This window comes from Aspergillus ochraceoroseus (genome assembly GCF_002846915.1).
Source record: "Aspergillus ochraceoroseus IBT 24754 chromosome Unknown P175scaffold_1, whole genome shotgun sequence".
NCBI lineage: Eukaryota > Fungi > Ascomycota > Eurotiomycetes > Eurotiales > Aspergillaceae > Aspergillus > Aspergillus ochraceoroseus.
In genome coordinates, this window is record NW_024468476.1 from 4,963,096 (window position 1) to 5,214,183 (window position 251,088).

General features: G+C 42.4%; 79 protein-coding genes and 1 non-coding gene across 80 annotated transcripts; 31 read left to right on the plus strand and 49 right to left on the minus strand.

The window, feature by feature from the left end:
* The first annotated feature begins 29,179 nt into the window (after positions 1-29,179).
* P175DRAFT_0554567 (uncharacterized protein) lies at positions 29,180-29,894 on the plus strand. Its single transcript, XM_040900565.1, has 2 exons — positions 29,180-29,574; positions 29,634-29,894. Exons 1-2 carry the CDS (start codon positions 29,277-29,279, stop codon positions 29,645-29,647), a joined length of 312 nt encoding a protein of 103 aa, XP_040756713.1. The 5' UTR covers positions 29,180-29,276; the 3' UTR covers positions 29,648-29,894.
* Positions 29,895-36,281: 6,387 nt separating this feature from the next.
* On the plus strand, positions 36,282-37,401 carry P175DRAFT_0498437 (Bax inhibitor-1 family protein). The gene is made up of 3 exons (XM_040896500.1): positions 36,282-36,467; positions 36,546-36,616; positions 36,685-37,401. The coding sequence occupies exons 1-3, from the start codon at positions 36,327-36,329 to the stop codon at positions 37,277-37,279; spliced, it is 807 nt and encodes a 268-aa protein (XP_040756714.1). The 5' UTR covers positions 36,282-36,326; the 3' UTR covers positions 37,280-37,401.
* A 604-nt stretch (positions 37,402-38,005) lies between these two features.
* P175DRAFT_0451961 (putative amino acid transporter) lies at positions 38,006-41,470 on the minus strand. Its single transcript, XM_040894505.1, has 7 exons — positions 41,363-41,470; positions 41,068-41,309; positions 40,327-41,000; positions 39,714-39,790; positions 39,289-39,643; positions 39,004-39,232; positions 38,006-38,940 (listed from the first exon to the last, which is right to left on the minus strand). The coding sequence occupies exons 1-7, from the start codon at positions 41,412-41,414 to the stop codon at positions 38,152-38,154; spliced, it is 2,418 nt and encodes an 805-aa protein (XP_040756715.1). The 5' UTR covers positions 41,415-41,470; the 3' UTR covers positions 38,006-38,151.
* A 653-nt stretch (positions 41,471-42,123) lies between these two features.
* P175DRAFT_0554571 (uncharacterized protein) lies at positions 42,124-42,844 on the plus strand. The gene is made up of 2 exons (XM_040900566.1): positions 42,124-42,654; positions 42,713-42,844. The coding sequence occupies exon 1, from the start codon at positions 42,277-42,279 to the stop codon at positions 42,514-42,516; it is 240 nt and encodes a 79-aa protein (XP_040756717.1). The 5' UTR covers positions 42,124-42,276; the 3' UTR covers positions 42,517-42,654; positions 42,713-42,844.
* On the plus strand, positions 42,124-43,323 carry P175DRAFT_0498444 (uncharacterized protein). Its single transcript, XM_040896501.1, has one exon. It carries the CDS (start codon positions 42,550-42,552, stop codon positions 42,838-42,840), a length of 291 nt encoding a protein of 96 aa, XP_040756716.1. The 5' UTR covers positions 42,124-42,549; the 3' UTR covers positions 42,841-43,323.
* On the minus strand, positions 43,284-48,273 carry P175DRAFT_0514077 (uncharacterized protein; the record flags this gene model as incomplete). Its single annotated transcript, XM_040898788.1, has 5 exons — positions 47,797-48,273; positions 46,608-47,738; positions 45,706-46,229; positions 43,397-45,638; positions 43,284-43,325 (listed from the first exon to the last, which is right to left on the minus strand). Exons 1-5 carry the CDS (start codon positions 48,046-48,048, stop codon positions 43,284-43,286), a joined length of 4,191 nt encoding a protein of 1,396 aa, XP_040756718.1. The 5' UTR covers positions 48,049-48,273.
* A 978-nt stretch (positions 48,274-49,251) lies between these two features.
* Positions 49,252-51,619, minus strand: P175DRAFT_075643 (SEC14 family lipid-binding protein). Its single transcript, XM_040901087.1, has 4 exons — positions 51,009-51,619; positions 50,754-50,895; positions 50,259-50,639; positions 49,252-50,193 (listed from the first exon to the last, which is right to left on the minus strand). Exons 1-4 carry the CDS (start codon positions 51,272-51,274, stop codon positions 49,618-49,620), a joined length of 1,365 nt encoding a protein of 454 aa, XP_040756719.1. The 5' UTR covers positions 51,275-51,619; the 3' UTR covers positions 49,252-49,617.
* A 345-nt stretch (positions 51,620-51,964) lies between these two features.
* On the minus strand, positions 51,965-54,798 carry P175DRAFT_0429473 (putative transcription factor (Snd1/p100); the record flags this gene model as incomplete). Its single annotated transcript, XM_040893366.1, has 2 exons — positions 51,965-54,481; positions 54,661-54,798. 2 exons carry the CDS (start codon positions 54,796-54,798, stop codon positions 51,965-51,967), a joined length of 2,655 nt encoding a protein of 884 aa, XP_040756720.1.
* A 446-nt stretch (positions 54,799-55,244) lies between these two features.
* sod1 (superoxide dismutase SOD1) lies at positions 55,245-56,383 on the minus strand. The gene is made up of 4 exons (XM_040894506.1): positions 56,297-56,383; positions 55,617-55,948; positions 55,437-55,533; positions 55,245-55,380 (listed from the first exon to the last, which is right to left on the minus strand). Exons 1-4 carry the CDS (start codon positions 56,307-56,309, stop codon positions 55,358-55,360), a joined length of 465 nt encoding a protein of 154 aa, XP_040756721.1. The 5' UTR covers positions 56,310-56,383; the 3' UTR covers positions 55,245-55,357.
* Positions 56,384-57,379: 996 nt separating this feature from the next.
* On the minus strand, positions 57,380-58,562 carry P175DRAFT_0427946 (sedoheptulose-7-phosphate:D-glyceraldehyde-3-phosphate transaldolase TAL1; the record flags this gene model as incomplete). Its single annotated transcript, XM_040893279.1, has 4 exons — positions 57,380-57,616; positions 57,677-58,060; positions 58,145-58,459; positions 58,524-58,562. 4 exons carry the CDS (start codon positions 58,560-58,562, stop codon positions 57,380-57,382), a joined length of 975 nt encoding a protein of 324 aa, XP_040756722.1.
* Positions 58,563-59,617: 1,055 nt separating this feature from the next.
* On the minus strand, positions 59,618-67,498 carry P175DRAFT_0425925 (Beige/BEACH domain protein; the record flags this gene model as incomplete). Its single annotated transcript, XM_040893137.1, has 8 exons — positions 59,618-59,647; positions 59,705-59,869; positions 59,926-60,138; positions 60,192-60,497; positions 60,544-60,710; positions 60,763-64,537; positions 64,587-64,948; positions 65,005-67,498. The coding sequence occupies 8 exons, from the start codon at positions 67,496-67,498 to the stop codon at positions 59,618-59,620; spliced, it is 7,512 nt and encodes a 2,503-aa protein (XP_040756723.1).
* A 1,894-nt stretch (positions 67,499-69,392) lies between these two features.
* On the plus strand, positions 69,393-70,954 carry P175DRAFT_0425782 (S8 family peptidase; the record flags this gene model as incomplete). Its single annotated transcript, XM_040893130.1, has 3 exons — positions 69,393-69,770; positions 69,828-70,751; positions 70,814-70,954. The coding sequence occupies 3 exons, from the start codon at positions 69,393-69,395 to the stop codon at positions 70,952-70,954; spliced, it is 1,443 nt and encodes a 480-aa protein (XP_040756724.1).
* A 28-nt stretch (positions 70,955-70,982) lies between these two features.
* On the minus strand, positions 70,983-72,276 carry P175DRAFT_0472523 (putative ubiquitin conjugating enzyme (UbcC); the record flags this gene model as incomplete). Its single annotated transcript, XM_040895127.1, has 3 exons — positions 70,983-71,899; positions 71,990-72,116; positions 72,211-72,276. 3 exons carry the CDS (start codon positions 72,274-72,276, stop codon positions 71,415-71,417), a joined length of 678 nt encoding a protein of 225 aa, XP_040756725.1. The 3' UTR covers positions 70,983-71,414.
* Positions 72,277-74,249: 1,973 nt separating this feature from the next.
* Positions 74,250-79,327, plus strand: P175DRAFT_0429408 (putative ABC bile acid transporter; the record flags this gene model as incomplete). Its single annotated transcript, XM_040893362.1, has 2 exons — positions 74,250-74,314; positions 74,398-79,327. 2 exons carry the CDS (start codon positions 74,250-74,252, stop codon positions 79,325-79,327), a joined length of 4,995 nt encoding a protein of 1,664 aa, XP_040756726.1.
* A 1,156-nt stretch (positions 79,328-80,483) lies between these two features.
* On the plus strand, positions 80,484-81,185 carry P175DRAFT_0412402 (uncharacterized protein; the record flags this gene model as incomplete). The annotated part of the gene is made up of 1 exon (XM_040893061.1): positions 80,484-81,185. A coding segment is annotated over one exon (702 nt), but the record flags the coding sequence as incomplete, so codon positions are not given.
* Positions 81,186-82,270: 1,085 nt separating this feature from the next.
* P175DRAFT_0554584 (uncharacterized protein) lies at positions 82,271-83,836 on the minus strand (the record flags this gene model as incomplete). The annotated part of the gene is made up of 2 exons (XM_040900567.1): positions 82,271-83,713; positions 83,792-83,836. 2 exons carry the CDS (start codon positions 83,834-83,836, stop codon positions 82,271-82,273), a joined length of 1,488 nt encoding a protein of 495 aa, XP_040756728.1.
* Positions 83,837-84,569: 733 nt separating this feature from the next.
* On the minus strand, positions 84,570-87,140 carry P175DRAFT_0425845 (uncharacterized protein; the record flags this gene model as incomplete). Its single annotated transcript, XM_040893132.1, has 3 exons — positions 84,570-86,728; positions 86,818-86,930; positions 87,043-87,140. 3 exons carry the CDS (start codon positions 87,138-87,140, stop codon positions 84,570-84,572), a joined length of 2,370 nt encoding a protein of 789 aa, XP_040756729.1.
* Positions 87,141-87,975: 835 nt separating this feature from the next.
* P175DRAFT_0498459 (NPA1/URB1 family protein) lies at positions 87,976-91,827 on the minus strand. The gene is made up of 5 exons (XM_040896502.1): positions 91,668-91,827; positions 89,818-91,596; positions 88,965-89,764; positions 88,559-88,885; positions 87,976-88,489 (listed from the first exon to the last, which is right to left on the minus strand). The coding sequence occupies exons 1-5, from the start codon at positions 91,813-91,815 to the stop codon at positions 88,172-88,174; spliced, it is 3,372 nt and encodes a 1,123-aa protein (XP_040756730.1). The 5' UTR covers positions 91,816-91,827; the 3' UTR covers positions 87,976-88,171.
* Positions 91,828-92,196: 369 nt separating this feature from the next.
* P175DRAFT_0498460 (putative DUF221 domain protein) lies at positions 92,197-95,378 on the minus strand. The gene is made up of 6 exons (XM_040896503.1): positions 95,249-95,378; positions 94,728-95,187; positions 94,055-94,669; positions 93,667-93,993; positions 93,210-93,608; positions 92,197-93,140 (listed from the first exon to the last, which is right to left on the minus strand). Exons 1-6 carry the CDS (start codon positions 95,300-95,302, stop codon positions 92,287-92,289), a joined length of 2,709 nt encoding a protein of 902 aa, XP_040756731.1. The 5' UTR covers positions 95,303-95,378; the 3' UTR covers positions 92,197-92,286.
* A 1,821-nt stretch (positions 95,379-97,199) lies between these two features.
* P175DRAFT_0498461 (uncharacterized protein) lies at positions 97,200-97,932 on the plus strand. The gene has a single exon (XM_040896504.1). The coding sequence runs from the start codon at positions 97,327-97,329 to the stop codon at positions 97,885-97,887; it is 561 nt and encodes a 186-aa protein (XP_040756732.1). The 5' UTR covers positions 97,200-97,326; the 3' UTR covers positions 97,888-97,932.
* Positions 97,933-98,802: 870 nt separating this feature from the next.
* Positions 98,803-102,261, minus strand: P175DRAFT_0514087 (MCM DNA helicase complex subunit MCM6). Its single transcript, XM_040898789.1, has 4 exons — positions 100,472-102,261; positions 100,275-100,410; positions 99,227-100,216; positions 98,803-99,139 (listed from the first exon to the last, which is right to left on the minus strand). The coding sequence occupies exons 1-4, from the start codon at positions 102,115-102,117 to the stop codon at positions 99,026-99,028; spliced, it is 2,886 nt and encodes a 961-aa protein (XP_040756733.1). The 5' UTR covers positions 102,118-102,261; the 3' UTR covers positions 98,803-99,025.
* Positions 102,262-103,132: 871 nt separating this feature from the next.
* On the plus strand, positions 103,133-104,762 carry P175DRAFT_0430141 (uncharacterized protein; the record flags this gene model as incomplete). The annotated part of the gene is made up of 2 exons (XM_040893413.1): positions 103,133-103,453; positions 103,593-104,762. The coding sequence occupies 2 exons, from the start codon at positions 103,133-103,135 to the stop codon at positions 104,760-104,762; spliced, it is 1,491 nt and encodes a 496-aa protein (XP_040756734.1).
* Positions 104,763-105,160: 398 nt separating this feature from the next.
* P175DRAFT_0498465 (uncharacterized protein) lies at positions 105,161-106,666 on the minus strand. Its single transcript, XM_040896505.1, has 5 exons — positions 106,531-106,666; positions 106,044-106,375; positions 105,858-105,919; positions 105,540-105,755; positions 105,161-105,418 (listed from the first exon to the last, which is right to left on the minus strand). Exons 1-5 carry the CDS (start codon positions 106,628-106,630, stop codon positions 105,361-105,363), a joined length of 768 nt encoding a protein of 255 aa, XP_040756735.1. The 5' UTR covers positions 106,631-106,666; the 3' UTR covers positions 105,161-105,360.
* A 242-nt stretch (positions 106,667-106,908) lies between these two features.
* P175DRAFT_0554593 (uncharacterized protein) lies at positions 106,909-107,584 on the minus strand (the record flags this gene model as incomplete). Its single annotated transcript, XM_040900568.1, has 3 exons — positions 106,909-107,315; positions 107,372-107,466; positions 107,576-107,584. The coding sequence occupies 3 exons, from the start codon at positions 107,582-107,584 to the stop codon at positions 107,108-107,110; spliced, it is 312 nt and encodes a 103-aa protein (XP_040756736.1). The 3' UTR covers positions 106,909-107,107.
* A 31-nt stretch (positions 107,585-107,615) lies between these two features.
* On the minus strand, positions 107,616-108,058 carry P175DRAFT_0528893 (uncharacterized protein; the record flags this gene model as incomplete). The annotated part of the gene is made up of 2 exons (XM_040899648.1): positions 107,616-107,978; positions 108,032-108,058. 2 exons carry the CDS (start codon positions 108,056-108,058, stop codon positions 107,616-107,618), a joined length of 390 nt encoding a protein of 129 aa, XP_040756737.1.
* A 192-nt stretch (positions 108,059-108,250) lies between these two features.
* Positions 108,251-109,316, plus strand: P175DRAFT_0498467 (urease accessory protein UreG). Its single transcript, XM_040896506.1, has 3 exons — positions 108,251-108,491; positions 108,554-108,652; positions 108,734-109,316. The coding sequence occupies exons 1-3, from the start codon at positions 108,331-108,333 to the stop codon at positions 109,272-109,274; spliced, it is 801 nt and encodes a 266-aa protein (XP_040756738.1). The 5' UTR covers positions 108,251-108,330; the 3' UTR covers positions 109,275-109,316.
* Positions 109,317-109,393: 77 nt separating this feature from the next.
* P175DRAFT_076735 (uncharacterized protein) lies at positions 109,394-110,341 on the minus strand. Its single transcript, XM_040901088.1, has 4 exons — positions 109,962-110,341; positions 109,799-109,872; positions 109,688-109,732; positions 109,394-109,586 (listed from the first exon to the last, which is right to left on the minus strand). The coding sequence occupies exons 1-4, from the start codon at positions 110,031-110,033 to the stop codon at positions 109,478-109,480; spliced, it is 300 nt and encodes a 99-aa protein (XP_040756739.1). The 5' UTR covers positions 110,034-110,341; the 3' UTR covers positions 109,394-109,477.
* Positions 110,342-111,341: 1,000 nt separating this feature from the next.
* On the minus strand, positions 111,342-113,916 carry P175DRAFT_0521128 (flavin-containing monooxygenase; the record flags this gene model as incomplete). The annotated part of the gene is made up of 9 exons (XM_040899182.1): positions 111,342-111,667; positions 111,793-111,940; positions 112,011-112,213; positions 112,270-112,407; positions 112,569-112,615; positions 112,674-112,890; positions 113,147-113,211; positions 113,274-113,681; positions 113,769-113,916. 9 exons carry the CDS (start codon positions 113,914-113,916, stop codon positions 111,458-111,460), a joined length of 1,584 nt encoding a protein of 527 aa, XP_040756740.1. The 3' UTR covers positions 111,342-111,457.
* Positions 113,917-114,452: 536 nt separating this feature from the next.
* Positions 114,453-116,836, plus strand: P175DRAFT_0498469 (uncharacterized protein). Its single transcript, XM_040896507.1, has 3 exons — positions 114,453-115,241; positions 115,357-116,036; positions 116,111-116,836. Exons 1-3 carry the CDS (start codon positions 114,747-114,749, stop codon positions 116,814-116,816), a joined length of 1,881 nt encoding a protein of 626 aa, XP_040756741.1. The 5' UTR covers positions 114,453-114,746; the 3' UTR covers positions 116,817-116,836.
* Positions 116,837-117,124: 288 nt separating this feature from the next.
* On the minus strand, positions 117,125-118,589 carry P175DRAFT_0528898 (dipeptidase; the record flags this gene model as incomplete). Its single annotated transcript, XM_040899649.1, has 3 exons — positions 117,125-118,022; positions 118,070-118,295; positions 118,379-118,589. The coding sequence occupies 3 exons, from the start codon at positions 118,587-118,589 to the stop codon at positions 117,125-117,127; spliced, it is 1,335 nt and encodes a 444-aa protein (XP_040756742.1).
* Positions 118,590-118,801: 212 nt separating this feature from the next.
* P175DRAFT_0452026 (WD40 repeat domain-containing protein) lies at positions 118,802-120,648 on the plus strand. Its single transcript, XM_040894507.1, has 3 exons — positions 118,802-118,962; positions 119,020-119,185; positions 119,247-120,648. The coding sequence occupies exons 1-3, from the start codon at positions 118,925-118,927 to the stop codon at positions 120,360-120,362; spliced, it is 1,320 nt and encodes a 439-aa protein (XP_040756743.1). The 5' UTR covers positions 118,802-118,924; the 3' UTR covers positions 120,363-120,648.
* A 554-nt stretch (positions 120,649-121,202) lies between these two features.
* On the plus strand, positions 121,203-121,625 carry P175DRAFT_0528900 (uncharacterized protein; the record flags this gene model as incomplete). Its single annotated transcript, XM_040899650.1, has 1 exon — positions 121,203-121,625. One exon carries the CDS (start codon positions 121,203-121,205, stop codon positions 121,623-121,625), a length of 423 nt encoding a protein of 140 aa, XP_040756744.1.
* On the plus strand, positions 121,317-125,466 carry ireA (bifunctional endoribonuclease/protein kinase IRE1). The gene has a single exon (XM_040896508.1). It carries the CDS (start codon positions 121,704-121,706, stop codon positions 125,202-125,204), a length of 3,501 nt encoding a protein of 1,166 aa, XP_040756745.1. The 5' UTR covers positions 121,317-121,703; the 3' UTR covers positions 125,205-125,466.
* Positions 125,467-125,749: 283 nt separating this feature from the next.
* Positions 125,750-129,017, minus strand: P175DRAFT_0472569 (uncharacterized protein; the record flags this gene model as incomplete). Its single annotated transcript, XM_040895128.1, has 6 exons — positions 128,261-129,017; positions 127,519-128,203; positions 127,166-127,276; positions 126,966-127,104; positions 126,495-126,883; positions 125,750-126,421 (listed from the first exon to the last, which is right to left on the minus strand). Exons 1-6 carry the CDS (start codon positions 128,626-128,628, stop codon positions 125,750-125,752), a joined length of 2,364 nt encoding a protein of 787 aa, XP_040756746.1. The 5' UTR covers positions 128,629-129,017.
* Positions 129,018-129,313: 296 nt separating this feature from the next.
* P175DRAFT_0554603 (uncharacterized protein) lies at positions 129,314-130,800 on the minus strand. The gene has a single exon (XM_040900569.1). The coding sequence runs from the start codon at positions 130,509-130,511 to the stop codon at positions 129,597-129,599; it is 915 nt and encodes a 304-aa protein (XP_040756747.1). The 5' UTR covers positions 130,512-130,800; the 3' UTR covers positions 129,314-129,596.
* Positions 130,801-131,686: 886 nt separating this feature from the next.
* On the minus strand, positions 131,687-133,532 carry P175DRAFT_0498477 (uncharacterized protein). The gene is made up of 3 exons (XM_040896509.1): positions 132,885-133,532; positions 132,669-132,795; positions 131,687-132,601 (listed from the first exon to the last, which is right to left on the minus strand). Exons 1-3 carry the CDS (start codon positions 133,149-133,151, stop codon positions 131,916-131,918), a joined length of 1,080 nt encoding a protein of 359 aa, XP_040756748.1. The 5' UTR covers positions 133,152-133,532; the 3' UTR covers positions 131,687-131,915.
* P175DRAFT_0539736 (uncharacterized protein) lies at positions 133,016-134,394 on the minus strand (the record flags this gene model as incomplete). Its single annotated transcript, XM_040900338.1, has 2 exons — positions 133,016-133,676; positions 133,800-134,394. The coding sequence occupies 2 exons, from the start codon at positions 134,392-134,394 to the stop codon at positions 133,426-133,428; spliced, it is 846 nt and encodes a 281-aa protein (XP_040756749.1). The 3' UTR covers positions 133,016-133,425.
* Positions 134,395-135,121: 727 nt separating this feature from the next.
* Positions 135,122-136,351, minus strand: lea1 (U2 snRNP complex subunit LEA1). The gene is made up of 4 exons (XM_040896510.1): positions 136,213-136,351; positions 136,083-136,123; positions 135,741-136,001; positions 135,122-135,686 (listed from the first exon to the last, which is right to left on the minus strand). Exons 1-4 carry the CDS (start codon positions 136,289-136,291, stop codon positions 135,306-135,308), a joined length of 762 nt encoding a protein of 253 aa, XP_040756750.1. The 5' UTR covers positions 136,292-136,351; the 3' UTR covers positions 135,122-135,305.
* Positions 136,352-136,977: 626 nt separating this feature from the next.
* Positions 136,978-139,275, minus strand: P175DRAFT_0490403 (putative nucleoside diphosphatase (Ynd1); the record flags this gene model as incomplete). The annotated part of the gene is given in 4 exon segments (XM_040895796.1): positions 136,978-138,932; positions 138,996-139,122; positions 139,173-139,246; positions 139,266-139,275. The coding sequence occupies 4 exon segments, from the start codon at positions 139,273-139,275 to the stop codon at positions 136,978-136,980; spliced, it is 2,166 nt and encodes a 721-aa protein (XP_040756751.1).
* A 783-nt stretch (positions 139,276-140,058) lies between these two features.
* On the minus strand, positions 140,059-142,037 carry P175DRAFT_0472584 (ammonium transporter; the record flags this gene model as incomplete). Its single annotated transcript, XM_040895129.1, has 5 exons — positions 141,720-142,037; positions 141,430-141,644; positions 141,188-141,368; positions 140,817-141,137; positions 140,059-140,751 (listed from the first exon to the last, which is right to left on the minus strand). Exons 1-5 carry the CDS (start codon positions 141,726-141,728, stop codon positions 140,059-140,061), a joined length of 1,419 nt encoding a protein of 472 aa, XP_040756752.1. The 5' UTR covers positions 141,729-142,037.
* A 1,301-nt stretch (positions 142,038-143,338) lies between these two features.
* Positions 143,339-145,157, plus strand: P175DRAFT_0472586 (uncharacterized protein; the record flags this gene model as incomplete). Its single annotated transcript, XM_040895130.1, has 6 exons — positions 143,339-143,508; positions 143,554-143,816; positions 143,898-143,935; positions 143,993-144,158; positions 144,227-144,316; positions 144,373-145,157. 6 exons carry the CDS (start codon positions 143,339-143,341, stop codon positions 145,155-145,157), a joined length of 1,512 nt encoding a protein of 503 aa, XP_040756753.1.
* Positions 145,158-145,280: 123 nt separating this feature from the next.
* Positions 145,281-146,023, plus strand: P175DRAFT_0539748 (uncharacterized protein; the record flags this gene model as incomplete). The annotated part of the gene is made up of 3 exons (XM_040900339.1): positions 145,281-145,543; positions 145,631-145,712; positions 145,803-146,023. Exons 1-3 carry the CDS (start codon positions 145,508-145,510, stop codon positions 146,021-146,023), a joined length of 339 nt encoding a protein of 112 aa, XP_040756754.1. The 5' UTR covers positions 145,281-145,507.
* Positions 146,024-146,334: 311 nt separating this feature from the next.
* On the minus strand, positions 146,335-147,081 carry P175DRAFT_0472589 (uncharacterized protein). Its single transcript, XM_040895131.1, has 3 exons — positions 146,843-147,081; positions 146,720-146,786; positions 146,335-146,632 (listed from the first exon to the last, which is right to left on the minus strand). Exons 1-3 carry the CDS (start codon positions 146,870-146,872, stop codon positions 146,424-146,426), a joined length of 306 nt encoding a protein of 101 aa, XP_040756755.1. The 5' UTR covers positions 146,873-147,081; the 3' UTR covers positions 146,335-146,423.
* Positions 147,082-147,341: 260 nt separating this feature from the next.
* On the minus strand, positions 147,342-150,715 carry P175DRAFT_0498482 (lysophospholipid acyltransferase family protein). The gene is made up of 7 exons (XM_040896511.1): positions 149,969-150,715; positions 149,694-149,912; positions 149,383-149,638; positions 148,651-149,329; positions 148,289-148,600; positions 147,983-148,239; positions 147,342-147,918 (listed from the first exon to the last, which is right to left on the minus strand). The coding sequence occupies exons 1-7, from the start codon at positions 150,516-150,518 to the stop codon at positions 147,756-147,758; spliced, it is 2,436 nt and encodes an 811-aa protein (XP_040756756.1). The 5' UTR covers positions 150,519-150,715; the 3' UTR covers positions 147,342-147,755.
* A 579-nt stretch (positions 150,716-151,294) lies between these two features.
* Positions 151,295-152,720, plus strand: P175DRAFT_0498483 (pantoate--beta-alanine ligase PAN6). The gene is made up of 2 exons (XM_040896512.1): positions 151,295-151,373; positions 151,449-152,720. The coding sequence occupies exon 2, from the start codon at positions 151,598-151,600 to the stop codon at positions 152,516-152,518; it is 921 nt and encodes a 306-aa protein (XP_040756757.1). The 5' UTR covers positions 151,295-151,373; positions 151,449-151,597; the 3' UTR covers positions 152,519-152,720.
* Positions 152,721-152,924: 204 nt separating this feature from the next.
* Positions 152,925-155,369, plus strand: dbp7 (putative ATP-dependent RNA helicase). The gene has a single exon (XM_040894508.1). The coding sequence runs from the start codon at positions 152,968-152,970 to the stop codon at positions 155,269-155,271; it is 2,304 nt and encodes a 767-aa protein (XP_040756758.1). The 5' UTR covers positions 152,925-152,967; the 3' UTR covers positions 155,272-155,369.
* On the minus strand, positions 155,308-156,704 carry P175DRAFT_0506832 (WD40 repeat domain-containing protein; the record flags this gene model as incomplete). Its single annotated transcript, XM_040898224.1, has 2 exons — positions 155,308-156,394; positions 156,448-156,704. 2 exons carry the CDS (start codon positions 156,702-156,704, stop codon positions 155,308-155,310), a joined length of 1,344 nt encoding a protein of 447 aa, XP_040756759.1.
* A 290-nt stretch (positions 156,705-156,994) lies between these two features.
* Positions 156,995-159,609, minus strand: P175DRAFT_0498486 (Zn(II)2Cys6 transcription factor). The gene is made up of 5 exons (XM_040896513.1): positions 159,554-159,609; positions 158,624-159,470; positions 157,863-158,569; positions 157,644-157,808; positions 156,995-157,586 (listed from the first exon to the last, which is right to left on the minus strand). The coding sequence occupies exons 2-5, from the start codon at positions 159,314-159,316 to the stop codon at positions 157,235-157,237; spliced, it is 1,917 nt and encodes a 638-aa protein (XP_040756760.1). The 5' UTR covers positions 159,317-159,470; positions 159,554-159,609; the 3' UTR covers positions 156,995-157,234.
* A 427-nt stretch (positions 159,610-160,036) lies between these two features.
* Positions 160,037-162,569, plus strand: P175DRAFT_0472603 (putative MFS multidrug transporter). The gene is made up of 2 exons (XM_040895132.1): positions 160,037-162,213; positions 162,270-162,569. The coding sequence occupies exons 1-2, from the start codon at positions 160,470-160,472 to the stop codon at positions 162,386-162,388; spliced, it is 1,863 nt and encodes a 620-aa protein (XP_040756761.1). The 5' UTR covers positions 160,037-160,469; the 3' UTR covers positions 162,389-162,569.
* Positions 162,570-162,919: 350 nt separating this feature from the next.
* Positions 162,920-164,249, plus strand: P175DRAFT_0498489 (type 1 glutamine amidotransferase). The gene is made up of 3 exons (XM_040896514.1): positions 162,920-163,381; positions 163,452-163,678; positions 163,791-164,249. Exons 1-3 carry the CDS (start codon positions 163,138-163,140, stop codon positions 164,079-164,081), a joined length of 762 nt encoding a protein of 253 aa, XP_040756762.1. The 5' UTR covers positions 162,920-163,137; the 3' UTR covers positions 164,082-164,249.
* P175DRAFT_0498490 (OPI10 family protein) lies at positions 164,154-165,173 on the minus strand. The gene has a single exon (XM_040896515.1). The coding sequence runs from the start codon at positions 165,001-165,003 to the stop codon at positions 164,329-164,331; it is 675 nt and encodes a 224-aa protein (XP_040756763.1). The 5' UTR covers positions 165,004-165,173; the 3' UTR covers positions 164,154-164,328.
* A 190-nt stretch (positions 165,174-165,363) lies between these two features.
* Positions 165,364-166,549, minus strand: P175DRAFT_0498491 (uncharacterized protein). Its single transcript, XM_040896516.1, has one exon. It carries the CDS (start codon positions 166,100-166,102, stop codon positions 165,707-165,709), a length of 396 nt encoding a protein of 131 aa, XP_040756764.1. The 5' UTR covers positions 166,103-166,549; the 3' UTR covers positions 165,364-165,706.
* A 4-nt stretch (positions 166,550-166,553) lies between these two features.
* On the plus strand, positions 166,554-167,932 carry P175DRAFT_077158 (uncharacterized protein). The gene has a single exon (XM_040901090.1). It carries the CDS (start codon positions 166,985-166,987, stop codon positions 167,807-167,809), a length of 825 nt encoding a protein of 274 aa, XP_040756765.1. The 5' UTR covers positions 166,554-166,984; the 3' UTR covers positions 167,810-167,932.
* Positions 167,933-168,018: 86 nt separating this feature from the next.
* Positions 168,019-169,338, plus strand: P175DRAFT_0472613 (thiamine pyrophosphokinase-related protein). The gene is made up of 2 exons (XM_040895133.1): positions 168,019-168,133; positions 168,189-169,338. The coding sequence occupies exons 1-2, from the start codon at positions 168,093-168,095 to the stop codon at positions 169,108-169,110; spliced, it is 963 nt and encodes a 320-aa protein (XP_040756766.1). The 5' UTR covers positions 168,019-168,092; the 3' UTR covers positions 169,111-169,338.
* Positions 169,233-170,021, minus strand: P175DRAFT_077163 (DNA-directed RNA polymerase core subunit RPB8). The gene is made up of 2 exons (XM_040901091.1): positions 169,550-170,021; positions 169,233-169,460 (listed from the first exon to the last, which is right to left on the minus strand). The coding sequence occupies exons 1-2, from the start codon at positions 169,870-169,872 to the stop codon at positions 169,355-169,357; spliced, it is 429 nt and encodes a 142-aa protein (XP_040756767.1). The 5' UTR covers positions 169,873-170,021; the 3' UTR covers positions 169,233-169,354.
* A 122-nt stretch (positions 170,022-170,143) lies between these two features.
* P175DRAFT_077179 (elongator complex protein 4) lies at positions 170,144-171,499 on the plus strand. The gene is made up of 2 exons (XM_040901092.1): positions 170,144-170,644; positions 170,704-171,499. Exons 1-2 carry the CDS (start codon positions 170,176-170,178, stop codon positions 171,420-171,422), a joined length of 1,188 nt encoding a protein of 395 aa, XP_040756768.1. The 5' UTR covers positions 170,144-170,175; the 3' UTR covers positions 171,423-171,499.
* Positions 171,471-171,656, minus strand: P175DRAFT_0426628 (uncharacterized protein; the record flags this gene model as incomplete). Its single annotated transcript, XM_040893188.1, has 1 exon — positions 171,471-171,656. A coding segment is annotated over one exon (186 nt), but the record flags the coding sequence as incomplete, so codon positions are not given.
* A 713-nt stretch (positions 171,657-172,369) lies between these two features.
* P175DRAFT_0506841 (tRNA splicing endonuclease subunit SEN34) lies at positions 172,370-173,299 on the plus strand (the record flags this gene model as incomplete). The annotated part of the gene is made up of 1 exon (XM_040898225.1): positions 172,370-173,299. The coding sequence occupies one exon, from the start codon at positions 172,370-172,372 to the stop codon at positions 173,297-173,299; it is 930 nt and encodes a 309-aa protein (XP_040756770.1).
* Positions 173,300-173,581: 282 nt separating this feature from the next.
* P175DRAFT_0472623 (RNase P/RNase MRP complex subunit) lies at positions 173,582-174,992 on the minus strand. Its single transcript, XM_040895134.1, has 2 exons — positions 174,350-174,992; positions 173,582-174,287 (listed from the first exon to the last, which is right to left on the minus strand). The coding sequence occupies exons 1-2, from the start codon at positions 174,894-174,896 to the stop codon at positions 174,079-174,081; spliced, it is 756 nt and encodes a 251-aa protein (XP_040756771.1). The 5' UTR covers positions 174,897-174,992; the 3' UTR covers positions 173,582-174,078.
* Positions 174,993-176,801: 1,809 nt separating this feature from the next.
* On the plus strand, positions 176,802-179,761 carry P175DRAFT_0429753 (putative nucleosome remodeling complex ATPase subunit (Snf2h); the record flags this gene model as incomplete). Its single annotated transcript, XM_040893383.1, has 5 exons — positions 176,802-177,208; positions 177,263-177,754; positions 177,828-178,284; positions 178,331-179,320; positions 179,366-179,761. 5 exons carry the CDS (start codon positions 176,802-176,804, stop codon positions 179,759-179,761), a joined length of 2,742 nt encoding a protein of 913 aa, XP_040756772.1.
* Positions 179,762-181,107: 1,346 nt separating this feature from the next.
* Positions 181,108-181,957, minus strand: P175DRAFT_077310 (uncharacterized protein). The gene has a single exon (XM_040901093.1). It carries the CDS (start codon positions 181,808-181,810, stop codon positions 181,319-181,321), a length of 492 nt encoding a protein of 163 aa, XP_040756773.1. The 5' UTR covers positions 181,811-181,957; the 3' UTR covers positions 181,108-181,318.
* A 1,691-nt stretch (positions 181,958-183,648) lies between these two features.
* Positions 183,649-184,989, minus strand: P175DRAFT_077318 (uncharacterized protein). Its single transcript, XM_040901094.1, has 3 exons — positions 184,266-184,989; positions 184,002-184,196; positions 183,649-183,907 (listed from the first exon to the last, which is right to left on the minus strand). Exons 1-3 carry the CDS (start codon positions 184,775-184,777, stop codon positions 183,796-183,798), a joined length of 819 nt encoding a protein of 272 aa, XP_040756774.1. The 5' UTR covers positions 184,778-184,989; the 3' UTR covers positions 183,649-183,795.
* A 9,025-nt stretch (positions 184,990-194,014) lies between these two features.
* Positions 194,015-194,170, plus strand: P175DRAFT_0427864 (uncharacterized protein; the record flags this gene model as incomplete). The annotated part of the gene is made up of 1 exon (XM_040893271.1): positions 194,015-194,170. A coding segment is annotated over one exon (156 nt), but the record flags the coding sequence as incomplete, so codon positions are not given.
* Positions 194,171-204,116: 9,946 nt separating this feature from the next.
* P175DRAFT_0t14 lies at positions 204,117-204,204 on the minus strand. The gene has a single exon. It is a non-coding gene; the product is annotated as a tRNA-Pro (tRNA).
* A 622-nt stretch (positions 204,205-204,826) lies between these two features.
* On the minus strand, positions 204,827-205,981 carry P175DRAFT_0498502 (GMF family protein). The gene is made up of 4 exons (XM_040896517.1): positions 205,851-205,981; positions 205,661-205,763; positions 205,397-205,527; positions 204,827-205,317 (listed from the first exon to the last, which is right to left on the minus strand). Exons 1-4 carry the CDS (start codon positions 205,851-205,853, stop codon positions 205,126-205,128), a joined length of 429 nt encoding a protein of 142 aa, XP_040756776.1. The 5' UTR covers positions 205,854-205,981; the 3' UTR covers positions 204,827-205,125.
* Positions 205,982-206,263: 282 nt separating this feature from the next.
* Positions 206,264-207,648, plus strand: P175DRAFT_0498505 (flavin adenine dinucleotide pyrophosphatase). The gene is made up of 2 exons (XM_040896518.1): positions 206,264-206,677; positions 206,803-207,648. The coding sequence occupies exons 1-2, from the start codon at positions 206,610-206,612 to the stop codon at positions 207,428-207,430; spliced, it is 696 nt and encodes a 231-aa protein (XP_040756777.1). The 5' UTR covers positions 206,264-206,609; the 3' UTR covers positions 207,431-207,648.
* Positions 207,649-208,287: 639 nt separating this feature from the next.
* Positions 208,288-209,853, minus strand: P175DRAFT_077439 (Ras family protein). The gene is made up of 4 exons (XM_040901095.1): positions 209,572-209,853; positions 209,294-209,408; positions 208,954-209,229; positions 208,288-208,879 (listed from the first exon to the last, which is right to left on the minus strand). Exons 1-4 carry the CDS (start codon positions 209,581-209,583, stop codon positions 208,641-208,643), a joined length of 642 nt encoding a protein of 213 aa, XP_040756778.1. The 5' UTR covers positions 209,584-209,853; the 3' UTR covers positions 208,288-208,640.
* A 5,625-nt stretch (positions 209,854-215,478) lies between these two features.
* On the minus strand, positions 215,479-216,614 carry P175DRAFT_0498507 (uncharacterized protein). Its single transcript, XM_040896519.1, has 2 exons — positions 216,058-216,614; positions 215,479-216,001 (listed from the first exon to the last, which is right to left on the minus strand). The coding sequence occupies exons 1-2, from the start codon at positions 216,546-216,548 to the stop codon at positions 215,506-215,508; spliced, it is 987 nt and encodes a 328-aa protein (XP_040756779.1). The 5' UTR covers positions 216,549-216,614; the 3' UTR covers positions 215,479-215,505.
* A 156-nt stretch (positions 216,615-216,770) lies between these two features.
* On the plus strand, positions 216,771-218,138 carry P175DRAFT_0472640 (putative guanine deaminase; the record flags this gene model as incomplete). Its single annotated transcript, XM_040895135.1, has 1 exon — positions 216,771-218,138. One exon carries the CDS (start codon positions 216,771-216,773, stop codon positions 218,136-218,138), a length of 1,368 nt encoding a protein of 455 aa, XP_040756780.1.
* Positions 218,139-218,364: 226 nt separating this feature from the next.
* Positions 218,365-219,544, minus strand: P175DRAFT_0428936 (oxidoreductase, short chain dehydrogenase/reductase family; the record flags this gene model as incomplete). Its single annotated transcript, XM_040893333.1, has 5 exons — positions 218,365-218,397; positions 218,451-218,559; positions 218,614-218,669; positions 218,725-219,034; positions 219,093-219,544. The coding sequence occupies 5 exons, from the start codon at positions 219,542-219,544 to the stop codon at positions 218,365-218,367; spliced, it is 960 nt and encodes a 319-aa protein (XP_040756781.1).
* A 799-nt stretch (positions 219,545-220,343) lies between these two features.
* Positions 220,344-220,694, plus strand: P175DRAFT_077551 (uncharacterized protein). Its single transcript, XM_040901096.1, has one exon. The coding sequence runs from the start codon at positions 220,443-220,445 to the stop codon at positions 220,623-220,625; it is 183 nt and encodes a 60-aa protein (XP_040756782.1). The 5' UTR covers positions 220,344-220,442; the 3' UTR covers positions 220,626-220,694.
* A 56-nt stretch (positions 220,695-220,750) lies between these two features.
* On the plus strand, positions 220,751-222,055 carry P175DRAFT_0554630 (uncharacterized protein; the record flags this gene model as incomplete). Its single annotated transcript, XM_040900570.1, has 2 exons — positions 220,751-220,813; positions 220,864-222,055. 2 exons carry the CDS (start codon positions 220,751-220,753, stop codon positions 221,929-221,931), a joined length of 1,131 nt encoding a protein of 376 aa, XP_040756783.1. The 3' UTR covers positions 221,932-222,055.
* Positions 222,056-223,356: 1,301 nt separating this feature from the next.
* On the minus strand, positions 223,357-225,146 carry sreA (siderophore transcription factor SreA; the record flags this gene model as incomplete). The annotated part of the gene is made up of 3 exons (XM_040893268.1): positions 223,357-224,180; positions 224,233-224,747; positions 224,815-225,146. 3 exons carry the CDS (start codon positions 225,144-225,146, stop codon positions 223,357-223,359), a joined length of 1,671 nt encoding a protein of 556 aa, XP_040756784.1.
* A 3,631-nt stretch (positions 225,147-228,777) lies between these two features.
* On the minus strand, positions 228,778-229,362 carry P175DRAFT_0528936 (TVP15 family protein; the record flags this gene model as incomplete). Its single annotated transcript, XM_040899651.1, has 4 exons — positions 228,778-228,950; positions 229,008-229,097; positions 229,163-229,278; positions 229,343-229,362. 4 exons carry the CDS (start codon positions 229,360-229,362, stop codon positions 228,778-228,780), a joined length of 399 nt encoding a protein of 132 aa, XP_040756785.1.
* On the minus strand, positions 229,217-229,897 carry P175DRAFT_077621 (uncharacterized protein). The gene is made up of 3 exons (XM_040901097.1): positions 229,632-229,897; positions 229,343-229,561; positions 229,217-229,278 (listed from the first exon to the last, which is right to left on the minus strand). Exons 1-2 carry the CDS (start codon positions 229,766-229,768, stop codon positions 229,375-229,377), a joined length of 324 nt encoding a protein of 107 aa, XP_040756786.1. The 5' UTR covers positions 229,769-229,897; the 3' UTR covers positions 229,217-229,278; positions 229,343-229,374.
* A 436-nt stretch (positions 229,898-230,333) lies between these two features.
* P175DRAFT_0554633 (FAD-dependent oxidoreductase) lies at positions 230,334-232,027 on the minus strand. Its single transcript, XM_040900571.1, has 5 exons — positions 231,819-232,027; positions 231,600-231,737; positions 231,434-231,537; positions 231,265-231,368; positions 230,334-231,191 (listed from the first exon to the last, which is right to left on the minus strand). The coding sequence occupies exons 1-5, from the start codon at positions 231,845-231,847 to the stop codon at positions 230,469-230,471; spliced, it is 1,098 nt and encodes a 365-aa protein (XP_040756787.1). The 5' UTR covers positions 231,848-232,027; the 3' UTR covers positions 230,334-230,468.
* Positions 232,028-232,694: 667 nt separating this feature from the next.
* On the plus strand, positions 232,695-234,802 carry P175DRAFT_077714 (OTU domain-containing protein). Its single transcript, XM_040901098.1, has 3 exons — positions 232,695-233,033; positions 233,139-233,569; positions 233,632-234,802. The coding sequence occupies exons 1-3, from the start codon at positions 232,793-232,795 to the stop codon at positions 234,385-234,387; spliced, it is 1,428 nt and encodes a 475-aa protein (XP_040756788.1). The 5' UTR covers positions 232,695-232,792; the 3' UTR covers positions 234,388-234,802.
* A 1,610-nt stretch (positions 234,803-236,412) lies between these two features.
* P175DRAFT_0528939 (MHYT domain-containing protein) lies at positions 236,413-238,984 on the minus strand (the record flags this gene model as incomplete). The annotated part of the gene is made up of 4 exons (XM_040899652.1): positions 236,413-237,864; positions 237,934-238,119; positions 238,214-238,778; positions 238,833-238,984. The coding sequence occupies 4 exons, from the start codon at positions 238,982-238,984 to the stop codon at positions 236,413-236,415; spliced, it is 2,355 nt and encodes a 784-aa protein (XP_040756789.1).
* A 3,905-nt stretch (positions 238,985-242,889) lies between these two features.
* Positions 242,890-243,317, minus strand: P175DRAFT_0506857 (thioredoxin family protein; the record flags this gene model as incomplete). The annotated part of the gene is made up of 2 exons (XM_040898226.1): positions 242,890-243,190; positions 243,292-243,317. The coding sequence occupies 2 exons, from the start codon at positions 243,315-243,317 to the stop codon at positions 242,890-242,892; spliced, it is 327 nt and encodes a 108-aa protein (XP_040756790.1).
* A 737-nt stretch (positions 243,318-244,054) lies between these two features.
* P175DRAFT_0498515 (uncharacterized protein) lies at positions 244,055-247,412 on the minus strand. Its single transcript, XM_040896520.1, has one exon. The coding sequence runs from the start codon at positions 246,914-246,916 to the stop codon at positions 244,520-244,522; it is 2,397 nt and encodes a 798-aa protein (XP_040756791.1). The 5' UTR covers positions 246,917-247,412; the 3' UTR covers positions 244,055-244,519.
* Positions 247,413-251,088: the final 3,676 nt, after the last annotated feature.

Consider the following 251,088-nt stretch of genomic DNA (forward strand, 5'->3'; position numbering starts at 1 on the left):
GTTAATAATAAATTTAATTATTAATAGCTATTTAGATTAATTATCTTATAAATATAATATATATACTTATAAGTATTATCTTAAGATAATATTAATATATTTAATTTAATTATTAATTTTAGGATAATAAATAATAAATAATAAGTTATAAATTTTTAGATAAGATATTAGGTATTTTTAGAAAGTAATAATAAACTAGACTCTATAATCTAATATAATTATTTTAAGGATATTATAGAGTTTCTAAATATACTTAAAATATAGATTAATTACTTTTTTAATATTAATTATTCTAGTATAAAGAAGGAAGTACTTTATCTTTATTAAATAATTAATTATAACTAGAATAATATTATAACTATTATTTAATAATAAATATATAATAAAGTCTATATTTATATCTTACTAAATATATTTAAAAATTAATAAAGGCCTTAGTACTTCTTACTTTATTTCTTAAAAAGAAATAATTTAGTAATAAAGATAGTAATTCTAGACTTATTAATTAATATACTTATAAATCCTAGGCTAAAAATATTTATATAATATTAATTTATATATTTTAATTTTTCTAGAATATCTAGTAATAAGATTTTTATAATAGAGTTTTAGTATTTTAACTTTTATCTTATTATAGTTAGGTATATAAAGTTAATCTTAATATTTTAAATATAAACTAGTATATTTATAATTAACTAGTATAATATTAAAATATCTTAGTAAATTATTCTTTAAAATATTTAAAATAGATTAGAACTTCTTATCTTATAAATAAGCTCTATTAAATAATAGTTATAATATTAGTAGTAGGAAGATTAATTTATTAGTAATAGGTTATTTAGTAAAGTATATTTAATATTAGCTATTAATATTTAGTCTTAAATTAATAATAATCTTAAGTAGTAAATTTTTAGATTTTAAAATAATCTAGCTCTAGTAAAGAAGTTATTTATTCTTCTTTTTAAATAAATTCTCTAACCTCTTAATTAGTATATTAAACTTAATATCTAACTTTCTAAAATAATAATATATTTAAAAGTTAAATCTTAATAAAAATTTAGACTAGTAGATTTATTAATAATTTAATAATTTAATTAATATAAAATACTCTAAATTCTAGTAATTTATAATAATCTTTACAGGTAATAAAATCTTTTCTAATTTAAGATATTATTTTTTAAAGTAATAAATAATAATTAATAATTCTTTATTATAAATCTTATAATTATATTTTATTATAAAATATTTTTTAGAAAAAAATATAATAGAATATAATATATTTTTATTATTATATTATAATAATATTCTAGTAAATATATAATTAAAAGTATTAATTTCTAGAATTATATTTTTTAACTAGTTAAAAAATTTTAATATTAAAATATTTATAAAAGTAGCTTTTAATTATTTAAATATTTTTTAATAAATAAATATTTAATTAAAGTTAATATTCTTCTTAATTAAGTTAATTAATAGTTTAATAATTTTTAAAAAATTATAAATAAATTAGTAATAAAAGTTTCTAAAGCTAATAAAAGCTTAAATATTAATTAAATAAATTAATATTTCTTACTTAATAATTATTTTTACTTTATTAGGATCTATTTAAAAGCTATTTTTACCTATAATTAATTTTAGGAACTTTATCTTATATATAAAGAATTTATATTTATTAAATTTAATATAAAGTCTTACTATTTATAGATATTTTAATATTTATTAAATATAATAAATATATTTAGTATAAATTTAATTATAAATTAGAATATTATTTAAATATATAATATAAAAAATATCTAAATAATTATATAAAATTTTATTAATAAATCTCTAGAATAATACTAGAACTTTAATAAGCTTAAATAATATTATTAAGAATTTAAATAAGCTTAATTAAGTTTAAAAAATAATAAAATATTCTTATTCTTTCTTAATCTATAGATTATTAAAAGTAAAAATAATATTAATTTTTAAGAAATACTTTATTTCTTTTAAATTATTTAATATCTCTTTTATTAATAATAATAAGTAATAATCTTTTATAATAATTATATTTAGGGCTTAATAATCTATATAAAATTATAAGCTTTCTTTAGATTTCTTTATAAATAAAATAGGAAATATAATAAGAAAAGAACTAGAATAAATAAAATCTTTTTTTAGATTTTTTTTAATCTATTTCTTTAGAATTTTTAGTTTATTTTAAGATATATTATATAGGCTTCTAAAAGATAAAGTTTTTCTAGATAATAATTTAATCTTATAATTATTAAATTAGTAAGATAGTAGGTACTTAACCTCCTTTAATAAGAATATATTATAAAACTTAATAAATTTAAAGAGTAATTACTCTTATAGCTTAGATTTAATAATAATAATAAGATTTAGAGTAGCTTTAATATTTATAATAATAATAATAAATATCTAATATCTATAATAAGTATATATAGTATAGATAATAATTAAGATTCTAGTAATATCTTAATTCTTTAGAGATTTAGGGCAGGAATTAAGATATTAGAGAGAAATTTTTAGTAATATATTATATAATATTAAAATTTTTATAAATTTTAAAGATATATTATAATATTTCTTATAATAAAAATTTTTAAATAAAATAATATAATTAGTAAATTTAATCTAGAGATTATAGATCTTTAATTAAGATAAGTTAAGAATAATAAGAAAATATATAAATTAAATTATAAAAAAAATAATATTTTTTTTAATATAATTATAAATTCTTTAAATTAAATAAATAAAATAAATAATATAATTAAACTTTATTAAAATATTATTAAATTTTCTTAATAAAATAAGATTTCTTAATAATAATATCTTTAATTAATTATTTATAGTTTAATTATAGTCTATAAAATATTTATTCTTAATTCTAGAATTAATTATAATAAAGATTAGTAAAATTTTATTAAGAATTTTTAAATTAATAAGTAAAATTATTAATTTAGATTAATAACTTTCTTTTTCTATTATTATTCTAGCTATTATAGCTTTTAATAAGTAAAGAGAGTATTAAAGATATCCTTAATTATAGTTTAGATTAAGGATACTTTATTTTTTAATTTAGGGAATATAAGGTATTTAATAGGTAAGATTCTAGTTAATAGGGAGTATAAATCTAGTTTAGTAGTAAATATAAAAATATAATTAATTAATTTTTAATTAGGGTATAAGTAGCTACCTATTAAATAATTAGTACTACTATAGTAGTAATATAGGTATTAGATTTAATAATTAAGATAATAAGTAGTAGATAAATCTATTAGATCTTTAGTAGGAATAATAATAATAATAGGATTAATAAAATCTATAAGAATTTAGATAGTAAGAATTAGTTTTAAAATAAATTAGGGAGGCTAGAAATTCTTTATAGATAGGGATAAAATAGTACTTATATAATAATAGTAGTAATTTTTTAGATTTTATAAATAATTAATAAAATTATAATATTATAATAAAGCCTTAAAATATATTAATATTTTTTAAAATTTTTAATTAATAGCTTATTTTAAAATTATAGATAAGATATCTTTATTTATATTTTTTTTTAATATAAAATATTAAAATTTAATAAAAAAGATACTAAACTTATAATAGATTTATTAAAGGTAGAATAAATTAATATAAATATTAATTTTTAAATTTAGATTTTTAAAAATTTTTTTTAAAATTTTTAAAATCTTAATATAATTACTTAATTTATAGATTTTATTTTAAATATATAATAAGATTTAGATATATAAAGTTTTTTTAAAATAACTAATTATATAAACTATTTTACTATTTAGGATTAAAAAATAATTAAGATTTATAGTTATTTTTTAATAGATTTAAGAAGTAAAGTATCTTAAGTTATTTTATTAATTATTAAATTTATTAGAATTAGAAAGTTATTTAGAGATTTAAATAATAAAAATAAATATAATAAGAATAATAATAATAATAAAAAGAGTAGTAATATTAATATCTTTTTTAAAAAAAATAATAATTAAAAAAATATATTATTTTAAGTAAGTATTTTAAATAACTCTTATTAAATTTTTTTAACTTATATTTTCTAGTACTTAATTATACTATTTTTTTATTAAATATAGTTAAGAAGATTAGTAATAATAAAGTATAAAATAAATAATTTATAAAATTCTTTTATAATAGTAATAGAAAATTAATATATCTTAATAATATATTATCTTAATTTATTAAGAGTATTATATAAAAGGGTTTTTATATTTTTAAGTAATATAAGTAGTAAGATAGGTATAATAGTAGTAATTAACTTCTAATAAAGAGGAGTTATATAATATTAGGGAGTAAAGTTAGATTTAGATATTTATTAATTAGGAGCTAACTAGATAGAATTATAGAATAGTAAATATTAGGTAATAAATAAAATATAGCTTAAAGAGCTATAATAGGATTAAGAATAATATAACTTAAATATAGGAATAAGAGTAGATAGTCAAGGCAGAATCTAACTAGATAGGTACTACAGCTTCGCGCCGTGACAAATAATATCTCCCTTCTTAAGATTAAGCTCTATTAAGACTAGGAAGGAATTAGCTAGGGCTTCTTAAGATAATAAAGATAGTAATTATTTACTAATTAATAAATATTCTTTAAATATTTAGTAAGTTCTTTAATTAGCTTATTATATTTAATCTATTTAATAATATATTATAGCTTAGATTTACTATAGCCTTAATAAATTTATTAAAAATTAAGAACTTCTTTAACTTCTTATTTTTCTAATTCTTCTACTTTAATAGATAATAGTAGATCAGGATATTAATTAGGTAGAGAATTATTAATAATAGAGTAAAGTAAAAATATATTAAATATAAAATAGATTTTTATACTTTTAAATAATTTAAATTTATAAATATATAGGCTAATAATCTTTTTAATATAATATAGTTTAAAATTTTTCTAATCTAATTTTTTTATAGGTAGAGTATTTAAATATTATAAGTATTTAACTAGACTTCTTATCTTATAATATAATAATATATAAATTATCTTTAATAATTAACTTATATTTTATAATAAGCTTAAATAAATAAGATTTTAATATAAATAAACTTATAAATTTTATATATAATATTAGTAAACTTCTTAATATTTTTTTTAGTAAGGTAGATAATAAAGTAGCTTAGTTTAAATCCTAATATTAAATAGAATTTATAATTAATTATAAATAGTAATATTCTTATAAACTTAGAATAAATAAAATTAATAATAAACTTAATTATTAATAACTATTTAAACTAATTATTTTATAAATATAATATATATACTTATAAGTATTATTTTAAGATAATATTAATATATTTAGTTTAATTATTAATCTTAGAATAATAAATAATAAATAATAGATTATAAATTTTTAGATAGAATATTAAGTATTTCTAAAAAATAATAATAAACTAGACTTTATAATCTAATATAATTATTTTAGAGATACTATAGAATTTCTAAATATATTTAAAATATAGATTAGCTACTCCTTTAATATTAATTATTCTAATATAGGGGAGAAAGTACTTTATCTTTATTAAATAATTAATTATAACTAAAATAATATTATAACTATTACTTAATAATAAATATATAATAAAATTTATACTTATATCTTACTAAATATATTTAAAAATTAATAAAGATTTTAATACTCTTTACTTTATTTCTTAGAAAGAAATAATTTAATAGTAAAGATAATAATTTTAGACTTATTAATTAATATACTTATAAATCTTAAGCTAAAAATATTTATATAATATTAATTTATATATCTTAATTTTTTTAGAATATTTAATAATAAGATTTTTATAATAAAATTTTAATATTTTAATTTTTATTTTATTATAATTAAGTATATAAAGTTAATCTTAATATCTTAAGTATAAACTAGTATATTTATAGTTAATTAATATAATATTAGAATATTTTAGTAGATTATTCTTTAAAATATTTAGAATAAACTAGAACTTCTTATCTTATAAATAAGCTTTATTAAATAATAATTATAATATTAGTAATAGGGAGATTAATTTATTAGTAATAAGTTATTTAATAAAATATATTTAATATTAGCTATTAATATTTAGTTTTAAATTAGTAGTAATCTTAAGTAACAAGTTTTTAGATTTTAGAATAATTTAACTCTAGTAAAGAAATTATTTATTCCCCTTCTTAAGTAGATTCTCTAACCTTTTAATTAATATATTAGGCTTAATACCTAACTTTTTAAGGTAGTAATATATTTAAAAGTTAAATTTTAATAAAAATTTAGACTAGTAAGCTTATTAATAATTTAATAGCTTAATTAATATAAAATATTCTAGATTCTAGTAATCTATAATAATTTTTATAAGTAATAGAGTTTCTTCTAATTTAAAATATTATTTTTTAAAATAATAAATAATAATTAATAATTCTTTATTATAAATCTTATAATTATATTTTATTATAAAATATTTTTTAAAGAAAAATATAATAAAATATAATATATTTTTATTATTATATTATAATAATATTTTAATAAATATATAATTAAAGATATTAATTTCTAGAATTATATTTTTTAATTAATTAAAAAATTTTAATATTAGAATATTTATAAAAGTAGCTTTTAATTATTTAAATATTTCTTAATAAATAAATATCTAATTAAAGTTAATATTTTTCTTAATTAAATTAATTAATAGTCTAATAATTTTTAAAAAATTATAAATAAATTAATAATAAAAGTTCCTAAAGTTAATAAAAATTTAAATATTAATTAAATAGATTAGTATTTTTTACTTAATAATTATTTTTACTTTATTAAGATTTATTTAGAAGCTATCTTTACTTATAATTAATTTTAGGAACTTTATCTTATATATAAAGAATTTATATTTACTAAATTTAGTATAAAGTCTTACTATTTATAGATATTTTAAGACTTATTAAATATAATAAATATATTTAATATAAATTTAACTATAAATTAGAATATTATTTAAATATATAATATAAAAGATATCTAAATAATTATATAAAGTTTTATTAATAAATCTTTAGAATAATACTAGAGCTCTAGTAAGCCTAAATAATATTATTAAGAATTTAAATAAATTTAATTAAATTTAGAAAATAATAAGATATTCTTATTCTTTCTTAATTTATAGATTATTAAAAGTAAAAATAATATTAATTTTTAAGAAATACTTTATTCTTTTTAGGTTATTTAATATCTTTTTTATTAATAGTAGTAAATAATAATCTTTTATAATAATTATATTTAGGACTTAATAATTTATATAGAATTATAGATCTTCTTTAGATTTCTTTATAAATAAGATAGGAGATATAATAAGAAAAGAATTAAAATAAATAAAATCTTTCTTTAAATTCTTTTTAATTTATTTTTTTAGAATTTTTAGTTTATCTCAGGACATATTATATAGGCTCCTAAAAAATAAGATTTTTTTAGGTAGTAATTTAATCTTATAATTATTAAGTTAGTAAAGTAGCAGGTATTTAGCCTTCTTTAGTAAGAATATATTATAGAATTTAGTAAATTTAGGAGATAGTTACTCTTATAATTTAGATTTAATAATAGTAATAAAGTTTAGAGTAGCTTTAATATTTATAATAATAATAATAAATATTTAATATTTATAGTAAGTATATATAATATAGATAATAATTAAAATTTTAATAATATCTTAATTTTTTAAAGATTTAGGGCAGGAGTTAAGATATTAGAAAGAAATTTTTAGTAATATATTATATAATATTAAAATTTTTATAAATTTTAAAAATATATTATAATATTTTTTATAATAAGGGCTTTTAAATAAAATAATATAATTAATAAATCTAATTTAGGGATTATAAATCTTTAATTAAGATAAATTAAGAATAATAAAAAAGTATATAAATTAAATTATAAGAAAAATAATATTCTTTTTAATATAATTATAAATTTTTTAAATTAAATAAATAAAATAAATAATATAGCTAGATTTTATTAGAGTACTATTAAATCTTTTTAATAAAATAGGATTCTTTAATAATAATATCTTTAATTAATTATTTATAGTTTAATTATAATTTATAAAATATTTATTCTTAACTCTAGAATTAATTATAGTAAAAATTAATAGAATTTTATTAAGGATTTCTAGATTAATAAGTAGAATTATTAATTTAAATTAGTAATTTTTTTTCTTTACTATTATTTTAGTTATTATAGCCTTTAATAGGTAGAGAGAGTACTAGGGATATCCCTAATTATAGTTTAGATTAAAGATACTTTATTTTCTAATTTAGAGGATAAGAGATATTTAATAAGTAAGATTCTAATTAATAAGGAATATAAGTCTAGTTTAATAATAAATATAAAAATATAGCTAGTTAGTCTTTAGTTAGGATATAGATAGCTATCTACTAGGTAATTAATACTACTATAGTAATAATGTCACAGCATGCACTAGGTGCACTGGTGCCAAGGCAATGATTACTAGGGTATATAAGGTGGGATTCGGGCAGATTAGATTATCAGGTCTGATTATAGTAATCTTTTAGTCTAATAGTTTAGACATATTACCTGAATTGCATGCTCTTATAAGTATGATCAGACCTGATGGGTAGATGGCTGTGGTTCGAATCCGGCTGGTATTATTATGCGACAATGATAATTAAGTCCTAGGATTGGGTAGTCCCGCTAGACCTAAAAATAGGTGCTAGGGCTGGGTTGAGTCCCACTAGGCTGAATAGGTGCTAGGGCTGGGTTGAATCCTGCTAGACCTGAATAGGTGCTAGGGCTCGGTTAAAAATCCTGCTAGACCTGGATAGGTGCTAGAGGTTCCCTACTAGACCTGGTTGCGCTACCAGATTTAAACCACGCCTACCTGCTCACAGTCCTTAGCTTAGCCTAGCTAGCTTAGGGCTGGGGGTCCCTACTGAATATATGCTAGTCAGCTTGCGGTCAAGCCTTATCTCAAGGAAGGAGATAGTTGTCACAGCATGCACTAGATATACTGGTTCCAAGGCAAAATGATCACTAGGGTATATAAGGTGGGATTTGGGCAGATCAGACCATCAGGTCTGATTATAGTGACCTTTTGGTCCAATAGTTTAGACATATTGCCTGAATTACATGCTCTTACACTAAGACTAACTTTATATACTTAATTATAATAAGATAAAAGCTAAAATACTAAGACTTTATTATAAAAATCCTATTATTATGTAAGCGTCTTGCTGGCGAGGTGCTTGGGTATGGGTAGTGTTAGTAAAGGAAGCTAAGCTATACAGAGTACAAGGGTAGTAGGAAGATATTAAAAGTAATAAAATAAAGTACTTATCTCTTAGTATTTTAGGAATTATTATATTATTATTTATATTATCTAGTTAAGTTACTAGTATAGTATAAGTAATTTAAATATTATTATTTTTTTAATTATCTTTAATTACTAGATATATAGTTTAATATATAGTTTAATATATAATTATATATTATATAATTATTATAATAATTACCTTTTCTTTTCTTAATAATATATCTATATACTATATATATTATATCTAATCTAGCTTAGTACCCTACTAAGGAAGAACTAGTCCTAGTTAATATAATATAATCTACTTTTTTATTTAATATTAAAAATAATAATAGTATATATAATATTATTTTTATTAATTATATTTTATTAAATAAAATATAAATAATATTATATTTTACTTTAAATAAAATAATAAATAAAAGTAAATAATTTACTAGATATATTAGTAATAAGTAAAAATATTATTATAATATAAATATTATAGGAGAATACTTCTTTATATATATATTTTCTAATTTAATCTATATTTTAAAAAGTCCCTCCTAATAGGTTAATATATTATTCTAGGTAGGTTATTATTACTTAAGTATTATAGTAATGGCTAACTATATTATAGATCTCATGGCTCCTTCTAAATGTCCTCTATCAGGTGCCGCGCTGGCCGCGTCCCTCATGGTTCCCGCCATCACTGCTTCGTCGTCTGGCGGGACCGTATCCCCCTTGTCCTCCATGGCCACTCCTAGTATTATGGTGACTCCCACCATCTCTCCCTCTACTTCTTCTGCTACAGTGACTCTAGCTACTCCTACCACTATTATCGCGCCAGCTCCCATCATCATACCAGCTCCTATTATTACGCCAGCTCCTATTATTCCTACTATTACTATAGCCCTAACTACTCTAGCTATTCTAGTTACCTCTACTAGCCTGACTACTATTATATAGATATTATATTACTTATATTATACTAAATCTTAATAGTATAAAAATAATAGTCTTATAAAAGCCTATTTCTATATATACTTAAACTTAAGATAATAGTATACTTAATATACTTATTTATATAAAAAATACTTTTTTATTATTTTATCTATATAAGTTAGTCTTAAAGAAATTTAAATAATATTTAATAAAATAATAAATATAATAGTCTATACTTAATAAGCCTATATTATTAAGATTTTTATCTATTATCTTAAAACTAAGAACTAGATAAAGAAGTTACTTTAATCTATTAATTATAATATATTTTATCTACTTAATATATAGTATATTAAGAATAATATAATAAAATTAAAGAATAGTAATAAAGAGGTTTAAAATAATTATAATAATTAAAAATTTATTAATATTATAATATAAATATTTTATTATTTTTATTTTTATATAATAAAATTAAGTTATTTTCTTAAAATTTTTTAATATCTATAATATATTCTTATTAAATTTTAAAATCTAGTAAGAAAAAAAAAAGAATAATATTATTAATATATTTTTATAATCTTTTTAATTTTTTAATTTTATTAACTTATTATTTTTATATTTTATTATTTTATAATATTTTATTAATATCTTATCTATATTTTATTTATATAATAAAACTTATTTAAGATATCTTATATATTTTCTAAATCTTCTATTAATTATTAAGTATTCTTATATATTAGCTATTCTTTTTATTTAACTAAATATTAATCTTTACTATATAACTTTTATTATATAATAATTTATTTTATCTCTTATTCTTTCTTATTATTAATAATAACTAGCTAGAATAATATTAATAAATTATTATTTTTTATATTTTATTTCTTAAAAAGTAATATATAAAAGACTAGGTAGATTTTCTTATATAATCTAGATAATTATAGATAATATATTTATTAACTTATTATTTTAACTATTTTAAATAATCCTTTATATTTAATATCTAGCTTTTTACTAGGCCTTTATATATAAATATTTTTTATAAATAATAGTATTTATTAATCTATATAATATTTAATTAAGTAATATCTCTTATTATAGTTTTTTACTTATTATTTAATAATATAATATAGGCTTTCTTCTAGCTAATAATATTTTATTTATAATTAATTAAGTTATTTTTTTACTATTATAATTATACTAGAGTCCCTAATATTAGTAAGCTTAAATAATACTAGTTAATAACTATATTATATTTTATAAGAAAATATTCTTAATAATATATTTTTTATATTATTATATATAAATTTTATTATATCTAGCTAGTTTATTTAATTAATTTATTAATAATTAATATAGATTTTTAAATAAATTTCTAATATTTAATTCTAATATTTTATTTAATTATCTATTTATAGATAGAATATAATATTTAATTATCTTTTAATTTAAAGCCCTTAGTATAATTAAATCTAATATTTATTAGTAAAGAGCAAGCTATAATTACTTACTAGACTTCTTAATATTCTTATTTTAAGTATAATCTCTTCTATAAATATATTAGCTAGCTCCTTAATATTAATATTTCTTATTATTAAAAAGTATTTAACTTTCTTAATATATTAATTTATAATTATTAAAATAGTATTATATATATACCCCTTTTATATTAATAGTAATAAACTTATAATAAAGTCTAGAATTAGATTCTATTAAGGATATTCTAATACTAGAAGCTTTATAAGCTAGCCTAGTAAAAATTATCTAAATATCTTTATTTTCTAGTAAATTAAATAACTTTTTATATATTTCTTAATATTATATTATAAGATATTCTAGTAAAACTTTTATTTAATAAGATTTAATATCTTTTTTTAACTAAAGTAACTTATATATAAGTTATTATAGTATATTTTTAATAATTTTTAATATATTATTTAATTAAAAAAAATATAAATAATCTTATTATATTATATTAATTTATTACTATTAATATATTATCTATTTTTATAAATTTATTTTTATTTAATATTATTTTTAAGCTACTTTATTACTTCTTATTTAAGTAATTTCTTTATTATTTAAGTATATTTCTAATATATTAGATATTTTTTACTAGCTTTACTCTAAATATAACTTATATAGGTATTTTTATATTATATTTTTTAAAATAAATTTTATAAAGTAATTAATAATATTCTATAAACTTATTTATTACTAGCTATTTTTTATACTAGTATTTTTTAAGTTAAAAATTCTAGATCTTTTAATTATATAATTAAGATTTTTTAAAGAATTATTATCTTACTTTTATTTTAATTATTTTATAAACTTCTTAATTTTACCTAAAATATAGATAAAAGTCTCTTAACTATATTTTATTAAGTAAGTTTATAATTCTTTTATCTTAAAGATATATTAGCTAGATTAAGATTACTAGACTAATATTTAATCTAGAAATTATATATTACTAGAAGCTTAGCTTATCTAGTCTAGTATTAATTTAAAGTCTTAATAATATAGAAATATTTTAGATTTATATAATTTATTTATATATATATTATATATAAGTTATTTTTAAAATAATAATATTATATTTTAAAATATTTTATTATAATTAATAATTCTTAATTATAAGTTTTATATCTTTTCTTTACTTTAATTAATTTTCTTAAATAAAAAGCTATAAATTATTAAGTAATATATTATATTTTTATAGACTAGGTACTATTATATTATATTAAGATTCTTATAATTATAAAATCTAATATATTAATTACTAGAAGTATTTCTTATTCTAGATTAAAATACTATAATATTAAAAATCTAGAGAATACTTACTTTAATACTTTAAAAATAATTTAACTATTCTTTATTATTTTAAAAAAGCTACTCTTTCTCCCCTTTATTATTCTCTTTAATATATTACTTAATAGGGTAGTAATCTTAAAATACTAGTAAATAAATTTTTAAAAATATCTTATAAATCCTAGAAATATTTAAATATTATAAAATAAGTATAATTCTAGCTAGTTATTTATAATATATACTTACTTAAGATCTATTTAGATTTTTTTAATTCCTATAATAAAATTAAGAAAATATATTTCCTTTTAGTAAAAGTTATACTTTAAAAATTTTATATAAAAATTATATTTCTAGAAATATAATAATACTTTATTAATATAATACTTATATTCTTTCTTTATTTATAAATAAATTAAAATATTATTTAAATATATTATATAAAATTTATTTAAAATTTTTTTTATTACTTTATTAATATATACTTAAAAAATAACTAGAGTATTATATAATTTAAAAAATATAATTAAATATTTATAATATTTATATTTTATATAAAATATTATCTTCTACTTATTATTCTAATAAATATAAATCTAGTAGTAAGTATCTTATAAATCTAGTTTAATAAATTATTTAACTCTAACTAGTTAGTCTATTAGTTTATTAATTTATAGGAGAAGATATTAATTCTTAATAATAATTATATTTAAACCCTTATAATCTATATAAAGCTATAATAACTTATTAACCTTTTATATAAAAAATACTAGCATGCTTATTATACTTATTAAGGGCTAGATCTATTCTTTTTTTAATATTTAATTAATATACTCTCTTAAAATTACTAACTTTATTCTTAATATATTATATAACTAGCTTATTAATAATATTATACTAGTAATTAATAGTATATTATAACTAGCTTTTTTAAAGAGAAATATCTCTATCTCTTTTTTTAAAAATACTAATTTCTATTTTTTATAATATTTAGAGAGAGCCCCTATTATATTACTATTATTATATAATTAGCTTAAGACTAATATAATAAGTTCTTATCTTATTATACTCTTAAATTATTTAAATAATTTAATTTTAATCTTTAACTTTTTCTCTTAGTAATACTGTCAGGGGACAGAGTTGGATTCAGATATTCATTGACTAAGAGCTAACCAGACAGAACAGCAGAATAGTAAGTATTAGGTAATAGATAGGATATAGCTTAAAAAGCTATAATAGGATTAAGGATAATATAGCTTAAATATAGGAATAAGGGTAGATAGTTAAGATAGAATCTAACTAGATAAGTACTATAGTTTTATACTGTAATAGTACCCCCCTTCTTAGGGTCAAGCTCTATTAAGATTAGGAAGAAATTAGCTAGGATTTTTTAAGATAATAGAGATAATAATTATTTACTAGTTAGTAAATATTTTCTAGATATTTAATAAGCTCTTTAATTAACTTATTATATTTAATTTATTTAATAGTATATTATAGCTTAGGTTTATTATAATCTTAATAAATTTATTAAGAATTAAAAATTTTTTTAACTTCTTATTTTTTTAATTCTTTTACTTTAATAGGTAGTAATAAATTAAGATATTAATTAAATAGAAGATTATTAATAATAGGGTAGAATAAAAATATATTAAATATAAAATAAATTTTTATATTTTTAAATAATTTAAATTTATAAATATATAGATTAATAATTTTTTTAATATAATATAATTTAAAATTTTTTTAGTTTAATTTTTTTTATAGGTAGAATATTTAAATATTATAGATATTTAGCTAGATTTCTTACTCTATAATATAATAATATATAGGTTATTTTTAATAATTAACTTATATTTTATAATAAATTTAAATAAATAAAATCTTAATATAAATAAATTTATAAATCTTATATATAATATTAGTAAATTTCTTAATATTTTTTTTAATAAAATAAATAGTAAAGTAGCTTAATTTAAATCTTAATATTAAGTAAAATCTATAATTAATTATAAATAATAATATTCTTATAAATTTAGAGTAAATAGAGTTAGTAATAAACTTAATTATTAATAATTATTTAGACTAATTATTTTATAAATATAATATATATATTTATAAGTATTATTTTAAGATAATATTAATATATTTAATTTAATTATTAATCTTAAAGTAATAAATAATAAATAATAAGTTATAAATCTTTAGATAGGATATTAAGTATTTTTAGAAAGTAATAATAAATTAGACTCTATAATTTAATATAATTATTTTAGGAATATTATAGAGTTTTTAAATATATTTAAAGTATAGATTAATTACTTTTTTAATATTAATTATTCTAGTATAGGAGAGGAAGTACTTTATCTTTATTAAATAATTAATTATAATTAAGATAGTATTATAGTTATTATTTAATAATAAATATATAATAAAATCTATACTTATATCTTGCTAGGTATATTTAGGAATTAATAAAAGTCTTAATACTCCTTATTTTATTTTTTAAAAAAGAATAATTTAGTAGTAAAAGTAATAATTCTAGATCTATTAATTAATATATTTATAAATCCTAGACTAGAAATATTTATATAATATTAATTTATATATCTTAATTTTTTTAGAATATTTAGTAGCAGGATTTTTATAATAAAGTCTTAATATTTTAGCTTTTATTTTATTATAATTAAGTATATAAAGTTAGTTTTAATATTTTAAATATAGACTAGTATATTTATAATTAGCTAGTATAATATTAAGGTATCTTAATAGACTATTTTTTAAGATATTTAAAATAGATTAGAGCTTCTTATCTTATAAATAAGCTTTATTAAATAATAGTTATAATATTAGTAGTAGGAAGATTAGTTTATTAATAGTAGGTTATTTAATAAAGTATATTTAATATTAATTATTAATATTTAATCTTAGATTAATAGTAGTCTTAAATAATAGGTTTTTAGATTTTAGGATAATCTAGCTCTAGTAAAAAAATTATTTATTTCTTTTTTTAAGTAAATTCTCTAATCTTCTAATTAATATATTAGGCTTAATACCTAACTTTCTAGGGTAGTAATATATTTAAAAGTTAAATTTTAATAAAAATTTAAATTAATAGGCTTATTAATAGTTTAGTAACTTAATTAATATAAAATATTTTAAATTCTAGTAATTTATAATAATCTTTATAAGTAATAAAATTTTTTCTAATTTAAAGTATTATTTTTTAAAATAATAAATAATAATTAATAATTCTTTATTATAAATCTTATAATTATATTTTATTATAGAATATTTTTTAGAGAAAAATATAATAAAATATAATATATTTTTATTATTATATTATAATAATATTTTAATAAATATATAATTAAAGATATTAATTTCTAGAATTATATTTTTTAACTAGTTAAAAAATTTTAATATTAGAATATTTATAAAAATAGTTTTTAGTTATTTAAATACTTTTTAATAAATAAATATCTAGTTAAAGTTAATATCTTTCTTAATTAGGTTAACTAATAATCTAATAATTTTTAAAAAATTATAGATAAACTAATAGTAAAAGTTCTTAAAGCTAATAAAGGCTTAAATATTAATTAAATAAGTTAGTATTTTCTACTTAATAATTATTTTTACTTTATTAAGGTTTATTTAGAAGCTATTTTTACTTATAATTAGTCTTAGGAACTTTATCTTATATATAAAGAATTTATATTTACTAAATTTAGTATAAAGTCTTACTATTTATAAGTATTCTAATACTTATTAGATATAATAAATATATTTAATATAAATTTAGCTATAAATTAGAATATTATCTAAATATATAATATAAAAGATATCTAGATAATTATATAAAATTTTATTAATAAATCTCTAGAATAATACTAGGGCTCTAGTAAGCCTAAATAATATTATTAAGAATTTAAATAGATCTAATTAAATTTAAAAAATAATAAAATATTCTTATTTTTTTTTAATCTATAAATTATTAAAAGTAGAAATAATATTAATTTTTAAGAAATATTTTATCTCTTTTAGATTATTTAGTATTTCTTTTATTAATAATAATAGATAATAATCTTTTATAATAATTATATTTAAAACTTAATAATTTATATAAAATTATAAGCTTTTTCTAGATTTTTTTATAAATAAAATAAAGAATATAATAAAAAAAAAACTAGAATAAATAAAATCTTTCTGTCAGGGGGCAGAGTCAGATTCAGATATTCATTAACTAGAAGCTAACCAGACAGAACAGCAGAATAGTAAGTATTAGGTAATAGACAGGATATAGCTTAAAAAGCTATAATAAGATTAAGAATAATATAACTTAAATATAGGAATAAGAGCAGATAATTAAGGTAGAATCTAACTAGATAGGTACTATAGCTTTATACTATGATAGTACCCTTCTCCTTAAGATTAAGCTCTGTTAAGACTAGGGAGGAATCAGCCAGGGTTTTTTAGGATAATAGAGGTAGTAATTATTTACTAGTTAATAAATATTCTCTAGATATTTAGTAAGCTCTTTAGTTAGTTTATTATATTTAATTTACTTAATAATATATTATAGCTTAAGTTTATTATAGCCTTAATAAATCTATCAGGAATTAAGGACTTCCTTAACTTTCTATTTTTTTAATCCTTCTACTTTAATAGGTAGTAGTAGATCAGGGTATTAATTAGGTAGAGGATTATTAATAGTAGGATAAAGTAAAGATATATTAAATATAAGATAGATTTTTATACTTTTAGATAATTTAAGTTTATAAATATATAGGCTAATAATTTTCTTAATATAATATAGCCTAAAGTTCTTCTAGTCTAATTTCTTCTATAGATAGAGTATTTAAATATTATAGATATCTAGCTAAACTTCTTACTCTATAGTATAGTAATATATAGGTTATTTTTAGTAATTAATTTATATTTTATAATAGGCTTAAGTAAATAAAATCTTAATATAAATAAATTTATAAATTTTATATATAATATTAGTAAATTTCTTAATATTTTTTTTAATAGAATAAATAATAGAGTAGCTTAATTTAAATCTTAATATTAAGTAAAATTTATAATTAGCTATAAATAATAATATTCCTATAAATTTAGAGTAAATAAAGTTAATAATAAACTTAATTATTAATAATTATTTAAATTAATTATCTTATAGGTATAATATATATACTTATAAATATTATTCTAAAATAATATTAATATATTTAATTTAGCTATTAATCTTAGAATAATAAATAATAAATAGTAAGTTATAAATCTTTAAGTAAGATATTAAGTATTTTTAAAAAATAATAATAAATTAAACTCTATAATCTAATATAATTATTTTAAAGATATTATAAAGTTTCTAAATATACTTAAAGTATAGATTAGTTACTTCTTTAATATTAATTATTCTAGTATAAGGAAGAAAGTACTTTATCTTTATTAAATAATTAATTATAACTAGAATAGTATTATAGTTATTACTTAATAATAAATATATAATAAAGTCTATACTTATATCTTGCTAGGTATATTTAGAAATTAATAAAAGTCTTAATACTCCTTATTTTATTTTTTAAAAAAGAATAATTTAGTAGTAAAAGTAATAATTCTAGATCTATTAATTAATATACTTATAGATCTTAAGTTAGAAGTATTTATATAATATTAATTTATATATCTTAGTTTTTTTAGGATATCTAATAATAGGATTTTTATAATAAAGTCTTAATATTTTAGCTTTTATCTTATTATAATTAAGTATATAAAGTTAGTCTTAATATCTTAGGTATAGACTAGTATATTTATAATTAGCTAGTATAATATTAGGATATCTTAGTAGCCTATTCTTTAGAATATTTAGAATAAATTAGAGCTTCTTATCTTATAGATAAGCTCTATTAAATAGTAGTTATAATATTAGTAGTAGGGAGATTAGTTTATTAATAGTAGGTTATTTAGTAAAATATACTTAATATTAGCTATTAATATTTAGTCTTAAATTAGTAATAGTCTTAGGTAGCAGATTTTTAAATTTTAGGATAATCTAACTCTAGTAAAGGAATTATTTATTCCCCTTCTTAGGCAGGTCCTCTAACCTCCTAATTAATATATTAGACTTAGTATCTAACTTTCCAAGGTAGTAATATATTTAGAAGTTAAATTTTAATAGAAATTTAGACTAGCAAGCTTATTAATAGTTTAGTAGCTTAATTAATATAAAATACTCTAGATTCTAGTAATTTATAATAATCTTTATAAATAATAAAGTCTTTTCTAGTTTAAAATATTATTTTTTAAAATAATAAATAATAACTAGTAATTCTTTATTATAAATCTTATAATTATATTTTATTATAAAATATTTTTTAAAAAAGAATATAATAAAGTATAATATACCTTTATTATTATATTATAATAGTACTCTAGTAGATATATAATTAGAGATATTAATTTCTAGGATTATATTTTTTAACTAGTTAAAAAGTTTTAGTATTAGGATATTTATAAAAATAGCTTTTAGTTATTTAAATATTTCTTAATAAGTAGGTATCTAGTTAAAGTTAATATTCTTTTTAATTAGGTTAACTAATAGTCTAATAATTTTTAAAAAATTATAAATAAATTAGTAATAAAAGTTCCTAAAGCTAATAAAGGTTTAAATATTAGTTAGATAAGTTAATATTTCCTACTTAATAATTATTTTTACTTTATTAGGGTCTATTTAAAAGCTATCTTTACTTATAATTAGTCTTAGAAACTTTATCTTGCATATAAAAAATTTATATTTACTAAATTTAGTATAAAGTCCTACTACTTATAAGTATTTTAATACTTATTAAATATAATAAATATATTTAGTATAAATTTAACTATAAATTAGAATATTATCTAGATATATAATATAGAAAATATCTAAATAATTATATAGAGCTTTATTAATAAATCTTTAGAATAATACTAGGGCTCTAGTAAGCTTGAATAGTATTATTAAGAATTTAAATAAGTCTAACTAAGTTTAGAAAGTAATAAGATATTCTTATTCTTTCTTAATCTATAGATTATTAAAAGTAGAGATAATATTAATTTTTAAGAAATATTTTATTCTTTTTAGGTTATTTAATATTTCTTTTATTAATAATAGTAGGTAATAATCTTTTATAATAATTATATTTAGGGCTTAGTAATCTATATAGAATTATAGGCCTTCTCTAGACTTCTTTATAAATAGGATAGGAGATATAGTAAGGAAGAAACTAGAATAAATAAAATCTTTTCTTAAGTTCTCTTTAATCTATTTCTTTAGGACTTTTAATTTATCTTAGGATATACTATATAGGCTCCTAAATAGTAGAGTTTTTCTAAATAGTAGTTTAATCTTATAATTATTAGATTAGTAGGGTAGCAGGCACTCAGCCTTCTTTAGTAAGAATATATTATAGAACTTAGTAAACTTAAAGGGTAGTTACTCTTATAATTTAGATTTAGTAATAGTAATAGGATTTAGAGTAGTTTTAATATCTATAATAATAGTAGTAAATATCTAATATTTATGATAGGTATATATAGTATAAGTAGTAACTAAGACTCTAGTAATATTCTAGTTCTTTAGAGATTTAGGGTAGGGATTAAGATATTAGAAAGAAGTTTTTAGTAATATATTATATAATACTAAAATCTTTATAAACTTTAGAGATATATTATAGTACTTCTTATAATAAGGGCTTTTAAATAAAATAATATAATTAATAAATCTAATCTAAGGATTATAAATCTTTAATTAAAGTAATCTAAAAATAATAGAAAAGTATATAAATTAAATTATAAGAAAAGTAATATCTTTTTTAGTATAATTATAAATTCTTTAGATTAAATAAATAAAATAAGTAATATAATTAGACTCTACTAGAGTACTATTAACTCTTTTTAATAAGATAGAATTTTTTAATAATAATAATTTTAGTTAGTTATCTATAGTCTAATTATAGTCTATAAAATATTTACCCTTGGCTCTAGAGTTAATTATAGTAAAAATTAGTAGAATCTTATTAAAGATTTCTAGGTTAATAAGTAAGATTATTAGTTTAGATTAGTAACTTTCTTTCTCTACTATTATTCTAGCTATTATAGTTTTTAATAGGTAGAGAGAGCACTAGGGGTATTCCTAATTATAATTTAGGTTAGGAATACTCTATTTTCTGATTTAGAGGATAGAGAGTATTTAGTAGGCAGGATTCTAGTTAATAGGGAGTATAAGTCTAGTTTAGTAGCAGATATAAAGGTATGGCTGGTTAGTCTTTAATTAGGATATAGATAGCTACTTACTAGGTAATTAGCATTACTGCAGTAGTAATATAGGTATTAAGTTTAATAATTAAGGTAGCAAGTAGTAGACAGGTCTATTAGATCTTTAGTAGGAGTAATAGTAATAATAGAATTAACAGGGTCTATAAGAATTTAGGTAGCAGGAGTTAGCTTTAAAATAAGTTAGGGAAGCTAGAAATTCTTTATAGATAAAGGCAGGGCAGTATTTATATAATAGTAGTAATAGTTCTCTAGATTTTATAGATAATTAGTAAAGGTATAGTATTATAATAGGGCCTTAAAATATATTAATATCTCTTAAAATTCTTAACTAATAGCCTATTCTAAAATTATAAATAAAATATCTTTACTTATATTTCCTTCTAATATAAGATATTAGAATTTAGTAAAAAAAATACTAAATTTATAATAAGTTTATTAAAAATAGAATAAATTAATATAAATATTAACTTTTAGATTTAGATTTCTAAAAGCTTTCTTTAAAATTTCTAAAATTTTAGTATAATTACTTAATTTATAGATTCTATTTTAGATATATAGTAAGATTTAGATATATAAGATTTCTTTAAAGTAACTAGTTATATAAGCTATTCTATTATTTAGGATTAAAAAATAGTCAAGATTTATAATTATTTTCTAGTAAATTTAAGAAGTAAAGTATCTTAAGTTACTTTATTAGCTATTAAATTTATTAGGGTTAGGAAGTTATTTAGAGATTTAAGTAGTAAGAATAAATATAATAAGAGTAATAGTAATAATAGGAGGAATAGTAATATTAGTATCTTTTTTAGAAAGAAATAGTAATTAAGAAGACATGCTATTCTAAGTAAGTATTTTAAATAGCTCTTATTAGATTTCTTTAGCTTATATCTTTTAATACTTAATTATACTATCTTTTTATTAAATATAATTAAGAAGGTTAATAATAGTAGAGTATAAAATAAATAATTTATAAAGTTTTTCTATAATAATAGTAGAGAACTAATATATTTTAGTAATATATTATCTTAATTTATTAGGAATATTATATAGGAGAGTTTCTATATCTTTAGGTAGTATAAATAGCAAGGCAGGTATAATAATAGTAATTAACTTCTAGTAAAGAGGAGCTATATAATATTAGGGGGTAGAGTTAGATTTAGATATTTATTAATTAAGAGCTAACTAGACAGAATAATAGAATAGTAAATATTAGGTAATAGATAGGATATAGCTCAAAGAGCTATAATAGGATTAAGGATAATATAGCTTAAATACAGGAATAAGGGTGGACAGTCAAGGCAGAATCTAACTAGATAGGTACTACAGCTTCGCACTGTGACACTTTCTTTAAGTTTTCTTTAATCTATTTCTTTAAAATTTTTAATTTATCTCAGGATATGCTATATAGGCTTCTAAAAGATAGGATTTTTTTAAATAGTAATTTAATCTTATAATTATTAGATTAGTAGGGTAGTAAGTACTTAGCCTCCTTTAATAAGAATATATTATAAAACTTAGTAAATTTAGAGAGTAGTTACTCTTATAGCTTAAATTTAATAATAATAATAGGATTTAGAGTAGCTTTAATATTAATAATAATAATAATAAATATCTAGTATCTATAGTAGGTATATATAATACAGGTAGTAATTAAGACTTTAATAATATCTTAATTTTTTAGAAATTTAGGGCAGGAATTAAGGTATTAAGAAGAAATTTTTAATAATATATTATATAATATTAAAATCTTTATAAATTTTAGAGATATATTATAATATTTCTTATAATAAAGACTTTTAAATAAAATAGTATAATTAGTAAATTTAATCTAGGAATTATAGATCTTTAACTAAAATAAATTAAGAATAATAAAAAAGTATATAAATTAGATTATAAGAAAAGTAATATTTTTTTAGTATAATTATAAATTCTTTAAATTAAATAAATAAAATAAATAATATAATTAGATTTTATTAAAATATTATTAAATCTTTTTAATAAAATAGAATTCCTTAATAATAATATTTTTAGTTAATTATTTATAATTTAATTATAATTTATAAAATATTTACTTTTAACTCTAGAGTTAATTATAGTAAAAATTAGTAAAATCTTATTAAAAGTTTCTAGATTAATAAGTAGGATTATTAATTTAAATTAGTAATTTTCTTTTTTTATTATTATTCTAGCTATTATAGTCTTTAATAGATAGAAAGAGTACTAGGGATATTTCTAATTATAATTTAGATTAAGGATACTTTATTTTCTAATTTAGGGAATATAAAGTATTTAGCAGGCAGGATTCTAGTTAATAAAAGATATAGGTCTAGTTTAGTAGTAAATATAGAGATATGGCTAGTTAGTCTTTAGTTAGAATATAGGTAGCTACCTACTAAATAATTAGTATCACTATAGTAGTAATACAGGTATTAGGTTTAATAATCAAGGTAATAAGTAATAGATAGGTCTATTAGGTCTTTAGCAGGAGTAGTAGTAATAATAGGATTAATAAGGACTATAAGAATTTAGATAGTAGGAGTTAGCTTTAAGATAGGTTAAGAAGGCTAGGAATTCTTTATAAATAGGGGCAGGGCAGTACTTATATAATAATAATAATAATTTTCTAGATTTTATAAATAATTAATAAAATTATAATATTATAATAAAATCTTAAAATATATTAATATTTCTTAAAATTTTTAATTAATAATTTATTTTAAAATTATAAATAAAATATTTTTATTTATATTTTCTTCTAATATAAGATATTAAAATTTAGTAAAAAAAATACTAAACTTATAATAAATTTATTAAAGATAAAATAAATTAATATAAATATTAATTTCTAAATTTAGGTTTCTAAAAATTTTTTCTAGAATTTCTAAAATCTTAATATAATTACTTAATTTATAGATTCTATTTTAAATATATAATAAGATTTAGATATATAAAATTCCTTTAAAATAATTAATTATATAAACTATTTTATTATTTAAGATTAAGAAATAATTAAGATTTATAGTTATTTTTTAATAAATTTAAGAAGTAAAGTATCTTAAGTTATTTTATTAATTATTAAACTTATTAGGATTAGGAAGTTATTTAGAGATTTAGATAGTAAGAATAGATATAATAAAAGTAATAGTAATAATAAGGGGGATAGTAATATTAATATCTTTTTTAAAAAAAAATAATAATTAAAAAAATATATTATTTTAAGTAAGTATTTTAAATAATTTTTATTAAATTTTTTTAACTTATATCTTCTAGTACTTAATTATACTATTTTTTTATTAAATATAATTAAAAAAGTTAGTAATAATAAAATATAGAATAAATAATTTATAAAGTTCTTTTATAATAATAGTAAAGAACTAGTATATCTTAATAATATATTATTTTAATTTATTAAAAGTATTATATAAGAGGGTTTTTATATCTTTAAATAATATAAGTAATAAGGTAGGTATAATAATAATAATTAATTTCTAGTAAAGAGGAGCTATATAATATTAGGGAATAGAATTAAATTTAGATATTTATTAACTAGAAGCTAACTAGATAAAATAGTAGAATAATAGGTATTAAATAATAGATAGGATATAGCTTAAAGAGCTATAACAGGATTAAGGATAATATAGCTTAAATATAGGAATAAGGGTGGACAGTCAAGGCAGAATCTAACTAGATAGGTACTACAGCTTCGCGCTGTGACAAATACTAGGTATTTACTACTAAGGAGATATTAAAATTAATTAAACTTAATTAACTATATTCTAGGATTAATTAATATTTTTTTTTTTCTAAATTTATTATATAATATTTTATATTAAATTCTCTAGTTTTATTAAGACTATTTATAATTTAGCTCTTTATTTAGAATCTTATATAATATAATACTATTAAGTTATTAATAAAATATATAGGTTACTTTATTTTTATTTTATTAAAATTTATTCCTTCTTTAATTAAGAAATAATAAAAAATAAAGTCCTTATTTATTCTAGTATTTATAAGTACCTTTATTATAACCTATTTCTTATTTACTAGAATAATTATAATAATTAAAAAAAATCTTATTAATATCTCTTTATTTTATTAGAGTACTAGAAATTTTAAAATATTTAATTATTATTAGTCCTAATTCTTTAATTTTTTTATTTCTTTAATACCTTTTCTATACTAGAGGTATTTTCTTATAATATAACTAGTTTAATTATATTAATAATATTAATCTTTTTTTTATTAATTCTAGTAATTTTACTACTTTTCTTTTAATTCTTTTTATTAAAATTTATTTAATTAAAGATTTATTATTTTACTATTATCTTTTTTTCTTTTTTTTAAGTTATTCTTTAATATATAAGATCCTAAAAGTTAATTTAATTATATTTTATTTAATTTTTCCTACTTTTTTTATTTTTAAAGTTTCTTATATCTTACTTCTAGTTTAATAATTTTAGCTAGACTTTATAATATTATTATATCTTGCTAGATTTCCTTGCATAATTTAGATCAGGTTATTTAAATAGCTAGCTAGTAAAGGAATTTTTTAAGATTAGCTTTAATTATTAGAATAAACTTCTCTATCTAGGTTATTAAGATTTATATACTCTATTATAGTTCTTATCTTATATATAGGAACTAGTAAGCTACTATTTACTTATAATTTCTTTTTAATTTTAAAAAATTTTATAAGAATTTAATAAATTTTATATAAATAAATTCTTTAGGATTTACTCTATACTTAGAATATTATACTTATTTTATATTATTTTTTAAATAATCTATAATATAATAAATTTTAATTATATTATTCTTATAAAATTTCTTCTATAATTTAAAATAATTTTAAAAATTTTTTAAAAAAATATTAAGTTTTTTTAAGTTTTATATTTTAAAGAACTTAAATTTAGGTATTTTTTCTTTACTTATTTATATAATTTATACTATATATTAAACTATATATTATAACTTATTATCTTCTATTAATTTAATAAGTTAATACTAGAAAGTTACTAGTACTATTAAACCTTCCTTAATAATAGTTTCTAGAATTATAATTATAGATTTTATAAAATTTAGATTTATTATTTTTTAGAAAAAGGAATAAATAATCCTTCTTATACTTATTATATTACTTTACTTAATTAAAAAAGTACTTTAAATTATAAGTATCTTGCTAGTAAGGTACTTAAATATAGGTAGTATTAGTAAAGGAAGTTAAGCTATATAGAGTATAAGAATAATAAGAAGATATTAGAAGTAATAAAATAAAGTACTTACTTCTTAGTATTTTAGAAGTTATTATATTATTATTTATATTACTTAATTAAGTTACTAGCATAATATAGATAACTTAAATATTGCTATTCTCTTAATTACCCTTAGTTACTGGGCATGTGGTTCGGCATGTGGTTCAGCATGTGGTTGCATGTCACGTGGTCGCCGTGACATATTAGATATTTTAAAAAAACTAAAATATATAAATTAATATTATATAAATATTTCTAGTCTAGAATTTATAAATATATTAATTAATAAGTCTAGAATTATTATTTTTACTATTAAATTATTCTTTCTTAAGAAATAAAGTAAGAAATATTAAGATCTTTACTAATTTTTAAATATATCTAGCAAGATATAAGTATAGACTTTATTATATATTTATTACTAAGTAATAGCTATAATATTATTCTAGTTATAATTAATTATTTAATAAAGATAAAGTACTTTCTCTCCTATATTAGAATAATTAATATTAAAGAAGTAATTAATCTATATCTTAAATATATCTAGAAATTCTATAATATTCTTAAAATAATTATATTAGATTATAGAATCTAATTTATTATTATCTTCTAAAAATACTTAATATCTTGCCTGAAAATTTATAACTTATTATTTATTATTTATTATTTTAAAACTAATAATTAAATTAAATATATTAATATTATTTTAGAATAATATTTATAAGTATATATATTATATTTATAAGATAATTAATTTAAATAATTACTAATAATTAAATTTATTACTAATTTTATTTATTCTAAATCTATAGAAATATTATTATTTATAGCTAATTATAGATTTTATTTAATATTAAAATTTAAATTAAGTTACTTTATTATCTACTTTATTAAGAAAAATATTAAGAAATTTATTAATATTATATATAAAATTTATAAATTTATTTATATTAAGATTTTATTTACTTAAGCTTATTATAAAATATAAATTAATTACTAAAAATAATCTATATATTATTATATTATAAAGTAAGAAATCTAGCTAGATATCTATAATATTTAAATACTTTACTTATAAAAAAAATTAAATTAGAAAAATTTTAAACTATATTATATTAAGAAAATTATTAATTTATATATTTATAAATTTAAATTATTTAAAAATATAAAAATTTATTTTATATTTAATATATTTTTACTTTATCTTACTATTAATAACTCTTTATTTAATTAATATTTTAATCTATTATTACTTATTAAAATAGAAGAATTAAAAGAATAAGAAATTAAAAAAATTCTTAATTTTTAATAAATTTATTAAGATTATAGTAAATCTAAATTATAATATATTATTAAATAAATTAAATATAATAAACTAACTAAAGAGCCTATTAAATATTTAGAAAATACTTATTAATTAATAAATAATTATTATTTCTATTATTCTAAGAAGCCCTAACTAATTCTTTCCTAGTTTTAATAGAGCTTAATCCTAAGGAGGGGGATATTATTATAGTATAAAACTATAGTACTTATTTAATTAGATTTTACTTTAATTATTTATTCTTATTCTTATATTTAAGCTATATTATTCTTAATCTTATTATAGCTCTTTAAGCTATATCCTGTCTATTACCTAATATCTACTATTCTGTGGTTCTGTCTAGTTAGCTCCTAGTTAATGAATATCTGAATCCGACTCTGCTCCCTGACAATAGTAGAATAATAGGTATCAGGTAATAAATAGGATATAACTTAAAGAGCTATAACAGGATCAAGGATAATATAGCTTAAATACAGGAATAAAGGTGGATAGTCAAGGCAGAATCTAACTAGATAGGTACTATGGCTTCGCGCCGTGACACTAGTATTTTAATAAGAAATCCTTTCTTATTTATATTATAGATATTCTCTAGCTATAGTTTATATTACTATATTTTCTAGCTTAATAATTTAAAATATAGAATATATTTATATATAAAATTAACTTATTTTTATATAATATTAATAATTATTATATAGGTTAAAATAAGATTATCTTAATAATACTTTATAAAGTATTTAAGCTAGTATTTTCTAGATTTCTTACTAGTAATTTTTTTTATAAAATTCTAAAATATTTTATAAAATATAAAGAGACCTTACTTAATAAGCTTATTAATATAGTTTATTAATTCTTTTTTATATTAATTAATAAGAACTTGCTATTACTTATATTAGTAATTTTTAAGATACTATATTCTATAATAGTATCTTAATAATATTATCTAATTAATACCAAACTCTTTTATAATCTTAATATAATTAATTAAATTATTAATCTTTAACAAGTTAATTACTTCTATTATAGCTTTAATTAAATCTATATTAATTAAGATATAAGTTATTAAAAATTATTAAAAAAATAGTCAGTGAGGGGAAATCAGGTGTCAGGTGGGACTGGGCATCAGGTGATCACTAACTGTATTGATCATTAACAACATGGGCATCAACTGACCGTATTTAGATCACCGGGAAGATACGAATAGCAACTTGTAATAAGAACCTTGAGGACTTCCAAACTAAACCTGAAATCACCATATTACTTGTCAGTCTTCATACTGGAGGCCTTGGACTTGATATGACGGTAGCGAATAAATGTATCCTTGTTGACCTGTGGTGGAACGAGGCCGTTCAAAACCAGGCCTTCTGTCGCCTTATTCGCCATGGACAGACTCGCGCGGTGGAGTGTGTCAAAATTATCGTGGAAGAATCCATGGATGAATACATGCTCGAACTGCAAGGCAAGAAATCGGAGGAAATCACAAGCACCATGGGCGAAGACGTTTTGAAGGAAAGAGACACTATCATCAATCTTATTAAGATGTTTGCAGTCATCGTGGAGGATGAAGAAGGCCGCATTACTGTGAAGCCTAAGCGTAAGCGGGGGAAAAACCAGATGAAAGGTGGTATTCTATCCGATGCTAAGATGATATAGGATTTGAAGGCTAGAGGTGTCATCTATGGCTTTTCTTTTCAGTTTGGATACACGAGGAGGAGGATCTCATGATCTATGATAAGCACAAGAAGGGTTGATGGGTTGTTGTTGTTGTTGTTGTTGTTGTATTGCTTAACACCACATGGCATCCTCGGGCGTGAGCCCGAGGCTCCTGACCTCCCTAGGGGTATAGGGGTGTGCTAAGCTAGTAGGTGTATCTATCTACCTATCTATTTAAGTAAATATAATATATATTTTTGCTATTCTAGAAGGTAATTCTAGTATAAGTAGGGGCCTCTACCTTTATATAGGGAGGGGAGGTCTTTATCCTTATATTATCCTAATATATGGCCACTACTATAGGGAAATCTCTATTAGGGGCTGCTAGGGCTATTCTAGGTATTTTTAGGTACTAGGCCCTTCTTTATATATAAGAATATAGAGTAAGACTAGTTAGTCTAGAAAGAAGGACTTAATATAATAAGAATAAAAAAGAGGATTAGAAAGTATAAATATTAGTTTAATATTTATTAAAGAAGATTATAAGACTCTAGACCTTATATTTTACTTTATTCTAGATTAGCCTTTAACTTAAGATATCTTAGTCCTAGATTATTCTAATATAGATATATATCTTTATAAAACTCTATAATAACTAGGAGTATAATAAAGTTTTTAAGTTTTAATTATTTTAGATACCTAATTACCTTATATTTAATTATTAGGGACTATAAAGATTATTAGGGCTACTAGGTAAAGAGCTACTTACTATAATAATAAAGGACTAGATATTTAGAGCTCTTATTCTTATTATAAGAATATATAAGTTAAATATTTTTATATTAGAAATATTTATAGTACTAGCTAAAGTTCTTATATAAGAATCTAATTATTAGCTAGTAATAGAGATCTAGGTACTAAAGGTATAATTTTAAAAATAAGGCTACTTTATATATTTTTATCTTATTTATCTATTATTACTAGTATTAGCTTAATAATTTTAGAAATACTTTTACCTATTAATTAGTTTATATCTCTTAATAAAGTTAGCAACCTATTATTCTAATTTTACTAGTAGTAGGCATGACCTCTAAGGAACCCTATTCCAGGCCCCTAGCCTTAAAAAAGACCCCTTAACTAGCTAGTTAATTTATTCTTTTATTATCTTTAATCCCTTTATAGCCTAGAGCCTAGTAGAGCTCTATCTTATATTACTTAATTAAATAATATAGTACTTAAAAAGTTTAATAAAAGGAGATTATAGTCTCCCCCCTACTATATTATATTATTAAGGTATTATTTATATATAGCTAGTAATAACTAGTATCTAATAACTTCTTAATAATTATCTCTAGGCCCTAAAGAGCCCCTATAGTCTTTATATTAAATATATATAATTATAAATTAATAACTATTTTTTTATATATAACTTTCTTATATCTACTATATATTATATATCTATAACCTATATAATACTAGCCCTAGTAGTTTCTCTTAAACCTATTACTAAAAATAATTATATTTTCTACTAGTAATATTTCTTATTATATTTTAAAGACTTTTACTACCTCCTTCTTTCTAATCTCCCTTATAGAATCTATTATATATCCTAGAGTATAATATAGTTAGTTTAGGGTTAGCTAGAGAATAGCTAGAAGGAGGGCCCTTATTATCTAGAGCTTAATTTTTAGTCTTTAAAGCAAGCCTATCTTATAGTCTCTTTATATATATAGGGGCTTAATCTTTCTAATTAAAGAATTATTCTTATTTACTAGTTAAAGATAAAGTATAAACTACAGGCATGCTTTTTTTAGGGTTATTATTACTAATAGTAGGCTAGTATCTCTAAAGAGGGTTACTATTAATATAATCTTGAAGACTAGGAGAATCTTTCTAATAATTAGAGTTAAGATCTTCTCTAGTATATTTACATGCTAGTCTAAATAAATATTAATCTTTATATTTTAAATATACTATCCTAACTTTATATAGCCCTTATATTATGCTTTTATACTATAGAGTATGCTAGATAAAATATAAATAATAATTACTTTCTATAGTAAGGCTACTAGTAGGCTATAAATTATTCTTACTAGATTTTATATATATTACATTATTATCCTTATTTTAGTTATTTTTTTTACTATATACCTTCTCTAGGAGAGCTACCTATTAAAATAAATCCCTAGCTATCTAAGTACTAGTTACTTTTATTCTAGTACCTCTATAATAAGCTATATTATTAAATAATTATTAATTTTTAGACTAGATATCTTATTATATTATTTTCTTATAATATAGATTATCTCTAGCTTTTCTAATATAAAGGCTATTTTATTTTAGTTACTCTAGACTAGTACCCTCTAGATATTTACTTCTAGTTACTTATAATTATCTTCTAGTATCTAAATAATATAGCTTAGGTAGAGATTATCTATATACCTAAAGTAGAGAGTTATATCTTATAGGAGTAGTTTTATTATATAGAATAAAAAAAGAATTAGAAATAAAGGTAAGTCCTATAATATTTTATAGAATACTAGATTTACTTTAATTAGTATTATTTCTAACTAGATCCTAGCTAGCCTGCTAGTTAGGAAGCTATTAATAAGAATAACTAGGATCTAGAGCTATTCCTACTCTACTATTTATTTTAGTAGCCTATATTATAAGAGAGTATTAAAGATTCCTAGTATATTTATTATAATTATAGTTACCTCCTTATTTTAGATAAGGGCTATTTTAATATTATATATATAAGCTATAACTAGATTTATAGTAAAATACTAGAAAAGTATACTATATTATTATAGGCTTAGAACTCTATATATAAATATTATATATATAATTTTCTAAATAACTATTCTTTTCAAGCCTTTACTAATTATTAATAGCAGGGTAATTAATCTCTAGAATCTAGGGAAGATCTTATCTTACTTATTTATTTTAAAAAATATAACTACCTCTACTACCTTTTATAATACTAGGAAGTAGCTTAGCTACAGGTACTTATTATATAATTTATATATTATCTTATTTATATACTTCTAGCAGGCTTTAAGAACCTATACTATAACTATATCTATTTTAAGAAAGATATTATTTATCTTAATTATATTCTTTTTTACCTTCTGTTCTAATATCCTCTCTCCTTAGGGGAGGTACTTATCTCTAATCTAGTAGGCTTTTGCTATAAGGTTAAACCCTAAGTTATTTACTAAATTAAATTATCTAAAGATAGCCTACTAGAGTATCTTAGCCTTCTTCTAAATATTCTTAATTATATAGCTATTTACCTAGAGAGATAGTATCTTTATCCTTAATTTTAGTTTATACTAGGCTATAACCTAGTAGAGCTCCTTATTATTACTAATCTTATTAATAATGCCTACCTAATATTAGTATTTAGCTCTATAAACTATATTCTAGAAGTATTTTCTTCTCTCTAGACTTAATTCTACTAGCTATCTATTATAGGAATCTATATACTCTATTATCTATTAGGGGGCAGCTCTTTAGCCTAGGTTAGAGAATTTCCTAACTATCTTAATAACTTCCTAAAGTATCTTTCCTAGATTCCCTATATACTAGTCTAGTACTAGATTATCTAGTAAGCCCTCTAGATCTAGAAGACCTATTATCCTATTCTATACTAGTCCTGCTAGTTATTTTAGGTCCCTATTTAGGATCTTAAGTTATTATCTTTCTAAAGATATGGGTATATACCCCAGGACTATAATAATTAATATCTAGTAATCTAAGCTATAATATAGGTCTGGGTGGACCTCTATATATATAAAGGCTATATTAGAGAAGATTAGATCTAGAATATATCTTACTATATAAATAACTATCCCTAGCTCCCCTATATAACCTATTCTATTATTAATTATTTATTATATAAGCTTTTCTCCCCTGTAAAGGTTTTATACCCCTGACTTAAAGATATTATATATAATATTAAAGTTACCCTTTATAATATAATTAGGAATAAGAACTAGTATTATTATATAATCTATTATTTTATATATAATAAATTCTTAATATATATTTAGTACCTAGGTATTATTTACTATTATTTAGAGTAGATCCTAGCTCTTAATTAGCTTATATTACTCTATTCCTAGGCTAGAGTTCTAGTATATATATATAAATATTCTAGATTATTTTTTTATCTATCTTTCCTAGTCTCTCTAGCTATTAACTAGGGAGTAATATTTAAATACTAGATAATTCTATATTTTAATTCCTAAGCCTATCTATAACTCTTATATATAGGCTATAGTATAGCCCTACTTATAGGCTAGTTATAAAATTATAATATAATTTAATATTAATTTACTAATATTAGCCTAGTAAATTATAAGATTTTACTAGTACTAGGCCTGTTTTATATAGTTTTTATTATATCTTATTCTAGGTCTCCCTAATATTAGATATTAAATAATTTATTAGTATTAGTCTTTACTTCTAGAGTCTATATACTTACTACCTACTTAAGGCTTGAAAAAATATAGAGGCTCTAAATAAAGAGCTCTTTTAAATTTATATTACCTATATATATAATAGCCTGGGCTAAATACTATTTTATAATCTAGAAATCCTCTATATCTATATCTAGCTATAGGGGCACTTCTACCACATACTTGCAAGAGTTTAAAAATTAGGCCCTACCTATCTTTATATATAGCTAGGCTATTACTACTATCTAGTTATAAATATTTTAGAAAGTATATATCTTATAATACCTAATATATACTAGATCCTATTTAGATAATTTAATAAGGGAACTATTAATTCTATATAAAATTATAAAGTAGCTTTTATACCCTATCTTAAATAATCTAAAATAATTAGTATAATAAGAAGGGTTACTATAATTTAGCCCTATAAACCTAGTATAGTCCTTAATTAGTATATTATACTAAGTATAGTAGGGCTATCTTATATATCTTAAGGAGTAGTAATATTCTTAATAATTTAAATTATATTATTTTATAGGGGCTTATTTCTTAATAAGTTAGGATTATTAATTATTATTAAATAGAGTAAAGTTCCTAATAGATATTAAAAAGGAGATTATCTAGATTATATACTCTATTTATATATCTAGCCTATATCTTAATAGGTAGTAATTAACTAGCTTTATACTTATTTATACTAGTACTTTATCTACTATTAATATATTTATTTCTAGGCATATACTATTATAGAATATTACTATACTAGATATTTTAAATATTATATAATTATACTACTTCTATAAGATATAGATATTAATTATATCTAATATATTTTTTATAATATTTATTATCTTCTTTATTATTAGAAGGTTCTAAGTAATAAAGTTACTTAGAATAATTACTTACCTAATTCTAGTTAGGTTAATTCTAAATATTATACTAAAAATTATAAGCTCTAGAATATACTTTACTAGGGCTTAATATATTATATAAGTTTTAAGGCATGTAAGAAGGAGCTTTCCTAATAAAGTAATTAGAATTTTATAGTTATCTCTAATATTTATTAATATAGTTAATCTATTTCAGGCTAATTTTATTATAGTAGTAAGAATAGTCCTATTTAAATTAAGTATAAGTTACCTAATATTATATATCCTAGCTAGTATAAGTCCTCCCCTTAAGTTTTTCAGGGTCTACATGGCCCCTCAGGCTATAGACTTGCTAGAGATCTTGCCTAAGGTTATTAATACTATTATAGTTATAGGCTAACTATATATATATATAGGTATATAATTATCTATAATAGTATAATTCTTAATAATAATAAACTAGATAAATCTATTATAGATTATTATTATATAGGCCCTCTTATCCTAACTCTTTTAGATATTAACAAGCTTATCTACTATAATAGCTAGCTTAGCTAGTATCTTATAATATATCTTTGCCTGGCATTCTTCCTTGTCAAGGTAATCCTGAAGGGTCCTTATAATAGAGCCTGGATTAATAGTTAAGGTACTAGTACCTTTATAGACTAGAGAAGGTATATAAAGAATACTCTTTTCTTACTATCTCTTTATAGTATATAGGTTAGAGGGGGATAAGGGTTCCTATAGCTATATAAAATTGGCTATATCTATACCTTTAGGTAGGTAGTTAAGGGTTAGTATCTCTATCTTAACTTGCCACGCATTAAAACATGGTTAGAGAAGGGGAAGAGGGGCAGAATATATAATAATAAGTCCAAAATATATATATTACTGGGTTTTATAGTAATTTAGGCCCTTCTTCAAAGGTATCCCTGGGTTGCTGAGTGTTGTAAAGGTGGGTTGATGGGTCATAGGATTGGGGAAGGCAGATTTTGGAGTCAGCCCTAACAAAAGAGAGGGCTATGGCGGACATTTATTATTATCTTAAGATCATGATCCCATTAGCTATTCTGAAATATAAACATTCCCATCCGGGTAGCTAATCAATGAAACATTATGTTCTGTGTAATTGCTTACTTTTTCGAGACTTGAGGTTGTTGATTGCTGCTGTCTTTTACATCATATAGATATTTCCTAAGTAGGAATAGTACACTTGCACGATGTCACATGGCCGGCTCCTCGAAATTGAACCATCGCGTTTTCTCACCGCGACTCTTATCTTCCTCAAGCACTTACCATCAAGCTTCATCCAGACACTTTATCACCTAGATTGATCAGGTTGCTCGAAGCCTCTGAACGTCATGGCGGCAAATGCCAGATATGAGCCAGCTCCTCAGCGGGACTCCTTAGAGGACCGGGAATACACCCAGCCCCCGCCTTCTTATCAGGCAACCGCAGAGGAACCTCGTACTGAGGACGACAATGTTCCAGACGACTTCAAGGTACGTTCCCCCCTTTGGGGTCAAGTTGCGACTATTCCCTTGCCTTGCCTGTAAGACGGATGTTGACTTGAGTTACAGTTCGGCGGTACTGTTGCGGAGGCCACGCTGCCTATCCGTATGCAGTTTATCCGCAAAGTATACGCCATTCTGTAAGTGCACTGGCAGCGTTGGGAAAACCAGCAAGAACCACAGTCTAACATGCCATTAATACCTACAGTACCGTCCAGCTCCTCCTCACAACTGTTATGAGCACCATATCCTTCTTCAGCGATAGCTATCGACACTGGATTCAGTCAAACTTCTGGCTGATGATGGTCTCCGTCTTCGGGGCTCTCGGGTTCCTCTTCGTCACCTACTGGAAGCGCAAGAGCTACCCGGCCAACCTCCTGTTCCTCTCTGCATTCACCATCCTCGAAGCCTACTCTATTAGCGTGGTGACTTCATTTTACGATGCCCGCATCGTTGTACAAGCTCTCATCCTGACTCTCGGCATCTTCGTCGCCCTCACTCTGTTTGCATGCCAAACCAAGTATGACTTCACCAACTGGATGCCCTACCTCTTCGGCGCGCTTTGGTTCTTGATTCTCTTTGGATTCGTGTCCTTCATGCTTCCCTTCAACAGCACCGTGGAGCTCATCTACGGCGGTATCGCTGCCCTTATCTTCTCCGGCTATATCCTGGTTGACACTCAGCTTGTCATGCGCCACTACCACGTCGAGGAGGAGATCGCCGCCTCTATCTCGCTCTACCTGGACATTCTTAACCTGTTCCTGGCTATTCTGCGCATCCTCAACAGCCAGAGCAATAACTAAAGCTATCGTCTCCAAGTCGGGGGGTATCCGCTAACCTATAAGGGAGGGTAAATCGGCGACAAAGTAAAAGATATATATCGCAGACTGACTGACCCAGCTCTTGTGTTTTTTTTTTTTTTTTTTTGCCCACTCTCTTTGAACACTCAGAGTGACTTGTATTAACGCCTGCCCAACCCAGCTTTCTTCTACCTTCGATTATCAAGATGGAGGATCTGTATCTCGTAGTTTTGAATTTCAAGAAATCAATCAATCATCTTTCCCTCAATATTTATCTAAGCCCTAGTCTAGTTCTTTTAAGGTATGACGAATCCATGCCGTAGATTTTTTTTTTTTTTTTGAAAGAAAGAGAGAAAGAAAGAAATAAAGGCATCATCTAGGTATACTCTTGGTAAGCCTAACTAGTTAACTAGTTAACTAGTTAATCTAATAAATAAAAATAGAACCACAAAAAGAATAACGTCCAATTAACTAGTGCAAAAAGAAAGAAGAAACAAAAAAAAAAAAAAAGAAAACAATAAGAAAGAAATATTCTGTATCCCAAGAATATCAAACTGTTCAAAATCATCACTAATAGCGTGGCATGATTCCTGAACGCCTTTACAATGGTATAAGCTGATATAAAGGGCTGATGATGCTCTATAAAAAAAATCCGAGGAAGGAAGAAGAAAGAAATAAAACGGAGAAGAGACGAGAAAGGTGATCAAAGAAAGGATAATCCTGAAGAAGGTGATATAATAAAGGGAGAGTAAAAAAAAAAAAAGAAAAAAAAAGAAAAAAAAAGGAAAAAAAAGGAACGAGAGTATGGTAATAAGACGATTTTTCATGATGGTGCGAGAATCGTATCAGGTATCAGGAGCCAAAAGTTGGATTCATTAATGGGAAGCGAGGAATAGAGAATTGGTGATTAGGCATACGACCATCACAATGACTCCATAGATGACTAGACACAGACTCAACTTCCGGATTAGGTCTCTACGCCATGCACGCGTGTGACGACGCAAGAGACCGCTCTCGGTGAGAGGACGAGTCTGGCTGCTGCCGCCGTTAATCTCGTCGTCGCTGTTCTCAGAGAGCAAGCCATCTTCTGCCTCGTCATCTTCCTTCATAAGACGCTGGTGTGCTGGCGAATCTGGCGCAGAAATTTTGTAATAAAAGATACCGGGAAGAATGAAGCTGATGCTGGTGCTTCCAGTGCTACCAACGTAGGCTAGAACAGCCTCTAGAGAGGAGACAGTCATAGCGACGATATAGCTCAGAATGAGAATCGATGTGGTTATGACAGAGAAACGGAGGTCACTCATGGGCTCTGGTGATCGGGTTCCCCGTGGGCCTAAAAGGGGATGTCGATGGGAGCTTTCGTTGCCACTTGGGGAGGGCTTGGGCCTCCAGCGCAGCACTGCATCGACCGAGGCCCTGCACGGATGGCATTGGAGGGGGTACGAAAACATGACGAGAATAACGATCGCGGCTCGGCCAATGGTGGCCCATACTCCTGGAGGGTACATGCCCACGATATTTCCACCGACACTGTTTCCGAAAGATAGGTAGCCGGTGATCGCAACGAGGATGTAGGTCGTAGCAGAGCTTCCAATACTGGCGAGCACAACAGCGGTTGTTCTAAAGTGACTATTATTGCCGATTTCATTCAAAATCGAGAACATCTGCGCGTCGGGTATTAGTAACTATTATTGTCGCTGCTGTGGTGACAAATAGGAGGATCTCACATTCTGATGGCATGTAAACGCAAAAACGATTACTGGGAAACTGCTGAGAGTGGGAACGGCGCCTGCCCAGTGAATCACCCGAATCGGGCCTCGATCAGCTTGAGTATCGCCTTTGATGAAGTGATAGACAACCAAGATCACCAAGTAGCCCATAGAAATCAAGGCTGCGATGCTGGTATACTTCAGGGAATCAAGGCGCCGCAGGTAGGAGAGCGGGATGATAATAAGCCTGTCCGCAGTCAGCACCCACGGCGTTTTGCACTTTCAGACACCGCATATTCATACATGAAAGCTGTCACCCAAAAATGACGATCCACCAAAAAGTCGTATTCTGTCTCTCCTCCCACGAAGCCTTGAACGACCCCTGGCATCAAATCCCCAATGATAATCAGGTAGCTAACGCCGACACCAAAACATTTGATCGCAATCGCGGCATCGAAAATCACGGCGGCGTTGGGATATGTGAGCTGTGAGAGGGCAAAGAAGGATGCAGAACCTCGCTCAAGATACTGCGCACATAGGGATTGGAGGTAAAGACCAAACCCAGCTGTTAACCCCGACCATAGAATAACGAAGATACCGAGGACGATTCCCATATGCGAAATGGCAAGAGGCATGGCAAGAACTCCGGCACCGATGACTGAGTTAAACCACCAATCCGTTAGAATGACCAAATTCCATGTCAAATACCCACTGGGTAGATTACTTACTCGTATTGACAAGATTAATCACACAACTCAGCCAACTTGCTTGTCCTCCAAAACTTTGCTTGCCTCTGGCTCCTCGTCTAGAACAGAACGGTTTCAGTCAGCCATCACACATAACCCCAGAATAGAACAAATTCAATTGAATATACCTTCTAGAGCCCGATCGGATGGCATCAACCGGGCCAACCCCGACGGAAACCTCATCGTCCAACATGTTTGGCGGTGGTGGTGGTGGTAGTAGTAGTGGTGAGTGTGGTGTGGTTGTAGCGGGGAGAAGAAATGCGACCGGAGGCGTTGATAAGGATCGATGGAGAGCGACTCAAGTAGCGACAATGGACGGTCTGGTCTACATAATAATCATACCCATTCCACTCCAACCAGGGAGAGATTATTGATGAAGGGGAGGAGTGAGTGTGGGTGAGACAAGGAAGATAAGACCAGAAAGAAGAATTGGAATTGCAGCTGGCAAGTCTTTAAGACAGGCGGAAGAAGAACAGCCGTCATCAAATTTTAATCTCACACGGTATGCAACCTGGGGACTTGTTTTCTATTTGACAATTATTTCGGTCATGTTTCTCATGGCATTTATTAATTAGTCTGCTCTGCTCTTCTCTACTCAGTCATGGAGGGACCCCCTTTTGTCTTCCCCCAGCCACCCTGATCCAGCATTTCATAAATCTCGTCCTCTACACGGCTGGACATTGACACGGTGTTGCCTGCCCTTCCGTTGGGACCTGGATCATTGAATGGACTCACAGATCTTACTTTCTTGGATACTTCCAAGATAGTTCCTCCACTGATCGGAAATTGCGTCCCGTTGCCCTCAGTGTCGCCAATGATCTCGCTGACCTTTTCCTGCTGGACAAGAGCCAACATCACCGTGGCTACTTCTTCGGGAGTAACCCATTCGTCCGCATCATCCACCATCTTCATCTTCTCAGGGTGATCAGTCCACAGAGGGGTTTTGATCAAGCCAGGAGCTACTGCCGTCACGCGAATACCGGACTTGCCATCGAGCTTGGCCAGGGACCGGACGAAGCCACTAATAGCGTGCTTTGTCGCCACATACATCGGGCTGGCCATAAAGGGCATCTGGGCCGCAATGCTCGCGATATGGATGATATGTTTCCGTTGCTGGGGGTTGGTTCCTTGACGCAGGAAGTGCGAGATGGCAAGTTGGGTCACCCGGATCGGATGGGTCAGGTTGATATCCAGTAAGGCATATCGGCCGCCGTCTGGTGCATCCCGGCTTTCCGGAGTTCCAGGAGGGTACCAAAAGTTACTCCAGTGCTACATTTCGTAAGAAACACTTATGATTAACTATGTCTTGTGTGGTTAGGATGGAGAGGAAACCTACTTCCTCGTAGACACCTGCACCGGGACAAACGATGTCCACCGCACCGAACTCCTTTTCGGCAATGTCGAACATTGCATCTAGTTGCGCCCACACTGTGACGTCTGTTCTCTGGAAGACGGCGCGTGGGGACTTGCTCGAATAGTGGTCGACGACGGCCTGGGCTTCTGGGCGAAGGGCCAGATCGGCTATGAGCACATTGCACCCATTCTCAAGAAGCAGTTTGGCGAAGCTTAGGTTAATCCCTACGTCCCACTGTTAATAGATTTCTGTGGCGTGGTCAGTCAAACAAACGCACCAGATCCAGCTCCGGTCACGACCGCTGATTTCCCTTGCACGGAGAAAGCCATATTGGAAGGATATGTATATATAGAGAGAGAGAGAGAGAGAGAGAGGCCTGTAAACGTGCATCTTTCCCACGAGCTGGGGTTCTTTCCCTCGCTTTATACGCTGTACAGATTGCCGGGTTTGGATTTGCGGGGTAGTGATGGGCCCAGAGAAAGAAAACTAAACTAGAATGTATTTGTTTCTAATTATTCTGTTATTATTAAAAGAGGCCATACTGGAGAGTAGGTAAAGCTGTGCTCTCGGCGGGGGTATCAACAGATTTCTACCTTTAGTGACTCTATCAAGCTTTACAAAAGATGTACAAACCTCTAGATAAAGCTCACGTAATCTAGGCATATCCCGATTTGGGAGCTGGGCATGGATAAAGGAGACACCATGCAGGTTCAACTTGGACAACAGACATGAATGAATCGTAAGGATTACTAGAAATCTTGAGGTATGAACTGGGTGGTTGTGATTAGCTGCTACCTCCTCCGGAGTATAGAGTAAGGTTCCCCTTTTAATTGAGTTGAAACTCTCCATGTAAACGAAGCTGTATAGTAAATACGAAGTAGTGTACAGTAAATCCGCCTTGCCTCGCTATGTAATCATCTATACACCTAGTTAGTTACTTCTCGTATTCATTCGGCGCTCCCCAGTCTCATGACTCACCGCGCCCCGTAAAAGTCAACGTACTGTACATAAACTCAACAGGCAGCCCTAATTACTAGAGTACGGATCGGATAGTTACCTATTCTATTGTAGGTAATCCAGCGCCCGGCATAGCCACAACCGGGCGAAATATAGTAAAAAAGCACTCTGTATAGTATGGTATGTGGTAACTATACTCTGCTTCATGTTCTTTCAAGTTAGGCGAGAGGGCTCATGTGGTATATAAGTTGGATCCATCCTACCGAGTTGGTCTCATTCTTTCTATTCATTCAGTCTCTATCAACCAAACTTATATATAATTCATTCTATCGCTGTTGGTTGACACTGAACCCTGATAAATATTGTATCGTTTCTCCATCTATTCGCCTTGACTTTTGTGTCTACTTTACATCTATATCTATCCATCCATCCACCCATCCACCCATCCGTCCACCTATCGGTATAGATAGATAGATATATAGCAGTACCCTTCCATTCCACCTCAGAATGTGTTTCAACGACTCGCGAAACCGTCAATACGCCGTTCCGTCCCGCCCAGTGGACATCCGATACAACACCCAATCCAACTCTAATATCGGATACGGTCGAAAAGTAAAGAAAGGCAGAAGACGCGGGAACAACTACGCCGACAGCGGGGCATACTATACAGCCGGATATGGTGGTGGAGGAGGAGATAGCGGCGGCGGTGGTGGTGGTCACGGCGGTGGACATGGAGGAGCCAGTGGATGCGGAGGCGGCGGCGGCGGAGGATGCGGAGGAGGAGGTGGAGGAAGCTAAATAAATGAATACGAGATGGAATCGGGCTGAAGTTTATGGTTTCTGGGATGTACACGGCATGGCATTGGCGTTTTGGCTTTGAATCTGGAGGGGGTTGAGCATTGTTCTGCTAAAGAATGAGGCCACATTATATACGAGTGATCATGGATTACGATATGCCCTACTTATACCGTGTCTAATCGGGGGTAGATTTCCGAGATCCCACGGAAAAGCGATGGCTACTAGTAAGACCTATTTATCCGGAGGACAGAATGAGGGATCATACAGAATGCTAACGAGCGGATCTACGGAGAGTTATACTTCATTCAAAGGTGCTTTCTATAAACAACGTGAAGTTTACAACTGGTGGGAAAATCAAAGTAAATACATTTATGAAGTTTTAAGACATTAATACGACCTAACAATATCAAATGAATTCATGCACATCTCTATTTGACCTGAGTTTACCTTGTTTTCCAAAGCATGTCAATTCTCTTCTTTCGGGCCTGCGCAAAGTAAGAATGTTAGTAGGCGATTAAACAAGAATTCGTTGCAGACAAAAGGAGGTAATAATTACCATGGGTGCCAGTATCATAACACCGACAGACAACCCCACAATCGTCATGAGCAGCTGGAGCTTCGAGAATCCCTTGTCTAGCACATCAAAGGCCTGACTGGGGGTGGCTCGCGTCGCGAAGATATCACCTCCAAACGCGAAAACAAGACTCGTACTCTCGAGGAGAGTTGGGGCAGAAAGTACATTCTGGATGCCGGCTACTTGGCGTACGTGGGAGAGGTACCATCTGCCATCGAAGTCGAGGAATGGGATGTACTTCATGAGTCCCTCTTCGGCTTCTGTGGAGGTGGGGTCTCGGCCGATGGGGCGGCGGGGGTCCAGAACGGGGCGGGGGATACCAACGATAGCATTAGAAGAGGGTAGGGTGCAGAGAAGCTGTCGGGTGGTGATACCCTGGCGAGTTTGGGTGACAGCCATATGGGAGATGGGTTCCGCAATGATGAAGGATTGAGAGACTACATGTGGGAGGGGAAGGTCGTGGAGGCTAGAGTAGTTGGATGCAGAGTCCAGTGGGCCGCGGTCGTTGGGAAGCGAGGATTCGTACATCTCAGAGATGACGAGTTGGTATCCCTTTGCGTCGGAGGCATCGGGACCCTCGGACCAGAAAGAGTATGCAAACCAGTTCTCGGACATGGCGGAGGCGATGGGCTGCGTGGTGTCGACTCCCTTATGTGTGCTGGAGTGGAGAACCCGTCCGGTGATCGCGTCCAAGAGATAGAATGTGGCGGATGTCTCACCGACAGCGGTAATAAGGGCAGCATTGGGGGTCAAATACTTGTATAGCACTGACCGGTTCCCTAGAACCTTGCCGATTGATGCGACAGGGTCGTGAGGGGGCCGGGCAGTGGCAGAGATAATCTTCTCGCCAGGTGCAGGGAGGAATTCCCAGACAGGCGATTGAGAGTCCTTGGGGCTCCATCCCAATATACGTCCATCACCACCCTGGGTTACAAAGAACCCGGCGCTGTCAAGGGCTCCAACAGGCTCGCCGTTTTCTTGGACGCCAACAGTAGCTGGAGACGGGCCGTCTTTGATGACAGCAATGGACCGAAGCTTCTGAGTGGCAGGAGCGCGTTTAATAATCTTTCCTGAGGTTATGTTCAAGGTGACAGAGCTACCATCATCCACATACACCGTGGCAACACCAGGCTGCGTTGCGATTGCCTTCACATTCCAAGAATCGGCTTCAGCGGCCTTGGCACTCCAGGAAACGACGCCATGGTTTCCGCTATCGAGAGCATAGACTCGTCCGTTATCGGTAGCAACGATGACCGGCTTGGAAATTCCAAAACCGTCCAGGTTTGAAACTTCGTCAGTTAGGAAGCTGGTAAGAATGCGTCCAGGAAGCTCCTTCAGCCAGTCCGGCAGGTGTTCGAGATCTCGCGCATGGCGCTTTACACGGTGCAAATAGGCACCGTAGATGCTCCCGTGGCCCTCAACTTCCAACTGGTGTGCTAGGTCTTCCTGGTCGTCAACCTCGGCCCAGTTTGCGGCCAATGCACCGGACAGCGCTTCGTATCTGGTCCACCCAACGACACCGTTCTGGATCAATTGCCAATCACCGGACGCCAAAACAAGAGCCGACCGGACAGCTACACTGTCACCTTTCATGGCTACCTCTGAAACAGCATGTACACCGCGATCCGTAATGGGGGTTGATTGAGAATATCTTCCTAGGATACCGTGAGAAGCAGAGGACACCACCGTTGTCTCCGAGTCGGTGATCCGGGTGAAGTAAACATTCGCATCTTTGGTGCTAGTAGCAAAAACTGACCATCCCTTGAGATATGGGAGGCTGTAGGCTTTGGATACGGTAGCAGACTTAAGATCGATGTGATACACCTCAGCCCAGGAGCCAGACTCGGTCTCATACTGAACCAAGAAATGTGGCAAGGCGTTGAGGGTGTGCGGGGCATGGATTTGAATTGCTTTGATATCCTCACCGCTGGTGTTATCGATGTTGATCGTTGTTACCTGCTTCGACCCAATAACGTTGACCTTTAGCGTATTGTATGATTTATCCACCCAAGCAATCAATGGAGATGCAGTGTTGGCGCCGACAAAGATAACCGACTCGGGTCCGGAGACATCGCTTTCGGAGTTCAGAATCTGGGACTGGGTCTGCCGACCAGTCAAGAGATCCAGAGATGTGACTTTAATCTTATAGCCTTTTGAAACCGATTGTAGCGAGATGTAGAAGACATCAGTCGAGGAGGAGGATAGCTGGAAGGGAGTATCACCACTAATCACCCGAAATCGTTAGCCAACCCCAATTCCGTAAAATAGCCTCGAAGCAAACCCAAGCAAACCTTTCATCTTTATGCTCCCATTTGACCTTCCCTGTCGATCCATCCAGCCTCCGAACAAACCCTGCCGTACTTCCAGAAAGTGCAATCGTGTCCCGGGTCGAAGCCGCGGCCGAGGCATCTTCCAGCTCCAGGAGTTCCAGGTCCACCATAGATTCGCCAATAAACGTATTTTCCCATATCAATTTCCCATCCAGAGATCTCCAGGAAGAAACGTAGTCTCCTAGAGCACCAACCACCGAATACGTGCCACCGGAGGCACGTAACAAGGCTGGGGTTTCGGCGGGGCGCGAGAGGTTCTGCCTCCATACCAGGGATCCATCTTTCGGATTTACCGCACCAAGGAGCGATTTCTCGGACAAAGTATAAAGTAATGCGGCATTCGAGGAGGAGGAAGGCTGGAGAAAGAAGGTGGATTGCGATGAAGGGACCCCTAATAGCGCATGGTGGAAATCAACATGACCGATTTCATCGGGGTAAATGGCGAATGTCGACGGAACGCACGATGCGACCAGAAGTAGCGCAGCCTGTAGCCACATTGTTACAAGCTATGCTCCCAAACGAACATCGAATGGTGGAGGGGGAGCAAAAGTCGGAGGTGAGGTGGGATTGTTGCAGACAGCAGACACACTGATAGCTACGGCAAGATTCCAAGATGCTCGGCTGTCAGGCGGTGATGGAAATCCAGCTCAAGTTCGCCCAGCTTATTTATGTAGTGCACAAGTATGTACTCCGTACAACCACCTTCTCCAGCCGTCTCCTTTCTCTCAATTAATCAAATTAAATAACTTCTACTGAGAATCTTTGAACCAATGCATGTATTTTAAGGTGGAATATTGATACACGCTAGGAAATGATAGCCAGCATTTTCACTGTCCGAAGCATGCCTTGTTTGCAAGCTCCACGGCCTGCTTTTCTCCATTACTCATGTCGTTTGTGATCTCCCATGGCTGATTTCCCATTCCCATCGCACGGAGTCCCTCGAGTTTGAGCGAATTCCAATCCAGGGCTCCGTGAAAGCCGATCTCACCCGGACCGCCAGCTCCTGGGAAATCCCAAGGCGGCGAGTAAGCAAGCGCCGCCTTGCGCTGTTTGACAAGGTAGTCGACGTTCATGTCGCACATGGGAGTGGCAGGAACGTAAAGGACACTGGAATCGTCCTTGCCGTGGTGTTCCTTATCTACAGAATGCAATGAGTCGCAGTGCCAGGCGACGTAGTCACCAGGTTCTACCTCTGGAACAGAAACCATGGTTGTTTCAAGCTCGAGGTGTGGGTGTGTCACAGGGTTATATTCCTGGCAAGCGCCCGGGTCAGCTCCTGGAAACATAGCATCCATGGCTGGCTGCAACGTGTTGGTGTCAAAGAATGGCCGCAGAAGAGTATAGGCTGTGCTGTGGATCAGCATGGGACAGACATGCAATGTTCCCTCTCCTGGAGCGGTCTTGGACATCGACAGCCATCCTTGGAAGAATCTCAACATGGAACAGGCGCCAGCCCCGTTATACAAATCCATCTGCGCGGTTACGCGGTGCTTCGCGTCCCAGGGGTCGTATTCTTCCCATTTGCCTTCGAGGATTTTGGCGTATACCTGAGAATACTCGGGGTCCTCCCACCGCTCCAGCGAGCCACCGTCAATGTGAGGACCCAGTGTGAACTTGCTGTCACCGGGTAGTCGAATGCGAAGTCGGTCCGCATAGGTCAGTGGATTCCGAGTAGATATACGCGTGTTGGGGTCTGATGAGTGCCAGAGGCGCTGCAAAAAGCGCTGGGTATCGAGCATGTTGGGATGAGCTCTGGCTTCCGCTTGTGATGGAGTCCAGTACAGCTCGTATACTGCTGGCGAGTCAGGAGGGAATGCCTTGACTCGTTCCTGGTTGGCAGCTGCATAGTCTTTGATCCTTTGTTTCCATTCAAGGGCTTTTTCTCGAGGCATCACATTTCTGACAACAACTGTTCCTCGACGGTGGATCTCCGCCAGCATTTCCGGGGTAATCCTACCAGAAACAACATCCGAATATTCAACTGAAGGGATGATCTACATTCGTATTAGCGTCAAGATACACATGGTCACTGGTCTGCTCGCTAGCCCTTACCTCGCTCCCTTTTTCCTTGATCTTCTGCACCTCCTCTTCCAGACTTGGTAGCAGTCTTTGCCAACTCTTCTTCAAGGCATTTTCATGCCTATGGAACAGTTCCCGCTTCAGGTCTTTGAATCGAGGGGGCAGCGGCTCTGGCTGGTAACCGGGTCTCAAACTCGGGAAGACGCTTGAAATATCGCCCGCAGCCTTGGTGAGTTGAGAAGCCGCGCGGACGGCCGATCTCGAGAATAGCTTTGGTGTAGACATAGTGCACTGTCTCTGACCGGCCTTGCATGTGATTTTTTTTGGGGGGCTTTTTAAAATACTTCCCTTGTCCCCTTCTACGCCTTTATATACATATATAATAATCTGGGGATTGCGGAGAAATGTCGGGAATCCATATTAGGAAAGCGGCCCGATTTCCCTTTTCAGACTTCCCGCTTGCCACCTTGATTTAGAAGAATCAGACCTTCATCTCTCCAGGACATTCACTAAGCAATCCATTCGATAGTTTTAGGTACCATAGCCCAATTAATACAGTTAGCTTTGGTTGGGATGCCGTCCCATACGGGAGGGCAGGCTGTTTTTTTCAGCAAGATGCTTGTGTTGTATGGTAACGGTCCGTCTGGAGTTTGAGGTCTTCCAAATCCTCAGGAGATCCCAAATACTCCGCGGTTGTAAAGGTGGCTGTCCATGGTGAGCCAAGGGTTATGAAAGCAGTAAGTATATCAGTTCGTGTGCGGATATTCACTAAAGCCCATCTATCCAGTACCCCGAGCACGATTCTCCAGACCGCGAAACCAACCCCTTCATTTGCGAACCCTCGGCCCATCAACGGCTCACAGAGAAGGGATTATGCGCAAGAGGGGGTTGGTTGTTCCTTATTTTTATGGGACAGTCACGAATATACAGCTAGACCCCTGGCAGTGGTTTTCCGCGCTCCTTTGACGCTGCGCACGCAGCCTCTGAATGCAGTTCTTTTTGGAGGACGTTGTCAAAACACATGCACGAACCGGATCTATCTATCTACATATGTTCGTGGAGAGCCGCCTGAATCAGCTGGAGTGTATTCTTCAGGGCATACACGAAGCAGGTGACCCCGACCCTAGAAATATGATGATATGTCCTGGCCGCGGCGGTAAATGTGGCTGTAGGAGGAGAACGCGCTGATGGAATAGAGGAGTCAGGAATATGAATATCCATTCCGACTTGACATCTTCTCACAGCCTCCTGGTCAAGGTCTATTACCGCTGTCGTTTTGATGATTGGCAACCCACATCTTGTTTTTACTCTGTAGTAGGATATGGATACTCTGTCAAATGGCACCCAAGATAGGAAAGTAAGCTATAGATTCTGTTTTAATCCTGCGTGATTTTACCTACTAGTATCTATCATCAAGTTATATCAGAGCGAGATAAGGAAGCAAAGGCAGCATATCACTTTAAAGGAACCGTTCCATATGTTATTAAGTAGCACCATTGAGAGAGAAGAACATGAAGATTAGTATATTCGCATGAGCATCCCTAATGTAGATCGCGTACGTACATGTATGCAAGCTGTATGTAATAAGAAACAACAGCATGGGAAGTAGTAAGTACTGAATAGAACCTTGGACTTAATTAAATCTAACAACTTCAAGTCAACACCTGATGTAGACGAAATGTATCAGGAGACCCCCAAAAAAGACATTCCAATTAGTGTAAAAAGGGAAAGAAGCGAAAAGATAGAGGGAGAGGGAGAAAATCATCAGGGTATGGATGCAAGCTAAGACAAGAAGGGGGGGGGGGGGGGGGGGTTTATGTTTATTCAATATTCAGGCGTTGGCCAAGGAAGGAATTAAGCAGCCACTGTTTGCGGAGCGAGAGATGCGCCGTTCTCCAGCTTAAGTTTCTCAGAGACTTCCTCTTCTAGGGTAGGGGATGCGTCTGATGCGGCTTCTTCTGTCTCTGTTTCTGTCTCAGTCGTAGTCCCCGCAGAGGCCTCGACAGGCGCTTCAGCAGCAGGAGCAGGAGCAGGAGCAGGAGTGGCATTCAGGTCTGCAGCCTTGGGCTTGGGGACAGGAACCGTGGAAGCTCGCTTGACCCCATTTTCCTTGCCGATGATTTCGACTCTGTCGCCCTTGAAGAGGACTGGACCCCTGATGAACCCAGGCTTTGTCTCGCCTGTTACGGGGGCGGTCTCAAGAGCGCCGACTAGTTCGCGAGCGGGCTCGTCAAGATAAGGCATGTCGCCCCATTGCCAGTTGAGGTCACCACCGTATTGCTTGGGGATGCTAGAGGGGTCCATGAAGGAGGTGAGGGTCGGAAGGACTTCGGAGGCGGAGAGGATAAAAATCTTAGAGGTCGTGACGGGGTCGAACCAGCGCTTGATCCAGCCCCAGACCGTGGGGAAAAATGCGGGGGCGCCGATGATCTATGCAACTGGTCAACTATGGGGGGTCTCTTTGAGGTAAAATGGGCAAAAAGAGCAAGACGTACAAAGATGCGGTCCAAAGTTTCAGGGTAGTGAGCGGTTGCAAGAACACTCGCGTCCTGCATGTGTCCCTTGAGATTCCAGAACTGCTTCAGACCGACTCCACTAACATCAACAATATTGGTAGATGTCACGATAGGAGTCTCCGGGTTTGGACGGGCTAATTGCGAGCACAGAGGCATGACAAAATTGAGTAGATTTTCGTACAGCGCAAACAAACGAAGCAACCGCTGGGGGACTTTAGACGACTGGTGCGTTTCCGCCGTGGCGTTGGGTTCGGTCATGGTGGAGTTATAGACCGCCATGTTTTTGCTGGTTAGATGCTTGATCTCGAAGACGTAAACAGGGATCCCGCGACGATCCCGACGTCCAGTCCATTGCGGGTACTATATCCAGGAAGGCCAAGGTTAGCTACTTTAGCAGGCTCTAAACTTTATCTCCCGGGGCCTTTTCCCTGCCACTCTTCATATCAACCAAAAAGATGGGGCCGGGGACTGTACCATTCTCCGAGCCGCATCATATGATTCCACGTCGATATTCTCATAAAGCGACTCGATCGCATTTTCCTTTCGCCAATCCTCAGTATCCTTGAACTGACCCCAAGCGCCATTTATATCGAATCTGCGCGCGCGGAGAAAACGCCTATCAACCGGCCCTTATTAGTTTCTGATTCTTCAAGCGAAACCAGCCATCACACAGTACAGCATCACAGGGGGGGGGAAGAAGGAGAGGAAATGAGGGTTGAGGGTACATACAGCATGGTAGCATCATCATGACTGGGCTTCTCCCCCTCCTTCTCAGGCGTATAGTACCCATTCTTCGCGCAGAGATTCTTGAACTCTGTCAACTTCTTCTCCTGGTCTTCAGTCAAATGGTTCAAATGGCCCGCGAGCCACGCATTGCCCGCAGCCTGGGAGGCCGACGCCACGGGATCGTTCTTGGGATCGGCGGCGGTAGCGGCAGCGGATGACTCGCTGGTCTCCGCCTGGTTATGGTGGGATTTGGTCGTCCACAGAGGCATTTTTTTTTCTTTTACCGATGTTTATATGGGGTGATTATATTAGGTGTTTAATATCGAGGAAGGAAAGGTAGGTAAGATAAGGAGCTGGGAGAAAGAAAAGGAACCGGGGGACGGAATTGTGGTTGGTCGAAGGTCAGCAAAACAGGGCTGGATGGAGTCAAGTTTCGTTCCTGTTCCTTGCTAGAGTTATGCGTCCTGAGAGTATTAAAGTGGGTGGGGGAGAGAACGAGAGAGAAAGATTGGAGACCTAACCTAAGGTCAAAGGAAGGCAGGATCTAAAGAACAATTTGTCCATTTCCTGAGGATTTATTTGGACAGTACGCAGTACGTTTTTGGCGTATTATTTATTCATTCATTCATTCATTTCATTTGCCGCCCCAATTTCTGGCCTGCGCTGAGTCAGCGATTCTATTATAGTTAACTAACTAACTAACTAACTAGTTAACTACTCCACGGAACTGGCCTCTTTTTTATCGAGACCTAGCTGGAGCGGAAAGAATTGTACGATATCATAGATACCTAGGTACCAAAGCTATAGTGTCCAAAAGACAGTCCTTTTTGCATTGCGAACGGGAGGAACCGTCAGGGGAGGAACCATTGCGAACGAAATGTGAATATCTGTACATGAGGGATAAGGAGCACAATGTCTCCAGTCCCGGAAATAACCTAAAGAAATAACCCCCTTTTTTCTTAATCCTCAGTCAAGTCGCCATACTCCCACATACCACGTCGCTCTTGCTTAGCTTCGCCCTCCTGGGTACGGAGATGTGAAAGGGTTTCGCCGGCGGCACGTTCCCAGGCTTTCAGTTTGCGAGGGACCATGGCCAGACCCTCGCGAACCACCTCAGCGTTAATGCTGTGGTCGAGATTCTTGGACTCTGAGGGGTCGAGCAGGGTAACGTGCATTGTTCCTTCAGAGGAGATGAAATCCACATTGGCAACAAGTTCCCGGCCGTAGGTCTGTTCTTCGAGGAAGCTGACAGCGTCCTGGAGGTAGTCAGGAGAAACAGGGAACTGAAGGAACGAAAGCACGGCGTCTGCGGCTTGGGGACGGAGCTTCTGAACGGAGAACTGGGGTTGAGAAAGAGGTCGAAGACGGGACCAGGGCAGAACCTCAGAGTTGCCGAAGTCGATGTACACAACCTCTGCTTGCTGCTTCTCACGGTCGTTGCGGCGCACCTTAGCGCGGTACCAGTCACCGTCTTCGGTGAACTTAGCGGCAACGAAATCACCCGCCTTGGGTGGGCCCGGGAGGGGTGTCTCGTTTGCTTTGTTGAGGTGGAATGCACGGAATGCACTCATCAGTTCAGTCAGAGCAGAGGTACCAGTGCCGATCTGCTGGAGCTTCACGCGAGCGGTGCTAGGGTCGACGTAGGTAACCATGACATCGCGGTAGTCCTTGCGGCGAGGAGCAGCCTCAGTCTCAGCGGCACTGCCATTAGCAGCCTCCTCCGCCACCTCCTCCTCCGCTTCCTTGCTAGGATCCCAATCATGCCAGAGGCCTTTACGGGCTTCCTTTGCGCGTTGTTCGGCCGCAAAATACTCCGTTGCGTGGCCCGACTGCTCGGCTGAATAAGCGTGCACAGTAGCAAAGCCTTCCTCGAGCAGAATCTTGGTAAAGTTCTCCTTGTTCACATACAGGGTACCGATGAAACCACCCACCTTGTCGATGGTCTCGACATCGATTTCAACATCGCGTTGCATACAGCGTCGGTTCGCCAAGTCGTGAGCCTCCTGGCCAAACGGCTCCGAGGCCTCGCCCGGGTTACGTGCCGATCGAGGAGCACGAATACCAGACAAAACTAGGGTCAACTTGGCGTTCTCACGGGGAACCAGAACAGTGAAGCGGGACCCGGACTTGACAAAGTCAACAATAGCAGGCACACGCTTTTGACGTTGCAGAATAGACACTTCCATCTTAGCCTTCTGAAGACTCTCAGAGTAATCCTGGTACTGCTTGACCTTGGGAGGCTTGGGTGACCACATTCCCTTGCCATCCTTCTGGGCGTCGGCTTCAGCAACCAACAAATCATCATATTCGGGGGATCGGTCATCATCATCCTGACGATGACGAATAACAGAAGCATAACCAGCTTGTACAAGAGCAAGCGCAACGTTAGTGTTTCCCTGCACAACGGTAGCCACCTCTCTTTCCTCGTATCCCTCAGTAGCAGGCTTCTTGCCGTTAATAGTAACCTTGACATGCTTGCCGATAATTCTCTTGCGTAGGAACTCCTTAGCATCAGCTGCAAATGGTGCCTGCTTAGGATCAGATGGCTTTGGTTGACGAACACTGCTCAGGGAAATCTTCTTCTCCTGGCCTGCCTTGTTCCTGATGAAAAGGGTATCCGCATTCAGTACGCGGATGACGATATAATCCTGGTCGACGGCCCCGCCCGCAGGACCCTTTGGAGCAACAAGACTGGTGAACAGGCCCTGGCGAGCATCCTTGGCCGCTTTCTCTGCGCGGCGGAAGGCAGCCATCTCGCCGCCAAGAAGAGGAGAATGGTGATCATGACAACGGGCAAGCCCAGCTTCCAGAAGGAACTTGGCGACATTTCCATTGGGGTGGAGAACGGTCGCAATCAATTGACCTTGTGGAGTGACGCCCAAAAGCGATACCTGCACTTTCCGCTGCAGAAGTCGGGATTCAACAAACTGGTGCGCTTCCTCGCCGTAAGGCTCGGCAGGCTGTTCCTTGCCATCTGCGCCAACCCGCTTAGTAGCAGGTGCTCTAACACCCGCAACTACAACGATGACCTGCAGATGCTCATCCGAGGAGAGAAGCAGGCGCAGAACAACACGGTCTCCAGTCAGAACCCTCTCCACAATACCCTCTAGTGGTTTATCCTTCCATTCCTCCACGAGGGACTTGGCATCTGCGAGCTCGTAGCTAGTGTCGATACGGCCGCTTTCCGATCCAGCCCACACGCCCTTTTCTTCAGTTCTAGCGTGGTCTTCCAATGCACGGAGGCGCTCGAGCATCGCCACGGTTTCTTCTGTGTCGTCGCTGCGCTTGCCGGCTTCCTCACGGACGCGGACCCATCCTTCTTGGACGCTGATATCGGGCAATGTCACGTCGAAACTGGGCAGTTTGATTGTACCATATTCGCGCTTGGTAGTGGGGATACTGTAGAGAGTCTGGAACTGGATGACCTTGCCGACGAGGAGTTCGCGAAGGAATTCGCGGGATTGGAATGCGTAGGGCTGTTAAAACAAAGTCATAAGCATTTGAAACCACAGAAATTAAGGGTAAAATAAATATATATATATTCATCATGCAACGAGGTAAATAGAGACAGAGCCAAGGGTGTTGAAAAAAAAGGGAGCTGGTCAAGAGGACAAGTATGCTGGCTAAAACACAAAGCATTAAATCAAGAACTCACCTCATCCCCCTCTCTACGCAGCCTCGGTGCTGAGACATATGCAAGACTCAAAAGACGTTCCTGGCCAGGATTGGTAACATGCGACAGGACGACGGTGTCACCCGACAGGACAGATTTCACGCGGGCTTCCAAAGGCATGATGATGATGCTTGGAAGTAAGAGGCAAACAGGCCACAACAAGCACAGGAGCAATTGATGGAAGAGACCCTATCAAAACAAAGGGAAGATTCCAGAGGGGAAAGAAAGAGATAGGGAGAGGAAGAGAGAAGAAGGAAAAGGGGGGAGGATAGGAGGCAACACAAAAAAAAGAAGAGAAGCAATATTACCAGAGTTGGAGGAAGCACGAGGGGAAACGTGGTAAAACCGATGAAGGCGGACACCTGACTTTGTGGGGAAAGCAGTCTGGCCACTTTTAGGTCAACCAGCAAACAGCTATCTATCTACATAACATCGAGCACAGAGACACAGTTATATCGGCTACTTACTAGTCTGGATCTCATTCAATATACTATGGAGTTCCTACTGACAAAAAGAAAATGTATATCGTGATTGCTTTATTCAATTTCAGGCGGAGCTAACACTTAACAACCTTCCATTTTTTTCAATCTAAGATACTTTTCAACTAATCCAACCCTTAATTCAGTCTCCCACATTATCAATTGAGATCATAATCATTCAATCCTTAGTGTGCACACATTTATGCAGCAATGCCAATCACACCTATCCCAGAATTAGCCATCTCGATTTCCAGTCAGTGAAAAAAGGGGACAGCTTACCGCAAGCAGGGCGAGGACCAGCATTGCCAGTCTTCTTGGACTCCTCGTTACCACCACGGCCGAGGTCATCAGTACCGGCGTGAACAACCAGGGTCCGCTATCTCAAGTTAGCCAATTCATCTCACATCTTCCCCTGACCAAGTATCGAGAATTTTTGTCGGGGGTTTGCAGGGTACATACGCCCAGAACGCTCTCGGAACCGATCAACTTAACGAGCTTATCCTGCTTGGAGCCGACTGCGTTACCCTCGGCATCGGTGGTGAAGTTTCCCAGGTCACCAACGTGGCGGACCTCATCCTCAGGAGCACCGTGGGTCTTGCCGAAGGGGTTGAAGTGGGGGCCAGCAGAGGTGCAGCCGTTGGTGTTGTCACCGAACTGGTGGATGTGGAAGCCACGCTGGGCATTGGGGTCGTTGCCGGTGATGTTCCATGAGATGGTGGTGGGGGCGCTCTCGGCGGTTTGCTCGAAGGTGACGGTGCCGGTGATCTTGGAGTCACCACGAACGACAGCAACTAGATCTCGTCAGTCATGCACGCACAATGCTAGCCGGTAGTCAGGGGAGAAGGGTGTGTTGAGCCGCTTGGGGTTAGATCCGAGGCTCTTGATCTCCGATCTGACGGGGCACCGGAGATAACCTGCGGAAAAGCCAAGCACTGGGTTTACTTCCTGAGGCTGTACCATCGCCTCACAGGAGAATATCCCCAGGTAGAGACGATGATAGGCCAGGGACTCTCCTTCGAGAGTGCTCAGAAGGTGCTCAAAGGTGCTCACACAAGGTCCTCCGGCCATGGTCGATCGTGGAGCCGTGCAGGGACAAGACCAATAACAAAGCGAGACAGATACCAGAAAGGACGACTTACCAGCCTTGACCATTTTGACGGATCTTAGTGAAGCAAGTTAAAGTTAAAGGAGAACAGAGTCAGGGACTTAGTATAAGATGGTGGAGGAAATTTGGGGGAGGGAAAGAGAGAGAGGAAGAGAAAACGGGAAGCGAAGTGGAGGAAATAAGAGGAAGAACGAAGACGTAACGAGGGGTAAATTCGTCAGTTCCCTATTATTACTGCTAACTGTGCTAATGCTCAGAAAGATGTGGGTTTCTATTTCGATGAGCTTCTAGTCTTCTCCTCCACTAAAGTACCTAGCTAGGTAAACTACGGTCTCTCTCTCTCTCTCTCTCTCTCTCCAATGTCATTCATTCAATTCAACCCCCAGTCAGTCAGCTATGAATTACTCCGATGTTGTTTTCCTCTGTTCGTAGTGTCGGGACAAGACGAAACCCCCACTTCACGGGCACGTCGGAATGACGTTTCTGCTTCTGCTTCCTAAGCAGCGGATTCCAGACTTTTTGCCTCGGTTTTTATTCTTATTGAATATACGGAGTACTGCTGTACTATTTATTATTTTATTTCATCTCCGGCTTCGATACGACATTAACAACCCTAGGTTACAGGGTTTCTTAATGATCAATGTCAATCAAACCTCGGACTAATTACCCCGCCATGTATGTGCTCTGTATGTATCCAAGCAACTATACTACCTAGGTATGTACAGGGGGTCTACGTATACACTCAATTCTTCCTGTCCTTCTGGATCAACTAAATCTCATCTACAATGGACTTGAATAGTCAAGCTTTACTGGTTCTATTCTGGCAACCCTCCACAAGTTGTAGCTAAACCTTGAATCCATCCAGACACACCCGTGAAATCGGTCGCGGGTAATTTCCGTACCCCAGCTCCAAATCACAACCTTAACCTACTTCAATACGACTCTACTACTCTACGATGAATAAAAAAAAATGGCCGAGGAGGAAATTAGAGGTGCATCCGTAATTCATATCTCTAAACTGGTTTTGTTAAATCGCCAAATTTTACACAAATGAAAGGGGGTTTCATCATAAGGCATCCTGCGCCTATCATTCATTCTCTTGCATAAACAGATCCACTTACGCCTGGATCTTCTGCTTGAGGATATCCTTCAGGGTCACCGCATCAGCAGCGAACTTGGAGATACCCTCACGCAGCTTCTCCACAGCCATCGCCTCCTCGTTAAAGTCGAAGCGGAAGAGAGCCTCATCCTTGAGGTAGCTCTTCTTGGGGATATCCAGGGAGGCGGCGTTGGAAGCATCGAGCTTCTTGGGGACGGCCGCGGTGGAGTTGAACAGGTCCTCGAGGAGACCGGGCTATTCTTATTAGTTTCGGTCTTTGGGGGAAAAAAAAAGGTATTAAAGGGGCCGACTTACAGAAATGGTCAGGTAGTCGCAGCCAGCAAGCTCGGTGATTTCACCGGTGTTACGGAAGGAGGCACCCATGACGATGGTGTTGTAGCCGTACTTCTTGTAGTAGTTGAAGATGCCCTCGACGGACTTGACACCGGGGTCCTCCTGGGCAGTGTAGTCGCGCTTGTGGGCAGCCTTGTACCAATCCAGGATACGGCCGACGAAGGGAGAGATGAGGTAGGCACCGGCCTCAGCAGCAGCGATAGCCTGAACGATGGAGAACATGAGGGTCAGGTTGCAGTTAATGCCGTACTGAGACTGGAGGATGTGGGCGGCCTGGATACCCTCCCAAGTGGAGGCGATCTTGATCAGGATTCGTTCCTTGGGGATGCCATTCTCCTCGTAGAGCTACTTAAATTAGTACTTTCGAAAAAAAAAAATTATTTATTTTTTTTTGGAACCAGCACAACAGAGAAAGAGAAAAATACGCACCTTGATGATGTGCAGGGCCTTGTCAACAGAGGCCTTGGTGTCGAAAGAAAAACGAGCATCCACCTCGGTGGAAACCTTTCCGGGAATGATCTTAAGGATCTCCTTGCCAAAGTTGACAAGGAGGTGGTCGAGGGTGGCGTCGACCTGCTCGTCAACGGTCTTGCCCTCCTTCTTGCCCTTCTCAACGGCAGCGTCGATGAGACTGGCGTATTCGGGCTTCTTGGAGGCAGCGAGGATCAGGGAGGGGTTGGTGGTGGCATCCTGAGGCTTGTACTTGCCAATAGTGGCGAAGTCACCGGAGTCGCAAACGACAACCTAGATATTGAAAGTTGGTCAGTTGAGGGGAAAAGGGAAAAGCTGGTTGCAAGTATGGACGTACGGTACCGGTGGCCTTGAGCTGTTCAAGAGAAGAAGACATGGTGATGATAATTAAAGGATTAAGTAGAGATGGAAAGATGGAAAAGGGGCAAGAGATTGAAGAGGATGATAAAGAAGAAGAAATTGGAGAAATGGACGGGCGTGGCGATGGAAATAATAATAACTTCTGTTGAACCTCTGGAAGACAGGAAATGGTGGGGCAAAATCCATCTTATGACGCTATATTGATCCAGCTTTCTTTCCTGCCCCCCAATTCTAGAGGGGTACAGAGTAAGTAACCAACCTCATCCAACAACCATCCATCTCGATATGTCCACCACGCTCTCGTTCTTCATCTCAATCATCTTAAATCATCTATATACACCTGTCCATTGTCTCTCATCTATTCCTCTATACTATCCTCGCTCCCTCTTTCATACTCTCATCCATATCCTCCATGATTCTCCCCCTCCCCCAGCTACCTTACCCCTCGGCCCAGTGTGCTCCGGAAACACCCAGTCGGTCCACTCTGCAACGAACTAATCATTTCTCCCGCACGCATGCAGCTTTTCTCTTCACCGGAATCATTCCTTGGGAAGTCTATACAAAAAATTATCTAACCGTTGATCGATGCTGACCCAATTCTGAACAACAGCTGACTCCCCTGTACAAATGACTCCGGACTACTTCCTTCCCCACGTTGTCGTTGTTGACCATTTTAGAAGCATCTAGACTTTCTCGAATTTAACCACATCAAAGGGAGGAGAGCGGGGGGGGGGGATGAAAGTAAAATAAAATAACAGAAGAAGAGTCGATCCTAGACTCCGGAACTTTTCAAACCTTCCCTGTTGCGAAAGAAATAGCCGCCCGCGATCTATTTATTTATCAAACAGCAATCCATATCAAACTGTCAAAAACGCTGAATCCAAGGAAGCAATACACAACGGATAAATATAAAACAGGGTCACAAAGGCCGGCGAGAGTCGATACACGAGCATGGTAAAAGTCTGCGGATAAAGTGGTCTCTACCTATATCGCCATCATAACCCCTGTTCATCCAACCAATTCAAACCAATCCACCAGGCTCAATGAGGCGGAACGATGCTCCCCGAGAACCTAACGGCGCTGGACGCAGCTCCATTCGTACTAGACCCCTCATCAGCATCTCTACTCGACAGCCTCCTGTACCAAAGTAAAACTTACCACTTTCCCCGTCTCATCCCCTGTATAAACAACATGGGGGAGCGTCAACATACAACTGATTCCCGCGGCAATATTCGCGCCATTGTCGCGATTGCTATCAACATGATGGAGTTGTCGGATTAACTCCAATTCAAACCGGCCGCCGCGCATAGTTTTAGTCCAGATCTACCCCGCGTCAGCACCCAGCAGAGCACAGCTCCAGGAATTCAGCAGTTTCTTACATTGACCACTCCTCTTCGATGACCTGTAAAAAGCAATTCTCGCTCCTGCCATTCGTTGTTCACCCCTTCGTAGAAGACGCACGACATGACCTTGTCATCGGCCGACTCACACACAACCTGTTCGAGTAACAGAGCCCCGTTGAGCGTAAATAGGCTGATACAATTTCCCTGGCATATCGCGATTTCTCCCGTCACGTCATTGATTCGAGCACACTGGTTTTATATTAGCTGTGTAGTGACTAGCAGCCCAGGCACTCAATACTTACATCCACAGGCCCCTTCGTTGGAATTTCCCGCACAAAACACTGGCGGTTCAAATCCCAGAGCATAAGCTGGCCATCGACAGATGCAGTGAGAAGGGTACTAAAGGATCGTGACATGGCAAGTATAGTTACGGGAGAACGGTGTCCAAATAAGGACCCTGCAGGTTGCAGGTCAACAGATTTGGCTGTTGCCGTAAAGCTCCATATGGAAATTGTGCAATCAGTCCCTGCAGTCACTAGTGTTCGGGAATCGGCAAAAGCCGCACAAGATAGTTGTCCAATATGTAGGTGCTCAAAGTGGCCCAGAAGCTAAGATTTGATCAGCATAACGCCCAATACCACCAGAGTCGAGGACCAACGGTACCTTGCGATTATCCGCAGAATAGAATCTCACACTGCCATCGAAGAAGCCCCATTCCATGTACTTGTCGTAATATGGGGGAATATTGAGTCTTAGGGCAGCAGTGCACAGCAATCGATCTTGCCTCATACACAAGGATGAAACTTGCTCTCCAATATCTACTTGAATTTCAGTACACAGGCCACGTACATTTGATCCCGAAAAGAAACTTACCAAGGAGCGAGAGAGGGAGCTGGGTGAGCGATTCAGCAAGGGAATCTAGTCGTGGGATCCGATGTCGTTGTCCCTCACTCTGGGGATGAGGCCGATTGAATATTTGATGTGGGGTTTGTCCAAAGTTGTGTATAATGCCAATAGTAGCCAAACGTTCCACAGGATCGTCAATAGCGTCGACATCCTTAGCGCCCTGGTAGGAAAGATGATGGAACACATTCACAGCCTCTATGGCAGCTTCACCCTTCTGCTTGCAACCGAAAATCAAGTCAATCCAGTGATGCAGATTCCTCGTCACGTAGGGACTCTCTAAAGCTTCCCGATTTTTCTCGATGAAAATCTTCGAGTCGCCTTTAGCCCATGGGGGCAACTCGACGGAGTCAATTGCGGTCGCCATATTCTGAAGCAGCCCAAAATCATACTTGTTGGAGTTGACCAGGAACTCTGGTAGGTAGAAGAATTCCGGAATCAATTCTCTCACATCCGACATATTTCCTCGAGATGCAGACTCCCATGCCTTTCCAATGGAGTAGAAAAGACGATCAGCATGATCGAAAGTCCCCCCTTGGAGAAGGAGATAGGACTTCACAAATGGTTGCAGACGAATCAAGTAGGAGCTCACTATCATAGCGGAGGAATAATGCGTGCCGTAATGAAAAGGTGGAGAGTCCCCCGCGCCCATTTCCGCGAAAGCTTGATACCGTTCTCTAAAATCGGATTCTCGCTCTGGAGTTTGGCATCCCATAGGCTTCGAAAGATCTCGGAAAGTCTTTGGATTACTCAAGTCCAACTCTTCGCTTGTATAATCAGCAAGAACCCATGGAAAGACGGGATATTGTGTCAAATCATTAAATGTTCTTCCAGCAAGGGTGTTGATTAACATGAGATAATGGAAATTCGAGATTTCGCCCTTGACCCATTTACGCGTTGCTGGATACGCTGGCGAATGGCCGAAGACACTGGCAAACTTTGACCCAAGAGATTGCGGTGTATCTTCGGAGCTTCGCAGGGTCTCAAACCTCCAAATGTCCTCCGGCCGCGAGTGTCCAACACTCCCTGTGACTTGGGGAGCCTTGCTAGCGAGCTGACCGCACAAGTGATCTCGAGCTCGTGACGAGATAAGCGTCAACAGGTAGCTACTGCCGTCAGTAAAGAATATCTCCAGGGCTACATCGCGGAACAAGAATCGTCTTTTGGAAACGCTGACTAGGTCGGTCCATTTCCAGCTCCTGGTTTCATGCTCTTGGGGTTTGCGCTCATTCGATTCCCTTCCAGCAATCATTCGAACATAAGGATCACGTTCGTCAGTAGGAGCTTGCCAAACATTGACGATTTCGCCATCAGACCGCTGAAAAAAGTTATCCAGTATGTAAATGTGATCCTTTCCTTGGATCAACAGGCCTTCGAAAGCTTCTAATCCTACAATTCTCGAAACATTGCAAAGGTTCTCAACTTGATCACCCCTGTGTAGGCTTCTCATAACTTTCCTGTTCTTATCTTCGTAATCTTCCAGGTCCGCCTTAGGGTCATCGATCATCTCAAAGCTTTCTTCAAGGACACTGCCAGTATCCGGGCCGATGCCTTGGGAATTGCTCTCTGACTCATCACTATTCACAGTGGAAGGGTCAAACCCAATAGTGTCGGGTTTAGAGGATGATTGTACTTGCGTGTCAATTTTGATTGCAGGAGGTTCTGACGCTTTGCGTTTCGGTTGGTAGTCTTGTCTCTCGTCCGAATCATCCGGGACTATGCGAAGACGCATACGGCTTCGTCCTTCTGTCTGATCAAGACGCCACCTCCTCTCCTTTTCCTCGGCCAGAACGCCACCAGGACGACGTAAGTCTAAAGTTAGGTGAGAGAACGCGGTCCACATGAACAAATAGCTATCTTGTTGATCCTGCACAGCTCTCTGGTACTTCAAAAACTCCGACGCCGATATGTTCGATATCCAATGAGGCAGGGTGGCTTCATGTCTTCTTGTTACTTCATCGTTGTGCTTCTCTAGCTTGCTCAGATGCCTCAGCTTCTCGTGTCGTTTGGAGGTTCTAGATCGCGACGAATTCTCTATTGCTGTGTTTTGTTCTTGAACAAATTCTTCCCACGACTTGGATATGGTCCCTAGAAACAAGGCATTGAGGTCGTCTTCTTGGTCATCTATCCACTGAAGAAAAGCAACATCATCCATGCCTACCAAGGCCTCAAATCCACTAGAAAGACGTTCTTGGAGCGGAATTGCAACACAGCTCAATATTGTAAACAGCTCAGTCGGCTTTTGCACCAGGATAATCCTAAAAAGGCTCGCTGCGGCCAAACGTACATCCCTGTTCTTATCAATCAACTTTGTGTAAAGAAGGTAGCAGAGCAGCTGTAGGCAGTCTGATTGAGAGTCTTCCTGTGACAGAAGTACAACCTGCCAATAAGATAACCGACCCAGAAAGGGTAAAGTGCCGGGGCCGTCGACTTCCGAGAGTTGAGCTAGAACAACGCGGAACATATTTGATCGAATCGTGGCGATGACCTGACTACAAAGTCTTATGCTCTTCAACCGCGAGATATCTGGTCGCTGGAGATACTCCAGAATGGTACCAGAAAATTCAAGGGTTGCAGCGGCACCATCAACAAACCACCCTTCGAATACTGCTTCAGCCAGGTGGGTGGTAAAGCGCCCCAGGTTGGTAAGCACCCGTGGCTCTGACAGCAGTTGAGTCTTAGAAAACACAACATCTTTTAACGTTATAAGTAGGCTTCGCAACACCCATGAGTTGAAGTAGGCTTGGTGTTCCAGAAATCCCGAAGGCGTTTTTAAATAAAGGCCAAGGCCAGCAAAATCTTTCCGCTCAAGAAGCTGCTCGGAGAAAATAGACAAGACTAAACTCAGGATCCGAAGAATGAACGGGTGATTGGTAATTCCTTCAATCTCGATATTCCCTGGATTGAATACATGCCGAATCCGTAAAGGAGAACGTGAGTACTTTCCTCTGTCAGATGAAACAAGGATAAAGGATGAACCACGACCAAGTAATTCGCTAGTCTCATCACGACCTCCAGACTGCTCAACCATTGTGGTGCGTAATTCAGTGATGCCTCTTGAGTGAGGACGACTGTTAGAACTATGGTCATCAAGACCGAGACCGCTGACACGGTAAGACAATTCAACATCGGCGCTCACAGAATCGGAGCCAACAACGACCGGGAACAGCACCGAGAGTAGGTGTTGGGCGTATTCGGATTGCAATGTAAATTCTCGAAAGCTCGGGGAATTCAAATGCATTCTCGCCATAAACTCAATCACTGCTGCCACTAACGATGACTCTTCAATACCAGAAACTACTGGGACATGCGAGGCCATTGGAGGCTTTGAAGATTGGGTTAGATATTTCTGCATGGAATCAAGGCCTTCTTCTGTAGCCCCGTCTGCCAGGATAGATTTTCGCAAGGCGCTTTGCAACATCTCTATGATAACGGGGAACATCTCAGGGAAAACAACTTGCGTTTGGCTGCCGGAGAAAATTTCCGCAAGAGCAAGATGATCAAATGGTCTGTCGAATATCGTTGTGCCAAGATCGAGGCCAAAGAGTATGGAAAAGCATATCGGCCACATGGCTGGAACGTTCCACCATCGTCTAAAACAACTTCGCATTATGACATATCCACCGCTTTTTTCGCTGAACTTCTTATTGTAATTGCTACCACTGGTGATGAGGAGGCGGGCCAGTATTCGACAAGCCAGGACGACAATTTCAGGTTCATCCTCGCACATAAGGTACAGAAGCCACTGGGTCAAGGTTAGAAATTGACAGCTAAAGTTCAAGATACCAACATACTTTATTTGTTACTGTTCTGGCAAATTTCTTTATAGGCCCGAGATCATGCGAGTTGCAGAGAAGGGAACAAAAGAGGCGAAGCATTTCAACTGATATCGTCACAGAAGGCACCTTTTCCTCTCTCTCAGAAGACGCGACTTGTTGTCGGGGGCCTGTATTGAATCTAATACTCTTCTTTTTCTGCAATGTACTGGGCTCCTTAGGCTTGTGAAGGGAATACGTGATAAAAAGAGCCAGAGACCGGAGTAAGTCCGCGGACAGACAACTTTCCATCAAAGAACCAAAGGCGGAAGCGAACAGTCGTAACGCTTCAGGCGTGAAATTCTCTCCCTTGAGTGCCTCCAGCATTTTTTTATTCACACCTGATATCTATGAGCATAATAATTCAGCGCGTGAGAGTCAAGGGGGAAATGCTTACGCATACGGGCAAGCCGTTTTGAATTAAACCGGCGGAACTGACTCTCATTTGCAAATATGCAGAATTGCGAATAATAGAGTTCAGTGAGAGGATGTCCACCGTATCTCCATATCTCCAAATCCACAAGCAACACCCTATAAGCCAGGGGGTTCGTAATCATCGAACGGCTTGGTTGTTCGAGGTCGTAGCCGACGAATTTCAGGGTCAAGCGAAGAAGCTCTAAGGTCAAAGCAGACCTTTCCTCGTAGTTTGAGCAAACGCTTGCCGTCCTGGATGGTGCAGTATAGTTTCCCGATGCCCAACCGAGCTTTTCACGCAGCAACGTTGCTAGGATACCATATCCATTCTCTTTCTCCATCGCTTCACTATTTCGCCAACTATCTTGCACAGCTTCATATAATGCTTCGACAGCAAGAAGTGTAGATTCTGCTGTGGTAGCTGCGTGGACTAAACTCAGATGTACCGCCGCACAACCACCAATGCGCCAACTCATATCGTCAAGAGATTGCGGTGATGTAACCACCGGGTCGCCTGTTAAGATACCAACACCATGAGCTTGTGTCAAAGCATCATTAATCGCCGGGGTTGCACCATTGACTGCCACTGCGTTTCCTCCTGCCTTTGTTAATTGGCGTAAATGTTTTGCAGCTTGTTTAGAGAGCGATTTGATGAGCTGAGACTCATCAATAGTGTTACTGTCGTCATCATCTAGAATAGATAACGGAGAAATATTGATCATTATAGCTCCCTCGCGGATCAAAGTGCTTGCTTTCCGTCGAATAGCTGTCACAATATCCGATTGCTCTTCCTTACCGGGGTGTAGATGCTCGTTACGAAGGTTCAAAGTCGCTGAAGCTCTGTACGTTTGAAAAGAGCCAAGACAATCTTGAAAGTTTCCATAGTAACGAGGACCAAGATTGTAGAAAACCGCAATCATGTCATCGCTATAGGCCTCCTCAAAAAGAATCGCATTTGCCAGAGACCACCGGGAGGTGGATACTCCCTTTCCAAGTCTCATCGCCAGGTCTTGAGGTGTACCGAAAAAAGCCTGGACTCGTGGGGTTCTATTTTGGGGACTCGGGGCTGGTATGCATGGGTATTCGATTCTTAATTGCTCGACAAATTCACCATCAATGAATAAGGACGCGCGCGAGTAAGACGAAGGTGGTCGTGGTTTCTTGTGAACGACACAAATATGGTACCACCGATTCGGTTCAAATGCTAGCGACTTGAAGCGCACACTTGGACGTGGACCCTTGATAGATGTCTGCAGTATAAAATTGCGAGTATCCTTTTCGAGATATGCCAGGAGAAAGCATGTTTGGCTGTGATCAAACGCCCCAAAAATAGTCGTGTGAGTGCTGCGGTCAAATTCGTCAAAACGTGCCCAAATCCCAATTGTATATCCAGACGAGGTAGTTGGAGGGAACGACCGGCCCAATGTTGAGAATTCTAAAGAGCAGAACCCATGTAGTGAGAGATCAAATTGAATGGAGGGCGGTTCTTTTGAACATTTGAGCAAATTTACAAGAAATCGGAGAGCCTTGGGAGACCGATGAGACTTCCTATATAGAGAAACAGCATCGTCCAGATTACTTATTCCCTGGACACTTAATAGCTGGGCAAGTTCCTGGTAGAGTAATATCTCCATCTCCGGGCGACTCTCATCAAACAAGAGTGGGAGTATAAGGCTCATCGTCCCATTCTTGTGCAGGGTTGTGATGTTTCTCTGGGATTGTGATGCAAGGTGGCAAAGACATGCTGGCAATGCGAGCCTCCGAATCATATGTTCAGATGAAGGTGAAGAAGACTGCCCCAGCCATACCCGGAGCAGTGGCCCCAAAAGCTCCGGTACTTCAACCGTTTCTGATGATCCTATGCACCGATTTATCTCCGCTTTGATGGCTTGGGGCGAGAGCTCGCTGTCATTCTGAAATTTGGTGCTCAGCATCGTGAATATATCTACAGCAGTCTCTTGGCATAGAGCTGCTGCAAAGATGCTACCATAGAAGTACTCAACCTCGCCTTGAACTATGTCTAGCTTTCGGGAAAGAGCTGCAAAATCTTCTTCAAGCGCCACCTCGCCCCCGCCTGGTATACGAGAAGCAAAGTATCTTTTGTTCCCCAGGTGCTCCTTGAGGCACTCCGCAAGCACCGTCAAGACATCCTTGTACAAGGTCAGGAGACTTCTCCTCTCCTCCCTTGACAATATTTCTGGGTTATAAAACTCTGATATCTTCCGGAGAAGATCTAGAAGTGTTTGGAAGCCATTTAAGTGCCGGAATGCTTCCTTTGCCTCGCGAGGACGGTCGCAGTCAATGAATGTGTGGCGGAGCCGGAGGAGACACTCGGTTGCCGATATTGCAAGATGCGAATCGATAGCATTACCGCTACAGATAGCGGTTAGTTCCTCGATAACCGGAATTATCTCAGCAGTTGGTCGTTGGGTAGACGCGGAAGGAGTCGGCGAGGAAAGAGAAATGGCCTGGTTCATTGCGCCGCTAAATCTCCCCGGCTACCTAGCTGACGGTCGGTAACCATCAGACACGAACCTTCACTTCGAATTACTGTGACAACACTCTTCATTGGCATATATTCAAGACGTTGGTGCGGGTAATCGCCACAGAAAGCAGGCTGAGGTGGAAGGAGGGGGCGGAAGGTCTTTTTAAACGGGAGATCAGCAATTGGGGTACACGGATGCATTTGTGAGCATGAGGGCTGAATTCAAGCTCTACTTACTCCCACGCCCTTGGAGACGTCTTAACTGTAACTATGGCTGGGTGCTGATGCCACTCAAACTGTGCCACAGCAATGCAAGCTGAAACATCCATCTCCAATACTTTCGTAGTTCTTGAGATTATCAGGTGACAGAAGCGGCATCTCCCCAGTCGGGCTCCCATTGGTTGACGGCTGATATCGATAAGCCCTTATCGGAGATGCTCTTTTGCGTCTCGACTCGGCTTCCCTGCCGACCCCAGGATGTACCTATTACCCAGGTAGCGTACCAGCTTTGAGGGTAAAATATTTCCAGGTTCAACTCTTGGATGATGAGATTCGGGGATAGTGGATATGGAAATTAAGTTAGGAAGATATATATTATATGATTTGACAATTATTATCATGGATCTCTCCTGTAACACCCAACTTGAGCGCAGTCATAGGCTTTAAGCCCACTATATATATTCCTTCTAGGTTTATATGGGACGTCTCTCTCTACTTCCCTATGGGATGGAATATCATTCTGTCGCTAAAGGCAAGGCTACTTATATCATAGACAGAACTATGTCTACTGTGTGAGTACGAAGCTTGCCTAATGTTGATTGGGATGGACCGTCTTGACTCTGGTTTGCCTGCAACAAGGCAGTTAGCAACGAGCTTCAAATGCTTCTTTGCTCAGATACAATGTCAACTGGGAGGCATCGTGTAGAGGCATCAAGAGTTTAAATTGGCCCAAAAGTACGTTCAACGCTACTACGTAGATACCCTTCGCCATATTTCAACAAAGATAAGAGGGAACCTGGGAGTCCTGGGACGCTGTATCCGTACAGGTGGGTCAAAGTAGCTCCCGGGCATGCCAAACAAATCCCATCAAGAAAGGAACGATTTTCAAGAATAACTGGAAGATTCCGGGCGAGGGAAGGATTTCCCCCTCCAACCTTGAAGGACCCGAGACAGCTTCAAAGGAGTAACCCGAGGACTGCCAGAATAAGGCAAGAATGGCGCGATTATTGGCCCCCTGAGGTCAGCCATTGGTGAGGCTGCTTTGGTCTGGGAAGTTGGCCAAGTGACCACTTTCGCAATCATACGCGCTAAACTACTTTGGTAGATGAGCATGTTCCGGAGTTAAGCTAGTTACCTGGGCATCGTTGAGTCACCGCCTGGACTGGTGTCTTCCGTTCCTTTGAGTCGGAGGTACCTGAGTGTTTGCATGGAGAAACAGGATGTGCATCTTCGTGCCTCATTATTAGGGAGTGTTGGCGAGGGTGTACTCCGCCCCTGTTCTCTCGTTCGCTGCTCCGCTTATCTGAGGCGTGACCTGTCCTCATTATTACCACTATATCTGCAGATGATAGGTATGGGCGTATGTAATTTACCCCAGGTGTCCCACCCCGCCTATCTCAGCGGATCGACAGCCAGTCAGGAGCTTGTCCACTGGTCACCTGCTGTAAATTACCGTAACCCGGTTGCATCATCATCCAGTTGCCCTTGCCTAACTGCTGATAAGTACTAGGTATCTCCTCGCCTTCCATCCAACCTCCTTCATCCCTCTCTATCCATCTCCATCTGTCCATCATTCCTCCTCCAAATCTTGATCTTTCCTTTATCCCATCTCCTTATTCCTCTGTATCTCTTTTGTGGGCTGATTCATTCTTATCCCTCAGCCCACCATGAAAGGCGTTCTTGGCCTTTCCTTGCTCCCGTTGCTGGCAGCCGCCTCTCCTGTGGTAGTCGGCTCCATCCACAACGGAGCAGCCCCCATTCTTTCATCCACAAATGCCAAAGAGATCCCAGATTCTTACATCATTGTTTTCAAGAAGCACGTAGATGTTGAATCAGCTGTTGCTCACCAGAGCTGGGTTCAGGAGATCCATGGCCAGCAGAACGAGCGATCGGAGCTGAAGAAGCGCTTCCTCGGACTCGAGTTCGGGTTCAGCGATGAGCTGTACGCGGGATTGAAGGACACTTTCAATATTGCCGGATCTCTGATGGGATACTCTGGTCACTTCCACGAAGATACCATTGAAGAGATCCGCAATCATCCTGACGTAAGAAGCTTTACCTTATCTTCCTGAGAGGACCATGCTGACATTACGACTGATTAGGTTCAATACATCGAAAGGGACTCTGAAGTCCACACCTTGGAGGATACATCCATCGAGAAGAATGCCCCATGGGGTCTTGCTCGTATCTCTCATCGTCATAGCCTCTCCTTCGGCACATTTAATAAATACCTCTACGCCTCTGATGGTGGTGAGGGTGTTGATGTTTACACTATTGATACTGGTATCAATGTTGACCACGAGGACTTTGAAGGTCGTGCCTCCTGGGGTGCCACTATCCCTACCAACGATGAAGATGCAGACGGCAACGGTCACGGTACCCACTGTTCCGGCACTATTGGTGGCACTAAATACGGTGTTGCTAAGAAGGCCAACCTCTACGCTGTCAAGGTCTTGCGATCCAGTGGCTCTGGTACCATGTCCGACGTCGTCCGTGGTGTTGAGTGGGCTGTTGAGAATCATCTTATGAAGGCCAAGAAGGGTGGCAAGGGCTTCAAAGGCAGCGTTGCTAACATGAGTCTTGGCGGCGGCAAATCAAAGACCCTTGAAGAAGCTGTCAATGCTGGCGTAGAGGCTGGCGTTCATTTCGCGGTCGCTGCTGGCAATGACAACGCTGATGCGTGCAATTACTCTCCAGCGGCCGCTGAGAAAGCCATCACTGTTGGTGCCTCGACACTTGCAGATGAGCGTGCTTACTTCTCCAACTACGGAAAGTGCACTGATATCTTTGCTCCTGGCCTCAACATCCTCTCCACCTGGATTGGTGGCAAGCATGCCGTCAACACCATTTCTGGAACCTCCATGGCTTCTCCTCACATTGCTGGTCTCCTGGCCTACTTTGTCTCTCTTCAACCTTCCAAGGATTCTGCTTTCGCTGTCGAGATTACTCCAGAGAAGCTGAAGAAGGATCTGATCTCCATCGCTACCGTGGGTATTCTCACCGATATCCCATCGGACACCCCCAACGTAAGTAAACCCTTTTGCAATAGAATGAATGAATGGTATGGTATAACTGACAATCACGATAGCTCCTCGCTTGGAACGGTGGTGGCTCTACTAACTACTCTGACATCGTCGCTAATGGTGGCTACAAGGCTGGTCCTAAGTCTGATTCTAAGTCTGATTCTACTCCCTTCAAGCCTGGCGGTATCCTCGCCCAGGCTATGTAAACCTATTTTGAGGATTGACTAGACCTGAACCCTATATTTCCATAACGTGTGCTGTTTTTGTTGGTTCTCTTTTTTTCTTTGTTGCTTTGGGACGACTTTTTGCAACCATGGGTCAATTTGTAGTAGTTCATATTTCTGGTACTCCATACACGGGATCAATTTTATTTTACAATACAATCCTGATTAAAGCTTGATTCGGGAGCGACGTAAACTATGGGCTGGGCTGCGGAACCACAGTGAAGAGGGGGAAAAAAAAACAGGAGATCTATAACGAAATACGACTAAATTCTCAAGGAAAGATGCGATGCTAAGTACCGGAAATGCGTATGTCACCGAGATGCGCCAGCGCTATGCCAAATTACAAGATGAACACGGAAACGCCTCATGCCCTCCCAAAAGCCGTCGCTGAAAGCTCCTTTAACCCGAAATTTAATACTAGGCGAGTGAGCGAAAACTTCGATCAAACCCGCTCGTGGTCGTCCTCATCCTCACTGCCCGTATCACGGTCATCCGAATCCAGGGCCTCATCTGAATCACTCCCGCCAAAGACATCGTCATCGACATCGCTTTCGACCCAGAAATCGGAATCATCCAATTCAGGCTGTTTCACTGCGGATACTGAGGTCTGATGCGTAGGCATGACAAAGTGCTCTGGGATATCTGCTTTAGAAGCCTCCACGCAGTTGCGGACGATGGCCTTGTACTTTTCGGGTTCTTTGCGGAGAAGAACCCCAGCGTCAACATTTGCAGGGGACGAGACTTCGGGGTCATCAAGGAGGGAGAGAATGGAGATCAGGACGGATTCGACACGTTGGGCGGGGGACCAGCGCTCTGAGGCGAGTTCGCCGGACATTTCGTCCTCGCCGGGGGAATGGAGGATGGAGATGCACAGCTTGCCGTCGGGGTAAATATTTGGATGGTAGAGAGGGTGGAGGAAGCGGAATTCTAGGGAAAAAAAGATTGCGAGTGTTAGTGGTGGTGGGGTTCGGCTTCGGCTTCGGATCCCACGGCGGGCTGAGGGGTGGAGGGACATACCGGGAGGAGAGTATGGATAGTTCTTGGGGAACTTCATGGCAGCTTTAAAGTAGCCTCCGTAGTAGAGGGAATCTGGGTTGACAACGATCAAGCCAACAGTCCAGTTGAAGATGTCATCGTTGTCCAGCTGTGCTAAGCAGTTAGCATCTGGGAGGGTTGGGGAAAAGGTAAATAGAGTAGAAAGGCATTGCGTTGTGAGTGGTCTTGTGAGATCGACATACCTCGATATTGACCCAGGGCTCCTGGGCCAAGGTCTTGAATTCATTCATCAAGATGCGCTCAGCCATGATGATAGTCGCGTGGTCCGGAGATACAGGGAGGGAAGCGGCAAGAATGGCGTATGGTGTGTAAGTGAGGAAGTAAAGAAAACAGTCAACCCTCCAGGAGGAAAGAGTAGTTCCAGCTACAGTCTCTGCCTGTTAAGAAATCTTCCTGCCTGATACTATCACAGATTCTGTTTTTTGAAGGCTTGGTTGGGCCTGGGAAATGATTACCAGTAGCGGAAGGTTCCGGGGTGGCGCGACGGGGCTGGGAGGCGGTTACAATCCTGGATTTGTGCCAATAGTGACGGACGTTCCTAACAGAAAATTCGTTTGTACTGCGAACCATTTTTTGTTCCTCCAGGAAGAAGGCAAAAAAAGGGGGAACAGGCAATGAAACTCTCTCAGTATTTTACTCTGATCTCACTGTATTTTCGAGGCCTTTTACCCGGATGGAGAGGGTTTTTTTTTGTTCTTTCCTCTACGGACTACTTACTACCTACAGACTCAGAGTATATACATACTCGGTATGGCTATTTATCCACCATGTAGCAAAAGGTGGGGAGACAAGCGTATCCGGGTGGAGATCCTAATGCACGCGCTTTCTCCGGAATATTAGTATGTAATTACTATTTATTGATTAGCTAGTTACTTAGTAACTAGAGGGAACGAAAGCGCATTGTTCGCTTCTTGGTGGAGAGAGAGTGTGTCTTGGGGATGACTCCATGCTTATCTTGAATGCGAAATTCTGAGGATCAGTGTTGCATTCGATATTATAAAAGGACCTTGAATGAGTCACAGTCGCACACTAACTATTACGAGCTAGTAAAACTACTTGCCGTGTGACAGATTAGGGGCTGTGTATCCCCATCTCCTAGACAAATATCAATCTTCTTCATGGCCGTCCAAGTCTTGAGGGAGGTCGGCGGCAAGCCATGCGGACGGAGTTGGGGCCCCAACCCTGGCACGAGAAAAGAAGTATTTCATTATGTATGAGGATCGCGCATCCCCTACTTAGTCGGTGTGACGGAAAGAGATTAAATGCAGGAATGCACGGACGACCCCATGCTGGATTGATTGATTCCCCTCTGGAGTCTAGTCTGATTTCCTGATGAGTTAGGTGCTGTACCCCCCAGCTACGAGATTTCCGATGTACATACCTGGTAGTACAAGAAATCGGACCTTATCGGTTTGTCGGGGAACCAGAAGGGTTAGTTGGATAGGCGCTGGGCCAGCCGTTGGTGACTCGAGGCAGCAAGTCAGTCTAGTCCACCAAACGATGGCGGATTCTTTCCCCAAGGGGCTGATTGGAGAACGCAGCCATCTGATAATGTAATGGTTGGTTGTTTGGCTGATTTCTAACTTTGAGCTCTCGTCTGGCGTTTTCGTCGCAGCCAAGGGTGTGGTGAAGAGACAGAGAAAGGTATCTGTAGAAGGGAACGACAAAAAAAGGTACCAAGCGGTTCTTGTAGGATTTCTCCATAGATAGCAGATACCTAGTCTAGCGTTCATTTATTTCTCGTTAGCAACATTATGTGCAGGGGGAAGATGCATGTATTGGTCTAGCAATTTGGATCCTTCGAAGTGGGCGGTCGGTCACGATCCACTTCGAAAGCAACCTTCGCCATTCGGCTTGTCCCACTTCTCTGTTCCCTTCATCATCTCCTCTTCTTTTTCTTCTTTCTTTTGTCGACTTTGTCCCATTGTTTCGGATCTATTATTTTTGAGAACCCATTGTAGCCCCCCTCCCGCTTGAGAGGGGCTTATTTTATCAACTGTATATATTCTCTACCGTCCGTGATTGTCATGTTACTTTCGTCTGCCTTCTCCAGTTTGATTACGCTCTAGGGGACGGGAACCCGAGTTGCTTACCAGAAAAGTCTGCTCTCGCCTCTTGGTCATCGTCCCGAACGCTGTAGGCTGCCTGGTCTCGAGAAGAGGCGGGTGGTTTCCCAGAACTCTTGCTTTTGCGACTCAGATCTTTCTTTGGTGCGTTAGAAATGCTTCCAAACTGCGCCGGTCCGATATGGGCCGTGGATGATCTTTCTCGCTGCTTCCAACGCAGGTAGGTCTTTCTTGTCTGTTGTAATTGCTGTTTTTTATTACAATTGATGAGAAGAATGACTAATTGACTGCCTCCGATTCTAGTTACTTGCAAGAGATTTTTCCGTTGACGGCTTGTGCGCTTTCACTTCTCCTTATTTTGTACCGCGTCACATATCATTACGCTTTCTCTCGAAAGGGTTTCTCCTACAAGCTGTTGCCTAGTGAAGATGCTGGGAATGGCCCACAAGATACCAGGGTAACGGACGAAGACCTCGCGGCGGAATCCGATCCAATGCTATCCAAGGCGGCGCAGATTGAACTGCCGCATTATGAGATTGACCGTCCCCGGGGCGAGATTGCTTTGGTATCATTGGAGGTGGTGGCGCTCGTCGCACAGGTAGCTGTGTTCATCGGTATCTTGTCTACAGACGCGTGGGGTTATGACGGGACGCTTCCTGCGGTGGCGAGACTGATTTCCTGGAGTTATATTCTGTTCCTGGTACTGGTCCGCATGCTTCTGTCGATCCTGCAGTTGCAATCGTTTGCGAAGCTTTGGAACCACACCGCGGTTCTATACGGGTTACAATGGCTATTCACCGTTTTCGTGTTCCGGTCTGCGGTCATCTATCCGATCTCAAGACGTGCTTTGACTTTCTCCGCCGTCGAGTTTTCCTTGTCTAGCTTTTTACTGCTCCTCGCCGTGTCTACCCGTAGAGGAAATAAACCTGTCCTGGTTCCACACGAAGATGGCCTCGAGCCAGCAAGACACCCCGTTGCCAGTCTACTTTCCCTAGCGACTTTTTCCTGGCTGGATCCCCTTATTCTCAAGGGCTATAAACAATCCCTAGATCTCGAAGATATTTGGAACTTGACTGCATCCCAGAAGGCAGCTACAGTCCTAGAGGATTTCCGCCGCCGACAATACAAAGGCTCGCTAGTGTGGAAGCTTATGCGTTATTTCTATGGCAGAATCTTGCTGCAAGGTGCTTGGACTGTATTCTCTAACCTTTTCACGTACTTGCCCACTCTGCTCCTCAAAGCAATCCTGGAGTATGTTGAAGATCCGCGATCAACTACTCCCAATGCTGCCTGGCTCTATGCTGCACTCTTATTTTTCTCAGGCACCATACAAGGCGTGGCCGATGGTCAGGCTCTTTGGATCGGACGCAACATTGGCGTGAAGCTACGTGCCATCATAATTGGCGAAATTTATGCTAAGGCCCTTCGCCGAAAAGCTGGCCCCTCCGTGGATGCCGCGAAGAAGAATACTGAAGAGCCGGTCAAGGACAAAAAAAAGAAGAAAGGTCTCCTTTCCTTTGGTCGTAAAAAGAAGGCTGCAAATGACCCTGAAAATGATTCTTCAAATAAGAAGGAGAATGAGGCAGAGGACTCTGAGCTCGCAAATATTGGTACTATTATTAATTTGATGGCTATCGACTCGTTCAAGGTCAGCGAAATCGGTGCCTACCTACACTTTCTCTGGGCTAGTGTGCCAGTTCAGGTTGTCATTGCCGTCACGCTTCTATATAGACTTCTCGGATTTAGCTCCTTTGCTGGTATCGTGATCATGGTCCTGGTGCTCCCCGTCAATCTGTTTATCGCCAAGAAATTCTCGAAGCTTCAGAACCAGATCCTGAAGGGAACGGATGCTCGCATTCATTCCACCAATGAAATTCTCCAGAATATTCGGATCATCAAATATTTTGCCTGGGAGCAACGTTTCACGGACATTGTGAATGAAAAACGTAAAGCAGAGCTTAGGGCTTTGCGCTTCCGTTACATTCTTTGGTCTGGGGCTGCAACGATCTGGTATGGGACACCGATTTTGATTACATTCGCATCATTCTTCCTGTACACAGTAGTTGAGGGCAAGAAATTGACCCCATCGATCGCATTCCCTGCTCTTTCAATGTTCTCCCTGCTTCGCGTTCCTTTAGACCAATTGGCCGACATGGTCGCGCACGTCCAGGAGGCAAAGGTTTCTTTGGACCGTGTGGACAAGTATCTCAACGAAGATGAGACCGAAAAGTACCGCCAGCTCTCCGATGAAGACACCTCTGAGCCTAGAATCGCACTTGATAAGGCTACCCTCACCTGGGGATCCGGAAAAGGACACGGCCAGAATAGTGAGCAGAATGGAAATTCGGATGTTTTCCGCTTGATAGATATTGACGTTGACTTCCGGATTGGAAAACTCAATATTATTGCTGGGCCCACTGGCTGTGGAAAAACATCTCTTCTCATGGCACTCCTTGGAGAAATGAAACTGTTAGAAGGACGTGTTCATCTACCTGGTGGAAGGGCTAACCGCGGAGATCTCCCTGTAGATCCTCGTACAGGGCTTATCGAAAGTATCGCATACTGTGCCCAAGAAGCTTGGCTTGTCAATGACACTATCAAGGAGAACATTATCTTTGCGTCTCCCTTTGATCAGAGTCGGTATGATGCTGTGATCAAAGTGTGCGCACTGGAGCGTGACTTGGCCATTCTGGATGGGGGAGATCAAACCCTTGTTGGAGAGAAGGGCATTGGCCTCTCAGGCGGCCAGAAGCAGAGAATATCTCTTGCCCGCGCTATCTATAGCCGAGCCCGCCATCTTCTTTTGGATGATTGTTTGAGTGCCGTTGACTCCCATACAGCAAAGCACATATTTAGAGATGCTCTTACGGGCCCTCTGATGTTGGATCGGACTTGCATTCTTGTTACACACAACATCGCCCTTACTGCCCAACATGCTGACTACATTGTTGTTCTTGACAATGGTAAAATCACATTCAAAGGTCGCGCGGATGATGCGGGGGCTGCTAAAGCTCTAGGCGAAGAGGTCCTTAAGTCGCGACCAGGCTCCCGGGCTAGCTCCCCACCTCGATCCCGCAGATCTTCGGACTCCCAGCAGCCTAGTGATCAAGAAGAATCGCACAACGGCAATGGCGCCGCAGTTAACGGATCGTCTAGTAAAGATCAGAAGAAGGAAAAGTCTACATCAAAGTTGGTGGAGACGAAGGCCACTGGCAGTGTTAAATGGTCTACAATCAAGATGTATCTCCAAGCTATGGGTCCCTGGTACTACTGGATTTCGGCAATCCTTGTTTTCACTCTTCAGCAGCTCGGATCCGTCTCGACGAATATCTGGATTCGCCAGTGGGCAAACTCCTACAGTATCAATGGTGTTGACGTCGACAATGCTGGCACATATGCTGCCATGACAGACTTCAAATTCCCATCATTTAACGTTGTTGGTGTCCCACGTACTTCGGCCGTGGGTGCGCCACAGCTTAGCACCCAGAGCACAACCCCCGATGGCGAGGTGAATGTTACATATTACCTTGGCGTGTATGCTTTACTGGGAGTTCTTTACATCTTGATCTCGGCTTCCAGAGAAGGAGTCTTGTTTTGGGGTTCCCTGCACGCATCTTTCGGTATCCACAAGCGTCTTCTGAAAACGGTCATGCATGCCAAGTTCAAGTTCTTTGACTCTACCCCTCTCGGTCAACTTATGAACAGATTTTCCAAAGATGTTGAAGCCATTGACCAGGAAGTTGCGCCTGTTGCGATTGGTATGCTTCACAGCTTAGCATCAGTTATCATGATCGTGATTCTGATTTCTGTGATTACTCCCGGATTCTTGGTCGCTGCGGTCTTTATTACTTTGGTCTATTTTGCTTTGGGGGCTGTCTACCTGAATGCTTCCCGCGATATGAAGCGGTTGGAGTCTGTGCAGCGGAGTCCTTTGTATCAACAATTTGGCGAAACGCTGAACGGAATTGTCACCATCCGCGCCTATGGCGATGGACCTAGGTTCCTCGTGGATAATCATCGACGTATCAATGCATATAATCGGCCACATATTTATCTGTGGGGCAGCAACAGATGGCTCGCCTTCCGTGTTGATATCACAGGTGCTTTGGTTTCCTTTTTGACTGCCACATTTATTCTTTCAAACGTTGGGAAGATTGATGCAGGCGCGGCGGGACTTTCGCTAACATATGCCGTCACGTTCAACGAAAACATTTTGTGGTTGGTTCGACTTTACTCAGAAGTTCAACAGAGTATGAACTCTGTTGAGCGAATAAAAGAGTATTTAGACGTGGAACAGGAAGCGCCCCCAGTCATACCCGATTCGCGACCTCCACCCAACTGGCCCAGTCGAGGTTCAGTCAAGTTTGTGGATTATTCCACAAGGTATCGTCCCGATCTCGATCCTGTTCTTCGGGGCGTCTCTTTCACTGTGCAACCGGGAGAGAAGGTTGGAATCGTCGGTCGTACTGGAGCTGGAAAAAGTTCTCTCGCCCTCGCTCTTTTCCGTGGACTGGAAGCAGAATCGGGACAGATTATTATCGATGATGTGGATATTGGTACTATCGGGCTCCGAGATCTGCGTGAATCGATTACCATTGTTCCCCAAGACCCTACTCTCTTTACCGGAACCATCAGAAGCAATCTTGACCCGTTCGGCCTTTTCTCTGATGAGCAGATCCTCACGGCAATCCGCCGGGTGCATTTGATTGATTCCGCCTCCTCTGGCACAGCGACCCCTGTGACTGGCAGCGCCTTGTCCATAACAGAGCCAGGCTCAGCTACACCAACCGGAACCGGTACTATCGTAGACAACAAAAATATCTTCTATAACTTGGAGAGCCCGGTGTCTGAATCTGGATCCAACCTCTCTCAGGGACAGAGACAACTTTTGTGTCTTGCACGAGCTCTGCTGAAAAGCCCCAAGGTCCTAATGATGGACGAAGCCACCGCGTCAATCGACTACAATACCGATGCTAAGATCCAAGAGACCCTGCGAGAGCTGAAAGAGAATACTATTATTACGATTGCGCACCGTCTGCAAACTATTATTGACTACGACAAGGTCCTGGTGCTCGATCATGGCCGAGTAGTGGAATTCGACCACCCCTGGACACTCGTCAACAAGGAGGGTGGTGTCTTCCGCAGCATGTGTGAGAACAGCGGGAACATGGATACCCTTTTGGAGGTAGCCAAGAAGGCATGGGAACAAAACCAACTTGTCGATGATTCATAGACCTTATATTTACAATTGTGTTTTATTATCCGCATTGTTTTTTTTTTTTTTTTTTGGAGGAGTGGTTTATCATTTTCTGTCCTGCTTACACTCTTTCTGTAGCATGATTACCTACCTCTCTCTCTTTCTCTTGACAAAAGTTATGGTACATAATTTGGAGGATAAGTCTTTTTGCAACCCATGGCGCATCTAGCTTATTCTACTGTTTATTAATTTTAATATTCCTGAACAAAAGTCATCCCGTTGCCTCTTTTCTATGTAATACAAAATCGTACAAAATCCAACCCGTCTGGACCAACTGTGCTTACTCAGCGGTGCATATCACGTGCCTCCAAGCAATCTCCCGCCGCTAACCTATATAGGAATAGTGCGGGTGATCGGCTGTGATTCCCGCCAGATCCCGCTTGACCAGGGAGTGCATTGCCATGAAGAAGACATCGCGGATCTCTCAACCCGATATCGATCCATCATCTCGGGCTCGCACGGAATGAAGGAAGAGCTGGGTTCTGGGGATCCTGATGACTGCTTGACTTTTTATCACTCATGCTCACTCTGAAATGATATCACCTCGTTGGGTGATCTTATCCACCCCTACCAGCGATTCCTAATGTGATGATATCACAGTGGCCAACTGAGCAAATCTTGACACCGTCATTCAACGCACAATGGACCCTGTCAATGGATGGGAAGGCCGCGTACATCCCACAGTCGGTGCTTTGGACGGTGGAGCCTATGGGAATTCCCATCGATTTCCGAAATGCTATTTTTCTCGCCTTCTTCGCCCACGGTGCGTTGGAACAGACTTCCAATTGGTGTTTCCACGAGGACGTCGTGATGCAAAGGATGGATATCAACTTCCGCACCTGTAAGCAGAAATTGGCCTTACGGCTTCTCGAAACCAAGTCCTTATTTCATCATACGGTTGCATCCACGTCGTCCTGACGGCGTCGAACCTTAATGGAATATGTCGGATGTGGTAGGCAAGTTATAAGGCCTAGTCGCGGCCTATATTACTTTCTAGTGGCATCTTTTGTCTCCATCTGCCAACTTTCTCGCTAGGTTGCTGCCTTCTGACTCTACCCCTACAAAGCAAAGACGCCAAAAAAAAAAAAAAAACCCCCCCAAGACCGGATTGAATCCTTTCAGCCAAACCATAATGCGATTCCTGTCAGTGTTCAGCGGCCTCCTGCTTGCTGGAGCCGCAGTTGCCCAGAATTCTAGCTGCTCACCTACTTCGTCCGATGCCGATGTCGTGAAATACGCCTGGGTCGTGCAATCGCTTCTGGAGAGATTCTATTCCTCCCAGCCTCTGAACACCACGTTCCTCAGTGACGCCACTAACAGCTCCCACGCGGAATACTACGCCAATCTCCAAGGAATTCAGAGACAGAACCGTCTGGGTGTTCGTGCTATCCAGCTTCTCAGTGGCAAGGTGCCAGATTTCTCTCCCCCTTCATGCACGTTCACCACCCCCAATTCCACCAGCGGCGAGGATTTCGTGAGGAACGCGCTCGATCTTGAATCTAGCGCCTCTGCTGCTTTCATCGGTGCCACTGGCTATACCCAGTCTCCCGAGGTCTCCTTCATCCTCTCCAGACTGGCTGCCCAGCACGCTGCCGATGCCGCCTGGCTCGCCGGGGAGCAAACGGGGGTCGTGTTCCCAACCAACACCACCTCCCTAATTCCAGCATACAACCCTTCATACGTGCTCTCAAATGGAACCGAAACAGGCAAGCTCGGCCAGTACCTCGGTGGCTGCGTAACCCCGCCAACTAGTCCCTGCGGACAGTTTTTCATCGGATCTCTCATTGGTAGCTTGGGTAACGCTACCGCTGCCAGTGCAGGTATCACTGGTTCCGCTTCTGTCTCGCCAACTGCGATGGCTGCTAGGAAGCTGTTCGGCTAAAAAAAATTTGCTTACCTTTTTTTTTTTTTTTTTTTTTTTTTTAATATGTTTGTGTGTGTGTGTGTGTGTATCGTACTGTCTAGTTCATTCTGAGAATACGTTTCAATAATCTTGGCCTAGCAACCAAGCCTCAGGTGGAAACTGTAACAGAAAGTCCTTTTTGTCGTGATTAATTTTTGTGTGTAATGTGGCAAGTTGCAATAGTAATATATAATAATATAATACCTCTAGAATCAGACACGCGAGCAATGAGTGAAAATAAACACAAGCATGAAACTCAACTTAAAAAAAGAAAAGCTAAGTAAGTATACCATGATAGTCAATATTAGGTACCTAGCATAGTATGTATGTACGCTCCAAGCGAATCTCTTAGCTAGCTGGCTCCTTTCTTATTTCTTACTATGTATTTTGTATTCCCCCCCCCCCTTCTAAATTAGAGTTGAGTTTGATACATAGATTTACTTTACGCTTATCTATTGTTAAGATTCACTAGGATAAATACCCAAGTCATTTATATATATCTATATATATATATATAGACTTTTTTTTTTTTTTTTTTTTTTTTTTTCTCTTCCAAATCAAGAAGCAGCCAACCGAAACTATACGTTATACATTCTAGCCAGGTATCTATCTACTAAACTATTATATGCAAAAGGAGAACCTGAAGCCTTTTTTTTTTAATCTAGCTAGCTAGCTAGCTAGCTAGCTAGCTATATGATGCGTGCGTGTTAGAAGTCAATGAATTGAATTCAATAATTTTTTTTTTTAATTTACTTGGTCTTTTATATAGAGAGATGTTTCCTTCCTGCAAAGGCTGTGGAGATGTATTTGGGGATTGAGATTCACTAGTCAAGCAACAAGTATCCTTCTTTTGTGAATAATGAATGGTGCTTGGAGATTATCTTCCATACCCTGTACTTAATATAACATAACATAACATAGCATAACATAGCATAGCATAGCATGGCATGGCATGGCATAAGATAAGGAGGGGGAAAAGTAAATGAAATCTACCCCATCGACTCCGTACAAACTACTCATGCAAAATTCACAGATCTCATTCTATGGTTCCGTGGTCTGTACCGTAGCAATCTCTCAGAATGCCCGATGTCAGATATCTGGCTTGATAACGCGTGTAAAGAGACTTCGGTTGCACTTAGTGAGTTTATCGAGACCCGGGAGGGGTTGAGTGATTTTTCTCTTTCTAGTTCTTCTTCTTCTTCTTCTTCTTCTTCTTCTTCTTCTTCTTCTTCTTGCTGTTGTTGAGGTTGAGATTGGGACTGTTGAGAGTGTGCTGCTTCGCCTTGCCCGTTTTGTCTTCCTCGATCAGCAGTAGAAAACGGCCTGGCGGTATGCTCGGGGAAACGAGGATGCTCGCCCGCAAAATCAACCCCGAGCCCGGGCCCTGCGAATCGGTTCATTATCTCTGACCAGGGGGGATCGGGTCCTTCATGTGAGCTTCCTCTGTTGGATGGAGATGCAGACGCTCCGGGGGGTCTCTGTGGCGTCGCTAGATTAGGATACGCATGGTAAGCACGGGTAGTCGTAGCACCGGTATGACGATCTGCTTCCGTGGAATTGTACAGGTTGTATCCGTAGGCGTGCTCATAATCATGTTGATGCAGATAGTCGGGCGGGTGAGATTCGAGGTAAGGTTCAGCCTGGTATCCGTCTTCCGTGTTTTCTTTGTCGTCTTCTGGCGAGACGTAGTAGGCTTGTTCTAAGGAGAGCCCAGTGTCGATGTCCATATCTTCGGTGTCTTCGTAGATTACGAATCGATTAGGTCGATAAGGGTGTGTTGTTTGGGTGGAAGGCGAGAGACTGTTGAGTCGGCCTGGCGTGCATGTCTTTTCGGAAAAGTATAAAGATGGACGTTGGGGTGGGTGCCGATCAACGTTCACGGTATCGTCGGCACTGCTGGTGTTGATTGCTGTGTTTGAGGTTGGATCTGCATTTGCCTCCCCCATAACAATATCCATGTTATCCAGGTGATCCATATGATCCATGTTTGTGCTAGGGAGAGAGGCCTGACGTTGCAAGAGCGATGCGAGCGTATCATCTGCCTTAGGGCGAGGACTAGAGCCAGGGTTATTATGTGTAGATGGCTGTTGATATTGTCGATTCGCAAGTTCAGATGCACCTGCAATATCTACAGTGTCCGCTGTAGGCGTGTCCCCAGTAGAACACGCTTCGTCGTTCCATCCAGACTCTGAAAGAGACGAGACCTTAAGCCGCTTCCTCGGGGGAAGCTGTAGGTATTGCCCACTTGCCCTCTCACAGAAATCTTCCTCCTGTGCTTCGTCGATATTCCCTTTCAGAAAACCGGGGGTTGACGAAGGAAGAGAAAGAGGATGCAGTGATCGTGTCTCCGTATCTGTATTGTCATCTGCATTGTCATCGTTTCGATCGCCTCTCGCAGTAATAAGAGAGTACCTCCGTTTCTGATAGTTTGCTGGCGGGGGAGGAATTTGTTTCCTATCCTTATTCGCGCCAAAAGCTTGTAAGCATTCATTCTAGTATTGTACCTAGAGGAAAGGAAACCAGGAAAGGCGTCTCACAGCTGGGTGTATATTGAGGCAAAGCTCGAATTCGATTTCATCCATCATGGCGGGACAAACTCCTATATAGAGAATAAGATTGTAGGACGAAGTTGTGATTAAGGAAGGAAAGAAAGCAAGACAATTGTAGACAGGCTTTGATGATACGAGGGAAGGCCAGGAAAGGGATTGAAATTGTGGAAGGGTTTAAACTGGGCCGAAGAGATGGCTAGGTATGATAAAAGGATGGTTGTCAAGTTGAAGCTGGAGTGGAAAAGGGGATGATTTATTCCCCATCGTTTATCCACGAGAAAAATTTCCCTGGACATTGACTCTATCCAAATCCCCCTCTTTGCCCTGTAAGCGTCTACAATCACAAACATGGCTAAGATAATAATTGTTGAAGAAAAAGATACAGAGCAAGGGATTGATTCAGACTATCCGCATACTAGATAATCAGACTTGACGACCACATTGGCATTAGATCGCACACATCCATGATGACCAAGAGATAATACCACATCGATCACCTATTTCTCTCACAGGCCCATTCTTAGACCAAGGTAGCGGCGGTTGCATAGCTCGCATGAAAACTATCCATGGCAGCCCCCCTTTTCCAGGATACAGATTTTTGAGCACAACAAAGAAAGAAAATATACAGACTGAGGGTATGGATCAGATACGCATATGTTGGGGTATTAAGAAATCCTGGAAAGATGCACACATAGCTCGCCTCTATATGTACTGCGTTCCAAGATGGTCAGACTAACCGCACCTTTCCCATATTCTCTGTGGTTGATTATCGAAACTGCCGGGGTCCTACCATGCCACCTCGGGCGTCACCTCCACCAACCTGGCCAAACATTTCGAGCAAGTGCCTGGACGATGGAGGGGGCCCTTGTGGGCCAGGGTTCCCATCAAAAGGGCCCTGCCCGTGAGGAAGCCCCATTAAAGCCTCTCCGTTGGGCGGCATGGGTGGGAACCCGCCGGGGGGAGGGCCGTTCATGTAACCAGGAGGAGGCATCATACCGGGAGGAGGAGGAGGAGGAGGAGGGAAAGCACCTGCACCAGGGCCACCAGCGCCGCCAGGACCACGAGGGAAAGGCTGACGTTCGTTCATCGGAGGCATATTTCCGTGAATTGGCACCATGTTGGCAATGTAGCTTGGGTTGATGCCTCTCGTTGGTGTTGGGATTCCTGGTGGAGGAGCCACAGGTCCTCCGGGCCCCCCACCTTGCTGCGGGGGAAGATGATGACCAGCCCATCCAGGTGGCGGCATATGATCAAAACCGGGCGGTCGTGGGATGCCCATTCCAGGGGGGACCTGGCCTTGAGGAGCTCTGGATCCGCCAGGAGTAATTGGGACTTGGCCTCCTTGTGGGAATGGAACGTCATCAAAGTAACCAACAGGAGGGCCGTTTGTGGGTCGTCGGCGAAGTTGATCATTGGGTCGTGGCATATTCGCGATGGCCGGATCATCCAGCATATTGGGGACTTTCGGACCGGGCCCGATCCCAGGCGGGTGAGGAGGCATTATTGTGTCAGGCATGTTCATCAGCCCAGGAGCCGGACCGGTACTTGGTGGCTGCGGGTGAAGACCTTGATTTGGGCCATTGGGACTGACCCTGACTTGCTGCATCAACCGGAGTAAATGTTCACGGTCTCGTGCCTGAGAATCTTGGCTATAAATGTGCTCCTTCAAAGCTGGACCCGGACCACGAACAGGAGCATCCTGCATAAGAATAAGTTCGGGTCGCTGGGCATGCTCCCGAGACGGAGAGGAAAGGGTGCTTCGAGTCTGCTCCGCCTGTACCAAGGAAGCAGGGCGGTTGACCAGTGCAGCATCATTATTCGGCGTCGAATTTTGAGACCTTCCTCCGCCCAACATCTGCAAGATACGTTGAAATCCTTCCTGGTCGGCATCGAAGGACGGGTTGAATATTGGGGACTTGGTGCTGGTTGGCGATTCGGACTCTTTGGCCGGACTCCCTAGCGGGGGACTAAACAGCCCAGCGAATCGAGAGGACTTCATAGACTTTCCTGCGAGCATTTCTTTCCTGACGACTGCTGGATCGATAGGAGGCGGGGGTGGTGCATGTATCTCCTGGGAGGGCTTCGAGTCACCCAACAGACCGAAAAAGCGCTCCATTGTTGAGTCTTGCAAAGCAGATCCATTAGCGCTGAAAATCTCGCCATCGGAAGGCCGACTCTCTGATTTCGCAAGGGACTCCGGGACTGCCTCGACGGGAATTTCTTTCTTTTCTTCTTGAGGCTGAGAAGACCCGGCTTTCATCTTCTCCTTCCAGCGCTCGAAATCTTCCTGCGTGTGTACCCTGCGGGATTCCTCCTTCTCGTTTGCATCCAGCCATTCGGGCTCCTGTTCTAGCTTGGCCCCCCGGGTCCAATCGCGGTCCGCGCCATGTCTGTCTCGGCGCCATTCGCGATTGCGCAGTGAAGCTTTCTCTTCTTCCGCATCGGGGCCCTCCTGGGCATTGTCATCCCGGAACCAACTGCCTTCGTGTCTCGCTCGTCCCGGCTGGGGCTCCCGTCGGGGGAAAAAGCGACCATCCTTGTCTTTTGTACCGCCACGCTGCTCGAAGGGTTGTTCCCGAGGATCACGGTTTTCCCACCTGTCAAATTCTCCGTTACGTCGTGGTTTTCTTTCCACTTCATCCTGCCCTAGCGTGCGACGGGGGCGGCCACTATTCCAGTCTTCTTTTTCGCCACGTCGATTACTAAACGCTCCCATCTTTCCATTCCCATCGCGCCGTTCAAGGTCTCGGTCCCCAGCATCGCGATCCTTGAAGAACCTATCCCGGAAGTTGAAGCGGTCATTCTTGGTGTCTTCAGAATCACTTTGCCTAAGTGGCGGTCGTTCCGTAGAATCTATCGAGCCTTTGCCGGGTACGCGAGATGCCGAGGCGAAAGCGGTTTTGGGGGGTCCGAGAATAATATCCTCTGTACAAAGATTGGGGAAAAAAAATAATTAGGAATACTAAACCAGCAAGAACAATCGGCAATGTCATAAGGGGCAAAGATCCTCTCACCTGAATTCGAGCCACGAGATATATGACGAGTCTCAAAAAGGCTTGGCCTTCGACCCGTGGTCTCGTTATGATTATTGGTGGTCTTGCGTTGGGTGGCAGGATCGGGAATTGGGCTAGTCAGAGTGTTTTGATCAAATCAGCTTCAGAAACGTAGATAACACAGCGATCAAACTTCGAAACCGGGGTTTAAAAAAAAAAACAGAGAAAAAAAAAAAGGTCTCATACCCCATCCATTCTTCTACCGCAAGTAAATTAGTAGGCCTTGTGACCAGGGGCGACGAGCGCAGCCACAGCAGCTCATCGATCTGGTATCGCCGTGCCATAGCGATGGCAGAGTGTGATGTATTAAGTGCCAACCGTTAGGTAGTTATCATTGGTTCCGGCCTGCAGGAGGTTGAGGAAAAGAAGAAGGTCGCTGTCGTGTCGGGTCTCTCAGTTGTGGTTGGTTATGATTTTGGAACCAAGGGTTGGGGGAGAGGGAGGGGGGAGAAGAGGGAGAGTGAAGGGATAGGAGGGACAAAAGGAGGTAGCGAAGCAAAGAGAATCGCAACTTCAACAGGATGAAGCGAACTCTGTTGGGAGGCGGAGGACAAGTCGGTCGGTCGGTATCGGTGAAGTTGGTCGAGGAGCGGATGAGGGGCAGAGTGTGTGAGCGAAAAGCAGGTCAAGGAAAATGAATAGGGAAAGGGGGGGGTTTTTTTTTTTTGTTTGTTTCAGCGTAGGGTAAAGGCTGAAAGTCGAAAGTAAATAGAGAAATATATGAATAACGAATCTTTCGAGGGAAAGGGATGGGAAAGGATGGAGAGGAAGAAAGAGCTGGAGCGATGATGAATGAATCCGCGAGTTTTGGGGTTTGACATTTTTGGCTTTTTGGCCGCACTTCCCAAAGAGGAAACGAAGGTCTCTCCACCACTACTACTACTATCTCTTCAAATACATTCATCTAATCCAAAAAGTATAGAAATCCTGGGCTAATTACGGACTATGCTCTGGGTATTTCTATCGTTAAGCCTATATATAGACTAGATTGGAAACCTATTTTTATTATCCCATGATATCTACCTACATAGTACCCAAGCAATATAGGGATTTCCTGTTAACTAGTCAATAAACAAGCCTTCAATATTGCAAGCTTATTAGATGCTTTATTTAGCTATGAAAAAGTATTATCATTCCTGGCACTATAGGGGGGTGTGGTGTCCCTGAGATTCTTTTGAAAAGTACACTCTCAACTTGTCCAGAATCGAAACAAGCGGTTTAACCTCCTACCTAGGTATGTACATATCTATGCTATAGTTACTGAAAGTCGTCAAACTAGCCAGGTCTTCCTCCAGATGACCAAAAAAAAAAAAAATTATGCCACAAGGTCTTCAACCGTCTGGAATACTGCACCTCCACTCCATTTGGCAGCCCGGTCCTGGTCTGACGACTCATACAATGACTGCGCCATAGCCGTCAGGGTGGACTCGTCTCTTCCGCTCACTCCTGGGAGTTGACTCTGGATCCAGCTAATGATACCTGCTCGAGTGATCAGGGTTGTGCTGCCTTGGACTTGAGTTGCCCGGAACAGCAAATGTAGAATCCGCCTCTTGGCGGAGAACCCGGCGCTAGGTGAGTCGTAAAACGCGAGAACGCGCTCGAAAACGTTAGCTCGACGGTAGATATCCATATCCTATATATATGCGTATTAGCCACACTTTCGATAAATATCTTGCTTCTCGGATAGGGATGGAAAACATACGTTTCCAGCGCGTAGACCCTTGATCAGCAAGTCAAGTAACCAGCCTACTTCTTCGAAATAACCGTCATCCAACTCCGGTTCATGCAACAGGATCTTGTCGATCCAGTAAGATGGGATCTTCTCCGGTTCCCAGGAAGGAGCCTTTTGGAGGAACTTGTTGACCTTTCCATAAAGTTTATGCATGGGATTTACAAGAACCGCCAAGCAGCTGGCAGCGCATTCCCCGACAATCCACGGGATAGGGGATTCAAGCCCGAGCTGTTTTACGGTTTCAAGCAGCTCTCCTGTAAGAATGTATGTAGATCGCCATTCCGCATATTTGGATTCCTGTAGAACTTGAGTTAAATCACTTTTGACTCCGGGCCTTTTTTTTTTTTTTTTTTTACGTTTGCGGGAGGAGGCGAACCTTTAACTTCAACATGAACCGCGGTATACCTGCGAAGGCCTGTCGTCGCACTTCTTCGTGCTCCGAGGACAAACAACGCATGAGCTCTGCAATATGACCTTCTTCCACCGACACTTCCAGGTCTTTCTGTTCCCAGCGATGTAATTCGTTGTGTGTTGTGCCCTCGGCAGGTAGAGCGCCGAAAATTTCGATCAAGTCCACGTCCTGCTTTTCTCCTTTCGAAGGGAGAGGCTTCTCTGGGTCAGACTCAGCATCCCGCATATCAGTGTCATTTTGCACATCCTCAGCCTCTTTCAAGGATTTCTTCAGCCGCGACTTGAGCTTTTTGTCATCGGTTGCATTGACCAATGGATCCCGCGCAGCTTTCAATGCACGCAGATCTTCCCCAGATGAACGGAGATTCTTCAGTAAGTTGACAACAAATGCGCCCACAGCTTTTTCCACTTCCGCTTTCCCCGCCTTGAAAATGAACGGCCATTGTTCGACAACGGCCGCCACGAGGGGACTAAGAGACTGTGACGTATCCTCCACCAACGATCCCAACAAGTCAAAATAATGAACAGGCTTTTTAGCTATACGGCAGGCGCAATTATCAAAAAAGACCAACTGGTGATGGAGGGAATCCGAGTCCGAAGATTCGAAACTTGACAGAAGGGCAGGAAACGATGAAGTGCGTTGAAGAACCGAATGTTCTGTCAGTACATTTCGGAGAAGGGCATCAATATCCTTGAGAGAGTCTCTTGAGGAAGCTTCAATGAGAACTTTTAGGATAGACGTAAATGCGGAAAACTGCATGGAACCTGCCCATGGGTTAGAAGTAATGCTCGGAAACGGAATGTAAAACACAACTTACCAGGTTGTTGCCACCAGCGAAGGGACGCGGACTGTTGGGCAATTCTGAGGATATTCTGTAGTAGACTGAGCAGAAGTTCAGAATCCTCCTCCCCGAGATTTTCCTCGTCTAGTCGTTTCAGAGCATCGACCAGAACCAGTGACACATCAAATCCCTCATCAAAGGCAGCGTCGGGGGTCACTTCGTAGAAGCATGCAAGCAGCTCCGAAACAGCGTCTTGTTGTTGCAAATCGTCCTTCGCCGTTCGTCTGAACAGAGTTACGACATCCTTCACCAGAGGGCATCGGTGACAGAACTCAACCACCAGCTTTTCTGCAGCCTGGGTCCAAAGAGGTTGGCTGGCTCCGTGATCAGCATGGAAAATTTTCAAGACGGCTTTCAATTTATGGAAAGATAAGGTCAAAATTCGAACAGCAAAGAGAGTGACAATTTCCGCATTCACGTTCAGGCACCGAGTTAGAATCTTTTGCGTGAGGGGCCGTGGGAGCACATTCTCGATAACGACGGAGACTGGCGGAGGCATAGTGGGTAGCTTATCCTTCCAACCACAGTGGGCAGGAACAGGCAGTCTAACCGCGGAAAAGAGCACTGCAGACTCTGCCATCCACGAAGGAGTAGGTTTAGGATCCGAAATGAACATGGTTTTCTTCGTGAAATAGTCAGCGATGAGCTCTGGTGCAGCTTTGAAGATCGCCAGCAGTAGTTCAATCTGTTGGCTATCCGACTCCGGACGAAGAGTCTGGATAAGGTAAGAGAGCGTTCCGTTACGGACTGGAACAGACTCTTTGAATTTGTCTACGAAGGCTGCAGAGTCCAGCCCGAGATCAATCGATGTGTCATCGTCAAGAGGAGGCGATTCGGGATCACTGCCATTGGGATACCAGCCCGTCTCCGACAGCAAGACACCATGTTCGGTTTTCGTGCCAACAGCCATCAATATTTTGTGAATCTCATCAGCGATCGAGATATTGGTCGCATTTGACTGTTCAGATTCTCGGTCATACCCATAAAGCGTGACCAATCTCTCCAGATTCCAGCGGCTGAAGAACTTCGTTTTCGTTTGTCTGGAAAGAGATGCATCCTGGACTATATCCCGATCGATAGATTTGATGACTTCAACAACAATCTCTCGCGGGTCTTTCTTCAGGTATTCAATGAATGCCCTGATGACCTTTTGCTGCTCAATAACATCGGTTTTCGACGTGACATGCTGGAATTTCAAATTGGCCAGGACATATCTCTGAGCATTTCTCCGCAGCGTAGACGCATTGGGGTCGTCTGAGGTTTCCTCTAGTTGCGCTTTATTCGGCGTCAAAAAGACATCAATCCGCTTGAAGGTAATGTACCGGGCAAGATAGAGCTGCCTTGCGACCGCGCCGCCATCAAAACTGACAATTTCCGTCAAGAGACGGAGACAAGGCGAGATCAAGTGCTCCTTGGATTTATTCGCCGTAAGACCCCGATTGAACAAACGGAGCTGCTCCTTTTGCAGCAGATATTTGCACAAGGCGATGCCGAAGTCGCGGAACCCCAAATGGCTCGACACTGTCTTAATGAACAGCGCCAGAACAGAGGGGACAACCGTCAACAAGGACTCATTGTTGTTGGTATCGGCGAATCCCCAGGTTTGGACCAAATCCGGGAAACAGACTGGCTCCTCGGTAGTGCGAGAGATTTGGGAGTCGCAGTAAGCTTTGAGGATGCGGAACTTTTTAGCCTTCTCGCCTTCATTCTCCGCTTGAGCGATAGAAGTGAGAAATTCCTTGAATTTCCTTACTCCTTGATTTAAATGTTAGTTTGGGAGAGAAGCAGCAGCTATGGACATACAGAGATAGTGTCTGGGTTCTCACCATGCTTTGATTCCGGGACATTCTGCTGAAAAAGTAGCAGAGAACGGAGCTCTAGATGTGATGCGATGACAGGAGAATCTCCGGATTCTTGGGGATCATCTAGCTTCCTTCTCTTTGCGAGAGGAGCCCGATCCTCATGCGGGGACATTCTGGGCTAAATTATGAAGCTGTTTGATATGGCTTGAATACCATCCAGATTATCCAGAGCAAATCGGCAGGGAGCAAAAAATCTATTGGCTTCTTTTGGTAAGCAGGCAGTGCCGCCTTAAGCAGCTGCGGCAATATCGGAGCCTTGTTGATCCGCTCCGGTTTTTTTTTTATCACATTTAAATAACTAGCATTTTTAAATCTATTAGTTATTGTCCAACCAAGATTTATGCGAGAAACTCTACTTAGAATTCTTCATAGAGGTAGGGGGAAAGGATATATATATATAGAGGTCAAATATAGGATTATTATTACTACTCCAAACAAATATATATTCCACCAAAATTCCCCTTGTGGACAGTAGATCAATAAATCTACTATCGGCGGACATCTGGGTATCAAGTTAAAACTAAGAAAAGAAAAAAAAAATGAGAGACTAGATCATAACCATTCTTCCATGATGTCGGCACTACTAGTAGTACACCTTTTCCTCATAAACAGGGGGGACGCCCTTGTCGACATCCCACTGGATTCTGTTCTTGTCATCCAGCCAAGCATCCTCATCCGTGATGGGGATGACCTTCATGGTGTGGCGCACTTCCTGGCGACTGACGCCCATATCATCGCGAGGGATCCAGAGCAAAGGTGCCTGGGAACTGATCGCAGGGTGGTAGTATGCGTTGTGCGCCACCTCGGGGGAATAGGACATGATTTCATTACCATTGGGAACCAGACGTCGCAGCTGCTTATAGCCACTATACTTATCGGGGCGCAGATACTTGATGATGAAGTTGGCCTTGGGCTCCGCAATGGGCATGCCGGTCAGGCCTTTCTCAGCAAAATCCACAGTGTCCAGGCCATTCTCATGTCCGTTCTCATGTGACTTGGGGGCGGTGGTAGTGGCAGTGACGTCATCACTTTGCTCTCCATTCGCGGTGTTGCCGAGGGCAGTGGCCTCTTGAGAAAGAAGGGCTTCCTCTTCCGCCTCCAAGTTCTTGGGCAGATACTGGATGAGAGGCTCCAGGGCCTGGTTGAGCGCAAAGTGGTACAGAATCATGACAACAAGGAGGATAATGACAATGACGAGGGGTCCAACGGCGATTGAGTTTCCAGCCGCGCCAATGGCAAAGAGACCAATCAGACAGACGACCAAAAGGTAGCATCCGGTGGTAAGCTGCTGCAGTCCACGGGCATAGTTTTTGCCCTGGGTGTCAATGTCGGCATTCGACACGTACAGCATGTTATAGCGGTACGCAAAATAAAAGAGGTACAGACCGACGGTCGCGAATCCCAAAACCAGTGGGGCAATGCAGGAGTATGTAATAGCTGTTACCGGTCATTAGCCAAAACAAGGTCCACCCATCACCACAACCATACCCAAGAATAGATACATACCAATAACTGCCAGGAGGGTGAAGACAGGGTAAACAGTTCCCCAGCCCAGGCCGGCAAGGCTTGACCAGCGGCTGTACATCTTTCGTGGAGTGTTATCCAACAAGCGACCCAAGATCTTTCCAATGATCAATCCAGTAATCTGAAGAAGTGCACCGGAACTGAAAGACAGGCCCTGCAGGACAATGTACGAAATGTAAAAGTTGGAAGCAGTGGGAATATTGTTGGCAAGCAGCGAGGCGGCAGAAGTGGGCTCTTGGACAATCTTGGTCACGACACTGCTGGCGGACGACGCAAGCGTGACGACGAGGAAGACCTGGACCACTTGGAAAGCGAAGTAGAAGTTTTGGGTTGTCAATTCCACGGCCGCCAGGGACGGAGCGCCACCCAGTTTGGCCATCACTAAAGGCCAACAGTCAGCCTGTGCAAGTCCAATATTGTATCAGGGGATAAAACTCACAGCGAAGAATGATGGGCAACAAGGCCATAAGCACGGACATCAAGACAGTGGGGAGAAGACCGGTAATGACACCCTTGATCCAGCCGGGCACATGGTTAATGAAGCGAAGAAAATGGAGCTTGTTAGTCAAGCTGTCGACATTGGAGATAGAACCGACGAATGCGGTGGGGATGGCCCAGAAGATAATCAAAGCCACGACAAAGGCGATAGTGGCAGAGTAACGAACAAGGCGCTCCCACCATTTGATACGCAAGTTGGACCAGATGATCTGGCTGGGTTCCAATCCAATATACCGGGGGGACATGTGAAGAGGGAGGTTATGAGCCACTGGAAACCGGGTCAGCATGTCAAGTCCTTATGATTGAGAGATCAGACGCCGGCAACTTACCCGACTGGAAGGCAGCTTGTGCATCTGCCTGAGCATGAAATTCCACAAACACTGAAGTTACCAGCTTGGCATCCCCCGCCTTATGTTTCGCTTGAAGCTCCTCGATCTCAGGGGTGAGACGTTCGATCTCAGACCGGGCCCAGTTGATTGTGTCAACCTTCTTGCCAATAAGAAGCGTAAGGCGATGAGTGGGGCGATCGGAAGGCTTCACCCAACGAGCGGCAACAGAGCCAGACTCGTCATCATCTCCCTCAGTCTCTGGGGAAATCGGGACATCCTCGATGTGGCCATTCTTCTTCTTGAGAGTCTTCAGTCGTGCAGCATTTGCGGTGCGGATCAATTTAGTTTCGGCACCTTCCAATTTCATCGCAGCCTTATCGCGCTCCTCAACCTTGTCTTCCAATTCGGAGGTATCGGTTGCAAGCCACACATTCTTAACCTTCTCCTCGCCAAACATGCGGCGGATCTTCTCGCGGTCCAGATAGTCCTCGGTGACAGCTGTGAAGAGTACAGTGCGGGAGGACAGTCGGCTCGCATAAGACGCAGAGAGCGAGTAAGCCTGGCGAAGGTTGATGTAAAACAGGCTCTCGCGGGTGATGGTAAAGAAAACAAACCCTATAGGGTCCCATTAGGTTCAATATCACGATGCAACCCAGTCGCAGGGCGGCCTTACCAACAAAGATCCAGGCAACAAAGGCATGCGCAAAGTACCGCGCATATTTATCCTTGGTGACATTAGACATGCTGAGAATGTCCATTTGGTGCTTACCCGCACCTCCAGTCCCATTGATGGGCATCAAAATGGGCCAGGTGATCAAGCATCCGACGAAACAGATCATCGAGATAATCTTGAGGAAGCGCAGGAGAAGATAAGCATCCATAGAGTGATGCTGTAGCACATACTCGTCGGGCAAGCGGTACATGTCAAAGATCCAATTCATCAAACCAGTCGACGAGGGGGGGGTGCGCTCTGACTCGCGCAGGAATCCGAGATAGGTACGAGGCATATACATGCGGCGCTCACTGCGGCGCAAAAAAATGAAAACGAGGACCATAACCACGGCGATAATCAACGAGGGAACCAAGGTGGTGACCAAACTCGAAGCCGAGTTGGAGGTGTTTTGCACACTATCCTGTCTCAAGAGTTAGGGCGAGGATAATAGCTGTGGATGCTGGGCATGAGCCAAAACTTACATCACGGCGGATGAATTGATGAAGGCCCTGATGGCCAACATCGAAAATTGCCATAGTGGGATCGAACGTATCTCAGCACGGGCGGTTGTTGACTTGAAAAGGGGGAGGGAATCCCGGGGGGGGGGGGGGGTGTGGAAAGCTTCAGCCGTGAAAAGCGACGACGTGAAGCGGATAAAAAGGAGAAAATCTGGTGAACAACCAGGAAAAGGTTAATGATTAAAGAGAGACAGGAATGAAGGGAGGAAGGGGGGGGGGGGGGGGAGAAAAGAAAAGAAAGGACGCCGAAGCGAGAGAGAGAGAGAGAGAGAGAGAGAGAGAGAGAGAGAGAGAGAGAGAGAGAGAGGGAGCGAGTGAGAGGGGCAGCAACAACAACTGTTCCAACGTGGAGAAATTTGAAAAAAAAAAAAGAAAATACTCCGTACGCCCACAGCAACACCAAAAGGGTTAAGATATGAAGTAAAATCTTAAAGGTGGAACCCGGAATGAAGATGAAAAAAATGGATCATGGCTCATCCCAAGATCGGTCGGAGGGAGGTTCCTGAAGCAAATGGTTTCATTGGAAGACTGGCCGAAGTCGATGACGATGAGTGTGCAAACTAGAATCGTGGATCGCCGATTAGTCCCGCTGAAGTTGAAGTTTTCGAACACTTCATTGTGGCGTCTTGCGCATGGTGGCTGGAGTTGAAAACTTGAATTTCCAAATTCCAATAGTCTCGTTAGTGCACACTAGGGGATCAGGTGGAAACTGGGAAATTGGCTCCTGACTCGACCACGATGGATTAATTCATTGATCTTTTTCAGAAGAATAACCCTGGCCAATATACCAGAATTAAACATTCAGTCCAAAATATAGTATCTACTAATTGACTCAAACAAGATGCGGCAGGCTCGGACATCTTCCCGCCATCTGGGCACCGGTTGAATTTCTTGGGAACGGAGATAGCCAATTGCAGTGATCCGGTGTGGATGACTGTATGTACTTGGACGGACATGAACCAAAAAAAAAAAAAAAAAAAAAAAAAAAAAGCAAAAGCAACAGTGAACTCGACAAAATTGGATGACGGCACCTTGATAACCGGCCTTCCATCATTATCAGCGGGGGTCAACGACATGATCATTCCGCCAACATGGTAATGTTACTACTGTCTTCGCATGTTCTTCACGATCCCCCCCCCCCAGTACTGGTATCGATATGTGTCGCCGACCACTGTATCGGGATGCAAATCATGATAGCCAAGGGAAACGTGCCGAACAAAACTTTCCCCCTGGTTGGAAGACTGCGGGAAAAAAGTAGAATCCGTGACGTTGACCTCAACATCGGGTTCATCTAAAAAGGTGCCTGACCATGCTACTAGATAGTATTTAGATATTAAAGTATATAAGATTTGCTCCCTGTAGAGTAGATTACATTGGCTGATTATAGAATACTATATTTCAGGACGATAGAATACTAGGCATTACACTTCGCAATTCATCCAATCTTTAGCAAGACAGGAGTTCCACCTGTTTGAAAGGCTTTCTTATAATAGGTTAGGACAGGCCCTCAGAAAGTATCACTCCTTGCCCTGGGGGAAACGCAGCGATTTCGTTCTGCTTGTGGAAGCCAATGACCTCGAGCAGATGGGAAATAGAGAGGTCACCTAATACACCACCGCATGGGATGGTTCGAAGGAACCTTGCTACCACGTCAGCTTGGGGTTTGCATAGGGATGCAATACTAGTTTACCGGCCTTGGACCTGCGCGCGCATCTGATTTGTTAAGCTTAAGCGCTGGTACTAAATTTCCTCAGCATCCCTATAACTACTATAATTAGTAGCGACTCATTGGGGAGGGCTGATTGGAAAGCTACCGATCAAACTTTGAAGAGCAAAGTAGACGGTCCTTTTCCTTGAGGACGAACATATAAATATGGATGGTAACCGAGTCAAAGTATCAAGCACCACTAAAACCAGAATAGCCAGCAGCAGCAGCATTAGCTATCCCCGGATCAAGTGAGTATGTATGCAGGAGTATCATCATGTTCATTTGGCAATCACTCACAAAGGTTCCCTCCACCCAGGTACCACCTAAACACACTATGCAAAATCCCAAACTATACGTTGTGTTTTATCGCCCTCAATGCGGCAACTACCATTCTTGGGCTCCGTATGTCGATGATGAAGACGCGCTGATGATCTTTGAGGTCGTTGGACAACATCCGGACTTCCAGCGCAATGTTGTGAACGCCAAGGCTGAAAAGTCCAAGAGCTTTCTGGGCAAGGAATACGTTGCGGTCATCAGTAAAGCCGACATAGAGAAAATCAAAGAGGTTGCGTCAACAGTTCCTGTGGACAATGAGACGGTGGAATGGGACTGCCAGGACTACGTGCTTGAGATCCTTGACAAGCTGGAGGATGAGTTTATTCTGGAGGAGTACGATGAAGACTATCGTGAAGCGCGAAGAGTTTTAAGGGAGAAAAAGGGGTGCAATTATCTGATAGTCTCATTGTACAGAAGCTACTTTCAAAACATGCCGATGGGCCTGCTCATAAAACTCGCGTTTCTCGGACTCGATCGAGAAGCCACCACTGAGCGTAGAGATTTGGGGAGACACATTCTGGCAGATAATAAAACCAGTCATCTTTCTCGTACGGGCTGAGGCAGTTTGTGCACCGGACAGATTCATAATAGTCAGGGTAGAAACCACTATATTCCCAGTCAAGTATTCCAGAAATCACGTACTTGGTGTCGACCAATTCAACCATGATATTGTCCGGCCTTATGTCTCCGTGGGTGAAAACAATGCGAGGGCCCGAACTGTTTGTGAACGATGGTGATAATTGACGAAGCCGCCCCGATGCGGGCTCGAGAACAAAAATGTTTCGAAATCTTCACGGCTAGTGATAGGTGTCTCGCTCGTTCGAACATGCCTCCTGAGATCTCTACAGCCTTCACCTGCGACTCCTCCCAGAGGAGTCCCTTCTGGAAAAGGAAGCGTTCTCAAATCTGCCAGTATCGAGCTGAGTTGATTGCTGAGAGAGGAAAGAGAATTTCAACCGGATCTGATGGGCAAAGAGATCATCACATTATCAAATCAGCTAGAGCAATTGCGAATCCAAGCTTTGTTAGCCCATTCACTACTCCCTAGATTCCGCACTGTTGATGCATGGAAAGTGTAGGGCGGTTCCCCATTTCTCGACCTTTTCCAGCCATCTGAATCACAGTGGAAGCGCCACGCAGAACCATTTTTGTCCCATCCTGTAAAGCTTGAGCCAGCTTCATGAAAAACTCTTCGAACCCAACGTTTAGCATCGGTGTGTGGACACGCTGAGAGAGACTTCAAACTCGTGGGAGGGATTTCGTGTAGGGGTTCAAATTTATACCAAGTCATCACAAACAACCTCTTATCCCTCTCCAGAATTGGCGTTCGTCAGCCATGAACACAGAACTGGTCGTTCCAGCGATTGGGTCGCCTCTGGCTTTATATCGTAACTTCTCTCAATGATCCTATATATATATATATATATATGTCTATAGGGAGTGAAGGCAATATTCCCATCAGAAAGAACAACCAGCTGTGATTCACACTCAAATTAATGAATTAATGTTCAGCCAAACCTAGTGTATCTATGATATGATATCGCCGGAAATCCATATATTAACGATCAGATTCCGAGAAAAAAAAAAAAAATTCATCATTCATAACCACTTGCTCCCATGCTATTATTTTGCATTTTACTCCTTGCTCAAAGCATTATCCTTTACCTGCCAAAGTCCCGAACATCCAAAAAAAAAAGTTACTCCTCATCAATGGCGCAATTGGGATGCAGCACGTAGACAGTTCGTTGGGAGTGAGTCTCACTGGCGTCTTCAACTAGACCTTCTCCGCGAATGGGCATGAGAATGTTATCCTGCAGGTAGAAAGCATGGTTAGTATACAGACCACAAGACATAAGATTATTTAAAAAAAAAAAAAAAAAAAAAAGGGTAAAACGAACCTTTACCATGCGCTTCAAAACCTTCACGGCGAGGCCGCGTTCACGTTGCAAATCCTCCTCGTTGTTCAGCTCGGCCTCGATCTGCTCGAGGTACCAGACCAGCAGATCTTCTTCTTCGACACCTTCACCGGACTGGGACTCATCCTCACGGATGCGTCTCACAAAGAGGTTCAGAATCTTCATGTACTTGTCGTATGTAATCTTGGTCTTGAGTCGTTGTTGTGGCTGCGGCGGCGCTTGCTCTCCTTCCTCGCGCATCGGGCTGTCTCCATCCCGGTCACGATCCATGATATCGTGGTCTTCCTCGTCCGCACGTCCCGCCGTAGTATCTTCGTCATCCTCAACCTCGACATCGTCTTTCTCAACGGTGACAATACTCTGCCTGAGAAGGTCGTACGCCTCACGCACAAACTTGGGGACGATTTCTTCAACGCAGTTGACCTTGGCAATCGCTTCAGAGAGACGAATGAGGGACTCGAGCTGACGGACAGTAATACGGTATGAGGAGCGCCCCATGCCGCCCTGAGCATCGTTGGCGCGAAGCTCCTTGTATTTCTCAACGAGAAGAACCTTGGCTTCCTCAGTGAAGACGGGACGGAAGGTTCTGGCGAAACGGACGTAGCGTTGTAGCTGCTCAGTGCTAAACTCCGGTTGGACAGCCTCGTCGCGGTTCATGTGCACGTTGACAATATGGTCCGCTAGACTGCGATCTACCGACTCATTGGGCTCATCGCGGATCACAAAGAACAAATCGAAACGACTCATAATCGGAGCACTAAAGTTGAGGTTGCCGCGAAGGGTGGTCTTGGGGTCATAGCGGCCGCCAACTGGGTTGGCTGCGGCGAGAATCGAGGCACGCGCATTAAGAGTGGTGTGAATACCGGCCTTGGCGATAGAGATGGTCTGCTGTTCCATGGCTTCGTGGATGGCAACTTGATCACTAATATCCATCTTGTCAAACTCATCAATGGCGCAAATACCACCACCGTTCTGCACAACGAATTAGTCTTCTGGGAGGAAAAAAATTGAAAGCGAGATCAGGACGTACAGCTAACATTAGAGCACCGGCTTCGATAGTGAATTCTCCGGTTTCCGCATCTTTCACCACTGATGCGGTCAAACCTGCCGCGGAGGAGGCTTTACCACTGGTGTAAACGGCACGGGGATGCAAGGAGCAGATATATCTATCACGGGAGGTTAGTGATGAGGCCAAAGCCCAGGAATGTTTATCCAGGAAAGGCTTACTTCAGGAATTGACTCTTGCTTGTCGATGGGTCACCAACGATGCAGATGTTGATGTCACCACGGAGTTGCAAATTCTCCTGCTCGGTGCTTTTGGCAACTCCTCCGACCAGCTGCAGGAGCAGTCCTTTCTTAATTTGACGGTGACCATATATCATAGGAGCGATTGAGTCTACCAATCGGGAGTAGATATATTCGGAATGAACCATCTTTTTCAAATCTTGGACATCGGATGGGCTCAAACTCTGGAGCAATGCTTCTTGCGCCTTATCGTCGTTAGGCTCTGGGTCTGGGTTCTGATTGAGGGATCCCAAAATTCGGTCCGATTGGCCGCTCAAATGTTGATTTGGCTGTTGCCCAGGAGTTGTGGTATCCGGTGTTACCATGCAGGCCAAAAACGCTAGTCTGTACGTGAGATCTCTCACACCAAGAGCTTTAAGTCCACTAACTCCTCCACCACCGACATCGTTGCTGCGGAAGGCGCTGTTATCCCGCACTGCCTCAGGTCGCACACCAGGGAGTCCCAGCTGGCTGACATCAGGAATCACAATGAGGGTACCGGTAAAGATACACCGCTCACCAGCCTTGACCCGGTCGACCATTTCACCACGCAAGATCACGTCCATGGTTCGGGGCATGCTGCCGGTGGGGATTTCGTGCGAAGATTCCTGGAGTTTCACCTTCTGCCAATCAACGAAGGTGCTCTTCCCGATCTCCAGACGCCATCCTTGTCGGTTTCCACAAACAGTATTGGGGCATTGTGTGGGTTCCGTGTAACGGAAAGTTTGCTCCACGTTGGTGCAAACTGTCCTGCAGGCCTCACAGATAAAGGTTCCAAGCGACAATTCTGGTCGAATCTCAGATGTTCGTGTGACAGTACCGGAGATCGAAAGTAGCTTTCCGATCTGCGAGGTGCGGAGCTGTCGGAGTCTCGATACTAGAGGCAAATTGTAGAAGGCAAGAGAGAACAGCTTATCAGTCTGTTGGTGTCGAGTTTTTTCACGAATAGTACGTGCGAGGTTAGGGTCGTCGGACACGCTGGCGTTTCCAGCCACCATAGATGTGCCAGCCTGGGAGGAGACGCTACTGGTTGCCTGCCGATGCGAGACGAAATATTCCGGTTCGTATTTTGCGATTAGATTATGCAAAGCCTTGATCAAAAACGGCTGGAACCGATAGTACTGGTTTGCAATTGCATCTGCTAAAATCGGATTATCCAACGAAGTAAGATGCGTAAAGTCCACATAGAGCGTGGACAGCTCCCATTTTGCCATTCCATGGATTTGAGCAATGTAGTACTTATTGCTAAGTTGGGAAGATTGTGGTTGGTGAGGGGTCGGTGCTTGCTGTTCCTCCATATAATTCTCTAGCAATTCCTCAAAGGCTTGCTGCACTTTCTCACCTGCAAGGTCGACAACCGGAGGTGGGCCAGGGAGGTAGGGATTTCGCAAACGGGTCACCGTCGAGCCGTTGTTCTCCGCAACTTGGTCGTCGGGGAAAGCATGCGCATCACTCATTGGGGCATTGCTTTCGGACATAGGCTGTGGCCGTGAACTGGGCAATTGATCCGAATGAAGCCCCCGACTATCGCGAGAGCCGGCAGTTGAGCCCAGCTCAGATTGGAGCACGGCATCGAAGAGGGAAGACATGACCACAAGGGGGGAGGGGGGGTTGGCCGCAGTTAGGCCACAAGGGAAGGGCGGATTGTGTCAGATAGGAAAGCTGTATGGAATGCCCCAAATATACAAATGTCGGATCTGTTTTGCAAAAGGAAGGGGGGGGGGGTGGTAGTGTTGTACCGACAACGTTTTTCTGCTTTGATTCTTTCCCACCATCGACAAATTCATTGATTTCTTCCACCGACGCGTCCCTGACACGAACGCGTCGGAGAAATATTTCTGCGAGCCGTACGCGTAAAGTGGTTTCCAGATTAAGCGATGCTTACCTCAGCGGCGAAGGTACCGCACGGGCCTCCAAACTAGGAAGGTGCTCGGACCCACTGAAAAGAACCCGGCGGATCCCTTCCTAATGTAGGAAGCCACTTCCGCATCCAATCAACATGTGACTGGATAGTTTAGCCGGGGCTAAATTGTTTACAGCCAATAGAAACCCGCACAGTGCAGCTTTAAACTCCCGCAAGTGGATTGATTGACTGGGGCCTCAGGCTGCTAGTTGGTGGTTGACCCCCACTAGTATTCGAGCCAGCGTTATTTCCTTCCTCCCTGATTAGAGCAGGCCTTGAACGGACTCTGCACTTGAGAGTGACGGACGAAGGCCACTGGTGACATTCCACCAGGCCGATGCCAAAGATAGATAAGCATCCATCGTGCTGCTTTTCTCTCCAACCGGCTGGACTCCATGCTAACTCTTGAATGTCTTCTGCTGCCATGATTCTTCCTCTTTCCACTGAGTGCCAATTGCTTTTCCTCTTGGGGAACTTTTGATCGTCTTCTCACCCAGCATGTGGCACTAATGACCTGTGTCTCACTCTGTTTGGTTAATCATATTGCCTCAGGACTTTCTGGCCACAAGTTTCGCAATGTCCGCAGACAGCTGTCTTTCGACTGAGCTGATCCACTCCGAACCTGCTCGTGAGCCACAAGATGGTCCATCTGAATCTCGTATTCGGCGTTCGTTATTCCTGTCGCTGTTTGCTCTCTGTTAATGTCTGACAATGTTATCTCGCTAGGAGGCGCAAATGGCGGCCCCGAGAACCCACTAAAGATCAAAAGGCGGAAGCGGCTCCCTATTTTCGATAATGAGGGTTCAGGCAAACAGATGTTTTATTTTGTCGACTCTAATTCGTCCTCTCGGGAAAAGCGAGCACACGTAATGCGCCACCATGTTCAAGAGAAACGGAAACTACGAAAGCACCCACAAGTGCGGAATGAGAGCGAAAAGAGGATCAATCGATCGCTCCGTTATCTCCCTTGGCAGCAGAAAACACTAGATTTCCAGGAAATGGAGGATCCTGAGTCTACCGAAGTCTTACTGCCTGCACTCCAAGTTGGAGACACACCATCTTCCCCAAGTACTCCCGTATGTCATATATTATCTTTTCAGGTCTCCAGTGCATCCCAGTGAGCGGCAATGTTTGACAATTAGTTTACTGACAGGCGCTTAGTCTCAGACCGGAAATGAACTTGCAATTTTGGCGCCTGAGCCGCACAGTCAGGAGCCCGCCTATACACCATCACCTGTTACGATTCTTGATGCATCGAGAAAAGACCCTTTTAATAGTTTGCCGCTCTGCGCACCTGTAGATATGGAACTGGCCGATTATTGGGCGAATAAGCTCAGCTACTGGTCGGGCCAAAACAAGTGGATGAAAGATGTTGTCTTCAAGGGTTCCATGGATCACCCACTGTCTTTTCAGGCTGTCGTGCTTTCATATTGTGCGCGATGGAAAGCGCAATTATACAACCAAAGTAATATCAGCGAGGTGAAATATTACTTGGGGTGTGCGAGAAAGAGCATTGACGATGCTATCAAAGGGCACGTGCAGATTGATAGTGATGGATTGGCAATGGCACTAGCAGGAATGGCCTTGCAGGAAGACCGATTCGGCAGTAAGGACGAGGCTAGGAAATACGAAGATCGCGCGGTTGAAATCCTTAGAACTCGTACTCGATCTAGCAGTGTTGCCGAAGTTTTCTTCCATTATTCACGATGTGTTATGATGCCACCTCCAAGTCCTGTCGTGGAGGATCGCCAGGAGTATCTCGTCACTTTTCTCCGGATGGCAGAAGAGTTAATGCTGGCACACAGTACCGACACGTTTCTGACATCTGTTCCCCAGCGCTGCGAAGCTTTTCAAATGGACGGTCCATTGTTCCCGTTGCTGTCGAGTGGACCGCGCCCCTCTCAGGTCCCTCATGACTCGCGAATATTCGTCGTGCGCAACGTGCCTACCCAAGAGGTCACCCGCACTGCCGCCTTAATCTACATTACTACCACGCTTTGGGATCTCCAAAATTCTCCAAGTAAAACCGCGCGCTTCCTTACCCACCTGCACAATATCGTGAAGGAGCATAACCTTGACCGGTATCCTGCATGTGAAACCTTTATCTGGCTACTCCTCGAGGAGAGCTGCGATTCCGACCTTAAGGACCCTGAACGGGGATGGTCGACGGGTGAACTATTGAAGATGCATAAACAACTCCGGCCGGACCTACAATTCCAATATAACGAAACTCTGCTGAGCCTGCTGATGCTCACTCCCCCGATACGGGGAGTTGATACGTTTGAGAAGGAATTATGTCCCTCCCTGGTGGAGGATGAAAGCGATCGTTGAGATACCCAGCCCACATTTCTTGAACGAGCAGATCCTGCATAGCTATTCGGCATTTTTGAGCTTCTTTTAGTCTTGATTGCAGAGGCGTCTTGTCTTGGCTGAGATACTCTCCTTTCTCATTGCCGGTTTCCTTGCCTCAAATTTGCGACGCGTTCTTTTTGGTTATCGACAAAGACTCAGCTCTTCGGAGCTTGGAGCTCAGCCGAAAAACCTCACCTTATTAACAGGGGGCTGGATAGCCCGCATCAAAAACCAGAACAATGGGAGCATATAGACACATGCCGGCGTTCAGGATCAGGTTACCTGGCGTTATATCAGATGAAATATCCAATAAGTGACTTTGGCCTACCTACAATTGAGCTACTGTACTGAGACAGATCCTGTTGTGTAAATTTCAAGTTATAAAATGACTCACTTGCTATCCTGGATATTTCAAGTACAGTAGGACGAATTCGCCTCAGAAGCCTATCCATGGTTTATCTACACAAAAGCTCTTGATTGGACCATTTAAATTGCCCTGCAAAGTATTCGTCGCCGATGCTAATAGACCCCCGCTCACACCTAATTCATCATCACACGCATCGCCAACCGGTCCGAATCATTTCCCCCCAACTTGGGCAAAATACTTGTCAAAAAAGTCCGCCAGCTGTGTATATCTACGTCGCAGATACGCATTAGCTCCCATCATTCTTTCTACCCGCTTCACGTCCCCCATAGACTAGGAAACAAAAAAAAAAAAAAAAACAAGAAAGCGAAAACAAGAGACGAGAAACTTACCCGCGCGTATACTCCTTCAAACTCGACTCCTGCTGCAGATTCGCTCTCGCACCCATCCACCCATGCCACATGGTCTCGTACGTCTCCACGAATCCCCCGACAGCCTTTCGCTCAATGATCTCCGCATACGCCTTGACTTCTTCAGCGGGCTCATCTTTCGAGGCTAGAATGGCGTGCGGGATAGCGATGGGTTCTGCGTCTGCCCTTTCCATGCGGCTGTTGCACATACAGAATAAAACCGAGAGTCAGGACACGTGAATGAAACTTGGAATTCAATAAGGGTCAGGCATGGGGGGCGTATGGCGGAAACTAACGTACCCGGGGTGCACCTGGGCTGTAGCTACAAATGGGGTTTCAGGTCCCGAGGACAGAGCAAGGACCTAGTTAATTAGTTAGTTCATTCAATTCCACCCAACGTTAAAGCACAACAAACAGTAGCTACAACGTAGCAGCAATACGGCACGAGAGAAAAAAAAAAGAATAAGGAGAAAGTAGGGAACATACCTTTCCACCCCAGCAAAGTCCGTAAGCCCCCCACTTCTCCACAGAAGGGAAACCCCCCTTGTACGCCTGCACACTCTCCAGGAGGACCTTCACGTTTTCACCGAACGCGGCCTTCTGGGTGAAAAACGCCCCCAGGGCGGCCTTTTTCTCGTCCGTGTCTGTGGGGAACCACTCGGGCTTTGCACCATCGCCGATAAAGAAATCGGGGATGAGAACGAGGGCGTTCAGCCGGGCAGCGAGCAGGTCCGCGCCCTGAGTGGTTTGAGAGGACATGCCGAAGATGTCGTAGATGGTGAGAAGGGCTGTTTTGGCATTTGAGGGGCCGGTTACATCTGTTTTGTACTGTTAGCGAAAGTCATCTCTCTCTCTCTCTCTCTCTCTCTCTCTCTCTCTCATGTTAGGATTTGGCTTGGGGGGATTGCTTATTTGGTCTATGCGGGCCATGAGGGGTAGTAGGTATGTAGCAAGTCGGATCTATAAGACATACAGGTGTTAAACTTCAAGCCGGCGATGTTGGAGAATGTCCCCTTGGGCGTGTAGTCCTCAGATACTACAGGGGGAATGGTGCGGCAGGCTTCACAGGTCATCTTGGCGATTGGATGCGCGAGAAGGAGAGTTGGGTGTTTTTGGTGTTGAAAGAAGAATCCTGTTGGGGGTGTCATCAAAGCATTTTGTATGAGGCTCGGGCCGTTAGCGGGCCGAGAGCGGGATACAGATTATGTGAAGGTGGGGGGAGTTTAGTTCTTTACAACTAGCCCTTCATTTTTGAGGTAAATGGGGATACAGAATCAAGATGAAATACGGCATGTCATGGATGGGTATAGAATAGGATCTTCTACTGCGAAGAAGGATTCTATCTTCAGGCAATAAGCATATTTTCTAGCGTACAACAGTATCCGCTAGCATAGCTCCAAGCCACATGCATTTGAATTTAGGCTAACATGTCACATGTCGTACTTAACCAATACAATAGAAAGAGAATGGATTCATGAGTGTACTCTCATGGGACCTGCAGATGACAAGGTCTATGGGCTTTGTGGAAAGGAGTAGGTAGGTAAGCAGGTTTACATGAGATAAGACCTAAACCGCACTTTGTTTGTCCCGGATCTCGGATGAGCGAGTTCAATTTTGATTGTCTTCTCGATCTGAGCAATTTCGGCTCTCACAATAACAGAGCCATGATCTCCTTCGGCATGGTATTTGGTGAGAATGTCAAACGCTTTGTCAGTTCGACCCTTACTGATCAAATAACGCGGGCTTTCTGGGAGGAACCTGAATCGCAAAGAATTAATTAGCGTTATTTTTTTTGTGAACATAAATTAGCCTACAAGACAATAGAGATCTGCACATAGCAGGCGCACAACCTAGAGAAGATACGGGATTCTCCAGGCCCAGTTGCTTGCAATAGTAACCGTACCAAGCCCTACCGCAGCGGCGTAATTTGGCCGATAAAGTAGGACGAGTTAAATAGCGAAGTTAGGATGGGTCGTTAGGATAGGTTCCGCAACATCCTCCTCTCGCTGCTTGCATACCGCAACCATGATAAAGATTTGATATACGCCAGTCAAACGTCTAAAGGAGCCGTCTGGGAACTGAAGGAAAGCTTGGATGCAGCTCCTCCTGTTTCAACGCCCCCGATGGAGAATGTTGAGGGATGCGTATTAGTGCAACATCAGGTTTGACTACACCATTGAATCGTAGGCACATGCCGGGTAAGATCCCCGTCTGAGAGCCCCATGACTGGGCCTGAGGGAGGGATTCCTCCGTCGAAATTACCCATGGGGTTTCCCCGCGGGGTTGGTTTTCCTCGCTCGAAACACTTCTCCAGCGCATCCAAGCAATCAGAATGGCCCGTTCCGCAGGGTCCAAGTCTGCAAGGGCACCACGAGTGGAAGAGGAGAGGAGAGTCGAATTGGGCTTAGATGCAGAGCTTCGCTAGGAAGACTGGATAAACAGCTATCTAGATTTAGCCAGTAATCGGGAGACACTCCCAGGAGAGTGGGAGCGACAGCCATTTCATTTGCTGTTTGGGGACGGCTTTCACTAGCAGACGTCGAGATTGAACAAAATATGCTGATAATAACATAGATATATAGAAGTATATATAAGATCCCGACGATGAGGTGTGGTGAGTAACGGCGGCGAGAAGTGGGAGAGATATCAAGCGGGGCACCGCCGAGCCAGGCGAAAAGTTACCCCTCACTGTACTGCCAGATAACCATCACTCTGTCTGATCTTTTGAATTACGAAGGATTCGTAGCTCTAGGAATAACCTGAAAAAGTCACCATGGCTCATTCTCATTCTCACGATCATTCTCACGACAACATTGCCGAGCATGGCCACTCCCACGAGATCCTCGAGGGCCCCGGATCCTACCTGAACCGCGAGATGCCTCTGATCGAGGGGCGCGACTGGAAGGATCGAGCTTTCACCATTGGAATCGGAGGGTATTTTCTCCTATCTATGCCATCATATTGGATATATTGGTGGAACCCAGCTGACCGAGTAGACCGGTGGGATCAGGTAAAACAGCGCTGATGCTGGCTCTGTCGCGTGCCCTCCGCGACGAGTACAACATTGCCGCCGTCACCAACGACATCTTCACCCGGTACGTCCCATCCGCTGCGGAAACTCCTCCCCGCGGGAGGGGGGTAAGAAAGGTAAGAAATCTAACGATGACATGACACAGGGAAGATGCCGAATTCCTCACCCGCAACAAAGCCCTCCCCGCCGAGCGCATTCGCGCGATCGAAACCGGTGGATGTCCGCACGCCGCCGTCCGCGAAGACATCAGCGCCAACCTCCTCGCGCTGCAAACACTCCAGAAACAGTTCCAGACTGACCTGCTCCTCATCGAGTCCGGTGGCGACAACCTTGCTGCCAACTACTCGCGCGAACTCGCCGATTTTATCATTTACGTGATCGACGTCGCTGGTGGCGACAAGGTGCCGCGCAAGGGAGGACCGGGCATCACAGGGTCAGATCTTCTCGTTGTCAACAAGATTGATCTGGCTGAGGCCGTTGGCGCGGATCTCTCTGTCATGGAGCGCGACGCGGCCAAGATGCGCGAGGGAGGACCGACGGTGTTTGCGGTGGTGAAACACGGCAAGGGAATGGACCATATTGTGAATTTGATTTTGAGTGCCTGGAAGGCCAGCGGGGCGTACGAGCTTAGTCTGCAGCGATGGAAGGAGGGTGCTCCTCGGGGATCTGGGAGCGTTGAGCCTTAGGTGTTTACTATTTTTATAATGATATCTTCACAAGCATTCGTCTCTCTCTCTCCCTCTTTCTCTCCCGTAGATATAGATATAGATATATAGATATATATACAAGTGCAAGACACCCCAGATCAAAGTAAGGATACATATCCATTTATTCACCTACTACCCAATACTCTAATATAATGTACATATCCGTGCAGATTCAAATATATCTAAAACGGATCTGGCTCCTCGCAAAGCACGCTCGTAAGCATCACCGCTTCACTGCTCGCGTGTTCGCCAGGTTCAAGGAGCGTGTTCCGTCCAGTACACCCGGGACCGCTGTTCATTCCATTCCATTTCCACTCCCGTTAGAATGGAAATCATCATATGTATAAGGAGACGACGGATGGGATTGGATTGGATAGCCCAGTAGAACTCACGTGAAGAATCGACACTTTTTCGAGATGGCGACTTTGTAAACCTCCCTATTGAGAAACAGATCAGCTTAGCCCTGCGGATTGGAAAAGAAAAGGAAAGGAAAGGAAACGTACTCTTCATCAAGGTAGTGGCAATCGTCCATTGGGATGGTCACAGCATGGCTGCCCTCCTCTGTTTCGATACCGATCTGTGTGATGAGATCATGTTAGTTTGTTTCTTTTTTTTTTTTTTTTCTTTAGGATCTTGCAGGTGAGAGAGGTCAATGGTGGCGCGTACTGTAGTCGTTTTGGCGGTTGTGGAGGTGACCAGGAGAATGAGGCTGAGCAGGGCGAGCTGGATGGAGCGCATGGCGATAGATTCGGGATTCTGGACAGGCTCTTCTATGAATGATGGTGTCTCGGGTGTGATTTGATTGATCACAGTCAAGAAGACAGAGAGAGAGAAGAAAGAAGTAAAGCTGTCTTGGTGTGAGAAACCCAGGGCTTAAAGATTGCTGTGTTGTCTTTCATCCCTTGCTGGATCGCATTCCATCCCTGAGGTTATTCAACTACACCCTTGAGATCCAAGGCGCCTCAAAGGGCTTACATACTTAGATTGCGGCTCGTCGCAAGGGGTGCGCCTCCAGTCTCGACTATCGCTAGTTAACTAGTTAGTTACGGAGTAGTTAGTTATGTAGTTAGTTATAACTAATTGGAGCTGATATCTAAGCTTCACAGAGACCTAACTAACTATCTAGATCTACAGAGTATGTATAGGAGTATTGGTCTGGAGCTGCCATATTCAATCTCTATCTTTCCACACCCGGTTCTTTATCCGCCATAGACGCTGCACAGCTGCATATAGTTAGTATATGTACCAGAGTCACAACCCGGCGATGGATAATACATTGCACAACGGTAACCTGCCAGTACCCGATTAAACGGTTGATGGTGGTTTGGTGCGCCTCCCGCTAGCAACTCGATGGCAGGGTTCTCTTAGGGCTAATCGGTGCGAGTTATTAGTTAGTTAGTTAATACTTTATTAATATTATTATTAACGGGCTTTAGTTTGGTCCACATGCGACCATACTCGGTCCTACATCCTAGCCACTGCGTACATGTTGTACTCCGTACCTAGGTACCCGCGACTCCGGGCGTTATTGCATGACGTCCAATGTCTTCGGAGAATGCTCGGAAGACCGAATACAATACACCATTATATCCTTGTCGGGAGACTCACTCTGTGCTCTGGAGTTTGGGGTTGAATGCAGGTACAAGGAACTGAGGGAAATGCAAGTATGGGAGTATGACAAGGGTAAACCCTGGCAGACGGGGCGGAAGAAGAGCTCCGGGCCCATAGCGATCATGATGGTAGCTTCGCGTTTGCAGCCTGTTGGTTCTGTCTCTGGGCCTGTGTTGGGAGGCTGCAGGTCGACTCACATTCTCCGAGACAAGTACGGAGTAGAGGGGATTCCTTGCATTTATTCACTGGTTGGAGTGCAGGTATCTGACACGTCCCTTGCAGGGGGAGGAAAATATTTTGAACCAGTGAGAATTAGAATGATCTTGACCAACAATATATAATAAACAAACGACTCGAAAATCCCACGCTGTCGCTATGATATCTTTAAGCAGGAAACATACTACTAAGCTGTGAGCCAGGGCTAAAAATGCAGCAAAAAAAAAAAAAAAAAAAACATGCTAGGGCAAACCAGATGCATGCACAAAAAAGAGAACGCAAAAGAAAGCAAAGAGAAAATAATAAAACGATGTCACGCAGTAAAAGGATTGACTTCAATAATGGTAGATTCCCTGGCTGATAGACCGGTCCTCTCGACACTTGCATAGATCTAGGAGCGACTTCTCTCGGCGCAGACAACCCTCCGCTGGAATAGTTGTATACGACCAGTCGTCTAGACCCGCCCAGTGCGTTGAGTACCACATCTGAAGTGAACTCCAAGGATAGATGAACCAGTTTCGACCTGTCTGCTTGTCGTTGAAGTACTGGGACATTGATTAGCTGTGGCGAACAGGTCTAGAAGAGTCGCAAGGGGAAAAAAAGCAACGTGCACGGAATACGGAGTAAAAAAAAAAAAAAAAAAAAAAAAAAAAAAGGTGAAAACACTCACAGTGCCACAAGAGTCGGTGAAGACTGTCTTCTCGATGGCGGAGTGTAGCTCTTCATTGTAGCGTTGTTCGCATGCCCGCTTCACTTCGACGGAAGCGGCGCGTCCTTCAAGGATGGGCCGGATGACCCGAAGAATAAGATGTGCATAGCTGTACGGAGTAGATACAATGTGAGCTTCTGGAATGATGCCATTGGACTAGACAAGAAATTGGGACTTACTTTTCAATGGCAAATAATGTGGACGTGTGGGCACGTCCCGAATTTGGCCCCAGCACGTAGAAGAAATTAGGAAAGCCATTCATGCCGATTGACTGGTAAGCCTCGATATAGCCAAACTCCTTCCAGTGGTCCTCTCGGCTGCGATTACTTCGACCACGGACCTCGACGTTCCAGTGGGTCAACGAGAACCCCGTTGCTAATATCTGCAGAAGGTCAATCTGGGTAGCCGCCAAGTGGAGAGGATATACGGAGTACTAACCACTGCATCTGCCGGGTAGCTTTGGCCCGAGCGAGTCAAGACCGAAGATTCTTGGAGTGCGACAATGGGGTCCTTGGTAAGGTGCAGCTTGTCGTTCCGGAGACATGGAATGTACTTTGCTTTATCAAATACCCTGCGCTGTTCACAGAGACAAGAAACGTCAGTACCCGAACACGGCAAGTAGAGAGAGGAAACCCCCCGGTGAATTGAATGCACCTAAACGCGGGTAATATGAAACAACCCGAAAAGAGAGCAAGAAAAGGAAAAGTAAAAAACGTTCCGAGAAAAGCAAAACTTACTTTACAGCCAATTTCGTACTGTGGCACCAAGAGGGGCCAGTACTTTTCTAAGTTGGGTCGGTTAACAGTCACTCTAGTCTCTTCATCGTCTGGATTCGTGCTAACCTGGTGTTGATCCTGTCATGTACGCCTGGCTCTTGTTGGCCGCCACGAGGCGTGAACGAGAGCCCTGCTCCCCTCGGCCAATCATGACCGTGGCCATTTCCAAGGACAGAAAGATAACGAAGCGGAAAAGGAGAAGGAATCCCGGAAACCATCGAAAGACGGCCTTCCAAAAGGTGTTGATGTCCCAGTTGTCATTGGGGACGAAGTATTGTGGGGTCTGCGTATATCATTCATTCTATTAGGGTTTGGCACTTGGGCAGTTGGGAGGGAAACTTGGGACGACTGGGGGGGGGGGGGGTTTCTTTCTTTCTTTTCTTTTTCTTTTTCTTTTTCTTTTTCTTATTTTTCTTTTCTTTTTTTCTTTTTCTTTTCTTTTTTTCTTTTTCTTCCCGGACACCCGGTTCTCTTCAGTGGAGATGAAGATACAGAGCCAGTGGAGCAAACGGAACCCGAAGAAATTGAGAGAGACTTACTCGGATGAACTGTGTGATCGACTTGGTTTCGTCAATGATAGCGGGGATCAATTGGGCAGCAGATGCTAGGGAGTTTTCAGTTAGAATATAGATAAAAAAAAAACAGAAACAGAAACAGAAATCTTACCTCCGTTTCCTACCACTACCACCTTTTTGTCTCGTAAAGAAAGACCACGCTTCCAGCGTGCAGTGTGGACGATCTCGCCCCGGAACGAATCTACTCCCGGCAGATCGAAGGAATTGGGATTGACCAAGGCCCCGACGGCAGAGATCAGGATCTTACACTCATGGTAGAAGACCGTGCCACGGACTAAATCCCGCAGTTTAACAGACCACGTCTGGGTGGATTCCTGCCAGTAGGCCCCTTCCCACTCTGTTTGGCAGACGACATGTTGTAGGACCCCATATCGGCTGGCAACGTTGTGAAAATAGGCCAACACTTCTGGTTGACTGGGGCAGAGTTTGGAGAACCCGGGATGGGGAGCAAAGGAGAGACTATAGAGCGCGGCAGGTATGTCTACCGCACACCCGGGATCTATAAGGAGTCAGTAGAATATCCCAGATTTGGAACGGTTAACCAATTATTAGTAGTAGTAGTAGAGAAATGCCCAGGAAGTATTACATCGATTTGCACACCAGGTGCCTCCAACATCTTCAGACCGCTCGTATATCGTGTAATCGAACTGTTTTAATTTCTCCTGGAGCTGACAGGCAATGGTGAGACCTGAGAATCCAGCTCCAATGACGACTACTTGACTAAAGTGCGACATTGCAATCCCCTAAATTGGGAAGGAGAATTGTGTACCTAGGTATATATTGAAAGGAAGAAAGGAAACGAAAGGAAGCAGAAGCGAGAATGAAACAGTTAAATAATGTCATGAATATCTGGACCATGAAATATATTTATTGATTGATTTATTATATCAGTTTTATTCTTTTCTTCTGAAATTAACAAGATATTGAAACATGCAAGTTCATATAATTAGGACGGGCTAGTAGTTCCTAGTATACAGATGCAGTCATCCATGGTTGGCCGTGGCACCCTCAAGCAGGATTGCAATAAGGTTACAGTAGCGATGATTCGATCCACAGGAACTGCAGCAGCCACTGAAAGGGGTTTAATTCTCAACTACGGACTACGGTGGGTGAGTTGTTCTGTGGGTTGTTGGTACTACTTACTTCCAGTCATGTCTACGGAGTATTAGTTATGCTTTGCTATTATTGACAGGTATGATTTAGTAGAATCTAAATTCCCAGACAATATGATTGATTATAATGCGTTTAAATGCTGAAAGCCGTGTAACCTGCTGTTTTCACTCTATTTTTCCTGTTCTTTTCTTATTTGTCTTACCCTCGATCTGATACTCTAGACGAACTGTCTCGCATCCTCCCACTTCCCTTCGGGGCTATATTGTACTATTTTGCCTGCCGCACCACTCTCTCTCTCGCCTCTTGGGGGTTTCTAGCTTTCTCCTTCTTTCCTTCTTATTGTATGGTAACTTTTATTTTATTTTCAATATTCCCGGGGAGGTCAATCTTCCGTCTGCTGCTTGTATTTCCAATTCTATCAACCCTAACTTGTAATAACAACCCTAGAACTATGCAGCACCTCGCAATGATCCTCGCTCTGGGCTGTGCCCAAATCTTTCTTCGCTGGGACAGGCTCCTATTCGATATCCTTATACTCACCTCTCTCCTCGCACTCATTCTCCCTTTGTGGCTGACAGTTATCTGTTACTCTTCTCGCTCACTACAGCGTGACCAGCAGACTCCGAAAGTCTTCTTGGGAGAACCCCGTCTGCTGGCAACTCAGGTCTCTCATACGCGCTTGGGGACTGGCCACTACAACTACAGTGTTCCTCACTTCCTAGTTGGAACGCCGGTTGGGCTCCAGGGCCGCATTGGCAGCGTGCTATCGCTGGATGAGGGAGATATACCGACGCAGACGCAGACTGATAGGCTCTCCTTGTCCTCGCGCCTCGGGCAGTATTTCAGTTCCAAGACATGGTTTACCATCCATGCGCACCATCATCTCGCCAAGGGCAACGATTCACTCGGGCTGGAGGGGAAGTTGCGCAATTTCCTTCTGTCCAAGGTGCATGCGCCCAATCATCATTTCTTCCCATCCCATTCTCCACTCTCGTCCTCTTACCCGTTGCCCTAATGCACACGCCGTTTTTGCTGCCGGATTCCTGCTGACGCTGCTCTAGGGCGAGGACCCGGACGAATGGCCTTATGCCTACCTCGTTAGCATGCCCCAGTTCCTTGGGTACCAAAGAAACCTTGTCTGTTTCTGGTATCTATACTCATCCTCCCGGGAATTGACGGCCATGGTCATGGAAGTCAACAACTACTGGGGCCAAAGGAAGATTGCCTTTAGCCGTCTGGTTGGCGAATCTCCTCTACCAACCTCATCTTCTTCTTCTTCTTCTTCTTCTTCTCCAGAAGTAACTCACCGATCTGTGTCAGGTCCCACAGCCAGCTCTCACCACTCCCACCCTCGTCACCAGTCCTACAGAGGCCACTGGGACAAGGACATGTTTATCTCCCCGTTCGAGAAAGTCGAAGGGTCGATTGCTTTGAGATTCTCTGACCCACTTGCACCGAACGCACGTCTCCATATTACAATCGCGTTGTTATCCGTAACAGGCAAGCCCCGCCTCATTGGCCGTGTCTTTTGTCCGGAAGATCACGATAGCTTAGCTCCTCGGACGGCCTCATCCTGGCAACTGCTCCGTTTCCTCCCATACTGGACCGGCGTCTTGGTGGTTACCGAGCTACTCATCATTGCTGCGGCGCTACGCATCCGCGCCAAAGGCGCCATGCAATTCTTCGCTATGCCCGAGGTCCGGCCAAACAACCTCCCCCGAGATGAAACCAACACCGAAAGGTAACGTAACTTACATATGTCAACCTAAGTGCAAGTGCTTCACCCAGCCAGCTCCTCACCTCCCACACGTCCAGGAAACTGGAAACTCCATTCCGCCGATACCTCCAGCATCTAGTCGATCATTGCTCTTCTCCCCTTCGCCTCGAATACATCCCGGTTAAATCCCACCACCTCAAACCCGTCGTCACCTTCACCTCCCCGACTGCCACATCCGCCTCGCCAACCCTCACCATCCAAGTCCTCGCTCCTCAATTCTACACCTCCATCCTCACCTACCAAGACCCCATCCTCGCCTTCACAGAGGAATCCCGTCCCTCCCCTCTCCCTTCTGATCCGTCTTCCCGTCGCCTTCGAATTTCCGACCTCTCCCTCCTGTTGACGACCCTGGCAACTTCCTCACCAACCGGGGCCCCCCCCCCACCACCCCGCCCCCGGAAGTTCAACCTATCAGCCTCCCTCATCACCTACCTCCGAACAAGAACCCCAGACCAACCCCCCTTCATGGACCGATTTGTCGCGAGCGCGCTCCCCGCCCCAGCCCAGAATGAATACCGCTCTGCTCTTCTCACGCACCTCCTTGCGCGCAGGTTCGCCCTGGGCCTGCACGCGTTGATCGGCGTGTATGCGACCCTGGCTTATCTCGGCATACAGGCTGGGCTCTCGCTCCTGCTGTTCCGTGTTTGCTCGGGGGTGTCGGGGCTGGGCAATGGCGTAAATGCGATTGCCGCGATGCTTTGTCACTGGGTTGTTTTGAGGGGCGGGAGTATTCTTGTGAAATGAATTTTTTTTTTTTTTTTTTTATATATATATATATAGCGGAATGGAATTCGATTGGGATGTTACTTACTTCCTGTTTCGGTACTTAGTCTAGTAATCGAGTGCAATATATATATATCTATCTATCTATCTACATATACCTAGATGTATATGTTTATCCTCGAGGATTCAATTGCAATATCTAATCTAAAGGAACTACCCGCTAGTCACTACGACAGCTCTATTGGCTAATCTAGTAGGTATATCGAAGATCTACTGACCGACTCGTGATTCGGACGGGACGCTGAATGTATACATAGTTGTATAGACCACTACTGAGCGCCCAACAAGTCCTCTACATCATCCTCCAATGGATTCACCCCGTCTTGGTTCATCTCTCGCGCGACTCTTTCAATCTCCCCCATCACCCTCAATACATTCCCCCCCGCTACACCGGCCGCCTGCTGCACGCTGACGCCACGCCGCAGTAACTCGGCAATTAAATCAGGGTACTTGCTTACATCTTCTAGTCCGCGGATGGGGGTAAACATCCCGTCAAAGTCGGATCCCAAGCCGACGTACTCGTATCCGATTAGTTCGCCGACGTGCTGGATGTGGTCTGCGACGTCCGCCAGAGACGCTGCGGACGGGTCATCGCAACGCGTGTACTCCGGGAAAAACGTGATCATGATGACGCCGCCGTTGTCGCGGAGCCGGAGCAGGACGTCGTCGGGAACATTGCGTGGGTGCGGGCAGAGCGCGTACACGGAGGAATGGCTGAACATCACAGGGGCTTTGCTGGTGTCGAGGGCGTCGTGCATGGTCTTTGCGCTGACGTGGGCCAGGTCCACGGCCATCCCGAGGCGGTTCATCTCGTGGATGAGCTGTCGGCCGGCAGTGCTGAGGCCGTTGTGGCGCGGTGTGGACGGGGTCGCGCTGTCGGCGTATTCATTGTGGCAGACGTGGGTGAGGGTGGTGTAGCGCACACCGAGAGAGTGGTACAGGCGGAGGATACTGGCGCTGGAACCGATTTGGTGCAGTCCTTCGACGCCGAGAAAGCTGGCGATGCGGTGAGAGGAGTGCTCGAAGGTATGGCGGAAGCTAGCGCTGTCGGGGACAACCTCGATATGCTCGGGGTAGCGGGTTGCGAGCCGGTGGACGAGGTCGATTTGCTGGAGGGTGTCGTGGACGTCGTCGTAGTTTGGTTCGGGAGCGGATCCAGACTCGTTACTGTTGGACCCCGCGAAGAGGATTAATTAGTACCTATACTATACTACCTCCTATCGGCAATGCGGAGATATGGGATAAAGGCGGGGGAGGGAACCCGAGAGGCTCCGACGGACCATGCGACAAAGACGCTCCAGAATTGGCCACGGACACGGCCCTGTGCGAGACGCGGGAAGTCGACCTGACCAGGTAACTGGATTTTGTCGGAGAAATTGCTCTGGTAGATGTGGTTGTGGTATAGAGCGCGAATGGCAATTGGAAAGTCATTGTGACCGTCTACATACATGGGCATTAGCGGTGCGGCCTCCTACTCCACAATCGGGAGCTGGGGGGGGAGGATATGTGAACGGTTGTGTTACCAGTTAACGGCTGCAATTGCAACACCTGCTCGACAGGATCGATGTGGGCTGAGCATGGCGTACGGAGGTGGGTCAGGCTATACCAGAGCAGCAAAGTACCGGCGACAACCGCAGCAAGGACGCGTCGATTCCAGGTGGATGGAACAGCGGTGACATGGTTGTTTTGGTGGTGGTGGTGGTGGTGGGGAAGATGAGCGGAGAGCTTCTCCATGATTGAGGATGGAATCGAATCCAAGGACCCGTTGACTATCATGAATCAACAAGTCGCATTCTTATCGACGGAGTATCTGTAGTTCCGAACTTCCGCTAAAGGTTCCCCAGGCAATGCAATCTGTGGATCGGAGACAATGGGGTAGGCGGTGAGGCGGGGTAATACCCGCCCACGTGATTGATAGCCTGCTCGACTCCTAACCAAACAACCAGCGAAGACGGCTTTCCGTGCCTGTGCCTGGGCCAGAGGGAGAAACACTGCTCTAGTGTAGCTGTTTATCTGCATGAATAAATGCAGTACTGCAGACTCCACTGCTCTATGTGCATACAATCACCATGAGCCAGATCTTAACCGCCAACCAAGCAGCGGAGCTGTAAGTGTTTTACATTGCCATCTGCTGCATCTGGCATACCCGCTAATCTGCAAACAGGCACAAGTCAATACTTGCCTACCTTTCGTCGATAAATGCTTCTCAGAGCTCTACAACTTTACGTGAGGAGCTTCAAATTGGGGATGCTTTTGATGAGGCTACATGCAAGAAGTATGAGGGGCTATTGGAGAAGAAATGGACAGGAATCGCTCGACTTCAACGCAAGGTAGAGTGCCATGCGCGTCTGAGAGAAGACCTTCAGGAGGCAATAGCTAACCAACCCTTAGATATTAGATCTAGAAGCTAGAATTGCTAGTCTCCAAGCCGAGCTTGATTCGGCCCCATCCACGTCGCGTTCAAAACAGGCCCATAATCCTGAAAACTGGCTTCCTAGACCATCCCCAACATATACATTTAAGTCACATAGAGATGCTATTCGATGTATAGCATTCCATCCAATATTTACATCCCTCGCCTCCGGTTCAGACGACTGCACAATTAAGATATGGGATTGGGAACTTGGCGAGTTGGAACGAACCCTAAAAGGCCATGTAAGAGCGGTCTCAGGACTGGATTTTGGTGGCCAAGAGGGTCATACGCTACTAGCATCCTGTTCGGGCGATCTTACAATCAAGATTTGGGATCCAAGCAAAGATTATACAAATGTTCGAACTCTTTATGGCCATGATCACTCTGTCTCGGCAGTACACTTTCTAACATCTACAAATAATCTCCTTGTCTCCGCTAGTCGAGATGCATCTCTGCGGATTTGGGATGTTTCAACAGGATACTGTGTGAAAGTGATCAGGAACAACGCTTGGATTCAAGATATATCACCTTCATTTGATGGTAAATGGCTGGTGTCGGGCGGCCGTGACCAAGCAGTAACGGTTTGGGATTCCTTAACTGCTGAACCCAAGGCTACATTATTAGGCCATGAACATGATATTGAGTGCTGTATATTTGCACCTCCAGCAAGCTATAAATATTTAGCTACTCTTGCTGGGCGCAAGGTACCACCTCCTGCGGATAGCTCGTCCGAATTCATCGCTACCGGAGCTAGGGACAAAACCATCAAGCTATGGGAATCCCGTGGAAGACTGATTAAGACTCTTACTGGTCATGATAACTGGGTACGAGGTCTGGTATTTCACCCCAGCGGGAAGTATCTCATCAGTGTTGCGGACGACAAAACAATGCGTTGCTGGGATCTCTCCCAAGAAGCAAGATTGGTCAAGATAATTGATGACGCTCACGGGAATTTTATTACCTGCATTCGCTGGGCGCCCCTTGCGAAGCCCGATGCAGTTGTCGAGACTTCCAACCCGACGAACGGGGTGCCCAACTTTCAATGTGCCATTGCAACAGGGAGCGCAGATTCATGTGTTCGGGTCTTTAAATAGGTGTCAGGAATTTGAACTTGGTTGAAAATGATTGAGTACCCTGGCGGCACTACAATCAAATGTCCCTATTCTATTCTCCTGTCTAACAAACCTCCTAATGCCATGTGGCTTCAGGTTTTTCTAGGCGCCCTCTTGTATGTACATTTATGATTTAGAAACCTGCTAATATGCGGTGACACTATTAGCTCTTGATTACCTTGGGCCGGGCGTGCCTTTAGGGGTTCTCACTTGAGCTGTAATAATGAATATATCCTTTGTGGCTCCTGCAAATGAGCCGTGAAAAAAGTGTATATACATCTAGTCTAACTTTAATAATAGACATAAGATAATGGCTGAAATAAGGTAGATGACTTGGAACCAACAGAAAATGCGGGAAAAAAAAAACACTTGGGAGGCCAGCAGTAGATAAAATCTATTCACCTCTTGCACAGCACTTGCTCGAGTAATGTAGATTCGAATGGGCAAAAACTTGTCAAGCCTTCTATTTTATCTACGAAGGTAGCAACGAGCTATTGCTAAGATTTAAGTCTGCTGGGAAATTATCATGATGGCTTTGGGTGAGTCTTCCCATAGTTATAGGCGAGGCTCGCTTTCTCTATTTGGTGTTATTCTACAGATCGGTATATTCTAGTTATGAAATTTCAGAGATGGATAGAAGAACACAAGATATTTCCTGATTCATAATAAAGAAGAGCTTGCAATACAAGACAGTACAGTCTACTATCTACAGAGTAGGAGGGATTAAGGACCATGCCTCAGGCATACATCGTAGCATTGCGAATGCACTAGTCTTCAACAAGACTAGTCTGTTTCATCATCGACTAGCGTGTTAGGGCAAGGATGAGTCAGCCGAGACATCCCATTCTGGAAGCCTCCATTGGAGGCCTCAGGTGTCCCCCCCTGCTTCTTCAGGTGTCTCAGTCCGCAGTCACGCCTCTCTCTCTCTCTGCCCACAATCCAGATTTCGCAGCCTGGCTGTCATCCTCCTTTCCTTCTATTCTTCATTTGAGGAAGACTCTCTCCTTGATACTCTTCTCCATTTCCCTCCTTTTCCACTATTCGTTGTTCTCCATCGGTCCACTCATCAAGATCTCGGCCTTCTGTACCATTGGTTCTGCTCCCTCCGCCCACACTCGGGAGAACCACACCCAGAGGTTCCTGCCTGTGGATATTTCCTCCGTTCTTCGCCGACGACAACCACTCGACCTTTCCATCCTCAGTCTCTCCTTGAGGAAATCATCACTCTCCTGCCTTGACCGATGAGCCTCCCCTCTCCCCTTCCGCTGTCGTCGCCTCCATTAAAACACCCTCACCACCAGGCCCACATTGTAGCTCTTCAGCATGCGGTGGCGGCTGCCTGGTGCCTGGTCGACCCTTCCCGCTAGTGTCGCACTCCTCCTGATTCCTGTTCTTGTCGCTCCGCAGCAGCTGCATGAACGTCATGATAGCCCCTCTGCCGTCTCGGTGCCGCTGAGGCCGACCGCACACATCCCCGAATCTTTATCCCCCTCCGCGTTGAACGTCAAGTCCAACGATGCGAGCGCCCTAGCAACCATGGCTCTGGCGGGCTCCGGCCGCGCCGTTCGAGCCCCTCCTGCTCAAGCCAGCAGTAGTACTGCTGGCATGGCACCGCAGCTGCATGCGCGGTCCTTGCAGGATTGGGAGGTTGAAGACTTTGTTCTGCTGGCGACCGTCGATGGTACCATTCACGCCCGAGACCGCAAGACCGGAGCCCCTCGCTGGGCTCTTGAGGTCCCGAGTAGTCCCATGGTCGAGAGTATCTATCACCGAGCCAATCGCTCGAGTTTTGATAGTACTCAACCTGAAGATGACTTTATATGGATTGTTGAGCCAAGCCAAGATGGTAGTCTCTACATCTTCAGCCCTGACCCGAATTCGGGCCTTCAACAATTGGGCCTGACGGTGAAGGAACTGGTCGACGAAACGCCTTACTCCGGTACTGAACCGGCGGTTACCTATACAGCCCGCAAAGAAACTACCCTTTATACCATTGATGCCCGTACTGGTTCAATCTTGCGCGTGTTTAGTTCCAGAGGCCCCATCCCTTCCGGCCCGGAATGCCGTAAGGTTGATGATTTTGATAACGATGCGGCCGAGTGTGATTCCCCGTCGGGGACCTTGGTCCTAGGACGGATTGAATATGCCGTGGCCATCCAGAACACTGAGACTGGGGACCCGATTTGTACTCTGAAATACTCTGAATGGACAGCCAATAACCGGGACATGGACCTCCAGAGCCAGTACTTTCAGACAATGGATCAGAGCCATATCTACAGCATGCATGATGGGGTGGTTTTGGGGTTTGACCACTCTCGTATGGAACGACCACGGTATACGCAGCGGTTCTCTTCGCCAGTCGTCCGTGTTTTTGACGTTGCACGCCCCATCAATGTTGACAAACCGGATGCGCCCAAGCCGTTGGTTCTCCTCTCCCAGCCGTTGCAGCCTCCAGACCCTGACTATGGCTCCCTCGACGACCGTGATGACCGTGTATTCATTGATTACACTGACGGAGGTGGTTGGTACGCAATGTCGGAAGCGACCTATCCACTCGTCACTGGGCGTGCAAAAACGGCGCAGTACTATGAAAAGGACTACTTTCGTCGTGGACAGCGGCTTATGAGTCTGACCGAGAGCCAACAACGGGACGCCTTGACCGGCGTTCATTCTCTCAATAGCCCGCGAATTCCCCGACGCCATACCCCGAGCATCTCCGGATCATCCTCCGCCGAGCTCTCTAACGATACCCCAAGGGAGGTCATTCGTAGCCCGTCCGAGTTAGCTCTTCCACCGGCATTGCGGCACAGCACTATCATTCGCAAGGGTTGGGATAACGCCGCCGACATCGTTGTCACTCTTATTTTGTTGTTCTTCGGTGTCTTCATTTACTTCAACACGCATAATCTCCAGGAGCTTGCCAAGCAGAAACTTGACATTAAGAACATTATCTCCGCCTATGGCCAAGCGCCTCTATCGACTCCGTCAACGCCAATTGTTGATGCATCCCACACGAAGAGAGAGTCGAGCGCCGTTCGCTCCACCGTTAATAACGTGATTGTTGGTATTAACATCGACAGTGAACCTCATAATGACGGAGATATGACCCCTAAGCCGAATAAGACCCGCAATACACTCGCACCAAATGCAACTCCCCGTGTCCGTATCCGCGAACCCTCACGAGAACCTGATGACGACGATGATGTGGAAGAGTTGTCACTGCAGGACCCGGACAAACCCAAGAAAAAAGCTCGTCGAGGCCGTCGAGGAGGAAGGAATCACAAACGTGGAAAGAAACCGAACGAGGCTGATGCCAAAGAAGACTCGGTTGGTGCCGAGGGCAGCCTGCAGCCTCCAGCCCGTCCCGAGGCGGAGCCGCCGCTGATGCGTACAGCCTCCTCCAACGAGGTCGTCGAGATGGATGGCGTCCTCGGAATTGGTCGATTGAAGGTATTCACGGACGTTGTCCTTGGGCATGGGAGCCATGGAACGGTTGTATACCGAGGTTCGTTTGACGGACGCGATGTGGCAGTCAAGCGTATGCTGGTTGAGTTCTATGACATTGCGTCTCATGAAGTCGGATTGCTACAGGAAAGTGATGACCATAATAATGTCATCCGATACTATTGCCGGGAGCAGGCGGCAGGGTTTTTTTACATTGCCTTGGAACTTTGCCCAGCCTCCCTGCAGGAGGTGGTGGAACGCCCAGCTGATTACCCCCAACTAGTGCAAGGTGGCCTGGATATGCCGGATGTCTTGCGTCAGATTGTGGCTGGTGTACGATACCTTCATTCCCTGAAAATCGTGCATCGAGACCTGAAGCCCCAGAATATTCTGGTTGCTATGCCTCGTGGACGCACCGGCTCAAGATCTCTTCGACTTCTTATCTCGGATTTTGGCCTGTGTAAGAAACTGGAAGACAATCAGAGCTCGTTCCGCGCAACTACGGCTCACGCAGCCGGAACCTCGGGATGGAGGGCCCCCGAACTACTGGTGGACGATGACAAAAGCCCGGTAATTCAGATGACAGAATCCCAGCACACAGAATCCTCCGAGCCTGCAGTTGTGGATCCTCAAACAAATCGCAGAGCGACTCGAGCTATCGACATCTTTTCGCTAGGATGCGTGTTTTACTACGTTCTTACTCGCGGCTCTCATCCGTTTGACAAAAACGGCAAATTTATGCGTGAGGCTAATATCGTGAAAGGCAACTTTAATCTTGATGAGTTGCAACGTCTTGGCGAATATGCGTTTGAAGCTGATGATTTGATTCGATCGATGTTGGCATTGAATCCTCGCAAGCGGTATGAGAACTCCACGTTTATATCTCTACTTCTCGTCGCTAACCTTCTTTTTTTTTTTTTTAGTCCTGATGCGAGCGGTGTTTTGACACACCCATTTTTCTGGCCTGCGTCGGACCGGCTGAGCTTCCTTTGTGACGTTTCGGATCATTTTGAATTTGAGCCTCGGGATCCCCCATCTGATGCCCTCTTATGTTTAGAGTCCGTGGCCTATAGGGTTATGGGCCCTGACATGGACTTTTTGAAACTTTTACCCAAGGATTTTAAAGACAGCCTCGGCAAACAGCGAAAGTATACAGGGTCGAGGATGCTAGATTTACTCCGAGCATTGCGTAACAAGCGCAACCACTACAACGATATGCCGGAGCACCTGAAGGCGCACATTGGCGGACTACCGGAGGGATATCTTAATTTCTGGACTGTCAGGTTCCCTAGCCTGCTCATGAGCTGCCATTGGGTGATTACGGAGTTGAAGCTGACCCGCATCGACCGATTTAGACGGTACTTTACACCTGTTGAATAGGTAGATAGACGTATTTATTGCACCAATGTTGTGAATACTACTTGATACATTCCAAGGATCTCACTTTGTTACTGTAGTTGCCGAGGACTTTTAGTAAACCGGTTTATCCCATCCTTGGCAACTCCTCACACTTCTAGCAAACAACGCTTGCCCTTGGGAGACATGAGGAAGTACAGGGTCTGGTCCATGTCACTGTCGCTCATATTCTCCCGCGTGGAGACCCTGGCCGTGGGGAAAGCATGGAAGAAGTAAGCGGTTGCCAGGCGCAGCTCCATGCGAGCCAGGTGCAATCCAATGCAATCTGATTTGGTCAGCGGCTCGGTCGATAACATGCGCAGGCCGGGTTACTGCAATTAGACATTATTATATTCGGTACTTACTGCGTGAACCGGCCCCAAATGGCATAAAGGCGTCTTTCATATTCTTGGAGGGCTCTTCCCATCGGGACGGATCAAACCTGTTCAAGCCAAAGTAATTAGCCCTGACTCCTTCCCCCCCTAATAAAGTGATCTTCTCTGAACGAAAAAGGGAGGAAGGGCATTCATTTACCTTTCGGGATTCTCAAAGACTTCCGGATCCCGATGCAAGGTATACAACTGCGTACTTACAGTCGCACCGCCCGGGATCCAGTACCCAGCCATGGTCGCGCCCTTTTCAGGCACAACCCTCGGCAGCGCAGACGGCACGGCAGGATAAAGCCGCAACGCCTCGGTGATCACCCGGTTCATATAGGGGAGGTCCCGCAGCTGGGTATCGGTTATTATCTCGGTATGCGCTGCTCCAGGTCCGGCCAAGGCACCCTTTAATTCAGCTACCAGGGCCGCCTGGATCGCTTCCTCGCGGCACACGGACCAGATGAGATACGTAAGCGTTGCGGCTGTGGTGTCGCTGCCCGCGATAATGAACGACTGTGCGTCGTTGCAGATTTCCTGGTCCGAGAGACATTCCCTTTCGCCTTCCTTGTCCTTGTGGAGCTGGCTTGCGTGGTACAGTTTCGTGAACAGCGTGGGGTTCGCCGAGGCCGGGTTCTGCTCGAGATGCGTTTTGTATCGGTTGACGGAGTCGACGGCGTACGAGATCATGCGGTCTGTGCTTTCGACGACTTCTTTGAAGATGGAGAGCGGGAGCACGCTGGCGAGACTGACGGTTGAGGGGAAAGTTGCGCGGATGCCGCCCACGGCTGCGACGGTTTCGAGGTCGGTGATGTATTGGTTTTTCTATACATGGTTGATTAGAAAGAAAGAAAGAAAGAAAGAAAGAAAGAAAGAAAGAAAGAAAGAAAGAGATTACCTTCCCCAACTCCAACATCCGAAACGAATCCCCAAAACTCAATTCCCCAATGATATCCGTCGTCATAAAAAACAACCACTTGTAGATGTCCACCACAGCCCGCGAACGCATTTCCTCTCCCATCCGGCGCATCGCCAGCTGCACTTTCCCGCGCACCAGCGGCTCCATCACAGTGCGCAGGTTCGTGTCCGACAGCGGAGAGGAAAGTAAGCGTCGATGCGTGCGGTGGAACTCCGGGTCGGTGGTGCTGAAGATACTCTCGCCGTCCTTGCGGTTGAGAAGCCGGTACCATGGGGATTTATGGTATGCGCTTCCGATGCGGTGGATTTCGCGGGCGGAGGGAATATCCGCGACGTGAATTTCTGATGGAGACACGCGGACGATGGGGCCTGTTTTTGTTTTTGTTTTTGGGTTTCTGGTTAGTGTGGTTTATTTTGTAAATGAGAAGGGGGAGGAGGAGGAGGGACGAACCGTATCTCTGGTGGAGAGAGTGGACGTAGCGAGGACGCTGGCCGAGCACGGTAGAGCATTTCAGGATGAAGCCGGTCCATTTGGTGATTTGGGGGCCGGGGAGAGAGGAAAGCGGGTTCTTGTGGACTCGATAGGCTAGCTTGATGGTCATTAGACGTGGTTAATATAGGGAATTGGGGGGGGGGGGGGGGGCCGCTTACTGTGAGGAAGTATATGAAGCCTAAGATGACCAGGAAGGAGGGCAAGTTGCCCACGAGGTAGCTGGGCTGCATAACGGCGGACACGGACACGACCAGTGGAGGCAGGGTAGGCTAACGGTCCCATGCATCGACAGGGCTTCAGATCGAATACATATAGAGATTGGGAGCGTTCTCTGATGTGACATCGGGGTGTATCTACTCCGGTATACATGATGTCAACATGGAGGCTTCCGACATGTACATCGCCGGAAATGGAAAGACTTGAGGAAAAAAAAAAAAAAAAAAAAAAAAAAGGCAACTGGAATTCAAATTCGACAGAATTAGGTATAACTTTAATACGCAGCCCCTAAAACGTTCCAGTCATCAATGCGTTGTTGCAGCAATTCTCCGTCGAATGGCGTCTCGTGTAGAACCTTTCCGAGCTCGCGTGCGGCCAATTCAAACCGTTCCCTGTTTCTAGACGAAGAGGAAGTGATCTTCGAGAGGGCCTCGTAAGATGAGATAGCCTTCTTTGCTTCTCGGATTCGCCCCCAGAAGCTACGGCTCTCGTGCATATACCAGGTTTCTTCCAGCGGTACCTCCCACTCCTCGGGCTTAGTCTCAACAATATCCAGCCATGTGGACATATGCGGCCATCGTTCGTCTTCCAGTCCGGGAAAATGCACCAGGAGGTTGCCCTTGGTGCCCTCATAGGCGTGTTTCCACTCGTAGGTATTAATCCACGTTCGCGGAAGATAGACCAGGCCGTCTCGGTAACCCTTGCCGTCCGGGCCGCCTGTAGTTTTGTTGAGGATTACTGCCATGGAAGTTTGATCTTCCTGGAATCCTAGATGAGCGTCCGGGTTGTAGGCCGGGTAGCCTAATACCTCGATAAGCATGTTGACGGTCCACTGGCTTACGCGAAGGAAGAAGACGCCCGTGTTCAGTCCATTGTGGTCCTTGGAGGCGACTATATGGATGCTGTCGACATCGAAGGGCGGGAGAAAGATTTCCACGGGTATCGCCGGGTTGATTATGATCGAGTCAGCGTCCACCCACCTGCACGGTCAGTAACTATGTATTGATTCCCGGGTCCCAGCGAGAACGAGGACCTACATGAACCATTCAACCCGGTCTAATCCCGGCTTGGTGAGCTCAGCGATGACCAGCGAGAGCAAGTAGCTCGGTTTATTCCAGTATCCCACCGAGATATCCTGCTGCAGGACATCCATCCCGTACCCCCATCGCTCGGCATGGCGTCGATGGCTTTGCAGTGCTCGTTCATAGAGCACATTTCGGGCCCCGTATAGCATGGACACTTTCGTCACCCGTCGGGACCCCGCGATCGTCTCCAACGCTTCCTCTTCTCTCCCGTTCGAAGCATCGCTGTATCCCGTTCCCATCCAGAGTAAACCAAGAAGCGTTGAAATCCCAAGTAAGACGACAACCAGGCGCCGTGAGCGACCTTGTCGACGGGCGATCATCCTGACTGCACTCTGTCCGCCTCGTCAACAAAATAACACATCCACAGACAGTGTAAGTTCTAAGAGGCCCGGTCGGTCCATGGTTGATTTGGTTTTTTAACGAAAAAAAAGTAACAAGGTTCTGGATGGCTATCGTAATCACAGCTTAGAATCTTCAAATCTAGGGCTTTGACCCGGATGGGGAGTCCGGATGCGGAAAGTCAAGGCACATCACATCGGACAGCTATACTCCATGATGTACGTTGCATTTCCTGAGATACTGTAACTGAGGGTTTGCCTTTTTCTCTTTTCTTTTCTCAGGGGAAATAAAGTTAGAAAGTAAGTACGGCCATATTCGTATAAAATGGACACTTCACCCTTCCTCGTAACAGCAAAATGTAGGCAAGTGATTTTATACAGGGTCACGGTGTAAGTAGAGACAAGTATACATAGAGCATCGGCCTCATATAGATTGATCCTGGTAGATCGACCAAGTGCCGAAGTCCGACTACCTGACCAACTGCCGAGTGCCTAGGTACTTGCTCCGGGTAATCCGGAGAAACTAAGACGACTATGGAGAAAGAACTTGACGCAATCGGGATTTCGGAACAGTACTTTGTACAAGGAGAATTTACCAGGATGGCAAACGACTAGGGAACCAGTTGGGATATTGTCCGAGAATAGGGGATAGGTTTGGAACAGAGATGAGAAGAGTTGAACAAATGTCATTATGATCGAATGCTATATACGCAGCCATGTCCTAACTAGCCAAATACCAACCCATATATATGTAAAGAGAATAGATGAGAAATAGACTCTCCCGCCAACGCCACGCTCCCAGTCAAGGATACGCTCAAGAAAACAAACGAAAAGATGGAACCCCCCCCCAAAAACCGAATAACGAATGAGGTGGGATAATCGCGCTGAAAAACTGAAATTTTGTTCTGCGTTTTTTATGCGCAATGTCGGAATACTGAAAAGGAGCAAGGTTAACGTCGCATTCGACTAACGCGAAATGTGGCCAAATCGATAGATTCCACCGATACCTGCTCGTCGTCCACTTCGATCGGTCCCTCGTTCGAGGCAGGTCGCTTGAGCCTAGCGGTTTCAGCGTGTGTCGTGTTTGCAGCCTCCTCTTCATCGGCAAGACTCTTTCGTTCCTCTTCAAGTTGTTTTACTTCAGCGGTAGCAAGGTCGACAAGAGCGGTGAATTGATCTTTCACCCTCTTTAGTTCGCACAAACAATCTCCCGCCCTGAGAAAGTTGTACGCCGCTGTCTCACACAAGCCGTGGGCAAGCTCTAGCTGTTTCTCTGCGATTTCGAAAGGCGACTCTTTGGCTGGTGAGTGAACTTGAGGTGGTTGGGGGCCGGGGCTTCGTGCACTCCGCATGGTGGACAGCAGGTCATCAGGTGAACCAAAAGAAGGTAATTGCGGTCGTGAAGACATTTTCATCCTCCCAGCGCGCAACCCTCCTAGGGGTAACTGTGACATCTTGCCTTTCCGCAAGTTGTTTCGAGCAGTTCCGATGTTTCGTACCATTTCGTCAAGGGACGTCTGAGTGTATCCATCGTAGTGAATGATCAGGTTATGTCGTGTGCTGATGACCGAAAGTCCCTCTCCCGAGGCGATCGACGAGACATCCCCCTCGTCGGCTCCCCTTTTCCGTGGGATTGCTGCTTGGCCGCCGTTGTTTGGCGAGTTTGTTTGGATGGAATAAACGGAGCTGTTCCGTCGGCGACGAACTCTTGTCGACGAATTGGCATACTCTTTAAATGCTTCTGCGAATTCAACATTTTTAGCGACGGTGTAGTCAGTCAGTTCCGACAACCGGCTCAGCCAAGAGGGTACGTTGTGGGCCAGGTAGGAGAAAGCCCCGAGGGCATCCATCTGCGGGCCGGGCATGGATTCACCAGATGCTGTGCCGGTCGGTCAGCAAGATACCAAAAAAAAATCGCCAAAAGATATTCGAATAAGTTAATATTCGGCTTTAGAAGTTGATCCTGGGCTTGGGGTAGAGGCCGAGTCGGCACCCTAGGCCTGTACCATGGGCTTGAGATCAGTGGAAACCAAATCGACCCAAAACCCCAATATCTCGTCGTCGAATCCAAAAGGCGAGTCTTATTCGATGGGGAAGGGGAAAAAGAGAAGAGAAAGAGAGATGGAGAGGAAGGAGGGAAAAATGCGAAAGGAGACGACGGGATGGGATGGACGGAGGATACAAAAGAGTCGACTCGCAGATATTACGGTATACCGTAATGTTACCCTCCACTGGCTGTATTGTCCGTTGTTTGTTGGCTAAACTCAATACAGGATCCCTGCTGGCTGTTTTGCAATCGTAATAATACATCTCCAGTTGGTCCAAAGGGTTGGTCCTGAGAAATCAGGCAGCCCAGCACGGATTTCCGGTCCTTGGATCTTTTTCCTAAGAAAGAAATATCAGACCATCTCTTGTGTCGGGCTGCGATACCTGATCCATGTATCTGTGATTCCAGAGTAGTTATTTTCACTCATCATTGTCCTCCTACGTAGTCAAACAAGCGGTGAAGTTGGCTGTGCATACTGCTTATCCTCCATACAAATCCCGACTGTACTTCGACTGTAGCCCATCCCAGGTAAAAGGAGAATATTCCTTCTAGAATAATCGTTATTCATCTATTTCTAACGGCTCCCTGGAGATTCCCTGCCAGAATCTCATGGTACTCTGGACCTCCAGGCCAAATCAGCCCGTCTCTCTTTCTTGGTGGCCATTCGCTCTCCTCGTAGGGAACTAACGCAGCTAAAGCTGACAGCACCGACACTAAATCCTTGTCGCTCTCGGGATTGACGGAACAGGAGAATGGAGGCGATCTAATTGTCCTATTCGCTCGAAACAGTGCGTTGGCTGTGGTGCACCTGTCGTCCATTACGGGACTTGGTCTTCAAGAGTAGCATATGCTGGCTACTTACAGCTCATCCAAAGACCTTGAGCAACGGTACACCTAGGTCTCACATCTGGTGCTAACCTATCGACATCCGTTTTGGAGCAGATATAGATGCAGATTTGTACTACTAGGAGCAATCTTTTGAAGAGAATGCCTATACATGGTATACTGTACAGCAAGCAATTTGTGATTTCTGCTTTACTGTATGCATGTCTGTGACAGGCCAGTGTTAGGTCATTTATTGTCGCCGCGTTATCCTTAATTGCCAACCCTAGCGGAATGATACTTCATTCCTTTCCACACAGGGTTCCAATCCAGCATGGGTTTAGTACGGAGTACTAAAATGGAGGATTGCTTCCCTGCTTCCCAGTTCCCCAGCACACATTCAAAGCCCCCTTTGCCATGCCTCTACCCAGTCGTCCAGTGCCCGCTTGGCAACATGAAGAGATTCAATCGCGGCATGCCACCGACTCTCACACTCCTCTAATCGCTGCTGTAGCTCCTGGCTAAACACAGAGTGAACAGACAATTGCGCAGATCCTCTCAGGTTATCCAGGGGGAAAGGCAGAAACCTTCGCTCCTCGCTGCCTTGCACGTTCGTCTGGCCACCAGAATCAAGATCTGGCGTTTCCATCTTCACACGCTGTTTTCCGCTAGGCCGCCGCGGCTGGCGTCGAGACGTCTCCGACGTGGCATGCTTGAAGGGCCCAGTTGAATCTGGCGATTCTCGCAATTCATTCCCTGCGGACCCTGTGGCTTGGACCCGGCGATGATGCTCATGCACGCTGCCCTGCGAGCCTGGCATCTCGCGCTCGCCTTCGGACGCAGACAAAGAACTAGACTTCTCTTCTTCTTCTTCTTCTTCCTCCTCACCTTCCTCTGGCTTCCACCGTACTCGACGGAGCGCTTTCTTAGCCAACGGCGACGACAACTCATTGCTGCCCTCGTCGAATGAAGATCCACTACCACTGTCGCGATCGACCGAGCCCTGGTCCCTCGAGATATTGAAACTCGCACCGGAATCCCGTTTCCGTTTCATGGACGACACCGTTCCTGTCGCGTCTTCTGTCTCTAAATCGACAAAATCCACTTAGCTCGTATAGAACAAGGACAAGGACAAGGCTAGGATCCCACATACCACCCTCAGACATAATGCTCCGATGGACACAACGGACCTTGGACTGTCTGCAGCTCCCACACGCAGGCGTCAACTTGGGCTTGCTTGCCTGACCGGACTCCATCGGAGCCAAGGTACCCGTCGGTGGCTGCAATCCATTCCCATTCTTAGCATTCTGATGACATTGTAATTCCAATTGATTTCTGGTGGAGAGGAAACGGGGAGGGAGTGTCCCACCTTGCGTGCGCGAGATGACCGCCTAGTGGTTTGTCTGTCCTGGTCCTCCTCCTCTGCCGCTTCGGCTGTCTTGCGGATCTCAGACACGCTTGGCTTGGGTTCGGGAACGTTGGAGCCCTGGGAATAATCGCCTTGCACGGGGGAGTTGCTTCTAGGACGGTAGGAGGAGGAGATGTCTGTCTCTGTTCTGTCGTCGTCTGCTGGAGGTTGGGGGGGTTGGACTTGTTTGTCTGCTGCGCCAACCGGTTGTATTCCCATGAGGGTCATTATTTCCGTCCGACTGAAAACGATTGCAGTTGAACTCAACCCGTGGCTGTAAGCAGTCTCTTGGTAAATGAATTGAGAAGTAGGGTAATCAAGAGGGCAATAATTGCTCTAGAGGTCTAGTAAAATGAGGGAAACACAATCGGGATTGAATAATGCTCTTTGTCCCTTTGTCTGCCTGCTCCTCCGCCGTAAATAACACAGAAACACAACACATTTGCTACGTTCTTTGTAGATTACAGCTCTACAAACACTCAAAAAAAAAAAGGCATCCAAATCATGGCCACAGATCAAACTCTTCCCATCTCCCTCCAGCCTGCTCCCCAACAAGCACCCACCTCGTTCTACTTACCTTCTCATAGTTCGTTAAATCCAGCCTCTCCACTTCCTCAGGCGCAATCACCACCACTCGGAAATTCCTCCTAGCGACAGGATCCAGAAGATCCTCGACCGTCTGCCCAAGACCAAGCCGCGGATCCTCGGGAGCCTGAGACCGCAATTGCCCGGGGGGGGGATTCCTAAAGGACCCTAGGACAATAATGAAATCAGTACAGCATCCGACAACATACCTACCAACCTCCTTCACACATAACATAACACAACCAAAGAGAGAAAAGAACGAAAAGAAAGAAAGAAAGAAAGGATACATACCCCGCATAACAGGCGAATGATTCGCAAAATAAGCCGTAACCTGTCTATCCCAATCCCAATCCGCATCCGCATCCGCATCCGCATCCGCATCCCCATCAGAAACCGTCCTCCTCATCCCCCTTCTAATCCTCTCCCTGGCTACCTTCTCCTCCTCCTCCTCCCCGTCTATCCCCAAGCCACATCCCCCACCCCCACCCCCAGTAACATACGCCCTCCCCCTAATCCTCCACTGCACCCCCACACCCGGCACCCAGAACACACCCTCCACAAACCCCGCCGAACCCCGCACCTGCGCCGCCTTTTCCATCCTGATATCCGTTGTCACGGCGAGCATGTCGCTCTCGTAGACGGCCGGGTTCACGCCGATGCCCTGGGCATTGAGCGCCTCGATGGCATTCCCATGGAGCGCCGGGGTCGGCCAGAAGCCGCGGAACTCGACGGTGCGGCAGCGCGGGACGGCGGTGTGGGTTTGCGGGTCTTGCGCGACTGTGCTGAGGGCGAACGAGGTGGTTTTTGTGCGGAGGAGGTGCGAGGCGAGGGGCGCGTGCCAGGGGGCGTTGTGGCTGGGGGTTGCTGGTTCTGCTGTCGAGGACATTTCAGTCTTCGTTGGTGTAGTCGCTTGGTGTGGTGTTGGAAGAGAGTGGGCGCGGGGTTCCGTAGACGGTTCGGGAGGAGAGGATGAGGGCTGGCTGGCTGGCTGGCTGTGTTGGGTTCTTGGTGTCACCTTTTCTTTTACTGGATGCGGTAGGCAGACAGACTACCCTTCTGTCTGGTAATTGCTTGCGATCTTGACGATAGCACTTTTTTAAGTTCCGAAGTCGTTGGTGAAAGGCACGGATGACGTTATTGGATGGTGTTTATCTTATCTGATGATCAGTAGGATATCAGCATTGCATTTGAATAGATGGGTTATTTACCAAGGAAAGATAGGGAGCGTACATGAGTTTAGATTCACATAGGCATTTAATGGGTTGTCTTGTATATCTCTAGCATATATCTGTGACAAGGTTTATAGTCGCACTGCTATTCGAGATGAGTATGTTGGTAATGCCGTCTGCATTCTCAATACAGCTTCTTCTTCTTCTTCTTCTTCTTCTTGATATGATTGATGAATGGCAGCTGCAACTAAACCGGCTGAATTACTTGATCCACCCGAGAATTAGAACAGAACTGAGTGGAGTGATGAGTGTACAGTTGGAGAAAGGCTTATCCTTGAAGCCACCAGTATTCATGTTACTATTATCCACCACCATATCAGGGTTGTTCTAGAATATGCGATATCCAACTACAATATAAAAGCCTACGACAACACAGTACAAGACCAGGAAAACAAGTCAATTCTTTTAACCCATACCAGAAGCAAAAGACAGTAGTTCTCAATTGTTATTGCCGAGTTCACAGCCAACGCCAGAGAAACACATTAACCATTGCGATGCTATCCCGCAAACAGTCCGTCCCAAGAAGCCCTAGAGAGATCACCAAACGAAACAATATCACCCATAAGAATTACATCTGCATTTTGTCGTCGTCGCTGTCCTCGCCGTCGACAAGCGCCCCGCCGGGTATCCGGCCCTCATTCAGCTCCTTCTCTAGTCGTGTGATCTCCTGCAAGCTCTTCGCTTCCCGGATCATCTTCTCCACGCGCTTCCTCTCCTTTTCCGTGAGCTTGACGCGAACAGCCTTGTCCGCCGGAGCGCGATCTGTAGGACCGCCAGATGGAAGGTCAAATGTGCGGGACTTGACGCCCATAATCTTCGACGCCAGCGCGGAGGGTTCTTCAGCAGTGCCGAAAAGTTCTTGGGCCTTCTCACGTTCTGCGTCCTTCACTTTCTGGTAGTCTAGGAATCGAACAGTCGGGATCCTCCAAATCACCCAGTACCGGTAGTGCTGTTACCTGTCAGTAGGCGTGGCCTTCCATGTTTACGCGAGGAGATATCTGACCTCCTTCCTTGTAACCGGGTTCTCGAGCAAAATCAAATGAGTGAGCTTAGTGAAGTTGCGTAGGGGATCCAAGTCCGCCAGCTCTGCAATATTATTTGCGGTCAACACGAGGTTGCTCAGGCCCGGAATCGACGTCGCGAGCGCAGGCTGAATGTGTCGGACTCGATTTCGCGCGAGGAGGAGGGTGTGAAGGCGAGGGAAGAAAGGGAAGTTTCCAAGAGAGGAAATGTCGTTATCGGTAAAGTCGATCGCATCTTGGTCCTGCAGCAAGTCAACATCAACCTCACCCAGACGAAAGCCTCAGATAAAACTGAGCGACACAGGAACAAAAGTAAAACGTACTTTGGCAACACCCAAGTTCTCAATCGCGGGTATCTTGTGCCCTATACGACTCCAACCGCAAGGTCGATATCAATCCAGCTCATATAAAGTGTAGTATCTGTCCTTTTCAGGCCCAGTGTGTAACACGCACCTCGAAGATCTAGCTCGCGATCCTTAAGCGGATTGATGTAGGAAAAGGAATTTTGGATCAGCTCAACGGTCAATCGCATGATGGCGGAAAACAGGCAGGAATTCTCTATTGGGGTATCATAAAAAACGGGTAAAACCGGGATATCCAGAGGGTTAAATTTAGAGAATTAACAAGAATATGACAAGCAATTGGGAAAAGAAAGAAACCACAGCGGAGAATGAAGTTGAGTTGTGCTCCTTTACTTCTGCAGCTTCATTGCTGAAGATTTTGCCAGGCGGTGAGAGGCTGAGTCAGTAGTGCACGTGATCATTTTGCACCTTTCCTCGTAACTTAGTTACCGCTTGCGCCAGTTGACGCGAGATTCGAGATTTGTGTAGAAAAATGGTGAGATGTCATATATAAGACAGAAATAGAGAATGAAGAGGATAAGGACATGTTCTACTGGGCTCAACTAACGCCATTACGGGTTGGCACCCCGATCTATTCATACATGCAAGGTCATTAATAAGATTTAAAAGCCAGCATAGCAAACCACTCTATAAATGCGGTTCAAAGGTCCAGCCAAAAGAGAAAAAGGCTATGTACTCCTGAGCACATGGTCCTAAGATGTGAAGCAGAACCAGGCATTTTACCTCACTCCTTAAGGAGTGGGGTGATATCAACTGGCAACATGCTGGGGAGACTTGCCCTGACCGAGAAGATCAAGCCCCATGCAGGGAGCCCCGACAAGTGCGGAAGAGTTGACAACATGAAACATTATTAGCATTAGTCGTGTATCAGGGGCGTCATGCCCGGGGATTTGTGGGATCGGGATGGGCTGCCTGCCCTGGACCGACGGCCGTTCGTTGTGGGACCCAACGCAACGGGTGCTAAGTGCTCCCTGCTTTCTGTCCTTACTACTAAGCCGTTCCGATCAATGGCGGAAAGTCCAGAACCGGCAGTAATTCCAAGCCCGATGGTTGTCGATGAAGAATTGTCAAGATCGAATTTGAAGGTTGTGGTACTGGAGTGGCCCCAGGTGGATGCACGCTTTGGCGGGGCAAAGCTGGAGTCGCTATCCGAGTAATGACCATCGAATGAGGATGGACTAGACTCTGACCCGGCTAGTTCAATATCGTCGACGCCATCTTCTAGCACACGTTCATAAGATGGATTCCGAGCACCGAAGAACGATAGCTTTCCCCCAGATGTCTTTCGCCTCTTGAAACCCGAAAGTGACGATCGTCGATGTTTGAATATGCTTTTGACTTTGTGGTACATTTTCACACGACGGCTGCGGCCGCAGAGAAAAAAAGCGGCCAGAATGATGATGAAGACGAAGAGCAGAAATCCTGGGATTCTTCGTGATGATCCTCCATCAAAAAGCGTATCCTGCCAGGTCTCGTCGTGGAGGCTCTCCGGATCCGGCAACAACTCAACACTTGGATACTGGAAGTCGGTAGGAACACCAGCAACATTACTGCCAAATCCAACGGGGAGAGTCTCAGCAACCTCGACGGGAACCTGAGATGAAGCGTAAAGAACCATTTTGCCCAGGGTCCAGCTCACCTCAGTGGAATGGATCTTATTCACCGCCTGAAATGCATCTAGATAGCCCTTGTTGTGACCAGGTGATAGCACTTCCTTAGTTCCATTAACGCTTGAGCTTGGAAGGTCTTCCAAACCCACGCGAGGAATTCCGATACCATCATGCAAGACGTTAATAACCCAGGAGGCCTTGAAACAAACTTCAGAAGCCCGCTCGCGGTCCAACTTCTTCCACTTGTGGTCCAGGATACCCTGTTCGATGGAATGCCAATCCTGCGAGCAGAATGCTTGAACTCGTTGTTGGTAGGTATTGAAGTCGTACGCCTTATCTTTATGGCCCATCTCAAGAACGTCATGTGTTGTATGCCAGTACTCGCTGATTCCTACGAAGTGATTGACATCGAAATCAATGGCGGGGACATGAATTCCGTGAAGTAGACAAGGCTGGTCAGGACAAGGGGCATCCTTGTCTAGCAATGGGAAAGTCCCTCGCAAGCATTCATCGAATTGCCCAGTTCCCACGAGGGAGCGAACTACATCACCACCATCCTCCAGAGGTTTACCGTCAATCGTGGTTCGAAGGCCTGCCGGTAAACACGGATCTGGAAGTTCTTTTGCATGCTCAACTGCTATCGCGTCCTGCAAAGCTTCGAGGTAGCGTCTTCTAGCCTCCCGCACTCCAAACTCTAGCCAGGACGTAACAAACACTTTGTGCTCCTGCGTAGACCCATCGATATTTCGGAGGCGAAGTAGTGTCAAGTCGTTAGCGTGTTTTTCACTCTCTGTTGCATTGGGAGCAAAGGCGATTTGCGCGGAGGCTCCGCCCATGTCCAGAAATCCGTAGGTATGGTGGCCCTTGCCGTGATCATGATCTCCTGGAGTGTCGAAGCTTCCCAGAAGATAGTTTGTCGCAATCCACCCATATAATCCTTCTGTAACCCCCGGGATCACTTGGATATGCACATCGCAATCCGGCAGCGCAAATTCATAATTCTCCCGAGCATAAGAGCAGACCTGATCTAATAATACTCGTTGTTCAAGGTCACCAAGCAGTCGCATTCCGGCCGTGGCTAGTAGAAAAAGAGGCGTTTCCTTAATAGCATCTTTAGGGACGATGTCACGAGCATGGTCCAAGAGTTCAGCGAGATGGTGCGAGCCGATATCTTCCGGTCTATCCGCGAAGGAAGACACACCTACAACATCGTGTTAGAGATCGACACCGATACACAAGTCCACATTTCAGCTATCCCGCATACCAGGGTGGATTTTCTTGACCCATTCAGCTTTTGTTTTGATTTCCGGCAGCGATTTTAAAACATCCTCGCCACCTTGTTTCCGCGCGATTGCGGTATCTAGCCACCGATAGATGTGCACTCGGGTTCCCTGCTGATATTAGAGGCGAATAACTATTGCAATTTATTGCGTGAGCTCACAGATGATCCTGCATCCAGAACGACTCCATAATGCCCTGTTAAACGTGCAACGGTCAGCTCTTGATCAACCGAGTCTAGGGTGGTGACCCGTACATTTACCCATGGAGAAAGTTTGCCGGGTTCTATGACCAATTTATTCGATTAACATGGCCGGCCCCAGGGAAGCCTTGCGAAGTGAGTCACAGTCAACGAGTCGCAGTCGACAGCGAAGGGTGTCAAGTTCTAGACCGTTGATAGCGATACAGGGTGCTGCAGGTACCGGGAAGGTGTCAAAAGGGATGGAAAATCTATGTAAAGCGGCAAACCGGGGGGGACCACAAGCGAATGGCTTTGCAAAGACAAGAAGGATCGGTAACGAATGAAGAAAAGAAGTCAGAAAGTGCAAGACTGACAAGAGGTTCCAGCAACACGAGGAGAGGGAGATGGGATAACGAAAGACACCGAGTGTGAGCGAGAGAGAAAATCAGGCATGGAACGATAAGACGGGAACGGATGGCGACAGAGCCTGAAGAAAAAGGACGCGACAACCTGCCGATGGCACTATGCCTATTGGGGGAAAGATTGGATATTGTGGTCTCATTCAAGTTCCAGTAGGGAGCATGAAGTTATGAACCATGGAGAGTGAAGGATTTAGAATGTGCAAATATCCTGGGTTTGATTGGTAAAATATGGGAATATTGAAAAAAAAGGGTCTTACTCTTTTGCTAGATTTGTTACCGTTTCTCAGGCACTACTGTATGTATAAATTCGTAGTTAGACAGGTTATTAATAGTTAGGGGCAACGTAAGCCGGCTTTTCCTTGCTTTATTGGCCAGAGTCTGGATAATTTTCAGAGACTAATGGCGTAGCTTGCCAAAAAGAAAAATGAAATGAAATGGAACGTAGTTTACGCGGTCTTCGTACCAGCCTCTGGCTGCTGTACCTCTTTGGATGGTTCTTTTGGTACACCCATCAGGGTCGTGCTGCCAAACGCCTCCATCATCGACCAGTCACCAATTTGTTCATCAACAAAGAAGGATCGATCTAGACCAAGAATCTCCGACTCCTCATCGACCCTTAGACCCAATCCCGGGATATATTTGAGGATGAGAAGCAAGATGCAAGTCATAACAAAGGAATAGGCCGAGATTGCGCAGATCTCAGCAAGCTGCTTGCCAACTTGGACCCCGTTGCCGTCGATAGCTCCAGGTGCGAGAGTGCCGCCGTCTAGGGCCGATATGTACTTGCTGGCGAAGATACCGGTCAGAAATGAACCGACCATCCCACCAATACCGTGGAGCTTGAACACATCCATCCCCTCATCAACATTCATCCACTGATTGAGGTTCTTGCACAATGCGCACACAACAGCCGTGAGGAATCCAATACAAGCGCCCAGCCAGATAGAGACGCACCCCGCAGCGGGAGTAATGCCTACAAGCCCGGCGATTGCGCCCTCGCAAGCTCCCACCACGGTAAATCTACCTTTGTATCGGATCATGTCAACCAAGACCCACCCTAGGATACCAGTAGAGCCAGCAATATTGGTGTTCATAATAGCCATGTAGGCACGAACGCTAGCACTGAGAGTTGATCCGCCCTGTTTTTTTTTTTTAATATGTATTAGATGTGCAATAAGAGCTGGAGGGTGTCCTGTGCACATACGTTGAACCCAAGCCATCCTGTCCAGATAAAAACGGTACCCAAAAACACCAGAGTTGTGTTGTGAGGTCGCTTCATAGATTGCTCCGGGAAGCCCTTGCGTTTTCCGAGGATAACTGCATACGCTAAGGAAGCGCATCCTGATGCGATATGTACAGGACCACCTCCTGCAAAATCAATGGATGGAAGGTTATATAACCATCCCTGGCTACTCCATGTCCAGCGAGCGAGTGGACAGTAGACGATAGTTGCCCATAGAAAGCCAAAAATGAGAGAGGCGACAATACCACCTCTTTCAAAGGCACCACCAGCGACAATCATGATCTGTAATGATTAGTATACCTCTTCCTATAACCATATATCTTATAACTCACCGTGCATGCACAGAAGAGAAGCTGGAACAGACAGAATAGTATCTCGGGAAGCACAGCTGATCCGGGGGAGGGGGCCGCCAAAACTTCTTTGAGCCCAAAGTTCTTCAGCGTACCAATATATGGACCTCCATCTCTAGAGTAGCTCAGAGAGTATCCCCAGAAAATCCACTGGAACGAGATGCTATTTCATAGGTCAGGGCTAAAGTTGCTCGGGAATATTTTGACTGTTTTCCGAAACTTACACTGCTAGTATCAAAAATGCCTGGAACAAGAATGTCATAGCCGACTTCCTTCGTGACAAGCCGCTATACAGGAAGCCGATACCCGGGAGAATGAAGAAAACAATGAAAGTACAAGCAACAACATAGACCGCGTGAAACTCATTCCCTACAAACGGGGCATTCACATCGAGCTGAGTCGAGTCACCGCCGTCGGGAATGGACGGGTCATATTCTGGCTATGTGTGATGATGGTGTGTGAGTTGCTTGAGTCTGCAACGTTAGGCAGCAGGAGGGGAGGGGAGAACGCGTACCGTAGACATTGCTGCAGAGGCCTTCTCCTATACAATCGCTGTCAATGGGATCTGGTCAAACTGACAGTAGATAATTCTTCTGCTGAGGCTGGTCTCCATCGTGATTTATTAGTATTGTTCGCGTCGACCCCATAATTTTGTGTGACTAGGGTCCATTCCGATAATTCGCACCCCTTGCACGATCATTAGTGAGCCAAGAATCCGTAAGACTTGTTATCTCTTGAGGCCAAGAGTCTGCTTCTGTATATAAATACTGGTTTGTCATGTCCGCTGATAGCAGTTATCAGGGAGCTTTGATATCACAAAGCCAAGAGCACCGCGCACGAAGTCACTGATATGCAAGATAGACTTGTGTGAATCTCCAATGAAAGTGTAGTGGTTGGTTATAAGTAGTCAGGGGGGGCCGGAAATCGCAACCACCTCAGGCTTAGTGTCTTGCAATAGTTAATTCATCAAGCATCAGACCGGCTGCAATTGGTGGGAGATAGCACTTTTTACATCTCCTCGGTCATTGATATCACTCCTCTTGAACTCGGAATGAGGCTGTTCCACGCACATCATCTCCAACTAAAACAGGCAAGTTTTTGGACCAGATTAACTCGAGTCCCTGGAGCTACTATGTACATGCAAGCACAAGGTAACCTTGAATCAAGTTCACCTCGCATTCGCCAGTCTATATTTTACGGACTATTGTAGGAATCCCTTGGATGCATTTTAATTTAGACTGAGAAATATAAGTCACTAGTATTGGTACACGGTATATTTTGTCCTACAGGGATCTTGACTTCAGAATGTATTTCCACCTACACGGGATTGTATTCATATACAGCAGCCCACAAGCTGAATAAACACTAATCATAGAAAACTTATCTCGTGCTGGAAGACCACAAGAGTATGTCTTTTGAGAATAGTTATCTTTAGTCTGGTGATGAGAAAGGAGACTTTGAAGCATGGGACGGAGGTTTAGTCGGATATCATTCTTCCAGCAACGGTAAGTAACTGCTCATTACTTATATATACTTCAGTGGAAGCTACAGGGCAAGAGCCAAATGGAACCAATGAAGTATGAAGGAATTATTCCACGACAATTAATGGCAAACCCATGATATACGTAGTTCGGTAAGGGCGCGCAGTAAGGGGCCAATGAAGCAATTAATCAATGCAAGAATACCTTCCCGCCAGCCACTCGCTCTGTTGCAGGTTTGACAGTAAACCAGACATTCTCACAGCTCGGGAGGATCGAGTTGTTCGTAGAAGTTGAGAGTTATGAGATTCATTAATGTTATAGATCCACCGCCTGTCCTGTCAAGTTCCGTGGCATAGTAGTTAGTGTATGAGTCTATTGGATCAGGATTCCGAGAAGGGAAGAAACGAGGGCAAAAGCATAATTTAAGATGAACTATTATTAGTCGATCGACATGCAAGAGCTTCCTTTAGTCCGCCAATTTTGTGTAACGGGCCCATCTCAAGGAATGTGTTGTTAAGCACAAATTTCTCTCCAAGGCCACGGCTGGGACTCTTAAAAGAAGGCAACTATGGACCTACTATATCGATACCCAAAAGCAGTCTCCCGAGGTCCAGTCTATGCATTGCCAGCTCCAGGAAGAAAGAAGTAGACAATGACAAATCCACCCGCAGTTGACGGTGGCAGACTTAATGGTGATAATGAGAACCCGGACACGACTCTTACAGAGCATGAAAAGCAAATCGAAAAGAAGCTCGTATGGAAACTCGATCTCATAATCCTGCCCCTGGTTTGCTTGACGTTTTTCCTTAGCTGCATCGACAGGTATGTACGTCCCCGGCTGGATGTGTCGTCGTTAACATTCGATAGAACCAACTATGCGGCTGCCCGGCTTCAACACTTGGAAAAGGACCTCAAAATGACCGATGCACAATATCAGACTGCACTGTGCATTTATTATTTGGGCTATATCTTTCTCCAGGTACCTTCGAATTTGCTGCTCAACCATTACGGTCGACCTGCGTTGCATATTGGTCTCTCTACTATTGCCTGGGGCATAGTCACAACTTGCACAGCCAGGGTGCATAATTTCCAGGGCATGCTGGCATGCAGAATTATCTTAGGAATCGTTGGTCAGTGCTTGGGGTCATTTACCCATCGATATGTATACTGCTTCCTGGCGCTAATCAGTCTCTTCGTTGGTGTCAACGTAGAGGCCCCCGTATATCCTGGAATCTTATTTTACCTTACGGTAAGGTGTTGATTCCCAATTCTCGCAAGGCCAAATCACGCTCACATTTTCTCGAAGAGATGGTACAAGAAAACAGAACTTACCCTCCGCATAAGCATATACCTCGCGGCAGGTCTAGTGGCGGCCGCTTTTGGCTCACTAATAGCCGCAGGAATTTTAAGTGGACTAGATGGGGTTCGTGGGCTTTCAGCATGGCAATGGCTATACATCATAGAAGGTGCAGGTAGGCGGGACTTCTCTCCACTATGATAAAACCCGGTCAAGATGCCGCACAACTAACCTTTAAGATAGTATCTATATCTGGCGGAATCGCTATCATATCCTGTCTACCTAATTTCCCTCACACCTGGACAGCCCTTGCGCCAGAAATGAAGCAAGTTGGTTTGTCTACCAAACGAACTCCTTATCGCAACGTCGTGTGTCTAACCACATACTAGCAATCCGACGCTTAACTCTCGATGCTTTACAGGCTGACCTTGACATATCTGGTGGCATGTCCCAGGTGCAGGGCCTCAAGCTAGCCCTGGCCGATATCAAGCTCTACGTCATGGCAGCAATCAATATGTGCATCATCGGGGCGATTGGATGTCAGAATTTCTTTCCCACACTTACTGCAACACTAGGATACAGCCATATCGTGTCTTTGCTACTAGTTGCTCCTCCGTACATGTTTATCGCCTTCTATAGTTGTCTTCACAGCTATCTTAGCGACAAGGTAGGGAACCGATTCTGGTTCATCATGTATCCAGCTCCCATTGCCATAGCCGGGTTTGTTATATTCATGACGGTGGATACGTTCGGGATCAAGTACTTTTCAACTTTCCTTATGCTTTTAATTTACCCTATGAACAACACCATCTCTGCTTGGATCGCCACCTGTATCTCACGGCCGCCTGCGAAACGCGCCGCGGCGTATGGATTCATCAGTACAGTGGCGAACTCAGCAAATATATGGACGCCTTTTACATACCGCAATCAGGACGCGCCTCACTTCCGGCTTGCACTTGGGATTGTCACTGGGCTGGTCTTTGCAGCTGCGGTCCTGAGCATAGTGCTGCGCATGATGCTAGTGAGGGAAAATCGGAAGCTTGACGGTATAGAAATTGAAGATTCGCATATGACCGAAGTTGAGCTGGCTAGGTTGGAGAAGACAGCAGAGGCCGAAGGGATTGATATGGCAACGACCAAGCGCTTGCACCACGGGTTTCGATATACAATATAATAGAATGTTCTGGGGTTTCTACAACCTGATTACTTATACATATAAACTAGTTAACTATCTGTATGGTAATGTTGAACCCTGTTGTATTCATATTTGAATTGAGAGATATCATTGCATGGTCAAAGGACGTCAAAAAAATAACATAAATAAACAAAGCAGTAAAGTCATTAAAGATTCAGCTTACTTTTACTTTACCTCGCAACAGTTGCCCATAAAACCCTCAGGTTTCGTTTACTTTCCTCTTCCTCTACAAACCACAAACCACAATCAATAATCAAATACATCCTCCAAGCTCCAAGCCAGAGTAATCCTCACTTCATACCCAAGAACACCAATCCAAGCGATCCAAAATGCCGATGGTTTGGAACTCTGAAGCCGATGCAAAGGTACATACATACATACATACACTATCCTACCTCTCTCTCTGCTCCCTATTCAAATATACTATACCCTACTGACCCACCATCACGCAGCTACTCCTCGGCATATTCAACCAGCTCAGAGACGCAAAGCTGAAGCTAGATATCGATAAACTGGCCGCCTTTATGGGTTCAGGTACCTCTCTCTCTATATTGCTTTGATTTACATTCTATACCTCTGTTACAAGCGAGGAGAAGGCAACTAGAACTAACACGGATATCCCAGACTGTCTCCCGGGTGCCGTTCAGAACCGGCTCGTCAGGCTCAGAAAGAAAGCTGAAGAAACACCCGACGCCAATGCCAACACTGGGAGCGAAGAAGACAAACAAGATCCCAATTCCCCGGGGGAAACGTCTCAGAAGCGTAAACGTGGTCGGCCACGTTCTTCGAAGAAAAAGGCCAAGACTGAGGATATTGCCATTGTGAAGGAGAAAACGGAAGCGTAGAAAACATTCTACGGGCCTTGGATATTGGTTCCTTGCTTTCTTGTGTTTTTGAATGAGATGTGGTCCACTGTTGGTGGGGATCTTTAAATCTGAGGATTGAAGCAGAGCTACTACATAACTAGGGTATGTAGCATGAGAGGGGGAAAAAAAGGCTTCTCTGAGACAGGCCAGACCAATGAACTTGGAAATCATCGTCGTATTCTTTTTTTTTCTTTTTTCGCTTTAAAGACTGGATCCAGTTCTAAACCCTCCCTTCTAACCCTCAGCATTGAACTCCCCGCCCCCCCCCGCAACCCATAATCCAAGTTCCCCTAATTCATAATCTCCATAGATTTCCGAGAGTACAATGCTTGCTTTCTCATTCAAATCAAGCCTCTCCAAAGCAGAAGCAGCTTAGTAGTCACGCATCATCACCCGAAACTTCCTCCTGCACTTTTTCCTTCTTTGCCTTCTTGGGCGTGCGTTTCTTCTGAGGCGAGCCATCAACATCCGAGTCGGTCTTACGCTTGACGCTCATGCTGAAGGTCACGGTGTTTTCGCCCCTGAGGTTTTTGCGGAACTTGGAAAGATGCTCTTTGAGAGCTTTGGGGGTGGGCTTTTCTGCTCCCGCTAAAGTATGAAATATATATATATAGATAGATATATATGTATATCTTTAGATCACTGCAGACTGAAGGGAGGACAGACTAGACTTACGCCAGCCGTTAGCGAGCTTGTCGAGATCAATGTTGACATTCTGAGTCTCGAAGAAGGTGCGCCAGAGCTGGATGTCGGAGTGTTAGCTTCTCAGGGTCATGAACAGGTAAAGGGAAGTCGTACGATTTCTTCGTTTTCTTTGGTCCAGCGCATTTTTAAGGCTCTTGGTGGAATGCTTAGATGAGTTGGGTGGAGTTGACGGATAGATGGCTGATTGTGTGAAAGGTGAGGTTGTTGGCGTTGGTGGGAGAAGAGAAGAAAGAGGTGGAAAGAGTTTGACTGCTTTAAGACCAGCAAGGATTCTGAGCAGAGCTTGAGGGTTGCTGACTTGGTAAGGTGAATGAGAATCTGTGTTATTGCAACTTGGGTTGAACACAGAATCAGTAGATACAGATCCGATTTGATGATTTCAACGAGAGTTTCTATAGCTGGCACAGCTAGCTTCTAGTATCAGCTAAGCCCCCTCGTACAGAGACATTTGTAGAAATCTAAGATGCCTCAGATATCAGAAATATCATCATGATTCTTAATATAGAGAGGACATTCTACATTTTTAGTAAAGATATAGTATAGGATTCAAATTTGGAATCCCCACAGCGTAGGTATACTACACAGAATAGGGCAACACACTCTTTACAGGACCAAGCATATATATATATAACTTAACTTATGGAAAACCCCATCCAAGGCCCTTCTCCGAAGTACTTTTCAAAAGAGGCTCAAGTCTCCCTCCCTGGATTTTCCCACAGATAGCCTGGATATAGACGTTGCAGCACAAAAGCTGCTTGGAAATGTGGTGATTATATTCTTTATTTCATGGACGCCTTCCAGGGAATATTTCTATCCCGAAGCTTTAGCAATAAACAAGCAGGAAACGTAGAATAATCATGAATGGAGTAATAAAGGCGAAAAGTAACAGAATATAGATACAATATAATACATGAAAAGAACTGAACACTGTAGGACATGGGGTATTGACAGATAATAAGAAACAAAGAATGATGAAAATTAAATGGTAAGAGAAACGAGTATGCCCTCATAGTTTGGAACTCGGTGTGATAGCCTTTCTGCGTGGCGCACGGGTCGAGACATTGGCTTCAGGGTCCTGACTTTCGGCACTTTCAAAGAGCTTCCGTCCAACGATGTCAGACATGGTCAAAACACGAGATGAGACAGTGGCCCCATCGCGTCGGTTTTTCCTGCATTGCGTTAGCGAATATTCTGTTTTTGAACAGAGGGAGTACGTCAGAAATAAGAGCTTACCCTTCACGTCTGGACTGCGCAATCAGTTCCATGAAATCCCAAAGCCGCCCCTGAGGAAGCAACTTGCCGCTGTCAGGATCTCGTTCTGGAGTCCATTCGGGGGCGAGTCTCATCTTGGCAGAGGCACGAGGTTCCTTACTTCTGGCGACAATAATGATGCCTTCCTCTGCGAAACGCTCATAGGAATTCTTTAGCGTCTCTTTATTGACAGCTTCGAAATAAGAAAGGTCTCCTTGGTGGTATAAGGTTTTACCCAACTGGCATCCAGGTCAGTACTTAACTCATCACATCTAGTCATGTACTCACGAGTTGTGCGTTATTCTGGGCCTTGCTAAGGTCAATCCAGACATCCTTTGGTCCATTTAAAGGCGGAGTGAGTCCCAGCAGAGACACGGTACCAAGCCACGCAGTTTCAATAAATGGCCAAATAAGAAAGCAGTAGAAATCGTAATTCTCCCGGCCACATTGGCGCTCAGTGTCACTCAGCTCAACATACAGGGGTGCCCCGGAGGAGTCTCTCGTCACAGTGATCACCTTGTCTTTCTCCAAGCCACGTAAAGCATTTTCCAAGTTTGTAGTCAAGCCGTCAGGTGGGAAGATAAATTCTCCACGGAAAAGCTATTGAACGTTAGTATATTGCAGGATAATGAAATCAAATATCGATATACCTGTGATAAGAAAGACACTTGGTGTATGAGGTCACCGATGGAAATTCGTTGATAGGAAGGTCCACCACCTTGTTTCACCCTTGTATACATAGCTGCGGAAACAAGAGCCTCTGTAATAAACAAGTGGATTGTCATATTTCTGTAGAAAGAAAGCTGAAAACGGTCGACGGCGTAGAAGGTCGGCTCGACCAGACCAGCTACCTCTCCCACAATTTCAGGCCCAAGGACTTCAAGAGCTCGATCAACAACCACTTCTGTCCGATATCGGTAAAAGTGAGCAACCCGGCCTCCTTTCGCTCGGACACGGTCGCATAGCCACTCAACGCGGCGTACTAATTCGCCTTTTCCGACTCCACGTCCACGGAGAGTTAACAGAACCGTTCCAACCAGTGCAGTAGGCATCATCACAGAGACCTTGTTTATATCTGAGAGTACTCTATATCCTAACGCTCTTAAAACTCTGCCTCTCTCTGTATAGCTGAGTGAAATTCCATTCTTCAGCTGCAATTGGCCAGGTAGTCTAGTTAGTTGCTGGGTGATGAACTCTCGGAGGCTCCACGGCTCATGAAAACGAACGTCCACACGGCCAAGTTTCAGAGACAACACAGACGATGACGAAAGGAAGTCTGCCAGGTTTTCCTTTCGCTTAGGTTGGCCAAGAAGCTCACTGATATAAGATCTAAAAAAAAGGTCAGAAACTTGGTTGACAATAAAGGATAATGCGGGTCATACTCAGTTTCAATGACTTTGTCATATTGTGTGCTGACAGGACATATGATAGTGTCTTCAACCCTCCCAGATAGCACGCTTTCAACGATGAAATTGAGAATTCCGAATTTCGGGGACAATAGCTTTCCAGTGCGTGATCGACCACCTTCAATGAAGCATTCGAAGTTGTATCCTTGCTGTAAAATTGTATCGATATAAGCTTGTACGACAGTATTATATAGTGGATCGTTCCCAAAGCTTCTCCGAATCCACATGGCACCTAAAGCACATCAGAGAAATGGACTGACTAATGCACGCGAGTCAATTGAACATACCTGCATGCTGTAAAAATGGGCCAAGCAGGGGAATATTTAGGTTGTCGCCCGCAACTACGACTGGCAAGGCAATCCCCAGGCGGTAACAGATAATCTGCAGTGAAACATAATCCACATGAGACTTGTGGCACGGTAAGAAAACGATGGATTGTTTCTTTTTTGTAGCCTCGTCCGCAACAGCTCTCAAGCGGAGAACTTCTTCACTCGATACGTGGATTCCTGCAGCCGCTTATTAGTCCACAATACCATATCGCAAATTGTGAACGCAAGCTTACCTTGATGGTACGCGCGGGTGACACACTGCGTAGCAATATAGTATGCGCCACGGATGAATCTCTTGCTTTCCATCTTGCAGATCATACTGTCCAGCATGCGATCCACAACTTCCTTAAGATTATTCTCGAGCTCATTTCGCCGTTGTGTCCTGTTCCTAGCAAAAGGACCGGCCTTGACCTGTAGCAGCCCTTCTTTCTCCTCAACGGCCAGTCGCGCTTCCGCCAATTCCTTCACTTTATCCTGCAAAATAGGGCTAGCCAAGATGAGGGTTTTAATGCGTTCCGTAAACCCCGAGTAGTATATAGGTTGTCCCACAACCTCATCGTAGGCGCGCCAGCCGGTACCGGACATCATATACAAACTCACTTCGCGTAGGAAATCGAACGGGTTCTCACGAAAGCGCGCCATATTGTGGACCAGATTGCGCTCCGTGATCTGTCCATCTTGCTCAGGTCCTCCGGTATAACCGCTTGGATGGATCGTAACTTGATCTCCAACGATTTCGAGGTCCGGAGCCGACTCGCCCACGGGTGACTTTTCCGACGGCATCTTCACTTGGAGAGAGGGATCTCAGGAGGTGGCAGAGGTGAAGGTATGGAAAGGATCAATCAGCAAAGGGGGGGCATTGAGTTCCTCAAACCACTGAAGAGAATCGAAAAGATCATGACATAACTCAAATAGTGGCAGAAGAAACGTCCCTTCCCCGGTCCTGATAAAAGTCACAACCGAATGCACGGATCGTCCCCATCGGTGCCTCCCCCAGGTTTCGGGCCGAAGGTACCTCGGTGCTGACGCATCTGAAGATCTGTCCCGGCGCGGATTAACTATAATCATGTAGTCACGTGATGTTATATCGGTATCGGAAATACTATGTTCCTGCAGGCGCAGCTACTTGATGGCATATTGGCTTGAAAGTCCCTGTGTTGTGTGCATTCCTTCAACTTTGAGTCAGGGAGTGAATCAACAAATCTTGTCAATTCATGTATACAAGTCACCTACGCCCTATTCGGGGGGAAATTCTACCCTCTTAGCAAGTAAACACCGCTTTTGCACCTCATTGTACCGCGGGTTAACGGCTGGTAAAGTTTCCGTTCTAGAAACTCGATGCCTGTAATTTATGGAGTCCACCTGGGATGCTTTCAACGCCGCAGTAATTAGCACGAGACTAATTCAGAGCTTCCACCATTGCAGCATTCAAACTCAGAATGGGAATGTTCTGGTGATAGTTTCCTTTCGTCCGAACAGATAGATACTATTTTATGTTCCCATGCCCCCATCCTCCCCACGCGACAGCTTGTGAACAATTTGTTCTCTGTGCGCCCATCCAGCTACTCCGCGGCAAACCGAGCTCATTGCCCGGACAGCTGAGGGTCACAATGTTCTGCAGGCCAAGGCAATTACTCCGTAAGATATCCTCGTCAGTATGAGTATCTTTTTTGTTTTCGATGTGCTGTTTTCTAACTTCAAATTCCTTCCCAGTTGCCTCCTCTCTATTCCGAAACCCCGCAACTTTCCCCGCCAGGTCCCTCCGCCACTACTCCTTCCAAGTATTTCGCGATGTTCCACCTCTCCGAGAGCTGCGTCGAGGGCTTCTGTTGGCGAAGAGGAGTGTAGGCCTCGTTCCGACCATGGGTGCGCTCCACGAGGGCCATCTATCCCTCATTCGTCAGGCAGCAGCGGAAAATACGGACGTATTCGTGAGCATCTATGTCAACCCGACCCAATTTGGGGTCAATGAAGATCTCTCTAGTTACCCGCGTACATGGGACTCCGACGTCGAGAAATTAGAGCGATTGAATGATGAGCTTGCCAATGCAGGAGGGAATACTGGCCGCATCACAGCTATCCTAGCCCCGACTTCTAAGATTATGTACCCGACACTTCCTCCTTCTTCGGAAACCGATGGTGATGGCTCGTTCGTCACCATAACACCTTTGTCGAAGAAGCTTGAAGGTGCTTCTCGTCCTGTTTTCTTCCGGGGGGTGGCGACCGTCTGTATGAAGCTTTTCAATATCGTCACCGCAGACCGTGTTTATTTTGGTCAAAAAGATATCCAGCAAACGGTGGTCATCAAGCGGATGGTTAAGGATTTCCACATCGATACCGAGGTTAAAATTGGGAGCACAGTGCGTGAGGAGGACGGTTTGGCTATGAGCTCAAGGAATGTATATTTGGGATCAAGGAGACGGACAGTCGGCCTCGTTCTGTATATGGCTTTAAAAGCATCTGAGAAGGCGTATAAATCCCGAAACCTCAGCCGCGATGATATTCTAAGCGCCGCCAAGAGTATCACTCAAGAGGTTTTATCCAAGCAGGAAGCTCTATCCCCCGCTGAGAGGGTATTGTTTGAGGTTGATTATATCTCTCTTGCGGACCCTGATACTCTTGAGGAGGTCGACATTGTGGATGCCACCAAGGGAGCTATTCTGAGCGGCGCGGTCAAGATGCTCCCTCTTGAAGAAACCAATTCTGGAGAAGACTGCGGTTTAGGGGATGGGAAGGTTTCCGTACGGCTGATCGATAATCTGATCTTGAAGCCTTTGAATTGACGATGGACGAAAGCAATGTATGATATGCAGGCGTTACATAGTAAAAATAGTATATACCCTATCCAGCGCAGGAATGCGGTGGTTCAGCTTGTACAAGATTCATACATTTATCGGGTCCATTGGACGAAATATTCAGGAGCAACCAGTGATGAGGCATGACTCCGAAAAGCAGTCGATAGAAATAAAACAACCATTAATCCAGGCATAATCAAAATAACTTTTCATTCGCCTTTCTAATACAACAAACCCAGCATCCAAGTCGTTGATTGTATGTACTTCCCAAACAGGAAAATAGGGCACATGATGAGGGCTCGGAAGCAGATTCGGCCCGCGAAAATTTCCTTCTGTAGTAAAGCCTTTTCCCAAACTTTCCGTCCGCAGCGCCAAAAGCTCAACTCTGACAAAAGTTCGACCGGGAATCGCAGCCAACTGTCGTCCATTTATTCATCATGGCTGACGATGGCATGCTCCTGAACTTTTCTCTGGGGACCGATGTTATAAAACCAGAGACTAAAATCAAAGGTGGCACGTGGCGCGAGCGATTAAGCGTCAAGAAGATCGCCCAATACCGGACGCAAAACCCCAAGAAGAGCGGAAGTAATAAGGACAACACCGAATCTGACCCGAAGAATCCAAACCGCATTCAGGTACCGGCCAATCGCCCTGCTAAGAGACAACGGACCGATGGAGGATTTCAGTCAGGGTCGCATAGGTCTGGCCCATCTTCTGAGAGACAACATCCGCGTTCCTCGCATCCACGCCAGATAGTATCCTCGCTATTCTCCAAGAATCCCAGGCCACAGAACGCTATGGAGGCTCAAGATGAAGATGAAGCTGTTGAAGATGCGAAACCGACAAACGCTCCATTGATTGATGGACTCGATACCTTTACGAACCTTGGTTTGTCGCCGATCCTTGCAGCGCACCTACTCACAAAGCTCGAGCTGAAAGCGCCAACGGCAATTCAGAAGGCTTCAATATCCCAACTTCTCAAAGAGGAAACCGATGCGTTTATTCAGGCGGAAACTGGTTCGGGCAAGACATTGGCTTATTTGTTGCCGTTAGTGCAACGCATAATGGATCTTTCAAAGACAAAAAACGAGGGCGAGGCAAGCGTCCAGCGGGACAGTGGCCTGTTTGCGATTATCCTTGCACCAACCAGAGAATTGTGCAAGCAGATCTCAGTGGTTTTGGAGGGGTTACTGCGCTGTGCGCATTGGATTGTGGCAGGAACTGTGATTGGTGGAGAGAAGAAAAAATCGGAAAAGGCACGGCTGAGAAAAGGGTTGAATATCCTAGTCGCTACACCTGGACGGCTTGCGGACCATCTCGAGAATACCCAGGCTTTGGACGTGAGTAATGTGCGGTGGTTGGTACTGGACGAGGGTGATCGCTTGATGGAGCTCGGTTTCGAGCAAGAGCTACAAGGTATCATCAAGAAACTCGATGCAAGACTACGACCTAGTCGGATCCCGGGAATTCCCGGGAAAAGAGCAACAATCCTTTGTTCCGCCACCCTTAAAATGAATGTTCAAAAATTGGGCGAGATCAGTTTGAAGGATGCGGTCCATATTAAAGCAGACCCTACGGACGAGGACGGAGAGAACACCAACGAGAACGGCGAAGATGCTGCGTTCAAGGTTCCTGCGCAGCTTAAACAGTCTTATTCCATTGTTGCATCGAAGCTCAGGCTAGTAACGCTCACTGCTTTCTTGAAGCGAACATTCATGCGAAAAGGATCTTGTATGAAAGCTATTGTGTTCGTTTCATGTGCAGATTCAGTCAATTTTCACTTTGAGGTATTTACACGAAAACTCCAAGATGCGCTAGAAAAAACAGAATCTAGCGACGCCGAAGATACAGAGAAAAAGGAATCTGAGACTTCAGCCCACGGAACAATCGCGCCAGCCACTGCTTTCTCCAACCCCTCAAACGCTGTCACCATGTACAAACTTCACGGTTCCCTTCCCCAGCACATTCGAACTGCCACTTTGTCCTCATTCGCCAAAAATCGTGATCCCTCTGTACTGATCTGTACCGACGTCGCATCTCGAGGTTTGGACTTGCCGAACGTTGACCTTGTTGTCGAATATGATCCTGCTTTCAGCTCGGATGAACATTTGCACCGAATTGGTCGTACTGCCCGCCTTGGACGTGACGGCCGTGCCCATATTTTCCTCCTACCCGGATGCGAAGAAAACTACGTTGAAATTCTCAAGCGTAGTTACAGGGATGGTGGGAAGGCGCTTACACGCACAACTGCGGATGATATGCTCAAGCGTGGATTCGGTGGAAATGTGGAGTCCCAGAACAAAGACTGGGATGATAAGGCTACCGAATGGCAGTTGGATGTTGAACGATGGGCCTTGGAGAATCCAGAATACCTTGAAATGGCGAGACGCGCGTATCAATCCCATATCCGCGCTTACGCCACCCACATCGCCAATGAACGACACATCTTCAACATCAAGGAACTCCACCTGGGACATCTTGCAAAGAGCTTTGGTCTGCGTGACCGTCCAGGAAAGATCAACGTCCCCGGTTTAAGACAAGGGAAGGACGACACCAAGAAGGATTTCAAGGCTGAGAGGAAGTCGGTCCCCGGGAAAAAGAGAAAGGCACCGTCTGGCGGCCGAGGAAATGACGATGACGACGATTTCGGCTCCGGCCCCGATCCAACAGCTGTGGCACAGAAGATGAGAGCCAAGATGAGGGAGCAGATGGCGGGAGCAAGCGAGTTCAATATTGCTTAGTTCCGTGGTTTTATTTGTAAATAGCGATCCCTGGCCTCAGTAGATATCCCACAATGAGATCTTTCCATCTTTCGACCCAGCAGCTAGCCAGTGTGTATTTTGCACCTTCTGGCTTCTCTGGCGCTGGACTTGAGCAAGTGAAAAATCCCTTTCTTCACGCTTCGTAAGCTGCGCCCCGTTCTCTTCGTCTCCGGCCTTCCCTAGGGTAGATTCCGGGCCAGGAGTAGGAGACAAGTCACCTATATTCGAAATGGAAGAAACATGCGCAAACGCAACTGCATAGCACCCATCCTTGTGCCACTTAAGCACCGCTAGCTCCTTCATCGTCTTGCATGAATAAACCCTGACCCTTGAATCCCACCCGGCAGTGGCAAATATCTTTCCATCTGAGCGAACCCGTAAACCCTGCTGGCCGGCATGCTTCGTATTTATAGTCCTCAAAGGCGACTGCTCTACCTGTACGGTCCGGGCCGTCGAAGCCGAAGCTCCAAGGCGAGGAATAGGATGCTTGACAAGCAGGGCGTCCGCAGAAGAAGAGAGGAAATAGTCTCCAGTAGCACAACAGACATCGATCGACAATACAGGCTGAGAATGGGGGCGAGATATGTAGAGTTTTTCCCACTTCCACGACCCATTGCTAGAGAAATCTTTCTCCTTGACGGCCCCTCGATGACCGAACACCATGACGTGTCCATCCTCGTAAGCGGCCGCAACGTACAACTCTCCGGATTGAGATGTGGTTAGATGCGCAGCCATAACCATTCCAGTTTTCACGGTGGGGTCCGCAGGGATCGTGCAGATTCTGCGTTCCCTAGGTAGATGGAATAAATCAATAGCGCCAGAGTCCAGGGCATTCGGGACCGCGATGAGCGCAGATGACGGGGGAACACTATCGGATGGTTTACTTCCATCGTCTTCATGTGTATGTAGACCAGTCTCGAGGAACTGCATAGAGAATGCGCAAAAGTTCAGCGCATTCACGGGCAGAGAATGCACAAGCCAGGGTTGGTTCCCAGTGCCTGATTGAGACGAGTCGCCGATATCAACCGGAAGAGTTTTTTGGAGAGACTCCTCGTCTTGCACTCGGAACCTCCACACTTTTAGCTTATGATCTCTTCCGTGTCTGTCATGAGAGAGTTAGTGAATTAGCTATATGTATGGCTGAAGGGAACGTGCGTGTATATTTCTGTCATCGCTCCAGCTGCCAGGCCGAATCCTTTGACTTCGAGGACGGCTCCCTCGTGCGCTTTCCATACCGCTATGGGGCGCTTGAATACAAGATCCCATACGATAATCCAGCCATCGGCGTCTCCTGACACTATGCGAAGGTTTGTATTAAAGATTTGTAGGGCATGGATTGGGGCGACATGTCCGCGTAAGATGTAAGTGGGAGTTGCTGGTGGTTGTCGAGGCTGTGTTGTATCAACACTCATTTCGAGTGATGTCTTTGTAGGAGACAAAGCTGTTTTCAGTATTCCCTTCACAGTCTCTTATAAGGGTTTGTGGTTTGTGATACCTTATGTTTCAATCAATGGTTGGTTTGATGAAGTCTGAATTGAATATGTTTAGGGAAAAGAGAACCATGAGGATATTTGGGTGGGAGGGCCGCACTCTTGGCGTTCTCGCCTGCCGCAACGAAGGACCAGTTTTGCATACACATACAATATATATACATCCACGGTTTGTAGGTATTCAATTGATTCTATTGGCATTACAAAAGGTCCCATACTCAAAATCAGTAGATTGACAAAACTATACCATGTTGACGAATGAATATTCATTGTTCTTACCACTGTTACCGCAAAGAAACACCCCTGTCTCCGATCTCAAATAAACCGCCCACCTATACTATTAAGGTAAATAGCGAGATACACATGACTGATAGGAAAAAGAGTGGGACAGCACGTAGAGGGAATCAAGGGCATATCATATCGCATTAATATCCAATTTCCAGCCTCGTCGCTCAGGCTTCAAGGAAAGAGCCGAGGTAATAATCTTCAAACGAATGACAGCCATGGTTGTCCACCGAAAAGCCCCCAAAATCCATTCCTGGGTTCATAACGTCGTGGGGAATCTCAAAAGGATCAAAATCATCGTACAACATGCTTGCATCTGCGGTGGAATGGATTGATCGAGGTTCGTGTGTCAATCTCCAAGCCCATATTTCCTGAAGTTGACCTTTGATCTGCTCTAAATTCCAACCTGTTCCATGAGTCACTTTACTAAGTATCCCCAGGGCTTCTTCTTGTGCATCCCTTGCAATTAAGCATTCCGCAGCCATTAAAAGAAGGGGAATAGACATTATAGCGATTCCACTTCGACGGGTTAGCAGGAATACTATCTTAAAATCATCTTTTGAAAAGGTCTCATACCGATCTTTAACATTCGCCACGCCACCAAAGACGTTGTAAGCATGCTCTTGCTGCGCATGCTGCATTTCTGGGGCTATTCTCGGTTGCGAAGGATTTGTTCTGGCGAGCATAAGCCTTGTGACATGATAAAACATGTGGGCGATAACTGAAGGGCGTTTAAGAAGCCTGTTGAAGGATTTAAGCTAATAGGTCAGAAAGCTAAGGTAGTAGAGAACCTACCATATCTCTGGGAAAATAGATTTGGAATTCGTTTGCCAGGCCTGTAGATGACCGAGCGGCATCATCGATCGTGGCGCAAGCGCAGCCCATTCATCACACAACTTCTTACAAGTCTCCCATTCCTGTAGTTGCTGGCCAACCATGCTAGTGTGGTTTGGCTTATCTGGCTCCTGTGGCTCTGAAATGGATAAACGGAAATTTGAAACTTTGGCACAAATGTATATCATACGGCGAGTCCAGATTTCCTCGTTTCCAGTAATTGAGGGCATGGTTGGTGCCATATTCATGTTGATGCTCCATAAATCTGGGTTAGAAGACAATTTCCGTCGGAAAAGCAAGCATCCGGTAAGCTCAATAGCGGTATTTAACCAAAAGCAAGCCCCTCCGAGACCATTCGTCGTTGAATCCCACCGACATTCGTTGATCAGACCGGTGGCCGCAATAATATGACTCCTACTATGAACAGGTCCAAAGCACATTATTTCGTAGACACTAAGGGCAACCGCAGTAGTTGCACAAAGCGCAGAATCACGGTCTGAGTCTTTCAAGTAATCAGATAGCATGCGCGAGGCGACGCTATAGAAATATGAAGCCTTTTCCTCGCTATATGAAGGATTTGCGACGGACATATGGCGTGCGCCGCATGCAATGAGAGCATTGTAAAGCATGGGCTCCTCCAGAGCATAAAATGGGAGGATATGAGTGAACTATTGAGAATAAGAAATGAAAAGTTAGAGCGGCATCCAAGGTTAGTCACTGACATATTTTGTCTCCTCCATGGCGTCTATCCACGGTCCGAGTTCTTCCACAAATAATTTCATAAGAAAAACCCCCTCTGGGTCATTCAAACAACGATGACGGTTTGAGCCATACTTCGAGGATTTAAAAGGCGAGTTTCCTTTTTGGTCTGACTGGAGCGAGTTGATGGTCGCAAGGCTTTGGCTGACATGGCTCTCCAATTGATTGTCTTGTTGTACAGGAGGATATCTCTCACTCCCTCCAACATACTCGGAAGCTATAGCCCTGGAGTCATCTTGGAACTTAAAGCTATTTCCTGGGAGGGGTTTTATGTAATGTGGAGGCGTCACGGTTTGTGTATCAATGAAGTTAAGACGAATTCCGCGCCTGCATATTCTGCCTGATCTCCGGCAGTTTTGGCATTGACCCTGAGCTTCGTCACATTTGAGGTGGCGTTCTCTGCAGGTGAAACAACCTGTACGAACTCGCCTCTGCTTTTTCACGGCAAAATCGCTGTCTCTGTCAGTTTCATTGAGCGGCGTGCAAGTCGCAGATAACGGGGTGCTATCCGGAATAACATCGGGTTGATTTGCATCGTTACTGATCGAAGCAGCCAATACCGGATCGCTGGAGCTGAGTTCTTGGGCATTCATGTCCGCCACAGTGTCATCGTAGTCTGTCGGATTGGAGACATGTCCCTTAATATCAGAGATCATGCCCAGGAGTTTTCAGCGATATTCTCTGGTTTCTATGCAGTAGGATGATTGTCGATACACTTTTAATTGACAAATATCAATCAAATCCAGTCGATATTTTGGCACATTAACGTGGACATTGAAATCTCTCGAGCCTGTGTTTGAAAGTCGGACCCTGTCTCAGTCAGCACAGCTGCACTCTCATAGCTGGCAGGGGGATGTCTTCGAGGATCCAGGACAAATAACTGGTATTCTTACCATGTTTATAAACCGTGGAATACTTAACACCCCGTTAGTAGATGGTTTCTCGGAGACGTTAGAAGTTAGAATTCGTGGGACTCTTTAAAGTGGTCGGAGAGTCAAGTTGGTCGCGGGTACGGAGTAAGCTAAACCGGGAAAGGCAGTCTGCCAGTTGATCTGCATCAACTATATATCGGAAAGAAAACATGAGTCTGTCGAATACACGACCTCATCATCAAAATGGGATTTAGGGAAATAAATAGCTTCAGCTTGGTGGCATTTGACTGCCAGGAATGTTAACTTATGGTAAACAGCAGCCAATATGACTGTACCTACCTAGTTGCGGCTCTAGGAGGTTATAGCCTTCGGGCCAATCAGGAAAGAGGCAGAACTGTTACAGAGAAAGTCCGAAATCGGGCCGTAGTGGATTGATCCAGTCCCTAGGTATGGAGTAGACTTCAAAAAGAATCGCAGGCGACCAAGTCCCGGTTCCCGAGGGTGGAGGGGTAAGCACAGTGAGGCGCAGAGAGGTTTTTCCTGCGTCCTTCATGCATCGACAAAAATGGTCTGCACATATCACGAAAGAAACCAAGAGAACCCCTGAGAAGGACTGGTTTGAATCAGATTGTGAAGAATTGAAGAAGGCTCTTCATGATCAAGGGATCCCCGGATACTGGAAACTACCGCACCATTTTGGTTTTGAGCCTTGTCAGAATCCTGTGCATTAGTGTTTGATGCACGAATATACAGATTTCTCAGCCTTGGGACAATAGTCACCTGCACGATCCCAAGCACTTCTTATCAACACAATTTCCCCTCTTTCCACTGTCAGTTCCAATTTCCCAGAGCTTGTCAGACAACAGCTATTCTCCATACCGGTTGTTCTTCGCCTCGAGTCCCGTATTCACTTCCTTTTGTTGGAGTTCTGTTGATTATGAGTGTCGCCCTATCCACCGATGAAGATTCATTCTCCCTCTTACGGCCGCCATATTCCAATGCAAATGAATCAACTCCCTTGTTGGGGAATGACTCCGGTCGTCCATTATACTCGGATGAGCCCTGTAGGGACATAGAGGACGGAACAACCTCCTCCTCATCCACAATTTGCTCTACAGAAGAGGAAGCGGGTTTGCTAGATCTCTCAAGAGTGAGTTCAATACCACAAGGACTCCAGGTCGAGCCGGCTATAGAAATAGTCGTTCCTGCGACGGCGAATAACAAAGCGCTTCCGGACGCTCAAAATGCGGCCACATCTGGCTATGCCTCGCGGTTCATTAATGTCTCTCCCATGAGATTTTGGCTTATCTTCAGTGGTGTTCTAATGGGGTATTTAATTGGGTGCTTCGACTCAACCCTGATGGCCTCAAGCCACCCTGTGATCACGTCTCATTTCCATGCCTCGAACTCAGCCTCGTGGCTTTCAACTTCTTTCCTGCTGACTTCCACGGCATTCCTTCCTCTGTTTGGGCGGGTCTCCGATACCTTCGGTAGGAGACCCGTATATTTGTTTGCGATCTTTGTCTTTTTTGTCACTACAGCGTGGTGCGCAATGGCTCAAAGTATCGGCAGTTTTATCGCCGCTCGTGCCCTCTGTGGCCTTGGGGCTGGTGGGGTGTTTTCAATGGGAATGATACTCTCCAGCGATTTGGTTCGCATAGAGTATCGCGGTATCTATCAGTCATATGTCAATCTCTGCCTCGGAACGGGTGGCTCCCTGGGTCTTGCGTTCGGTGGGTACCTGTGCGATCAAGTGGGATGGAGAGGTGCGTTCTTCGTGCAATTACCATTCATCTTCGTCTATTTTATAGTCGCTGCCTGGACAACACCCGCCGATCTGGGCTTGAAGAGTCAGCACAAAGACCAAATGACCGTTTTCCAGCTCATCAAAAGCATCGACCTCGTCGGGTCCGCACTTTTGGTCCTAAGTGTTACATCTTTGATCATGGGTTTAAACCTTGGCGGTAATGTTTTGAGCTGGTCTCATCCCCTTGTGATTTCGTCCTTGGTTGTATCAGTCGTCCTAGCACTAGTTTTCATCCCTTATGAACGACGAGTGGAACGAGCGGTCATGCCAATATCATTGTTATCGAAGGAACCCCGCGCGAGTCTCATTTTCGGGAATTTCTTTGGATCTATTGCCTGCAATACAATGATCTTCAATACCCCGTTGTATTTTCAGGCTGTCAAATTGGCCAGTCCAACCGACTCAGGTCTCAGGCTGGTCGCATCCACAATCGCAGTGACGATATCCAGCGTTGCGACTGGGTTTATAATTACCTGGTCGAAACGCCTCAAGCCCACGGTGATGATTGGTGATGTATTTCTCCTTATCGGTGGTTACGCTGCCTCGAGAATAGGCGTCGACACTCCTGATGTAGTCGCTATGATTTGTGTCTCCCTTACAAGTCTGGGCCAAGGGTTCGCCTTCCCGTCGCTGATGGTCTCTGTGCTTGCGACAAGTGACCAGGAGGAACAAGCAGTCGCGACGACAACTTTGGGGCTGTTTAGAAATCTTGGATCAGTTATGGGTGTGGCTACCAGCAGTTGGATTTTCCAGAATACCTTGGTTTATCAGTTGGAAGAGAGAGTGACAGGCCCCGACAAAGAAGCTGTGATCCAGCTTGTTCGTAAATCCGTTCATGCGATTGCTGGACTAGATCCACTCCACAAGTCTCAAGGTATGCGCATCTTTTCATATCATTGTGCGTGAATACCCAAGATCTAACATCGCTAGTGATTGGCGCGTATGCATCGGCTCTTCGTTTGACCTTTCTCTCTGCGGCTTTCTGCGCTGCCCTTATGCTTATAATGCATTTCCGGCTGCGTCTACCTCGTCTGGGAAGCAAGGATTGAAATTGATCCGTAATTGCTCATGATGTTTACCTCGTTAGCATCTCGAGCGTCATGTAAGCACCCACCTCTCGGCATCTATGTGGATAGATGGATACATTTGAAGTTCTCCATAGATTATGGCAAAAGTTTGATTCAGAACCATGATGGTGTAAAAGATAAAATATAATATTTTAAACTTGTGGTTCCCCCACCCCCAAGAGTACAAAATAGAAATAAGCTTTAATAACAGAAACCCTGCCTTTCAATTCCAATTATACTCTGAGGCCAGGTTCCAAAAGGTACAAGTGGGCGCGCATGCAGCGCGGCAACCATCCACTCCCACACTCCACAACCGCGGTCCCAGGAGCCAGAGCGCACTTCTTTACATATTGGAAGCCTATCTAGAGTACCTAACGGAGTTCACACCAATAATAACAGATGGTGTTTAAATGTGGAGTAAATTTATAGTGTGGGCGTGGACTGGATCGCTCCGCCAAACGTGCTTTTCCGGTAACTTTACAGGGCCATTTCCGCAAAGTGGCGGCTGATAAGGAACGCCCGGTGCAGGATGGTGGTGGTCAATCATCCTTGACCTCCAATTCTCGATCCTATTATATATCTCTTTTCTTCTTTGTGAATTGAAAGTAATTTCTAGACGGCCAGCACTACTTCCTCCTCTTCCTCCTCCTCCTCCCTAAAGAACCCATTCTTCACACAGACATCCTTTCACCCGTTTATAACACACACTTGCACAGTTGATTCCTCCCGAAATGCGTCGTCCCCCGCTCCGCATCGCCGTGCTTGAATGCGACACCCCAGCGACGCAGAGCAACGCCAAATACGGAGGCTACTACGGTGTATTCTCTAAGCTTCTCCACGAGAGCGCGCATGCTCTCGGGCAGCCCGAAGAATTAGACCCGGAGTCCGGGCTGGATATCTCGCGTTACGACGTCGTCACAGCCCAGGAATACCCGGACCTGGAAGATGTAGATGCCATCCTGCTGACAGGGTCAAGTATGCTCGATCCCCATGCCATGTCAAATCCACCGTGCAGGGCGAGCTGCGCTGACACGCCCAAACTCAGAACATAATTCGTTCGAAGACCACCCGTGGATTCTGAAGTTGGTGGATTTCACTAGGAAGGCCATCGACGACCCCCGGGTTAAGATCCTGGGTATTTGCTTCGGGCACCAGATTATCGCGCGGGCTATGGGGGTTCGGGTTGGGCGGAATGACGCCGGCTGGGAGATTGCTGTGTGTGATGTGGATTTGACAGAGCAGGGGAAGAGATTGTTTGGGCTTGAGAAGATGGTATGTTTTACGTTTTGCGATATCTCTGACGTGTGTTGTAATGACATTCGCGGATTCATATTGCGCAATTCGTATTTATTGGGGAAATGGCTGACAGGTGTGCCTGATGTAGAGAATCCAACAAATGCATCGGGATATTGTGCACGCCTATCCCGCTCATGTTATTCCACTGGGTCATTCCCCGCGCTGTGAGGTGCAGGGAATGTATTTGCCTGGATGCTTCATTACAGTCCAGGGTCACCCGGAGTTCCGGGAGGATATAGTCTCTGAGATTGTCACGTTAAGAGCGGAAGGGGGTATTTTCTCCAAGGAGCAAGCTGAGGATGCGCTAATTAGAGCAGGAAAGCCACACGATGGCGTGGCTATTGGCGTTGCCTTTTTGAAATTCCTTCTCGAGCAATAAGGTCGCCACGGGAATTGTGGCTTCGGGATAGACCGTTGTTTAGAGCGAACTTTGCATATTAAGAAGACACATTCATAATTTAAACGGGGATGGATTTGTATCCAATCATATGGTCTGCGAACCTAAAAAATACGGACCGACAGTTTCTAAATACATTATAAATATTTCCGTCAACGCCCCTACAGGCGCATATTTCTGACATATAACGAGGTATATTAAATTGAAATTCCAGCACGCAAAAAGAGGTTTAACCCGAGGCTCTCGGGTCCTCGCGTTCCAAAAACGTCGGATCCATATTCACGCGGCGTTCGAACTTCGTCCACCAATCCTGGAACGCCTTCAGCGGAACAACCTCCTGGCCCTTATTCGAGGGATCCGACGAGGCAAAGCTCGCCAAGAAATTGAACGCATTCCCAACAATTCGCTGCGCGAGAACTTTCGTAGTCATTCCCTTCTGCTGCGGCGTTTGTCGAACAAGCTCTGTCGATGTACTTGTTGCCCCCGACTTCTCTGCAGCTTCTAGAGAAGCAAGCTGCGGCGCAACCACCTGCACCGGCTCAAGCGATATCCCTAATGTCACCATAGCGCTGTTCGCGGTGTTACCCGATGTCCCATCATCAAGCATTTGGTCTTCATCCTGCGCTTCTGTCCGTCGTGGTGTGTTTACTTTGATCACTGCGGAGGGTTTTTCGTTTGCCAGGGCGCCGATGAAGCGGAAGTCCGAGCCAGGGTACTGGATGTAAATCGCGGCTGCGGTGTCTTGAGGTAGGACTGTTCCCGGGAGACAGAATACCACAATCTCCGTAAAGTATGGATTATAAGGGATATTGAATGCGAACTTTGTGGCCTGGCCATTGGGCTGTGAATCGACTGCGACAATGTCGGTCAGGCATGGTCGGCCCGGGATAATGACGGAGAACATGGCGGGGCGAGAGGGATGAGGGGTAGCGGACTAGAATATGAGCATGTAAATGGTATTATGCTGTTTGGAGACGGCAGGTCCTTATATCAAAAGTATATACTTAAGCCGGAGCGCGATTGAGGTGCATAATTGAAAGCTTAGCAGCTACTGGAAAGCTCCGAGGGTTCCTGGTGATTCCAGACTCTATGATGGAATCTCGGAGAAAATCAGAGTGACGAAATCATGCGTTGCCCTTATCGATAAGGGTTTATACCTCGTGACTGCTCTTTCCCTTTTAAGTTACAACGCTGTAAATCCGCACCTTTACAATCAGACAGCGCTTCCTCGACTGCATCGACATCGACATCGACACCGACACCAACTGCAACAGGTTGCGCAAATGACACAACCGTCGAAACCAATAGCAGATCCTTTACCATCATTTGCGATATTGATTTGTGCTCTCCCTCTAGCTGTTCCAGTACTACGATTACCGCCGACAATTTCCAAGACCTGACGACGGATTCTATGACAGCTTGTCTGGCAAAGTGCGTGGAGTACAACGCCTTCTTCACCAATTCCCCATGTAAAGGCGTAAGTTGGGACAAGTCGGCACCTGAATCGGCCAACCACACACATCGGTGCTTCTTGAAAAATGAGACGAGCACATGGGCGCAACCTGGTGACGGCTGGACTTAATCTTGTCGTTCTCGCTGAATCTATATTAGATATCTTCGAAGGAGGCCGCGGGGAACACGTAAAACCACTCCAATGGTTCTGCGCTCTCGTTCGCAATGCCATGCTCTGCATCCCCAGGAATGAATATCACCGAGCCCGGCAATACAGAATGTGTCTCTCCATCGACAAAAACCCGTCCTCTTCCTTTAGTGATATAATAGATCTCAGCTTGTTTATGGCGGTGTCGGCAGAGATGACCCAAATATGGAGGGCAATGCGCAATTCCAGCGCACATATCGCTCCTGGGTGTTTGAGGCTGAGAGAAGAGCGTATGCCATGTACATTGCCCGTGGTTAGGGTTTGGGAAAGATTCAGGAGACATTTTGGAGATCGTGTCTGCATGGTAGACAATGGGAGCCGTTCGAGGCTTTGCGGATTCCATTATGTGTTGTGTTTTCTTTTGTGGGAATGGATTGCAGTTGCAAACGTATAGATTTGGAAAAGACGAGGTAATTAGTTTTTTTTTTTTTTCTGGCGGGTTTCGACATGACTTTATATACCAACTCGCACTTTGCCATGAGGAGGGATGATATACCCTAATAATTGGTAAAACAATCCCTAGGTCCGCTACCACGAATCATACCCTGGGACTCACCTGGATGATAAGAATAGCATAAGTGCGTTCCCCCCTATATAACAGGAGGTTTGATCTAGGTACTCAAGAAGCCGCTGTTCTGATTCTATTTTCAGTCAATATAGATAGTAGTTTATGCTGTGCTGTCTTAGGACAAATAAATTATTAGGTAGTTTTCGCAATTCTAGAAAGAAAAAGAGAAAGAAAAAAAAAGCTAGCCATATACTTCTAAAGAATAAAGATATTATATTCTTGCCCTTGATTCTGATATTACAGCTGCTTACTCTCTTAAAGATAACACGTAGTCATACACCAAAGGCCTCAATTTCACCTAATCTCAACTTTACCCGTCTGATCGAGCACTTCATTTCTCCTCACTCCCCTTGTCTGTGGCATATACTCTTCCTAAACTGTAAATGGCTTTCGTGCCGATCCCCAAATTCCCTGTCAGGTTTGCTTCCCATGCACTCACGACTCTACTTACCCCAGGTGGTGATGGCAAGTTACTTGATGGCGTCGAGAGCCTCATATCGTCCCAAACAGTCAAGGAAGGAAACTGGCTCATATTCGCCCCAATATTCATTCATCTGGTCCTCAGTGGCTTCGTAAGTACGCTTGGCCGATTATTCTGTGGTCCAATTCAAGAGCTCATCCTAAATCTGCTAGATTCGGTACGTGCTTGGCCATGTAATGCCAACGTTGTTGATCCTCGAAAGTATTCGAACGGATGCAGCTTTATCTCCCACAAGGCAAGGTAGCTTCAGAAACAGGCCAAGTTTCCGAAATATCTTTACCGCAGTTGGCAATCTGTATGAGAAGGACGGAATACGTCTGTTCTTCAGAGGGCTGAAGCTGGCTGTCATCTACCAGGTGACCCATTATACACTTAGAGCCGTCTTGCAAGAAGTCGCTTTGCCAGGGACTTTTACAATGCCTCTGACATATGCCATCGCATCCATGCTGCTTTGTGAACTTCATCTACTTTGGACAGAGTGCACGATCTCTGTGCGTCCTCCAGGACTTTTGCCTTTCGCAATACGCCACGAAACCCAAAGGTGGAAGCAACTTTCCGTCCCTGCATTTGTTCATGGACTCCTTCTGGGCTTGATGAAGCAAGTCGCGACTGCTAGTGGCTTATCAGAATTATCGTCCGAGCAGTACCTTGGAGGGGGAACTGCCATACTGGTCGGCAAAGAAGTAGCTATGACGCTTTACGCTCTTCTTCTCCGACTCGTCGGTCTTTTGCCGGCTTCTGTTGTACTTACTTTGATCGAGGTAAGGATATTACCGAAGGGGCAGGAGACCGTTGTGCCTTTTTCGACGAAAAGAGGCTTGAGAACAGGGGAATTTTTCACTGGTATAAAATCACCTTTGGGATTCAAAAGCATGCGTGATAGTAGGAGGTTGTTTCATATGTCACAGATGATCTGGCTTATCGAACTTCATCTGAAAAAGTGTATGGTTCTCATCATGATGAATAGTTTGGCTCAGTTTCTTGTTTCGTTAGCTTTTTGAAACCCCCACAGAGTATTTGGGTTTCCAAGAAGTAGTGAAGATTTGGGATTCCAGAATTATAAAGGAGCTCTTAAAAGATGTTTCATTTTCCTTATTTATGAACCCAAATAAGGCGAACAAAGATGTTTACCCAATGGGGCATAGACACGGTGCCGCTGGAAACGCTGCTGTGGGTTGTGAGAATCGGAAGATTGCCTGCGTTTTCATGCACCAAACCCAGGCATCATCACCGCAACTGCAGGCACTGCCATACACCTCCATTCTCTAGATATTGCAGATCAAAATGTCAAAGTCCAATCTCCAGCTGGTCCATGAATGCAACACGTAATTATTTCACCCCCTCCACCCGCACGTCTCCAGCTTCCTAACAGTTTTGTAGATTCCCGTATTATCAGGATAACCCCGCGGCGTACACAGCCCACCTGAAAAATTACCACATCTTCAAAGTCCAGGGTTGCAGCTCGAATTTGGGATATATTACGAATGAAGTAGTGAGTCGCTTTGACTGGCCCAAAGAATCCTGGGTTGTCGATTCCGCCGATCAAACTGTTACCCTGGTCGCGGGGTCAACCCCCGAAGCGCGAAGTGCTGCTGTGGCCCAAACCCTCGCCTTAGCGGTGAAACAGGACCGTTTTGAGGTTCTAAGAGGTTGGCGCGATGAGATGTACCCTGTCTACGGTCCCGCGGGGGAGTTTCTTCTGGAGATGGAGCGCTGCGCCAGCCCGCTTTTTGGAATTGTCTCTTACGGTATTCACGTCACTTGCTACGTTGAAGATGCAACGGGGCTGCGGCTCTGGGTGCCTCGCCGGTCGAAGACGAAGCAGACATATCCTGGGATGCTTGACAACACCGTGGCGGGTGGAATGAGCACCGGCGAAAAACCGTTTGAGTGTTTTGTCCGCGAGGCTATGGAGGAAGCATCTCTCCCTGAGGATATTGTCAGGGCTAACGCGACCTCTGTCGGATGTGTCTCGTATACCTATGTGCGGGATAGTCGTGCTGGAGGTGAAACCGGCCTTGTGCAGCCGGAGGTTGAGTATGTTTATGACGTGAAGCTCGCTGCGGATGTTATTCCTAAGCCGAACGACTCCGAGGTGGAGGAATTTTGTTTGTTTACAGTGGACGAAACTAAGAAGGCATTGGCGAATGGCGAGTTCAAACCCAACTGCGCGGTTGTCCTCATTGACTTCTTCATCCGCCATGGAATCATTACTCCTGAGAACGAGAAGGACTTCCTGGAGATCATCACAAAGATACACCGCCGCTTGGAATTCCCAACCGCCTCACATGCGGCAAATTAAAGACACGCCAATGGTGATAAATATGTGTTTTTCGAATATATTTGATATTCTATGTGATAGACCCAGATGCCGAGTAAACGCCAACGCTGCAACTAAAGCATCCAATAAATGCAAAACAAAACTTTTCTGGTTATCCGGCACGGTTTCAGGCGAGTGAAGCGAATCTGTACTTGTTCCGGGCCAAAAGAAAATTAGACGCAAATTTCTGGGCGCAAAGGCCCATGAATGAGGTGCTACCTCTTTCCTATTTCTTGAGAAGCAGATACACGTAGTCTATCCTCAGAGGAGCGAGCTTCTTGTAAGGACCCTCGAGGTAAAGCAAAAGTCCACCAAAGGAAACAAAAACCGCCCTATACGCAATCAAAGGTTAGCCACGCTGGGTATTATTGACCAGTCTTTCAGCAAAGACGGGTCCAAATCCTGCTGGTTTAAAGCTTACATGTTTCCAGAAGATGAACCCTCCTCAAATCGATAAACTTTGCCATGGCAGACATAATCGTAGTCATTTGCCAGGCTCTGCTCGCCCATTCCAACTTCCCTCCAGCCGCTCTTTTCTTCCTTGCCATCAAGCGAGAGGGTCGATGCGAGCGCCATGGAGACAGACTCGCCGACTGCACACGGGTAAAGCTCCGAGTTGATGTCAAGGGTGAATGTGGTGAACGAATCTGAGGAGGTACAGCTCAGGCGAGACACGCGGTCATATTTCTGCGCATTGATCGCGGTGATCGTGAAGGTGTCCTCGAAGAGTAAAGGGTCCGACATGGTGGCGATTATGGAGGCGGAAGAGGAATTAATGTATTTATTTGATCGCACTGGGGGTAACAGTCCAATAGCTGATTTGGAATAGTGATATGGAGGCAGAGAATGGCGGCGGACGAGGTAGTGCAGTGCGGGAAGATGGTTGTATTCGCAGCGAAGGCAGGAGAGCTTTTTTTTTGCTTGGCTTTTAGCGCACCACCGCCGCCGCTTTTACTTCCGGAAGCTGCCCCGCAACAAATCTTCCAAAAAAAAAAAAAGGGTATTTCATTTTAACGCCAACCTCATGATCCCATCACTATAGACACAATGTCTTTTCGCAAGAGAAATCTAGGCTTGTCAACAGGCGATCGTACATCCGTACCCATTTCCCCTGCGCAGACGCAATCGGCTGCACTTCCACCACCTGCGACACCCGGAGTGCGTCCCTCGCCCGATGATGGACGGCCAACAACATCAACTGGTTCACCATCGCTTGACAATCTTTTAGCCGGTCATGGTGGGCTACCTCTTGGGAAAATTCTTTTGGTAGAGGAAAATGGGACTACTGATTTTGCGGGTGCATTGCTACGATACTATGCTGCCGAAGGTGTTGTGCAGGACCAGAAGATTCACGTCATTGGAATGCCCGAACAATGGGGAAGAAGTCTGCCAGGCTTGATAGGCCCTGCGGATGCTGCAGATGAAAAATCAGATAAGCGAAAGAGTGAGCGGATGAAGATTGCTTGGCGATATGAGCGTCTAGGTGAATTTGGTGCCGGAGTGGCAGGATCAAGAGGTAGGTTACGCACTGCAGATGCAGATTTGCTTTACTTGATTTCGTATTAACAAGTTCAGTTCCTGCAACGGCCCCGGGGGATCAAAGTACATCTACTACAGATGGTAGCTCGCCCAAGCAAGCCGCCTTTTGTCATGCGTTCGACCTCACAAAGCGTCTCACTCATCCCTCTATAAGCAACATCTCATATATACCCATCATGCCCTCCAATGAGCCCGTCCTTATCTCAGTACAGAAGAGACTCCAGTCTGCCATTGCCGCAAGTCCACCGAATACAGTCCACCGAATCGTAATCCCTTCCTTGCTTAATCCCACGCTCTATCCAGCTGAAGTCAGCCAACCGGAAAATATCCTACCCTTCCTTCATTCCCTAAGAGGGTTGTTGAGCTCGCCTACAGCTCGCGTCACCGCCATGATCACATTACCGCTCTCTCTCTTTCCCCGGTCGTCGGGGCTCGTGCGATGGATTGAAATTTTAAGCGATGGTGTTATCGAACTATGCCCTTTTCCACATTCATCAGACGCGCTGTCCACGTCAGGCGCTGCTACATCCCATGAGGAACCGCCACAAGGCATGCTAAAGACCCATAAGCTTCCGGTGCTGCACGAGCGCGGTGGTGGAAGCGACCAGAATGTTGGACAGGATTGGGCGTTCACACTCAGCAGGAAGAGATTTGAGATCAAACCTTTCAGTTTACCGCCAGCTGAAGGTGATAAAGAAGCACAGGATAAGGCGCGTTCGGATGGAATGCCGAGGAAGGCCGACCTTGAATTCTAATCGATATTGTTGTTGTCTCAGATAAGACAGCGCATCAAAGATCCTCCATTATTCTTCATGGTCGGATTCTACCAGCATATTGTCCAGTTCGATTTGCTCGGACATGGCGGGGCCAGTATTGACCATAGTACGAAGGTACTGCCTTCCATAGTAGTCACGCCCCGATCCCCGTGAGATTCCAGTGAACCAAGAACGGACGTGACCTCCTAAGCAGGATGAGAAAGCTAGCCATGCTTTGAAGTGTTAATAACGATAAAATTGAAGCGAGGACAAGATAGGTGAGGTGGTACAAACCTATGAATAGTATAAGAGGCGCAAAAAACACCAGAAACAGCAGAAGAAAAAAATTCATAGCGAAGAGACTCGACAGTTACCACCTCAAGGCACCCAAGCTCCCTTCAATAATAGTTGTGCCGATTCTGCTCTGCACTAGGTAACTAATTTCAAGCATCTCTGGGAGCCGAAGGGAACCGGATTGCGGTTTGGGTCTATCCAGATTGCCGGAGTGAGCTCCCTGAATTAGGAAAAGCTTCGCCCCACTTTTTTTTCTTCCCAGTTTTTAAGAACGCTCTTCGCACCAAATTTCTCTCTTATTTTCTTCCACTCCCACAAAACTTTGAGAATCACTCTCATTCTGTTAAAAAAGAAGTGGGCTTGCTGGACAAACTCAAGAAGGATTTTTTTCTATTATGTTTCCTGTCTCTAATGGTAAGTCTCACGAACTGTCTCCGATACCCTCAAAGATCAAATGATTATATAACTACATAATCTGTCAATCCCCTGAAGCTCGCTTTATAAATCTCATTAAAAGAGCATATGTGATTGAGAAACGTATTGAAAAATGACTTGATCTTTTCATGCAAACTTTGAATCAGCATCCCATTGTTGTGCCCAGCGCTAACATTGCGTCAATCGCAGTAGTGAATATTTGATCAATCTCATCGAAAATGGACTCCGAACCCAATTTGCCTATCCCAGTATCGTATATTGAGGGTAATTATTTTATCTTCTCTGTCGATGCGGCTACATATCTGAGACGCGAGCACAACATATCTGGTGTCCTGGTTGGAACCCTGCCCCAGGTACCGCAGCAAAATGTCTTCATGGGCTTGCCATTACAGCTGATGCCCGAAGAGGCAAGGCTCCTAGTGGAAAAAGGCGTAGCTTGCATTGTAGATGAGGTAAATTTTCAAAAGCAAGGAATGCAGTCTCTAATGGAGGAAGACCGCAAACAGTATCTCAAAGAAATAGAATCCCAGGGTATCGAAACTATGCAGCTGCAATATCGCCGGAAGGAGCGGCAAAGAGAAGAGGCCTTAAAGAAAATAGATGAAAAGAAGGCCGCAAAGGCAAAGAAAATGAAGCAGAAGGAGCAGGCTACCGACGCTCCCCAAGGCGATCCAGTCACGTCTCTCTTTGAAGACAGCCAACCATCCACACCTAGTCGAATATCTTCTCGACGTACATCTACTTTAGCTGCGGTCGATAGCATCATGGGGATCACTCCTGCAGTATCTCATCCACCTCTTCCCGAACAGCCGCCTACTGAACACCTACTACCTATCCCTGAAGTGCCTTCCTCGTACCCGCTCTTCGCCCACCTCCATTCTAAGGGCTACTTTCTATCCCCGGGACTTCGATTCGGTTGCCAGTATCTTGCATATCCCGGTGATTCCCTGCGATTCCATTCCCACTTCCTAGTCGTTTCTGCCGAGTGGGATGAGGAAATGGACTTGATGAAGATTATTGCTGGAGGCCGACTGGGGACCGGTGTAAAGAAAGGCTTCCTCATCGGAGGAGCTGACAAAAGGGCTAAGAAGGCCCCCGATACCAACGACAATGTCAGAACTTTCAGTATCGAATGGGCGGGCATGTGATCGTCAGTCTCACTGACCTTTCCCCATCTCCCATGTTATTTCGCCAAAGGGAACAACACGCGCAAAAGGGATATATGTCTTTCATAGGCCATTATTATACCCCTTGCAATCGCTCTCCTCATCCTACGAGCTACACTTCGATGAAGTTGTCTAGCAGCAATGCCTCCGAAGTACCGGCTTTGCGGCGCCGCGGGATTTGAAAATACTCCTCTTTAAACAACTATGCACAGGATTTCTAGTGCAATGTGTTTTATTGCCTAATTTTGAGAATGAATTTACAAGCCAGGTAACTTCAGGATATATGAATAATGGTATCAGCAGTATTGAACAAATTCAAGCAGCGGACGTTCACAACCGTGCAGACCTGCATAGCAGACAAATTAAAAATTCAATATACCCTTCCCTAGTCCATATTGAGTGTAAGTCTGTATTACATCCGTAGTTTGGAGAAAGCACCGTAGCGCTCTTTTTGGCATCAAAAGCTCTGAACACAGCCCGTTAATTATGTCAGGGGTATGGAAGAATCAATTCAACGCCTGGTGTTACTTCTCGAAGCTAACGATGGACTTCCATTGACTGAGTCCGATTCGTTTTCGGGCAGGAAAACATATGCATGTTGCTCGCAGTAGCCTTGGTTCATACGAGGCGACGGGAATAATTCCTGAAGTCGAGGGTAGTCTGCATCACAGACAAAAGTTTCATATCCCTAGAAGCAGGCGTAGAGGAGGGTCTTTAGTCGTATCGTCGGACCTCAATTGAGGCAGGTCGAGAGTATGGCCTTATAGATAGTATACGTTGCGCCATTTAAATTTCTTATTGGCTCTATCGACTGGCCGATGTCGAAATTGACTCCCATGAAGTTCAAAGGTGAGTTTCTCGCTGTTGGTATCGTCATTCCCATCATCTCCAGAGTTGTTATTGCCTTCTGTGTCTTGGGATTTCGGTAAGGGAATATAAAAACGAAAAATCGTCTGTTCTTTCGGGATAGCTAGAACAGCTCGCGTCAGTTTCAGGGCCCGTAACCAAAGCAAGATCCCCCCCAAAACTTACTTTTCACTTCATCCTTCTCCGTCACAATCATAAGCGTAAACTTGGTATCCCTTACCACAATCCCCTTCAAACCCACCCTCCCTGCACACCGACTCCTAACAACCTCTACCTCCGCGCCATGGAAATCCGCACTGACCAATTTACTCCCATGCGACTGGGCCGTGATCAACGCGCCATTGCCACTACCAGCATGTTGCGGCCTCCTACCAGCTCCAAGATCCAGAATATCTTGCATATACGCCACCCACATCTGATTCAGTTCCTTAAAAACCGCATACTTGCACTCCTCCTTGGGAAGAGTATAGAGACCCGACTCGCGCTTCTCCCGCGCAGAGAGCGGCTTCGGCTTCTGTTTGCGGAGGTAGTACTCTTTCTTTCGGAGACGTTGGAGGCGACGCCGCGAGCGCTTGTCTTCGGGCGTTGGGGAGGTGGGACGTAGATAGAGGGGTTTCTGCTTTATGCGCTCTGTGAAGAGCTGCTCGGTTGTTTCGGGGGAGTGCGCGCGGCCGAGCAGTTCGCGACCGATGTGAGGTTTTGATGCAGCCATTTTCTTTAGATTTTATACGACGTAAATATAAGGGGTGCAAGCGCGCTAAGAAACGTATTGTATGGCTGTTAGTTGCTGAGGGAGCGTGGTGTAGTTGGTTGCAGTTGGGGTGACGAAATTCCGCGGAGGAAATTTAAGCTCTGAATCGGGAAGGATTTTGGCCTCCTCTTCTGCCCTAACTAACCACTATGTAGTTAAGTAGGTCTAAAGATATCCGAACGAAGTATATAAAATGAATTATATTAAAATCATTTAATTACTTCAGCTACATTCAATAAGTAGTGCTAATTGTTCTTTTCCTGGAAATAAGTTATTTGAGTCACCCACTGTAACCTATATATATACTAGCCTTAAATCCTCGCTATGCTTGGTGGCTTGCATATTAGTATGATAGCTACTATATTAATGTAAGTATGGAAGTTAGAATTAAAATAGGTATTAAAGTAGATATTAAAGGAGGTATTAGCAGGGAATAAAGCAGGTATTGAAGCAGGTATTAGCAGGCATTCAAGTAGGTATTCAAGTACTCATTCAAGTAGGCATTCAAGTAGGTATTCAAGTAGGTATTAGCAGGTATTAAAGCAGGCATTCAAGTAGGCATTTAAATAGGTATTAGCATGGTAATAGCTTATAAAAGTAGATAATATAGAAATCTCTATAGCTAACAGGTTAACTAACATCCCCAGGTTCTATAGCACGGAAAAGATGGCCCTGCGGGCCATAGTTCTTCCGAACCGCCAGTGCGCGTAGAACTCAGCACGGTGTACAGGTCATACCACGGGTGTTTGAGGGGGACTTTCATATATTATTAAATATATTAAATATATATATTTCGATGCTCCGAGTCTCTTGACAAGGGCAGATCTAAACGCAAAGGTACTGAATATAAAAGGAGGCTGTTTAAATATAGAAATTCTCAGATACTTGAAACTATAGTACCCTTCAACATTCAGATAATTTTCAGTCTCAAAGCATCACTCTGGGAGGTCCTCTATTTCTACGCTTCAGTTTCTCCTATCTTCTTATAGCGTGGCCGCTTCCGGTATACCCTAGTGGAGGGCCCTATGAAAATTATTTATATACTAGTCTCTCTATGGATAAATGTTTGCCAGCTCTAACTGGGTTTTCGTGTCCTAAGAAGCTTGAGGCTTTGATATGAATGTTTTATGATTGTCAGCTGCATCGAAAAGGTACTCCTCAGTTACCCGCTTTAACTCAAATACGACAGATGTATGTATATCCGGAGTATGGGATATAGACACATGGACAAGGGGCTAATTTGCCAAAAATCCTCAGAAACGATCCACCAAAGCCAATAAATACGGCGGGGACAGAGATGCTAAGCTGAAGAATCAGGGTGTAATCATATATTCTTTATTTTTCTCATTCAATGCCCATGGTATCAATATTTGACTCAACTAGGGCTCAGCTCAAAGGGAGATACTATTGCACGTGAGAAGACAGTGAATACTTTGGGGGCTACATAAAATCCCACCATCCTTTGTTTACCTCATCTCTATATCAACCTTCTTCATCTTTCTCCTCTCGCTCCCCGTTGATCTCAATTATAGTCCTATTTAAGGGCAAACATCACAATGGGGACCCTTGTTTTCTTCATTTCTGCCGAACTCGACAAATACCTACCTATCCTTACGGACTCATTCACCCCCACCCCTTTACATGTCCCTCACAACGTTTCAGAACTACCATACCTCGGTGTTCATTTGTGTTTATTACGTGCTTTTGGCAACACATATAGTTGGGACAGTGTTTTATATCCAAGTGAGCTGTGTTTAGAGATGGCATAAAGTGTTAGTGCTCTATTACAAGCTCTCAACTTGATCTCCTGACTCGATCTTACGTTTATCACCAAACTCCACAACTTCATACACACTACTAATCAAAATGGATCTTCGTATTCTCATAGACCCTGACGAGAACAGCGATTCTGGTTTGAGCAGCCCCTGCTCATGGATCAGTACGCCTCCTAGCTCTCCACAAAGGGCCGAGTCAATCGTGACAACTCCTGGAAACTCTCATCATGAATCTCCCAAGAGAAACCTCAGTGAAACTCAAATAGAGCGACTTTCTCTAAGTATTCGAACAAAACCTCACCAGAATGCGAATCTTCAAACAGAAGACGACAGACTTGCAGAAATCAAACGACGAAGAAATGTCTTCTTTGCTTCTGTTAGACATGTCCTTCTTCAGCTCCTAGGGAACACTACCTTTTTTGATCAATTGGACAATTCAAGCCAATTTGCTACTGCCAAGGCTTGTCCTTATAAAGCACTAGCAGCTCAACCTAGAGGGTATGAAGAAAACTTAGACTCATAACTCGGTGGCCTAACTCGTCTGCTATTTAGAATTCGGGGTATTTTGAAGCCGTATCAGCTTGAAGGAGTGTCCTGGCTGCTCTGCCTCAGAAATAACGGTATTGGCGGAATCCTGGCCGATGACATGGGTCTAGGAAAGACACTACAGACAATTTCTCTCTTTCAATATCTGTCAGAGAATGAGGCTATTAGGAGCCACAGATTTTTGGTAGTATGCCCTTTGAGCGTGATTGACACCTGGATTTCAGAAGTTTCGAAGTGGACTACTGGCCTGACTGCCCTTTCTTACCACGGAAACACCGAGGAGCGCCAGAGAATACGGAAGCGCTTCTCAAGCAAAGAGAGCCATGTTGACATTTTAGTCACATCGTACGAAACACTACATACTGACATATCATGGCTTCGAAGAATGGTATGGAGCTACGTAGCCCTAGATGAAGGGCATCGTATCAAGAATGTTCAGTCCAAAAGAGCTCGCAACATTCATAAAATTAGATCGGAGTACAAGCTAGTGCTCACAGGGTACGTACATGCCTGTCTAGACTGTCAGTCCATCGTATCTTTTGCAGTGTTACTAACATTACTTATGTTTAAGAACGCCAGTACAAAACAACCTCACCGAGCTGTGGTCTATCCTGCATTGGCTTTATCCAGATGTTTTTGTACCTCAAACTATGGATCTATTTGAAGATGCATTCTCCTTGAATGAAGGAAAATTTGACACCAAATTTCTGGATCATACAAAGCAGTTCTTGAAACACATTATGCTCCGAAGGACTAAGGAATCTCGGGAAATTAGCCTCAACATTCCACCCAAGGAGGAGACCATCCTATCCGTGCCACTGACGGATCTGCAGCTTTCCTGGTATTGGAAGATACTTACTGGAGTCGACAAGTCACTTATTGTGGACGATTCCACAGATCCCCAGTCACAGCCCACAATCAGCCCCCCAGGATTTATCGACCTTACCACGGGTGAGTGGGAAACAGACGGCCTTGGTGTGAAAAAGAGAAGCAGGATCACTACAAATATACTAATGGAATTACGCAAGGTATGGCTTCTATTGTCAATTGCATGACTTTATTCTCACCTTTTAGTGTTCCATACATCCGTATCTTCTAGAAGACGCTTTTCCCGCGAACTACGAACTTGGACACCACATAATTGAAAATTCAGGAAAATTCATCGTGCTACAGAAGATGATCCGTCAATTTGTTATAGTAGAGAGGAAGAAGGTTATCGTCTTTTCCGGATTTGATCGAGCGCTGAGTCTCTGCGAAGACCTTCTTGAGCTTGAAAAAGCCAAAATGCAATTCAAGCATGTCCGTCTGGACGGGAGTACGCCCAGTGCCTGGCGCAATCTCTCAGTGTTTTTGTTTCAGAATAACCCAAGTTACATGGTTTTCCTGCTGTCAATCAGAGCGGGGGGTGAAGGGCTCAACCTTGTGAGCGCCTCGACGGTCATTTTCCTAGATGAAGACTGGAATCCCCAGGTGATGAAACAGGCTGAGTCGAGAGTTCATCGTCTCGGCCAGACAACACCGGTTAACGTCTTTCGTCTTCATGCTAAAGGAACGGTCGAAGAGCAAATGCGGCATCGCTTGTCAAAAAAGGCCTATCTGGCTGCAAAGGTTGTGGACGATGCTCAAAGCATTGGTGCTTATACTCCTGTCAAGATGCAATTTCCACAAAACATCTCGTTGGTCCCTAGCTCTGACATCGTTTCTGATGACCTGGACTTCGGAACGCTTGGTGATTCAGACCTCGACATTATCTTACGTTCGTGTGCGATTGACCAAGCGGCTATACCAGAAATATCACAATCTGAGCAGAATGCCTGGCTCGCACGCTCTGAACGTGTCAAGACGGATATCTTCAATGGTGAGAAGGTTGACACTAGTACCAGGTCATACTCAACCTACCAAGAAACTATTCTTGATGTTTCCAAGGCAGATAGACGAATTGGAAAATCGAGGACAGTCATAATTGATGGATATGAGGTTGCTAAAGAAAACATCGAAAGGAGGCCAGTGCTCGTAAGTTCGAAACCTGAGGTCGATAAGAGGAATACCATGGTCCACCAGACAGTAAGTTTCTAGTCCTTAAAGTGAACTGTAGCTAACAACTTATAGACCTGCTTCATTTGTAAGGGATCCAGTCCCAACAAATGCGAAATTTGTCCACGTGCTTTTCACATTCAATGTCTTGGGGCGAATCAGGTCCGGCATTCAATGAAGGCTGGCCACATATTATGTCCCCACCATCAGTGCTATCAATGTGGAAAATCAGCTTCTATGGCTGGACAGCTTCTTTTCAGTTGTCTGGACTGTGAATTTGCATTCTGTGAGAAATGTCTCGACTGGGATCGTACAATCTTTGTTGGCGAGAACCTTGTGGCAGAAGCACTAGGATACTCGCCTAGGAACGCATTCTTCGTCAAGTGTTTTTTCTGCACGACCGAGTTACGGAAACACCGCATTGAGCTGAGTTCGCCCAGCCATAGGAAGCGCACAAGACGTATTTGTTGATTTCAGAGAAAGCATGAGTCAGTCACCTGGGGAGCAGCATATTTGATGATTAAAGTCACTGCGATTCGGTGCGATACATGAAATAGGGATGATGATTATGATGGACCTGAATTTGGCTTCGTCCTCTTTTCTTCTACCTCGAGGATCCTAGGTAGCCCTAGACAGGGCCTGCACCGCCACGTACCTCGTGTCGACTGCTTTCTTGGTGGCTGGCGAGATATCTGAAGAATCCTTATTTTATACATGGGCTCTAGGTAAAAATGCAAAGTCCATAAAGAGATATTGCATAGACATCGTAGGAAATCCTATCGATCCATTTAGACCAGGCGAGATTAGAATAATCGGCGACCTGAATGTGATTCTCTACTAGTACCTAGGTAATCTAATTAGGTACCTTTTAGCTTCTACATCTGTGAACTCATGCCGTTGCAAAGCTAACACCTTAGGATCTACTATCTGCTTTTCTACCTCATTATTAGCATGTCGACTCCACGACTATCCCTCTTTGATCTACACTGCCATGTTCTCTGGGGAAAAGAATATAGTCTCGGGAACTGTTTACCGTGGTAAGCTACTCTCCCGAGGGCTATCTATCTCCTGGTCAGTCAAATCAGTCGTCGTGTGAGGCTGTGGCTATGGCTAAACAGGAATGTGAGTTTTTGTGTTTAGTCGGACGGGTCTTCCAGGTAACCAGACAGGTAGCTTTGTCATTGCGTGGATTGGCATAGCATTAGGACTTTTCCACAGCATCGTAATAGTTCCTTCCCTCTACGAAAGACTCGCATAGCCGTCTACGAATCATCGTACGTCCGCATCAAATAGTGAGTTAAAATGACATGCTGACTACATCTACATCCCAAGGGAACAGTAACTAACTAACTAACTAACTAACTAACTAGTAGATGTACACATCCAGCCCGGTGGATCTCAGCGTCGCCACTTTTATCCTACCGGGCCAAGAGCATGATTCTGATTCTATACCGAGCTGAACCAACAGGCAAATATACCTGACTTCGTACAACCCCCAGCCGCGTCCATCAACAAGTAATAGAATCCGGTAGTCCCAGCTTCCTACCGTATTTGTGACTAGATTCCTTACCAATTCCATAGACAAGTTAACTACGAAGGCAGCCATGTACCACGAACCAGGCAAGCCCTTGCTCGCTTCCCGTCCTGGTTCTCTGCAGACTTAAAGCAGAAACAATGCGCTATTGATGTAGGGGGGCAGTCGGGTAAAATCCTATTCGATCCCGTTTTATCGGGATACAGGCATACAGGCATACAGGCATACAGGCATACAGGCATACAGGCATACAGGCATACAGGCATACAGGCATACAGGCATACAGGTATACAGAGCACTTTCGGTGCAGAATTAAAGCATGCTTTTTTTTTTTTCCTTTTCTTGTTTGTGCCCGGAGATATTCGGATCATGTGTAGAGTATAGTATAGTATCATAGGCACGATATATTCTCTTGTGGAGGCTTTATCCCTATGAGAATAGCAAGACTATTTATTCGCTCTTCTGCAAGAGAAAGAATTACCTATCCTACCAGGCTACCGGCTCCCAGTAGGCCTTAACCGATTAAGCGGATCATAAGGTCGCCATGAATCGGCTGCATTTTTGTCAGTGGTGTGGTGCGGTGGGGTGGTGCGGTGTGGTGTAACTTTCGGAGGGTAAGGATCAATAAGAAGACTTCGGTTGCGCGTTGATGCCGTAAAGTGGATAGACAGTAAGACATATGGATATGGATGGCGTACTCCAGACGACCCGGATAATGCTATATAGGTATGTACCAACATTAGCGCACTCCGTAATAGCGGCAAGGAAAGATAAATCGGCCTTGGTGAGTGAGCGAGGCTATCGTGGACGCTCCGGTGGATGGTTGTATGTATGTTCCTTGGTATGTACACTTGGTCTGTTATCATGGTATGAATATTGGGTAGGGATGCGGTCCGAACCGTGGATGTTTCCATGGTACTCGACCTTACTCGTATAAGTCTCAGATGAGTTGAACAAACGCCAAAGGACTGACACCTGGTTGACATAAATAGTTTATGCTAAATTATAGTGCAAATTACTAGATTTTATCCATAAATCCGAAGAAAAAAGGAAGCTCCACCTTCGGGTCCCGACTCCCATATTATTAAAATCTCCATCAGACTTAGACTGGAATAGAATGTTTCTACAAAGTAAGTCTAGACCACTCCGTACTCTACTCTCGGGCTAATCTCAGTTTCTTCAACTAGCCACGATAATCTACAAGGGATTCCCAATGCAGTAGGAGAGACGTTTCCCGACCATGCGGAATGAAATCAACAAATCCACTGGAGTGTCGACTAGGAATTACTGGCATATACAGTACAGTCTTATTAACAGCACATGAAATCCCTGGCCCCTGAAATTTGGGGTGGAGGAACGATCCTTCATCCTTCATCCTTCCTCCTTCATTCCCAGAATGAGACTCGGCCTCTAATGGGATCCAATTATGTATCTATCAGCCATATAATTTCCTAGAGTTCAGCGGGCCCTTTCTTAGGTCCAGCCAGACAGGACGTAAGTGTAGTACTCCGTAGGAGAAACTAGAAAGTGAAAATCGGGCCTGGGCCGTTAGAAGCTTATAAAAGTTAACCAGATTTGCACAGGGATACTCAGCCCAGCCGATCCAGATAAAGTAGGTATCCCCCCCTAACTGAGTAATCAGTAATCTCCATAACTAACTAACTATTACAGAAGATGGTGACTCCAAGACGATGTTGGCTAGGCGGGTATTGTGGGATTTATGACTCAGACTCGCTGGTGTTACGCCAGCCCACCAACACCAACTCTACTAGAGAGTAGAGATCAGTAGAGGCTCTCTCCACTTTATGGAAATGAAGAGGAGGCGCTATCCCGATTTAGTAGGAGTCGAAGTCAGAATCAGGAGAGAAGAGACTGTTCTGTGGTCAATGCCAGTTGAGTTTCATCTTCGCTAGGCACATCACTTTGAACGGTACGATGTCTGTAGTACTAGCCCTGAAAGAGAGTGACGTCCGAATGTCTCGTACCTTAGACCTACGCCTAAATACTGAAAGTCGGAACGTCTGCAGTGTGGTATTATAGTGTAGGAGTGTGTCTACTTCCTGAAGAAGTAGGAGTCGCTAGGGTCGGGTATCTTTGTGTATACTCCGTATATCAAGGGCAATAGTCCGTTCAATAGCATAAAACAGACAACACATCCTCGACCGTGTTCGAATGGGACATACTCCGTACTAACTAACGTTTTGAACATGCAATGACAAGTCACCCCTTCCCCATCCAGCAGTAGTAGTAGTAGTAGTAGTAGTAGTACTATCCTGTGGGAATGGGTCAACTCCGTTCCAAATCTGAAAGTGTACTCCGTACTCTACAATAATAGTACAGAGTACTTACGCACAGACAGGCTGTATCCACAATCATTCAAGTCTAGACTAATACTATACAACTCATAATAATCAGGTAGTCCATGCATACATACCCGTAGGCTACGTACAAGTTCCCCACGGCTTTGGTTTCGCACCCGAAACATAACCTTAATAAGGTCAACATAAACAACCTGATCTTTTTTAGCGCAGGCTGGATTGTCAAAACCAAGCGATGGTCGGCAGGATTTGCTCATTTGAGAGAAATACAAATACACTTTTAACCCCGTAAGGGTAGGATAGAATGAGAATGGGGAATGGAAACCGACAATTTGGAACAAGAGGGTCCATCCGTCCATTATTAACCTGTCCTGTCAACTTGAAGGAGACTTTCCGTGCTTAGGCCTCTGGGGACTAGGTCGAAATCTACATCGAGAAAACGGAATGATTGGGGAGTTGAGACGCGGTCCAAGACAGCGACTTGGTCAATTGCCCTTTTGGGTCGGTATGTAGTATGTAGATACAGGTAGAAGGAAAAGTGACGAAGAAAGCAGAGTTCTCTGCGGTATTAAGCAAATGCAAATGCAAATAAAAATGCATACAAAACGCAACGCTAACAAGCAGTCGTAGAGATCAGCCCATTCCGGGGCGCGTCATCTATCCTTTGCTTCCTCCCCCGTCCCACCCTTGCCTTTAATGCCGGCTAACCTTTCCTCAACCCGCTGCACTATCTCGGGGTCTGGCTCGAGTTTTTGCTTTTTGGGCCTGTGCAGATGGTCATAGTCAGTCATTTGTAACTTGTAACACAGATGCAAGAAGTTGTATTATTCGATTTATTTTTGGGGGAATGGAAACGTACGGGTCTCGGATGGTTTCAGCACACTTCTCTTGTCCGCAATTGGGGCAACTTTTCTCGCCCGACCGGTAGATAGTTGGACACAGGTGACATGTATACCGGACCCTCTGGCGTGGCCGTTTCCAGGTCCGTGCCGGTGGCTCTACTGGGGGTTCCACATCACCAGGATAACCGTCAGGGTATTTGTCCAACTTGGGTCTAATTCACGTCAGTTATCATTGGAAGGGTTGGGGGGGGGGGGGGATTTGGATCTTGTAGGGTACGTACGGGTCACGATGGCAATCTGTGCACCGAATATGGTTGCAGTTACTGCATTCCGTAGCATGAGCAGCAAAGACTGTGTTACACCGATGACATGTCCGTCGAATTCGCTGTCGGACTGGTTTGTGGACCAGATCCTGGCCACCCGTTCGTGAGGGAATCGTAAGTTTAGGCTCTTTTGGCCGCGGTTCCTTGGCAATTGGCTTCTGTGCCCGCTGAGTGAGGATGGCCTGCAGCGCCGTTCCGGCCTGCTCCTTGGGGTCTTTGGGTTTCGCCGGGGGGTATCGCGGGCACTTTTTGCACCGAACATGCTGGCAATTCATGCAGACCTTGTCGGGGCCGAAGGTCGTCTGGCATCGATGACAAGTGCGACGGACTCTCATACGGATCGGCTTCGTAACACGCTGAACGGGCGCATCGCTGGGGGACCTCCACTCTCCAGACTCAATTGTCATTCCATACTTTGCAAAGAGAACCCTAGCCTTCTCCTCCTGAAACGCGCCCCAATGTGAGAACATGGTCGGCTGGGCCAAAGGTTCGGGTGCGGGAATCGGTTCAGAACTATAGAAGAGTAAGCACGGCCAGGAAGACGGGCATATTGGGATCAAGGCCAGGAAACCTACGCAGCCGCTTGGCTAGCCTCGGTTTGTGCAGTGGGTTCATCCGTTGTGCTGGCAGCAGCAGCAGCAGCAGCAGCAGCAGTAGGAGTTCTTGCCGACGAGCTTCTCCTCAGAACGGTTCTCATGCGCTTGAGCATTCTTGACAGACCATCCTGCTTCTCCTCCCCTGCCTGGGCAGATTGTGAAGTTGACATGTTTTTTTCGTAGTTAAACTGGCGCAATTGCCGTATCCACCTAATCCAAAACTCAAGACACTTTCGAGGACTAGAGCTGCAATATATTCTCAGGGTATCCTTGTCGAGTGAAAAAAAAAAATGGACCTTCACACGCAAAAGCAACTCACACCACCTCTCTCATGTCGAGCCGGCGAAGATAAGATATCAGGTAGAAACAAAAAAATACTGAATACGATAAATGAATGCAAATCAAGTTGACACACAACAGATGAATGCAGTGAACGCAGCGTCGAGAAAAGGATGAGAACTAGTCGCAGGCGAGGATGTGGTAGGTCGCACGGGGTTGTTGTGTACCAGAACCAGAGAGTTGGGAGACCCGACAAGACGGTGAGGTGCCAAAAACCACCAACGCAAGGCCCGCCACAAGCAGGGAACGGGTGATTGGCCGAATGGCGGTCAAATCCAAAGTCCAGGTGGATTGGTGTTGGTGTGGCAAGGACTGGTAAGTTAGGAGTACAGGAAATGATATTATTATAACAATAATAGAAGCTGGACAAACTTTCCATGTTTCTAGGGGGGATCGGATGAGCAAGAGACGAGTGGGTATTCTCGAGGCCAAAGTAGTAGGAGACTAAATTCTATTTGATTTAATTGCATTATGATTTCTTTGCATAGTTGAAAAAGGCCATCGTAGACTCCGGCCTTAACATACATTACATGAATTACCCGCTCTTCGTATTGTAATTTGCTCCCTAACTGGGTAGCAGATACCTACAGAGTACTCCGTACTCCGTACTCTCTACTCTCTACTCTCTACTCTCTACTCTCTACTCTCTACTCTCTACTCTCTACTCCCTGTAGAGACAGAAAGAAAGACTCCTGTACTCCGTAAGTTGGCTGTTCCCGCTTGGGGCACTAAACCCGAGTCCACTCACTTAAGTTTAACCAGTGTCTTTTAGCTCCCTTAGTGCTGGCACAGCTCCGGAAGAACTTGGTGTACTATAACCGGTATAGTTATACTATCGAGGCTATCATCCCTTCGTCAACTTGTCATCTTGTTGTAAGCACTCAGGAACTCCTACTACATCTGGAGTAGTAGTGAACTACAAAGTACCTCATTTATCATGGTTGATTAGGTCCAATACTATTGACGCATGGAATAGTCGGCATATTCGGCATATTAAAACCGTTACGATCTTTTCTTCATCCACTCCCTGTAGACTTCGGCGTAGGCCCCGCTAGACCCGCCGCAGGCTCTAACATCAGGATGCAACGTCATTCTTCAAGGTTCAGGTCTGGTTATTGAGAATCCTAAGAATAATCAGTAGGGAGGGAAGTTTCCCAACCCAGTCCTCTTCCTTGGTTTCAGACAAACAATACCAGTGATTAAAAGACTTGAACGACAATTGCAAACCATCTGTTCCTGTCTGTACCCTGTCAAAATCCAGCTCCCCTTGGCGGCATCGGATGCCAAATATGAAGCCCTATCCAACCCTACCTAGTACACTTAGAGGGGAACCCATTAATATGGCCATCCTAGACGATCGGAATACGAATACCGGAGCTAATAGTACCTACATGGTACTAGTATCTCATTGGCCAGGGCACATCCTATCCAAGAGCGCATGCATCCCTGGACTTAATAATTGTTTAATAGTCTTCGGGCTTCACAGGGCTTGGGAACCCCCGCGTCTACAAAGAAAGGACAACGCATATCCAGAAAATATGATCCGACGTCATTTTTAAATAGCAATGAAGGGCAGCGTAAGTTATTGATCGAGTAGGATCTACGCAAAATAATACCGCCATCGCCATGGCTCTTTGCGGAATGCTCAACTCCCATCCACGGCGTATCCACGGATACTTTGTGAACTGTTTTCATTATCTCCACGGATATGGTTTGCGCTCCTACAAAAAGCCTCGCCACCAACGGACACAGTGCTAATTTCAGGCTCCTACCTAACCTGGCTATAGCCTAAGTAATGAAGAGTAACGGACTAGACCCTCATCGTCTCCTCACGAACCGCCCGTTCAGCGGAGCCACGACTAGCCTGTGCTAATTAATCCTCGACCGAAACACAACTTTCCCGACTTAGCTCATGCATGATGCACGACACCGATGACCGCCACTCAATCAGAGGGGACGGACAAACGGCTTCATGCCGGCTGGCTGCATGTTTGTTCCGCGGGGATAGAGAATGGAGGAGGTTATACAAAATGTAGGTAGGTACTAGTATTACGGGGGAGCGCAGCTACCAAGACAAGAATCTCCCCAAGGAACAATAACTCCGTCTGATTCCCCTCTAAAACCGGAGATATACCCTTTGTTTTTAACAGGCAAGAGGGGCGGGGAGGAGGATAATCGGAAAAAAAAGAAATCTACCTCCGGAACAAGACCTTTCCCCCACCAGATAATTGACTGTGACTTGGAAGAAAGACCGGGTACGTCATCTGATATTGAAAAGAATCATAGCTAGTGACTGCCAATAAATACAAAGAAGGAATCATACCATCGCTCTTCGCAACGCCATTCCGCGAGATGCCTCAAATCCTAAGCGAAGAGCAGCAGCTTTGCTACGCGCCCCGCTTCGCTCTCTCGGTCCCAGGACTCGGGAGTCGTCTGTGGAGTGAACAGGGGTGTTCAAACTTCACCCGCGACATCAATGATCATTCCATCTCGGGTCTCCACCAGTGGAGTACCCGGAATTAGGAGCGCATTGATCAGTGCCCGAGGGCAGTGCCAGACCATTGGGTCCAGAGCCAGACTCCAAGAACCAAACGACCAGTAGTTGCTGGCTAGGTATGGACATAACCACCGGATCCAGTCGCACACACGGACCTGGCCGTAGTGAATAGTGGCTAACAGCCTAACAATATTATTTATTCATTCTGGAAGACTGACAAGGGGGAAGTTGAAACTTGAAAGTTCTGGTGGGGTCCATAATTCCTCCCCTCGTGGCGCAGAGACTCCTGCCTATTTAAGTAATTCGAAGCCATCCTGGGTTAACTCCGGTCTCCACTGTGGGGTCTGGTAATACACTAGTAATGATAAGTTTAGATATTGAGTTCGCGTTTAAGGTTTGAGATTTACCATGTAACAGTAACCGTCTTCCTATTTCTGTCTCGTTGGACTGTGTTTTATGTGTGACACTATCATACTACAACCTGATATAATTTCTTCTGAGTCTTGAGCTTCGAGTTTAAAGGATCTCCTGGATACGATGAACTATACACACCTCTCTCATTGAACGGGGTTGATCTGACATCCCCGGATTCTGGTTTGATCGACGCCATCTTATGAGCTTGCATTGAGTATACCGTACCCTGTATGCTCATGTATGCAATTCCAATCGACAAAGCAGCTATTAAAATGAAAAAAAAAAAAAAAAAAAAAAAAAAAAAAAAAAAGTCCAATCTCGTAGCAGCTACAAGGACTTGCCATACTCTGCGAATCTATTCTGTAGGTACATTATCACATGCTTCCTTGCCTACCTGCGCAAAATCACAAGATCTATATATGCCCTACTCGACACCTCGGCTGCAATCCATATCGGAAACCACCCAGACCACAGTAATCAATAATATGCACTCCGGAGTATACCAATGCCGAGCTAAGACACAAGGCAGGAAACGCTACACTGGTACAATATCATTATCAGATATTCTGTTCCATTCTCCTCTTTAGGCTTCAAGATTTGAAATTCCCAGGGCTCATGACTAATCTGCAGTTCCATAACTAATAACTAGTTAGTTAGTTAACTAACTAACTCCGGAGGATATTACTTCTATTTATTTGACTTTGGACCCTAGTCGCTAATTGGATGGTGATAGGTTAATTAATTACTCGTAGTAGCTACCCTAGGTAGTTAGCTACCCTAGGTAGTTAGTTAGCATGCCAAATTCTCAACCTTGGAAAACCTACCGACATCCCGAGGAGGTGGATGTTTACGCACACTCCGAGTAATTATTAGGTACCAGGTATACTGGAGACAGATCATGGATAGAAACACCGAGATAGTATGAGTCAATATTCAATCGAGTTCAAGGTATCTATCTCATCTCGTTGGCCATTCAGAGGCCTGGGTCGGGCCATTTGTATACATACCTAAACCCGGCAGAGAGATCCATTAACTGATCGGGCCTAGGGCATCTCAGATTAATATTTGCCATGCTATTAAAACCCATCCCTGTAGAAAGTGTAGATACAGTTATTGGTCGAGTAGAAAGGAGGGGTATAGTCCAGGCGTTGGTTGCTTGTAGCGAGCAACAACACGCCGCGTGGTGATGGGTATTTGGATCCGATTAGAGGAGCTGAATATATATATGTCTCTGGGATATACATACACATAGATACATTCTGAACCAAGGAACATCTGGTGTATCTCAACGGTATAGGGACGGCACGATGGAGATTGGTAATACAAGGCCACCTAAGGAACAGCTGGGGACTCGCTCCATTACAGTCGGTGATCACCTGACGCCTGGTCCTACCTGACGCCTGATTTCCCCTTACTAACTGTTTTTTTGATAATTTTTAATAACTTATATCTCAACTAATATAGGTTTAATTAAAGCCATGATAGAAGTAATTAACTTATTAAAGATTAGTAATTTAATTAATTATACTAAGATTATAAAAGAGTTTGGTATTAATTAGATAATACTATTAAGATACCACCATGGGGTATAGCACCCTAAAGATTACTAATATAAGTAATAGTAAGTTCTTACTAACTAATATAAAAAAGAACTAATAAGCTATATTAATAAGCTTACTAAGTAAGGCCTCTTTATATTCCATAAGATACTTCAGAATTTTGTAAAGAAAATGTCACGGTGCGAAGCTGTAGTACCTATCTAGTTAGATTCTGCCTTGACTGTCCACCCTTATTCCTGTATTTAAGCTATATTATCCTTAATCCTGTTGTAGCTCTTCAAGCTACATCCTGTCTATTACCTAACACCTACTGTTCTGCTGTTCTGTCTAGTTAGCTTCTAGTTAATAAATATCTAAATCTAACTCTGCCCCCTAATATTACATAGCTCCTCTCTACTAGGAGTTAATTACTACTATCATGCTTATCTTACTATTTATACTACCTAAAGATATAGAAACCCTCCTATATAATACTCCTAATAAATTAAGATAGTATATTACTAAGATATACTAGTTCTCTACTACTATTATAAAAGAACTTTATAAATTATTTACTCTATATTCTACTATTATTAATCTTCTTAACTATATTTAATAGAAAGATAGTATAATTAAGTACTAGAAGATATAAGCTAAAGAAACTTAATAAGAGCTATTTAAAATACTTACTTAAAATAGTATATTTTCTTAATTATTATCTTTTTTTAAAAAAGATACTAATATTACTACCCCCCTTACTACTATTATTACTCTTATTATATTTATTCCTACTACTTAAACCTCTAAATAACTTCCTAACCCTAATAAGTTTAATAGCTAATAAAGTAACCTAAAATACTTTACTTTTTAAATCTACTAGAAGATAACTATAAACCTTAACTATTTTCTAACCCTAAATAGTAGAATAGCTTATATAACTAGTTACCTTAAAGGAACCTTATATACCCAAATCTTACTATATATTTAAGATAGAATCTATAAACTAAGTAATTATATTAAGATTTTAAAAATCTTAGAGAAAGCTTTTAAAGACCTAAATCTAGAAGTTAATATTTATACTAACCTATTCTACCTCTAATAAACCTATTATAAGTTTAATATCTTTTTTACTAAATTTTAATACCTTATATTAGAAGAAAATATAAATAAAAATATCTTACTTATAATTCTAGAATAGGCTATTAGCTAAGAACTTTAAGAGATATTAATATATTTTAAGGCCCTATTATAATACTATAACTTTATTAATTACCTATAAAATCTAGAAAATTACTACTATTATTATATAAGTACTGCCCTACCCCTATTTATAAAGAATTCCTAGCCTCCCTAACCTATTTTAAAGCTAACTTCTGCTACCTAAATTCCTATAGTCCCTATTAATCCTATTATTACTACTGCTCCTACTAAAGACCTAATAGACCTGTCTATTACCTATTACCTTAATTATTGAACCTAATACCTGTATTACTACTATGGTAGTACTAACTACCTAGTAGGTAGCTACCTATACTCTAACTAAAGACTAACTAGCTATACCTCTATATCTACTACTAAACTAGACCTATACCTCTTCTTAACTAGAATCCTGCCTGCTAAATACTTTATATCCCCTAAATTAGAAAATAGAGTATTCTTAATCTAAGTTATAATTAAGAATACTTCTAGTGCTCCCTCTACCTATTAAAGGCTGCGATAGCTAGAATAATAGTAGAGGAAGAAAATTACTAATCTAAACTAATAATCCTATCTATTAACCTAGAGACCCCTAATAAGACTCTACTAACCTTTATTATAATTAACTCTAGAGCTAAGAGTAAATATTTTATAGACTATAATTAGACTATAAATAACTAATTAAAGATACTATTATTAAAGAATCCTATTTTATTAAAGGGATTTAATAGTACTCTAGTAAAGTCTAGTAATATTACTTATTTTATTTATTTAATCTAAAAAATCTATAATTATACTAAAAAGAATATTACTTTTCTTATAATCTAATTTATATACTTTTCTATTATTCTTAACTTACCTTAGTTAAAGACCTATAACCCCTAGATTAGATTTACTAATTATATTATTTTATTTAAAAGCCCCTATTATAAGAAATACTATAATATACCTTTAAAGTTTATAAAAATTTTAATATTATATAATATACTACTAAAAGCTTCTTCCTAATATCTTAATCCCTATCCTAAACCTCTAAAAAACTAAGATATTACTAGAGTCTTAATTACTACCTATACTATATATACCTGCTATAGATACTGGATATTTACTACTATTATTACTAATATTAAAGCCACTCTAAATCCTATTATTATTATTAAATCTAAACTATAAGAGTAACTACCCCCTAAATTTATTAAATTCTATAATATATTCTTACTAAAAGAGGCTAAGTACCTGTTATCTTACTAATCTAATAATTATAAGATTAAACTACTACCTAGAAAAACCCTATCTTTTAGGAGCTTATATAGCATGTCCTGAGATAAACTAAAAGTTCTAAAGGAATAGATTAAAGAGAACCTAAAAAAAGATTTTATTTACTCTAGTTCCTCTCTTACTATATCCTTTATCTTATTTATAAAGAAACCTAGAGGAGGCCTATAATTCTATATAGATTATCAAGCCCTAAATATAATTATTATAAAAGATTATTACCTATTACTACTAATAAAAGAGATATTAAATAACCTAAAAAAAATAAGATATTTCTTAAAAATTAATATTATCTCTACTTTTAATAATTTATAGATTAAGAAAGAACAAGAATACCTTATTACTTTCTAAACTTAATTAAATCTATTTAAATCCTTAATAATACTATTTAAGCTTACTAGAGCCCTAGTATTATTCTAGAGATTTATTAATAAAGTTCTATATAATTATTTAGATATCTTTTATATTATATATCTAGATAATATTTTAATTTATAGCTAAACTTATACTAAATATATCTATTATATTTAATAAGTATTAGAATACCTACAAGTAATAGGACTTTATACTAAATTTAGTAAATATAAATTCTTTATGCGCGAGATAAAGTTCCTAGAACTAATTATAGGTAAAAATAGCTTCTAAATAGATCCTAATAAAGTAAAAATAATTACTAAGTAGGAAATACTAACCTATCTAACTAATATTTAAGCCTTTATTAACTTTAGGAACTTTTACTACTAATTTATTTATAACTTTTTAAAAATTATTAAATTATTAATTAACTTAATTAAAAAAAATATTAATTTTAACTAAATACCTGCCTACTAAGAAATATTTAAATAATTAAAAGCTATTTTTATAAATATCCTAATATTAAAACCTTTTAATTAGTTAAAAAATATAATTCTAGAAATTAATATCTTTAATTATATATTTACTAGAGTATTATTATAATATAATAATAAAAATATATTATACCCTATTATATTTTTCTCTAAGAAATATTTTATAATAGAATATAATTATAAGATTTATAATAAAGAATTATTAATTATTATTTACTACTTTAAAAAATAGTACCCTAAACTAGAAGGGACTCTATTACCTATAAAGGTTATTATAGACTACTAGAACCTAGAGTATTTTATATTAATTAAGCTACTAAATTATTAACAAGCCCACTAGTCTAAATTTCTATCAAGATTTAACTTCTAAATATATTACTACCCTGGAAAGTTAGGTACTAAGCCTGATATATTAACTAGGAGATTAAAGGACTTACCTAAGAAGGGGGATAAATAACTCCTTTACTAGAGCTAGATTATCCTAAAATCTAAAAACCTACTACTTAAGATTACTACTAATCTAAGACTAAATATTAATAGCTAATATTAAGTATACTTTACTAAATAACCTATTACTAATAAACTAATCTCCCTGCTACCAATATTATAACCATTATTTAATAAAGCTTATTTATAAAATAAGAAGTTCTAATCTATTCTAAATATCCTAAAGGATAGTCTACTAAGATACCCTAATATTATACTAGCTAATTATAAATATATTAATCTATACCTAAGATATTAAGACTGACTTTATATGCCTAATTATAATAAGATAAAAGCTAAAATACTAAGACTTTATTATAAAAATCCTGCTACTAGATATTCTAGAAAAACTAAGATATATAAATTAATATTATATAAATATTTCTAGCCCAGGATCTATAAATATATTAATTAATAAGTCTAGAATTATTACCTCTACTACTAAATTATCCCTTCCTAAAAAATAAAGTAAGGAGTATTAAGGTCTCTACTAATTCTTAAACATGCCTAGTAAGATATAAGCATGGACTTTATTATATACTTATTATTAAGTAATAGCTATAATACTATTCTAGTTATAATTAATTATTTAATAAAGATAAAGTACTTCCTCCCTTATACTAGAATAATTAATACTAAAGGGGTAGCTAACTTATTTCTTAAATATATTTAAAAACTCTATAATATCCTTAAAATAATTATATTAGATTATAGAATCTAGTTTATTACTACTTTTTAAAAATACTTAATATCCTACCTAAAGATTTATAATCTACTATCTACTACTTATTACCTTAAGATTAATAGCTAAACTAAATATACTAATACTATCTTAAAATAATACTTACAAGTATATATATTATACTTATAAGATAATTAGTCTAAATAATTACTAATAACTAAGTTTATTACTAACTCTATTTACTCCAAGTTTATAGGAGTATTACTATTTATAGCTAATTATAGATTTTACCTAATATTAAGATTTAAACTAAGCTACTCTACTATTTACCTTATTAAGAAAGATACTAAGAAATTTACTAATATTATATATAAAATTTATAAATTTATCTATATTAAGATCTTATCTACTCAAGCCTGTTATAAAATATAAGTTAACTATTAAAGATAACCTATATATTACTATATTATAGGGCAAGAAATCTAGCTAGATACCTATAATATCTAAATACTCTACCTATAAAAAAAGTTAGACTAGAAGAACTTCAAGCTATACTATATTAAAAAGATTATTAGCTTATATACTTATAAACTTAAATTATCTAAAAATATAAGAATTTATCTTATATTTAATATATTTTTACTCTATCCTACTATTAATAATTCTTTACTTAATTAATACCTTAATCTACTACTACCCATTAAAGTAGAAGAATTAGAAAAATAGGAAGTTAAGGAAGTTCTTAATTCTTAATAAGTTTATTAAGGCTATAGCAAACCTAAGCTATAATATACTATTAAGTAGATTAGATATAATAAGCTAACTAAAGAGCCTACTAAGTATCTGGAGAATGCCTACTAACTAGTAAATAATTATTACCTCTATTATCCTAAGAAACCCTGGCTAATTCCTCCCTAGTCTTAATAAAGCTTGACCCTAAGGAGGGGGGTACTATCATGGTGTGAAGCTATAGTATCTATCTAGTTAGATTCTGCCTTGACTGTCCACCCTTATTCCTATATTTAAGCCATATTATTCTTAATCCTGTTATAGCTCTTCGAGCTATATCCTGTCTATTACCTGATACCTACTATTCTGCTGTTCTGTCTGGTTAGCTCCTAGTCAATGAATATCTGAATCTGACTCTGCCCCCTGACAGAAAATTACTAGTAAGAAGCTTAAAAAATACTAGCCTGGGTGCTTTATAAAGTATTACTAAGATAATTTTATTTTAATCTATATAATAGCTATTAATACTGTATAAAAATAAGCTAATTCTATATATAAATATACTCTATATTTTAAATTATTAAGCTAGAAGATATAGTAATATAAGCTATAGCTAGAGGATATCTATAATATAGATAAGAAAGGATTTTTTATTAAAATACTAGTTAAAGATCTTAGGATCTTCTTAAAATAGAAATATATAGCTAGAGAAGGGCTTAAATAATACCTATAAGATAGAAATTATAAATAAATAACTTTAATTACTTATATTTATACTAATAGAACCTCTTTTTTACTAGATCTTATTTACTAGACTTTTACTAGTAATATATAAGATTCCTAGCTTTAAGACTTTAATCCTAAACTTTATTCTTACTTTTTTACTTTTTTTATAAGTAATTAGACTAATAATAAACTAGAATATATCTAGTTAATTAATATATTTAATTATAAGACTAAGAATAAGATATATAAGTAATAGAGGCTTCTTATCCTTAATAATTATAGATCTTACCTTACTATAAAGTTTATTAATTACTATAATACTAATAAAATCCTATTAATAATATGTAAGCATCTCACTGGCGAGGTGCTTGGGTATGGGTAGTGTTAGTAAAGGAAGCAAAGCTACACAGAGTACAAGGATAGTAGGAAGGTATTAGAAGTAATAAAATAAAGTACTTGCCTCTTAGTACTTTAGGGGTTATTATATTGCTATTTATATTACCTAGTTAAGTTGCTGGTGCAGTATAAGTGACTTAAATATTACTATTCTCCTAATTATCCTTAATTACTAGGTATATAATTTAGTATATAGTTTAGTATGTAGTTATATATTATATAATTACTATAATAATTACCTTCTTTTTCCTTGGTAGCATGTCTACATGCCGTGTATACTACACCTAATCTGGCTTGGCACTCTATTAAGGAGGAGCTAGTCCTAGTTAGTATAATATAACCTACTTTTTTATTTAATACTAGAGATAATAATAGTATGTATAATACTATTTTTATTAATTATACTTTATTAAATAGAATATAAATAGTATTATGTTTTATTTTAAATAGAATAATAAATAAGAGTAGATAATTTACTAGATATACTAGTAATAAATAAAGATATTATTATAATATAAATATTATAGGAAAATACTCTTCTATATATACTCCTTCTAGCCTAATCCATGTTTTAAAAAGTCCCTCTTAATAGGTTAATATATTATACTAGGTAGGTTATTATTACTTAGGTATTATAGTAATAACTAACTATATTATAGACCTTATAGCTCCCTTAAAGTATCTTCTATTAGGTGCTATGCTAGCCATGTCTTTATAAAAGAGAGCCTATTTAGCTGCTATTACTTCTTTCTTTATAGATATCTTTATTCTAGTAGTATAAGTCTATTATATTAACTATTTATAGGCTCCCGCGGTGAACCCCCTTATATTTATACTAACTATAGCACCTGCAACTCTTATTACTACTAGTATATCTCTTATAGTTCCTGCTATTACTACTTTATTATCTAGTAAGACTATATCCCCCTTGTCCTCTATAGCTACTCCTAGTATTATAGTAACTCCTGCTATCTCTCTCTCTACTTCTTTTACTGTAGTAACTCCAGCTACTCCTGCTATTATTATTACGCTAGCTCTTATTATTATACTGGCTCCTGTTATTATGCTGGCTCCTATTATTCCTGCTATTACTATAGCCCTAGCTGCTCTAACTATTTTAGTTACCTCTACTAGCCTGGCTGCTATTATATAGATACTATATTACCTATATTATACTAAATCTTAATAGTATATAGATAATAGTCCTATAAAAGCCTGTTCCTGTATATACCTAAATTTAGGATAATAATATACTTAATATACCTATTTATATAAAAAGTACTTCTTTATTATCCTGCCTGTACAGGTTAGTCTTAGGGAAATTTAGGTAATATCTAGTAGAGTAGCAGGCATGGTAGCCTGTATTTAATAAGCTTATATTACTAAGATTTTTATTTATTATCTCAAGACTAAGGACTAGATAGAGAGATTACTTTAGTTTATTAATTATAATATATTTTGCCTGCTTAATATATAGTATGTTAGGGATAGTATAATAAAATTAGAGAATAATAATAAAGAGGTTTAGAATAATTATAATAATTAGGGATTTACTAATATTATAGTATAGGTATTTTATTATTTCTATTTTTATATAATAAAATTAAATTATTTTCTTAAAATTTTTTAATACCTATAGTATACCTCTATTAAATTTTAAAATTTAGTAAGAAAAAGAAGAAGAATAATATTATTAATATATTTTTATAATTTTTTTAGTTCCTTAATTTTATTAACTTATTATTTTTATATTTTACTATTTTATAGTATTTTACTAGTATCTTACCTATATCTTATTTATATAATAGAACTTATTTAAAATATCTTATATATTTTTTAAATCTTCTACTAATTATTAAGTATTCTTATATATTAGCTATCCTTTTTATTTAACTAGGTATTAGTCTTTACTATATAGCTTTTATTATATAATAATCTATTCTACCTCCTATTCTTTCTTATTATTAATAATAACTAGCTAGAATAATACTAGTAAGTCACTATCTCTTATATTTTATTTCTTAAGGAGTAATATATAAAAGACTAGGTAGATTTTCTTATATAATTTAAGTAGTTATAGGTAGTATATTTATTAGTTTATTATCTTAATTATTTTAAATAGCCCTTTATATTTAGTATCTAGCTTCTTACTAGGCCTTTATATATAAATATTCTTTATAAATAGTAGTACCTATTAGCCTATATAATATTTAGTTAGGTAATATCTCTTATTATAACTCCTTACTTACTATTTAGTAGCATGGCACAAGCTCTCTTCTAGCTAATAATATTTTACTTATAGTTAGTTAAGTTATTCTCCTACTACTATAATTATGCTAGAGTCCCTAATATTAGTAAGTTTAGGTAATACTAGCTAGTAATTATATCATGTCTTATAAGAGAATATCTCTAATAATATATTTTTTATATTATTATATATAAATTCTACTATATCTAGCTAATTTATCTAATTAATTTATTAATAATTAATATAGATTCTTAGATAGGTTTCTAATATCTAATTCTAATATTCTATTTAGCTATCTATTTATAGATAGAATATAATACTTAATTATCCTTTAACTTAAAGCCCTTAGTATAGCTAGGTCTAATATTTACTAGTAAAGAGTAAGCTATAGTTACTTACTAGGCTCTTTAATACTCCTATTTTAAGTATAATCTCTTCTATAAATATATTAGCTAGCTTCTTAGTATTAATATTTTCTATTATTAGGAGGTATTTAGCTCCCTTAGTATATTAGTCTATAATTATTAAGATAGTATTATACACGTGCCTCTTTTATATTAATAGTAGTAAGTCTATAATAAAGTCTAGAGTTAGGTCCTATTAAGGGTGTTCTAGTACTAGGAGCTTTATAAGCTAGCCTAGTAAAAGTTATCTAGGTATCTTTATCTTCTAGTAAATTAGATAGCTCTTTATATACTTCTTAATATTATATTATAAAGTATTTTAGTAGAATTTTTATTTAATAAAATTTAATATCTTTTCTTAACTAAAGTAGCCTATATATAAGTTATTATAGTATATTCTTAGTAATTCTTAATATATTATTTAATTAAAAGGGATATAAATAGCCTTACTATATTATACTAGTTTATTATTATTAATATATTATTTATTCTTATAAGTTTACTTTTATTTAATATTATTTTTAAGCTACTTTATTACTTCTTATTTAGGTAGTTTTCCTGCTATTTAAGTATGTCTCTAGCATGCCAGGTATTTCTTACTAGTATTATTCTAAATTTAACTTATATAGGTATCCTTATATTATATTTCCTAAAGTAAGTCTTGTAAAGTAGTTAATAATATTCTATAGGCTTGCTTATTACTAGCTACCCTTTATACTAGTATTTTTTAGGTTAAAAGTTCTAGATCTTTTAATTATATAATTAGGGTTTTTTAGGGAGCTATTATCTTATTCCTACTTTAATTATTTTATAAACTTCCTAGCTTTACCTAAAGTATAAGTAAAAGTTCCTTAACTATATTTTATTAGGCAGGTTTATAATTCTTTTACCTTAAAGGTATATTAGCTAGGTTAAGGCTATTAGGCTAATATTTAATCTAGAAATTATATACTACTAGGAGCTTGGCCTATCTAGTCTAGTATTAATTTAGAGTTTTAGTAATATAGAAATATTTTAGATTTATATAATCTATTTATATATATATTATATATAGGTTACCTTTAAAATAGTAGTACTATACCTTAAAGTATTTTATTATAGCTAGTAATTCTTAATTATAAGTTTTATACTTTCTCTTTATTTTAATTAACTTTCTTAAGTAGAAGACTATAGGTTATTAAGTAATATATTATATTTTTATAGATTAGGTACTATTATATTATATTAGAATTCTTATAATTATAAAATCTAATATATTAGTTACTAGAAGTATCTCTTATTCTAGATTAAAATACTATAGTATTAGGGATCTAGAGAATGCCTGCTTTAGTACTTTAAAAGTACTTTAATTATTCTCTATTATCTTAAAGGGGCCATTCTTTCTCCCCTTTACTATCTCCTTTAGTATATTACTTAATAGGGTAGTAATTTTAGAGTACTAGTAAATAAATCTTTAAAAATATTCTATAAATCCTAGAAATACTTAAATATTATAAAACAAGTATAATTCTAGCTAGTTACCTATAATATATACTTACTTAGGATCTATTTAGATTCCTTTAATTCCTATAATAAAGTTAAGGAAATATACTTCCTTCTAGTAAAAGCTATACTTTAAAAATTTTATATAGAGATTATATTTCTAGAGATATAATAATACTTTACTAATATAGTATTTATACTCTTTCTTTATTTATAAGTAGATTAGGATATTATCTAAATATATTATATAAAATTTATCTAAGATTCCCTTTATTACTTTATTAATATATACTTAAAAGATAGCTAGGGTATTATATAATTTAAAAGGTATAATTAAATATTTATAATATCTATATCTTATATAAAATACTATTTTCTACTTATTACCCTAATAAATATAAATCTAGTAATAGGTATCTTATAAATCTAGTTTAGTAAATTATTTAGCTCTAACTAGTTAGTTTATTAGTTTATTAATTTATAGAAAGGAATATTAATTCTTAATAATAATTATATTTAGGCCCCTATAATCTATATAAAGCTATAGTAATTTATTAGCCTTTTATATAAAAAGTACTAGCGTGCCTGCTATACTTATTAAGGGCTAGATCTATTTTTTTTCTAATATTTAATTAATATACTTCCTTAAAATTACTAACTCTATTCTTAATATATTATATAGCCAGCCTATTAGTAATACTATACTAGTAACTAATAATATATTATAACTAGCTTTTTTAGAGGAGAGTACCTCTACCTTTTTTTTTAAGAATATTAATTTCTATTCTTTATAATATTTAGGGAGAGCCCCTATTATATTACTATTATTATATAATTAGCTTAAGACTAGTATAATAAGTCCTTACCTTATTATATTCTTAAATTACTTAAGTAATTTAATTTTAATCTTTAACTTTTTTCCTTAGTAGTACTAGGTATTTACTGCTAAGAAAATATTAGGATTAATTAGACTTAGTTAATTATATTTTAGAATTAGTTAATATTCTTTTTTTTTTAAATTTATTATATAATATTCTATATTAAATTCTCTAGTTTTATTAAGGCTATCTATAATTTAACTTTTTATCTAGAATCTTATATAGCACAGTACTATTAAGTTATTAGTAAAATATATAGATTACTCTATTTTTATCTTATTAAAGTTTATTCCTTCTTTAGCTAAGAAATAGTAGAAAATAAAGTCCTTATTTATTCTAGTATTTATAAGCACTCTTATTATAATCTATTTATTACCTACCTAGATAGCTATAGTAATTAGAAGGGGTCCTGCTAGTACCTCTTTATCTTATTAGAGTACTAGGAATTCTAGAGTATTTAATTATTATTAATTCTAGTTCTTTAATTCTCCTGCCCCCTTAATACCTTCTCTATGCTAGGGGTATTTCCTTATAATATAATTAGTTTAATTATACTAGTAATATTAGCCTTTCTTTTATTAGTTCTAGTAATTCTGCTACTCCTTCTTTAATTCTTTCTGCTAGAATTTATTTAGTTAGGGATTTATTACTTTATTATTATCTTTTTTTTTCTTCCTTAAGTTATCCTTTAATATATAAGACCCTAGGGATTAGTTTAATTATATCTTATTTAGTTTTTTTTACTTTTCTTATTTCTAAAGTTTCTTATACCTTATCCCTAGTTTAGTAACTTTAGCTAGATTTTATAATATTATTATATCCTACTAGATTTTCTTATGTAATTCTAGCCAGGCTATTTAGATAGCTAGCTAGCAGAGAAATTCTTTAAGATTAGCTTTAATTATTAGGATAAATTTCTCTATCTAGGTTATTAGGGTTTATATACTCTATTATAGTCCTTATCTTATATATAGGAGCTAGTAAGCTATTATTTATCTATAGTCTCTCTCTAGTTCTAGAAAGTTCTACAAGAATTTAGTAAACTTTATATAAGTAAGTCTTTTAGAATTTACTCTATATTTAGAGTATTATACCTACTTTATATTATTTTTTAGGTAATCTATAATATAATAAACTTTAATTATATTACTTTTATAAAGTTTCCCCTACAACCTAAAGTAGTCTTAGAGATTTTTTAGGAAGATACTAAGTTTCTTTAGGTTTCATACCTTAAAGAACTTAGATTTAGGCATCTTCTCCCTACCTATCTATATAGCTTGCACCATGTATTAGGCCATATACTATAGTTTATTATTTTCTATTAACTTAATAGGTTAGTACTAGAGAGTTACTAGTACTATTAAACCTTCCTTAATAATAGTTTCTAAAATTATAATTATAGATTTTATAGAGTTTAGATTTACTACTTCTTAAAAAAAAGAGTAGATAGTCCTTCTTATACTTATTATATTACTTTACTTAGTTAAAAAAGTACTTTAAATTATAAGTATCTTATTAATAAGGTACTTGAGTATAGATAGTATTAATAAAGGAAGCAAAGCTATATAGAGTATAAGGATAATAAAAAGATATTAGAAGTAATAAAATAAAGTACTTGCCTCTTAATACTTCAGGGATTATTATATTACTATTTATATTGCCTAGTTAAGTTACTAGCGCAGCGCAGGTGACTCGAATATTGCTGTTCTCCTGATTACCCTTGGTTACTGGGTATGTGGTTCGGCATGTGGTTCGGCATGTGGTTGCATGTCACGTGGTCGCCGTGACATAATATATTTATCTTATTTAACTTATTTACTATAGCTACTTAATATTAGGATCTTCAGCCCTCTCTCTACTACTTATAGTAAGAATCTTAAGGACTTTCTATATAAATTAATAGGCCTTAATTATATTATTAAATAGGACTTCTTCTATTTTTTCTAACTAGCCTAGAAATAGGCCTTATTAATAAAAAATATTCTTTTTTTATAGCAAACTATAGGAATATAGCTATTAAATCTAGAAATAATTCTAATTTAATTTAATAAATAAAATAACTCTAAGTCCTCCTTAAGTAATTTCTTATACTCTATCTTATAAGTAGAGAACTAGTAGAAGATTAAGAAGCTTTTAAATTAAGTTATTACTAATATATATAATAAAAATACTAAAAAGTTAAGCTTAATAATATATTATCTTTCTATAGAGAATATTATCCTAAAATTATATTATTAAGGCCTTAAATTAGCCCTCTAGAATAAGAAAAAAAAATATTAATATAGGAAACTCTTATAGTTTAAGCTTATAATTCCTAAAAATAATAGTATAATTTTTTACTCTCCTTAAAAGATTTAGCAGGCTTGTAATCTTTAAATATAGAAGGATAAAGTTATATAACTTACTAAGATATTAAAGGAGCAAGAGAAGGTCTATTAATAGCTTGCTAAAGAAGAGAAATAATACTTACTTAAAGAATAAAAGAGAAATTAAGTATTCTAGTAAGAATTATAGCTACTAGAGGCAGAATAAAAGAAATAATAAAAGAAAGATACTTGCCTAGTAAAGAAGATAGATTACTAGCTTTAAAATAACTTCTAATAAGTAAAGAAGTCTCTAAAAAAGGTCTCTAAAGCTTTATACTAGTAAAAATCTATAAAAACTAGACTAATAATACTTATAGAAGTCCTAAAGGCCCCTCTAATAGTAAATTATCAAGGCTATAAGATCTGGCTCCTATAGTACTTTTAGATTAATTAAAAACTATATATAGAGTCCTAATAATGACTATATTTATTTACTAAAAGATCACGTGATAATAATAATTATATATAGTTGAATTGCTTCATATTTAATATTGCTGGTGGTGGTGAAATCAGGCGTCAGGTGGGACCGGGCGTCAGGTGATCACCGACTGTAACCTGACAGTGGATGAAAGAAAGCAAAAAATCAAACAAATTGGTATCGCGAATTGCAAACAAATCAAACAAATATGACTGACAATATCTATCTAGATAGTTTATATACATATATATAGTTGAACAATTATAAAAAATTTAAACAAAAAAAAGGACGGCCTGAACTGGGAATCGAACCCAGGACCTCGTCGAGTCAAGATGTTTTGAACCCGAACGACGAATCATACCTCTAGACCATCCAGGCGGTCGTTGAAAACTTTCATATCTATTTAATTCTATAACGTATTTCCTATTATTTCTGTAAGTTTTTTTTCTCCATTAGATTTTAATGGCATTATTCTTTCTCCCGAGGGATTTATATAGGGGGTTGTACTTTATTCGACCCTTTGGGCCTGTCTTCTTCAAAGAAAATATCCATGGTATGGTATAGCACTGGTCAATACGTGCAAAAGATGCTTTACAGAGGATATTTACTTCCGAAGTAAGCATCCTTCTGTGTGGATATTAAAACACTCAAACCAGAGCAATAATTAGCTTATATTACCAGGGAACCTACTGGCCTGGGTATTTCGCATTATCTGATAAGATTGATGGATGAATAGTGAAAGCCGATACACAGGTCCATTCACCAACCCTACTGCAACTATATGATCTACACCATGCAAAGCCCGGCCACCAAAAGGAGCCTGGTTCTGCTAGGCAGCTGGGATGAGTTTGATATTATGGTGAGAATAAATCTTGCTACCTGGTCAGTTGTCATAATATATGTATGGGTAGGGTTTCTTTATCACCTGAGGATCTTGACCGAACCATTAGCCGGGCTGGGTTTATACAAAGCCTATTGTTCTACAACAAAGAGAAGCATGTGGTCATCTAATAATTGCGTGCTCTAGCTAGGGAGAAGTTTATCTTGGGGATCAAGCCTAAATAAAGCAGAATATTGCTCGATGCATTCCCCCATTCAAATACACTAGCACAGTGTATAGGTTACGTCAAGTGGGAAGCGCAATGGTCATCCAAACTACAACGCCGTCCTGTCACTAAAATTATCTGCCATAAACTGCACGCTGGGATATATAAGTATGTGTGTGTGTGTGTGTGTGTGTTTGATCACTGCCGCGAAATACCACCCAAAAAAAGGAAGAAAAACTTGACGAAGCTTAAACTACTCTGCACCCTTGAGTCGCGACTCGATGGATATGATATCATCCTCCTGCTCGACCTCAATCACACGGTTGACCTCGGCTGTATTTCGCATAAGTTCTACGGCGCCAGCGTATGTCATTCGCATTGTTGGGTTGCAGTTCTCGGGGAGCCAGTATAGGAGGACGTAGGGGACTGCGAGACGACCGGAGGCCTGTGCATTAGTTGATTAGCTATCTTGATGTCCGAACATATATAATTTACTCCAGAGGGTTCAGGAAGGGAAACTATACCATGGTCAAAGGATAGCTGAGGAGGATGAATCGGGGAGATGAATCGGGGAGCTCATCCGCTAGGTCCTCCATTTTCGTGTAGACTTCGCCATCTTCTGCTCGGATTTCCTGGCTCTTGCTATCGATGATGTCTGCGAAATCCATTATCAGCACTCTACTTCATAACGAAATAAGTGGATTCAAGCAAAGTAGCCTTCCGATGGCTGCGGCGATGTAACAAGGGTGGTGGGCGGTACTGGAGCGTCATGACAGGGCGGACCATACAGATTACGGCCTGGGGATCCTTTGCGCGCGAGGTTCCCAAGCGGAACTTGCGTAGCTTCTCTTTCGTCTCCGGGGAGAAGGCGTATAATCGCGACTCGGAAGACTGTAATTGCTCGACCGAAAAAGAAAAGAGGCGCTGTTAGCGGAATAATCCTCCCGAGTGAGTGTTGTGGGCGCGGGGCAGACTCACCATCTTGTCTGTTGCTCAGGACAAGTATATAAAACAAAGTCGAACTAAAAAAAGGAGAGAGAAAAAAAAATTCAAGGCTCCTCTGTGTAAGATAGATATAATACACGGCCACAGCAAAATCAGAAAGTGCGTTGGTCGCGAGTTGATAGTTAGTTGCAAAAGTGCGCGGAGTACGTAGTTCCAAGTTGACACCAAGACCCCCCACCCGCTCGCTGCTCATGTCATGCGTCCAGACAGAAAAGCACATCGCCGATAATTTGGCGGGTAATTGATTCGTTCTATTCTTTCTCTTTTTTTTTTTTTTTCCCGCCCCCTCCCTCTCTTTCCTTCTCAATTCTCTCTCCATGTTAACTCGACTCACCCAGATTTCTCGACATCTCTCAAGACCGTCGACGAATCTCCCACTTACTACCCCCGTTCTTTCCTCACCCCCGGTTTCACCCCTGTCGCGTGGGCTCACACCCAAGATGACATCATCCACGGTTCCTAAAAGCATCCACACGGCGGCGGCATTGATCATTGGTGACGAGGTGCTTGGTGGAAAGGTATGCTATGTGATCGAATTAAATCACCTGCCCTCGTTTCTGTTCTCCGGAAGCTCCTGGTCTGGGTGAACCCGTCGGATGGAGACTGACCGAGTGATGTCGCTTGACTTTATAGACGGTCGATACAAACTCTGCCTTCTTTGCAAAGTACTGTTTTTCCCTCGGAATCCAGCTGAAGCGCGTGGAAGTAATTGCCGATGATGAGGACGAGATCATGGAAGCTGTGAGGCGCATGAGCAACAACTACGACTTCGTCGTGACTAGTGGAGGCATTGGGCCAACGTCCGTACACCACCCTGTTTGACTACACAATCTACTCTCCCGACCGACGGACACGTATCTTCATGTCCTGGGTTTTCGGTTAAATTGATTATCAAGTGCCACACGCTAACGGTTTACGAACATAGCCATGATGATATCACGTACGAATCGATAGCCAAGGCCTTCGGACTAAAACTCAAGCTCCATGATGCTGCCTTTGAGCGTATGAAGAAACTGTCGAAGCCGCACCCAATGCAGCCCGCCTTCGACTGGGATACCCCTTCCCCAGCACTAACCGCGAAACTACGCATGGTCGAAATCCCACACGACGACGCCCTACCGATAGAACAACAGGCTGTCTTTGTTGCAGATGACTTGTGGGTGCCGATTGCTGTGGTCAATGGCAACGTGCATATTCTCCCCGGCGTCCCGCGCCTATTCGAGAAACTTCTCGAACACCTAAAGCCCTTTTTGCTTCCTCGGTTGGTCAACCCTGAGGGCAAGGGTATCTACCGCTACCTCTTTAGCACCCCCCTTCCAGAGAGTGCAGTCGCACCATACCTTACGGATCTTGCGGCGCGGACTGCCTCGCGCGGAATTAAGGTCGGTAGCTATCCTCGCTGGGAGAAGAAGCGTAATACCGTAACACTGGTAGGAACGGATAAGGAGCTCATGGACTCCCTTATTGCGGAAGTTGAGGAGAACGTGAAGGGAAAGAAGGTGTTGCAAGAGGATGAGATGGATTCTCTCTCTGATGCGGAGGGGAGCAACTAAAGTGGGATGGATATATATCACTTCTACCATCGTCTTGTAAATCACATGGACCCGTATTTAGAGTTTTGAAAATGCTTACTTCCTCTGTTTGGGATGTATTTTGATGTAGGGATATCTCACAGCACGGTTCGATGGATTGTCTCAAGCTCATGATCTCGGAATTGACCAAGCAGATATAGGAGTGGACGACCAAGGTCCACAAAACAGCTCTGACCCAAGTAGGGTGGAGAGTATACTTACTGCGCATGCTTTCCACGAAGTTGGTATCGTATTAAAAAAAAAAAAAAAAAAAAAAAAAAAAAGGTAAAATTGACGTAGATAAGGATAAGGACAACATGGCCTATATGTAGGAAAACCAAATGCTGGGACAAAAAAAAAAACAAAACAAAGGGGTGATTGTTCAAAATCCCCAAGGAATGTAAACAGATAACAGTGAAAGGTAGGCAAGCAAGTAAACCAGTTCAAAACCGAGTCCGTGCTTGTTGAGCGTAGATAACGTAGCATATCCCTGTCGGCTCAGCAGTATCCGGAGCTAAAGCCAGAGCTATATGAATCGAGTTAAAGGGCGTTCTGAATGAAGCGGTTTTGCAAGTGATAGATGAAGATCCAGACCGATGCGAGTAGTTAAAAGGCTTGGGACAAATAATGAGAAAGTCAGAATTCTGGAAGGTCTCTGCAGAGGGATATCAACGAGTATAGCGGCAGCGGTAGATGATAATGACGACGACAATGATGAAGGGGGAGGGGGAAAAAGACATAGGAAAATAGTGAGACGAATTGCAAACAAGCCTTGGGGATCCAAATGCGAAGCGTGACGATAGCATGTACCTATATAGATAATCGCACAGATCTATTGACACGTCCGTACCTCGTAGTCCGACGAGGAATCATAAATCTTTCCAAAATAAATAAATAAATAAATAAAATAAAATATTAAATCAAACAGAGGAACAAAGGGGGAATCGAACGTTCATGGAGAAGATGACGGCATGATGGTGAAAGCAGACATCATCCGATAGCGAGCCTCGTATGGTATAAAAGTCACAATCCACAACGCGTCGACAAGCGCCACACACTCCGCTCCGAGGCAGTGGTCTTTTTCCTGTCGCTAATCTCTCTTTAGTCGGGGGGCTTCTTATTTATGTGAAATATTTCTTTTCGTTTCTCAACTTGCGTGTTTGCATCCTTTTAAAACCCAGCGCCTGCCCAATTACATAACAATACATTTCCCGCAGCAACCGGCGCTCTCACCAGGCTCGCTGACATCCATCTTGCCTTCTGGTGCGCGGGCACCGAATGCTCCGGAGCCGGACGGGTAGGAGGACATTTCCTTGTTATATCGGCGAATCTCACGGACGAGATCGTAGAATGCGTTCTCAACGTTGATGCGAGACTTTGCGGATGTTTCGATGAACTTGCAGCCGAATTGTCGTGCCAGGGCCTCACCCTCTATAGGGGAAAAAGAAGGATACCATTAGGACGGGCTTCGGAAAGGACGGGGTGATAGCGGGAAAGGAACTTACCTTGCTCTGTGACCGCCCTTTCCTTTTCCAAATCGCACTTGTTGCCAACGACAATTATGGGGAAGTAATCCTTGTCCTTCACTCGGAGAATTTGTTGCTGAAATGTCATGATCTCTTCGAATGATTGCCGGGATGTTATCGAGTAAACCAAGAGGAAACCTTCGCCGGTTCGCATATATTGTTCACGCATGGCCGAATATTCCTCCTGGCCAGCGGTATCTAGGACGTCCAATAGAGCCACTTCATCGTCGATGACGCACTGCTTACGGTATGAATCTGTTCGAGGACAAGGTTATGGTAAGCTACACGATCAGAGGCGGTTCCGGGTCGACGCGCGTACCTTCAATTGTCGGATCATATTCATCCACGAAATGGCTCTGAATCAATTGAATTGTCAAGCAAGACTTTCCGACACCACCACCACCAACAACCACCAGTTTGTATTCTCGTAGAAACTATTATTGAGATCATCGTAAGCCATCTGTTTTGCTCTTCCGGACGGCGGAGACCTTGGAAGGTCGGTTCCAGAGGCAGACATTGGGGGAATCGGGGGAGGAAGGGGGGAAAGGAGGCTGGCCAGGCAGAGGAGAGTGTGAAACCGGCAATGAATAAGCATACCTTTGAAGCCATCCTGGAGGATTCTATCTGAGGATCTACCTTTGTGGAAGGGAAGGGGGTTCGAGACGGTGATCGAAGCTATCCCAACGGTGACAGCGGGTCGAGGGAGCAGCAGCACAAATTTCTTTTGCAGAAGGGTTAAGAGTCGGGGCCCAGCAAGTCGGGAGTTTCGCGCGAAAACAGGATGCGCCTAGGAGACAAGTCCACAGCAACGGCGGGTCTAGTGACTAGGCCAAGCTTAAAGAAGCAGATGGGGAATCAGGGGGTTCGTGGAACTTTGCAGGCGGCGTAATTGGAGGTGAGAGCCCGGAAAGAATACTGAGTGTCCTTGGTGTCGTGGAGGAATCTGCAGGGCGGTTTTCCTCCCCCGAAGGATATTTGACTTTCAATAGATAATAATAAGAATAAGTGATAAAGAAGGTTAAACTAGAGGAGCTTCTTCGAGAACCTGGATGGAATTAGGGGGAGAAGGAGAAGAAGAGGAAGAAAGAACGGAGTGGAGAAGGGGAGAGGGGAAAGGGGATGATGGATGGATGGGATGATTAAGGAGAGTTAAATTGAAAGCAATGTAATAATAAATGGAGGTGGGGATAGGAGAAAAAGGCTACTTTTGAAGATTAGTAGAATAGATTGGTCGGGAAAAGGGTTAAATGAAATCGGGCAAAAAAAAAAAAAAAAGGTTGCGAGAGGAGGAAGAAGAGGGTTTGAATATAATTGAAATGACAACTGGTTATAGAGGATTATATCTTATTATGATGTTGGTAATAATAATAATAATAATATGATTGATTATCTGGTCATAAAAGGGGAAATTGGCCAACTTTCGCGATGGGGCCCGTGGGTATTACAAGATGGGGACGTGGCAGTAAAGACACGTATCTCGATTTCTTTCTAGATCGATTCTGGTGGAATGATCGTTTTAGTGGATGTATTTCTTTCTATCACCAGAAAAAAAGGGCCTGACTGGATCATTGGCTCTTCGTTGTGATCGATGAAAAGTTCCCCCCTCCTCTTCTCTAGAGAAAAAAAAATCCTCTCCCCTCAACAAATGAAAAAAAGCAATGAGGGCGCGCATGCACTGCACTCTGTACGGGTAGAAAAGAAGCCTGGAAAAAGGGGCCATCCACTCATTCCCCTCCAAATTTGGTATTATTAGGGTTTGCACCTGCAGTTCTGCATTAAACATTGATTCTTTCCTGCTCCTGCGGAACTTGCAGATGAGATGAGGAACATCTGGCAATCCAATGCAATGTTGTTTTGTTTGTTCCTCTCATACGGAGTATGTATAGCTTCGGAGTCCTTCTTATTACCCGACAGACATTCTTATTATCCATACTCCGGTGGGTTTGATTGATTATTATCATTTTTTTTAATTGCCCAGCCTTCCGTACCCAATCTTAGCATAAAAACGGTCTATGTCAGGGAGTACAATGCTACGATCTTCTAGACTGGCCAGCAAGTGGTGGACCCCTTTAATTTATCCTTGATAGATGGTTTTCCTCCCGGTCAATCAAATGCTTAGGAGTGTTTCATTGGACAGAGTCCATCAAGTCCTCTGCAATGTGTTTTCTTTCGGCGCGCGTCCGGTTGAGCTTACCCGTGGAGATGAAGAATGCCTTCCCCGGCAGGAGTGGCAGGCAGATACAGCAAAAGGGTGAATTATACACGTCTCATAGACCGTTTTCTTCCGTGCGAGAGTGCGGAACAGAGAAATCCTTCAGCCTTAGTGTAGGGCAGCGGGAATGTCGTGACTGGGGGGGGGAAGTGACAGCTCCAATGACAATGAATGTATAAGCGGCACTTACATCATTGAACCAGGGAGGAATAACGGGGTGTCGAGTTTTGTTTTGGATATCTCGATTCTCAAATCGCAATGCTTGTACGGAGTAACCAATCTCTTAGGATGGGAGTTAGAGAGTCTAGGTTTTGAAAGAACTTGTTTGTACGCACTACCGTAGTCAATTATAACTGTTTTATGGTGAATTAAATGTATGTATATAGAATTTCTCGCAATTTACCTCCTACTCGTGTGGTCTAGATTACAGCCCGGGCTTTCAAGCAAAAATCAATGTCATTGTCCAGGTGAAGGCGAATTCCTTCTTTGGAATCTATACATACATACATACATACATACATACATACTAGATATCCAACGCCGTCTCTTGTCTCGCTCGTACTTGGTTTAATCCTTGCTTTAAGTTGCATCATTGCACATCGCAGTGCCCCGTTCATTCGTGGATTCTAGGGTTCTTGCAAGTACGGGGTACGTATCATCCATATCTCTATACTTTGGAAATATCTCCGTCTAATTTCCGTCTCTATCTTGGGTTGCGGGAAGTAAGTCGACCAATGCTGTGGTCCTTCATACTGTGTCCTCCGTTACGAGCACGACCCTACTGACTCTGCATAGATCATCTTCCGGCCCTTGCAACATGAGCAGCGAGGATTCCCGAGATTTTTAGCCTTACACTATCCAGAACGAATGACACAGGAAGAAGAAAGAAAAAAAAAAAAAAAAAAAAAAAAAAAAGGCAATCCTCCCGCCCTTCTAGATAGGTACTCGATTCAGACTCCTGGATCTAGCTAGGTAATTCGAAGGAGCATCGTCGCATCCACCTAATAAAAACCCTGCGGGGTATATATAATTATATATATACTAGTAGGACGGAGTATCCGTAGCTAACTGCTGTACTCTACCTATAACTATAGGCCTTTCCGCGCCTTACGGAGAACTAGTAGAAGTTCCGAGTAAGTCAGTAGCAGGAGGTCCTCCAGCTGTATGTCTCGCAAACCTTACCTGGATTTTCCCTCGAGGTACAGTATTAATCACAGGAAATACGGAGGAGACTGATTGATTGATTTACCAGTCACACATGCCCCTGTGTCCATGTGTTGGATCAAGGAGGCGCCGTCTTAGTAGCTCTAACCGCCCCTTCCGACCTAGTCTCCAGGGTCGCGCCTTGCGCGCCCCCGACAGCTCAACACTTAGGACAGCTCAATACTTAGTTTTTTAAAATTTCAACTATCCTACTTCAAATCTATTTTATTTAATTACTATCATATCAGAAGACTATTATAAAGTTAAAAAACAAATTAAGGATGCTATAAATGCCTTATACTTTTAAAAAAAACCTAATATCTCTAAAATTACACGAGATTTTAATATGTCAAGGTACCGCCTTAGAGCACGCTAGAGGGGTTATAGAACTTGATCTTAGTAATAACTACTAACTATAAAGTTATCTCTAGCTTAGGATTTCACTATTTATTAATATATTAATACTCTAGATAATCTAGGAGTCTACCCATAGCCTTAAATAATTATAAATTATATAAATTCTATCTTATAATCCTCCTATAAAGACCTAGAAACCCAACCACTTAAAGTTAGTAAAAAATAGTTTAACTAATAGCTTTCACAGAATCCTAGATATATAAGAAAGCAGGTAAGAGTCATGGAATTAGATAGGAAGAAAATAGAAGATAGAGATCTTATCTCTACCTAGTTTACTTATCTAAAATATATTCTTTTTACTAGGGGTATCCTACCTGAAGATATATAGAATTTTAATAAAACTAGCTTTTAAATTAAAGTTAGAAAGAATTATTAAATTATCTAGTATATAAAGAAATACTAAAGGGCCTATATTTTTTCTAATTCTAATTAGGAATATATAACTATAGTTGAAGTAGTTAATACTATTAGATATACTATAGAACTACTTATTTTATTAAGTAATAAGTATATCCTAAAGGGCTGGTTTAATTAATTAGAACCTGGATATTATATTAGGGTTAGTAATATAGGTTATCTAAATAATAAGCTTGCCTATTAATAGATATAAATATTTAACTAGTATATAAAATCCTATATAAAAGGTAAATATTAACTTCTTATTTATAATAGTTTTAGATCTTATATAACCTTTAAATTTATTAATTTCTATAAAAAGAATAATATTATTATCTTCTTCTTACTACCTTATACAAGTCATATTCTTTAATCTCTTAATATTAGGGTATTTCATGCCTATAAGTATTAGCATGCTGAAGCAGTTACTAATGCAGAATATTCTGGAGGTGGAAAATTTACTAAGGTTGAATTTTTTTATGCCCTTCATATAATTCAAAAAAAAACCTTTAAAAGGCGTACAATTACCTATAGCTTTTAAAATACTGGAATTATGCCTTTTTAACCTCAAGAAGTTCTACAATTACTACCTGAAAGACCTTCTACTCAACCAACTACTTCTAGTAATTCTGGATCCTTTCATTCCTTTAGAAGTACTCCTAAGACTGCTAAATGCTTTGAATTCTATGCACAACATCTTCCCCAAGCAGAGGAATATGGATATAGCCTTGAAGAGAAGTTAAATAGCTTTATTAAAGGTAGTGTTGCACAGGCCCATCTAGCAGAATCATTAAAGGATGAATTACGACATTATACCCGGGCAGAACAGGCCCGCCGTGAGTGTGCAAAGGCTTCAAGATCCTGTCTATAGCAAGGAGGCACTGTATCTAGTCAAAATTTGGCTAAAATGAAGTGGTTGGAAAAGAATTATAATATAGAGAAGGAATTATCTAAATTATAAAGGTAATAGTCAAAGGTCATGCAAGAACTTATTACCTATGCCTTGAATTAGGGAATTATTTTAAAGAGATATTAGAAGTCTAGGAAGATATAGGAGGTATAAAGGTTTATTTATATCTATTTTATATTAGAATATCTTTTAATTTGGGTATACTAGATTATTTTGAAATTGAAGCTATACAAAACTGAGCATTGAGCTGTCCTGAGCGTTGAGCTGTCGGGGGCGGTTAATATATGTAGGTACCTACTAGGTAGGTGCCTAAGGTGCCTAACTATATTAAATTTGTTTACTTATTTACTCCTGCTCCGTACTAGATAGCATTGGGGAATAATTTAATTAAAAAAAAAATAATAAAAAAAATAACCTAATGTATGGAGCTCTCGTGTAAACTCGAACTTGAACTGAAATGTTGATCTCCGCCCTTCTTTAGGCAAAGTCCCGGAAGTTTGAATCCCTGGTCCTTGCGGTGCGTGGCCTTTATTTCGTGGTTCCGGGTGGAATTAATCAGGTTTCGCATCCACAGTTGGATTGTTGTTCCTGAAACAGATCAACTGTTTCCCTGAGATCCTAGAAATTGGACTTGATGATGTCGTACTCGGATGAATTGGAGTGGTGAGCTAGAAGGAATCCTGGTTGTATTATCTGCTTGGCGTTTTCATACGTAGGCATAAGGCTGATGAGATGGGAAAAATGGATCTCCATCCATATATATATATATATATATATACATGCCCTTCGATTCCCTTGTTCTCTCTCTACCATTAAGGCTTTTAACCCCAAATATACATCGTTTACTTTCGCAGGAATATAGTATCTTTGCCAGGTTAAAAAAAAAAAAAAAGTCCAGTGATGTTCTGTTCGGTTCCAATACTTCTGTCTAGTTGAACTATCCCGATAAGGATGATGGGACAATGTATTAGCCCGCCCACGGGTTCATAGATCCATATCAACCCACCATGACTGCCTCAATAGTACTGGTCATCTTTGGCCATCTTTGGCCCCATTTGCAGCCATGGGATTTCCCGGAGATCGACCAGCAGCTTGGAGTACCGGTGTGCAGGTACCTGGGTTACATATGGCGATCGGAAAGGCGGTCCACAGACCATGATTGAAAAAGCATCGTTGTATAACTGTACTCGAGTCGTACCAGCTAGTCACTAGGATTAGGATCTTTCTCATGGTGTAACCCTCTGTACTTGCGTAAGCTGCCACGCTACATCAAGTAATCGCGATGGCTGCTCCGTGCTCAAGTCTCATGTAACTCTCTTCGTCAGGGAAAAAAAAAAAAAAAAAAAAAAAAAAAAAACCATACTGGAACTGTCATACAGATGGTATCACCACATTAGTATGATTCCATAGGATCATTCCTATCATCAAAGCTCGATTTGCGTTGGCCATATTGCCACGACACCTCGCTCTTCCTCCTCATAATCTTCAAACAAGGTCGATCAATTAAACCAGGGGGGAGATCCTCGTCTTGCCAGGTAGCCCGGTCTGGTAGAAATATCTCCAGGACTTTGGCCTTGATATTGGCTAGCGGGCCAAGGATGGCATCTAGCTTTCCGCCTTCGTATAAACGTAATGTCCAGATAAGTATGAACAGGTTCTCTAGGCCTTTCATTTCACTTAGGACGGAGCATAGTCGCTTCCAATCCCTGTAAATTTCTGGGCTGGTTTCCTCTCTGGACATGGAAGTGTGGTAAGATGTGTGCATCTTGACCGTGCGAATCAAGTTTAGTCGAGACGGAAGGATACTATTTGCTAGGACTGGGAGAACGTAACCGTCTTGGAAGTCGAAGATATTGTTTGCATACAGAAGAGGTACAGTATCAGAGTATATGCATTTGTCTGTCAGTATCATAACGCCTGCAAAGTTGAGAAATGTTAGACGTACATTAATCGACACGATAACAGAATAGGCACTCGACCGACTGGTCCCATTCGAGCGGGACCTGATTTCTTTATTGAAAGTTTTTGAACATACTCGGAGAGATCAAGCCACGAGTGGTCTTCGGTGCATTCAATACCAATCAATCTACTTCCATGGTAGGCAATATGCCAACGGAATCCGCTCAGGCAATATTTCCAAACAATCAACCTGATCTCGTACGGCAGGCGACAAAGGGGTGACTGCTGCTGATCGTGAGTTTGCTGTATGCTCGTTATATCCTTTCCAGACTTCGAGCTGCATTGACGATCCAAGTTGACGCTCATAGAGAACTCAAGGTTCCTTGGTACATCAATGCTGTTGTCGCTGATAAGCTCATTGTTTACATCCTCCGATAGAGGGATGGTGAGAGCTCGAGGCCGTGGATTTGGTAATCGCTCGACGGGGTACTTGCGTTCCCAAGAATAAGGTGCATCTTTTTGCGGGGTTGCAAGCATATTTCCTTGAAAAAAAAAAAAAAGTAACTGTTGGCGAAGAAATTCCTGATATAGATAGGAAGTAAGGAGGTGTCGGTATCAACTTTCTTGAAAGCGCACAGGAAGGCAGTCCCGCCGCTATGTAGTGGATTATCGGCCGCCTGGGATGTCATCTGAAGTTCCAGACTATACCAAATCACACACCACTAAAAAGCTTAATGCTCTCCACGAAAATTATTAAACATGGTTGGAACCCCTGAAGCATTCTACGGGACCATCATCCATTCCCTGACCTCTTCAGAGCTCGAAGTTCTCAAGGAAACACTCCTCATCGTCTCCCCATCGGGTACCATTGAATCCATCTACCCCTCCATCAAACCCCCAACCATCCCTTCCCTCCTCACAAAGCACAACTACACTCCATCCACCTGCACAGTCACCATCCTCGGTGCCAGAGAATTCCTCTGTCCAGGCTTCATAGACACACACACCCACGCCCCGCAATGGGCCCAACGCGGTACAGGCCGCGGGATTGCCCTGCTTGACTGGCTTAACAAGATCACCTTCCCACATGAAGCCAAATTCTCTGACCCAGAGTATGCGCGCCGTGTTTACACGCTCTGCGTCTCCGCAGCTCTAAAGCAAGGCGTCACAACGTCCTGCTACTACGGCTCCCGACACGCCAGCGCGAGCGTCATTCTCGCCGAAACATGCCTGTCCCTAGGACAGCGAGCCCTGATTGGGAAAACCTGCATGAACCGACACGCCCCGGACTACTACCGTGATTCCTCGGCGGAGGAGTCCGTCCGTGATACGCGGGACGTCATTACGCACATCTGCGCGCTTGATGCGGCCTGTCCTGGCGGCAAGGGCATGGTGACGCCTGTGATTACGCCGCGGTTTGCAATTAGTTGTGACGAGGAGCTTCTTCAAGAATTGGGGAAGCTAGCTTCGGAACGTAGTGATCTGCCTATCCAGACCCATTTCAATGAGTCCAAGGAGGAGGTGGCCTTTACAAAGGAGCTGTTCCCGGCCTCCCGCACGGAGGCTGAGCTCTACGAGGGGTTTGGGTTGCTCAATGAGCGGAGTATCCTGGCGCACGCGATATATCTGGAAGACTCGGAGATGGAGCGGGTGCAGCGCTTGCGGTGTGGGATTGCGCATTGTCCGATTCCGAATACGACGATGGATGCTTATATGATCGCGCCCGTGCGAGAGTATCTGCGGCGTGGGGTGAAGGTTGGTTTGGGCACAGATTGTGGAGGTGGATATACAGCAAGTATGCTGGATGTTATGAGGGCAGCATTTATGGTGTCAACCGCGCGATTCAGTGAGAGTGATGGTGCCGATGAGGCGTTGAGTATCCCTGAGAGCTTTTATCTGGCTACTTTGGGCGGGGCGCAGGTGTGCGGCCTGGAGGGGAGGGTTGGGAATTTTGCTAAAGGGAAGGAGTTTGATGCGTTGCTTGTGCGGCCGGATGTGGATGGGGTTATGGCTGTTGTTGAGGAGGAAGATGGTATTATGGAGGTGTTCGAGAAGTTTATTATGACTGGGGATGATCGGAATATTGTCAATGTTTTTGTACGGGGGAGGAAAGTCAAGTCCTCTTGAAGATATTTGCGCGTTTTTTCCCCAATGAAGTTTCAGACATTTCCAACTGACATTCATGATATTCATATGACCTTCTTCAGGCAGCTTTGTAGAGGATATGTGCTCCAGTACACAGCCTTTATTAAGAGAAAGGAATCTAAATCTGAATATAACTGTGACACATCTATACCATTTATTGTTTATTTTGACTTGCCCACGGCTATACACCGTCGATAGCTCGAGTTGCTTAAGGCTTTTTGTAAACGTGTCCAGGGGAAGCCTGCATGAGAGTCAGCAATCATTGCCCACTTTTAGGGAAAGGAAGGAACTCACCTGGTGGTTGGGGAAGATTAGGGTATCGGCGATCACAACGTTTTCCCTCCGACCAACAGCAAAGACAATGATTTCGGCAATATCTTCGGGCGTAAGTGGCTCGCAGTTACTATAAACTGGTCAGTACCATCGCTCTACATTGTGAAACATGGGTATATCGTACGCATAGACTGCATCGGCTTTCGACTTGTCTCCATAGTACCGGACGATAGAAAACTCCTGAGAGAGAATTCCGGTTAGTGTCGTTCTGTTGAGGAATTGTAAAATCACTTACGGTCTCAACTTGACCCGGGTCGATCTCGATGATACGGATCCTTGTGGAGATAAGCTCCTTCCTCAGAGCTTCTGTGAAGGACTTGACAGCGGCCTTGGTAGCGCAGTAGATGCTGCCGCCGGGGTAAGCTTCGCGACCAGCAATGCTTCCGATGTTGATGATATCTCCACGACCACCGTCACTTCGCTTCTTGAAAATGGGGAGGATGGCCTGGGTCATGTTAATCAAGCCGGTCACGTTTGTGTTGAACATAGTGTTAATATCGGCAAGGTCAATATCGGGAGCCTGGGCAACGCCTTTGACGAGGCCGCTGCAATATACTGTTAAAAATCGTTCTTGACGCGTACGAACATTCCGGTGCTACTTACGCATTGTTAACCAGGACGTCGATGTCCTGGAACTCCACAGGCAAAGAGGACACAAAGTTCTTGACTTCTTCGGGGTTGCTGACGTCTAGCTTCACAGGAAGAGTCTGTACGCCATCGCCAACCTCCTCCTTGATCTCTTTAGCCAGTTCCTGCAGGGAATCAATGCGTCTAGCCGTCAAGATAAGCTTTAGGTTCTTGGGGGCAGTCCGGGCGAACTCCTTGGCTGTGCTTCGACCAATTCCGGAAGAAGCACCAGTCACTACGATCGTCTTGCCCTCAAGACGCTTAGCCATTGCAGTTGCCATTGTGCGTTTCGAGAATGCGGATTCGAATATGCGGCGGAAAGAGGCTGTCTGGGCCGGCAGGCAAAATGCGGAGATATTTCCCAGGTGGGAGAATCTGAGTTGGCGGACGCTTCGAATTGAATTGTGATACACACGGAGATGCTTCATCAACGGTTCAATAAGTTGCCAGGATCCAGAGAATGAAATGAGGAGGAATTACGGGAAGAGGCTCGAAAGGTAAGGATGACTTCTTATATGGGTGCGGGGAGTCTTTCGTGATCGGAGCTCGGGATGGCGGGGCTTTTTATGTTTCTGTTGAGTTGCAAACTTAGCCGTTCGGACTTCCACCGATTGATATATCAACCACATAAAGATATACAAGTCTGGTTCATCGAATCTAGCCACAATATCTCACTGGGACAAGCTAACTATCTAAAATAGGAAATAAAATCGATACGAAATATGATCGAGTGAAGGTTGGCCAACAGTATTTCCGGTGTTGAAGCCAGATTACGCGCGGGATCGATGATGAGATATAATACTCAGCCAACGGCCAGGATTTTTATCTTCACAGCGCTCTAACCTGCTCTATTTAATGGTATTCATCGACCTTTTGCTCATAGGCAGTGAGGGCGACCTCCCTCTATCAAGACGCTTTGTTTAGTTTCGGGTCCACGGCTCTCCATCCACCCACGGAACAGTCTCTATACCAGACTAATATGAGACTACTATGAGATAATCTTATGCTTCCTACTGTGGTCTTCGCAAATAGAAAGCCAAGAATGATGGGCAGCAGAAAGAAAGAAAACCACTGCTGCTGCTGGTGGGATTCCAGGGTGCTAACCTGGATATCCCAACAACAAGACATTATCTGAAGGATGTATCTGGACTGGAAGTTGGGCTTGAGCTTTATAATCTAGGACTCTGTCGCCAATATTGGATGCCAAATTTGGGAGACCTGAGCGTCCTGTGTATGTATACCTACCTAGGTATGATTTAAGTATTGCGAAGGCCCGACAAGGTTTTTCGTCTAACCGACCTCTCTGTCATTATTGCATAGGAGCGGATGTCCACTATATTGAAAATTCTCTATACATGTTATGTTGTCTTAGATGATAGACAACACTTTCTCTCAAGCATCTTCGCATTCACTCGTTGGCTCTCATTCTTTACGGGCTTTATTTTTGTTAATTCCGTGCACTTCACTATCGCTTTTTTTTTTTATCAAACAGCATTTCTCCCCCTCTAAAGCATTTGTCTTCTTTTGTTTCGTATTTATCGTGAAATCCTGATAATATTTGCATAAACTTACCAGAATTCCTCTCTAAGGAGGACTCTATTGATTCATTGTCAGCCATCCATATACTAGCAGGTATGTGTGTGGATTTCCCACATTTGCTCAAGTTCTCCCGCATACATTACCATGAATCCTACTGGGTACTGTTGCGGACGGAACTCCTAGAGCCGTGTGTTAATGATTCGAACAGTTGCGAGCTCGCATCTCGCAGTTGGCAGTATCATCATCATCATCGCTTCATCAAACCCTTCAGACCGTAACTCACGACCCAACGTATATGCCCATACGTGGTCATTCGATGCAGAACATGCCGTGCTCGCAATCACGCCAGACGTTAGAACTGACTCCTGAGGTGTTGGCCGCTATCATTTCCAGAATCACGGAAATTGAGAGCGTACTGCAACGCGACCCCGTGGACTGGGCTGAAGAAGCCGAAACCCCTCAGGAAGACGAGGGTAGGGACACGGCTGAGCTTTTCGACCAAGAGGACGAGGACGAGGACGAGGACGAGGACGAGGAGGCAACCGAGATAGGTGACTCTGACTCTGGAGAAGATTCAATTGGAATAATGGAATCCGAAGGAGGAGGAGGAGGAGGAGGAGCCCCCCCCGAGGAAACCAACCCGCAACGCACGCACCAGCTAGCAGAGCCCACGCAGGAATTCCATTCGCGGCAGCAGATCGTTGACGGAGTGGATGGCGAGAAGGTGCATCATTTCAACTGGTTTGGCAAGCCTGTTTACAGAAATAGCTCGACGCCTCCGGAGGTCTCGCTCTGGTTCATCCTGGCCAAGCCCAAGGCTCCCCAGGGCCGAGACAAATTGCGGGTGAAGTCTGTGTTGAAAAGAGCCAGGGTCTGGGTGGACCCGGTTCTTGTTTCCCTTGAGCGCGGAGCCCGGGACTTGCATCGCGGGTCTGCTTACGATCTGATCCGCTTTGCGGAGAAACGAACCTTCAAGTTCTACACACCACATGGGACGTGGCAGCTGGACCGGGATGCACTTCAGGGTGGCGCCCTTTTGGATCAGGGGACAGCCAAAATCTACCACGACGATAAGTGGGGTGCTGGCGGTGGATTCATGCGTTCGCGAAATATTCGGCCGGCGAGTGACTGGTACAGAGAAAGAAGCAGGATTTACGGTGGTGCTCCCAGACGTTCCTTTCGCCTTGCGGTGTTGGGGGCTCGGCGGCGCAAGGAGCATGGATATGGGCGTAGGCAGTCTGCACTCCGACTATCTATGACTGCCGAGGATCTGTAGGGGCATTGAAGGCATTGCTATACAGATGAGGAAGCTCGGGTCCCCGGTCTATTCACAGTGCATTAGGGGCTCGGGCTTCCTTTTGCTTAAATCTAGCCTTGGAGATTGATCCGACTAATTGAACCCCCCCCCCCCCCTTTTGCTAAAAATTTAGTTACGCATCCAGACGAGTACAGCAGCAGCAGTGGAAGATATGTGTGAGCGTGTGTGTGTGTGTTTCCCTTTGAATAATTCATCTCCTGTGCATGGTTTAGCAACGCTTAGCATGTAATAGATGGCGCCTAGGATAAGTGCATTGTTTGGGATTAATATTGGGATATTTTTTTTTTTGCTTCGCTGCCCCTGTTTTAATATACCTACCTTTCTTTGCTCCGCACTTGAAACTTCTTCAGCTCAACCGGATTCAAGATTATTAACTCTTCTTGTCGTTGATTTGGTTATATCCTGTATGTACATTAGAAGTAAATGAATTCCTGCGCAACGCGAAGAAGTACAATTCTACAAGTATCTTACTAAAAGGTGACAGAAATGTTTAACTAACTAACTAACTAACTATACTCTGGAGTATTGACATTAGTAATTCTCGGGTTATGAACTGATGGTGATTTTTATTTCTTGCCTTTGATACCGAAGAAATGACGAAATTGGCCTGGGGGAGTGTCTAAATGAAGGTATTTACTACTGTATAATATTCTCTCTGTTCCTTGTAGATTTCATATCCCCGTGTAGAATAGTAGTCCAGTAGCCATTTGAAGTTCTATATTCTAGAGGGATCACTTCATGTATGGTGTTGTGTGCTGTGTGGTTTGATTGAGGGCGATACAGGTGGAAGAATCTGGCTGCATAACAACTAATTCAAGACTATAGGTTTAGATTCAAATAACAGGAAATACTAGGCTCTCTATTCTTATCCTGAGGTAAAGTTGAAAGATGGAGCGAAGCATTCTTTATTAGCCTAATCCTACATATTGGAGTTGGTTGGGATATATATGCTTTACTCCCTGATCCCGAGATCTAACTAACTCTACCGTCATGGTACTCTGATTGATGCAACCCTAAGGAACCGAATCTCCGAAAAGGTCAAATTAACAGGAGATTTGGAAGATCAAGAGGGGAAAAAAAAAAAAAAAAAGGGAAGAAGGGGAAGAAAATAAGCCACATGAGACCTCCTTGCAATATCTTTTCGTGTGAATTCGCTGATCCCGCCAACGCTTAAAAATAACAAAACTGAAACTAAACACAATCCAAGCCGTAATACTTTTTTACCCCCCAGGTGAGCAAACTCCGTGTAAGTCATTTAGTAGTGTGTTGGAAAATGGTATCTCGCAATAAGCATTTGCGCCGGGTGACCGTTGGTAAATAAAGGGTAAGTGGGTGTATAGGCTAAAAGCGAACATGATGAATGAAAACTTGAAAAAGAAAATGTTATTGGTTCGATAGCTCCGCAAGTTCTCGCTCCTTTGCTCTGAGCATCTCCCTCATTTCCTCGGCTTCGCGCTGCAGTTGGGCCCGGCGATCTTCCCTGAAGTTATCCAGTTCGGACACGCCTGGTAACGGCTGGGCGGATGGGGCAAGGGTAGAGGCTGGGGGGTGGTGAGGCTGGGGATGCGGTTGGCGGCCCATGGCGGCGAGAGAAGGGTCTAGGCGCGATTCATCGCGGGCATGTGCGTGATTCAGGATCGAGGAGATGGAGCTGAGGCGGGTAGGTGGTGATGGGTTGGCAGAAGAAACAATAGGTGGGAGTTGATTCGAACCAGCCTCCAAGGTCGTTGGGATCGAAATGGCATTCGCAGACGACGCCGTTTCCTCGAGAGTTCGTTTCTTGGGGTTTCCAGATGGATTGGGGGAAATAGATCGTCTCCCAAATTGAGAAACAGGCGAATGGCCGGCTGGCCCGATACGATCCGGTTCGAGCAACCTGGGAGGAGGAGGATGATGTGGCAGAGTTACAGTGCCAGAACCAAAGCCTGTAAAATCAACTGGGGGTGGTGCGAAAGCAAATGGCCGTTGTGCGGCAGGTGAAATCCTGTCTATCGGCTCAGAACTGTAGTATCTATAGCGATCGTCACGCGGGTACGCCAGAGTAGCCGGAGACGCAGCTTCAGGCGAAGCAGAGGAACCGTGAGATGAGTGGGCACCACCGGTAGGAGACTGCTCTCGTAGAGCAGGCACAACACGTTTCCGTCGTTTGATGATGGTCTTCTTCATTGTGGTAGGTCGATAACAACCGTGAAGCTTGAAATATAGACCTGAGAGGCCATATTAGTTTAATTGTACGTCGTATACAGCACGGATACATACCACACGCGTTACAGATCGGATGGCCATTCTCATCCCGGCGCCAGAGGGGTGTTACTGTAGTTCCGCAGTTCTGGCAAGATACCAATAAGTTTGCTTCTGTCGGTCCATTGGTTTTCACCTGGACCTCAGGGTCCTGGGCGGGCTTGGCGGGCTCTGGGTTTGAAGTTCGACTCCAAGCATGCACTGGGACGGTCCCGCGTGGAGTGGACTTGTACACCCGATTGTTGTAAGCCGGGCAGCCGTCGCATCCTTCTGCGCCACCAGTACCATTGCAGTTTCCACCACCCGGACAGGATCCTGATGAGCGGCACCCTCCATCGCCATTGCCAGGCAGATCGTGCGGGGCCACGGTGGGGAGGCTAGGGGGATGTGGCCCTTCTGGACTGGCTTGAGTGCGATTTCGCTTCGTGGGCCGGGCAACGTTTCGTGCTTTTAGATAGAGGCCGCAGGCGTTGCAAATCATAGCTCCGGTAGGAGATCGCCGCCATAACGGAGTGCTTTTTGTTCCGCAATTGCTAAAGACCCGCAGTTAGATGGCTGTTGTCAGGTGAGCTTCAATATTGCTGTGTAGGGAAGACCAACCTGCAGGAGTGTCCCAGAAACGAAGTGTCTTTCTGAGATTTGGGGGACGTCTTCTCGGACAAGGGTCCGATTGTAGGGGTTTCTGAAGACGGGATGATGGACCTGTCCAGATATTTCTCCGGTTCATACGGACTGCGGGGGGCCTTGGTATCTAAATCTCGACTGCTGTCATCACCCTGCGGTCGATCGAGAGGGTGCTCCCGGCCAGCCTGAGCTGAGGAGATTAGCTGTTGGGCAGCGTCCAAATCCTCCGCGGACGGGTGTCGCGCAACCACGTCGGGGTTCCGGGGGAGCGATCGCATCGACTCCATGTGCGGGATGGATGCTAGCATTTCCACCAATGACTCGAGCAGTTATTCCTTGCGACTCGAAGGTCCCCCGTCGGCGAAAGATCGAAGGAAGAACGAGGGACTGGGCGAAGAAGGATGAGCGCGCTCACGATTGAGGGTCGAAATAAGGAGAGGGCCGGTCGTGTGAAGGTATGTCGTACCGCAGTCGGGGCAAGTGTAATGTATTGTATCACAAAGTCAAAAGTCGGTCAAGATGACAGTGCAGGAGAAAAAGAAAAGAAAAGACTAAATATGCCTGCTGGGATGGCAAATCTGTCGGTGCTGCAACTAGTGAGACTCCCAACCCGAATGAGGCGGAGCCTAGAAGCAGGGCGATAAATTGTTCGAGAGGGACGGATGAAGGACAGAATTCGAACAGAAAAGTCGAGTGATCAAGAGGGGGGAAAAGAAAAAGAAACGTTAGGGTGTTGTTGAATGACGGACAACGAAGTGATCTGCCACGGAGGAGACAAGGAGCCCTGCGTTGGCTTCACAGCGGCTCTGCTACAGTGGCGCGAGAGAAGTTGAACCAGGTTCTAATGGAAATAATGAGTAATAGAATAGACAAGAAAAGGAAGATTGAAGCAATGGGAATTCTGTCAGGTAAGGGTAGAGGAGAGAAGGATGGAGAAGGATGGATAAGGGATGGATGGGATTGTGGAGGAAAAAAGACGAGGGAAGCAGGAGAAGGAGGATCGACGAGGGCAATCAATCTATCACTTAACCAGGTCAGGTCAGGTCAGATCAGATCAGATATGATAGAAAGAACAAGAAGAAAAAGATAATGATAGTGAATCGATAGAAAGAAATTTGAATCATCATCAGATATCCATTTGTGGTAGGGGAGGAAAGAAGAAAGACAGCAAAAACGAGACCCTGACAGATCTTCTTTTCTTACCTTGGCAACCCGATAGCGATGTGATGCTGATGTTGAGGATTGATTTCTTTTTCCTTCTTCTTTTGCTAATGTCTGCGTCTTGATCGAAGGCTCGTCTTATCGACCGGTTATCGATCTTCCAGGGGGGATCTACAACTGGGGTCTTCGCTGGACTTTCTTTCTTTCACCCTCAGTTTCTTCCCTCTTCTGTGCTTTTTGGTCCTCCCGGCCGTCGATCAAGGACTTCTGATGGTAGAATTAGATAGAGGCTTTCCAAATTCCGACAGGTTGGGAACTGACTAGTATTATAATCTACCCCCTTTTAACTATTACTATTATTATTAGGATTATTCTTTTACTAACAGATGAAATTATATTTAAAAAAAAAAAAAACAAGATACCATGTCATATTATATTCCCTGAAATTATCTGGTCAATTTTACTTTCCCACTGGTTTTTTTTTTTTTTTCTCCTCCATTTCCAAGTCCCTTTTGCCTCTTTTTTTTTGGTTTTTTCTCCCCAGATCGAATCATCCTTCTCCACCGCTCCCTATTTCGGTATAGTGGGTGGGGCAACGCAGAATACCCCTTCCCAAAATAGTAAATAGCGTATCCGGACTCAAATAAGCCTGATTCTCTGCCGGATGATTGGCGGATTCTGGGATGGGATGCAAGTCAGCGTCTTTTCTTCGAGTTTGATTGGCTAAACCTTTCTCAAGGTACAGAGTCGTACCTTTGTTGAAATAATGTACAGAGATTACCTAACATACTAACTAAGTACCACCTATAGTAGGTGCAGCAGGCCCTTCCTCTTAAGTACTATTATTTCACCTGTTTTTTTTATTAATTACACTAATATCATGTCCGAGTCTGGAGTCTCGGAAGTTGTACACCTGAATCTTTCCCAATTAACGCCGGACCGGACTACTTCTTATCTCCCCGATGGAGCTGACGAAGACAAGTTTGATCTATCGCTCTTGTGATTGGACTCCTTCTGCCCAAAATAGTCCCGCTGTCTGCTCGCTTCCGATTGGTTTTCTGTAATCTCAAGAGACCAGTAAAGGCAACAGGATTGCTTGTTGAAGTATGAGAAAATGAACGATTATGGAGTACGGAGTACACGATGCGAAAATTCAAATCATGGCCTGATGACAGGAGGCAGATGACGGGAGATAGCATGAAATGAGGCCATGCCATCTATCCTACCGATAACATGCCACTATTTCTGCGCCTTACCTCGGAGTTAATAATTCGCGGAAATCACCGCAAAATATCTCCGAACCCAACTACCTACCTAGCTAGGTACCCAGCCAATTCCCAAGTTTACAAGATTCACATCTACCTAGATCGTCCAGGCTAGATCTGATCGTGCCCTTCCTCCTCCTCGTTTCTACTTTCCAGGTTATTGAATTATTTAATCTGGTGTTACCGGATAAGAATTAACGATTCGACCTGGCAGACTGTCGATGTTTGGTGTCCCACATCGCACCACGCTTGACGATAGCTAAAGAAACGCCTAGTGTTTTAGTCGGATCCGCAGCATGGACTAGATCAGAACAAATCAGATAACGATAAACTATGTAGGATTTTTTTTTTTTTTTCTTCATCCTTTGATCACGCAGTTCATCGTGATAGGGATTTACTTATGACACGGTAAAAATGACAGCTGTAACCTTTTACTGGACCCTGGGAGATCACGAAATGCTGCTCTATTGGCTGGATTTTACTACGACCTACCAGGTACTAGGTACCTTAGGTAACTACTAACACTTCTCAACGCTTCTTTTTCTATCAAACTAGTTCGAGAACTTGGGATAGTTATACGAGGAGTGTCAAGGTTCTCCCCATCCAATAACTAGTTACAGGCAGGACCTGGGAAGCTAAGCGACCTTTATTAGGTAACTATTATTATTATGACGTAGCATCTACCAAGGTAAAGCAGTACTCCGTACCTGATGTGCTACTACGTAGTATGTTCTATATAGATCCGTACCTAGTAAGACAGCCCAGGCTAACCATCCGATTTCCAAAACGGCTCAAATCCCCATACGCATTAGTAGTCTCCTCCTCCGAACCCGTCAACACAGACAGAGCTTAATATTGCTCCCCCAAAAAAAAAAAAAGGATGAAGCCGATCTTTTCCAGACACTAGGTAGGAGTGCAGCTAACCCTATCCCGAACAGAAGGATAAACCAATATGGCGGGTAGTCTTGGCTGCTGTCTAGATGGTACGGGTACTATCAATACCCAAGGGCTGTGCAGTGTCCTTGTTCGTCATCAATTATATTCCACGCCTTCTGGTGTGCAGGTATGTAGAGATAATAATACATGTCCGCAGACCCAAATATAAATAGCTATCCCGAAGGAGCTGTCAGCAACATTTCACACCTCAAGAATTGAACTGGTAAATATAGTAGCCCCCCCCCCCAAAAAAAATGGGGGAAAAAAAAGGAAAAATATAGCAACTGCAATCCTTCCCTCAAAGTGACAAATAGCAACACATATCCACCACCGGCCTCGTTGGAACCTCTCGCGTGTCCTACGCTTCAAATCATCGCAGAAATGTCATTCATCGCACTCATCGATCATCGTACATCGCATATGAGAATCACTATGGCTAAATCGCATCTCATCTGTATGTCTTGCTTGGCTTCTATCAGTGGTGCTAGATCCGAGTATGAGCCTGAGCCCATAACCAGAGCCGGGGCATTTGTCCCAGCGATCCAACCACCTAGAACAGAACACGTATTCGTTGGGTTTAAACCTGCTCGGCGCCCCAGCCCTGGTCAGTCTCACGCATGTTGGAAGGAGGCTCGATCGAAGGCACAAATTCCAGGGCAATATATCCCACGCCCAGGAATCCGACGACGGAGCCTGCGATGTATCGCAGCACATGGCCGTGCAGCAGAATCGATCCCACAAAGATGTAGACTGATGATGATCCGTTAGTACCTGATCATAACTGGTTTCGGAATCAAGCCAACTTACAAACGCCACGGCCAAGGAAGGAGAACAGAAAGGAGGCATAGCGGTAGACATAATCGGGGACGTTGGGCAGGAATTCCAGACCAGCGATAACTATGGGAAATCAGTATTTGCGCAACCTAAATAAAGCCGACTACTAGCACCCGGGATATTCTTACGGAGACCAAAGATAATCACGTATATACCAACGACAATGGAACCCACGCTGGCAGGGAAGAATTGGGCGATACCGCCGAGGATCATGATGATGCCAACGGCGATGTTAACGAAGCGGCTGTAGATCCCCCAGAAAAGTCAGAATACCATTTTGCATTGACAAAAGGACCATATCCACCTACAAGATGTTGGAGAGATCCATTTTGAAATATATCTATCTGTTCGGGGCGAGATCAAGGTTGAGAGGAGAGTTACGGTCGGCGCAGAATTCGGGATCGGCAACGACAGGAAGGGGCTCTTGGGACTCTTGGATGATATAAAAGGTCGGAAACCCGGGTATCAGGTTGGTTCGAGAATGTTGTCGACTCGACTGAGCTTGAGAGACTACCACGTAGCTTCGGCTGCGGTTATTGACAATACGTCAGGGGAGCTAGGTAGCCAGATTGTTGCGTGGGGGAGAAGCAATCAGACGCTAGTTGGTCAAGCAATGAGCCCTGAATCGCGGGGAAGGAGGCTGGTGTTTTTGAAACGAAGCTTTGGAAGAAAGTCAGAACTGGGAGAAAAAGCTGCGGAGGGAAAATTGAGGAGATGAACACACGCCCAAGCATCCAGGTTTGTTGCGCGGAGACGGAAGTTAACTAAGGCCTTACATGGGGTGGATGACTCAGCAGCGCACCGCCAATGACGTACATACCTATACACTGGGATGGTTGCCATTTACATTCATTTCAGATTGATTGGGTTGATATGTTTATATAGCCATGTTATTTCCTCCGTAGCTATGTACTCGACAGAATTCATGCTATCCTCTCGTATGTGGTGAGCTGAATCCGTTCCACACCCGTAACTCGTATGTAACTCCCGGGATGGCTGGGAACAGAAATGTGGATCAGCATTCATTTCCTTCAGTTATAAATAGAATCTGGCAATTGTCTGCTCGAGTCGAGTCTTAAGACAGGGAGTTGCGCCTTGTTCTCGTATCGATTGTATCCTCCGTCCTTGAGAACCACAGTCCGCTCTTCCCAGCTGCTATCTCCTAGTTTACGGATGTCGTGAACCCCTTTTCTCCTGGAGATCCAAATCCCCTGTCCGAGATTTAGGTCTTGGATCTAGCATAATACTGGAAGCTAATTTGGACATGATAATGGAAAGGATAGCATAGAGATAGGGGGTAGTTAGTTATATTGTATGATTATTCATTTCTTATGAACATAGTTTTATCGTGGAGAGTTCTACCGTAACAAAAATGAATAATCTACCACATCGCTAAGGCGTTGTAGATCTTCCCCAGATCCATCTATTATATTATTATAACTTCGCCCCAAGCTTCTTTCCCTGCAGTGTCTCCTTCACCAACCGCACAGTCTCTGCGGCACAGCCAAACGAAGACTGATAACCATACCCGCCATGGCCATAATTGTGAACAACCGCAACACCATTGATCTTTTCCTTCTCAATACGGGGTCCGCCCTCTCGAAGCGGCCGCAGTCCCACCCCGTGACGAATAATATCTAACCCTTCAATCCCCTGTCCCTTGGCCACAAGCTGCGGACACAGCTCGATAGCTCGCTTCATGATTCTCGTAGCCAAGTTAGGGTCCGGGAGTGGATCCCACTGGTGCTTCTGGTAGCAACCACCAAGGACAGTCCCGCCACCAGCAGCGCGAGTCATCATGTAGAATAGTTCGTCCTCGCCGTCATCCGTGCCGGAGATCGACGACATAATGCCCGGGTCGTTTCGCACAAGAACGATCTGTCCGCGGGCCGGGAGGAGCTTGTCGTCGCGCACGCCCCCTAGCTTTTTGGACGAGAGGCCGGTGCAATTGATGACGACGTCGGCTGTTTTACCGGAGTGATGGGCGTTTGCCGCGTCTGCCACGTGTTTGACAACGGCTCGTTTGAAGACTGTGCCGTTTTTGCGGCATTGGCCGACTAGCCAGGGAAGGTAGATTGCTGTGTTGATGCAGACTGAGGTGAAGGTTTGGGCATTGTCAATACCAGGGGGTAGTTGGTGTTTGGGGATGACTTTGAACTATTGATTCGTTAATGGGAAGAGGGTCTATGGAATGCGATCTCTGGCGCGGTGAAAGATGGGGTAGACGGACATCGGAAAGAACCTCTTTATACCATGGATTTTCATCCACAAGAACCGAGAATGCTTGACCGGTTGTAGAGTTTTGATCCTTTTTGCGATTGTAAATGATAGTATCTGCCGTTCCAGGTGGTTAGCCACTACATTACGAATATCAAGCGCAGAGACATATAGCGATATACCTTGATAATGAATTCCTGCTTCGGGATACTTCTCTGTGATCTCCGTCAGTGGTTTCCATGTCTCGCGCTCCCATTTGGCATGGTTGCTTCCTGGTTGGCCCGTTCTAGGGGGTCCGTTTATCAGTACTTGGGCGATGTTCAAGAATGTTGAAACTGCACAACGTACGGGAAATAATTGGCCCCAGCCCACGGAGAACAGTATTCGATGTCATAATCTCCGGGCATATGTTTGGCAACAACGGTAATGGAATTGGATGGATCCTGGGAGAGAAGATATGCGGTTGTGAGTCCAGATACTCCGGCCCTATCATTATGTTAGTTTGCGTCTTCGAGTCTTTTTTTTTTTTTTTTTTTTTTTTTTTTGAATGAAGGAAGCTTATCATACCCCAGAACCACAATATTGTGTGTCGCCATGATCGTCTATATATATCTGTTCCCCGGGTGGTACAAGGTGTCTATCTGATCGAGTACTTGCGATGAGTCGGAAGATTTGGGGATGAAAGGTCCAAGAAGAGAGAAACAAAGAACAGTTATATAAGAGAGATTATATCGACAGAATCAGCGAGCCATCGTTGCAATGACGCCTCTTCTCAGCCCTATTCTCAACTGGGTAGTGCGATAGCGAGGTAATACCTTGTAGGCTTGTAATTGGAAATGGAGTTAGGTTGTGGAGTACTCCACCTTGGGGTACTCCGTGGTTGGACAGGACGAGGTGGATACAACATGATGATACATTTAGCATGGTTCATATTTAGATAGATCTAAGGTCTATATACGTATCAGAAATCTAATATCCTGTTGGAGAGATTGGGATAGGATTGGTGCCAGGAGGACCCTTATTACCTAGGTAGTTCCAAGACAAAAAAGGAAAATCGCGCCGGGCCAAGGAATATACAATATACCGCATACCTTTCCTGAATAGGAAACCCCGTAATTTCGCAGAATTACTGGTATTACCATTACCATATACCTGTATCATTCTTACGACACGAAGGCAAGGAATTCATTCATTCATTCATTCATTCATCCATTAGTTGAAGAAATCTGCTAAGGGTTTTGGAACTCCTAAACTCGCGTGTTATACCGGTAAAAGGACCTCCTCTTCTCTTGTTCTGTTCGGCAGAAGGCGGCTCAGACTGTTTTCCGACTATTTTCCCTTTCATTCCCTAGTCCGTCTCTTTCTGTTACTCTCTCTTTTTTTTTTTTTTTTTTTTTTTTTTTTCTCTTCCGATTCTTCGCTCCACCTACCCTTTTCTCTCCCCCCTTCAGTTCTCGCTTGGTCGTTTCTGCTGCTCGACGAGGCTCTCTGAATTCCCTCTACCAAATGAGGGTCTTTCGTCGGGCAGGGCTTTTCCAACCATGGCAGATGTCCCTCAAGGTGGCAGAATCGTGCCTATAATTGCCCCTCACCAGCATGGTCCTCCTGATGCAAGCTTCATCAGCAATCCTGAACACCACCAGGAGCAACCGGAACAGTTCCCACAACTGACCCAGTCCAGACGGTCGAGATATACACGCGTCAAAGCTGCGGAAACGGAATGTCTAGAGCTTGAGTGTCTCAACGAGCTGGGGCTCTATGCTCTTCCTACTGAGGGTGATGGTAATTAATCCCCCTACCATTCACAACACGCTCTGAACACCATTCTTTTCCAATTCGGCCGAGGAATGCTTTTATTCCTCTAGCATATCTGACTGTAAACCGTAGGTAATTGTCTCTATTACGCGCTTTCGGACCAATTGTACGGCGATTTCACTCATGCCGACCGAATCCGCGTTCGTCTCGCAGACCACATCTCTGCCAACCGAGATTACTTCATGAGCTTCATAGCTGCTGTTGGTGGGGAGCGGAGAGCTCCTAGACGAGCTGCAGCTACTGCCGCCAAATATGCTTATTGTTCCTCCTCTTCCGCTAGTCCGGCCCCTCCGCCGTCGATCAAGGACAAAGAACGAAGCTTTGATTCCAAGGTAGCAGAATCAAGGAAAAACGGGGTGTGGGGAGGAGCAGAGGAAATCCAGGCATTTTGCCAGGCATTTAAAAAGGATGTCAACGTTTACACTATGTATGGGATCCAGAATTTCCGAGACGTGCACGCTCCAGGTGACGAGGAAAGAGAGACAGTGCACATTGCATTTCATGTAAGCACGGATCCAATTGCCTACTTTCTGATTGATGTAGCTAAACGGCTTTGTTTCCCCAGGATTTCCACCACTACTCCTCCGTACGACATACGCAAGGCCCCCACACCGGTTTACCATGTATCCCCAAGATGGACCGAGTTCTCCCAGCCAATCCCGCGTCTCCCGAAGCCACTATAGTCAATATGGCTACACCATGGAAAATATCTGCCATTCAGGAAGGTCTTGGGGGGAAGTACGACCGCGGCACGATCGTCGAGATGCTCCAGCAATGTCGAGGAAACATAGATAGCGCGTTTATCAACCTTCTTGGGGACGATAATAATAATTCGCAATCCTTCGAATCTACTGCTTCCCGGGCAATTATGAAGTCGCGTTTCCAACCCTCATCACGTTCCTCGTCGCCTTTCAGTACAGGAAGTAAACGCTCGGCGGACGACAGCGACGTGGAAGATAACCCGCGCCCGCCTCCCCGACGTCCTCGAATACGTGAACCGAAGAGACGGATTCTTCCAGATGTAACCGTTGGAATCGCATTCAGAGACGATCAAAACGATTTGGTCTCATTACGACTTCGCGTCAGTCCCGACAAAGGGGCTCCTCCTGACTCTGAAGTTGAAACCGCTACGGAACGGCTAGAAAACAGCTCGTTCGAGTCAAGAGAAGATAGCCCAGCGCTCTCGACAAGGGATAGAAAGACCAGAACCAAGCAGGATATCGACTCTGGAGAAACCTCCAGCCAACAAAGCGAGTCAAGTACCACGGAACGAAAGCTACGGCGCAGTCAGCGTATATCTAGAACCCGCAATACTTCTTAAAAGCCTCTTAATTCGCTACCACACACCACTGCTCTGCCGAAATCTTCCTCGTCCTCTTTTGGATCCGAAAAAAAAAAAAAAAAAACGTCAGCTACACGATAACCTTTCCGTTACATCGATATCACATGTCCTTGCTTTCAAATTTATTCCTGGATTGCATTATAAGCGCGGTGGGCGGTTTCTCTTCTTCTCTTTTCTGTTTCACCATTATTTCGTTCTAGAGCGTTTCCGATCAGCGACTCAGCGGTTGTTTTTTTTTGAAATTTCTCCGATATCCAACAGCATTTGGACCCGGTTTTGTGTCACAAGTTATGTTCTTTCCTCCTCTCTACTACCACGCGACCACACGCGTATGACTTTTCTACCTACCTACCTACCTACCTACCTTTCTATTACTTGATGAGGCGTTAAACAAGAGGTCTGGCATACTACTCTTTTCATTTTGCATTCCAGCATTCGGGGCTGCAAACCAAATCCCTCCATCGGTATTTTTTCTCCTCGGGCTAGACCCCATTGCTTTCTTCTTACAACCATACTACTTTGATAACCTAGCATAAGTGGGGAAGGTGTTGTACAAGGGTTGTTGCATATAAAGTCCTAGGGGCTTTTGGGTGATTGGGTGATGATGATGATGGCGTTTATTGGGTTAGTTAGTTAGTTACTTTGATTTGCTTTGTCAGGAGTTTTTGGGGGGAGGGAGGAGTTGCTTAACTAGGGAATCAACCAATGTTATTACCTAGCAGCTAGCCTTGCGGCTGTTGCTACTACTCTAGATAGATAGATGAAGCTGCTGTGCCAAATACAAAACATGCATGCATGGGCCTAGGGGTTATCGGCTATTGATTCTATTCTGGTGTGGTGTGGTGGTGGTGGTCCTTTCTTCTTCTTCTTCTTCTTCTTCTTCTTCTTCTTCTTTGTTGAAAATTGTCATTTTTTCCTCATAACAAACACTTGATTTAGGGACATGCATAGGTAGTAGTAGGTACATGTCAAGGATGCTATTGAGCCAGACCTCATTTCTGTCCATCACCTTACTGAACGATTTCTATCGGTAGAGTTAAAAAAAAAATAGTAGTAGTAGTAGTAGTAGTAGTAGTAGTAGTAGTGCCGAACTCTCCGACCAAGTCTCCGGGATCGCGCGTGCGAGGAATCATTGTAAAACGGCCGCGAGCATCTAGAACGAAGAAATAGGGAATCAGCTTTATTTTTATTTGTATATAAATGATTGCAATATCTTTTAATTTGAGGGGGTGCTGGGTTGTTTTAAATTAAAGCAATAGAAGGATTGTGCGCTTGCACGATCCCGGAGACTACATCAGTCGAAGAGGTTTGGGGGTAGTTGTTAGCAGCATCAAATAATCGCTAGGAAAATTCCACAAGATTGGGCATATTATTCGTAGACTCGATGGGTCTATTCACCATTATTCCTTTAAGCGCTTGACGCTTATTATATACATGCATGCAAAAACGTATTCTCCATATCATATCCTCCCGTAACATTCATCCTGTTGGAATTAATTTTCCCACCCACCTCCATGTATTCTAAAATACGCTGTAGCCTTTCTGAAGGCCTTGGGTAATTCGCAAGGAGTTTTGAAGGGAGTGGCGGGAAAAGAAAAGAAAACAGCGGAAAAAAAAAAAAAAAAAAAAAAAAAAAAGACAAGACAAGACAAGACAAGGGAAGGAATGGGTTAATGACAAGTGAAGATGTTTGCCTGACGGTAGGTAGAGATAGGCACTTTGTATCTTCACACATTTGACATAAGACATGCGATCAACACCTCTGATGACGTGTTGGGGGTATATGTATAAATGTTTTGAACAGGTATATTATTCATTCGACGTGAATCCGAGCCCGCCCTAGGGACCATATGATCTCGAACCAGCGACGGGAGCTGCTGCGAGCTTGTTAATCCTCGCTATGCAACTGGGTCCGTTGGGTAGGATGAGGGGGGTTGGGAGGAAATCCTGGAAAGGGTCGAAAGCGGCCCCTTGGATAGTGTGGCCGTCTTCTCGTTTCATAAATCAGACGTTCGACAAGGTGGTGTGGCAGAAGTTTGTATCTGGCCGCAGGCGGATGCCTGGAGCGTAGCAGAGGTTGTATAGCTCGTCGACATAAGTTTGAGCACTTATATCACCCGCCACTACCGTAGTAACGGAAGCTTGTCTTCCCATGGCGGATTCAACCGTAGGCTCTGATATTTTCGCAACGTCGACTTTGACTTCTCTCCGCACCACGATGTCTCCGAGTGGAGAACTATCAGTGAGTGTCTCCTGGGACATCGACCGGTTTCGTTTGGAGTGTTTCCGAGAAGACGGCCAAAATTTGCTGCGGGGGGGTCGAACCGACGGTGCCGCATCAGAGTCGGTGTTTGAGCTGGAGCGGACATTCGAATAGAGGAGACCTTGGCTTAATTCCTTGGCCAACCCATCTGCATCAGGAACCCCACCATTCATCTGCTGCTGGACCCGGAAAAGCCGAAGAGGAGTGAAGATGTAGTCAGGATTTAAGACGCGCGTGTCTAAAGACCCAACGGTGCAGAAGGCCAGGAGGAAGCAATTTTTGTTATCGGAGATCCTTGTGCTACGGCACGGTGCAATGAGAGGACGAGGGGCGAATCTAGAAGCTGAGTTGACGTCCGGGGGCAGCGAGGCGGCAAGCAATGACATTGCTTTGATCAACTGTTCACGGAATTCGCTCACATCTTGAAATTTACGGGCATTTTTCGACTTCAGCCAATCCAAGCATGTTGAAATTGACCATCCTTCCATATGAGAAAGCACTTCCAAGTGAGGGACCCTGAGGCGTTCGGTAGGCAAAGTAATCGACGGCAATGGGTTGCTGGCACCCTTGGCGGTCAAAACCTCGAAGTGATCGTGGACCGTAGGCCGCAGAACAAAGGAAACAAGATGCACTCCGGACTCAAAGTTTCGGTGGGATGTGGCGAAATCACGCATATCCCTAAGGTGAGTTCCCAATGGCGTAGAGGCCACATTCATACGGCGAGATAAAAGAGTGGCAACATTCTCAATGGCAGTGAAACGAAATCCCGAGGCAGCTAGTCGAGACGCATCCTGTTTGTTCAATTGACGAACCGTAAACATCAATTGGCCTCTACCCGCACGTAACCTCGAATACCCCATTGCACGCGAAAAGCGGGAGGCGGTTGTGGATGTAGTCAAAACGTCATCATACAACATGCCGAGATCTTCGAGCGGCTGTCGAACGTCGTCTGCCAGATCTTGGGCAGCCACGCAAAAATGTCGCTTGAAGAGTTCATCAAAGCTAGTATGTAGTTCTGCCTCCCGGTCCGATGTCAATTCCTTCGAGAGATAGTACTCGTCAGAGGCATTCTCCACCTCTATTCGATCCCGCATCGAAGGAACGACTTCTTTTATGAGTTTCCAATTCCTACTTGCTCTGAAGGCCCAAAGGAATGCTGGGTGGGTGCGGGTAAGGTCGTCATCACTAAAGGTCTATGGTGATCATGGTTATTAATTCGTCTTGCGAAAATGTGCGGGAATGTTTCAAGAATGTGACCTCACCTTGCCAACATAACGGTCGACAATTTTCTTTGTAGGAAGAAGAGCATGAGGGGTAACCATAATACGGCCTTCAGGGTCAAAGAAGACAGAAGACAAAACTAGTTGTTGCGCTTGGGTTTTCAATCGTCTGTGATTTCCACCAGCAGCTATAGCGCATGCTGATAAAATACCACAAGCAACGCAAGCCTAGGTGTTGTTAGTATCAGTATCAGATAACCTGATCAAATAATATTTTCCCCCCCCGGGGGGGGGGGGGGGGGGGAGGTGAGGAGGGTTTTACCAAAACAGAGCAGATAATGACCGTTTGACTTCGAGACAACTGGCCTCCATTCTTAAGGGATTGGTTGTGGTTCATATAAGACGTCCCAGCTGCAGCAGTCCAATGCATACCAGACACGGCGACGGCCAGTCCACAGCCGCACACACCACGTCTCCACCAACTGCTTGTCCAACTAGCTCTCCATCGGAAGAAAACACTCAAGGCTGCAGTACTGGCGAATACTGCAATCACGGCGGAGCCCGCGACATTGGCTGCTCTGTAGGAGCAGATATAGTTGTTAATACCAAGCTGGCCAACATAATGCATACCGCAGACAGAGCCGCCTGTCAACAAGCCCCCCGTCAAGATACGAGCATATCCTGCTTTCTCACTAGTTCCGGCGGCGTAAAAGGCTGCAAGCAAGACACAGACCGGTAGGATGAATGAAACACCTGTGAACGACATGCTGTAGATGACCTGAACGTGGGGATCTCCGTCGCCGAGGACGATGGCGCGATTTCCGATAAAATGCATACACCAAATGCCTATTCCTCCCATGGTAATCGACGAAGTAAGCAATAGGTACCTGAGGGACGAATGTTAGACATAATAATCTCTCAATGGCGCTTGAGTATTCTACCAGTTGTATAGACCGGCTGTTGAGGTCCGTCGATGGAGAAGTTCCAAGGTGGTTGTACATCCCATAACACTAACCACATAGGAGAGGAAGATGTAGCCTCCAAGGTAAGAAACCCGGGCGTGCTCCCCAGTGACGCTGTCTATGGTCGACATGATGTGAATGAGAGACGAAAGGGGGAAGGGAGGGGAAAAGGAGGGGAGGGGAGGGGGAGAAAGGGAAGGGAAGGTCAGTCAAGTTCATTCATAAGGGAAGGATTGAATGGCGACTATTCATAACATTGATGCACCTGAAACTGCTGTTTCATAGAAGAAAAAGAAAGAGGGAGAAAAGAATGAGACGGGATGGGGAAAACAATGCCGTCCAGATCGCACCACATGGGTGGTGACCTGCAGGGCTTCTCTCACTATTATAATGAATCTGCAGCTAATCTACTCCACATAGTCTTGCTGGCCTTAGTGGGTAAATCCACCACGTTCCAGGACGAATTAATTGCACCTCAGGGCTATCAGACGAGTGCGTGATGGACGGCAGTTCTGGGAATGTGCAAGAGAACATGAATGATTGGATGAAAAATTGGACCTTGTCGGTGTGTGATCTATAGGTACCTGGTAGGTACCTGTAGAATGTAGATTCGATCGGAGGTTACTGACAGGAACCATGGGCCCCAGGGAGCAGCCAGACTAATGTAACCGAACCATGGTAGCTTCTTGATTTCGTCCGGTGACCGAGCTCTTCTTGAGATGATTTACCGAGTATTCAGAGCCGAGTCCAGCTTCCACGTGTTTGAAAGCTCCATTCTTGTCCTCCACACTGATCCTGGTTAGGTGTCAGGATATGTTGTTGATATCACAAACCCAACACGGTCTCCTAGAGTACTCGGGAGGATTGGTGGAAATAGATTAATTAAGTTACGTTGTTGAATGGGAGGTTTCTGGTTACGAGGCTTAGTCCAATCCGGCGAGATGCCGACGAAGATTGGAAAGTCGAACCTGCCCAGGTGCCAATCCACCCCAAAAATTCACGGAATTTGTTTTTTTTTTTTTCTTGAAAGTTGAGGGGAGAGATGGGTGGCGAGTTGTAGAGATGCATAAAGAATCCATTGGTCCGATGACACGACCTCGGAAGTCCAGCGATCGGAGCTTACCCTAGTCCGGTTAGCACGAGCATGGTGGGTCCGAGGACAGCAAATCGGACTTGATGGAAAAGGGAAAAAGATTGTCGTCTGTTGCACTGTTGAATCGTTGATCCATGGAACAAACCCTTTGTATCGATTTCCGGGAGGCAATTCCTCTTCTAGGGATTAATATTTCAATCGACCCCACTTGACAGGTAGAAGCATTCCCAGCCGAAGTTGGTGGATTGGTCTTCTTTTGAGAGAGCAAAATCTCAAAATCCAGATAACTCTTCAATATCCACTACAATCGATAATCCGATCGTTTGTGGAGTAATCTTTGGGGCTTTTTTCTTTTCTTTTGGAAGCCCTTGATCAAAGCCACCGAACAAATCCAATCCATCAACCCTGTTTCAACAAATCACTGGAACAATGTTCTAGATATCCCCCTATTTCACCCCCCATTTTTTTTTTTTTTTAAAAAAAGGGGGGAATTGATTCCTGGCCAGATTACTCCGTACGCCGTACGGAGGATAATCCCAGAATTTAGTCCGTCCTCTTCGCTTCGAGCCGTGGTTGCACGCAGTGAATAGCTTGCCCTAACCGAAATCCACGCCCGGCCGAGTCACGATAAGGCAGCCTCTCAGCTCCCAAGCCCACGGTTGACCTAATTTAATAGATGGACTTTTATATTGGGAATACGCACTAGATTTCGACACAGCAGCTAGGTCTATCGCAAAGCCGGCCGGGTCCGGCAGTCACTCGCAGCTGAATTATTAGTCCCAACTATCCTTCGAGAGCAACCGTTTTTCTTCCTTTTTTTTTTCTTTCTCCCAAGTAAAGTCTGTCCAGCAAGATCAGGGTTCCCCTGCTTTTACGTACTGGGCCTTGGTGTGGATTCTAATTAACTTTCCTCATCAGGCAAGCTTCTCCGGGATATCCTACCTGGCTGTAGGCTTCTGGACCTGGCTGCGGTGCGGGATATAGATTAATATACCCTATTCATTCGTCAGTTGCCGGAAACCATCGCCGGAGGTATGTTTCGTTTTTCTGTCATGTGAGTCTAAGAGTCTAAGTACGCCGGTAGTGGACAGACATTGAATGAGTTCCGCAACGCGCCACACCCAGAGATTCATCTCTACATTTCCCCAAGCTGGTCAGGATCAGCTCGTGGAAGATTTATTAGAACCGGAGTTCCAATTGCTCGGGCTCGGGCAGGGGGGATGTGTCCTGAATTGGGAAATGGTCTATACTCCGAGATATGCTCGAATCGGAAGTTTGCCCCCCCCTGGCTAACTCGCGTGCAACCTTTTTTTTGCCACTACTCCAGACTCAGAGAATAACTAGATAGACTTAAGCTTGGATCTCTCGCTCGCTGCTCCCGGTCGTATTGGAGATCAACTGCGGGAAATCAAGGTTATGTCCCTAGCCATATACTAGTTATCTCATATCAATAATCATAGATCTATGCTGGTCAATCCTGGAGTCGGTGCGGCATGATCAGCTGTATATAAATAACTGACTGTATGTACTCTGTATCTATATTTAGCTATCATGCACTGGCCTACTTAAGGTACCTAATTACACTGGACACTGAAAACTTGATCCAGAACACATATCTGGGAGTTCTTGAATGTACAATTAATGCAAGCCATGCAAGTAACGCATGAACCATATCAGTTTCATTCTATCTGCCCAAGACTTTGACCTCAGAACATATAGATAGAACGTCCAAGCCGAATCCTAAGCACTACCGTTGCACGCAAGCCACCTAATCCTCATTGCAGATCTCTCTACGGAGTACGGAGTACACCAGATAGATAGATAACTAACTAACTAACTATTCTTACGAAGTGAATGACAAATCATCTCTCACCTCAATCAATCAATTCCTGGGCCCCTCCGCGTTGTCTCATGTATGTAGCACCATGCCGGCAGGGGGTTGGTTGAAAACACTGGTTTGACAGTCCCTCTAACGTCAGTACAAATTTAAGACACTTTAAATAGACAGTAAAATAATGTCACTTGATGTACCAACGTTAATTAAGCCATTTTTTGAGGTAAAGTGTCAAAAAAAAAAAAAAAAAAGAATATTTTTCGAGACCTAGTTTGTAGGGAATGTTTTAACTACTATTAAAACTACAAGGAATTTAATTCAATAACTAACTGGACTAGTAGTAGCTATTATAATAATACGGTTCTACAGTCTTTTTTAGATCTATATAACTATAGGCCTCTACTCTAGTAAGGTGCTAGGATGATAATATTATGCAGGCATATATAAATAAGGTATTAAATTTTTAACCAACGTGGTATACCATTTTTTGAGTTTCAAATCAAATTACTATTAGAAAGTCAAGTACCGTTGATTAGCCATTAAACTAAGGCAGTTCGTCAAACTAGCATCCAACCAGCGTTTCCAAACCACTAATAGTAGTATAGTTATTCGCTACCTACCTACGAAGTAGTAGTAGGTAACACCCTACCCATCTCCTTCCTCTCTCTCATAGGCTGTACTATAAACAGAAATGCTACCTGTCTGCCATCCCGGCAAAGGGAAGGGGGGGGGGGGGACTACTACTACTACTACTACTACTACTACTACTACTACTACTACTACTAGATCAGTATAGTACTGGTCGATTCAAGTGCAGCATAACTGTGCTTGGCTGTGTACGGGCTAGTCTGCCAACTCGATCAAGGACCGAGAGAGAGTTCTGTAATGATACCATGCCATGATTATAGCATGTGAAAAGTTAGTATCGGTTTCATATACCAAGAGAGATTACAAGTTTTATGCTACTGCACTCTCTGCAATACAACACAATCAATCCATAAGTTTATTTCGGGGTCCTAGTCCCTTGATAAAAGAAGGTAAACTAACACAAATAAAAATCCCATCCTAGAGACGCACAATTACAACATTGAAAACACGGTTCATAACATTTACGCAATCAAGGACTTGACGGCGGCCTCGATAGCTGGGGGGTTGGCACCCACAACCTCTGTGACCTTCTCGCCATCCTTGAAGAGCATGAAAGTAGGCATGGCACGCACACCGAGCTCGGCAGCGACCTCGGAAAGCTCGTCGACGTCGATCTGGTAGAACTTGGCGTCGGGGTAGGTGTTGGAGAATTCCTCGACCTTGGGGGCAATGGCCTTGCAAGGGCCGCACCAGGTAGCGAAGCAGTCAACGACGACAGGACCGGCGTCCTTGGAAAGGACCTTGGCGTCGAACTCGGCCTTACTGTAATGGAAGACGAAGTTAGCCTTTTTTTTTGTATTTTTTTTTTTACCCTTCTCGTTTACAAGAGTGCATGGCGGGAGAAAAAAAAAAGAACAACTTACGATTTGATGCTCTCAAGACCGCCCATTGTGGATGATGAAGGTGAAAATTGAAAGGTAGGGGTATAAGAGAAAGCTCGTCGGGGAGTAGCGAGGCTGGGACGCGGAACGGCGGATTGTGGCAAAGAGATCGAAGCTCTAGTCAAACGGCTAGCAGAGAGAGAGAGAAGACGACGGGAGGCCACAGTGGTGGATGGATGAAGGCTATAAAAAGAGGAGGAGGAGGGGATGATTAGCTCTAAATGAGGGGCTGCTGAAGGAGGGGCAGATATCGATTTTATAGTGGGCGAAATTCCCGAGGAAATGACGTTGCAACCTTTCGCCGGGTGACTAATCAGTCCAGCGTAATAACCATGTCCAAGGAACACAGTAGGGGAGTGTAGAGGGTTCTTATCGATTTGCTTACCCAAGACCACGGGCGACACGCCAAAGATTAGATTGATTTGTCAAGCCAAGAGAAGACATTTTCACTAAGAGACTATTACAAGACCCAATATAAGACCGATTGGCTGACCGGAGTGCTTGGATTGGGCTGGGGGCGAGACTTGGGGATGTGGAAGGAATGCAAAGATGTGCTTCACGACAGTCAGTGTTTTTCCCCTGCTGGAGACAAGGAAAGGAAAGGAGCCTTAAAGCGGCGACATCCGGATGACGTGATTTGGCCGCTTACGAATCGGGCGGTTCTAGACGCGGTGCCTGGCCTCAGGCACACATGTCCTCGGAAACCTGGTGCTTACGAGTTTGGGCTATCGTTAGGGTAAATACAGATTCCGCTTGGTACAGCAAGGGTATAGCAAAATTAGAATATCCTAGCCAGTAAAGGGAGCATTTAAATTACACATGGCCTCATAGCAACATCACAGGAAGAGGTACCGATATGCACCAAATTCACAAGAACGAGAATGCCTCAGTCTATCACAAGCATAGTTTGCACAATAGCCAAGTGAGCCGTCCTTCTGCATTGACGCAACTCATTCAAACTCTCGCCGATGGGGGTATCAACAAACTCAAGAAATAACAAAGCCCGCCAACAATACCAGAGCCACGGAACGAAAACCCCATGCTCTGAATTGTAGTCATAGCTGCCTCCGATCTCATTGTCAGTCGGGGGAAAGCTAGAGAAAATACCAAGAGAAAGAAGAGACAAAGGAAACTTTCGTAAGGAGTATATCCTCCAAAAGAGAATAGGCGCTGAATGCCCCACGGTCGAAGAATTAGTTTCACGCTGGGGTTATTGGTGAGAACTCGGTGAGGAAACTCCGCACGAGCGGCCGTGGATGTTGCTACTGCCATGCGCTGTTGGGAAAAGAAGTTCTTCGGAGTGTTCTTCGATGGGACTGAATTCCATCTCTGCTGATATCGGAGACAAGGATCGAACGTTTTTCAGGAGTCCCTCATTTGACTTGGGCCGAACAGCCGGGTTCACAAGAACAGGGCGTTTAGCAATCTCCTCATGCCAAGTTTCCTGTGTAGGCTCCGGTGCGGGGAGCATATCCAAGTCCTTGCTTGGCTCATCAGCAGGACTGTTGCCGTCTCCAGACACTTCACCAGGATATGCGCCGAACGCAACAAATTGTTCGTCATTCGCAATCTCATTGCATTTGGAGGAAGTTTCAAGGGCCTCGTCTGTTCTGTTTTGGGAGGAACTGATGCTATGTCGAGCGAGATTACTAGGCCTTTGGGAAATACGGCGCAAAAACTGCCCCGACATCCAGGACCCTTCGGAGTCGATCGAGGCCAATGATTGCGATAAAGGTACATTTTCGGAGTCTTCCCCTAAGCTATCACCGCTGCATGAATGATGACCGTTCTTCGGGACCTCTTGGGGGTCAGACTCAGAACCAGGGATAGGGTACTGAGACCCGACATGCAGATCCAGTACCTTAGCCTCCATCAAGGATTCATCCACCGGCTGCTCTGGGATATCTGGAGACTGAAGTCGTGAATCAGGTGGTGAAAGGGGTTCGTCGCCGAAAATCTCGGTGAATTTCGAGTGGGAACGTTTGAAGGAACTCGATCCGAGCAGGATTTTTGGTGGTACATATGGAGGCGGGATGGATTGTTGGGTGTGAACCTTGAAGAAAGACTCATGTGAGACGTTGTCCGGGGGAGGGGGGCTCCGGTCCTGGAAGCGCTCGCGATAGCTTCGCTTGAGGCGGGAGCTACCTCGGCGGAATATCGAGGTAATGGTGTTGACACGCACGCCGCCGTGGTCAGACAAGTGTCGCTCAGATTCAACAGGTCTTGAAAGGTCGGACGCGGACTCCCTCGTCACCCCGTAGAACTGCGATGAGTTCGGACTGCCCAACGCATGTCGAGATGGTGAAAGTGAGGGTGATAGGGTGCTGCGCGACATCGCCATGTCTTGGGATGGCCTCAAACTTAGGCGCTGTTCAGGCTTACGTTCTCGAACAGAGCGATCATCAATGTTGCCAATAACATGAACGCTTTCTGGCGATTCGCGGTCACTCCTTTCGGCATCTTTTGAAGTATCGCGCAGCCATGAGCCAGAGGCAGGCTTAGCAACGAAAGTGCCGTTCGCATTCGAGCTAGAGTCTTCTTGGGTGGTAGGTTGAGACTTGAAGGGGCTCTCGGGTCCCAAACGGCCAAGCTGGCTCTCTACGGAGCTCACGTTCGCCACCTCATGAGGGTTAGGGGTTTTATCGATTTCCGCTTGTTGTGCTTGTTTCATAGCGCTACGCTGGAGTCTGCGATACATTTTCTCTTGGTCTTCAATTTGTTTTCGGTCCCGTCGTCGGCGATCTCGCTCCATTAGCTCTCTCAGCGCTGCCGCATCGAGATCGTCTGCCAACTCCTCGATTCTTTTCTTCGAGCGCATATTCTCCTCGGACGGAGCAAGCCCCGATGTCTTGACTCTCTGATCTGCTGTTGGCTCTGGCGATTTTTGGTTTCTTGAATTTGATAAACGCGGAGATTCCACATAGCGAATGACGGGACGAGGTGTCCACGCGGCGAAGCTATTTACTTTGAATGTGTAGGTCTCGGAGAAATCCGAGAGCGAAGACGCTACAGAGTCATGGATGGAAAGGCTGATATCGGAAGGGTGTCTGTTTAAACGTCGACTCTGAGCACTGGGGCCTCGAAGACCTTCGATCAAAGCATTCTCGCCTGGTAGAGGGGTCGTCGCGCGACGAGGAATGTCGATCGGGGTCGAGGCCATCAGCCGAATCTCACGTTCCCTGGCAATTTCGTAAGCCTTTCGCTTGCTCAGTCGCTTCTTAAGCACCGCTGGGTTCTCATTGCGCCGCGGTTTGAGGAGAGATGGATTGCGGGACAAGGTCTGCGGCTCGGGTTTGGAGGTGTTGGAAGAGGGCAGGGTGGCAGCCTTGACGGGTCGAGGCCGTTCACTCTGTGAGGTAGACGGAGGGTAGTAGGCAGGTTGCGAAGACGGAGGAGAGACATCTTGAAAGGAGGCCGGGAAATCCTCTGCGGGCTGCGAATGGCGGTTCTTCTGGCGTTTAGATTGCTTGCGGGACGGCTTTCTGCCTAGATTACCTTCGTCCGGGCTGTGATGGAGATCATGCGACAAGGATGCGTCGACTCCAGTGGTTGAGTCTATCTGGATGGTATGCCGCTTCCCCCTGCGACCAAACGGCCATATCGCCATGGTGCCTGGTCTGGTATGTCTCTACCCCGCCAACAAGTCAAGCGTGCACAACCCCTATTGCCGGATACCAGAAGGCGACAAGATAGACGAACTCATGAGGAATGGCAGGATCACGAGAGACACAATCAGAGGGTGAATCGGTTTTGGGGGCGCAGGACCGAGGGCCCAGGGTCGAGATTCAAAAATAGATTTGTCCCCGTGAGAGTCGAACGAGTCAACCCAGATAGCAAGATAATGGAAGGCAAAGGATGAAGGTCGAATGACGGCGTAGTTTGGCACCTGAGAGGTAAGAAGTAGTCGGTTGTGGTTCTTGGTAGCGTTGCCTAAGGCCAAACGGGAGGAATCTAATTCTGGAGTGGCAAAAGGATCCCACGGCTACGAGCCTAGGACTGAGAGGAGAGTCAAACGAGCAGAAGCAGCAGATAGAAGGGATTGTGAGGGAAGGAGAGAAATGTAAAAGAAAAGAAAGAAAAAAAAAAAAAAAAAGGGCCCAAAAGAAGAGCGAGACGGGGAAAGAGGGAGAGGGAAGGGAGAGAAGAAGAAGAAGAAGAAGAGGAAGAGGAAGAGGAAGAGGAAGAGCCTGAAAGAGTGTGAAGGTCATGAGTGAGGGATGACGATGTGTCTGTGAGGGCCTTTTTTTTTTCCCTTAAAATTATATTTTATTTTATTTATTATTTTTGGGGGGGGGGGATGTACATTTTTTTTTTCAGAGATTATTATTTTCTCTTTTGCACTAGTTATTTAATCAGTCAAGGATGTGTTAGTAAACTACTCCTAACTACTCCTAACTACTGCTAACTAGGTACTCCTCCTCTTACATAGTAGTAGTTCACCAACTGGATATACAAAGGTCCAAAGGCCTAGCCTTAGGCAGACAGGCAGGATCCTTGGGACGAAGAAAAAGTTACACCGTTGACATGCGGGCCCGGCCGTCCCAAATAGAACCATAGGGATTCTTTTCTTTTCTTTTTTTTGGGGGGGTCTGAAATTACAGGTCAGGTCTGGCTGGAATCTTCAAGTCCTCATCACTGCATCCACCCGATGTCTTATAATTTGTAATTATTTGGGTTGTCCATGTCTCATTTTGGTGTGCCCCTGGTTACCAGTAATACCGTAGTAATTAGTACTCTGTACTCTGCTCTGTGTCCGCAACTCGAGCAGAAGAATACACCTGGAAAAGAAACTCCTAATTTAGGAGACGTCATGCGCATCACTAGTAAAATGAACAGCTCCTCCGTTGATCCTAAAAAAAAAAAAAAAAGAAAAAAAGAAAAATCTCTTCCTTGAGCTCAAAGCCCAATCCCATTGTCGGTACCTGCCTTAGGGTGCCGGCTGGCCATTTATTAAATTATTATTGATTGTATCTGCCGTACTCCACAGCCCAGCGTCTCCATACTTGGAAAAAACGTTTCCGCGTACTTAAATTAGGACGAGGAAAAATACCTTTCCTTAACATCTTGCTCCGTGAAGTAAGAATATACGGAGTAACTAGTTATACGAAGTGGTTTTGTATCCAATTCAAACTCGTATCATCTACTCCGTATCTTGCCCTACCAGACTACCTACTACCTACCTAGCAAAAGGGAATTCCTCCTTCCTACCTGTCCTGGTTACTGATCTGGCAACTGTGGGCGTGCTCGACGACGATCTTCTTCACATTTCAACTGTGCAAGTTACTAGATGATCGAGCTGATTCGCTGCGTCCGTCACCACCGGCCCAACTGGTCACAAGGGAGAGTCAACCAACCGTCCAGCAGAGTTAAAAGAGCCAAACTTTTGTCGTGAACTAGGTATAGAGGAACGGTTGAGGATGTAGAGAACCTTTTCTTCGGTTCAAAAATCGGGTATTCAACGGTTCATCCTCTGACACTCACCTCGGTTGACTTCGCAGACGATACGACTCATATAAGCGGTGTAATCGGAGTGAATTACGGGGCTACTTAGTGCCAGTGGGCTTGGGGTTAGATTAACTAACTATTAGATACTCCGTATTACGCATCGTATGGGATTACTATGGGGACAGAAACTGAGAAAACACACTTGGAACTCCACTATGGAGTACACCCATGGAAAAAAAAAAAAAAAAAAAGGGCGAGCATTCTGGAGATCTCACTAAAAGATGGCGGCTAGGCTAGGCTTTGAAATTGAAATTGAAGCGCACAGAACTCGTAGGTTATCTGTGTCAATCGAGCGCTTTGCATACCACAACCGCTTGGGGGAGAGACATGTCTCTCCCCATAGATGTAAAATTACTTTGAAACATTTCTTACTCCAGAGTATGTACGTGTTCTTGGCCTCGAGAACCAAAGCATGGACTGTCTGAGTGAGATGGCAACGAACTTTTGATCAAGATAATCCGCACTACCCTGCCCCAGGAGCGGAGTAATCAATCCGTCCTTATTTATTGACTTGCATCGCTCTGTACAGACCAGAGTCTCACGGATCCTTTCGGAAAATGGTCCACTCTAAATTACAGGCTTTACAGCCAGCAGCAGCAAAGTACGGAGTCCCCCCGAGTCCCAACAACAACCCACCGTACTCTGTACAGGCCAGGCCTACCAGGGGGACACTGGACCCTGCAAGGAAAATAATACAGCCATGAACCGCCCTGTGTAAGGTATACATATGTTGTCCTTTTATAGCGTGCTTATTGGCGAGGGGCGGGATTCGGGTTTCCAAGAGACCTGCATCGAGATGCCGTGTATGCAATGGGATCTCGCAAACTAAGGTCCCCCCCCTAGTGTGTCCACCGATAATACCTGTCATAAAACACCCTTCCGGAAGAGGATTCTGCCTGCTGCATCAATAAATGAGATTGATTCTTCTTTCCTTTCCGTGTAGTCGTTTTTCTTCCCCGTAAGCGCTTACGACGAGACAAGCGAAAGCGTCCGTCGTCCCCCATCCAAGGTACAGACTGGAGATTGAGAATAATGCATACATACACTTCTTACAGTGAGCATCAGTGTAGTAGCAGTGGGTGTTCATCTAAGTGAGACCCTCCGATTCACTGGTTCCCGCACCATCAATGCTTATTCGCGGGTCGATGGGGCTTGCAGACGACTCTGGTGTTCTAAGGAACCACGTTGGATTTGTGCTGGCAATAATCAGGGTAGGTCTGTATATAACTTACTCGGGGAGAGAAGCCAACCATTTCTCGACCAGCGCCAATAGTGTCGTCCGGAGGGCCAGCGCAGCGCTTGGTTGGAACTTCCCTTGTGATTTTCGTAGGGTGGTTTCGGTTTTAGCGTCCAATATATATGTAGGCATTTATTTAGTATTGGGCGATAGCCAAAAAAAAAAAAAAAGGACAAATCGCGCGACACTTCTTTCGCTCTGTCTGTGTGACTGACTCACTCGGACTCTATAGGAGCCAAATAAGACCTGGTCTTCCCACTTTCACAGTTAACGAAACAAGTCATTAAGTTTTACCACGGGTTATCGAGAATTGTTACTGTCTTGCCACGCCGCCTTGAATTTGGCTTTAAGTATGACAACCCCCTATCAATAGGTAGGTATACATAAGAATTGAGATCACCGTGCCACCCATCCAACCAGAACAATCAATTCGACACAATAAACATAGAAACATCCGCTGTATCCAGGAAAAATAGACTGCATGTGCTGACGGAGTCTTCTCGCCGGTATAAGAGGAAACCCATTCAATGGCAAACAAATCCATGATATGTCTGTCCATCACTTTCCAATTCCCCTGCCACATGTGGCTACACTCGCTATGAACGAACTATTTAGGTCCAAGAAGCGAAATTTCCTAGCCGTGGCGTCAAAAGGACGATAATTCTGAAAAAAAAAAAGAAAAAGAAAAAAAAAAGATGTACTTCGTACACAGTTCATTAACCACACAGTTTAGATCAAACTGAACAACTCAGACGTTATGCATGCCTCCCATCTATCCTGTTATCATTGGACGGATCGTTTTCTCAGGCGATTTGTCTCCCGCTCCAGGATTCGATATTGCCGGCTTCCCCGGCGACCCAGCAGTCTCTTCAGAGACCAGGAATCATGGGCATTGATGTGGCTTTCTGTTGTGTGCTCGTTGGCCGATTCGCGTCTGTGCTGCGATTTCATATACAGCTCGGCTGCTGGTTCCGATCGAAACGTGGCTATCAATGGCTCTGCACCCATCGTTGCATATAGAGTGTGGCCAGGGGTAA

Bases quoted from the DNA above. Each gene is read 5' to 3' on its own strand.
- P175DRAFT_077318 (XM_040901094.1), bottom strand. From the start codon at position 184,777: ATGTTCTCACATTGGGGCGCGTTTCAGGAGGAGAAGGCTAGGGTTCTC. The intron at 184,197-184,265 runs GTACGTACCCTA...GACGTGAATTAG, and splicing joins ACAGATTGCCATCGTGACCC to ACCCAAGTTGGACAAATACC. The intron at 183,908-184,001 runs GTACGTTTCCAT...CCATCTGCACAG, and splicing joins GCTGAAACCATCCGAGACCC to GCCCAAAAAGCAAAAACTCG.
- P175DRAFT_077621 (XM_040901097.1), bottom strand. From the start codon at position 229,768: ATGCTTGGGCGTGTGTTCATCTCCTCAATTTTCCCTCCGCAGCTTTTT. The intron at 229,562-229,631 runs GTCTGATTGCTT...CAATAACCGCAG, and splicing joins TCATTGCTTGACCAACTAGC to CCGAAGCTACGTGGTAGTCT.
- P175DRAFT_0498486 (XM_040896513.1), bottom strand. From the start codon at position 159,316: ATGATCTCTGATATTAAGGGACATGTCTCCAATCCGACAGACTACGAT. The intron at 158,570-158,623 runs GTCAGTGACTAA...TATTCTCAATAG, and splicing joins CCATGGAGGAGACAAAATAT to TTCACTCATATCCTCCCATT. The intron at 157,587-157,643 runs GTATGAGACCTT...AACCCGTCGAAG, and splicing joins GTGGCGAATGTTAAAGATCG to TGGAATCGCTATAATGTCTA.
- P175DRAFT_0554603 (XM_040900569.1), bottom strand. From the start codon at position 130,511: ATGCCCGGCCCGCAGATGGATGCCCTCGGGGCTTTCTCCTACCTGGCC.
- P175DRAFT_0554567 (XM_040900565.1), top strand. From the start codon at position 29,277: ATGACGGTAGCGAATAAATGTATCCTTGTTGACCTGTGGTGGAACGAG.
- P175DRAFT_0498469 (XM_040896507.1), top strand. From the start codon at position 114,747: ATGCAGCACCTCGCAATGATCCTCGCTCTGGGCTGTGCCCAAATCTTT. The intron at 115,242-115,356 runs GTGCATGCGCCC...ACGCTGCTCTAG, and splicing joins GCAATTTCCTTCTGTCCAAG to GGCGAGGACCCGGACGAATG. The intron at 116,037-116,110 runs GTAACGTAACTT...CCACACGTCCAG, and splicing joins GATGAAACCAACACCGAAAG to GAAACTGGAAACTCCATTCC.
- P175DRAFT_0498460 (XM_040896503.1), bottom strand. From the start codon at position 95,302: ATGGCAATTTTCGATGTTGGCCATCAGGGCCTTCATCAATTCATCCGC. The intron at 93,609-93,666 runs GTGAGTTTTATC...GTTGGCCTTTAG, and splicing joins GTTGCCCATCATTCTTCGCT to TGATGGCCAAACTGGGTGGC. The intron at 93,141-93,209 runs GTATGTATCTAT...GACCGGTAACAG, and splicing joins CACCCTCCTGGCAGTTATTG to CTATTACATACTCCTGCATT.
- P175DRAFT_0472613 (XM_040895133.1), top strand. From the start codon at position 168,093: ATGTCAAAGTCCAATCTCCAGCTGGTCCATGAATGCAACAC. The intron at 168,134-168,188 runs GTAATTATTTCA...ACAGTTTTGTAG, and splicing joins CTGGTCCATGAATGCAACAC to ATTCCCGTATTATCAGGATA.
- P175DRAFT_0498461 (XM_040896504.1), top strand. From the start codon at position 97,327: ATGCAAAATCCCAAACTATACGTTGTGTTTTATCGCCCTCAATGCGGC.
- P175DRAFT_076735 (XM_040901088.1), bottom strand. From the start codon at position 110,033: ATGCGCTCCATCCAGCTCGCCCTGCTCAGCCTCATTCTCCTGGTCACC. The intron at 109,873-109,961 runs GTACGCGCCACC...CTCATCACACAG, and splicing joins CAACCGCCAAAACGACTACA to ATCGGTATCGAAACAGAGGA. The intron at 109,587-109,687 runs GTGAGTTCTACT...TGGAATGAACAG, and splicing joins AAAAAGTGTCGATTCTTCAC to CGGTCCCGGGTGTACTGGAC.
- P175DRAFT_077310 (XM_040901093.1), bottom strand. From the start codon at position 181,810: ATGTCAACCAGGTGTCAGTCCTTTGGCGTTTGTTCAACTCATCTGAGA.
- P175DRAFT_0498482 (XM_040896511.1), bottom strand. From the start codon at position 150,518: ATGCCGTCGGAAAAGTCACCCGTGGGCGAGTCGGCTCCGGACCTCGAA. The intron at 149,330-149,382 runs GTATGACCCGCA...CCTTTTTTTTAG, and splicing joins GACAAAGTCATTGAAACTGA to ATCTTATATCAGTGAGCTTC. The intron at 148,240-148,288 runs GTGAGTACATGA...CCTGGATGCCAG, and splicing joins CCCAGAATAACGCACAACTC to TTGGGTAAAACCTTATACCA.
- P175DRAFT_0498505 (XM_040896518.1), top strand. From the start codon at position 206,610: ATGGAAGCTGTGAGGCGCATGAGCAACAACTACGACTTCGTCGTGACT. The intron at 206,678-206,802 runs GTCCGTACACCA...TTACGAACATAG, and splicing joins AGTGGAGGCATTGGGCCAAC to CCATGATGATATCACGTACG.
- sod1 (XM_040894506.1), bottom strand. The intron at 55,534-55,616 runs GTATGTACCCTG...AACTTGAGATAG, and splicing joins GTTCCGAGAGCGTTCTGGGC to CGGACCCTGGTTGTTCACGC. The intron at 55,381-55,436 runs GTAAGCTGTCCC...ATTCTGGGATAG, and splicing joins TGGTCCTCGCCCTGCTTGCG to GTGTGATTGGCATTGCTGCA.
- P175DRAFT_0498502 (XM_040896517.1), bottom strand. The intron at 205,528-205,660 runs GTATGGTCCGCC...TGGATTTCGCAG, and splicing joins GGATCCCCAGGCCGTAATCT to ACATCATCGATAGCAAGAGC. The intron at 205,318-205,396 runs GTATAGTTTCCC...ACTAATGCACAG, and splicing joins TCAGCTATCCTTTGACCATG to GCCTCCGGTCGTCTCGCAGT.
- P175DRAFT_0498507 (XM_040896519.1), bottom strand. From the start codon at position 216,548: ATGCTTGCAACCCCGCAAAAAGATGCACCTTATTCTTGGGAACGCAAG. The intron at 216,002-216,057 runs GTACGTCTAACA...AGACAAATGCAT, and splicing joins CTGTTATCGTGTCGATTAAT to ATACTCTGATACTGTACCTC.
- lea1 (XM_040896510.1), bottom strand. From the start codon at position 136,291: ATGCGATTGACCGTTGAGCTGATCCAAAATTCCTTTTCCTACATCAAT. The intron at 136,124-136,212 runs GTGCGTGTTACA...GGAGTCGTATAG, and splicing joins TCGCGAGCTAGATCTTCGAG to GGCACAAGATACCCGCGATT. The intron at 135,687-135,740 runs GTCAGATATCTC...GACAGGTAACAG, and splicing joins ACCCGGTTACAAGGAAGGAG to CACTACCGGTACTGGGTGAT.
- P175DRAFT_077551 (XM_040901096.1), top strand. From the start codon at position 220,443: ATGTCCACTATATTGAAAATTCTCTATACATGTTATGTTGTCTTAGAT.
- P175DRAFT_0514087 (XM_040898789.1), bottom strand. From the start codon at position 102,117: ATGTCTTCCCTCTTCGATGCCGTGCTCCAATCTGAGCTGGGCTCAACT. The intron at 100,217-100,274 runs GTACGTCCTGAT...TTCGTTGTGCAG, and splicing joins CCGGTGCTCTAATGTTAGCT to AACGGTGGTGGTATTTGCGC. The intron at 99,140-99,226 runs GTTCGTTTTACC...TTCTACCTGCAG, and splicing joins TTTTGAAGCGCATGGTAAAG to GATAACATTCTCATGCCCAT.
- P175DRAFT_077179 (XM_040901092.1), top strand. From the start codon at position 170,176: ATGTCTTTTCGCAAGAGAAATCTAGGCTTGTCAACAGGCGATCGTACA. The intron at 170,645-170,703 runs GTAGGTTACGCA...TAACAAGTTCAG, and splicing joins CGGAGTGGCAGGATCAAGAG to TTCCTGCAACGGCCCCGGGG.
- P175DRAFT_0472623 (XM_040895134.1), bottom strand. From the start codon at position 174,896: ATGGCTGCATCAAAACCTCACATCGGTCGCGAACTGCTCGGCCGCGCG. The intron at 174,288-174,349 runs GTAAGTTTTGGG...GAGCTGTTCTAG, and splicing joins GGAGAAGGATGAAGTGAAAA to CTATCCCGAAAGAACAGACG.
- P175DRAFT_0498477 (XM_040896509.1), bottom strand. From the start codon at position 133,151: ATGACCCTCATGGGAATACAACCGGTTGGCGCAGCAGACAAACAAGTC. The intron at 132,796-132,884 runs GTGGGACACTCC...AATGGATTGCAG, and splicing joins GGTCATCTCGCGCACGCAAG to CCACCGACGGGTACCTTGGC. The intron at 132,602-132,668 runs GTATGTGGGATC...TTGTCGATTTAG, and splicing joins GAGCATTATGTCTGAGGGTG to AGACAGAAGACGCGACAGGA.
- P175DRAFT_0498465 (XM_040896505.1), bottom strand. From the start codon at position 106,630: ATGACCTGTGAAGCCTGCCGCACCATTCCCCCTGTAGTATCTGAGGAC. The intron at 105,920-106,043 runs GTATGTTCCCTA...CTAATTAACTAG, and splicing joins GACTTTGCTGGGGTGGAAAG to GTCCTTGCTCTGTCCTCGGG. The intron at 105,756-105,857 runs GTACGTTAGTTT...TATGTGCAACAG, and splicing joins ACAGCCCAGGTGCACCCCGG to CCGCATGGAAAGGGCAGACG.
- P175DRAFT_0472589 (XM_040895131.1), bottom strand. From the start codon at position 146,872: ATGCGCTGGACCAAAGAAAACGAAGAAATC. The intron at 146,787-146,842 runs GTACGACTTCCC...TCCGACATCCAG, and splicing joins CCAAAGAAAACGAAGAAATC to CTCTGGCGCACCTTCTTCGA. The intron at 146,633-146,719 runs GTAAGTCTAGTC...TTCATACTTTAG, and splicing joins CAAGCTCGCTAACGGCTGGC to CGGGAGCAGAAAAGCCCACC.
- P175DRAFT_0498515 (XM_040896520.1), bottom strand. From the start codon at position 246,916: ATGGCGATATGGCCGTTTGGTCGCAGGGGGAAGCGGCATACCATCCAG.
- ireA (XM_040896508.1), top strand. From the start codon at position 121,704: ATGCGGTGGCGGCTGCCTGGTGCCTGGTCGACCCTTCCCGCTAGTGTC.
- P175DRAFT_077439 (XM_040901095.1), bottom strand. The intron at 209,230-209,293 runs GTACGCGCGTCG...GTCCTCGAACAG, and splicing joins ATATGATCCGACAATTGAAG to ATTCATACCGTAAGCAGTGC. The intron at 208,880-208,953 runs GTAAGTTCCTTT...TTTCCCCTATAG, and splicing joins AAGGGCGGTCACAGAGCAAG to AGGGTGAGGCCCTGGCACGA.
- P175DRAFT_075643 (XM_040901087.1), bottom strand. From the start codon at position 51,274: ATGCCTCTGTGGACGACCAAATCCCACCATAACCAGGCGGAGACCAGC. The intron at 50,896-51,008 runs GTATGTACCCTC...GCCGGTTGATAG, and splicing joins CATGATGATGCTACCATGCT to GCGTTTTCTCCGCGCGCGCA. The intron at 50,194-50,258 runs GTACGTCTTGCT...CCAGTTGCATAG, and splicing joins AAACTTTGGACCGCATCTTT to ATCATCGGCGCCCCCGCATT.
- P175DRAFT_0498467 (XM_040896506.1), top strand. From the start codon at position 108,331: ATGGCTCATTCTCATTCTCACGATCATTCTCACGACAACATTGCCGAG. The intron at 108,492-108,553 runs GTATTTTCTCCT...CTGACCGAGTAG, and splicing joins TTCACCATTGGAATCGGAGG to ACCGGTGGGATCAGGTAAAA. The intron at 108,653-108,733 runs GTACGTCCCATC...GACATGACACAG, and splicing joins ACCAACGACATCTTCACCCG to GGAAGATGCCGAATTCCTCA.
- P175DRAFT_077163 (XM_040901091.1), bottom strand. From the start codon at position 169,872: ATGTCGGACCCTTTACTCTTCGAGGACACCTTCACGATCACCGCGATC. The intron at 169,461-169,549 runs GTAAGCTTTAAA...GATTGCGTATAG, and splicing joins GGTTCATCTTCTGGAAACAT to GGCGGTTTTTGTTTCCTTTG.
- P175DRAFT_0498459 (XM_040896502.1), bottom strand. From the start codon at position 91,815: ATGTCCCCGCATGAGGATCGGGCTCCTCTCGCAAAGAGAAGGAAGCTA. The intron at 91,597-91,667 runs GTGAGAACCCAG...ATTTAAATCAAG, and splicing joins TGTCCCGGAATCAAAGCATG to GAGTAAGGAAATTCAAGGAA. The intron at 89,765-89,817 runs GTAAGTTGTGTT...ACCCATGGGCAG, and splicing joins TCGCTGGTGGCAACAACCTG to GTTCCATGCAGTTTTCCGCA.
- P175DRAFT_077158 (XM_040901090.1), top strand. From the start codon at position 166,985: ATGCCAACGTTGTTGATCCTCGAAAGTATTCGAACGGATGCAGCTTTA.
- P175DRAFT_0472603 (XM_040895132.1), top strand. From the start codon at position 160,470: ATGAGTGTCGCCCTATCCACCGATGAAGATTCATTCTCCCTCTTACGG. The intron at 162,214-162,269 runs GTATGCGCATCT...TAACATCGCTAG, and splicing joins TCCACTCCACAAGTCTCAAG to TGATTGGCGCGTATGCATCG.
- P175DRAFT_0498489 (XM_040896514.1), top strand. From the start codon at position 163,138: ATGCGTCGTCCCCCGCTCCGCATCGCCGTGCTTGAATGCGACACCCCA. The intron at 163,382-163,451 runs GTATGCTCGATC...GCCCAAACTCAG, and splicing joins CATCCTGCTGACAGGGTCAA to AACATAATTCGTTCGAAGAC. The intron at 163,679-163,790 runs GTATGTTTTACG...TGCCTGATGTAG, and splicing joins TGTTTGGGCTTGAGAAGATG to AGAATCCAACAAATGCATCG.
- dbp7 (XM_040894508.1), top strand. From the start codon at position 152,968: ATGGCTGACGATGGCATGCTCCTGAACTTTTCTCTGGGGACCGATGTT.
- P175DRAFT_0498491 (XM_040896516.1), bottom strand. From the start codon at position 166,102: ATGGAATCCGCAAAGCCTCGAACGGCTCCCATTGTCTACCATGCAGAC.
- P175DRAFT_0554571 (XM_040900566.1), top strand. From the start codon at position 42,277: ATGTGGTATATAAGTTGGATCCATCCTACCGAGTTGGTCTCATTCTTT.
- P175DRAFT_0498483 (XM_040896512.1), top strand. From the start codon at position 151,598: ATGGGTGCGCTCCACGAGGGCCATCTATCCCTCATTCGTCAGGCAGCA.
- P175DRAFT_0498437 (XM_040896500.1), top strand. From the start codon at position 36,327: ATGGCGGCAAATGCCAGATATGAGCCAGCTCCTCAGCGGGACTCCTTA. The intron at 36,468-36,545 runs GTACGTTCCCCC...CTTGAGTTACAG, and splicing joins ATGTTCCAGACGACTTCAAG to TTCGGCGGTACTGTTGCGGA. The intron at 36,617-36,684 runs GTAAGTGCACTG...TAATACCTACAG, and splicing joins CGCAAAGTATACGCCATTCT to TACCGTCCAGCTCCTCCTCA.
- P175DRAFT_0498490 (XM_040896515.1), bottom strand. From the start codon at position 165,003: ATGTTCTCCGTCATTATCCCGGGCCGACCATGCCTGACCGACATTGTC.
- P175DRAFT_0452026 (XM_040894507.1), top strand. From the start codon at position 118,925: ATGAGCCAGATCTTAACCGCCAACCAAGCAGCGGAGCT. The intron at 118,963-119,019 runs GTAAGTGTTTTA...ATCTGCAAACAG, and splicing joins GCCAACCAAGCAGCGGAGCT to GCACAAGTCAATACTTGCCT. The intron at 119,186-119,246 runs GTAGAGTGCCAT...ACCAACCCTTAG, and splicing joins TCGCTCGACTTCAACGCAAG to ATATTAGATCTAGAAGCTAG.
- P175DRAFT_0554633 (XM_040900571.1), bottom strand. From the start codon at position 231,847: ATGGCGACACACAATATTGTGGTTCTGGG. The intron at 231,738-231,818 runs GTATGATAAGCT...ACATAATGATAG, and splicing joins CACAATATTGTGGTTCTGGG to GGCCGGAGTATCTGGACTCA. The intron at 231,369-231,433 runs GTATATCGCTAT...CTGGAACGGCAG, and splicing joins AGCAGGAATTCATTATCAAG to ATACTATCATTTACAATCGC.
- P175DRAFT_077714 (XM_040901098.1), top strand. From the start codon at position 232,793: ATGGCAGATGTCCCTCAAGGTGGCAGAATCGTGCCTATAATTGCCCCT. The intron at 233,034-233,138 runs GTAATTAATCCC...TGTAAACCGTAG, and splicing joins TCTTCCTACTGAGGGTGATG to GTAATTGTCTCTATTACGCG. The intron at 233,570-233,631 runs GTAAGCACGGAT...TTGTTTCCCCAG, and splicing joins CAGTGCACATTGCATTTCAT to GATTTCCACCACTACTCCTC.
- P175DRAFT_0498444 (XM_040896501.1), top strand. From the start codon at position 42,550: ATGTGTTTCAACGACTCGCGAAACCGTCAATACGCCGTTCCGTCCCGC.
- P175DRAFT_0451961 (XM_040894505.1), bottom strand. From the start codon at position 41,414: ATGGCTTTCTCCGTGCAAGGGAAATCAGCGGTCGTGACCGGAGCTGGA. The intron at 39,644-39,713 runs GTAAGTAATCTA...GGTTTAACTCAG, and splicing joins GATTAATCTTGTCAATACGA to TCATCGGTGCCGGAGTTCTT. The intron at 39,233-39,288 runs GTATGAATATGC...GACTGCGGACAG, and splicing joins TTTTGGGTGACAGCTTTCAT to GCTTATTATCATCCCGCTCT.